The 288,358-nt window shown below is 34.7% G+C and overlaps 1 protein-coding gene and 1 long non-coding RNA gene across 2 annotated transcripts; one reads left to right on the top strand and one right to left on the bottom strand.

Moving 5' to 3' along the window:
* Positions 1-70,590: 70,590 nt before the first annotated feature.
* On the bottom strand, positions 70,591-277,882 carry LOC120627421 (dachshund homolog 2). The gene is made up of 13 exons (XM_039895423.1): positions 277,865-277,882; positions 277,606-277,775; positions 276,828-277,403; positions 190,638-190,777; positions 171,732-171,921; positions 166,688-166,747; positions 143,318-143,388; positions 142,226-142,492; positions 137,189-137,407; positions 118,564-118,647; positions 80,030-80,176; positions 78,711-78,911; positions 70,591-70,969 (listed from the first exon to the last, which is right to left on the bottom strand). The coding sequence occupies exons 1-13, from the start codon at positions 277,880-277,882 to the stop codon at positions 70,839-70,841; spliced, it is 2,274 nt and encodes a 757-aa protein (XP_039751357.1). The 3' UTR covers positions 70,591-70,838.
* LOC120627340 lies at positions 144,431-147,076 on the top strand. The gene is made up of 3 exons (XR_005658904.1): positions 144,431-144,674; positions 145,666-145,852; positions 146,852-147,076. It is a non-coding gene; the product is annotated as an uncharacterized LOC120627340 (long non-coding RNA).
* Positions 277,883-288,358: the final 10,476 nt, after the last annotated feature.

The raw sequence follows: 288,358 nt of genomic DNA, 5'->3' as shown, positions 1-288,358 counted from the left end.
TCTGTTTCTTTTTTCACTAAACGAAAGATTATAAGAAGATTACAATGGTACTTATTTTAATGCTTTATCCTAAACGGCAATACTAAAAAGCTTAAGTTTAAACTTTTCTGTGGAATTTAATACACAATTTCACTGCTTTTTTAATTTAATAAACAATAATTTGTTAACAGGTGACGATTAAATATCATAGGTATTAATTAATTTAAATAACTTAACTTTTATTATTATTATTAATTAACTTACTACCTACACCTGTTTATTACACAGGTGATATTGCCTCTTTGTATTGCATGACTTATCTTTTGGCAAAATAAGCGCGAGATTCTTGTATTATAATGAATACTTAAAAATAAATAAGTAAAATGTGGTTACATACCCTTTTAGAACTAATATACTCTACACATTAGGATTCACACACACTATCGTCCACACACAATATTTAATAATTCACAGTAAGGAATAAATAGTTCACAGTAGACTGAAGATATTCACAGAGAATGCTGAGTAGGTAAATGAATGACTTGGATGAATAACGTTTATAGTGGTAGCGTAGGCAAATACGCAACAAATCTGATTACGCTATTCAATGCCAGCTTACCAATTAGCGACGGTCGAGTTGGAGAATTACTACGTTTGTAGATCTGCGTAATTTTTTTAGGGGTGCCATTTTTAGATCACGGTGTACGGAACACCGTGATCTAAAAATGGCACCCTCATAAGGTTAAAATCTGTTGCAGAACTGATGACGGGACCCACATACAAAGTTTTCTTTAACAATATGCATTTACAACTATAAAATGCCTATTTTTTATGAGGATATCATACAGTTATAATCTAAAGCACCATGGAACAGCAAAAGCTTTCGGAGCAAAGAGGCCTTCTAGTTAACAATGATGATGCACTATGAGACCACAGTCCATCATCATCACGTGGAAACTTATATTCACTTAATGAATCCTTACTAATTTTATAAATGCGTAAGTGTGTTTGTTTGTTTGTCCTACCTTTAGGCCCTAACTAAGCAATAAATCAACTTGATTTTTTGTATGGAGTTAGAGCTAGAGTAACATAGGCTAGTTATTAGACCCACGAAAACAAAGGGTTCCAACGGTATTTGTAAAAACAGTAATAAACGAAACCACAGACTAGCACTTAATAAAATTAAATTAAATATTTCATTCAAATAATTTAACTTTAAATATATTAATTGATCTGATCTTTTTAAAGTCTATTTCGATACTAATTTTTATATGGACTTAATGGACATATGAAATCCGAAAGTTATTAACTTTAAATCTCGTGTAAATTATTTTATCGCGGGACATATTTCACACAAAGCATGCAATACATTGGAGCCCTCTAAACAAAAAAATAATATCTTTGAAATTAAAATCAGTTAGGAATTCTAACTGAGATATCTTCTTACGTATGCTTCTACTATAGTCATATTACGGAACCTTTTCGGGTATGAGTTTTATTCACGCTCGACCGTCTTACTGTGTGCCAATTGATAAAGGTTTTGCACAATTTTCCGATAGGGAAACCCTTTTATTACGTAAATATACACTGTATTTTTGTACACGTTGCTTTTTATGCACTAAACTACTATTTTTCTTTTGTTTATTTTTTTTTAATTTTTGAACACTGTACTTATTCTCGTAATGTTGTAGGACGAAAAAAGTTAACGTGTATTTAAAAATAAGTCGCTGTCCGTTATAAAAGTCAGGCTATAAAACTTACATTTGACCGATTTTTTTTATTAGTTGTGTTGTTGGTTGGAGTGGTCAAAAAAGGTCAAAGTAATTAACCGCCAAAAAATCTCTACGAAGTTAACCGGGACATGCAACTAAAAATTTTTTTTTTGGATAATTATCATTCGCGTGATCTTTAAATTTTGACAATTATGAGCTAAATTTTCTATTGTTCATTAGAAGTTTCAAAGTGATCCAATGCAGCTCCGAAGCTAAGGAAAATCGATTTGGTAGCTATCTGTTTACATTCGTTATGTAGTTGCAAGTGAACCAAACACTAGCCCATTATAAGTTTACTAGTGCACCTTATTAGAAAATACCTCATTAAATAAGTACGGTATATTCATAAAGCTGTTATTTAGAGATAACAAAAATTAAATCTATGTAGTAGTACAGCTCTTTGTAACGGAGCTCTGGAGAAGAAACTATCGCCATGCTTATTTGTACTTATTTGTATCTGAAGGGCCTGTTTAGCGGTGTGGTCTGGCACACGAGGCTTAACACCTATGGATGCCTCAGGTTGATGGGCACAGACGGCTTTACATTCGTTATGTAGTTGCAAGTGAACCCAACACTGGCCCATTATAAGTTTACTAGTGCACCTAATTAGAAAATACCTCATTAAATAAGTACCGTATATTCATAAAGCTGTTTATTATATATATTTATTTAAATTATATATGTATTTGTATCTTTACATTTTGGTGTTTATGTATCAACACTCTTGGCACTATCCCGTTCTCTTGCTATAAGACCTATCTACAAAGGAAGGCTGTAAGAGATTGCTTGCTTGCATCGTGTCCTGTATACTCCTTACTGTTTCTTTTCCAGTGTGTTATACGTGCAATAAAGTGTTTCTTCTTCTTCTTCTTTTTCTTCTTATTACAGAGCATGAGTCTTATAATGAAAGTAGAGTGAAAAGAGAAATGCTGATGTAGAGTTTATTATAATGTATTGCTATGAAGCGGTGATAGTCTATTGGTTAGAAATTTGGCATCCCTTTCAAAGGGACTGAGTTAGATAGATAGATAGATAAATTCTTTATTGCACACAATTTGTTAGATCCTGGGGACACACCTCTTAGCTATGTGCGGTTTGATTTTAGTTTATTAAAATATATGACTTGATTAAACGGCGAAGGAAAACATCGTGAGGAAACCTACATTCCTGAGAGTTTTCTATAATTGTATAAATTTAAAATTTGACAGGATTTGAACCTGCGACCCTCTGGCAATCGCGGCCTGAGCGCTTTCCTACCGTCGATGCCGAAATTAGTATATGCCTTTAAGTCTTCAGTCTTATAGCGACTGTAGCGTCATCTAGTAGGAAACGTTGCAGTTTCGATCTACTTTTTCAAAGGTGCATATTACAATGAGACACGTTTGAAACAAGAGATGACACATTGCTTTTATATAATTTTTTTATTAGTGTTTTTACCTACACTTGGAGGAAATATCAATTTTATAAATTTAAAATGCATATAATTTTTTTTTTCTATAATGTTCTCACATGTAAGTGTACCAATCTGATGACTATGGACTATGCCTTCTATCTGAGAGTAGACTTGTACCCTGCAGTGGGCCGCTAATGGGTTATAATGTCGATGATGCCATAACATGATAGCTGCGTAGCGTAGCTACATATAATTACAGTAGCACGACACACGCAGGTAACGTGCATACGTATTAATGTATAGATAATTCCTCTTAATGAATATTTTTGCTGAGTCGTGTTTAATACGCAACTAGTAAACTATCGATAAATTATGCAGGAGCTCCGTTATGAGATCATTAAGTGTACCTATGACTATGAGGCCAATGCGCAACCGCTCTCAAACCTATATTAGCCGTTCGTCACTAGAGCCCTTCATAAACTGTTCACCGTGCTTTTATTTTATATTGAAGTGAAAACTCGAGGATATTGGGAGGCTACTTTATAGCTAATTTTAATATTCGAGTCTTCATCGGTATTTAATTTATAACATAATGTAAAGTAAAAGTAAATTATATGGGCGGGCTCTTATCTTTTAGTGGAAAAAATTTAGATACCTGTTTCTTACAAATGCTTAATTAAGTATTTCTTTAAGTCTTTTGATATTAATATCTTATAGGTCGCCTTCACCAATATTGTTTTTTTTTAAAAACTTGTTTAGGTGGTTAACTATTATCACTTAAGGTAGTATTATTTTAAAATATTAATATTTTAAAATTATATTTTATTTGACAAACAGTAAAGTTCTAAAAATAAGAATTATAATTATTCTGAAATAAAATATCAACAATTATAATATTATTATTAAAGTACCAAAAGATTACCAGTTAAAAATATTACGTTACTAGCCGCGACTTCGTCTGCGTTTGATTTTGTTTTTTGATGTGGCTTTCAATTTAATTGTAGTTCTAAAAAAGTATTCAGTGTCGCTAAGCCTTAAATGAGGGATTTGCTGCTGTCCGCTGAGGAGTTCTGTCCTCTATCTCCAACCACATTCATCAGATCTATACAAAGTTTGGACGAAATTAAACACATATTATAACATCTATAGCACAAAAATAATTATTTAAATCGGTTATAATTTGTCGGAGTTATGGTGTAAAATCGTCAAACACTTTCATCCCCTCTCCCAAAGGAACCGAGCTTAATGTCGGGATAAAAAGTATCCTATATCACTTCTAACACTTCCAAGAATATGTGTAGAAACTTTCATGAGGATCGGTTTAGTAGTTTTTGCGTGAAAGCGTAACAAACAAACTTACATTGACATTTATAATATTACTAGATAGATATACTAGAAAGATAGATAGATAGATAGATAGATAGATAGATATGCCCTGCGGCTTCACCCGCGTAATTTTGGGAGGCAGCATACTGCTGCATAGTCTACACGTATAGTCATATATGAGATTTTGAGATTTTTTTATCTTACGTAATTTTTTTTTCAATGAAAAGTATTCTATATTATTTCTAATACCTCCAAGAATATGTATAAAAAGTTTCATGAAGATCGATTTAGTAGTTTTGCGTGAAAGCGTTTATAATATTAGATATTAGAATGGATGTGTATAACTAAAAGTTTAATGCCTATGTCTTTTCCAACAGTGGTAATTAATATTCGATCTCTCATGTCAATACAAATTTTGCAGTGATCATAACATATGCCACTATCAAAGTATGCGTTCGATTATTTAGTTGGTTATTAGTCGAGTTTAGCTAACAACTACTTCACAGCACTATTATGTTTAGCAAAAGGCAATTATCAGGTCTCTTTAAAAACTGTTCTACATCTTCAAACTCAGTTACTTGTACGTGACGAGGTTTGGTCAGGCTTACTTCTATTTATCTTTCCTATAGCAATGATTAATAGAAAAAACTATTAAAGTACTACTGAATTACAATAAAGTATTATCGTACAAAAATTGTGTATTAAATGTTTTTTTTCAGGTTTCTTAATTTTTCCTAAACGTTACAGTTTAAAACATTACAAGATTCATAACTGGCTTCGCGAAACAATTCAATTGTTATGTTTAAAGAGAAATGGATGTAACAATTCAATTGTTTGATTTATTTTTCTTCTTATTAATATTAAAAGAAAAAGAAGTGAAACAATTGAATCATAGCTTACGTAATTAATTTTATTTAAGTTACTGTAAAAGGTTTCGAAATAAATAACTGTAAAGTGCCTAATATTTTACCGTGAAAACCCCACTAAAATCATAATTACGAAATTGAGTTTTGGTTTGTTGGTTTGTCATTTTTCCGATGTAACTATTGCATTGAAAACAATAGTAATTGTAAACGCGGGTGAAGCCGCATGCAGTTTTAGTAGCGTAGGCTGTATTTTAAAAAGGTTCTCCTCCTTCTCTTATCCTTTTATTTCGTTAGGATGTTTAATATTAAGGCTGAAGGTTTTGTTTTTGTTTTTTGTTTTGTCCGTGATACTGGAGATTTTTGTTTAGTTACCTACAGTGAAAGTTAAGAGAAGTTATTTACTAAAATCTTTTACGACATTTCACTCTCAAAATCTCACTTTGAGTGATCAGGCCGCCTTTGCAACCTATCACTAAGTAGTATATCTGGATTCCTTGTATTTTTTTCCTTGTGTGTGTGTTTTATTGCCATAAACTTTTTCCATTCTATGGTATTCTGCAATTTCTCGTAGAGTAATGCTTATTTAAGCGCTACAACTTTTTTTAACTCACGATAAATATTAAGTTAATGTTACCACTAGCTAGATCTGTAAGTAGACTGTGCGGTTTTCAGTCTAGAATGCCTGATAGGTAAAGCATATTTTTATACGTCTGTCACTACATTGTTCAATAGAAAAATATTCAATATTCGGTCTGCAATACGATTATTGTTGGAGCATCTGCAAAATTTAGTCATGTGCGTTCCTTGACATGTAGAGCGTAGATAGACAAAGCTTGAAGAATGATCTCAACGTGATGCAGCATTTAAAAAGAAAATAGCGTCCATTGCCTCTCTTAACGTAGTTTGAGACAATTTAGGGTTAAATTGGTTTTCCAGAATAGGCTTTCCAGAAATTGCATTTCATTGGTTACTTTCATTCGGTTGTTTGGCAAAAAATGCTTGAAGTGTCTTCTTAACTTTGAATGAATGTATGAATGAATATACTTTTTTTTGTCAACAATACATAAATCAAAAATAAAAATAAAATGCAAATAAAAAGGAAGGTACAATTTGCCGGCCTTATCGCTACATAGCGATCTCTTTCAGGCAACCAAAGGTGTAATAAGAAAAAGCTGTAGATGCAGGTAGTACCATAAATCAATATACTACGACAATACACACATCGCCATCTAGTCCCAAAGTAAGCGTAGCTTGTGTTATGGGTACTAAGATAACTGATGAAATTTTTTTATGAATAATACACATAAATACTTATAATATATAGATAAACACCCAGACACTGAAAAAAATTCATGTTCATCACACAAATATTGTCCAGTTGTGGGAATCGAACTCACGGCCTTGGACTCAGGAAGCAGGGTCGCTGCCCACTGCGCCAATCGGCCGTCGCCAAATAAATATACTAAAACATATAAATACACTACTTACAATACAAAAATAAATATAAACAAAGATCAACAAACATAAAAGGTATACAATAAAATACATAACAATGTTAAATCCTATCAATGCTCGACCGAAATAGACAAATATCTAGCGGCTGAGTACAAGATTTATAGAAAAATGAAGATTTACACAAGTTTGAGCCTAGAATGGCAGATGATTGCCTTTAGTTGTTTGGCTGTTTCTTGCATCGTCTTCGTTAAAGCTTTAACTTCATTGTACTTACAATTTACTTAAATTTACAAATTATTAATACTCCTGTATATACATATTCAAGAATAAGATTGGTTTGAATAAATGTTTTGTATGAAATTAATTACAAAGTAAACCTTGACTCTCTCTCTTTCTCGCTTTAAATACAGTCGTGACATTTAGAAAGTCTACCATCAAAGGGGCGAGCGAGGAAATTCGCAAAAAATCAGCAGCGATGACTTGTGGAATCTTCACTCCAATTCTATTCCGTGGCCAGCTACGTCCCTTAAAAAAATGTTTTATTGTCCTCCTCTTACATACTCCTATAGAAAGAGACGATGTTATTGGTAGATGTTGGTACGAAAAAATATATTTGGTTGGGTAACCCTTACGTTCCAAATCTCAAACCCTTTAGCAATATGATTTGCGTCAGTGGAGATGCGTTTAGAACTGATCACCGGACGGTAACCGAGTGGAAAAAGCGCTTCTCATCCGCTACGAAACACGGTTTGAATGAGTTTTTATTTTTAGTATAGCACGGTCAAGAGGGAAGAAATGGAAAAAATATGTTTAAAGCTAAATAATAATGAAAGTTTAAAGCATATACACAGGACATGATATTTTTTAGGATGTTCCAAGTTCGATTGTATAAATGAATGAATAAACTGTTATTGTAAATCACATAAACATACAGAAATTGTGAATAAAAATTTAACACAGAGTATACAATTTCGCTGCATAGAGATCTCTTTCAGGCAACCAATTACGTTTATTTGTAAATAAATCTGGATGTTTGAAAATTCTTTTATGGTTTGATAGCTCTCGAGGTGGAACTATTGTCATTTGTCATCAAGTTAAGATCTGATGAGGGGTTTCCTTGGAAACTAAGGGAAATGCTAAAATCCCATAGCCATGTAGATTGTGCTTGTTGAACTCTCTCAAATTAAATTTAATCTATTAATAGTCGCTAACTATGGGCCTCATAAGAAGGCTCAGAGTCACTCAGCGGGCGATGGAGAGAGCTATGTTAGGAGTATCTCTACGTGATCAAATCAGAAATGAGGAGATCCGTAGAAGAACTAGAGTTACCGACACAGCTCAGCGAGTTGCAAAGCTGAAGTGGCGATGGGCGGGGCACATAGCTCGGAGAACCGATGGCCGTTGGGGTCTTAAGGTGCTGGAATGGCGACCCCGCACCGGTAAACGCAGCGTAGGTCGGCCCCAAACGAGGTGGACAGATGACATCAGGCGAGTAGCTGGGAGCCGTTGGAGGCAAGCGGCCCAGGACCGTGCATTGTGGAACTCCCTACAAAAGACCTATGTCCAGCAGTGGACGTCAATTGGTTGAGATGATGATGATGATGATTAATAATTAAGGTGTGCCTGGGTACGATTGATCAGATGGGATTAAGTTATTTTAAAGATTGTTTTTACGTTAATAATTTGACCCTGTGTCATACCCGTTAATTACTAGTAAATGCGAAAGGGTCATTTCACAAAAGGATAATTTAATGCAACTTCGGATTTACGTTATTTTAAGAGAAATTTGAGAAATTTTGAAGTGCTTGTGTATATTAGCTGTTAAAATTGGTATGCTGACCTGAAATCAAAATATGATTAAATTTGGTATATTTTGATACTTTAATACAAGGGTACATTTTATCCCCAAAACCTACTTATATTAATAAAAATTTGATTTGTTTTGTTGACCTTCTTTTACGCTGCAGCATTTGCAATAATAGCATTAGTAGGTAAAGTATATTTTTTCTTGGAAGTATATAATCTTTTCGTTACGTCTTACGTTTTTTATTAAATTATTTTTATAGTTTATAAGGAAATAATATAAGCTAACATACCTAAAGAAAATACCTTTTTATTTTATTTGTTTTTATTTATTTTATCGCACTTGTTTTTTTTATATTTTTTAAACATTCTACTCTAAACAGTAATTAAAAGACTGTTTAGATTATAAGAAAAGTGAGAAAAAATGGAATGTATAGTAGGTACAAATGAATGGTTTGAAGCGGTGATTGCTGAGTGGGTAGGACTTCGAATTAACTTTCGGGGGGCCCAGTTCGAATTCCAGCAAGTGCCTTTAACTTTTTCAAGATATATGTTGCTTTAACGGTAAAGGTAAACATCGTGAGGAATCCTGCCTGAGAGTTCTCGATAATGATCTCAAAGGTGTGTGAAGTCCACCAATCCGCACTGGGACAGCGTGGTGGACTACGGCCTTAATCCCTCCTCATTATGGGAGGAGACCCGTGCCCTGTAGTAAACCGGGAATGGGTTGACATGATGAAGATGATGATGATGATGGTAGGTTCGTGGGGCAAAGTTTTTCTTATCTTCAACAGATTGGCATTAAAGGCATATATATCTTCTCTCTGAATAGGTATAAGAGTAACGTATTTTTGGATAATCCGCACTACCTTACAGGCTATTGTGTTTTCAAAGGCGTCAACCGCGAGGTGGGTAATGTTATCATTCCATTAATTACAACAACCGACCCCCTGCTTTTTAAAAGAAAATTAATCCGATTAAGGGGGAATCGAAGAACCCGCTCCGTCCGAGTTTATTCAGGCAACTTTCTTACGAATAATTATTTTTTGTAATTAAATCCATCAACACGATTTTTTTCCTAATGATTCCCCCATGGGAGTGGGGTGGTGGGAGCGCTGAGTGGGAGGGCTTTATTATTTCTTTTTTCCTAGTTCATAAAAATGCTACGTACGACGTTGGCGTAAATACGGATAAAGAAATTATTACGAGTATCTAACAGAAATTGTTGCACGTCGAGAACTTTGCGTTATTTGTTTTATTAATAGATGATTTATCATTGTTTATGCTATTTTTAGGTAAGTTCCTACTTTTTTATATTCTACGTAACCTTTTAGCATAGAAAGTACATATAGTTTACACCATGGTAATGAACCAGCAGAGCTAACAAGGGCAGGAGTCAAAAATTATATCCCCCGATTATATTCCCTGACGAGTGATATTATTAACGTGTCCACCTGCTAAAGCACGGGAACAGGGAATATGAGAAGTTCAATCCCGTTTTATATTACACATATATTTTTTGTATATTATTTCCAATTGTGCTCCAGTGCTCTGAGTAATTTATAAAGCTGTGAAAGAATATACATTTTAAATCCTTTCCCTGGGGTTATATATTGTCTCCTGCCCGTTCTAGCCGTGCTTAAGGTAAATTGAACCCACATATAATAATATTTCGAGTTTTTTCGGATTGAGAAAATGATATAAATTGGATAACCCTGGGATGTAGATACAGACTAGTAGATCCTGGTACTGATAATTACTACTATACGGGCTACTACTGTGTATTCAAAAATGCTGTTAAAGCCCATTATCTTGAGCAATAAAGACGACAGTGATTAACTCTTACTCATATTTAAGTATGTTTTAGTATATATTAGTTTATTATTTTTTATATTTATTATTATTAGTATTTCATGTGTGTAATCTTGATAAGTATTAGTGTGTTATTGTTCGTAAGTATGTATATAATAATAATAATACGGCCGCCTTTTGTATCCTACTTTTTAAGTTTATTTTTGTTGTGTCCATTGTTTTTTTTTTCCTATTTGTGGTGTACAAATAAAGTGTATAAATAAAATAAAAAAAAAATTGTCTTATTGCGTCAATCTCATTGGATCGGCAGAATTATAAGATGAAATATTTATTAAAGAAATTGGAGCTTCCCTCTTTTATACAACCGCTCTCCCCAGCCGTCGTGTTAATGATATCTCGCTTAGAAAAGGCACATCATTTACTTACTTTTAAGAAAATTAATTGAAATGAGTTCTGACGATGAAAAGATGGCTATACAAAGAACGGTGGCCGCTAGGTGTCGCTCAGAGATAACTTGTTCGAGTTTAATTAATTATTTTGCCGCAAAGAATTCTGGCCCACTTTGGTAATTTTGGCCCCATTCACTCATTTACGCAATTTATGATTTCGATTAAGAAGCAATATAAATAAGACTATATTCTTTTAATACAATTTTGGGCATTCGAAATTAAATTTCCAAGAAATTCTTTATTAGAATGTAGATGTTTTAGTACATAATTCTACCTAGAAAATTAATCATGTTTTTAAATTCTGATCTTATATATATAGCTTGTGTATTGGGCACTAAGATATCTGATGAATATTTTTTTTTTTATGAATATAATACACATAAATACTTATAATATATAGATAAACACACAGACACTGGAAAACATTCATTTTCATCACAGATCAAAAAATTAAAAGCAAAAGGCGACGTAGAAAAAAATTTCTATCTATATCGATATCGATTTATTATTTCCGCAGGTTCTCCAAACAGGCGTACCTCTCGGAGGTGATGAACCCCTACCCCTTGCCGGACAAGAGCCCCTCGTTCAAGGACTACGTGGGCAACAAGAAAAAAAGGTCGAAGATATGAAAACGTAGTGCGTACTGACATTATAATTGTAGAAATATCTGTTCGTTTATCTATCTTTCAAGCAGTAAATAGTTTTGTATTGAGGTAATTTCGGCAAATTAATACATACACAGTATGACCGGTACTTTTCCCCTACATATTGCCCGAACTTCAAGTAAATGAGATGACATAATGTGTTTAACCCTCGGCAATATGAGATTGCTATCTGATAGATTCAAATAAATTAAGAAAATTAAAATATTAGTTTAATGTAAGAAGCATCCTATGTAGAAGGACAGCGGTGCGGTGCGGCGGCGGTATAAATTAAATATATTGCGGTCGTTTTCTGCAGCAGAAAAATAAATCGCATAGGTACTTAATTTGATCGTCTGCATCATCCTCATAATCATTTTAACCCATTACTGGCCCACTAAATGGGACGAGCCTCCTCTTAGAATGTGTATTGGTAGACACGTCTTTGAGAAGATTATGGAGAACTCTTAAAGTTCACCGTTAAAGCAAGTAGTATTTGATTGTATTCATTAAAAACGAACATAACTTTAGAAAGTTAGTTGGGTGTACCGGAGATTCAACTCGGGCCCCCCGAAAGGCAAGCCGAAGCCCTAACCACTTGCTATAAACGCTTAAATTGATTAGCTGCTTTCAAATTTCTAAATGCAGAAATATTTTTTTAGATTAAAGGAGCTATCGAAGATAGACGATAAATATAATATACGGGGCGGGGCAGTCATTGGGGACACAGTAATTTGTATATTGTGGTGCGGTTTGATTATATGGTAGAAGTGTTTATGATCCAGGATTACATTACATATACTTTACAAAACAAAAATAATTAAAAAAAATAATAATAATCTAATGACATGGAAACCATTCCTTAGTTTTCTATGCCCTTTTTTATATATAATATATACTAATGACGCACGGAAGTATATCTATGTACCTAAGTAATATATACTACAGTATACATATAGCTGGTGGGTAATTTGTACACCCAAAAAGTGCTCAACGCACCTTAAACTCCAAAAACCATTGTGTATATACGATTTTGATTCTAGTTCTTCCTAGTTGGATCTCTTTAGATATACAATATCTGACGTCTCTATACGTTGCGGGGTCACATCTGCGTGCAGAACAGTATGTGGGCCACTTAATGTATCGACGGGGACCGCAGATTGATGACCCCCCTCCTCTCTCACCCGTGGGACTATACTGCAATACATCGAGGAGGTTTTGTTTCCAACGCGCCTCATTCGCCGGGAAATCTGATTTGATGATATTTCCGACGTTATCAGGGTTTTGATTGACCTAATTCGCCTTTTATTCCTTGTTAAGGGCCATTGAATAGGCGTAATTACGACTTTTAAATAAAGGACTAACGTAGGCATTGTTAAAAAACAATAAATTTGAATATACTATAATTCGAGCTAAAAAAAACATATAAACATAGAACGACGTATTTTTCTGTAACTATTCTGTTTTTTAGAATAACCTTAAATACAAAAACCGAATTTTTGAGAAATAAAATAAAACTAAGAGGTTGTCCGATAAACTGGCTACTTAACAAATTTAAATAATTAAAATAATTACTTCATAAATTCCTCCTTTACATATATTGACTATTTAAGATATGTAAAGGAGGAATTAGTCTTATTTGATGAAATTATCATTTTATTACTTTTATGCTATGCTTTGTTATTCCACTATGATGTAAAAGAATTTGAAAAGGTCGTTTATCTGAGTGTTTTTCGGAGTTAAAGTATTTTTTCAAACGACATATAGCAATTAATTAAGATCTGTGAAATTATTTTATAGCGAAATATGATATGCTATTCTTGACCATATTTCTGATTAAATTGTTATCCGCTATACGATAACGTAAAATTTTGCTCGCCAGAAAAAAGTGAAAAGTTATTATTATCGTTGTTTTACGACAACGTTTTTTTTAGATAATTATAAGAATTTGGGGTGAACTACAAATATGTGTAAGGATAACCTAACTAGCATCTTAGGAACTGTGCCTCGCTGCGGTGGTTTCGAGGACGTTTTAGATTTTATTTAGTTTTTAAATAGTTTATTTTAGGTTATAGTTATGTATTAATAAAAATTATATTTCCTAACTAACTAAGAATAGCGAAATAAGTGGGTATGGAAAACTTGATGGAGCATTTTAGTACTAAAATCTCCTTCAGTCTTTTTATTCTTCTTTGGATTATTAACTGCGCGCGAGCGATTGCACCAGTTACAAATGCTTCTTGAAGCAATATTGTTGGGTGATCGTGGGTCATTAATAACTTTTTTTTGTAAACGAGAAAAAAAAAATCTAAATTTTCTATTTTTTCATAAAAGGATACAAAATTTTGAATAACGTCCGTCATGTCACACTCTGAAAACGTTTGCAGTGGCACTGCGTACAGAAGAAGGTTCCGGCCGACCACGTACGGAGGCAAGTCAGGAAGGGAAGAAGAAGACGAGGAAGAAGCCATTATACAATGAGAAGGAGTTTAGGCCGTAGCCACGCTGGCCCTGTGCGGACTGGTGGCTTCTTACACATTTGATGTTTTCCGTTGAAGTCAGTAATTTTTAATTGCTTGGAACGCAAATAACTTAACGCGAGATTGTATACCAATTTTATTTAAAAAAAATCTGTATTTTTTCCTGGTGTTCAATAAAAGTTTCCTCATAAATACAAATTCCTTAAAAGCCGGCAACGCATCGGTGGCTCCTCTGGTGCTGCAGATGTTAATGGGCGGCGGTGATCATTTAACATTAGGTAACCCACTAGCTTGTTTTCCCGCTATAAATATATATAAAAAAAAAAAGTTTATATATTCATTCATTCATTCATAACTTAGCAAAGGGTAGCAAAGTTCTCAAATAGTATTGTTTATGGTGCTGTACATCAAACGATATGATCGTATGCAATTTATTATAAATAGACACATTACAGCTCGCATTCGTTTCATTGTTCTCCCGGAGGGCATACGCGGAAAAGTAATGTAGCGGCTTCCTATTTTTAAGATTATTTCCTCTAAGGGAAGTGTGAAATAATGTTTTGCTTTCTCTTTTATCGTTCCACAGGGTAATGTCTCTACGCCTACCATCATATGAATTCGTAAAAAAATATTCCATAGATATACTGTTATTGTTGTGTATATATTATGTTTATTTCCGGGATATTTCTTTATATCTTAATGATGCATGTTTATAATTAAAAAGTTTTGCGTCAAGTAGCTGACTAGAATAGAAAATAGGAAGGCGTTTTAAAAAAACATCATAATTAATTTACTTTGAATATAATAAATGTGAAAGTATGTTTGTTTATTATGTTCGGCCCAACTATAGCACCAATTGCGATGCGAACGAGTGCTAGATTGCAATACCTGATGGTAAGATGGAACGCGCCTAGAATATGCGTATCGATTTGAACCTACTTACCACCAACAATATGCGTTTCTTCAAATCCAGATGTCTCTTGATTGTCTCTTGATTGACCAGATGACTCATACACTCTCTTGAGGACTCTCGAGGAACTCATATTGTAGGAACTACTTGCACTGGGGAAAATGGAAGCAATTAGGTGTACTGATTGTATTATAAAGATTCATCATCAGAATTGCAGTTTTATATTATTTTTCCGGTAGAGCAACATGGTAACGTAGTCGGGGATTTAAAAATAGCCTTTGTTACCCATGCACGCCTTCACAGATCTTGACAAAGATTTACAGTGAGAAGTATACTTTTTACTCCGGGAAATCCACCTATTAGTTCCCGCGGGAATGAAAAAAGAAACCCTGAAACAGGACACCACGAATGACGAGGTTGTGGATTACAGCTAGTAGTCCAACAAAATGGTTAAAACGATTCTTCTGCGGTGCGACTTTATTAGTCTTCACACCACTTTGAGTTATAGAGGTCATTTCATGGTATCCAAAATGCTTATTCCACTTGATTGAAAATGAGAAAAAACTTAACTTCATTACTAATAACGGGGAAATAACGGCAAAAAGGATTTAATTTCGACGTTCCAAAACAGTAGTTTATTTATTTATTTGAACATCTTTATTGCGTAGTATAGGATAAATTAAGAAAATGAAAAAAAAAATTAAAAGCAAAAAGGCCACCTTATCACTAATAGTGATCTCTGAGACGGGAAATCGAAATTAAAACCAAACAATACATACATTTGCACACTAAAGTACATACTATTAATAACGAATATGATAAATATTAAGAGAGAAATAAATTTATATATGGTTATACAATTATAAATATTTATATACATGCATACATAAAAAAGAAACATAATTCTAATTACAAATAGTGATGCTTAATACGGCGACGAATGTCATCAGGGAGTGCATTCCACTGCGTTGCAGCTATTGTAAAGTAGTAATAAGTAAAATTCCGAGTAATTTTGAGAGTTACATTTCATAATTCTGAGAATATTCTCCCTAGCAGATCGCTGAGATTTAAATTAAAGCGTTGTTGAAGGTAGAGTGGTTTAATGATTTTTTTACCGTAAAGTTTTTTAAAGATCGCAAGAGATGATATTGAAATGAGATAACTTTGCTGAAAACGTATATTGAAATGCGAATAGAAAGACTTTATGTATAAAAATACAACAGTATTAGAACAAAAACATATAATTCAGTGTCAGAAAAAAGCGGTTCGGGTGTTATGGCAGAGATAGGATCGTTTGAGAAAGCGGCACGCGGTCGGGGGTCACAGCGGCGCCGATACATTTGCTCTAACGCCCTATACTTCACAATACTTATGATATAAATTATCTTTAGCGTTTTATATATTACAATTTTCATGATATAGCTTACGAATATTGCCGGTAGGTACGTATTACTGTAACTTTGCAAGACGGTCTAGACTACTTTTTGTCGAAAGATTTACAGTACATTACGAGTACCTTGTAGTTGTTACCCTTGAATTCTATAGTTATATCCATTTGCATACCCATGGTTAAGGGGTCATAGAATAACATATTCTTCTCTGAACCGTGAACTACCACTGTGTTAAAAAAGTCACTCTCTTGCTTCATAAAAAACAGAAACAAATATATCCTACGGGAACTTTAAATTATTCCGGGATCAGAAGGAGCCTATGTGCTATTCCAGACTATATTCTATCCCTGTTGTAGATTTTATCCAGATCCGTTTAGCAGGATTCAGCGTGACTGCATGAGAAAAAAACATTCCTCGAAACTCTTGCATTTATAATATTAATAAAGATCAAACTGTCAAATGCACCAAAAATGTCGGTTCTTGACTGGTTTAAATCCATTCACCTCGTGACTGTTGTTAGACATTTGAGACAAGTTGTTTCCATGTTTAAATAATACGAGTCTACTTAGGTTCCATGGTTGCACACATTGAAGGAAAAAATAATCTTATAAACATATGTATATTTCACTATTTGTGGTAAAGGTTTAGCCCAAAATAACAAGTCTTAATGACAAGGTAGCCTGGAAGCTAGCCGCTCCGCTTTCATATCACATAAGATAGAACAATGATTGTTAAATTGTAAAATGATGTTCGAAAAGAGCAACTGCTGAGTTTCTTGCCGGCTTCTTCTCTGTAGAATCTGCCTTCCGAACCGGAGTTAAAGTCACTACAAACAGACATAATTAACGTTTCAAAAGTGCTTATATTAAACCTACTTGAAAAAAAATTTAATTTGAATTATTTTAACTAAGTCAAATTATTTTGGGCTTTGAATTAATTACAAGTCAAACGAATACTTTATTTCAGAGTGGCCTGATTGAATCAATTGGGGCTTAGATAGAGTAAATATCTCACAGGATAGAAAAATTAATGTTAAATTATTGATGTCGAAAAAGAAAAACTGCTGAGTTTCTCACCGGCTTCATGTCGGTAGAGTCTGTCTTCTAAACCATTGCTAGAGTCACTACAAACAAACAAAAGTGTTTATAGAGTAAGCCTACTTGAAATTTGAATTCAAGATGAATAATTAAAGTTTCTTTTTGTAGTTTTTATACAATACTTGAAATACATCAGCGATTGAAACAGAGAAAATAAATTCACGTAAAATAGTTACGTAAATAATTATGATATGTACTAAATGAACCAATCATCATTAAAGTTTCATGGCTTCCATAATGATAGTTAACATAAGGACTATTGATTGATCTTCCCAACTCCGTGAAACCTATTTTAATCTGACATGGTGATCTATTCCATTATGTGTGTCTATACAAAGGTTCAGGTTTATATGTGTGTACGCTCGTTAATCATAATTTCAGACGTTTGTGCGTGTGTATGTTGGTTCATAATATTATGTTTTGGGGATAAGAAATTAGTTAGTGGACATTAAACTTCGGTATAGGCTAAAAATAAGTTTTGATACTTTCTAACTAAACACTTTCTACGTTAAGATAAAGCTCCGATCAAAGCAAACTGCTACTTATTTTTTTTGAAGTATAACCATGGAAAAACTATTTAATCTTTCCCGCATTTATCATATATTTTCAGAATCTAAGTGATGAAATTATTCGTTATGTACTAAACTAAGTTAAAAATATACTTTGGTTCATTTATTAATAGCTGTATTCGTTCGCGTTTATGATGGTTTTAGAGATCCCCTGGGAACCGTTTTTTTCCTAGGATAATCTTCCTACGTTTCTGTCCGTCTTTTCAACTTATTCTAAGCCAGAAATTCAGTTGACTGGTTGCTTAGTTAGCTTAGTTTGCAAAGAAAGAAACACACTTTTGCATTTATATCATCGGCAAAGATTTGTTATATACGTCATATTAGATTTTTATAGTACGCTTTAAAAATAAATAATAAGTTATAATAAAGCTAAAAACCCAATGGCAATACATTTCCCGTTTACAACTTACATCGAAGTAAGCTGTGAATGGGTGTACATACATAGTTTTTAGGAATTCAACGGTTGCTTATCTAGCAAAGCCAACTCTAGGCTGGTCTCGTAAGCTTGTGGGTTCTGTATGAAGCGTTTTCTTATTAGATCAAAAGCGTTTGCTCGCGCTACATGAAACTTGGTAAGAAACATTAAGGGCTCGCACATCGCAGGGACTGACCCGTCCTGAAATTTAAATCTAGATCAATACCCGCGCTTCTATCATTGTCTTCATTAGAGATAATTGGGTGCTCCCCATCGGCCAACTTTGTTTGCCGACTATATAACTTGAGACGAATTACTTGGACGTTATGCCTACGTCATACCTTGGGTTGATTCATTATCCCTGCCCGTCTTTATCGTGGACGTCCATTCGTTAGTTTAACTTGCGAAATAGGTGATATAAACCCAGCTAACGATAATACCTTATATGGGATATATACTCTAGATAAATAATTTAGTTTGCAAGTGGTTTGAGAAGTTCGATATCCAAATAATGTATCGCGAGTTTTTCAAACCTAAAATAAACTACGTTACTTTTCTTTTCTATTGGTGGATGGCAATTGCACCTAGCAATGTTTTGTACTCGCCTTTTTATCAAATAAAACAATCACATTAAAATGGTTAGTATAACAGCACCGACAAAACCGCAGAGGTTTGTACTCGTTGCTTATCTGCACCGATTACCTTAGGTGTTAATTAGAAGAATAAAAAACTAGCTGTTGGAAAAGCATACTGCTACATTGTAGAACGATTGGAACTAAGTAAGCCTGCAAATTTTTATCTTCAATAGTAGTAAGTACCAAAATAAATGAATATAAAGTATACTATATACAAAAGAGACAGCCAACTATCTTTGCTAAAAAGTATTCTTTCAATGTACGCCTTCCTGAACGGACCTGTCACGAAAAGCTCTACTAATTCTAAAATGTTGAATGTTTCTAAATTTCTATGAGTTCATATGATTGCCTGATGAATTGATGATCATCCTTACTAATCCTTACTTATATTTTAAATGCGAAAGTGTATTTTTTTATCGTTCCTTTACGCCCTAACTGAGCAGCCGGTCAACTTGATTTTGAGATAGAGTTTGTTGAAAGGACAACAAACGGATCCCACGGGAATTGAGAAAAACGTAATAACGTAACACTTAATTGTAATAAGTATTTGTGTGTTAATTTTTAAATTTTTGGAGTTGAGGATATGTTTGGGTGCTTATATATTTGTATAGACTGGTGGAATTTATAATCGTGCAAAAATTTTAAGTGCGTGCCAAAAATAAAACAATCAAGCTGTATGTATATTCAAAAGTAGTATAGCTATATTATAGGGTCACGATTTTTTGCCTCGTTATCAGAAAATGTGCATGGATTCGTTAATTATACTTTTTTTAACATAGTCTGAGTTTTTTTTAATGTTTAATCAATTGAGACAAGAACTTAGTTACCATTTGCGTTGGCTTATCAGAATTATTAGAATCAGCGGAAGGTAATTTTTCCCAAATTTGACAAAACGTTAGTGATTATTAGAGAAAGAGGTGGCTTACCGTACTCTCCAAAACATACACAATGCCAATTTCCAAACATCGGAAATTTTTCATTGGAATTGTGAGATTTTTGGTCACAATTGAGAATGAATCTTGAAGATTTTTCGTATTTTGACGTCCAATTGGCGCAGTGGGCTTTTGAGTCTAAGGCCGTGAGTTCGATTCCCACAACTGGAAAATGTTTGTGTGATGAACTAATGAAATGTTTTTCAGTGGCTGGGTGTTTTTCTGCATATTATAAGTAGAATAGAATAGAATAGAATATGTATTAAATTCATAAATTATTTATAAGTTATCTTAGTACCCATGACACACGGTTACCTTTACTTTGTGGCTAAATGGCGATATATATATATATATATATATATATTTTTTCATTAATTTATTGCAAGTAAATCCTTTATCTATAAGTTGATATAGTTGGCTTCTTGTATACATCGACAGGCAAGTAGAATTTTTGTGCAGAAAAGAAGTGGTACGTTTAGGAGCACCCATTTTAATTTGTTCAAAGAACTTAAAAAATAAAAATGTCAAGAATTAAATATGTACAAAAATGGAATATTTTTGTACATATACTTTCATTCTTTTGAACAGATGTTATTTTTAATATTTTTGCAACAGTTAATATGTAGGAAGGAATAATTTAGGAGGTTTTTAGGAATATTAAAACAATATCTACAGTTGTTTTTTATTCCTAGTTACTCCGTTTATATGTTTCGGTACGTGTATATTACATGGAGTCCGGTGGATTTTTTGTAAGTGTGCTCTTAAACTAAACAGGCAGTTAATCTAGAAATTTTTGAAAAAGTTTTTTGAGCGGAATTAGTGCTTATAACAAGTAAGTATTCCCTAGTACCATACTTCCCCCGTTTTTGTTGATTCCTTTTTTTCGAAACAAAGCTTTTTCAACAATCTCGTATATGAACACGAATAAAAATATTCGAGGCTTTCGAATAAATTTTAATTTTAATACCTACGCTCGTAAAGGCCTCGTACTCTATATTTATTTTTCATTTCCAGTAACTCCAATATGTATGAGTTGATATGATTGGCTGCGTGTATATTGCACGGAGTCTGGTAGAATTTATCGTCATGTAAAAATTTAAAGTGTGTGCCCAAAATTGAACAGGTAGGTCGTAAAGTCCCGCACATATGTTTTGAAGTACGTTCAGAAGCAACACTCATTTACAGCGTAATATGTTTGCACGGCGCGAGTACACACGATTACGGTGTAAGGGTAGTGTTTTGCTTTATGTTATGTTATTTACATTATGCGTAGCGGTGGCATAATAATTAGATGGATTTCTTTAAACTCTGTTACTGATCATTATACCTAATGCCCGACTTCGGGGTATAAGTCTACAGGAAATAAAGAGTACCTATTAGGGCCTTAAAAATAAATGTCGAATAACGTTGGAATAGTTTCGCAGTGTTTTGCATTTCAACTGAGATCTTAGCATACTCTGCCTTTCGAACCGGTGGTAGAGTCACTATAAACCGACTGTCTTGACATTTCAAAAGTGCTAATAACTCGGACTTAAAATACATTTATTTCTTTTTTTTTAAATGTCACACAGACAAACAAAGTATTCCGACGTTACAACGCCCGTAGTTCTGTGTTGCCTAATTCTTACAACATGATATATAGGCTTATTCTAAGCAAGCGACTTCTATCTTAGGCCACATCTACATTTTTCATCAGGTGAGATTGCGGTCAAGCGCTAGTCTATCACCAATTAAAAAAGGTAACCTTTGACTTACCTGGTGGTAACTGATGATACAGCCAAAAATGGTAGAAGGCACACAATCACAGGTACGGCAGTTATGTTAATCCCATACCGTTTTCGGTTACCTTAAACTTACACCACTGTCCACTGCCTAGGGAGGGAGACAAGAATGATTTCCTGACGAAATTACGTGTAAAGCAGCTGAGAACTTCTTGACAGAAAAACGCTATATCTAAAGATTTTGGCACGATTCGAGGATAGAAGCCTGACCAAATCACCAACTATGCTATCCACTAGAACAACACAACGAGGCATTTGCTACAAGTCTGGTCTTTTGTATTTTTATACTTTTTCAAGTGCTTAGTTTTATTTTTTTTACTTGACGGCCGATTTTAATTTTATTTGACGGCCGATTGGCGCAGCGGGCAGTGTCCCTGCTTTCTGAGTCCAAGTCCAAGGCCGTTGGATCGATTCCCAAAACTGGACAATGTTTGTGTGATGAACATGAATGTTTTTCAGTGGCTGGGTGTGTATCTTTATATTATAAGTAGGTATCTATGTATATTATTCATAAAAAAATATTCATCAGTTATCTTAGTACCCATAACACAAGCTACGCTTATTGTCGCTGTATATTTATTTATTTATTTTATTTTCACGATTTAAAAAAATATATTTAATGAAAATAAAGCATTAGTTCTCCTATGATGCGCCGCCAAAAAGTTTTTACAAACCTAACTTAAATAAAAATGTGGTAATTAAAGTAACTTTTGCAATCTTAAATGTATCCTGATTGTAACCTAAATGTTTGGACATAAATTCAGTATAATTTATTTCCAAACATTTAGGTTACAAATTACAAATCAGTACATATTTTAAAATTCAATTTATGTCCATAAAAATTTAACAAAATTTTATAAGAAAATATAGTGTAACAATATAAATATTAGAAGCAAAAATAAACTCGTGCAGTTATAGGCTAGGCTACATAAAATTGCTAATTCATTCAAGGGCAATTGTATATATTATTTTATAGCAAATTAAAGCTTGGGTGTGAATTGCTCTAAATTCATAGCTTAATATTAGTTTGCTGTAAGATGGTGATAACAAAAAGAAAATTTAACCAGCTAAGTATGTTGTGGGCTCTCCTTAGACCAGGGCGCGTTTGGAACCCTCGTAGCTTTAGGTTTAAGTCGGCGAACGAAGTTATCACTATCCCCTTACAATTGCGTAAACAAAACACATATATGTATGAATGCTTCATAAGTGCCTGTGATAGGCCTACATAAATAAAGTTTACAATTTAGATTATTGCCCACCATCAAGCATTGGATCAGCATGGTGGGTCCATTTCCTAAAACAATCTCCTATATTAAAGGTGGCAAATGCCCAGCGGTGGGCATTTATATGCTGATGACGAGAGTGAACATTAGATGAAAATTAAATGAACAATGAACAAGTATTTAGTTAGTATTAAGTTTATTGTTCATTTAATAATAGGTCGCAAAGTCCTTTACATACACGCATGTTCAGAAATACGTTTTTAAGTAACGCTCATTTTCCGCGTTAATATGTTTGCGTCCGGCGAGTACACATGATTACCTGGAACAAGGGTAGGTTGTTATTTACAAGTGCATTTACTGTCTACACGTAATTAGGTGAATTTACCTACCTACCTATTACCTACCTATTACAATTATCCTAACTAAAATTATAAATGCGAATGTGATTTCTAGTACCATTTCTATTTGCTGTGGCCATAGTAATTTACATAAGGAATGATATGATTCGTAGAAGACGGAGATTTACCAAAAAAACCTGAGAAGCTGAAGCGGCCGGCCGGTTTGACAGCCGATTAGCGCAATTGGCACCGATCCTACTTTCTATACGTAAGACTGTGGGTTCGATTCCTTCCCACAACTGGAATATGTTTGTGTGATGAATTTTTTTCAGTGTCTGGGTAAATCCTACAGATAAATCTGTATATTATAAGTATTTATGTATTTTATTCATAAATATCATCAGCCATCTTAGAACCCATACCACAAGCTACGCTTACTTTGGGGCTAGATGGCGATGTGTGTATATATGAACATGTAAAAAAAAGTGGCAATGGGTGGGGCACATAGCTCGGAGAACCCATTGACGTTGAGGTCCCAAGGTGTTAGAATGTCGACCTCGCACCGCTAAACGCAGTGGTAAAACGTGGACGGATGTCATCAAGCGAGTCGCAAGGAGCCAGTGGATCGGACCAGTGGAGGCGGCACAAAACCGTGGTATTTGTATCTGCCAACAAAAGACCTATGTCCACCAGTGGATGCCCATCGATTGCAATGCGTGACTCACTTAGATACCTATAGTGTTATGGTTGTCACAGCGTATTTTTGATGAAAACTTTGTTCACTTATTTCTCTAAAAGTATTGATGTTAAAATAAAATTGAAGTTTTTCATGTCTTTAAACATTGCCGGCTTACAGTAGGGAATGGGTTTTCTTCCGCAATGGCGGGTTTTGGCTCTAGTCCACCACGCTAGCCAAATGCGGATTGGTGGACTACACATGTTCTTCAGAACATTATGTACAACGCTCTTCAACATTATGAAAAATGGAAATGGTTGGGGGAGGCCATTAACCGAGAAGGGGCTCGTATTTCATAACAATGATAATCATAACAAAGAAACCGACTAACCAAACGTTACGTTGTTACTACTAACAATACGTTGTTTATGTAGATTTTAATGATATAATAAGTTCTAACTGACTAACAATAAATGTGATGAATGTGCCAAAAAAGTTCTTTATTTATTCATTTATGTTCAATTCCCACGTTGTTTTCGTTGACCGTGCCAAGGTTTGAACTAGGCCCCTCCGAAAGGAAAGCTGAAATCCTAACCACTAGATTACCGAATAATAACTAATACAGATTATCATGCCGTATAAATAATAAGAAATACTGTGTTACGTATAAAAGTTTATTAAAATATATATTAAATCCACTTCTGTTTTCCTTTATAACTGGGATGGATTTCTACAAGTTAAGCGCAAGTTTATTAATTTATCACGCGTTCTATGAAGGAAAACTTCGTGGGGAAAGCAATTCCGTCAGAAGAAGACATACGTAGGTTCTGACCTAGTATCCTATCCGTATTAACTAGAAAGTTTCTTTGCAATAAAAAAAATATCGATTCTGGTGCAGTTTGGGAAGTATATTTTCTAAATTTTCCTTGATTGGTCGGGTTGGAAGCTTCGGTCGTGGCTAGTTACCGTTTATGGCTACAGACACGAGCTGCTTAGCGATTTGGAGTTCCAGTATTAACGTAGAAACAACAACAATAGTTTTAAAATAACTCCCGTGCACTAATAAGAAAATGGTACCGACCATTAAATCACATCATCACTTACCAATGTGTGAGTTTACAGCAAGGATAAAACTTGTAGTAAAATGCATTTTAACCTCTAACCTAACTCTAACCTAAATATACTGAACTCGTTGGGCGTTTAGCGATGCCTGTGTATAGTCCACAGGGATCCCGTGTATTTTGTTCACGCAAAAAGTGTTTAACGCGTGATAAAGTTTTCACTTCAAATATCAGAGCTCTTTTGGCGATACGCGACCTACACTCGTCACATCGACCCATTACCGGCCTACTACGGATTCGAACTCTAAAGTGAAGCCGAAGTTCTAACCACTAGGCTATAAACTCACTGCGAAACGTAAAAATAATTTCATGATGTTTGGCAGCAAATCGCGGCAGCTGTTTATCTTTACCTTTCGAACCACTTAGCCGAGCATCTCCGCATAACCCCGGATTGATTTCCACTCGATCGTTTTCTAATCCCCATTTTCGCGATGCCATTACGATTTGAGCTCACCTTCTTCATATTTCGACGCGTATCTCGACGATTCGCAGAACCATTATTTTTTATAGCTCCAATACACGATGCTTACTGATGTCGCCACCCCACGTTTCAAGGTACAGTAAGTTAAGGGAACATTCTACATATATCCGCGACATAATAATGAAATATGGTAATGAACTTACCCTTTGAGCCTTTTTGGTTAAGTGGTTACCAAGGTCAGTTTTGTAGATATCAAGATTCACCGTTCATTTATCATCATCAGATTTAAAATTTTTAAATATTCGTAATATCTGTTAATAAATTTTCCGAGTTCCAGTTTCAGCTTGAGCCCCGGAGAGAAAGATAAACCGTCGGTTTTGTAGGGCTAGAATGCGCGCCACGAGAGAGTTATATCTTCCCATTATCTCGTCAATCTCTATAGAAAAAATCGAGTAACTGGTAGAGATAATTATCTCGTGGCGCGCATGGTAGCGCTACTGGTGATAATAGCCAGTAGAGCCCGTCAACCTGTATTAGAGCAGCGCGGTAGGTCGAAGCTTGCTGTTATTGTTCGACGAAATTACGATGAAAGGTAGTAGAATGTTATCTTAGGTTCGCCGTCTTCGTATAATAAACAGGATAGTATCATTTCAAAAATCTATGCAACTTATATCCTTACTATTCTGAAATACTAAAGTCGTAGTGCCTTTGATAATTTACTTTTGTTAAACGCTGGAAAAGACTGTTTAGTGTGATCTTTGTGCTTATGTAGTTTACGTGCCGAACAGTGATATATGCACAGTTATCTGTTCGTCCTGCTTTCCAGGGGAACGAGTTCGGTCCCCGGCAAATTTTAGCATAACATAGCTATAACATATCACCACATTTCCTTCTATTTTAAATCCTTTTCTGTTGAAGCTGTACGGAACTGGAACTCCTTGACTCTCCATATTAGGCATACTCAATCCCTAACTGCATTTAAGCAACGACTGAAAGTGCACTTTTTTTCCTCTCAAGCTTTAGTTTGCCTTACCTCTATTCCACTTCTTCGCTATTTAAACTTTTTCTTATATATTTACCTTGGAGAACTTTGCCTTTTACCTGTATTTTCACTTATTTAACCACTTTGTATTGTGTGCTTATATATTTGTAAGAATTTATGCACATATATATATGTATGTAGGTCTCTATATGTCTCTATAAATTTATTAGTTAAAGATTGTTACATCCATAACCCACCTGTCACTCATTATGTGCTCTACAAGTCGGTTGCCTGGCAGTGATCGCTTTTTAGCGATAAGGCAGCCAACTGTACAAGTTATGATCAATGTGTTGTTTTATGCCGTTATTGTATGTGTCTCTATGTGTACAATAAAGTATACTTTATTTCTTTCATATAACTTAATTTTGCACTAAGCTATTCATCTCCGTAATTTTACAAATACGTTTACGTATACGCCTGCTTAGCGTGCTAGACCATTATCTCGTGGTGCGCATGCTAGCCTGGCCAGCGTGGTTGGCTTTTTAAGAGGGAAGAACCATGCTTTGTTAGTGATGGGCCAGTAATGGGTTCAATCATATTAATGTCGAATGATGAAAATCCTCTCATTAATAAAAATATAACGTCAAAAGTGTAACGTTCGTTGGTAATTTTTTTCAGCATATTGCATTGCTTATATATTAAAATAAGTGAAGGAGCAGAGAAGTGAATATTACCTAGGTACATGCGGGTGAAGCGAAAATTATAATTCCATGAACTTATCTTCGCGGTCGTGCTCTTCTAATTCACCCCAAGCACCCGAGTCAGCTCCACTCAATACATTTATCGACAAATGTCACTGCCGCTGCGTGACACTTATGTAAATATTTAAATACGATCCAGTACAAGCTATGAATATTTTAAACTCTAAGTAAACCACTCGGCTTTGTACGCCGCCAAGATTGCCGCACATCAATAAACAAGAACAACGCATTACCGCCAACGCAATAAGGTTTAATATCGATTAGGGTGACTGCATCATTTAATGTGGTTCTTCTTATATCTATGCATAAAATGATTTGGTAAGTGTTGGCAAATTGGGGATCGATATTAAAGTGACGAGTTATGCTGATTGGATTTTTTCAAGTGGCTACGGGGGGGATGGTGAATAATTGAGTGCGATTTACTTTTATGAGTTTCTAACAATTTCCTTTTTTGAAATTTTATTGGCGAGATGATTTTTAATCTAAGTTCTTTAATTTTGATTCGTATCACTCAGGTAGCTATTTCATGGAAATAAGAAAATGTTCATCGGCATAATTTAGGTAACGCAAAGCTGGCCAAATGTTATGGAGGGATATCTATAGCTCTTAGCTCTTAGACCACCACGCTGCTCAAAACGCTAACAGTCTCAAAAGGTCGCCAACGCGTCCTTTTGATTTAAAGATTTCAGGCTGAGATCTCTAGAGTTCAGTCTAGTTCAGTTTAGTTGCTCTGACCTAAGAAAGAGGATAAAGTTATGTGACGCTATGGGCTGGTTATAGGCTTTTATTAGGCAGATTCTTTGAATAATTTTAAATTTTATTTATTGCACCACCTACCTCTTTTCTATGTTTTTTCCTTTTACGCCATTGGTTGCCTGGAAGAAATCGCTATGTAGCGATAAGGCCACCAAATTGTATTCTCTTGATATGTATTTATATCTCTGTAACTACTTTTCTTCTTTGGTGTACAATAAAAGTGTATTCATTCATTCATTATCAACAAACAAACACCTTTCGCATTCATAATCGATAGGGCCGACTAGTGCAGTGGGCAGCAAGTGTGCTTTTTGAGTCAAAGGCCGTACGTTCGATTTCCACAACTGGAAAATGTTTGTGTGATGAACATGAATGTTTTTCAGTGTCTGGGTGTTTATCTGTATATTATAAGTATTTATGTGTATTATATTCATTAAAAAAAATCATCATCATCTATCTTAGTGCCCATAACACAAAATTCAAAATTCATTTATTTCAAGTAGGCCTAATATAAGCACTTTTAAAACGTCAAGTCTGTCTGTTTGTAGTGATTCTACCACCGGTTCGGAAGGAAATTCTACCGAGAAGAAGCCTACAAGCTACGCTTACTTTGGGGCTAGATGGCAATGTGTGTATTGTCGTAGTATATTTATTTATTTAGTATATTTATTTAATATTAGTAGGTTACGTAAGTATTGGATTTGATGCTTAATTACCTACATTGCAATATGAAATTCTCAGGGCGTGAATCACCAATGCATTGTAGGTATGTGGTTGTACGATAATGAGTTATGATCTACCCGTTTGAATTACAAACGATTGGAAATTAATGTAAGACCCCCTTTGAGTAACAAAAGATTTGAAAAGATTTCGTTCGCAATCTCTCTGCAAAATATTTTACATGTGGATATCATGCATATTAAATACGATGATCAGTCACATTGCAATATAAAATACACAAGGAGTTAAGAACTTAGCACTGTTGCCTGTTTTCACTAACAACGAACAAGGCACCGTAATAAATAAGTAACGGAATCTCCTTAGATTAGGTCTAGGAGATTCCTAGGCATATATCAACCGTTCACCAATAGTTAAAAGCTATGAGTTGGTGAAACGTTTTTTTTCTTTAGACATCACCTAAATCATTAGGCATTTGTTTTGGGCATAAGGAGATAATAGTTCTTATCATCATCATCATATTAACCCATTACTGGCCCACTAAGGTGCACGGGTCTTCTCCCACAGTGAGTAGGGGTTAAGGCAGTAATCCACTATCCCGGCCCAGTGCGGATTGGTGAACTTCACACAATTTTGAGAACATTATATTAAGTATTGCATTATAAGTGATGAATTTTTAATTATTTTTGTAATAACTTAATATTTCTTTTTAAATTTTTGTGTAGCCCTATTTTTTTTAATATATGTTTAGTAATTCGTGGATGATGTGGGTCTTGTACTAATGCTATTTTATTTTTGGCTGTCTTTCTTGTTATATCTGTGCATGACTGTCTGTTGTCTAATAAATAAAATGAAATAAAAATTATGAAGAACTTTCAGGTATGCAGGTTTCCTCACGATGTTTTTCTTCACCAAGTGATATTTTAATTACTTAAACGCACATAACTCAGAAAAGTTAGAGGTGCGTGCTGGGATTCGAACTCGCCCCCTGAAAGTAAAGTTGAAGTCTTATCCACTGGGCTACCGGTTCTTATGAGTAGTAAGTAATCTATGATTAAAATTTTCATTCGTTTAACTGGATAATCTTCTTTGTGCCCTTTCCAGCTACGCGAGGTTGGCGAACTGCCTTGTTCCAGTTTGGCACAGATAAAAGCCAATAGTAAAAATTAAATTTAATTGAAGGTTTCCAATAAGGGCGTCTTAAACACTATGCAAAATACGTTACTTACGCGTTTTGAAGAAAATCCTGCGAATTCTAAAGAAAAAAATTAAAATTAATTGTAAATGCAGTATTGGGATAAGTCGTAAGAGTCGTCATCCTAACAAAGTACTTATATCAAACAGATGACGTATTTTTGAATAAACATACTTCTTCTTCATCTTCTTCTTCTTAGTCACTTGTGTCTGGTCAGAGGGATGAGGATTGCTTGACAATCTGTCTCAATTTCACCCTAATGGTAGCCGCCTTCCACTCATGGGTGCATTCATGTAGAGGTACTTCAATCGAAGCCTTTATTTGGTCCATTCATCGCTGGGATCTGGAATGCCCTTCAAGCTTTCATTTTCCCCAGTGCCTACAATATGAGTACCTTCAAATCAAGAGTGAATAGGCATCTTCTAGACAAGCGCGCTCCACCTTAGGCTGCATCATCGCTTACCATCAGGTGTGATTGCATTAAAGCGCTTGACTATAAATAAAAAAAAAAAAAAAAAATATATATATATATATATCTTCCCCGTGCTCTAGTACCTTCTACTTTGAATCATGTCTGGACTGGTCATGAATGGAGACGTTACTTACGTCTGGACAATTGATCGAAAAAACTGAGAAATCGCCCCTTAAATGTTGAAGAGAGACTCTGTTTGATGCTGACTTCTGGGAGAAATAGTTATAATCACACTATACTTTGATTTGCTGTATGGTGACGGCAGATTAGAATATAGTTGTCACCACTATAGTTCTTAAGTTGTATAGTTGTCTTCCCGCGGCGCGGGTATATTTCGAGTGACTAAAGGAATATAACAAAGAACGATCATCAGCGTCGTCTGTGTTACTACTACAATCTACAGCAATCTCCAGCCCGCTGCCAAGCGAGGTTATTATGGGCAAACCATCCCGTTTTGAAAGGTCACAGTCCACTGCTGGACTAAACTCTAGCAATGGACAGTTATAGGCTACTTATGTGATGGTAATGATACTTTGATAAATTTCTACTAACTTCTCGGCAAACCGCGCTGTATTTGCTATTCAAAAAGTTACAGGCACTTAAGCAGAAATGATTACAGATGAAAATTAAAACATGCTCCAAACAAGGGTTCGTTCGTGCCGATATCAATTGATCACGCAGACGGCACTCAGTGATTCGGTTCACAATCCACTCACTTGAAGCAGCTCTCTTCTTTCCGGTTTCAATCTTTTGTCAGGCGAACATTGAGTTGTGGCTCTTGAGACTTTGAGACTTTGGCTCATTCAGTTTGATACTGCATTGTTGGAGATAAAAAAAAAGTTATCTGTTAATTTTGAAGCAAATATTTAAAACAACAGTAGTATGATAACAATCAAAATTCAAAATCTAAAATTCAAAATTCATTTATTTCAAGTAGGCCTACTACTTGACGTTAAGTCAGTCTGTTTGTAGTGACTCCGGTGGTACCGGTTCGGAAGGCAGATTCCACTGAGAAGAACCGGTAAGAAACTCAGCAGATCACCTCCTTTAATGTCCCACAAGGACAGGCCTCGCCTACCTATCTATAAATACATTATTAAATCTAATTTAATTTAATTTCTTGTCTTGCCTTTTATTATTCTTTGGTTGACAAGTACAAAAAAAAACAAAAAATCATAATAAATAGGAAAAAGTAATTAAGTTTACCAAATTTGTTACGATAAATAACATTTTTCGACCAAAAATCTCTTGTGAATAAATGTCTGCTCCAGCCATTCCGCTCTGCTCTCTCAAGCCCGTTTTCACCAGCCACACTTACAATTGTATATGCCCACTGATCATTTGGGCGCCCCCTTTTTCTTATGCCCTTTGGACTACATAATATAATTTATATTTGCTGGTATGTGTTACTACGGTCACGGTACGGTCTTACAAGGTTTTGCATCTGACTTACAATGCTTAGAGCATTCAACTACTTAATTAAAAAGCATATAAAAACTTTACAAGCAAAATTCAAATTAATAAACTTCAACTTAGTAATATATATATCAATCGGCCCCCTATAGGGCACGGGTCTCCTCCCACAGTGAAAAGGGTTTAGGTCGTAGTCTATCTCGCTGGCTCAGTGTGGAATGGTTTGACATTGACATTTGACACACACACGCGTTTGAGAACGCTATGTTTTCCTTCACCGTGAAAGCAAGTGATATTCTAATTGCTTAACGCATAACTTAAAAAAGTTAGATTTGCATGCTGGGATTCGAACTCGGTCCCCCGAAAGTGATGCTGAAGTCCTAACCACTAGGCTACCGCCACATCAATAAATACAGCAGTATCAGAGAAATCACAAATTAATAAGGAAATAAATACATTAATTAAATGCAACTAAAAAAAGAAATGATAAAGTATAGATTGTTCTCAAAATGTATCGAATACGGACGGACGGTATGATCGTGTCGATATCAATTGATCACGCAGATCCCTGAGATGGCACTCAATGAGTCCGTTCACAATCCACTCGCTTGGAGCGGCACTCACCTATCTTTCCGGTACCAATCTTTTGTCAGACGCTCTCTCAGTTGCGACACTTGATGGGGCGTCTTTGTTACACTGTTGGTGAGTGGTGATACGGCTATATTGGCGATAAATGATATACCTACCAAGGTACGTTTAGAGGAATGAGAAAAACGTAATTAAGTGATGTGTAAGTTTATTATAAATAGTGGTCCCGCAGTGGTCAAAATTCGGCCTATATTTAATTTAAATTATAATTTTGAACTTTATTAAGGTTCTATAGTCAAAGGCGATACTTCTATTATCACAGATTTTGCAAATCAATGACACAGTGTTAACTGTTAATTTGCCTATTTTTTCAAAAAAATTATAATCCAAAAAATTACTGGAAACTAAAAGAGTTTAATATATAAGTAAAGTTTTTTTAAAATTAATTTAATGTATTTATTATGCATTATTAAAAAAAAATGATTCGGCACGTCTTCTCTATGTAAACTATAAATATGGGTAATTTCATACTCTTTCCGCACAATTTTCGTTAAAAGGGGTGTACGGTTTTTGCTTCACGTTTTAATATATAAATTAAATATTTGTGTATTTAAATTAAGTATTTATTTTATGTCATTACTGTGTGCACTATCCGTTAATAGCTTCTTACACTTAGGTTAATATTTATTTGTTATCTTTCTATCCAAAAGTGGCAAGTTTTAATCTGTGTAACATTTTGGTTTGATAATTTTTCTTAACTGCTTTTTTCTGCTGCAAGTTCGATGGATCACTAGGTGTTTGGGTACAAAAAGTTTTTAGGCTTTGGTGTTTAGAAATAGTCTCGTACTTTAGAGAGTACATTAGGTTATCGTTCCCAGTTATTATCGCTAACTGATATCTTGATTATCATGAAAGACCGCACAGCCGTATTGGCGTTTAAGCTCGAAATCCCGGTATATACCCGGTATTGGGATAATAATATATAGAAGGTTAGGCTAAGGATTCTGATGATTCATTTCTTCACGGTAAGTCTGAGATGGAAGCGCGTTTACTTTTGAGGGCAAGACCAGATTCCTAAATTTGCTTCCACCAGGAGTCGAACAAAGAACAGAACAAAATGATCCTTAATATTTAAGAAACAGCAAACACTGCAACACTTCACGCAACGATAAAAAATAAATTATTTCGACAACATTGCGCTCATGCCGCGATTGCCAGAGAGTCGCAGGTTTAAATCCTGTGGGTTCCGAATGTTTTTATATGCATTTTAAATTTAAATTTATAATTCCTCCAAGTGTAGGTAAAATCACTAAGAAAAAATATAAAACATTGAAATTTTTAAGATATTGATGTGTAAGATAAATTTGTACCGATAATAATATATACCTTTACTTTCCATGGTTAGAACATTGTATCTTAAGGATACACCAACACCAAAGGAGCACCATTAGCTGTCCGGGCCAGTAGCAGGCGAAAACATGTCATCAAGAAAAATACTTGGATATAAATTGAAATGCACTCTAGCACAGTACCTATATTTTTGGCACTAAACTATTCAACGATCGCCGCCATAAAATTTCGCAATTCCGGCCAAAGTGAAACCTAGATAATGATTCTTTAAAAAGCCACTATCCCAGGTGGCGACTATGGACAATATAAAGTATGCAATGTGGGTGAACGCTATCACCCCTATTAAATATACATTCACTATTCTGCATCGAAATGAAATAATAACAATCCTAACCTCAAAACTTTGACATTTTTACGTGTGTACAACACGTTGTTATCCTTTGGTATCCTTAATTTTTACACTAACCAGAACAATTCCTTAATTGTTCTGGTTAGTGTAAAAATAGATACGATGCTCAAAATGTCTTATATCTATGGAATTACACAATACACATCCCCCAAAGAGTGTTTGTTGCATAAATAAGCTACGGACCAGCTCAATAAACATTTGTTGGTAAAATTTAATTTATGACGAACAATACTACTCAGCACTTATGTTTAATTTGTAGGGTGTATTGAGATTTTTTCAAGTTGCTGACTTTTAATATCAGAAGTGGGATTTTTCGCGTGATAACTATAAGTATTGCACCTTGTTTTAAAGACAGTAATGCCATTAAAAAATACATGGCATTACTACCTTTAAAAATTATGACACATGAATCCACCGAAGCAAACTGTACCTATGACACGTAATAGAAGCTCGGTCGAGCTCGGGCGAATGGCATTGATCATAATATCGGCGGAGGCTTACGGGAGTGATAAATGGACGGCCACGGCATCACCGGCGCGGGATGATGCGGCCGCCATATTTAAATCGCCTGTCACATTCGAGTTGCGCACGGAGGTTTTACTGGAGGATCTATTTTAGGGTGTAAATACTTGTTACAATTATTTACATTTAAATACAGAATACTGGAGAAATCTATTGCTACTGATAATATAAATACGAAAGTGTTTTCTTTCTCTGTCATATTCACACAGTACCTAACAAGAGGAATGAGGTGTTTTCTTGCAAACATAAATACTTTGTTTATAGGCTGGGCCTACTTATCCTGAAAGAAAGCACTGTTCCTGTAGGATTGATCTTTTAGCACTGATATCATAAAATTTTTATGTTATACCTCTTGACATGGCAGTAGCTAAAAGGGTTTTGATTAAGTTTGGTATTAATTTAGTTTTCCTTTTCTGAGTCTAGAAAATACATAGGATACTTTTTCTGCAAATAATTACTCGTTAAAGTAAGTGAAATAGTACTAAAAAATTAGCTACAGTATTGATTTATTATTGGTAATTTTTATATCTACCTATCTAATAAGACTGAATTACATATGAAAAACCACATTATTGAGACTAATCTTTCAACATAACTACGACCAAAAATGGTGATGCTCGATAAAAGTAAATAAGCCAAACATTCATATTATGAAATCAGTTTACCAATAAAATTATTATGATGTAACAGCAAATAATCAATAACATTGTATATGTTTATGTCACCAGTGTCTCCGAAATCAATGAAGCAGATAGGAAATTAAAATCATCAATCAAACTAAAAAATACAAAAGCCCCGTTTCCCATTGTCGCCGATATGTTTGCGCAAAAACGACTTTGTCGCATCACAGTCAAAGTAATAAAAAATCTGCACATGAACATAAAGTTTGACTGGAAAGGACATTTTGTGATACATTATATCATATATTTTAAATTTGAACAAGTTTGAGGTCGTCTGTTCTAGTAGGTTTTCCATGTGTGTTAATCTAGTGCTAACACGGTTTTACATTAACATTTTTGGTTTAATAAAGTAGAGATACATACTTTACACGGACACTCAAGTTAAGATTGCGGTTAGTTTTTTTTTATGTAAACATAAAGTGTGACTTTAGATATTGTATTCCACTAAACAATGATGTTCCATTTTCTATCGACTACCAAAGTTTCTTAATAACCCTAAATTTTGAAGCAAATGTATTGCCAGCTTCTTTTTGTTAGAATCTTCCTTTCAAGCCGGTGGTACAGTCACTACGGACAGACAGACTTGACATTTTAAAATTGCCTTCAAAAGAAACTTTATGCCTTATTATATAAATTCCCAAGAGAATTGCATGTTCTATTACTTCATCTGGGTTGACAACTGAAATTACTAGAATTATGTTTTCATTTTATATTTGATGGGCACATTTTATATTTAATAACGTTATTTCCTATCTACTGAAATACTGAATAGGCCTGTTGGATGGTTGGAATGGGATTTCGATCTCATCCAGTAGTTATATGCGGCGGTCCCGAGAGCCCGGCTTTGTGATAGGACGCGTAATACGCTCACAATTGGTTATTGCGTCGCAATGACTTTGCGGTTTACGCCATGACTTTTCCAACCTAAGTGGAAAATGCCACCTTTATACGATGTCAACTAAAAATTTAAATATTCTTATCCATCTCGTTATATAAACATTCTACCCATATGACTTTTCCCGGCCCTTTCCCCTTAGGGAAAGTACTTTGTAAAGGATCCTGCTACTAACTTTGTGTGTTCCTTGATGGGCGGAAGAACGGGATGCAATGGCGTATTTACGACGCTAAGATATACGAGTATATAGATCTTCTTGAATATGTATTCTGCCAGCCACTGAAAACGGAATCAAGTCAAGGAGGACAAAGTCAAGGAGGCAAAACTAAAATTTGGTAAATACATATATAAAAGAGTCTAAGGGCAAGGTGGAGAATGCGTACCAAGGTGCCATGTGACAGACTACAAAATATTGTCATTACCTATTAAGAAAAAGAACAAATTTTCAAGAATTTCCATCTTTTGTTTTATTTTATTGCTCTAGCGGCAATAGAAGTACACACTTTCAAACTCTGTACCTATTGTAGTTAATGAGATACAGCCTGCCGAATGACAGACGGACGGACGTACGCATAGTTGGCGTAGTAAATAATTAGTGTTCCACTGATACGGAACCCTAAAAATAAGTTAAATACGTGTAGTAGAAATCAGATAGGTAGGTAAACAGTATTTATCAAGCGCGCGTCATCAAGCGAGTTTCAGCGGGAAGGGTTCGCGATCCGCAATGATTCAACACTTTCCATTGAAAACTTTATTCCAAGATTACTCTGTATAAATGTAATAAGCTTTGCTGAGAGATTAGACCCCAAATTTCACTCAGGCATTAATGACATTTTCAGTTGGCACGCGGGGGACTTTGTTGCTTGTTGGCTGAGACAATGATTTTGAAAGTCATTTCGTTAAGTTAAACTGCGCTAGATTTTGATGTTGGCTTTTGAATAAATCAAAATTATTTCATCACGAACAATTTTGATAGCATAAATTACAAAGATTGGAGAAAAAAAAATTGCCGCATAATTTGGTGGTTGGTAGATATTAAATACAATCTAAATAATAATAGAGTAATGTAATAACCGATTTTAATGCCTGAGAGTTCTCCATAATACTTTTAAAGGCTTTTGAAGGCTACCTATCCGCATTTCTGTCAAGTTGTTATTGTGGGAGGGCCGGTAATAGGATGATATGAAAGGACAAAGATGCAGAGGAAGACAAAAAAAGAGACCGATGGAAATGGATTGTTTGACAGAGGATGGGCATGTAAAAAGTGTTCAGTGAGAGGATGTCGATAAACATAAATAAAATTAAATATGGAAATTGATTTCAATATAAATATCATCACTAAAAAAAGTATTATTTTATTATTGTTGACGTTTTGTTTTAGAATTATAATCATAATTTTCAGGATGTCAAGGTATATCATACAAACTGTTATTTAAAAATTATACTGCTTTAAGCGATAGTAGTAAACCCGCAAACCCACATAGTTTAATACTCTAGCAATGGGCTGTTTATTGTAATTTCGAAAAGCTGGGGAAGAGCAAAAAATCATTTCTTCAAACCATCGGAACTTATTCGCGTTGTTCATCGGTCGTGCATGAAATGTACATGGAATTTTGTACTTGTAATAAAGAATGATGAATTGGGCCCGCATTGGTAATTATGGACAGTGAGCGAGCGCGCCGATATTAAATTGCGAAATTCAATAATTTTGTTATTTTACTTGTTTTTACGACAGATATTGCGGATGGAATACGACTGTGAATTGGTGATACTTTATTTTGCGTTAAGCGCGAATTTTGATACTCATACCAACGAGAGGGACACGTCATGTGACTTATTTCGTAAATAGGTAAAGAATAATACTAATTAATTAAACGAGGGATGAATGAGGGTCATTTTAACACGAATACTATTTTGTGATAGGAGGCTTGCTTATAGGACAGTAGGTAAGAGAGTTAAAGAGGAACAAATAAAAAAAAAGTTAAATCAATTTACAAAGAAAAAATTCAATTATGTATGGGTTTTGGTGGAATAACTCTGGTGTATTAACTTTGATTTATTGTATCGTAGTGAAATTAAAAAATTATATCGTAACACAATTTTGTCAGAGGAAAAGTGGAATGATGTGATTCTGTTTTAAATTTTGAATGCGTTTAAAATACTTTATGTTAAATATTATAAACTGTTGAATTTAATGATTTTAAAGATTACTTTATGCACTTGGTATAAACAAAGAGAATATTATTCAAAATCTAGGCGCTCAGAGAAAATTGCAGAATTAAGCCAAAGGCAACGTAGTGTTTGTATCATCCTTACTTATTGTCTTGGAAAGATGCTCATATTATTATTCCTTTTGCGAACCTTCGCACCCTAACACTCAAAAAGCAAAAGAAGTCTTGAAGCTAATATTTTAGTCTGATGACGTAGTGTTTATATTTTCTTTGGTCGGTTTCTATGAAAAATATTGGATTTCTTTCACCATGACGCTTGCCGCTATGGATACATAGTTACAGGAGGTATTCGTATATGGCTAATGGTTTTGTGGACGTAATTGGATTTCATACGCGTTGATTTACCGCGGCCACTTGAGGCATGGATTTTTGTCACGATACCATTTCGTCGACACGATTGCTCCTTGTATCAGGCTTTTCTTTCTTTCCTTTCACAACATTTTCTCATGTATTTTACATTTTTGTTAATAGAAGGGATATTTTATGAACGTATTGTGATTAGTTGGTATGATATCACGAGCCTTTCTCTTATGTTTAAATAAGAGTTATTTTTTTTTCTTTTCAGTGTAGGACGATAACGTCTAGTGTAAATACAAATCCTTTTTTTTTTATAGTGAAGGGGGCATAGATCCATTATTGGTTAGCACCAATGCGTATGATTCCGACTCTAAGTCGAGGACAATTTTTATCGACTAACAGAAAAGGAGGCTCTCAATTTATTTTATATTTTTGTTTGCTCAGAATTCTGTCATTTATAATCAGATTTTTTAATTTTTTTTGTTTGAGATGGTGGACTTCTCATGCGATCCCATTTGCATCAGATCAAGATCTGTTTAAGGGAAGTTTAACGGGATCTTGAGAAATTGGGGGAACTCTTCAAATATTATGGGAAAACCTATAAAGAGTTGAATATTTTTTAAAGTAACTTGAGCATTTTTTATCGAAAAGCACCATTTAGTCCAAGTGAAACTGATGATGAAGAAGTAAATGTTATTTTAAAGTTTTTGTATTAATATGCTTTCAGAAACATGTCGGGAAAAGGATATCTTACAAAGTCGGTCACCCATTCAGTTAACGATAAAAGTCAAGGTTGCTTAGCGAGTGCAATCGACTAATTTACCACAAGGCTCCATCTTTACATATCATACAAATTTTATGAAACCTGTTATGTAGAAATATAAAAGAAGTATAAAAAAGACCGTAGTACATAATCAAACATTTTAATATTTTTTCGATCAACCCGTAATTAAAGATTCCACGCGCACATTGTCTACCTAGTCATATAAGCGATGTTATCTATTGCGATGACATTTAAAATGATCTTTCAACGAAATTAACTGCGCAAATGTGACAATATTAATATTAATTGTATTTTTTAACCCCTTTAAAGAGTTGCATAAAATTGTAACAGATGTCTGGATGTCTGGATCAACATTTATTACAGCCACATAGTTTAACGGTTTATTTATTATCTACCTTTATGTATATCGTCATCGTCATTATCAATCCATTACCAGCTCACTACAGGGCACGGTTTTCTCTCAGAATGACGAGGGTTTTCGCGGTAGTACGCCACGGCAGTGGCCAAGTGCGAATTACTGGACTTGAGACCTTTGAGAACGTTATGAAGAACTCTCAGACATGCTGGTTTCCTCACGATGTTTTTCTTCACCGTTAAAGCAAGTGATATTTTAATTTTTTTTTTATAAGCATTTAACTGTCGAAGGCCGAATCTCTAAATAATGTATATATTTAAAAAAACTGTACAGAGGTATTTATTTGTGTATGTTTCTTGATAGCTGAGCATTAAAGGAAATGTGTTCGACGAAGTTATCTATGTTATATATATATAGCTACATAGGTGAAAACATCTTATCCTCTCTGCTACATTATGCATTAAGCATTAGTGTGAATGGTCAAATAGTTTCACGGCCTAACTATTATTTCGCTCACTGCTCAGCTGCGTAACAAATCTCTAGTGAAAAAGCAGCCTTACTAGTATACTTAGGTGATACCGTATGTAGGATATGGAAAATTTGAAGTCACCGGCAACCTCGTTAGAAAGGGTATGACACGTTTTAAAATAATCACTTCCCTGTTAATTCTTAATTTACTGCTTCGATGGTACCGTAATGTGATTGAGCGGCGATGCTGCCTCCGGCGAAACCTTACTGGACCATACACGCTGGCTACGGGTATGATCTTATTTTGCTGCTAAGATACGAGTTTATTTTCAGACTTAAGTCCCAGTTTCATCATTTTCTACTTATTGCTCGTGATTTTGCTTGCACGGACGCATCACAATGCTCAACAGCTACATAAACATATTCTGTAGGTATATAAAGTTAATGAAATTAGTTCGTCAATAAGATAAATATTATAATTTATATATTTATTATGTATGTATTTGTAAAATTTTATATCTTATTGATAGCGATAAGCGATAAGACCACCAAATTGTACTCTCTTGCTCTATGTTTATATCTCTGTAACTACTTTTTTTCTTTAGTGTACAATAAAAGTGTATTCATTCATTCATTCATAAACAAAGAAGGAAAATGGCTATTTGATCATAATCGTAGTTATGATGCTATAGTACTCCAAATAAACTAGGATAAAATACACTTGCGTCCTGTACACGAGACGTACTGAACTATCATAAAAGACACTAACAAATTGTATACAAAACGTACTTAACTATCATAAAAGACATTTGCGACCTGTATACAATACGTGCTAATCTTGCATAAAAGACACTTGCGACATGTATACAAGACGTACTAAACGTATATAAGACACTTGCGACCTGTATACAAGACGTAGCTACCTGTTACGACGTAAACCTGTTTTCGCTTCTCTAAGATGTGAAATACAGAACCGCGTAACTCGGCCAAGTACTCGGTTACTCGGCAAAACATATACTCGGTACATCTCTAGTAGTAAACAAACAGATCAGTTCCTTTAGATTTAAATATAAACTGATATTGGTTAAAGTAAATCAAACGATTATACTATTATAACAAGTTGAAAAAGGTTCCTGAAAATATTGCTCGTTCCGATGAAAATAGTGATTAGTTGAAGATTGGTAAGTAAACTCGAAAGGTTCAAAACTTCAAGTTTTCGTATTGGACTTTCCGAAATGCTTTTAAAACCTTTTCAATTTAATCCATTTTCAATGTCGTAACTAATTTAATAATTTCGGTCAATATTAATGAAAACGAAGCGAAAATTTAGTGCACCTTCCTGAATGATAGCGATCTTTAATATCGTATGAGTGGTTGAACCGTTTACCAGAGGTGAACGGAAGCCTCGCCCAAAGGGTTAACTGGCAACTGAATTCAATAACATCTTTTATACCGTCATCTATATATTAAAGATTAGATAGCGGTTTTACACGTCATACTTTTTTATGCCTTTAAATTATTTAAGTAACGGAAATTAGTGTGGAATTTATTTTAAAAAACAATACCTTCAAATATATTATTTCGACAAAAAATATTATTTATGTGAATACCGCATGTGCCTAATTTCTTTCAAATCATTTCGACTCATTAAGTATCATCAAGTAAGTACCAAATTGTACTCTCTTGATTTGTATTTATATCTTTGTAACTACTTTTTGTTTCTTTGGTGTACAGTAAAAGTGTATTCATTCATTTATTCATTCATCTAAAATTAATTGACCTGACGGACGTTTCACTGTCCAGATTTCGATCATTAGATGGATTGAGATATGATCGTTATTCGTGAGTTATATAGTCTTGGGTTCATGTAAATTTTCCATGCAGAGCACACTTACAGTTTTACCCTGTAGTTTTCCGATTCCTCTTCCAATTTTTCTTCTCCTGATAACCTAAATTGTTTTTGTCACATGTTCGTAATAGTCTGGCTATTACGAACATGTGACAAAAAAGCTAAGGCTGGCTAGCCACTCTCTAGTTATGTGCTTATTAGCAACGAGAAATACTATTTTTTTTTTTCACGAGCGACTGGCGAGAAAACATTTAATGATTTCCCTGTGTAATGTTTTCAAGGTCCATGTATGTATCGATACATATATGTACGTAAGTTGCTTGCACGTTTGTTTCACAAAAACTTCCAAATGGTTAACAAATAACATACCCACGAGTTAGCTCGCATGTTTCCAGTTTGCGAAAAACTGCCTTAGTTTCCTATTTATCTGCTCTTTCAATCACACTAACAGCATCAATGAATCGATTACGTTACCGGATCGATTGATGATTACGTAATAGCTTGGTTGATTTACTTTGACGTCCTCTCCGTCTATCATCATCAGCCACCGTTTACCATGAGGTTTGATTGCAGTCAAGCTTAATTTAAAGTCTTTTGTTTAATAAGCTGTAAAAATGTCAATATTTTTCTTCTATATATATTTAACTAAAATTAGCCGACTGTGCTATCAGTCAATAGGTATAGCGTAACAGTATATATTATATTTTATTATGCTTTTCCTTTAATAAATGTAAGATAAATCTTGTCTGCTAACAAAGTCTGCCAGTGCATCCTGAATTTCCGTATTGATTCGATAGCAAAAAGTAAGCAGCCTTCTTGCCATAAGGAAGCAAAGCAATCAAGCGATGTAGTTTTTGTACAGAACACCATGGTTCATCAATACCAATACAACCGGTACTAAGATGTAGCTTGTATCTTAAGAGGAAACAGTATTGACACATTATGGGCCTTTTGAATCGTTATATCTCAAAAACGGTGGCTCTTAGGAATAAAAAGTATTTAGACATTTTTTATAGATAATTATCTGATCTACAATTTTTGTCTGAGCTAATTTTATGATAAAACTTACCGTTTTGCCGAAAATCGAAAAACCCGTTTTTGCATGTACCGGATCGATGAGGACTTTTCACATTTCCTGTATAATGTAATTTAATAGTCTATTGAACAATCCTACCAATATTCAGCCAAGCCGGAATTTTTGTAACCTCATCCCTATTATTTAGTCTAATTTGACCGGACTAAATGTTGTAGAAAATATTTACTTCTTGCGTTTTAGTTGTTTTGAAGTCGGGTTTTTAGTGTTTTTTACGGCTGTAATAGGGTGTTCTGTAAACTATAGTAGGATTTGTCTAGTAATTTATGTATTAGTATTACATCAGTAATTTATGGACATTAATTACTTAATTAATACATTAATACTACGACAATACACACATCGCCACCTAGCCCCAAAGTAAGCGTAGCTTGTGTTATGGGTACTAAGATGACTGATGAATATTTTTATGAATTATACATAAATATATACATAAATACTTAGAAAATACATATAAACACCCAGACACTGAAAAACACTTAATGCTCATCACACAAACATTTTCCAGTTGTGGGAATCGAACCCACGGCCTTGAACTCAGAAAGCAGGGTCGCTGCCCACTGCGCCAGTCGGCCGTCAACCAAAAGCCGTAAACCATCTAAAATTACATCGTCCACATGAAAAAATGATCATAAAATAAACACTACGGCGCCAACGTAAGTATGTTAAATTTTTGGAATGTAATGGCAACTACTCTGCATCAAACTAAAGAAGAATTACGTCAATCGGATCATAAATCATGCACATGCATAAATAAATAGTAGTGAACATGCATATAAAAATACCAACAGCATGAGAACCTCCACCTTTTTGAAGTCGGTTAAAAATCTACACCAATTGCAATTTATTACTACTGGTTTATATTAATAGAACTACTGTGACAATAATTGTTAAAGTGTACTTACGTATACTAAATAATAGAGATGATTTAAAAAAAAAAACAGCGAATTATCAATTTGACCCTATTTGAAAGCCGCTTAAAACCAAGCATAACGGATACACTACTACGAGTAAGGAGTAGGTAGGTACCATGGTAAAAAAACGCGTTTAATTTAAGTGGGAAATTAGAACTAAAACCCTTAAACTATGTAAAATTATCATAACAGATACGTTGTTTCATCAATAACCATCCCCTAAGGTACGGACCGGAACTGGCGTCCCTAATCCCTCAGTTGAAACTTTGAATTTATTACTAACGTCAAATCTTAGTTAATAATTCTAGAAACATCATTAAACAGGATGTGGTCATGTCTTCCGCAAGGGATGCGAATAGGAAAATCTTATAGGAACCCACCTAACAACTACTGTTAAATGCCGGAAGGAAATTTCGATATAATATATCCATTTCAATGTACATTTGGGTCCATAGTAGTGCTCGATGTATCTTTGTACTGTACCTATACTGTATTTGCAGCGTATCATATGTATATGTATATTTATATGAGATTTGAATCAAATTTTGGTCTCTCTTAAATCCCATTAAATCATTGATTCAATATGTTAAAAATACGAAGTTCTTCACAGTGTAAAAGTTATATGTTGTTCTTTACCATAAATTTTCCACTGTACATGATTAAGTAAAGTTTTATAGTAAGGTTATTTATTTATTGAAACATTATAAAATATCATAATATCATCCCTACATATATATAAATATATGTCATTTAGTAATTATTTCGTTTAAGTAAATTTTATGAAAGCAAAATAAAGTTGCAAAAAATGTGTAAATGTGCAAACGATCAGGTATTAGCATTTAATGTCGCGCTTTACTTTGCAATGATTTGATATTCAGTCATGTCATATTCTTTTAATAATTAGTAATATTATTTTAACCTTAACTTATAGCTACCTAAGTACCTACAATAATTTATACTATGGGAGACACTTAATTCTTGTGATCTTAAGATTGAACTAGCACCATACTTTAACTATAGTAAGTCTCTCTGAGTGACTGAGCTTCCATTAAAAGCCTTACTTAGTATATTTAATACACTTTTATAAATTTTCATTTAAATTAAAGCCTTAAAAATGTAAGAGGTAAGCAAAGCGCTTGTAATACATTTAAGTAAGACAAACTTTAATTATAAATGCACGTTCGCTCGCTGCACAAGTTGTGATTGCATCCTCCATAACTTTGCAGCGCGCACTCGATACCTTTTGTGTTTGCGGGGCTGCACTGCCTTTGTAAGCCGGCAACTGGTACGTTTACCCTGCACTCACTATCTAACTAAATGCTCGTGAATAGAACACCTTTATTAGGTTGATGTATTATATTCTTATACTGGTTTCCCCACGCGTTTCTCCCTGCATGAAATTTTATCATTTCCCGCAGGTAGTAGGTACCAAAGAATAGGAAGAGCTATAGTTTTAGTAAAATAATTTTTCGGGATAAAATTATCGTATGGGTTTATCAAGCGGGAAATTTGTAGGCAGAAAATAATATCTTATCACTTAGGAGAGAGCGTTATTGGTCATAGATTCACGACGCTGTTGTAAAACGGTTTGATCACATATTAGTGATAATGTTGAGGAACAATGACTTAATAACACCCATGTTGTTTTTGTTCAACCCGGTAATCAAAACTATTACGGGACCACTACGGGGCACGGGTCTCCTCCCAAGATGAGTAGGGTTTACGTCCACCACGCTAGCCCAGTGCGAATTGGCGCCTCCACACACCTTTGAGAACATTATAGCAGGCATGCAGTTTTCCTCACGAATCTTTCCTTCACCGTTGAAGCAAGATATTAATGATGCTTAAAAAAACTCACATAACTAAGAAAAGTTAGAAATGCGGATTCGAACTCGGCTTCCCGTTAGTGAAGCTGAACTCCGGACCACTAGGCTGTCACTGCTTTCGTATATCCGGACATGTTCGCCACTAATTGACTAGACCAACGAGACAGTAACAAAAGCATGTGTATTTTTCTATGACATGGTTTATTTGCCTGCCATATTGCATTCAAATCGTATCAATCGTGCGCCCTGAGGGGACAAATCGAAAAATAACTTATCAAACGTTTCGATTCGATTGAGTAGCAAACGACATCTTTTGGCGCAAGTGAAGCATAGTTTGCTTCACATACGTTTTGTAAAAATCTGTTGACGCCCTTTGGGCACGGTGCAAAAACACTGTCTCTTCCCTCCTAATACAGCCAGAGGTTTTATTTATATTTAATTTTTGTACCGGCAATCATAAGTGTCTAGACTCGTAGAGATTCCCAACGGGGGCGATGGCCCGCACGCGTTTATCTCTTAAAATTAATATAATCTTTATATATACAAAAACAGATAATGAGCAAACTTATTTTATTATTTAAGTATAAGTAACGATTAGAGAACACGGATGGAGGTATCAGTTAAAACAAATCTTCGGAATACTCTCCATTTTATAAACTGACGTCATGACAGTCTGGGTTTGGCAATAAGTCAAATTGTCCAGTTTTGATCAAATAGTAGGAGTTGATATTGCGGTGCTCTGGAACTGAGGTTTGAGCTCCATGTGAAGCCGAAGTTGCGATTTAAGAAGCCTTTATGGATCGTGATGTACCGCTTCTTCTTCTTCACAGCTTTTCACTTTACCCTAAACGTTAACATATAAAATTCCAAAACTTTTAAATGGTGTAATGAGAGTGTTATGAGTAATATATTATTTATGATAAACTTATCTGTATCTATTGTCTTTTTATTTATTCCCATTCCTAATAATACCTTTTCTATTGTCTTATATATAATATATCTTATATATTTATCTATTCACATAAATTTAACTCAGCTTTGGGAAAACCTACAAACCTTCACCCACGTACTAACTGGGATATTGCTGCTATTGTACAATTTAACAATCAATGAGCTATGCAATAAAATTCATTTTATAAAAACGTAATTTATACCTATGTAAGGTAAGGTGTCTGTGGGTGTACGCCCAAAGTTAAGTTTTATCACTTAAATCAATTTTATTTCAATATTCCTTACTTATGTGACGTCAATATCATATGTCAGTTATACAGACATTTTCAAATAATACTGCTCGAAGCGATGGTAGTAAGCGCTATGTTATAAAATCTCAGAATGGTATACATGACTGAAACAACACAGTCACATAAGAAAATTGGTGACACGCATACATAATAACATCAGACACGCAAGAGCGACGACCAAACGCGTTAAAGGCAAAAGCGATAATCTCGCTGGACTCAGACACCTTCGTGAGACTAACTAAGTTCTTGAAATTCCAAGTGCCCCTCCTGTGCCTTCAACGCCGCTTGCCCTATCTGTAATCAAGTTTGGGTCTCATATCTTACTTATCTCGATCTGAAAACAAGCAAGGCTATGAAACTATTGCAATGTTGATAACATAAATTTAAGAACTAATAATCATTATTAACAACTTTAATTTATTTTTTAAATTAAATCCGAAGATAAGAAATAAAAGTTTACGTTCCTCACTTAAATTTTGCTTCCTCATATTGTGTTTTTTTTAAATCCTGTGTAGATTTTCACTAACAAGATACAAACCCCAAGGGTGAGTCCGTGCAGGCTAGTGTGGTAGTGGATACCAGCAAAAATTATTTAAAATTTCTTGAAAAAAATGAATTTTTAATTTAGATTTTTTTTTGAAAGGCTGGATTAATAACTTATTTAGGTATAAAACTTTGAAAATGTTCGAGTTTTGCGTTCTAATAAAAGCAGAAATATTTCAAACATTTCCATTGTAATGCCTAGGAAAGGAATGATAAAAAATATGTGCGCTTAAAATAAACTATTAGTTTTAATCTCTTGAAAGTTTTAACACAATAAACAGCATAAAGATTGACGAATAAAAAAAAACGTAATCTGCAGCTGCATTATTTTAATTTTAAAGAACTCTTTTTGTAAATAAAGCACCAACTTTTTGTTAAAATAAAGGAAAATTTTAATTTAAGCCTTTCTTTATTTTCTTTACGTGTACACTTTTATAACGATTCGGCCACCTGTCCAACACGTTATTTATTGATTAAGGACACATGAAGATACCTTTTTTCGACCAATTAATAAACCGTCCGTAGATCCTAAAGAGCCTTATTATTAAGGAAGATCCGTTATGATACACTAGAATTATAACGGCAAAGACAAAATGCGCTAAAAGCAAACGCGATAATCCTGCATCGTGCTCGTCACATACCGGAGTTCGACACCTTCGTAAGACTAACGAAGTTCTTATAACCTCCCTCTGGCGTCTTCAACCCTGGTTGTCCCCCCTTGTAATCGAGTTATTGTTCTGCATCTCATGTTTTAAGCGTTCTTAGTACTTGCTTGAATAAATTCATGTCCCAGGGAACATAGACTTGTAAAGAGCTGCGGTTCTTATGTTGAAAATTTCACTCGTCTTTCATTTTTGGTTTTATTAATCCTCACTGATTTTATTAATGTGGAAGTTTGTTTATTTGTTTGTTCTACCTTCACGGCCTAAATTTATTTTTTGGCATAGAATTTGATGAAAGGACGGAGAGTAAAGCAAACGGTTGCCACAAGATTTGTATAAAACCTTAATAAACGCGGGCAACGGATGGTGATAAATAATTAACAAACTTTGATTTATTTTAGTTGACGACGCATGTAAGAATCTGTCCGCTCCACTGTTTGAAGGATCTATGTGTATTTTTGAAATAGCTGCTTCGAGTCATACCCCATACAGAATTTTAAGATTTCATCTTATTGACCCATTAGCGGCCCACTACAGGGCACGGGTTTCCTCCCACAATAAGACGATAGTAGTAGTAGTCCACCACCCTGGCCCCGGTGGACTCAACATACCTTTAAGAACATTATGTGAAACTCTCAGGCATGCAGGTTTCCTCACGATGTTTTCCTTCATGATGTGATATTTTTTATTACTTAAAACGCACATAACTTAAAAAGTTAGAGGTACGTGCTGGGATTTTAACTCGGTCTTACAAAAGTGAAGTCGAAGTCCTACCCACTGCGCTATCATAGCTTTCTTCTTTTCAGATTTACGTATTGTACATCCGGGCTAATCTTAGGCATGGCTGAATCGATTTTGAGCTTTTTTCTTTTTTATTCCACTACAAGGTAGCCCTTGACTGCAATGTCACCAGGTAGTAAGTGATGATGCAGATAACGACCCCCCCCCCCCATAGGTTTCTACGCGACATCGCACGGGAACACTAAATTGCATAGCGGCACGTCTTTGTCGGTAGGGTGGTAACTAGTCAAGGCCTCGGCCTCAGACCAAACCAGAGAAAATTTAGAAAGTATAAAGTACCAAATTGCCTCTGCCAGGTATCGATCCCGGGAACTCCTACTTAAATTCACAGTGCTCACTGTTGCACCAGGGAGGTCCTAATTTCATTTCGAATATTAACTTCTAAGCGGGTTGAGATGGGGTTCGGATGATTGTTCAAAATTCCAATGTTTTGAAGTTAGACGATACATTAAATGTTGTAATAAGTTCTATTATTTTGTTTAAAATAATCTCAACCAGTGATTCTTAAAGCAATGGAAGAAAGGACAAATTTAAACGTCATTATTATCAACACACCATGTGGCAGGGCATGGGTCTCCGAATGAGAAGGATTTAGGCGCAGACCTCTTCGCTGGCCAAGTGCGGATTGGTGGACTTACCAAAGCGTAACCTGCACGCTGTTGTCCTTCGCCATTACATGCCGATTAGTGCCTGGGGACCCCCCTAAAGCGAGCGCCAAGTCCTAACGACTAGGGTACCATCGCTTAATGCAAATGTTTTTTTTTTCGAAGTCTGCGGCTACAGCTAACATCGAGTAAATGAAGAAAATATTCATTGATGTTTTAATGAATGTCAATGGAAATAGTAATTAATCGTTCTGTTCTTATATAGCCTCCATAGTGGTTCAAAGGGCGGGCTAATGGAGTCCAGCACGCGACTACTTCAAAATGCAATTGGTTGATAGGCGTCGCATATAACTATGTTCATTAAGTTGTTAAATTATAATTGTGTTTTTATATTCATCGTCATATGCAGCCTATCAAAGTCCTACTTGATTATAGCAGAAACTGCGACGACTATAGCAGATTAGTGATACTAACTGGGTCAGGCGGCTTAACGTGCTCTCCGAGTCACAAGTAAGCAAAATTCTCTATCAGAAAAGTCACAATACACAGCAATCATCGGACCGGGATTCAAGCCTAAGCGCTAGGATGAGATAATTATGTGTATTATTTTCTCGTCACAAGTCTATGAGATAAGAGGTGTAAATGGTTAAACAAAATAATTGTATGATGGCACGGATCTTAGCCCTACTGGTCTAAGTTCAAGCCCATAATGAATCGAGCTAAACGCTTTTCTGGTTTTAGCATCTCACTATGATATAACGGTACCCATATCTACAATAAGAAATAATAGGTATACTACAAGACTAACTGTAGACTACAAGATTAACTGTAGTCTTGAAGTTATTGTTTATCAAATGATTGAAGTACTATACCAAGTACCATTTATTTATTTTTTAATTCACGGTGGAAATAAGATAACATATTTGATAAGAAATATATATAAAAAATATATGTCGTCCAAATCTTTACTTATGGTCATGTCACCAAAAACGGCTAGGTGTAGAAATTAGCTTATAATAAATAAGTGCCACCAGCTCTTGGGTCATTCATTTCGGTTTAATTCATATAATTATGAAAGTTAATTTAATTCATATTTAGTTAAATTTAATTTACGCAATAACATGTTACATACTTAACATATTACATAAAACATTGGTATGTGTTATTTACATAAATTGAAAAATAGAACTATTATAATTGGAAAGAATTTAAAATAAAAGTTAACAGCCGGAATTATCTCAAATTAATTACGTTATAATAATATTGCGGTCGCATGAGAATTGCACTACCGCGGTGTAATTTGTTATGGTAATAAAATTAGCCATGACAATTATAACGGTCACGAATAATTGTAATTGAACACCTTACAAATTGATAATTTGTAAAAAACATATTTAATAAATCTATTTAAAATATATTTTTTACTAGTATTACGACTACTACGACTTTGTCAGCGTTATACTTCTGATAGATTAAATTTTCCGTGTAAACTTCCATCCCCTTTCTAAAACTTCAATCTTTTTAAAATGAAATGATGTGTATTTACTCAGTTTCCACACTCTAAACATTACTTCAGTTTTTCTGTAGACTAAAGATAAATTTTATGATTTTAAATGCACATAATACCAAATTAATATAAAAAAACATTTTACTTACTATGCAGACACACACATGCATACATAGTAATTTTCGACAGTAGCTTTCGGCTTTTCAAATTTGGAATCCGGGATAGTTCGATTTCCAAATTAAATTCGATTTGAAATTCTGCCTTGTTCGTGCCTTGATGTTAGTGATAACGCATGGGCTTGGTTGGTTGGTAACATGTCAAACTAAAGGTTATATCCCTACTGTCCGCATTGGAGCAGCATGAGGGTGTACCCTGTATTGATACCGTCTGTATTTTTTAGAAGATTTTAAACAAAAAATATCGATTACCGAAATAAATGTTATACCGAATAGTAAGTAAATTGTTTTTTTTTATGTAAATCAAGCTTGAATACTGTATTATACAACAGCTTCCAGTCGCTAAAAACTATGTAACTAGAGCTAACTTTGATAGCACTATTTACACATAAATATGAAAACATCTTCGTAACCCTTTCGAGTGTACATGCGTGATGTAAGTTTGTGTGATTGCGTAAGTACAATGCTCATGTATGCAATATCAGCAATCGCGGTGGAGTTGCTCTAATTTTTTGAAAAGGTCCGTTGTCTCTCTCCAGAACTCTTACCTATACTAGTAAACTCCTTTCGAATAAAAAAAGGATTTTGCAATTTCATCAGAGTATATAATATCCGCGCTGGGCCAGCATGATGGACTACGGCATTAACCCCTTCTCCCACAATGTGGGAGGAGACCTGTGCTCAGTAGTGGGCCGGGAATGGGTTCATATGATGATGCTATAATATTTATTTATTAAATTTTTTTACTTGACCATGGTACAAAAAACTTAGATGGTAAGCATAATTCATGATCTACATATGCAAGATTGGCGTGCAAAAATCTTTAACATTATTTTAAACTAATAATAACTACAATATAACGATGTTATGATAATGCAAATGAATTTCAAACACAATTTGGTTCCCAAAGTAAAAACTAGATTTAATACCGTAATAACTAGATTTAATACCATAATTTTAAAGTAATATGAAGAAGTTAGCCCGAAAATACATGACAAAAAATTGCTAACCTTCGTCTTCTTGAATTCAGTTAAAAACAGGCTTTATTACTAGCGCTAATTAACCTAATGTCTTATTTCTTTCGGAGGAAAACATAATTCAGGGAGTGATATTTGAAGCATTATCGACCGTCATTCGTACAGTCCTCTATAGCGATGCTTTGAATGCGGCTTCAAAATTTAGTTATAATTTCTGAATCGAGCGCAGTGGCTGCCGTTGGTGCACGACAAACAGCAGCGACAAACAAACCGGCATTGTGTGCCGCTCGAAGAGTGCTCTCGTTGCGTTGCTTTGCCAAGCGTAAGTCATAGCAGGTTACGTTTTAATTACTTCAATTTTGGTAATTGAAAGAGAAAATTACGAGGTCATTTAAAACCTCAAGTCTGTTTGGTTGTGGGGAATGAACCACTAGTTCGGAATGAAGATACAATCAAGAAGAAGCCGGCAAAAAACTGAGATATTGCTTTTTCAACAATTTATATATTTGGTCTTGTGAAAGATGAAAGCAAAGCGCACTACTTGCAAGCAAGGGATATCAATTGCATCATGTAATCTTTATTTAATAAATGAGTTGTAGCACATTGTTTAAACGTATTCAACTGTAGGTTTAAAATTACTATGAAACATTCTTGCGTATATGTATTTAAACCCCAATATGAGTTGTGCTTTTGACAGGCTATATGCAGATAAATAAATATAAATAAAACAACCTACAAACTTAATGCGATACAAAAAACATACGAAGTATAAAAAAAAAATTGTGTAATACTGTTTATGAATATAGTCCAATGTTCGCCCCCCCGTTTCTAGTTTCATTTCCATTTCACTAGAAATTACGTTTAGATAATTTTCTTTTAGTTAAACAATAAAGTAAAATGCACGTACTCCGCGATGCGCGTGGATAAAATAGTTGTAATTTTGAACAGTCCAAGAAAATAATGGTTTGCATTGTTTGGGCTTATTTTTTCTGTATTTTGATGTGATGTTTAAAAGTTTATTTATTCATTAATTCATTCCTTCAACAGTAACCGTACTTAGTTAAATTGTCCGTCTTTAAGGATATGGTTTTGATATAAAGCCCGCTGCCATCTTAATGCATCTTGCCACCAGGTGAGTTTGCATTTAACTTGTAGTGAAATAAAAAAGTTAATCGCTCAATGCTAAACTAGTGTACCACAATCAACGAATACAGCATTGTTGTGTTTAGTTCTGCCACGGTCTTTTGACGATGTGCTCCAAGTGATGAACGAGTAAGCACGGTTTTGGTTATCAAAATTTAAATATTAATAGGTACCTACCGGTAGTGGTGCCGGCGCAAAATTTTAGGGGCGTTGGCCAATTTCCATCCATCATTTGGATCAGGATCAAAAATATTTCGATGAAGGAGTTATATTTTTTACGTTTAATTTACGATTTTGGGAATGTTATTCGCCCATCTTGTTATTATTACGAACGTGGCTGTTTTTCATCCAAATTATTATTAGATGATGGTATGCGACGATGCGTGGCTGTTTGTTTACCCTCGCCCCGAAAATAATGGGTTTTATAAGTTTTGCAGTTTTGTCGGTAATATCTTAGCGCTAGTCCGATTTGAATGCGGTTTATTAACTTAAACTGAACCGAAACCGAAACTTAAACCATTGAAACGATTTCAAAAGTAGTTTAATCATTAGAAAGTTATTTTATCCTTAAGTAATATGTGCTATATTTAACTTCAGAAATAATTTTAGCCTGAAATAATGGTATTTGTAAACCAAGCCTTAAACTTATATATTTTTGTAGAAAACTGCCATTACAACTTAAGCTTAAAAAATGCTATTATATTTAATACAACAGTATTATATATTTAAATTATTGACTAAAAACTATTTTATTCTGAAAGATCTCATGAATGTACACATGATACCTGCTATTACTTAGGTTACTAACCAACTTATTTTACAATTGCTTTACATAAATTCTCTATAAACGAAGAGGTTGTAATAATATAGTTTAATATCTTTGTCTATAGCACATAATACTTAAAATATACGATTAAAAAATAGGTGAAAAGTGTTCGGATTAGTGATTAGATTATCCATTGAAAATGAACCGTTCAGGCCAAATCGTTTAGGGGCATAATAATCATTAAATGTATTCCCATTTTATTCGAGCTCCGACTCCGACCTCTTCGATTATGATCTGTATCCTTTTATCAGGGTACCGTAGGAGAATTAGTTTAAAGTTATTTAAAATGCAGTTTCCTATATCAAAGTAACTGGATAAAATGGATGATACCAGTTGTCAGACCACACCGTCTATCAGTGGCGTGCATAGAGGGTATGCACAGGGTATACAGATGATATGAAATGAGTTATATTAAACCAGTACGAGGTTTTTAAATTAAGGGTAGGCTTTTTATAAATCTCCTATAAAAATCCTTAAGTTTTTCAGAACTCATACTAGAGATTTATTATCATTTTATATAATCTGCATACTCTGTTCATACTCTGTATGCAAGCCACTGCCGTCTATAGAGCTGAGATTGCTAGTCCATTTTTTAACGCTGGGAAATGCGTATATGCATCCCCCAGCGCATCCGAAGCTGCACTGTTCCCCGAGGGGTATGTGGGAGTCACCGGCATAAGGCAGCCAGAATACCCACTAAAACCCAGCGATGTTCCTACTCGTCGCCTGGTGACTGGGACACGGGAACACTTGCGCAATCGTCCGCATCCCAGCCAGCGGCGTCTGCCGAGACCCTCCACAGGGGGACCTTATCAAGGTCTCCAAACTCCGTCAGAGGCGTACCAGTAGTCCTAGCGCAGGACTTAATAAGCAATGTTGAACGCAGTGATGGTCAGGATGAGTGACCAACTCTTAAGGCAACTTTACCTTTTTTTAATCTTTTCTACGCATCACACAGAGCGCACCTTAGCCAGCTATCTTATTTTAGCAATTTTAATAGTTTATTTTTGACGAAATAGTCCAGGCAGAAAAAGATTAAATATTGAATATAAAAACAAACGGGGTTTAGAGTTAGGGTTTGTTTGCTAGCCAGCGATCCACCCTTCGAGTAGCCTGTTGCATGTAAGCTCTCTATCCTCTTTTCTTCGAGTCTGTGCCCAGCATGAGGACATTCATTTTTAACAACAGTTAATGGATGATGCTACTTATTCTTTTTCGTATTTAATCTGGTAAATAAAGTCACTGCAATGATGTTATTATTTAGTTTTATCCTTTTAATTTTTTTAATTAAATTGTTGAACATCTTTGTAGTGTTCTTAATATTGTATCTTACAACTTGCATGCATTTAAATAAAATTAATCCGGAACCCTTTATTTTAATCTACACGATAGTCACTCAATTCAAAAGCTTTTATAATAAAAATCATATTCCAGTATGGGGGAACGAAAAAATAAAAGAAGTAGTATCATAACATGTAATTTTGGTAAATAGCTCTTCGATACGAATCAAATCGTTTTGGGAACAAAAAGCTGCGTATCGACAAACGAAAAGCCTCTTATGTGTTTCAATATGCACATAATATTAGGTTTTCGATTCCGTATTAATCAGACCAATTTTATTTTTAAATTATTATACTTATGTTGATTCCCAAGGCTATGTTTTAAGGTTTTAAGGAACTCACCTATCGTAAATATATAGATACCGTGTTATGTGTAACATATATTTACTTGATAACTTAATTTTGATCCTAATTTAAATGTTTTTATGCTTAACAATTAATATTTTATAGTCGAAACTACATAAATATTCTGAAAGAATCTGGTATTGTTTGATTTAATAGTTTAGGTTTTTTGTCCGTCAGGTACCTAATCTACGAGTAAAATATAGAGGTACCTTTACCGAATCATAATGCATTAGCCAAAAGTGGATTTTCCGAATATAGAATAGAATAGCAACCAAGGGTCTGCACCTATACTCACTCTATATATATTTCTAACATACGTACCGCTTCGCATCCTAGTTTCTAATTCTTTTCGCGAAATCTGCAATACCCTGGCTCCGTGACTTCAGCTTCTTGTCATAATGGTTCCCTCAAGTCAAGAGTTAAGCTCACTTACCATCAGAGGTGTATGCATTCTAATTTGTCGGTGATTTGACAGTTGAAGACGCTAGATGAAGATTAAATCGCATGATAGTAGATACACCCATAGAGTAATAATATACAACGTACTAGAGCAGTCATGAACAATAAAATTTATCCTCATTGTTACGCGACTCAAAATATCGTAAATTTTATCATATTTTCTTGTGTTTTTTGTACAGTTATTAACTAAGGCAGTAAGATTTGTTTTCAGTGATGAGTTGACACTTGCAGCCCAGTGGACCGCAAAGTATAGCGTAATAACTAGCAACGTCGTGACTCTAGCACCTCCGTATTTCAAAAATGTTATTTTTATTTATTTATTTATACTCTTTATTTTACCACGTAAAGAGAAAGACATGGAGACATGAAAAGAAGAAACTTAAAATAAAATAAATTATCAATGGGCTATCCTTATCCAACTCTTCCCTATAGACAAGAATAGCACAACTAAAATTAATCTGAGTACCATCTGAAGATTTTGGTTTAGATTCATTTTATTAACTTCGGGCGTAAAGTAATATCGCTTAAGAAGAAATTGTTTATGATGTCGCGATTTATTTATGATGTCAATTTGAATTCAAACATTTTGACGTCAGAAACTTTACAAACAAATGTGCCATGCTACGAACGTCATATAAAGATGAGTCTGTGGCTGATATGCCAACATAATTTGAATTTTATTTATAGAGTGGTCATTATGATTCGATTTGTTACTGTCTCATTGGCATCTTTGAATTCTAAAGTTGCACACACAGGTAAATTAATTACTTGCATGCATGTAAGTGCACGTGTGTGGAGGTGGCGTGCGGGCTGAGGCCACACCCTCGTCGACGCCTGCTCATTTTAAATTGTAATTACAATTTATTATTGTGTCTCTGTGCCGCCTTCGTCGCAGCCGACGCCATTTTATCGACTCTGGATAATTCCAGTCGTTTTACTTCTACCTTTATAGAGTAATGTAGACTGCAAAGTAACATGTTTTTAGCCATTAGTTTCCTAATTCTGTAAATGAACGCCACGGCTTTCTGCAATCTAAAGAAAAACCGAATAAAATCTAGAGAGATTCATTTTGGTACAGAAAAAGTAAACTTGGTAGAAGAACAATAACATCTTAGGCTGAATCCTCATTTACCACTAAATGAGATTGCAGTCAAGGGCTAAATTGCAGTGGAATAAAAAAATCAAATATGCTCTCATAAGAAAACTAAGAATCAGTCAACGGGTGATGGAGAGAACAAAGGAATGGGTATATCTATGTGAATATATCAGGTATAAGTTGCGATGCTAAAGTGGCTTTCGGAGATATGGCGTAGAGGACCTGGTGGATGCATAAAATGTGATAAAAGCGTTGCTTGACCCAGCTAGGTGCAGTTAGCCCTTGAACACAAGCATCAGACATAAATCTAGTGGTTCAAGGCCAAGAAAGAAAATCGCATTCGTCCTTCTTTACGCAGCAACGGGTAGTCTTTAGCTTAGTTTATTTCCAAATAATTTTTATTTTTTTGGAACTGAAATCAATTGCATTCAATCTTAGTAAAAAGATAAAATGTAGTTTCCTTTTTATTCAGTAATCACTCAAGAAACAAAAGGCTGAATGCGGCATTTTTTTTGTAATCTTTATTCATTTACATTTAACGAAGTTGAAAGGCGATTGGTTAACAATGAATTGTAACAACACTTCGCTACGAAAACATCTTAACCCTCCGAGGAAAGGGCTGTTATTCCAATTTGCATACCATCTGAATATCAATTCTTTTGCAGAAAAAAATCTAATAACTTCAATAAGTTCAATATAATTACCGAGACATTTTGTTTCTCATAATTTTTAATAGAAAATGTTTTAAATACAAAATACCATTACAAACTACTTATTACTACTTGGAAAAACATTAAAACAAGGTTTTTATTGCTAGCATGAGGCGTTTTCTTGATATCTTCGTCTAAATTTAAGTTTGTAGAACAAAAAAAAATAATTTCACATTGTTAAAGATATGATTTAGCTTTAAATTTCGGATAAATATTCAGTAAGATGACGCGGTGGAAACAGTTATGTTTATTATCATTTACCATAGCTCTACATCTCTTTCATAGAGTTTAGAGCATAGACCCACGAGGGTTTATGCTCTAAAATAAGCCTTACCGATTATTATCACTTATTAATAAACCGGAATCTACGGCTTAACGTGCTCCGCGAGGCACGGGTGGGACATATCCACCTCCAATATCAAAACTTCGGGCTGGTATGGATTTTTATAAAAAAACCCCAATGTCTATTAAATCTTGGCCCAACTCGTTATTCACACCTAGTTGAATATACTAGACCAACCAGGTAGTAACCTAGATATATGTTACGGTAATACGTAAAAAAAATAAAGTGTATTGTACTGGTTAACTAATTGAAAGAATCATCTTACCAGAGAGCCAAAATTCAGCATCACATAAATTTATTCTTGAAAATCTTTTCCAAATATTAATTGGCATTGTCGCTAAGAGAGTCGTAGCTTAGGGGAAAAGCGCTCAAGTCGCAATTTCCAGAGAGTCGTAGGTTCAAATCGTGTCAGTTCCGAATTTTTTATATGCAATTTTAAATTTTTTTTTTTTTTTTTAGTTCTTTATTTATTCGGGACTTTTCTTAACAATAAGAATGTCAGCCCCATCGTTCCCTTTACAAAAATTGATACTTCCTTTCTCTTATCTTAACTTAAAATCTAATAGAATTCTGGCTACCTCTGAATAAGGTGCCGCCAGGATACTTTGCCAAATCCCCACATCATGAAGATTTATTTTAAATTTACATATTAATTGGTCCCTCATTGGCCTATTCCGAACACACTCCCCCAACAAATGCAATTTAAATTTATAAAATTGATAAAATTGAGTTTTTCTTATTCAAAATAATATGTAAATACTGTGTTATCAATTTCATAGATTCCTCAAGGCAACGTTAGTAGGCACCGACTATTTAGCTAGAAATGAATTCCAACCGGCCGGAGAAGTTAAGTTAAAGTGACGGCAGAGGACCGTCTCCTCAAAGATTTGCATTAGCTAAGACGTTTCAAACTAACAGCCCTAAGACCGCCCGCTTTTAGTACAATTGGATTTAAAGGGAGCGTGATTTCAATAATACTCTTCACAAACACCTTTAGAGATGTCTTTAGGCATTAAATTGTATAAGTTAATAGGGATTTCATTTATTTCCTGATAAGTAATTAAAAGATTTAATTAATCTAAAAACATAATAAAATACGAGATGTACTTTGAAAATCTTCTAATCTTTTAACACGGATCCAAGGTTCTGTTTTTAAAAACTTTAAAACCTTAAATTAATGTATGCGATCCTGCTTCAAACACTTTTAATATTTGTAACCATCATTATATAATGCATATGTTGTGGCTTGTAACAGGCGTCCTATCAAATCGATAAACAGAAAACCCTTCTATTATATAACCCTATTTTTAATAATTTTCACCCCAACTCAAAAATCATAAGAAAGCCCTTAAGATCGTGACATGACCGGATTCAATATTAGTATGAAACGTTGCAATTTGCAAGTTTTTTAATTAAATAGCATATTTTTCAAGGCACTTTCTAGGACTCGACGAGTTCATAAGCGCTTTTATCTACGCTTGGAAGAAACATCAGCGTATATTTGTAACTAGCTTTTGCTCGCGACTTCGTCTCCATTTGCTTAGGATTTCAGAGAATCGCGATTTGGATTGAAAAAAACAAACAAAGTTCTCAGAAATGCTTACATATTATATAGTATTTTTAATTGTATCCCTTACTGTGTTACTGTATACTGTACATACATACATTTTAAATAGAAATATGATCACGAATAATTTAATTTTTTTTCGATGCGAAGAATAACACAGAATTTTGGATATTAATATTCTTTCTTCCTAATTTCGCAGCACTCAGCATCTTAATAATTACCCCTGAAAAATCATTATCATTGTATACGAGCAATATTTAACAAAATATTGAATTATATTCATATAAGAGTAGCGCAAAGCCTCCACCCTAAACAATGAACAGCGTAACAAGACAATAAACAAGGCCGTACATCACGCAGAACATAGCTCAAAGTTATTTAATTATAAGGAAAAACTAATCCGAAGGTAGAAGGAAAATTACGCGCGCCGTCGACAGGTGCCCTTATATGTGTGCATGCGTGTGCGTGTACAGGATGTTCAGAATAATTGTGCAAATAACTTCTTAGAGTTTATTTTAATATAATATAATTACTTTATATAAAACCATACATTTCTGCCATATCTTTAGTTCAAGTCAAAATAAAATTGACGGCCAACTGGCGCAGTGGGCAGCGACCCTGCTTTCTGAGTCCTAGGCCGTGGGTTCGATTCCCACAATTGGAAAATGTTTGTGTGATGAGCATGATTGTTTTTCAGTGTCTGGGTGTTTATATGTATATTATAAGTATATATGTGTATTATATTCATAAAAATATTCATTAGCTATCTTAGTACCCATAACACAAGCTACGCTTACTTTGGGGCTAGATGGCGATGTGTGTATTGTCGTAATATATTTATTTATTTATTATTTTATTAAAATCATATCTTCAATTTACGTTGGCACCGAAAGTCATAAACAAATTTAATTTTCTAAAAATCATAAACGGCTTTATCGCTACATATCGAACTCTTCCAGGCAATCAACGGCGTAAAAATTGAACTACACAAAATTGATAGGTGGTGTATAAATATATTTCATAACTGAAATAAAGTTACAACTTACAACAATATTGATAAATATATGCAAATTAATAAATATAAAACGTTAAAACTTAGTTAAGTTTCTGAAACTTTATAGAACTAAAATCAAAGCTGCCTTTATAGGAAATATTATATTATATTAATTCTTTATTTACACATATTAATTCTTTGCAAATTAAGGCAATATTTAGATACTATGCCTTTGAAACCAACTGAAATACAAAATATTAAAACCATGTGACATGAGAATGAAGAATGAAGATTTAGCATCTCAGAATTAACTTTAAGATGAGGCTGAAATTTCTTTTAAACATTTTTAAAACATTTTTTTTTTGTTTGTTAATGTTTAGAACATATATTACATAGTTTCGCAGCATCAGCCTGTATATTAAGACCATACTTCAATGGAGACTAAAGGCGGCAAGTAGCTGTCTCGCGCGACAATATTTATGCCCGCAATATTAACTGCGATGCGACTATTAACACGAGAACGTTTCGAAAAGTCCAACGTTAAATGTATCATATATGTATAATGTGTGTACATTATTAATTCATTATATTTTGGGGCATTATCTGCTTTAAATTGTAATTTTACGAGACAAGCCGTAAACATCGCATTTTTCAATAGACATTATGAATGGCGATAACAACGTCATCTAGAAGCTACGGCCACGGGCCTTTCTCTACTTGGTTATATCCCACGAATGATTTAATGTCGCATACTTGCAGTACCTACCTGAGCCAGGTAGGTGGAGTGAGAACTTTAAATAATAATAAATAAATAAATGGGTACTAAGATGACTGATGACTAATAATATAATATACAGACACTAAAAAACATTCATGTTCATCACACAAATATTTTGCAGTTGTGATAATTGAACACACAGCCTTTTGGTCGCTGCCCACTGCCCAAATCGGTTGTCAAACACTATCAGTCATACATTGGGATTAAATTAAATATCGATTTTCAACATAATTTTCTTATTAATTAGTGAAAACCATACTTATATAAAAAATTGCGGTAAGTAAAAATGCCCAAATGTACATCCCCCTTGTCACTCGGACTTAGATTAAAGTAGTTTTAGTGTCAACGTAGATCAATATTTAAAGAATTTATTTGAACGATATATTTTTTAGACGCTCCTAAAGTGTACAGCACAGTTCTAGAATGTCCTTTCAGATTCCGTATTTCCAACCTAATCTAACATTAGTGCTATCAAGTCAAGAGCAAAAATGAGCATGTTTGAGGCATCGCTGAGGCTTTACCTACCACCGTTCTGTACTCTATCGTATTTGACAAATTCAAGGCTCGCAAGTTGTTAATAGCTTAAAATAAAAAACTCTCGTGAAATGCATTTTGTATGGCTTAAGTAATGCAGTGATAGCCTAGTGGTAATGACTTCAGCTTTGTCTAGAGTTCGCTCGATTCCCGTCCTATAACCTACACATAGTAACTTTTCGAAGTTGTGTGTTGTGACTATATGCGTTTTATGCTTAAAAATTCAAAATTCAAAATTTATTTATTTCAAGTAGGCCTAATATAAGCACTTTTGAAACGCCAAGTCTGTCTGTATGTAGTGACTCTACCACCGGTTTGAAAGGCAGATTCTACCGAGAAAAAGCCGGCAAGAAACTCAGCAGTTGCTCTATTCCAACATAAACAATTTACATTTTATATTTTAACATTCATTTTTCTATCTTGTGAGAGATGAAAGCGGAGCTGGATGCTTCCAAGCAACCTTGACATTAAGAAATTCATCAATTGTGTACCTCGCAGTAATAAATGTGTTTTAACATATTATTCTTTAAACTTATGCATTGGTAGGTCCAAAATTACCTTAGGAATCATATTATAAAAGCGTATACTCAACCCCACAAATGCCTTCTGTACCTTTCGCAGTCGATATGCAGATGTCACTAATTTATGACCATTTTTTTATTTATTTATTATTTAACTCTTTATTTGTACACCACAATGAAGTTAGGAAAAAAAAAATTGGTTGCCTGTAAAGTCGGTATACGGGCGAAAGTTTTACGTGACAACGACTTTGAGTGGTAAAATAATTTTAATGTGAATATTCATTCGTATAGTAGGAAGAAGGATGAAATAATAGTAACAATTTAAAACATTTATTTATACAAAGAATTATATTTAAAACATTAATTTATACCAAGAATCTCGCACTGAAGTTCATATTAACAAAATTTTATTTTTACCTTTACACATACATACGTATTTATATACAAATATACATACAATAACTTGCAATACATTTGCGTACAATGAAACAGCGTTTACTACAAAGGGACGCGTGCCTTTCACTTTTTATGTCTGTCTCTCTCGCTCTTAGGCGGGCTAACCATGCCCGAGTGGAAGGGACGCGTGCCTCTCACTCGCTCTCATTGTGAGCGCATAACGTGAGCGGAGCGTAACGCAGTTTCTTGAAGTGTCGACCGGCAAACCAATTTATAAGACGTTGTCACGTCAAAAAAAAAAAACAATAGAAATACAAAGACAAAAGTAGAATACAAAAGGCGGCCTTATCGCTTAGTAGCGATCTCTGCCAGGCAACCTTTGGATTAGGACAAGATGAGAGAGAGCGGATAGGTGGTGTAAAATTATTATAAACGTACATTCAAATAGCTAAATACAAATACATAAACAAAATTGCACAAATAAGAAAAATATAATAAATAAATATAAAATAATAAACTAATATATACTCAATCATAAATAAATACTTATGAACATATAGATAATAAAAATAAACATAATCAAGGTATAATAAATGTCGTCATTATTGTGCAAGATAATTTCTTGATAGTCGACTGTTTATATTTAAATAAATCAAATAACACTTGTTTTTACGGAAAGGAAAACATCTTGGGTATCAGGTATGCTGCCTGAGAGTACCTCATAATGTTCTTTAAGACGTATGGAGTCTACCAATCCACACCTGGCCAGTGTGGTGGACGGCGGCCAAAATCCCGCTCATTCTGAGAGGAGAATTGTGCCCTGTAGTGTGTCGGTGATAGGTTGATAATGATGATGTCAAAGTCAAAGTCAAAGTCAAATATTTCTTTATTCAAATAGGCACATAGATGGCACTTTTGATGCGTTGATTATATACAAAATGTGTACATAGCAGTGAGTAGTGATGGCGATAACTACAATCGTAAACTTAAAACTAAAGCTACGTAGGTTCCAACGCGCCCTGGTCTAAGAAGAAGCTCACAACAAACTTAGCCGGTTGTTCTTTTTGTTATCACCATCTCACATTGTCATTAGAAAATATTTAAGAAGCAACCTGATGATGATGATGGGTATAACACCTAAGGGTGCATCATCACAGACCATTCGGTGTGATTACAGCCACTACAGTTCTAGTTCTAGTTCTAGTCTTAGGTAATATAGATGTTGCCCGCGACTTCGTCCGCGTTCGTTTTTGTTTTTAAAGCATAAGATAACTGGGTTTAGGAAATAGATAGGACCCACTTTGTAGGTTTAAAAGAGAATTTAATGTACTTCGGTTTTATCACTTACAACGAATGGTAACCGTTATATTAAGAGACAGCATGATAAACTGAGCTGACTCAAATAGGTAAAGATGGAATAAAAATAGAGTGGAGAAAATCATTTACGGTATACGGCGATCTATCAGTACAATAAGGGCAATATATTAAGTTAAGAAAACATTATAAATAGAAAACAAAAAATTAGGATTAAGAAAAATTGTATTTAACTCTATTATATTTAGCCAGTAACGTACTTAATTGTAAGGAATGTAAATAAAGCTTTATTATTAATACGGCGATCTAAAAAAATTAGAACCCAGAAGCTGTTATTGTGACTTTTTGTAGCTTATAATTAGTTCTTTAATCAAGATACTTTAAATTAAAGTGGGTAGGTACTACATTTTTTTTAAAGTAATAGTTTTTTCATAATGTTTCGTTAATTCTCAATCTCTCTCGAGGGGTTCGCTGCTGTCCACTGAGGTGTTGTTTTCTGTACTAACAACAATATTGACCAGATCTTCACGATGTCTTGGCAAAAGTTAACTAATAATACAGCCTTTCCGGTGAAAGAAGAGTTGTGAAAATTTGTTATGGAATGGCGGAGTTATGAAGTAATATATAAACGTTCATAGTATATCTTGAACGAACCACATGGTTTTTCGGGATAAAAAGTATTTTTATTTTAATCCCAAGTATCAGCTGTAAATGTTCCAAAACGCATTCAAATTCATTAGTTTTTGTATGAGCATCACGCAACTACAAACAAAAAGACAGATATATATATTTTGTTGACAAAAAATCCAAAAATTTCTCTTTTGCTTATTTCTAACCTCTCCCAGTTATCTATTTGCAAAAATCATTAATGTACAGACACTTATTATATGTAAATATAGATTAACAGTTATTGGCTTTAACCTGGGAATCGATTCGTAGTCGAAGCAAACAATTATCATAGGTCAGAAAATAAAAAATATTTATCAATAAGCGAAAACCTACGAAACGGTGTCCGAAATGGAAAAGGGATGCGTCGCATCACCGGGTCAGACGCCCCAGGCAGATATAAAAATCATTCATATGGACAAAATAAAATTGCATCCCAAATAACCCGGTGCTCATCGGCCGAAAATCTATTAGCAATAAATATGAAGTTTTCCGATTTAACAGGATTTAAAATGGCGGGCGTCTCTAATAAAATCGGGAAGTTCCTATGACTTTTCTGGTTTATGTGACTGTAGTTTGGTCATGTCATTTCATAAAACACGTTCGCCATTTTATATTTATTGTTTGCTGGGCGATAATACTCAATTAATATGCCTATCAGATATTGTTTCCAACCTAATTTTATAGAGACAGATGTATTATAATTTTTTTTTGCGAATTACTGACTTAAAACGCCACCCATTTAGCGATCACTCGATTATGTAGTACGTGTAAAAACAAAATTTGCTTTTTTCTATACAGAACTCAATTTTTGAAGGTTTAGTGCGCCTAGTAAGTTCTTGTTGTCCTTTTTTTCATAATGGCAATACACACGTTCTTAAAACTTTAATTCTGTACCTGTTACGGTTAATGAGATTAGTCTGGCTTCGACCGCGGTCAGGTTAGCAACCGCCCACACAAACCAAGACGGTCCGCCAAGCAATTAGCGTTCCAGTACGATGCAGCGTATAAACCGATCACCCTACTCTGCATCTACGCGGTTTGTGTTTAATATACTGGATCAAAACTTACCAGCAAGGGCTACTTGTAGAGGAATAAAAAAATATACAGACGGATGGGCAGGCGGATAACAGAGCCTTTGTCTCGTTGACACACTTAAGTTTTACTTACACCCTGTACTGAACTTTTACCGGTTCGTAAAAGACGGTTCACGGACGGACGCACGGGACCTTCCCTAGGTACGCCGTAGCTTGGAAGGATACTGCGGCAACTTGGAATATTCTACATAATCCAACCGCATCGGTAGGTTAGTCAGGGTCAGTGCCTATTTCTGACTCTGAAGTATCAGATTTTCGAGATAAAAGCTAACAACGTTTTACTCTTCTTAAATGAACAAACTTAAATCCAAGAACAAATGTACGAATTGGATTTGAAATTCAAGTCAGTTGCTCAACTAGCGTTCGACGGTGAAGTCAATCTATAAGGTGGAATTTCAGGACGAGTAGATATATGTGATTTTTCTAGCTACGTTATTTCCTATCGTATGTAGGCTTATTACGAAAGTCAAAGCAATACTTTAGAGCCAATATGAACGTTTTACTTTACTTTAATAATAATAATTATTTACTGATGGCATCTGTAGTAGGTGTACCTTTTTGATAGTTAATATTGCGGGAGGCAGACACTCCTTTACTAGCTTCAGCTCCGGAATCAGATTCCTATATTATATGGTGGGCCGTATATGTTTTACAAAAACATTCTAACGCATATTGCCTTAATTGATCATGTTACATCCGATGTTCATTTTATTGTTCTTAGAGAATCATAACAGGTAGCTATCTTGAAACAGTACTTTTTGTTCAATGGACGCAGTCAAAGTATGCTTTTGCCGTCTTAGTTGCTAGCTCTGGGTCCGCCCTGTTAATACTTAGCTTAACAAAATTGTATTTGAGTAAGAATAAATTGGTGTTTATTTTAACTATCTTCGAACAATCAAACATATTGGCCGTGGCTGGTAATCACCCTACATACAAAGATGTGCCGCTATGCGATTTAGAGTTCCGGTGCGATATCGTGCTTACCACCAGGTGAGATTGCAGTCAAGGGCTATCTTGTAGTGGTATAATATAATAACGGTACTAGCTTTCATACATTCTCTTGACAGTTTTATCGATACACTTAATTTTATTATTCCATTCCTAAACAAATATTAGAATGTGTTATTATAACGGATTGGTAGATGGCAATAGTGGCGCGTTAAAACATACAACTAAATTGTTATGATCCTTACACTAATATGTTTTCTCTTTGTACACATAAATAAGTAAGTAATACGTTTTTAGATGGTATCACGGGTTCTACTTAACCGATTTTGATCATTATTTACCACAAATGTACGGTAGACGATCTTTTTCAAACTTATAAAATCCCAATTTAGTACTATACTGCACCTACAAAGTTTTTTTTTGCTCAAATATCGACAACCCTTTTAACCTATTCGATCAACATTTTCAGCAATACTCATAACAATTGAAATTTACAACTGCGATAAAAAAAAATATGTAACATGAATTTCTGTATTTAGAAAGCAAGCAGCTTATCAAATTAAGTATCTATTCAAATAGTTTTTGCATTAAACGACCACATTTGATTAAATATATATAGCCACCGCACCGCACCGCTGACTTTCGATATAGGATGCTTCCTACTCACCAAACTATAAATTTAATTTACTTAAATTTTTTTTTGTTTGATGAATAGTATACATTTGTGACTTATTTACTAGTTGCACGACAAAAGAAAACAGTCACCATGTATATTAAAATAAAAAGTGTTTTAAAACTTAAATGTTAAAACTAGTTTTGGAGTTAGGGTATACGTGATGTATCAAAATTCAAACACAAAAATGATAATTTTCTTTTTTAATCTTGATATTTTCCTCTACGATACAAGGCACACACACAATTTTAAGTAAATTAAAAATAATAATAATAATAATTATAATAGCAATAATAAATAATAACTCGCTTTACGAACTGCAATAAACAAGACATTACAGTGTACACAGATAAGCCTCGACATAATAATTGACAAAGGAAAACCTACGCTAATATCGTTACTGTCTGAAATTTGAACAGTGAAACTTTCTCACATTTATAATCAAAACGAAAGAACCGATATGAAAATTCCACATTCACGCACTGTATATACAACCACACATCATTCATCTAAACATTTATAGTAACAGCTAAGGTTTATTTTAACGTCGTATTACCCATTACAGATAATATGTAAGAAATTATCGTCTCCAGCTCCATACTGAGATCGGCGCTTGACTTGACTTTTTCATACAGACTATTACATGCTTACTATATTTTGGATTTATCGGATGTCGACCGCAAGTTTGACTTATCCGCTGTGGCAGTAAAATAGTAAAAATCTCGCAATGCGACGTAGGCATTTCTGTTGGGATATACCAAAATTTGACGCCACTAAATGCATCCTTGGTGTGTTATGTTATTAAGATTTTAATGTCATAGCGACTCGAGACAATTTTGTTTTTTGTCACAGCCAAGCGCCAATTTAACGCTAGATACAATGTCTAAATCTTATTTAAACTATTTTAGATATTTAAAGTCATTTCGTAAACTAAGCATCGATATAAATAACACTATTTTATACTTTATCTATATTGTTTAAGACTACCGCACTTAATAAAATAACTACCCACGTACATCGACTGGATCATGAATATGATACAATAGTGCTAGTTTTGGCGTACAAAAATCCTTAAATAAATAAAAATCTACCAAAGTAGAGCTGTTGCTGTCACGAAAATGTTGGTAATACTTTAATCAGTCTAGTTTATTTTAGGACTTTTGCACATAAAAATTAGCACAAATATGATACAATGTCTTAAATACAAAGAAACCACTTACATTATATTGAACGCCAGAATGTCTCTTTGTGGGTATTCAGTCATTAACATTTTTTTGTAAAATTAACCATCAAAACAGCTAACTCAATATAGCTATCGTACATTTCTATTATTTTAACGATTACTCTAGTTATCAGTTATATCTAATCATTGCACTAAAATTGAATAAGTTTTATGATATTGAAGATCACATTATATTGAACTGAAAATTTAAGACTTGATGCTCTATTTTGCATTTTGAAGATATTAAGTATTAACAATGAATAATTGTTTCCAAAATGTTAAAATTTTGGAGAAAGGGTGTGTAACTTACTTTTTTATTACATTATTTATAATATAGGCTAAAAATTATGAGGAGCAGCGAACACGAAATAAAAAATTGACAGTAATGTTTTAAGTTTTAAGCTTTTTGATAGCCATAAAAACTGAATCAATGAGTCTATAACGCCAAAAAAACTCTAAGCAAATTTCATTTCGCCAGCAAGGTACAAAACTCTATCCAAAAAAATTAAGCTTTATAACCTTTTTAATTTAAACCTTTTAACATTTTATTAAATTAAGAATTAAACATCAACATTTTGTGTCATCCCAATTTCAAAATTCGCATTATTGCTGATCTTAATTTGTTAATCGATGGACTAGTGTGTAGAAAAGAAAATCAAGTTTACAAACGCTTAAAAAGCAATTCAAAAGCAGTCTTAGGTCAATTCCAACCGTTTTGCGATCAATTACTTGTAGCAATTTCAAGGAAATATTGATTGTTGTTAAAAATAAAAGTGTAGGCTAAGGATGATTGCTTATTTAAATATACAACTTGTAAATCATACTTAATGTTTAAATATGGCATTTAACAATAAGTTTAAAGGTACATTTCGTAAAAGATTAAAATATGTTGACGAATAAATTATGTGTATCGTCGATAAAACCGCTGAGACTTAACTCTAGAAATATTAAGAAATATTTACAAATTTCACTATGGAAGAAGAGTTTCTGAGACTTCGCCTTGCGCCACGAAATCTACGTGCTTATTTCGAGTTTAATAACAGTATTTACAATTAATCTCCAAGTAAAAATATTTTATCGAGATCCCGATACACTGAAAATTTTAATGCTAAATAATATTAGATGAATAACTTTTAATTTACAAACGAGCATATCGTTTCGGAGTAAGACGTTTGAGTGACCGACCCGTCACGAAGGTCCGGTCGATAGGATTATTTCTAAAGACAAATCTTTGAGTGTCCTATTTTTCCCTGAACTCAGGTTTAACGCTTATGATGGGTTTTCTCGTGTCGTCACTATCTTTTTCGTATTGTTGGTTGTCGGGGAGATCCGTGGCCCCGGTGCTTGTCAGCTAAGTGGCCGAGCTAAACAACACCGAATTCTTATAGTAGCTGGCGCGGTCTGACAGAGGGCTCTTGACGTCACGCTCCATGGCTTGCTGGCGAGATTTCCGTTCCATCTCCAACTCTTGCGCCAAGGACTCTGTGGACAAAGACAATAAATTATATTTAAAATTTGGATCCCTTTCAAAAGATCTTCAGAAAATGTTGACGAATATTTGACAATAGACGACGATAGATTTAGTAAGGAATACTCAGTAAAATAAAACATTGGGTCAGTGTTTGTAAACTCTTTATATGAATATTTATTGCTGTCTGGGAAAAGTTATCAATCAAAAATGTGTCTGCTTATTTAAAAAATGCATCTATATTCTTTAAAAAAAAATTACTCAACAATTCCCCATTATAAATCACACATACCTATCATATACATTAAATGGGTGTGTTGCCCGGAAAATGTCATTAGGGCGGTGGAAGGCTGACATCAAACGGACTCGAAATCCGTATGGCTGTTCCTAATTTAATATTCAATATTGCCTTTGATAAAAACGTGGTATATTGTGGGCTGCAGTTAAATAGCCAATATAGTTTTTATTTTAACATCTTGAATTGCAAGTTAATGTAACAGATCACTAAATCTTGAATTACTAAATAACAAGAACACATTATAACACACATATAACATACGAGTAAATATTGTTCTCTAGGAAGTGATATGTTGAATGATGTGGTAATTTTGTGTTAATTCAAGTTTTTCTGATAAAGTTATTGTTTATATTGATTCCTAAATACACTTAATTTCTAAAGCAGCGTATTTTTTTATCAAAGCAGCCAAAACGCACCCTACGTCTAACTTCTATATTAAAACGCTACTATATACCTAACCACTTATAGGAACGAAATGAATATTAGTAAACGCTAGTTTAAATTCTGGATATAGGTAATGTGCAGTATGTGGCATACTGTATATTTATATTTTTATTTCCAAGTTTAATTAGACACTTTTTCTGAGACATGACATAATCCCGAATTACCTTTTACGCCTCAATAATGTTATTTACAAGAAGCCCTAAAGGACAATATTGTAAACGCATTTACATTTTAAGACGAGATGAAAATAAGAATCTCGGCGCACAAACGACTTGAGAATAACTTAAACGAAATAAATCTTAAGCATTGAATATTTTCTAATAAGATTTTTGGGAAAATTGACAAAGTTCGTGAGGAGTAGGTGAGGTAAGGCAATTGTCTCCGAAAACGTCTACGTTTTACGAAATATGCTTATTCAATTTCATGCAACGCTTGCCGCCTCCTGCAATTTACGAGATATAAAAGATATAAACGGAATCACGTTTTTTGCTTACTCCCAGGGAACATTTTCTCAACGGGGAATTGAATTTTTGTACGAGATATTCGTTTAAGATTTGTGAATTATGAATATAACTCATATTGTCTTCTTTCAGGCTGTCAAAGTGTCATCTTAATTAGGTTTCAGAACCTATTTGTCTAATCAAAGTTAAATCACTCAAGAATAATGATAAGTTCCCAAGATGCTATGATAAAATCGAATGATACAGGCACCAAAAGCAATTTCTATGAACACATCTTGGAAACGGAAGATCAAATGACACTATTTTTGTTTCATTTGTCATTTGAAAAAACTCAATTATAATCCGATTTGTCTCAGCAAAGTCAGCTCCAGGGCATCACACTCACAAGTGTCGCTCATCGAGGGTTGTCCCGAAACAGAAACCTATTATCCCGGGCGAGATTATACGCCTAGGGCGTCACAATTAAATATTATACACTTAAAAGCTTCGGCCTTTGCCGTTTCACTTCGCTGCCACCCCTAAATGTCCCATTAGGTCTGTTTGAATACGTAATATTTTTGCATTTGCCGCTCCTAAAACAGAATTGCCGGTTCCTTTGAGAGCTGTAATCTATTTGTTCTTTGAAATAACTGTTACGCTTGAGCGCCTAACTTAAATAAAAAGTTAGCTTTTAATGTAAAAGTGCGTTTCTTCAGACAATTCTTCGATTTAAGACGCGATTAAATTATAAAACATAGTACCTTTCATTTTTATATTCTTGGTTCTAATATATTTGTATCGAGTAATGTCATACTTTTTGTTCTCATTATTGTTTGTGATGCTCACCGACTTAATTTTTTTTACATAATATAGCTTTCTTAGTTTTCGTGGTAAGACAAAAAACTAAACTATCTACCGGTTTAACAATTAAATAGAAAAATGAAGCAAAAAATACGCTTTCGACATTCACTGGCTCTAAAGACAAATTGTTTCTCTGAGTAAAAAAAAAACAATCGTATACTGTACAGATTGATCTGCCTTTTATTTTCCACTTTCAACAATGTCATTGATCCGAGGTTTACGTTTTTGATTAAAAAGTGATAACTTTTTTAGGAATCTAATACTTTAGAGAGAAAAAACGTCATCAAAGGCGATATTTTATCCTGTACAAATTCGAAGTAATCGACGCTTCTTTTTGATGAGACCGTAAAATTAAAATAATTAAACCCTTCCGAAAAAAATACATCTACACGAGTCTTTGCAGAATTTGAGATGGTTATGGACAAAGGGACTACGGATACCTAAACGGATACAGATATATTTTATGGCGCACCTTTGTAACCGCTGAGTGTTGGATGCCACTCAACAGTGGTCAGTTGGGCGCTACTGGTTCGTATAGCGTGTCCAATCACACTGATTGAATTGATTCTCTATTAAAAGTAAGTACTTTCTATTTTTTACAAAGATCCAATTTCTTCGTGACATAATTAAGTACGTTTCCAATGCCCTAAAAGGAAAAATAAACGCTTGTGTGATACCAGCTATAAACTAGTGAAGACAATAGGTTGAAAAATTATAAAAATTATATTTCATCCGTAGACAGTGTGGGATGAAGACTATGTTAAAAAAAAACCTGGTTATTATTCATAGAATTACTATCAATTGTAGCGATGGGCGTTATAAATGAGTTTTCATCAGATTTTAATTTATTTGTTTATCATCTCTGGTAGGTGCTATGTGTTATAGTCATTTCGTAAAGTGGGTAATTAAATAATCTTTTGAAAACTATTACCTACTTGATATTATATTAAATTGATAAGCATTTTAACGAATGCGCTAATAATTCCTTTTAATCTAGTAAATAGTTATACCAAATATTTAAAACAATATTTGATTCACAGACAATGTTGACATGACATTATGCCAGTGGGTATTTTGATATAAATACGGGTTAATTTTCGATACTCTCAGTCTTTTATAAAACTCATAAGATGCAAAGATACCTCCAGGTGTCCTATTAAAATTTGTAAGGCGATGGGTTACCATTTGTAAGGTGATGGTAGGAGAGTTACAGACACTTGGATGGCGAGGATAAAATTTGTTTCTATGAATGTGTTGTTTTCATATTATTTTCTTAATAGGTAAAATATACAGGCTTCTTTTTGAAATTCCAAAAAAGAACTATCAAGTAATAATAGTTCTGTTTAAAGTCTAAATGTCTAATATTCTTAAGTACAGTGAAATTGTGAAAAAAAAACGAAGAGGATTTCAAACCTTTATGATTTCATTAATTTAGGTATGAAGATAATTATACAGTATTAGATATCTATTTATACGCTTGCATTATTACGTCGAAAGCGAACAAAAAGTTAATATCGTCAAAGGTTTCGAGCGCACCTGTGTTGTACACTTTTATTTCCATTCATTTTACAAGCGTACCAAAAAAGTAGCCGGAGAAGTTTCCTCTTTATTAATTTTTCAACTTTATATTACTTAGCATCAGTTGTTTCATCTTGTTATCCACATTTATAAAAAAACAGTTTATTGTCAACTTACTATTTTTCAGATAATACATAACTTAGCTGATGATAAACTTATGATAGAGAATTAATAGAGCTCTTGCTGTGTTCATAGACCTACACTTGAAAGAAGTTTGATGACGCGATGGTATAAAAAAAAACCTTTCTTGCTGCAAGAGAAATTCCAGCTGTTCTTGCTCCTCTTCCTGACCTTTCCTGACTATTCATGTGTGATACTAGATTTGACAGGATTTGTATTATGATGACTACAAAATGAAGATGAGTTAGTGTCCCGGCACACGGGCCACTACCCCCAACCACGTAACTCCGCGCCGCCCGCCATGCCACCGCGCGGCATCTTTTCTGTAGTTTTCATATATTTTATATGGACTCACCGCCACACGGTTTATGCCGGTGGCGCCATGCGCTACAAATTGTCGCTGCTGCTCACTACGGAAAATATGCCCGTGGTGGTATATTTATGGTTGTGGTCAGTGGCCCGTGTGCTTTTTTACTTACACCTTAGGTTTTTGTTATAATGTTTCATGTGTACGTGCGTACGATTATAATGTCAAAGGTTTCATAGGATATTAGGGCCTGATATTATATTCTTTGAACACTACTAAGTACAATACTGAATAAAAAGTTATTAATTTACGAATACTGTGTGTGTTTTGGGCGTCAAGCAACAATCTATCATGAGTTAATTCAGATAGAAACAGCAAACGAACACATATTGTAAATAATATGTAACATTTAGTTCGTAAACGATAAATAATTACGACACATGAAAAGATATGTCAAATTATACTAATCCAAAAACGGGTCTGTACAAAGTTAATGGGGTGAAAAAAGTGTTAACTTTTACACTTCTATTAAAATACTACTTTCATATTTCAAGATCGCTGAGGCCTATGGCCTTTTCCGGATAGTTAAGGTATGTTTACTGATACTGTAATCATCAACACTTCATGAAAGCTAGTGTGTTTACATCAGTAAAACACTCGTCAGTCACACAACATTCGCTCAACCATTTCCTGCATTACCGACAAGTGTCCGACTTTGCTTTCGAGTAGAAATTGCAACCAATTTAAGTGTTGCCTTTTACCCTTTCGAAGTGTCTAACGCACGCGAACACGCGAATGCGGAGTTAATGAAATATTACGCTTAAATCTTTATTGTGTTACTGTCGATGGCTGCGACTTCGATAGAAGATTTATTTTTCAGTACGTTTATACATATATATTGATTGTATATTCATACAGCAGGAAAGATAGTTGACGAAGAAAAAAGAAGAGATGGATGTATGTGTGAAAGAGAATATGCGCCCAAAAGGAATGGACGTAGCTGAAGGCTTATTGAAGTTGATAGAAAAGGAAGACAAGTTTTGCTTACCCCACATATTGTGGAATAAGCATAAGCAAGGGGTATAGGTTAAACACTTTATCGTGTTTTGGATTCTTCCCCAGAACGAAAATCGCCAGTGGAAGCAGGACTGATGCAAAGAATCGTCATCAGTTTTTCAATGCCCCATCGCTGGGCTCAAATTTTCTCTCTTTTACGAGAGAGAGTTCAGACAAATCATGCTGCTCCAATGTAGATAGGCGGGCTTTAGCGATAATAAATTATCACTTGTTAGTATAACTGGTATGGATGGAATCGAAGTGTTCTCAGAAAGGCAGGAGTGGGCGAAACCTATTCATTGAATCCAGGCTGGTAGATAATAAAAATATTAACTTAACTAGATTCTAGAATCGAATCTTGGGACCTTGACATCTGTCGTAAAACGTGCTAACAACTAAACTAACAAATGCGGGTCACTATTTTTTAAAACATTTAATGGGGATTAAACATGTAAATATAAACATGAAAAAAATAAAATGAACAGCATTTCAAGATATTTTACAGTCGATTCTATTAGGTACTCACTTAAAGGAGATATGAGTCAAACCCAATAGAAATAGAAATAGAAATAGAAAATATTTATTAGAAAAACTCAGTACAATAAATCTTTGGAATCCTAAACTAGGAAATCCCGTATCTTAGGGACCAGTGCCTTCCAATCCATCAATAAAAAAGCTCTTGTTTTTATATCCATAAAAAGTTACGTGGATGGATGTGTCCATATCACACACAATAGTATGAAACTCCACTGCAGCCGGTGCATTTTTAATGAAATTTCTGGGCTTTCCACAAAGAGGATATGAATGCAAAAAACTACCGCTCGATTCGCCATCATGGAAGCAATATTTTTTGTTCTTTTGCTGTTTCAAGTTATGTTGACTATCGGTCACATATTAAATTAATTTATTATTGGTTACCGCGCAAGTTTTATCTCATGTGATGTTCTCTATTGTAATACATTTTGACAACTCCCTGAAGCAGCGGTGAGCGCTGTGATTTTAAACAGGATATTCCGGCAGGGGCAATATGGGTGATTATAATTTCTGGATTTTCTCTGGTCAGACCAGACCGTGGTGGAAGGCTTCGTCTGTGACTAGTGGCAGCACCAAACAATTAAGCTTTTCGGTGCGATATCGCATAGCAACCGATTAGATATCACTACCAGATTTACTCATTTATAACACTTCCAGATTTTACCGTTACCATATTAGACTGAATTCACTACATCACTTACTAGCAGTTAAAATTGCAGTCAAGGGCTAAATTATGGTAAAATTAAAAAAAAAATAACTGAGTTCGATTCCCATCACCCACCGCTAACATTCGAAGTAACGTACAATTAAGTGTCATCTGCTCTAGCATGTCTCAATATTTTATAATCGAACATTATGTTTCGTCAGAAATATTTTCATCATGTTTACTTCAGAAATATTGTCATCTTGGCCCACTAGCTAATACCATCCTACTGCTAAGAGGAGGCCTTCCTTTTTCATAGGAAAGAGTTTGGAGATGTCAGCAAGCTTTAACGATTATATTGTCACAATATGTTTGTGATAATGTACCGACAGCTGGCAATATTTTAATGAATATTTATATTAAAAGTATTAACCCCCATTATTGGCATTTACGAAAAGGAAAATTTACGAGTAATCGATTTGTGTAAAGCTCACCCCAATACAATTTCGACAAAAAACAGGAATGCGTGTATCGTTCATTTTGTGCTTTTAAATAATTGAAATTCTTGATTCACAATGGTATGTAATATGATGAGTATAAATTTCGCATGCCGAATTTTTTTACTTATTTCTTTTAGACCCTTTGCGTTCTATTACGTTCAATGTAAATATTTGCGTTTATAATAAATCGATTTGTCAGGAGTGTATTGGTATTGATGTCTCAGGGACTATCAGATTTATGAATACATTAGGTAATATGCATAGGTATAGGCTGACCTAATACAATTTGGTTTCGCTTGAGGATTGCTTCATCACCAACATGCTCCAGCCTATTAACGTTCCACTGCTTGGCACAGGCCATAGTCTCTCACAGGAGAGATAGGTTTAGGACCATATACCCACCACGCTGCTCCAATGTTAGTGTGGAGGATAACGTAGGACACTGATTTCTTGAAAAGTAACGACCCAATCGTTACTAAAGTGGATCTTTGATTCTTTTGCGCTTACTCTGGCCCTGTTTAATTTCTGGTTGATCTGGTAATTTCTGGTTAATTCATAATTAACAGCCACAAATGGCTTAAAAAGTTAATCAAGCATATTCGGACGGTAATCCACGTGAGAAACACTACATTATGCCCACAACTCGTCTGTGATCTTATTTCTAATTAAAATAGGATAAACTTTCATTCAGTAAGGATGGTAATCTGTTGGTCTTTGCACGCTCTCAGAATTCATTTATGTCAAGTTGGCACACCGCATAAGAACTCTCGAAATGTCAGGTCTATTTATTTGTGATTTTCTCACCAATTTGGAAGGCAGCTTGTAATGGAAAGAATCTGGCAAGAATAGCAGCAGATCATCTTGTCTTATATCAACAAATGACTTGGAAAATAAATAGTATCTGGACAGTGGTATCTATTAAATTATATAATTATAACACATGTATCAGGTTAACTAACATTATGTTAACTCACCAGAGTAGTTCTGCCAAAAAGCAGCTCCCCCACTCATGATGTCGACAGGCGGTGGCGGATAGTTCCACTGGGGCTTATCAGGCGTGCGTGGCGGGTCCCGCTGGAAGGGCGGCGACGAGGTGGGAGGTTCTGTGCTAGGTGGTTTGCTTTCCGTTCCATTTTCACGTTCGCGGTTTTCTTGAGACGGTGGCGATAAATTCTCTGTTGAAAAAAGAAAATCTTTAAAGTTTCTCTAGAGATGCTGATAAATGCTAGTGATAGCTAATAAATTAATGTTGATTATCGTTGATTAAGTATCAATTAAAATACTTTTTAAATCACATAAATTTCTTCAAATTTGTTTCCCAATTTTACGTAAGACAGTAAAAGCCTTAAGGTATTTTCATGAAGATACTAATAGTCCAATTTCGTCTGTCTATTCCATAATTTCTCACACATATACATGCAGGCTTTCCACGAACTGACAAAGTTATCACGTACGTGGCGAATTTTTTTTTAATTAATCATTATGCCTGAGTGTTACAAGTAAGGAGACATACTTCATATTTTGTTTATTATGACCAAGTTTAAATATGCCAATTAGAGTAAGTAGCAAACAGCGATTATACATGAAATTGAGTTCGAATGCGTGTTACTACATCGACCCTCATTTCAAATGGCCTGCGAAACGATTTCCTGACACGGAGATTAGCACAAGGCTTCACTAGTTTACCACCCCCCTTACGTCACGCACTCCATATATACTCCAAATAATTTGTAGCACAAGTGCTGTACAACGAACCATTAAAAATAGAATCTTATTACACATACAATATAGTTGAGATTTCGATGATATGAAGGGTACAGTGTAAGATGTTACGGTGCTTTGTTTTAACTGATACAAAGATTGTTTGACAGACGGCAAGTTAACATGTCAGAGGCAATCCAATGTGTTACCATGAAGTCAGTATACCTTATGTTAATAGAATAATAATAAAAAAATATTTTACTATTACTACGTATTCGATTATTAGTTTGGTTTATAACTAGAAGATATAAACATTTGTTCCTTTCTTTTTTTAAACGTTTGTTTTTCTGTCGTAATCGATCTGTGACCTTCTGTAATATTACTTTTTTATTGATAGCTATAGCCCGATTTGCATAAAGTCTGAGGGCATAAAAAAAAATTGGCATAACGTCGACATCCGTGTTTTATAGTAACACATAAATATTCCGGCGTTATGCCACGTTTAATTGAGTAAGGGCAAGGGCCTATTAAATCGGTATATAATGATAATGTAGCATTTGTTTAGTGATAAATGTAAAATGGAGATATTTACCAGTTACTATTCTGAGGATTTCTCCCGGTGCTCCTGATTGCTTCAACGCTTCTTCTATCTTCTGTCGTCTTTTTAGTTCCAATTCTAATTGATCTTGAATTTGTTGCCGCTGCTTTCTTTCTTTCTTTAACCTCTTCTGATACATTACTGGAAAAAAGAGATTTTTTAAGCGTTTTTATAATGATGCAGCAAAAGGGGAGTTCAAAACAATAAACTAATAGGAATCTATGGTCATTTTCTCAATTGGAGTGTCACTTGAAAAAGTGACTTTCCATTAGTCCAAACCAAATGAAATCCAAGTTGTAATTAAGTTAAAGTGTAAATTATTATCATCATCATCAACCTATCACCGGCCAACTACAGGACCGAGATCTCCTCCCAGGTCCCAAAGGGTGTAGACTGTAGACCTGGGAATTACACAGGTCAAAACCCTTTTTGGGTTTATGCCTTAGTCCATCAAGCTGGCCAAATGCGTGAATGAAATGGTGATAGTCCAGTTAACTTAACTAACTTAACTTTCGAAACCACTGAAGTCGTTACCCCTAGGCTATCAACGCTTCTAATTTTTTTACTAATATTAAAAAAAAAACTTAAGATAATATTTAAAGTCTGCTGGTCAATATCTTTATTGAATATGGAATCCATTTTGCTTACTTGTACCGTATCGAAACAACAATTGCTGTGCACGCGGCGCGGAACAAAACAAAACCTAAACTAAATAATCGCTTTAGCTTTTGTGCCGTACGCCGTACTCGGGATTCGTCAATACGCAGGAATTCAACGTCCATACGTATTATCCATATACGTAAAAATGTAAACTCAGAAATCACATTGTTTGTCCCTTTCTTACATATCAAACTTTACATCTAAAAGGCCATAAACGTGATGGAGAGAACAGCTTTTTGATTCGCCGCAGAAACCGATTTATGCTATCGACAGTAATCAAGAACATCTCTGTTTTAATGTAAAGTTTTATTAGCTGTCTCTTTCAATCTCTTAATATCTATCTCTGTTTTGCAGTTAAGTTTAGTTAGCTTCTTCAGTCAATCTTAGCGATTGCCTTAGTTTTAATGACGTATAAATGACACTGCGAAGAGTTAAAATGCTCTCATTTATGTACCTTCATGTCGAAGGAGAAATAAGTTTAACATTAATAAGAAGAATTAAAACCAAAAACAATAAACAAAATAAAAAGAATTAAAACAAAGGAATCTGGTTTGAAGTCAGCGGTAATGATGCGTCCAATCTATAACTCCAATAAATCTTTGTATCGTATTACCAGGTGTCTGAACAAATAACTGACAAATGATTCAGTTTAATGAATCGTAACACATTAGACTATTCGCATAGTATTTTATATTAGATCCTTGAGATTCCGAAGTATTAAGACGATTCTTATGCTGAATTCGGTAAAATGGAAAAGAAACGCGCGGATCGAACGCGGGACTTATAAAACCGCAGCGCTCACCACTGTACTTACGGAGGTCATCAGGTCAATTACACAAAACAGCCTAGAACAAATTAAAGCGCATTAGAAATAAACAACTACATGAATTTCTCATTAAAGATTCGCTAGTAATAATTAATGTTGTTGCTAATGAAGCGGTCGGGGTTCAACTTCTACGCATCATTTGTCATACAACCTCCGACATCAGTCTTATTAAACCCTCGTTTTTGTTCCTCTCTATTCTTAATATGATTTGCAAATGGAAATAAATAAAAAAAACTTTTTACAACTTACTCGTATAGTTAGACTATACGAGTAAGTTAAGCAGTGTAAGGTGAGATGACAATAATCTATTGCTTATAAGGTGTTCTAAAAATTGGTTCGAGGTTTTCTTGAAATCTACTAAACATATTTTTTAACCAGCTAGATCTGAAACGTGGTCGCTTACTATGGACCTTATGAGGAGATCTGTAGAATAAATAGAGCTACCGACATATCTCAGCGACTCGCTAAGCTGAAGTGCTAAAAGCTCGGGGAACCGATGGACATTGGGTTTCTAAGGTGCTGGAAAGGCGACCCCGCACAGAAGAGGCAGCGCTGATCGGCCTCGAACGAGGTGGATAGACGACATCAAACTGGTGGCTGGGAGCCACTGGAAACAAGCGGCCCAGGACCGTGCTTTTTGGAACTCCCTAAAAAAGACCTATGTCCAGCAGTGGACTTCAATCGGTTGAAATGATAATGATGAATTTACTAGCTATGTCCCGTGGTGAATAATTAGATTTTATTTGCAAGTGAGTGGAGCAGAAAATGAGTGGTTATACTAAAAGTAGCCTATGTTACTCTCCGTCCTTTCACCTATCTCTATGACATAAATCTACTTGATTGGTTGTTTTGTTAGGAAATAAATGAAAAACGATTTGCTGTGTAAAAAAGGAATGTTCTCTAAAACCTCCTCGGTAATTTCATTTATCCAGGACTAAAAGTAGCTGATGTTACTTTCCGTCTTTTTAACTGATTCTATGCCAAAAATCTAGTTGTTTGTTTACTTAATAGTCTAATGTGATAAACAAACACTTTCGCATTTATAATATTAGTAAGGGTTCTTTGTCGGGTTACACAATAATAAAATCTATTACATGTTTTTGGTGAAATTTATCATACTCACTTAAATCGTTAAAACTTAAAACGTTGAGCTTAAAGGTACAGTTTACTTTATCAACAGCAATGCCACAAAGTCGAACGAGTTTCACATAGCATAAAACGTATATTTAGGATGAAAGGTGAGGCGAGTGAGCCCCAAACGTCCAGTGAGTGGAAAATTCAACGGCCCGGCGAGTCCGAACCGGCACAGACCAACACCTCTGAAAAACACTTTCTCACTCGAATGACGCTTATTTTTGGACCTTTTCATCTCACCTCATTTGTAAATAACGCAGACATTATCAATTAGTGAGGTCAATGTGATGACCATGGTCCAATGCTATTGTAAATTTTGGAATTTCCGATTGGACGGACTCTTCCGACTATATTAATAAATAGGTAACTAAATAAATACTTTCAGGTGTTTGAGGCTTTAGCAGCAATGTATAGATACGTTATGCTATCAGCATGTTAATAATAATTACAAAAAATCGTATCTGCGTTATCTCTAAAGAGTTACTAATAGCTAACGAGTACCAATTACCGTTTGTTGAGATCATAATCAAACGTAAACCTGTCATCGTAATCATCAAATATTAAATAAAATCCCGGGCTATCCAACATATCGTCGGTACAACTAACGCTCTAGGTTGCGAAGCATTTAAAAGATTCAGATAGCAATCAAATGTCTTATCGAATTCAATACAGCGGGAGCGACGTCGGCGCATTGTTTTTATAAGTCAATATTTGTCCATAGTTCGTCGGCGCTCTTTGAAAATAATCCAGCTCCTAATACTTCGATAAGTTCATGAGTAAAGATGAATCGTAATAATTTATGAATAGATTATTCCCTTCGACTCAATGGAGCTTTCGAATAAAGAGTTCTAATCTTTTGTTGCTCTCGCTTTTGTGTCTTATAGTTATCATTTTAAGCAATCTTTATAAATGTTTTATATTCTTCTGGGTTTGATAATCAAAATCATTATTTCCTACCTGATTTATGTTGATCCACTAAATCCTACATTTAAAGTCTAAACAATAAAATTAATAACAATAAGAAACTTATACATTTTTTAAACAAAAATGAAGCTGGTACCTACTGATGTAGGTTGCACGGATTAACATTGATATGAACAACACAACAGTCAAACGGATTGATATTAAGCAAAACAATTCAACGACCGAGCGTATGAATAACGAACCACCGAAATATTGTAGGAATTCGTTCAAAGGGGAAAAATGCAATAAAAAGTCCGGCCCGATACAGAATGAGAGTGTGGTTAAAAAGCAACGAACGAATATGGTTGCGAGCATCCGCTGCAGACAAAAGTTCGGCTACTTGGCTATGCAAATTATATTTGCGGACCGCCGCGGTTGAGACCCGATCTCCAACGTTTCGTTTCACTTTTACGTATATACCGTGTATTCTTTTCATATTTTCATCCGATTTCCCTCCCCTCATTCGTTTTGTTCCGCTTTTAAAAGTCGCAGAACAATGCCGCTTTCTGCGGGGTTTATTCGCCGCGAGCAGTTTTCTTGCGCTTCTTTTCTTATTATTATTATATCTCTCTTTATGTGTATGTATCCGGTTCTCTTTTCTTTAATACTTTCGACTCATAAATGGCTGTTACGGGCCCCTTGGGTTCGTTGCTCAAATAACATGTAAATGAGTAAGGTTTGTGTGCACAAAATTTTATTTCGTTCCCTTGATATTTAAAAAAGTAATACAAAATACATGTCATAATAAAGGAACACTTGCATCGTTCATTTGATTTTTAAAGAAAGTTGATTGTGGTGTGGTAATAATTTCAAAATTATTTTTCTTTTAAATGTAGACGTATTAGTTTAGGTAAAATGGTTGTTTGTAAAAGCTTGAACAATGGCTCATCGATGGTGCTCCAATGGGTTGAGCGAGACACCCTTGTGGATACGGATGCACTTATGTTACGTTTTTCATTGTTATGGACATTATAGCCCATGGCAGATAATAAAAGGTTGTGACACTTTTCGCTATTGATAAGTTTTCTTTACTATTGAATAGCAGTCTCTCTAGCATTAGCGTTGGAGTACCTATTGTCGTTCACAATATTAATACATGTTCCCGTATGTAGTCAATACGTAAGGATATTCAATCCGCCATTCTTGGAGTAGAAAGTATTTGCTTAGTTTGTAATAGAAAGCAAAGTAATTATTCATTCAAGGTTAATGATAATTTTTTGTATTAATTTGTAATTTAGGCATTAAAATAAGAAGCACCTTTAACTAACTAGGTAATCAATAGTTTTTTGAGCGGCTTGATGCATTTTTCTAAGCGCAGTAGCATATTCTAGGTTCTTAAGGTATAGTCGAGATAATTTATTTTTAATTTAATCTTTTATTTTACAGAAAACATAATATATAAGTAAGGTGTCGCGCAAAGTGCTGCATAAAAGTAAAACCTGAACGTTTAACATTTCCCAAACAAACGTAAAACTTAATTGCGTTTCCTCTAAATCAAACTCGTGATAGTTTTCCCACTTGCGCCGGGTAACGTAAATAAAAATCGACGTTTATGACAGCCACTCCCCTCAGTCGCGCCCGAACCATTTAGATAAGTCTTTTTATAGTTCTTTATTGAAAATAAATTGCCTAGAATAAAATCAGACACAGTCGGAATGGCTTTCCGATAGATGTGTATGAAATAATGTTTGGCAGATAAGATGTGTCAGTTATCAGCCGTATGTTCGCTTGAAGGGGCATAATCGACGAAGATGACGAAGTGCTTTTCTTAATGCTTGATATGTATAGGACGATGTTACTTGAAGCCTTGCTGCGTTTGAGCATCATATATTTTTTCTAAAACATTACAAGTTTTAACATAAAAAATCTCTACCGAGGCCTATATTAGAAACTTTTGATGCGTTGGTGCACACATTTGTTTATTTCAATGTAGTGCGTGCATATTTGTTAATTACCTTAAAATTAAAGCTACGAAGGTTCCAAATATTCGAGGGTTTTTTTTTTTATTATCACCAGCTTATTAACACGTAAAACTAGGAGAGTCAAGCTTATTATGCTACAAACTTTCGGTTAATAAAAAACGTATATATTATTTAAACTTATTTAAAACGCCTACTCCGCATATTGTTAAACTATTGTTATGGTGTGTGACACAACGACAAGGTTTTTGTTTCTGGACATTTTAGTTGTAAGTAAAACTTTATAACGAAGTAGGTATTTTTTGTAAATTTAATATTTGTACCTAATAAGAGTCAATATTATGACAAAATGTCTTCCTTCAGATACGCTTAAGATTCATTTTTTAAAGGCTTTCAATTTGTTTCTTTAGTAGATCTTCGGATAATAAAAAAAATTACCATTATTGGCATCCGGTTGAGCTGTATTTTGGCATAGGTACGTTTGATATGGTAGTTGCCATAGGCTTAGCCTAATGTTGGATTCGGAAGCTGTTCGTAAGCGTATGGTTTGGTTTCAATGTTTTTTATCTTGTTTAGCTATCAACAGATCAATATTAAATAGGAGTTCTTTAAAAGTTTATTTAAAATATTTTCTCACTATTTCATAAATGGAGTACTAAAACTGTCATCGCCAAGTCTAGTACAGTCCTCTTGTCAAGGGATACCTTTTTATCTATTTCGTGTTTTATTCGGGCAAAATTTATGGGGCGAGTGGCTCCCGCGATAAACATTTTCCTCAAAATTGTACGGATTATTGTTCTTGTCGGCCGAGTGGGGACTCTGAGTTACGAGCTACGGCTGACCTTCACCCATAACGCGATATATCTACTCAAGATTGTGTACAGTCATGAGCGAAAATGTATTAGTGTTTGTGCTGATGTTTGAAATGTTCTTCCTACTTTCGAATTCAAAGTTCAATCTCAAACTTTGTAGTGACGTTTTACGTGTAAAAGAACATCTATTTTTTGCCACAAATCCAGAAAAAATATTATATAATATTTTTAAAAACTTGAAATATCTATTTTCTCTCATTATCACCAGTGAAAAAAAATAACCAGAATTTATAAAACAAATCAAAGACATCCGGAAAATAACTGCAAATTTATCAGTACTTAAAAAAAAACCGAATTGGGAACGAACGCCCATTTTAAACTAAGTAAGTAAATTTTACAGCTAATAAAATATTTTTAAACGTCATAATATTTATTATCTTAGATCAGTGAATGTTTGGAACCCTCACAGCTTTAGTTTTAGGTTTCCGAATGAAGTAGTTACCACCGTCATCTCATTACAATGTTAAACATTGTGATGTATCAAAAGTACATCTTTTAAGCTTATTTGAATAAAGTTTTGATTTGATTATGTTTCAACTAAATTTTTTTTATAATTATTTGTGTTTTCATCTTGTCTCTTATAAATAAAATAAGTCGTTATTTACGTGTCAGTAATTTTGGGCTTTCTAAATACTTAGTGCGCTACCTAATTTTATGTAGGTACTTATTTATTATACCAAAGTTTTTCAGACCGGCTTCGATTTTTTGCCGAATAAATTTCTCTAATCTTCGTGTTAACTGATGCGGAAATATACTAGCAAAGAACGTGTAGCATATCATGAAACACAACATTCCATTCTTTATTTTTCATACAATAAAGGGAAAGAAAAATTTTATGAAAAAAGAAAGAAAATTGCAGGCAGTTTTATCAAACCGATCAAAGGGCCGGTCGGACATTCCGACTTCTTACGACGTTAGTAAAAAATACAATCTCTCTTTATAGTTACCATTCCACTGGTTATTATATCCGTATCGATACGGTTAAGCTTACGGAGCGTGAAATGCTGGATTCGATATTGCAGCCCCGGGCACGATGCGACCAAATTCGGACATTTTAAACTTTAAAAACAGATTATTACGGATTAGAAGACTACCTTTTGAATGTATTTTTTTATATATAACAATAACAATGACAATAGGTTTTTCCCCTCACTGTCTTGTTTTTACGTAAATATCTTCAAACAAAAAATATGATACCTACGTCGATTGCGATATTTCCAGGAATAATTTTCATTTTACTCGTATTGCTGCATTCTTGTACTTTACGCCGTTAATATTTTAAGATGAACTGAAGCGCGTTATTACCATTTCTTTATAGTTAAAAAAAAACAAAGATTTGATTTATAAAGGCAAACACTATTGAACGGTTAGGCAAAAATTATACATGGATAACGTGAAAAATGACGAACTTAGTGGTCGAAAATGTAAAATTTTAAAAGCCTTTTTCAGACGGGAATCGATAAATCTTTTTTCAGATTAAAAGATTAAAAACATCTATAGTAGAGTCGTTTTTGATTATCGGTAAACTGATAGATTAAACAGATTAGAATAGAATTTATCTAGTTTGTTTTAAAGCTCATATTTGTCTACAGTTCTGCGGCCAGCGCTTGAGAAGTAACATCTTGTGACATTAGGTCTATTTTACAACTAGGTTTGCGAGAAAATCTTATCCATAGGGTACAGATTGGTATCAGGAGATAGAAATCCACAGCTGGACATAAGCATTGCCACACTCCATTATCTTGAAATCTAATCTTGTTTTTCACAGAATTAAGAAAATTCAGAACCCTCATCCTGCCAACTCCATGCAGTGCACTATAAATAGTGAAAACGCCCAGCGCTCCTTTTACTTCATAGCCGCGGAATGTTGCTAGCTCAGAAACTTTTTCCCATTTTCCCCTTTTTATAGAACACGTTTAGAACATTAGAGGTAAAATAATTACTGCCAACTGCTAAATGGAATGAAGTGACTCGCCGCCTGTTCGAGAAACACTACTAAAGTGGAGTGCTTCCATATTAGTCGTGTACAAGTTTTCCAAGGTGCTGGAATGGCGACCCCGCACAGGTAAACGAAGCGTTGATCGGCCCCCACCGAGGTGGGCAGACGACATCAAACGAGAGTCGCTTTTAGCCGCTGGAAGCAAGCAGCCCAGGACCGTGGATTTTTGCACTCCCTACAAAAGACCTATGTCCAGCAGTGGACTTCAATCGGTTGAAGTAATGATGATGATGATTTTCTGTATGTTCTTAATTCTGAGTTGATTATACGAAAATTGTATGAAAAAATTGCTGCGCGTGAGTCAACAAACTCTCCCGTGTGTAAGTACTCAGGTATTGGGGAGATATCAATAACCGTGTAATTTTAACGGTGATTGTCGTCACAAAATCGCTGATAGGTACGCACTGCCACGCACATCTCAATCGGGAGCCAATCTCATTTTTATCGCTTGTAAAAATAACGATAGGTAGCACTGAAATTAATGTTTTTAGCTATCAGTTTATTGAGCACTGTTAAGTTTTGTACTACCAATGTACATGCATCTTACAGAATGACACCAGATACATGAAATGATGTCTTAAAACACATTCAGGAGGCTAAAATAGCTCTGGACAGTACGTATATTATCCTAAAGGATATAAATTAAAAATGGATAAGAGATGTCACCGAATTGTATTGGAAAGGAAAAGGTATTAGAGTAAAGGTTATTGTTTCTATTATGACTTAAAATTAAGCATAGTGGGACAATTTCCCTCATTCCTATGAGAGTTAACCAGTAGTAAGATGGTAATAAATGATGTAAATCTCGATACAAAATGAAAAAAAATGTCATAGGTTTTATAAACCTCCCTGGCGCAACGGCGAGAGCTGTGATTTTAAGTGGGAGGTCCGGATTTCCAGGCAGGGTCATTTTGGGAATTTATAAGTTCTGAATTTTCTCTGGTCTGAACTGTAGGGAGGCTCCAGCCTTGGCTTGTTACCACCCTACCGACAAAGACGTGCCGCTAAGCGATTTAGCATTCCGGTACGATGTCGGGCAAACAATTATTAGGGTTATTGGTTTAATATAACTAACATACCCCTAAAACGATAGCTTGTTACCATCTTAGACTGCATCATCTCTTGCCAGCAGGTGAGATTGCAGTCTAGGCTAAGGTGTCTAGGATAATAATATAAAAAAAAAACTTTACATTAATATGTATGAAGCATACGCCGTGCTGATAACTTTAAGCTGATAAAGTTTTTAAAAGCTAACAAAACTACCGGGGCAAAAGCATGAATCAACAAAGTATCTTTTAGCCGATATCGCTTTTATATCTAAGATTTATTGAATTACCGCCTTAATTAAAAATCTACGTTACGTATGACACGAAATTATTATTTGTATTTAAAAAATGCATTGCAATAATATACCGGTCGTTGCTGATTCGATATTTATTTATCCACATCACAGGCTCAGCTTTTGACGTACTGGTATGTTCGGGACTTACAGGCTAAACTTAATAGTGGACGAAAATAAAAAGAAACGAGCAAGCGAGCCAATAAAGATTTCTTTGTTTTTTTCAGAAAGATTTAATTCAGTCGAAAACTTAATTTTTTCAAATTTTAACTGTAATGTTACTGGGATCCCGGACAGAGTTCGATCCCCGGAACGTGCCTCTTACTTTTCTGAGTTATGTGCGTTTTAAAATAAAAGCAATTCTCTATTAAGTGCTTTAACGGTGAAGGAAACCATTGTGAGAAAACCTGCATGCTTGAGAGTTCTCCATAATGTTCTCAAGTGGTGGAGTTGTACACCCTTCTCACTCTGAGTGGAGACCCGTGCCCTACAGTGGGCCGGTAACGGGTTGTTGATGATTGTGTTACTGCGACGAGCAAAAAAAATGGAATCGGATTCCTAGTAAAAATAACGAATTCGGGATCGAATGTAATATTTTCGACGGAATGGCTCACCGGGCCATGCTTCCTGCGACACGAGTGTGGTCGTAACGTGACACCTTTATTAATATGCCTGAATTAATAACGTAGATGTTTGCTGGAAGGGGCCATGTCGCGTGCAAATGATGATATCGTGAGGCTTCAGTGCAACGATTTGAGAAAAATATCGATTTACATTCGATTCCTGTGATAGAAATCGAACGCGGCTGTTATTATTTAAGGTGAATCGTCGCATGTTTGTTAGTTTAGAGAAAATAAAAAAGTACAATATTAAAATTCGAGATAAAGGTGTTGAACAACCAAATTCAATGGAATAAGGCGTTTTTGTTAATCCTACACTTGTCTCAATATTCAAAAAATCTCTTTTTATTCAAACAAACGAATTAAATCTATGAACTTCACTGTAAACTGTGAAAAAAATACATGCTCCTATTGACCACATATTTTTTGACTGACATTATCCGCTGTACACGATTAATTCAAAATGTCTTAACATAAAAATCACGAAGTTACCTGTATCTCAAATGTGTAGTAAAGCTTTTGTTAGCTATTCATACATAAATTTGGATGAAATAAAAAACTTTATTTGTAGAAATTATTGATTATTTTATTTTGGTTATGTTAAATTTTTTTTGGACCTAAAAATGCTACAAAAAAGTGTGTAAGGACTATTTCACAAAGCATTTTAGGTCGCGATTTAGTTTGATGGCTGATTGGCGCAGAGGGCAGCGACCCTGCTTTCTTAGTCCTAGGTATAGCCGGTTCGAATCCCACAACTGGAAAATGTTTGTGTGATGAACATTAATGTTTTTCTATTTATTAATTCATAAAAATATTCATTTAACGCTTACTTTAGGGTTAGGTGGCAATGTGTTTACTGTCGTAGAATATTTTTTTATTTTTATTCATAGTACGCAACGTTTTGAATTCGTATTTGGTCATGCCACGCTCATAAGAGAGTGGATATAAACCTTTTTTGACACCATGCTGCTCTTGTGTAGGTTGGTGGGCTTATTTAATGAGCTGTGCCACTTAGGCATTCAATATTTTCTTAAATGATAATTATCAAAACGAAAGTTTTTATCCTCTCTGAGTCATGGAGCAATGGTAAAGGTGAATAAAATTCGGAACTCTAGATAAATCCCCATTCACAGACGATACGTAAAGACTTCTTAATGCAGGTGTAGATAACTTAGGTATCAATATTGAAAGATAGTATCGAAAGTTAAAATTAAAATGATAGTACCACTAGCTTTTTGAATTTATCATATTTCTTGATACTTAATTATTTATAAGCCAGCTATCAAGTGTTGTATTATTATCGAATATTTATGTTTCGTTTTTATTATGGTGTCAACGCGATATTACTGAAATTGGATGTCTAGTCGTTAATCGTTATGGCCGACAAAAAACATTTAATCATTATTTATGACATATTGGACATTTCATTTAGGGATGTCACTTTACGCAAGCCTATCGGTGGGACTACATGTGGGGTTTATTATGTGATAATTTTAGGATAATTAAATTTTGCTAAATGTCAATTGATTGTTTTCTCCTAACATATAACGGCCTGAGGTACCTACTGCTTTTGATTTTAAGGCTGACTGCATATTATGTCAATAAATTCTCAGCACGGAGTTTGGAGTATTATTTCCTCCTTTGCCTTGGAGAGCACGTTAAATCAGTGGCCTTGTTAATTATCACTAACTTGATAATAATGTAATATAACATGATGAAATAATTGCTAACATCCGCCTATATGCATTAGAATGGCGTGGTGTGTCTATGCTCTATGTTCTGTTATTCTTTAAATAAATAATAATAAATATATATATATATTATACTACGACTATATACACATCGCCATCTAGCCCCGTAGTATAGGTACTAAGATGGCTGTTGATATTTGATGATATTTATGAATAAAATACATAAATACTTTTAATATACAGATTTATCTGTAGGATTTACCCAGACACTGAAAAAAATTCATCACACAAACATATTCCAGTTGTGAGAATCGAACCCACGGCTTTAGACCCAGAAAGCAGGGTTGCTGCCCACTGCGCCAATCGGCCGTCGTTCTATGAAGGAGAACGCCCGGGTCAAGTCGGTCATTCATAGAGGGCAATGATGAAACGTTGAAACGATTCCTAATTAAACGTTTTCCATTTAATTAAACAACTGTATACATAAGTCATAAATGTCATGTATATTATATAATAAAACAAGTGCTTAATTTTCCGCTTATGTTTTTTGACGACCTCCTTAGCACTGATGGTACGGTGGTGAGCGCTGTGGTCTTACATATGGGAGATCCGGAGTTCGATCCCCGATGGAGAAATTTGGGAATTTCTGAATTTTCTCTGGTCTAGTCTGATTGTAGGCTTTAGTCGGTGCTAGTTACCACCTTACCGACACAGAGGTGCTGTTGAGTAATTTAGAGTTACGGTACAATGACGCGTAGAAACTGATTAGAGGTATTATAAGTTTAATATAATCGCTATGCCCGAAACAGGTTACCCGCTACTATATTAGCCTGGATCATCACTTTCCAGCAGGTGAGATCTCAATCAAGCACTAACTTTTAGGGAAAAATTAAAAATCGATATGGAGTAAATATTAAACCACTCTAAACAAGTAAAAACCAGCTGTTCGTTATCATAAACGATTCATTACAACTAAGAGATAAGTCAAATAGAACCGTGAAAAATTTCCAGCTTTACGTTCAATATAATAAAACATAGGCGCAGGTAACATTCAGCAAATATTGACACTGGGTGATTGCAACTGGCCAGGGATCCCCTTGGCAAACTGCAAATTAAAACGGGGACGAGAAAAATTAATCCTAATGCGATTTTAATGAACCCGAAATGAATGAATGTAATAATGAATTGTTAAGCCGCTGGATATTCTTTTTGTGCTTATTAGAATCAGAATGGAATGGAAACAAGAAAAAGAATTTAATAACATCAATCTTTACGCTGGATACCTAATACTATGAGTCTGCTAACATAATTGCGTTATTATTATTCGCATCAACGTAAACAGTTTCCATTACGTATTACTATTTCCTACTCGTATATACTTAAAAGCCAGTGACGTATAAAGTATCGTCATTATCAACCCATTACCAGTCTACTACAGGGCACGGGTCTACTCGCAGAATTAGAAGGTTTTAGACCATAGTTCACCATGCTGGCTAAGTGCGGATTGGTAGATTTTACAAGCTCTTAAGAACATTATGGGGAACTCTCATGCATGCAGGCTTCTTTACCGTTGAAGCAGGTGATATATAATTGCTTAAACAGAACTTCGAAAAGTTAGAGGTGCGTGCCGGGCATCGAACTCGGTCCCGCAAGCGAATCCGAAGCCTTACTAGACTAGGCTTTCACCGCTTTTATAATGTAAAGCTTATAAACGTAGCGTATATAAGCGTATAAAGCATAGACGAGATAAAATGTAATAATAATTAAGGCTTAACATTTCACAAAGACGCGCGCCTTAGCATCGGGTATAAAGCACACAAGCGCTGAAAATGTACACCTGAAGTCTGTGCCCGCTTTTGCATTAACGAATGCGGAAGCGGCGCTGTGCATACAGGACGCGTTGCATCCCCCCTTCCACTAGCACCCCCTCACCCCCGCCCGCTGGGCCGCCATGCCTCTCGCTCCGACAGACGCCTCCAGCAGCACAGCATGTCCCACCCGTGCGTTCATTACCTCCACGCGACCAACAATTCAAGTTTGCTTTCCGCCACACAATCTACGCTACCAGACTGACTAGACTACGCCGTATAACGGCCACTCGAATAATAAAGATGCAGAAATTAACCCGTCCGCACTAAAAAAAGAGGAAACTAAGTGAAGCTATCTCGACTTGAATAGAGGTAATGCAACGCGAGCGCTCATACAGCGAATGAAAGAAACTCGTCGGGAACAGGATGAGTTTGTTGAAACAGAGGGTAAATGTCAACCGCGAAATAAAAACAGTCAACAGATAAATGCCCACGATAAACACATGCGACAACTGAAAAGGCGAGATACAAAAGTCAATGTTGACTCACCTCAATGAGCACTTGAAATGTATTCAAATAATTCCAGCCGCAAAACGAAGCTTTACTTGTGGAAACGCAATGCAAACTAGAAATCAATAAAGTTTCCGCACTAAATTTACTCCAGCCCATAAAATATTCAATTACGCATAAGCACACATTTGCTAAGGCCAACAACGACCACGCGGCACCCCCATTAAAGATGCCTAAGGGCCATTTAATCGGTCAGTGGATGTAAATTCGGCGGCCCCAAAACAAATATCCCGAAACTAATAAGGAAACGAAATATGTAAATCGGTTGCCATATTGTTCCACAAGTGAAATCTTCCTTTAATCTTATAACAAATCGGTGTCCAAATGGCCGGTCTGAGTAAATTTGAATACAGGAGGGATACCGCTCGAGGGTCACGTCTAGTTACGTCATGGTGAGGCAGGAGGTAAACGTATGCAAGACACGCACTGAGGAGATAGCGCTCATAATGTTGTCCTATGCACATATTGCAACAAATTAGTTGTCGACTTGTAAACATGAAGGTGGAAAGTAAGCTCGCTAAGACGTAGTCGGCGGGTAGTTTGCATGGATATGAGAGCCGCAATATGGGGCTTCGCAGCTGCTGGTTGTACTCATTAAGATGTTTTATGGACGGCCCGCCGGACCGTGTTCCCAATTTAAGATATTTCTATGCGGACGGCGCCACGTTAGTTTGGCTTCCGATTAGGGGATTAAGGTAGTCCTTTTAAGGCATTAGCGTAATAATTGTGGGGTCCATTATGCGGTTAGTATTCTATGTTATTCCCTTGGTAACTATTGTTAGAATAACCAGAGCGACAGATGTTACATTAAATATAATAAAGATTTAAATCCTAACATACGAATATTGAGCTATAGTTAATGAGAGTGGAAAAGGAAGTGTAAAATTTGGTCCGATTTGAAGCATAGGTACCTATTTCCCGAACGGCAAGTAAATCAAAGGGTGTTGAAACTTTACACCCACTTAAAGCCGGACACAGTAATAAAGCGTTCGAACTTCACCGACCCTGGACATCAAATAGGTGTAACCCCTTGTCGCGTTTTGTTCGAGAGAAAAAGTTTTTACATACCCCCATCTAAAATTTTCTCTCCTTATTTTTAGACAATTGATTGGAAGGAAATGCGACATTTTCTCTTGTGATTCCATTTCTGCTTTATAAATTTTCCTCTTCCATTTCTGCTTTACGAATTATCATTGAAAATATTTGGCTATAACCGAGAAAAGCAACTAACTGATTATGATGATTTTAGATAGAAACCATAGATAATTATTGAAAGTAGGTATAATAATAGTAGACTTGTAAAAGGATCTGATTGTTGTTGGGGTCGTAGTGTTGCGGTCAGCGGTGGTCATTTGGGATGAATAATTAAACGTCTTTTGCCTTTGAAACTTGAAACTTTGAGGATTTACTCTTAGAATAAGTAAACTAATCACAACAAATGTTATTCCTAGTTAAATGAATTAAACGAATACATAGAATAAAATATACTATATTGCTTATTGGAGTAGGTTTTAGAGCATAGACCCAACCCGCTGCTTTGATGCGGGTCAGTGGGCTACAGCGATTTTTTAAACATGTAAATGATAAAAATCAGTACCGACGGATTACTGTGATTTCCGATGCACTGAAAAATTTTCTAACGTCAGTTTGGTGCCAAGAATTTTTAACAGGACAATCTAATACCCCTGCTCCCAGTTGCGTGGCAGACATTGTAACAGTTAAAAAAAAGCCTATTTTTTAGTTTTTTATAACTCGTACTGGAGATTTTCTTCATTTTATATCATCTGCATACCCTGTGCATACCCTCTATGCACGCCACTGCCTGCCCCCCTGGCAATGCCCACGTTCTTTCGTTTTCTTAAATCTGGCAGCTTAGAACTTGTATGCGGACGAAAAAAAGACAAAAAATCGAGCGAGCCAATAATTGTCCTAGTCTGGCAGAACTCTAATAATAATCAATACGTAATAACTTTATTTCTCATCAACGTCCGCATATATATAGCTGCTTTAAATTTATACGTCTCTCCTTCGAACCGACATCTATTAGGCACCACAAAGACATCTTGTAAGTGCAGTGTCCCTAATCAAGACAGAATTAATTGTTTCTAAAGAGGTGATTCTGTCGAATATATTCCCTGATTAAGTGAACAGGTTGGGTAAGGGCCGAGGGTTATTAAATAATTTATTGTCTAACAACTATTCGTAAGGGGCAAAGCTCGAATGTTTCGCTAAGATTCAAAGTTTTGTTATGGTATTGCTAACTAAACTTCGCCTATGAAACTTAAATGAGTTAGTATTGTTGGGTTGAGATGTAAATTATTTGTGTACTAGCTGTTGCCCGCATTCTTTGGTTTTTACTACGGTTTTAGTGTTCATTTTACAAATCCCGTGGGAAAAATTTGTCTTCCTAGGATAATAAGTTGCTCTTCGTCCATTCATTAACTAGCTATATTCCAAAAATCAGGTCGTTTGATTGTTTAGTTTGAGCGTAAAGTAAGGACAAACAAATAAACAAACGAATAAACACACTATAGCATTTATAATAAATATCACTATGGATAATTTTACGTTTAAATTATATTTTTCTACATTTTCAAATGGAATATATTATTAAAGTACCGTTATGTAATATAACAAAATCTATTTCAACAAGATTCTAAGGTAGTTTCTGAGATAAGCGCATTCCAACATGCACATTCTTTATAGCTTGCAACTTACGGCACAGTTTTAATATTTTAAACAGCAGAGCTCTAGTCCGTGACGCTGTCTGCATTTGTCGTTTTTTTTCAAAAAACACACGGGAATCTTTTGTTTTCACGTAATAAAGAGTATTCGATATCCGTCTCCAGTTTACAATCTACCTTTATGTCAAATTTCAACAAGTATAAGGTTGGGGTGAACATAGCTGAGAAACAAACAGACTCCCTTTCGCATTACTATATTTTCATGAATAGGCAAAATAAACTTATCCGTTTACACGTTATGTTATAAATCACCCACTGCGTCTTTAAGGGGTCAGCGGTGTTTTTAAGGGACGTAATACCTACCTAAAAAAGCATTGCTTTTGTAGTTGATTTTAATGAGTAAATCCTAAACACAGCAACACAGCAAATTTAAAAAAAATACAAAAACCAAAACCAAGTAGGTAGCTACTTGGTCATGAAGGTGAGAAGTGAACGGATAAAAAACGAATTTCCAAACTCCGCCAATGTTCGCTGTAAACTTTTCCGATTTACTTGGGCCCAAACAAAAAACAACCGTGATTGAGTTTGGTCCAGTCCTTTATAGCTTTCAATGCGCATTTCGACCTGTCAGTGGCAAATTACACTGGCTGCCCATTCACGCTCAAAAATCACTCTCAATCGAGTGAAGTGGGACAAAATAAAAGGTGAATTCATCATGGGGGCGCGAATCACCCCTGTCGGGAAACCAGGGCGGGTAACGTATGTCCGGACCATTTGTACACACTAACAGGTGCCGACAGTTTATTAATTTAAATAGCGCACATTGTTTGGACTTATTCAAAATACTACCGACTTGGTCTAGTGGTCAGTAGCATATTATTTAGATAACTAGGTCGTTTATTCTATTCTTAAGCTGGGCCCGAAACTTCTGTTGAGAAATTATTAGTATTTACTTGCTTGGAGTGAGGGGAGGACTTTAAGACTTCCAACCCGGTTATAACGATTAACATAATGTGTTAAAAAGTTCTCCAACCTGCATTGTTGGCCAGTTATGGGTTCAAGCTCCATTTAAATTTTTCTTCCTGATAAAGTAGAAGAGCCTTCCGTTAGAAAAAAAATACGCACCTCGGTTGTTTACGGTTGTTTATATAATCATCTGAGACTTATCTCAGATGATCATATAAACAACCGGCCTTATCTCCAGAAAGGCTGAACCGACTTTGCCAGGAGGTAGAGATCTTTTGAAATCTATACACTTGTATGTATGAAATATAATAAATATATAAGCTGTTTCAGACAGACAGTGATACATACATGCGAGTGATCTCAAAAGGGTTTCGTCGTTTTATGAATAGGTACGGAACCCGAATAAACAGGAGTGGCTCCACATTGTAATAAACGACCACCGACAATGCCAGTGTTAGGTTGCAAAATTTTATTGAACAAAATTTCCGTGAGTAATTAAATAAAAAGCATTCTGTTCTGCGTAAGTATCCAATTTTTTATCAGTCAATTCATAAAACCGTTCACGTGGAGTGGTCTTTTATATCGGTGCAATATTAAGAGATTCAATTAATTTGATATTTTTAATTTGTTTTTGAAAACAATCTGGCCACCCTCTGTATATCAGTGTATCAATTTTCGGTACCCACTCAGTTTCTCATATTGGAAACCTTTTAAAACAACTTTGTATGAAAGTTTTACGATAGGTGTACATAGTGGATAGCTGTTGCCGAAAATGTCATAATGAAGTTTTTTTTTTACTGTTCAAATTAAATTGTAGCAAACATTTTCCAATAACATTAGCCATCCTCTTAGAAACTTTGTGTTAATAGTGAGGATGGCGAGTTCTCAAGTATATTAAGTAATATAACGGTCATGATCATTTATCCCACAACCGAATACTCTAATAGTGAGTGGACAGGTATTTAGGGCTTTACGCCTCCATGCTGCTCTAATGCAAGTTGGCGGGCTATAACGATTACTACCTACTTCTTCGACCTGTGCCGTCGTCGAGTTGCCGTTGTTTCGGTTTTTTTTAATCCCGTGGGAACCTTTTATTAATAGAAATATAATACTAGGATATTTATATAGAAAATATTGTCAAGATTAGTCTTGCTGTGATGCTGACATAATATGTAACAAAGTTAATTCCTTCAACTTCTTTTGTCTTTAGTAGTTAAACCGTGGATAGGTAACAAACATAAATTCACACTTTTGAGTACATAATATTAATTACGGATTACAAGTTAGCCATTAAAGCCGATCGACTGCTAAAAGTGCTCTCTGAGGCACGGGGATTGACAAAAGACAGTGGCCTTTCACTTTTATGTTGTATGCAACAAAGAAGAGATACAAGCGATCCATCAACACGCGGTGGAAGCCGCGGACACAGCTAGGGCAACTTATATATATAGTATCGTCATCATAAGATCCCACTGCTGGGCAATGGGCTCCAGCAAAACATCTTATAATGTTTAGCTGAACAAGGGTAATCGAAGCCAGGGCCTCGTGAACTTTAGCAGAACACACTATCACCAGACCAATTATAAATCCAATATGGTTTCATCATATGATATTATTATCGACCCTCTACAGGGTACAGGTCTCTTTCCACAATGGCTTAAAACGCACCTAACTTAGAAAAGTTATATTGATATATATATATATATATAATATATATATATATATATGGAGAGATACATATGGTTTAATAATGCTTTGTTTCACTATTTGTATAATACCAAAGTGCACTCACTGCTGTTGTTGAATGGGAGCATTCTGGCGTTATTAAATTATTCTTATGTGTATATACAGTGAATTGGTTTTGATGTATTTCAACTAAAATCCTATAGAAACATATTTAGTTAGTTCTGGTGCAACATTTATGGACGAGGGAAAAGGGTCACAATAAATCGAGTCTGCTAACATGATTTGATTATGACGGGGTTGAGAGCCCTGTTTTGGGAACATATATTTTTGTAAAGCCACTGTCTGGCCAGTGGTCAGAAGTATTACCATATTATCTACTAGCTATGTTTAATCGAATTGAAAAAAAAACGGAGGTTACCCACTAGGCGTGTTATTAATTTTTATGTTAATTGTTAGATTTGCGTGTTATTTTCATTCGGTGTAGTTACAATATTTGTAGAAAAAAAAAATGTTATAACTATAGCAAAATAGGGTATTAAATAGGTGCTAGGTCAAAAAAACACACATTTTCATAAAACCTACATCCAAAGCTTGTTTGTAGTGGAAACACGTGTGCATAGTCGGCACTAAGAATACATAACAAACTGCGCATAAGAAACTCGGAAATATTAATAACTTTCAATATTTTTTTTTAGAGATTGATTACTTTGTCTCTCAGAAGTCGGTTTTCTAGACTTTATAAATTTAGATGATTTTTATATTCTCAATCTCTGTAATATAATATAAGTGGATTTAAAATGTAAAACAACAAATACAAAGTAGTAGTAAGTATTCAATTATTCGCACCCTGAGCTGTAATAAAATTGAAGATAAATAAATACGGTAACAAAAAATCTAATCCAATCTCACGTCTGATAAACAGTTGAAGTAATAAGAACTTCGTAATAGCGCAACGGACAGCATAAACAAACGAATTCTCGATAAAAACCAATAACTCGATGTACTGAGAGCTTAAAGCAGAAAACGACTATTGCTACCGAATGAGAGTGTAAACGGAATCATCTTTCACGCCCCACCGGACGGTTTACACGAAAACAAGATTGATTTTATTGACTACGTACATCGTATGTTAGAGAGACGCGAAAGAGAATTCCTTTACTTCCCTACGTATAATATTTTTTCCGTCGCAATTTTCCAAATTGATCGTCCCGAAAATGCGCGCCACGATTATTGGTAAGTACCTATATACTTACTTTTTCTCCTTTACAACCTTATGTTATTTTTCCGATTTTCATGACTGATAGTTACAGAATTACCGTTCATTAAACACTATAGCAATTCGTCGAAAAAACACCTTTTATTTTAAAGCTTTTGCTTGGGGCTTCGGGTTGCCATCCTACCGACAATGACGCGTCGCTAAGTGATTTAACTTTCCCGTACGATATCGCGTAGAAAACCCATTAGGAGTTTGGGTTTAACGTAACTGCCATATTCCCCAATAGATATCCCGCTACCATCTTAGACTGCATCATCACGAATACGAATTCTGTTAATCATTTCTTAAAAAAGCCCAAAATCGCAGTTTTGAGCGGTAGTACATGGGATCACAATTTGTAAGAGTGTAAGATACATTATCTGATATAACTTATCATAGAAGAAGTACTAGGCTATCTAAAGGATGGTGATGACACGTGTCTTACCTAATGACAAGGTTGCTTGGAAGCATCCGGCTCCGCTTTCAGCTCTCACAAGATAGAAAAATGAATGTTAAAATGTAAATAGTTGATGTTGGAAAAGAGCAACTGCTGAGTTTCTTGCCGGCTTCTTCTCGGTAGAATCTGTCTTCCGAACCGGTGGTAGAATCACTACAAACAGACAGACTTGACGTTTCAAAAGTGCTTATATTAGGCCTACTTGAAATAAATGAATTTTGAATTTAGAATTTCGACGAAAGTATTATCAGAGAAAAGAATAATGATATTTATTTAAAACAACTGTTCGGAATAATCCACGTGTCCAAGTCTATGAAAGACAAAGTAACTAAGCGAACTTCAACAATAAAGTCCAGAGTATTAATAAATTCCAATGCGATACATCGCGAAACAGACATATTATCTGTTTATACTTGAATTTCAATTGGGAATCATGAAGATGCTATAACAGATTCAAAATTAGCTGTCTAAATATGATATTGGCAGCATAAATACGATATCCTGCAATCAAATCATATGGTTTCAATGGCTTCGACGTCTGCGCGTGTGTGGTCCGTAAACAAAGATCTTAATGGCCGTAGACTAACGTCAACAGTTTATCACCACAATCGACATGAACAGTTACAGTCGATTCAATGTATCGACTTGCGTTCGCTGAAGTAATGACGGATTTGTTACGGGTGGATCGATTTTAATTCGATGTGCCGATTTGTAACTCGATTTTTTCACATTAATGAATTCTGGTTTGCTTTTTTTATTTTTAGCTTATGTGTTTGAAGGTGGACTGAAATTCGAATGATCGTAGTTCAAAGTTCCATCCGTTAAGTATACGTCAATGGTAAACATTAGTAGCAAAAAGTGTACGCTACTCCTTAGCGTTAAATTTTCGTATTAGGTATAGAAAATATTTTTAATGTAAAACACGGCTTGAGTTTTGTTAAAAAAAAAACAGTGTTTATTTAGAATAGAGTTAATAGTCAAATACGCTAATTCTTGTCAAATGTTATTTATAACTCCAAATCCATAGTAATATCGCTAAATTTAGATTGTAATGACATCAAATTCGCAATTACAAGCGGTGCCAGAGCAGTCTGAGATCAATAAGCAATTTCCCCAAGATACCGGATGCGGTCTACCGGGCACAAGTTCAATTATTATTGAATTTCCTATGTCCGTGGCCGGGGAGGCAAAAACGTAGGGCTGTTATGATTCGTTAGAAATCGCGATCGTATATGCAAGTCTAGATCAGAATTTTTAAAGAACGCTTCAGCTTTCACAGCTTTAGAGTGTAGTTAAAACTATCAACACATATTAATTAAAAAAAAAGAACAGCGCAAATCCTAAATCTGTTTTTTTTAAAAAAGGTCGCGAGTTTTAATAACTATTAAAACTGCCACATGTTAATTCATTCTTATTAAAGTCGGTGTTTTAAATTTCAGACTAAATTTTTAAGGGGTCAATAAAACTGCTCATTATTTAATAGGGCTTGTGTCCTGTTTTTTATATTATTAAGAAATATATAGAATCTGACGAAGAATATAAAAGTATTTTACCATAGTTTAAAGTAAATTTTAGTTATATTTATTAGCAAGATAAAATTTTAAATTTATACTTTTAAAAGTACTAAAAATTATGTTTATGTCAAACATACTCACGTTTAAATATCACCAAAATTACAGAATAACTATTAAAATCCATGTATGTCGAAGAATAATTACTTAGCAAGTTATGACTGTCTTTTACGCGAAGTACGTTAGGTAGGTAGGTTACAATAGGTAGGTTTGTAAATGTTTATTTGTATAATTAATTCTAAAAACTTTCCCTATAATGAAGATGCCACTCGGTGTTGTTGTTTCATGGAATCCGGTTTACAAGGGGTTGCTTTCCCGCCTATTTTATTCGCTTTGTATTACTTGGGATTATTTCGATGTTTATTTACCCATAACTTAATCGCCTTTTAAGATATTTACAGCGGATCTTCAAAAGGAAGTAGTAATTTTAACACATTAAAAGTACTTACTTCGAGTACTTATTGGGTTGCATGTTACCTACTATTAGATATTTTTTTCTTAAACCTGTACACATTTATGAAAAAGAAAAAGGTGGAAGCGCTGTTAAGTTAAGTTTAAATATATAAAGGATCGCCCTTAAATTATAATAACTCGATCTATTAACGTTCCACTACTGGGAATAGGATTCTTCTCTCGTAGGAGAGAGAGATTTATTTATTTCCCATGTTACATTTTTGTCATTACAGGACAAAGATGCAATATCTAGCAATTTTTGGGCTGACCTGAGAGTCGAACAATGTACCTCGTGATGCATAGTTGAAAATAAAAACCAATGAATCAACGATGGATACGGCTATAAAATACATTATTGAAAATGGATAAAAATATTATGAGTTATGAAGTATTTGAAATATATCTCCATAATTATCGGGAAATGTAATGGGTAATTTACGAAAAATTAAACAACAATGAATTAAGATAAGTCCCTTCAATACGTATGTATATGTATAGTACAACGTTCAAAAGTAGTTCTAACTCCCAAATTTGAGTGGTAAAACTGAATAGAATGCGCGTATGCAAATTTGCTTCATTTCCCAAATTGCCCACTGGAGCGAATGAACTAGTGAGCCGGCGCTGTGCCGGTTCGCTTTGGGAGTTGGCACTCGAAACTGCACTACAATGACTCATTGCCACCGGTTACAGGCCACCCGTACGGGCGGGCTCTGACGAAACTTCGCCAAAAAACCTCATCTTAAATTCATCGAGCACAACACTCTTTAATTAAGGAAATAAATAGAAACACATAGACAGAAGAAGATTACAAAATGTAGAAGTGTGCTTAGTAGAGATCATCGTCACGCAACCTTTGGATTAGGAAAACATGAGCGGAAACAAACAAGTGGTGTAATATTATAAAAATTATAAATATTCGAATATATAAACGAAAAAGAAAAAAAAAATTATGATCTAAACCTGTACACATTCTACCCTGCAACTTCCCGCTAATTCCATACTTATTTTGTTCAACGAGCTCAAAAGTCTGATAGAAGTTTCATAAAGCAATATTTTTCGGATTTTTAAATTAAATTTTTCTAAATTTAGATTCTTAGCGTGAAGTTAAAAAAAAATAACATGATGCAATTATAGAAAATTAGTAGGGTGGTTGACTCTTCAGGTCCTTTCTTTATTGTTCCGTTAATTTCATACCTAAGTGCTTAAAACTGAATTTATTACATCGTTTTTGAGCTTTTCGTGCTCGAAAGTCGGATAGAAGAATTGCTATAACTTTTGAACGAATCATCCCATTTTTAAGTGCCATGAAAAATTTTCTTAGCGGAAAGTTAAAAATTGAAATATAATGTATAACTAGTCGTTTATGAAGCAGTATTTGTTTTACTCATACTAATATTGTTAACGCTAAAGTGTGTTCTTTATTTTGTTCTTCCTAACTAAGTAACCAATCAAGTTGATTTTTGTTTAGACGGAGAGTAACATAGGCTAGCTTTTTATTCTAAGAAAACTAACTGTTCCACGGGATTTGTAAATAAATGAAATAAACGCTGTCGAAGAAGGTGTGCAACAGCTAGTGTTAAATTAGTTAACATGTTGAAACCAACATCACAACTTGAATACCAGAAATTTCCTTAATAGTATAAATTGGTACCAAATATCTCTAGAATAACCATTAAAAGACCAGTAAAAGATCGAATTTCAACGCCTTGTTTATTCGTCAGATATCAGGTGTTGCGTAATTTGGATTATGCTCTCCTTTAAATAAACATTTTAACTTAAGAAGATGCAGTTCTTTCCATCACAGGTAGGGATTTAAGTGGGGCAGTTTAAAATGATTAATGATATAATTCCGTAATCCATTAATTTTAGCCAACGTTTTCCATCTAAGCATACCTACAAAAATATGTTTGTTATTACATGACATTACAAATAGTTGAAATGCTTTGTTTTTCTCTTCTATAATTTGCATGTTTGCCTTCCTTTTGAATCTCTTGCTGAAAACTACAGTCATCTTTTGCGTAGTTTAAAAGATCTAAGCGTACAAACTGCGGGAGTGACTTTATTTTATACAATGTAAAGATAAATAAATATACTACGACAATATATGACGACAATTTAGTACCAAAGTAAGCGTAGCTTGTGTTATGGGTACTAAGATGACTAGTGAATATTTTTATGAATCATGCACATAAACACTTATAATATACAAATAAACAGCCAGATAAAGATGTTGTGCCGAATGAATGTAGAGCTGAGTCGAGGCAGAGAATTTATTGAAAAAATATTGACAGCAGGAGAATTCACTGAAGTATTATTTTTTTTGTTTTATGTTTTAAATCGAGACATAATCGAATGATTGTCATATAGGCAACAAGTTTGTATCAGATTACAAATGCGATACGGTCGGCACATGGCGCGTGCAGTGAGTTGTAGATAAATTGACAATTCGATCGTAGCGAAATCAACACGATCCCGATGCAGTACATAGTAATAGAATCCATTGAGTTAAGAACAGAACTATTCTATTTCATTGAAATAAAATAGACCAAAAATGTATGGTACCTATAGTCATCAGTTACGATAGAGGTACGAAAAAACGAAAATCAAAACTATTGCTGCATTTATTATAAACATCTTAAATTTTAATTTAAGATGTTTATAATGCAGCAATGTAGTACTTCAAAGGTTTTAGATTACATTAATAATATACCCTGTAGCTAACCTATTTTCATCTAACTAGAGACCGAGTTTAATTGTATTTTAATCTAAATATGCATAAAAATCGACAGAATCACAAAAGATATAAACTAATTAATACGCAACAGTTTTGAGATTTTTAATGTATTTTTTAATAAAAAAGACCTCTCAAGACATTCGCGCGCGTGAATCACAATAGCAAAACAGCGTTAAATGTATAAAAATAAACATGAACAGTTGAATTTGCAATAACATCATCACAAGTTCACGTCAAGACCATATGTTTACTTTACGATAATAATAAAGCATTTAGTCAATGATTTAATGTTACGTATTTTTCAGCTCCGTATTCTTTTCGTATGATTGTAAATGTTATTCATTAATTTTTGATTCGACAGTTTTTTTGTTCAAAGGACAAACTAAAATGACGTCCGAACTGAGGAGCTTTCGTAAATTTCATTTCGTTAATAACCGGTGAGATATTGATAAAATGAGCTATTTCTCAGAGAGCAAGAATTAAACAAGGAAGTTAACAATCTCGTTAATATTTTATATACAAAGTTGTCTATATCGCGTATATTGAAACCGTGTTCTAACAATTTCACATACAATCATAAATTCTAATTTAGCGCGTTGCCGGATCGCGTTACCACCTTCAGTTTCGTTTCATTGTATGTTACTCCCAAGGCGGCGCCCTTAACGTATACAAAATTAATTAGACAAAATCTTGGGCTTGCAATATTTTATTATTATTTCCGTTACTGAGATTTTATTAGCGCTTCATATTTATTACTTTTACGTTGGATCTGAATGGGGCGTTGATTAGCATCGTTCCTGTATGTTCTCCTTGCTACAAGTTCGTAATTACAGAAGTTGTATGTAATTACACGGCCACGTACATTGTGAAACCTTCTCGGGACTTCGTTTTGCTTCGTTATCGCGCAGCGAATGATGCTTTGCTAAATTAAACGTCGCCCATACAGATATTTTCTTTATTAAAACTGCCTATCCACTTCTACGCAACTGTTTAATTTACTACTCTAACAAAGTGTAGCTTTATTATTATCATGATTACTTTTCGACTACCCACAACTAGAAAGCTTATTTTAATCGAAATAATATAACTGTCAGTAGCAAATATTGCTTTCATGTATGTGCTTCTGCCATTGAAATCCCCCGTAACTTCAACCTTGATATCAAACTTGACAATTCTTATATAAAGATTTTTGGCATCAAGGATCTCGCACACGACCCTTAGCACAATGAATATACTATTTAAATAAGATATACGTATTAAATATTTAGATACGAAATATATTATTTTTAGAAAAGCTAAATCATGAAGCAAAAGTTTGAAGTCCCGACAATCAGCAAGTCGATTGCAAATACTCACGTTTCGTAAAGGCATCCAAACAATAGAATAAGCGACTCAAAAACAATTAGACTACAATACCAAAGTCGGCTAAGGTTTTATAACGAATACAGAAAACACCTTACTTATAAGGCAGGCGATTCGTGTTCCTAGGACTCAGGATACAGCGTCTTCTACTTAGCGGTGAAATGTGTAATGCCTTTTATACTGATCTCTCAGAGCCGCCATTTACTGTTCCCTAACACGTATTGACTTTTACTAGGACAAGGTGGGAAGGCTAAATGATGCTACTGCATTGTGATGATAGTGATTCCGGCGATTCTTATTCAATTAATGTTCATAACAGCAGAAATTTTTATTTTGGTCTATGAAGTTTCTTTTATCGATATTTTTTACCCATAACTAACATAATTTCTGGGTTATTTTTATAAAAACCCTGCTAAAAAGTAATATATAATAGATTTAAAAAACCCACAACGAACATCAACATCAGGTAAGAATATTAAAAAATCGCATCAGGCCAGACGATTTTCAGTAAAAGGAAACAATGTTATTAAAAACATATATTTGAATTACTCAAGAAGCGAGAATAATATCTATTCGAACAAAAACCCCACATCCACACAGACAAAAGTCAAGAAAAGTTATTTAGTTTTAATTTAGTAATTAGTTTTTATAACTTATAGCGCCCGTCTTTTAGTTAGGGAGATAAAACATAAGTAAGAAAACAAATTGATAACGGATGTTACTGCTAAAACATCCATTGTATATCAGCATCAGCATATCAAAACGAGGCATAAATAATAAAATATCCTAATTGTCAATAACATAAACGATGGCATTTAACCGATGACAGAAACTGCAGCATTAAGTAGGTAGGGACGTACTCTCGTGCATTAGGGAGGGATGAGTTGACCAGTCGGAGTCGGCCAAATCTAATCATTTGCATTAGTCATGCGCGGCCGAAGCCCATACTGCGCTTCATTTCACCAGAACATCCACCCTTGATCCGATTTGTACGTTTGTGGCCTCGCAAATTGAAATTTTCCCTCAAAATAAAAGAGGTAGACTCATTAGGTTGGCCAAGAAAAAGAAAAATCTTTGGCTATAGGTTCTTATCGGCAAGAGCTTTTCTACCATCTCCAATGCAATTTAAATCGAAAGGAAATAACTAGAGAGAGATTTGTAGACATTTTTCAGGATTTCATTAATTCAAACCCTTCTTTGAGACACTGAATGGCAAATGGACGGAGTAGAATATCTTAGCCAAATAAAAGTTTATTTGATCGTCGGTCTTATTAGCAGATACAGAAAAATAAGACAACCTCTATTTAACTAGCTTTTCCTGAATATTTTTCCAGTAAAAAATATTAATTCATTAGCTGGTATTTGATTGCGCTGAAATCGGTTGAAATAACATGGTATCATGGATTTGGTTATAATCGAGGTATGTGAACGTAGAATAGTTTAGGCTAAATCTAAGGTTTCAGATTGGGTTAATGAAGTAAAATAATGAGCTAAGCTTTAAAAAAAAGATGAGTTAAATAAAATTTCTGTCTATGCTTATCACGTGATAAGTGCGATAAATTTTTAATTATTATGCACGAACGAGAACTTAAAGAAATTCTTTAGTTGCATGGATTTCGGAATTTTCATACAACTATTAATGTATGAAACTATCAAACTTTGAGGAAATAACCGTAAACTATACGTGGAGTATCGTTGATATTACACATATGGGACTTTTCCCCTAGTGACGTGCAGAGCATGTTTGACATCTACAAACAGGTCACGTTTTGCTGCAAAGCCAAATAAGTACTCAAAGGTATACATACTCGTAAATCTAGCAATAATCCCTGCTTTTAATTCAGATCTGAATTTCATAGAAAGCAAAATAAAACCTTATTGCAATATAAAAATGCAAAAGGCTTAAAACAATGTTTCCTAAGCCGCAACGGAACCGAAAAAAAAACGAGTAAAACATGTCTGCATCGTTCAAGTGCAAATATTTACTCGCCGTTCGCGAAAACGAAAATTTTCGCCGATAACTTCGCCCGATGATACCACAATTGCGAAAAAGTTGTAGCAATTTCAACCCATTAAGGTTCACTAAATGAAGGAGGTTCCGTAGTTACTCGTATACCCATGTCAACACATGTCAGTTAACATAGAATCTTGGTATAACTTTTTGATTAGTTTGTAAGCCAGATATGATTTAAATAACTTGATTCTCATTTATCAATATTGAGATAACTTCACGACATTGGAAAGTGGTTTTAAACCGTATCTAATCGGAACCTAGTCGGAATTATCTCTCGGATGGACACAGGTGTCTTAAGAGTCCTTATATTATCTGTTTATTCTGTCTCTTCGAGAAATTCGTAAAACTTCAGCAGAACACAAAAGTTTCAGAAGATACGTGCAAAAATGGGTAACTTTTCTGAAATTGAATTCCGTACACGACGCGTATCAAACTGGTATGCGTCGCACGGGCTTACACGTTTTTGCGGTCAGGATTTACCGAGTGTAGGAAATATTTTTGATTTCTTCTCACCAAATTGTTCCGGAAGCATTGGTGGTATTCCTGAAGATCGTATATAATCGTTCGTGCATTCCAATGCCAAATAATGCATTGCTTTTTGCGTGAAGAGAATTTATTATAAGTTATGTAGGTACTTATTTACTAGCTACTTCTAAAAATTTTTGATTTTCCTTCATAAGTTTGTCTGACTATGTTTACTTAATATTTTTAATGCGAAATTCTATTTAATGGTTTGTGTGCCGCACATTCTATTCCGGAAGAATGACCGATGGTTATATATTATCTCTTACCTATGGGATAGGTCTTGGAATAATATACAAATGAATAAAATTACTCATTACTCATCATTTTGCATTTCAGAAGCCGCTGAATACTTGTAGCTGAAATACTTAACAAGATAAATGATAGTGGAAAACATTAACTCAATAATTATTGTATGACTTCCTCCATTACTTGTTTGTCAAATATTCACACGTCAATAGCTCAGTACACAGCAGTTCCAATCGTAGAACGTGTCTATTGTACGTATTATTGGAAGTGTTTGCATTGCGGGGACGTGCCCTATGGTCGTCAGTAATGGGTGGTTTCCGTCTAATGCCGGCGCACAATAGCACCGGTGAGATGCTCATTCGACAGTGCAGATTGCGTCTATTAGAAGCTTTGCAGATCGACCGAATTGTTAGGGCTTCTGTGCACTGACTGAAATCAAACTGTTTCAAATTTCGATTATGCCTCGAGTTTGATTGATCTTTTCAGTGCAAGAATGTACATGGGTAGGTACAACGCATTTATGAGTATACTCATAAAGTTCTTAATTGTATACAGTTGGCCTTTTATACCGAGGGTTGGATTACTAGTAAGTATAATCGTTTATTAGATTAAATTAATCTTTTCGTTTGGGATGCCTTTCCGTAAGTAAAGGATTTAATTGCAGATTAAAAAAACGTTAATGATATTTTTCATCGATAATAAATTTAAAACGTGAATGAAAATATAACTTATTTTAGAATATTCAACTAAATTTCTTACAAAGGTTTTCCCCAACTTGGTCACTAGAGCAAAGAGCACTTAGAAAGGTAGGTATAACCTTTCTTTATATTAAGTTTGATAATTCATTTCTGCTAAGAAATGGTAAAACAGACAGACATACAGACTACTTACTAAGTGATCCTATAAGAGATTCTATAGACGTTAAATTAAATTATTGTTTTTCTGATTTCATGAACTTATTGTGTTCCTCCCTATCGCAAAAAGCATCGCTTTAGGCATTTCAAATGTAAATTATATTGCATTGTTATGACGTATCCCTAACACAGTCATTGGGGTGCATTAGGTAGCCTAACAATAGCCTAGAGTGACTACTGATGTATGTTGATACGATTGTTCCGAAATTCATTTGAATCTGACCACTCGCCTGTCCGATTCGTGATAGTGTTTGAAATAGATTGAGTTTCATCATAGGGAACACAAATGTAGCTACCTACATTTTCTAGCCTTAGTATGTTAAAGTAGTAGAGACTGAAACCACTAATAATTAAAATTTAGCATATTCTTTCTGATTTTCTGTCTTTTTTCTATTATATTTGATTAGACAGTTCAAAGCTTGATTATGAAATTGTAATGTACGGGTATAACTTTCATATCAATTACATCAAATATTAGTTTTAATTGTACAAGATATCGCACAAAGGGTGTGTAGCATTTTCGATACAAGGTACGTCGATAACCCTTCATTCCGTAGATAATGTTCACATAATTGGCGAAACATTTCCATTCCAACCCTTCCAAGACGTAATGGTACGCCCTGCATGTTATTTAATTACGCAATCGCGAACAATGCGAATTGACTCGAGAAGCGATTCCTTATGATGACGCAAATATTAAATGAAAGCATGTGATATATTATTATATACTGTTATTGCGAAAGATCAGTCCAATTGTTCTACTTTATAACTAGCAATATTTTCACTTTCTATGCTTTTAAAGGAGTGCCATCTGGTTACAATACTGGGAAACCGAATTGGCCCTAGATGTCGCTCTTTCGATACCATATAAATCTTTGTTAAATTTCTCACGATAGAAGGAGTAAACGTAGTGTAGTGTAGGAAATCTTGCACTTGGCACTCAGGAGGGTCTGGCAGAGTTACCAAAAGTTTAAAAGCAAAATTAGTTTCGAAGCTGTTGCGAGTATCTGACTAATGCCCATTTTAACGATCGAGGAACAAGGCAATGCCTAAATAAGTAACAACTAATCTAAGGGGATTCCTAGGTAGAATCAACCGTTCACCAATAGATATCACCTAAGAGCTGGTTTGTTTTTTTGTGTTCGGTGAAATCGGGCATAAGAATAAAGTCATGTTCTGAAATTTTTGTCTATTTTAATAGTTAAATAAATAGGTAGTAAGTCATCTGCGAGAGTCATTCCCATACCCAAAAATATAATAGAGCCAGACACAAGTTTAAATCTGAATTTATAACTAATCAGAGTTACTTTGGACTTGAAGACGAAACAACATCTACGGATTCATACGCAACCCTTCTACGAATATCTCCAGACAAAGTGGGAACCCTTCTAAGATAACCCTTGCAGAACTACATGTCCAAACCAATTATAAGTGTATAAATCTAAATGATGGAGTTAGGTGAAACAGATACGTGAGTTTAATTGAATTAAAACAGAAATCAATGTATTATAATATCTTAAAGATTTTCAAGATGACGGTATGGTTACCCAACTTCAATTACTTTAAATTCGTTTTACTATACGTAGCGTTACTTTTGCAATAGTTTTTGAAAATAAAATAATATTCATTTCACATCATATCTATATGTTTATTGTGAATAGCATATTGGTTAGAGCATAGGCTTTCCTAAAAGGGGGGACCGGGTTCCGATCCCCGGATGCTCATCTAATTTTCGGAGCTATGCGCGTCATAAGCCACCAAATATCATTTGCTTTAACGGTGAAGGAAATTAACTTGAGGAAACCGGCATGCTTGAGAGTTCTCCATCCTATTTTCAAATGAGTATGAAGTCTACCAAACGACACCAGGCCTGCGTGGTGGAGTAAGGCCTTGACCCTTATCAGTCTGACGTGAGACCCGTGCCCAGTAGTGGGCCGGTAATGTGCTGAAAGTTATGATGTCGAAGAACCTACAGTCAAATATTTAACAACTTTACGATACAGGTAGTCCTAGTGTGGAAATCACTGATCACGATTATTTCGTAACATTTTGTATTAAGCTACTTAATAATTGTTGTTGTGATCAAATAAATTATAATATAAGAAAGTATTATTGTAGGCCGTTGTCATTGTAAGGTGATGATTTTTTTTTATATTTGAATCAGCAATGGACTGCAATCGCACATGATGATGTGAAAGCTAAAGCGGAGTTCTTGCTTAGAAGATGCTTTGCTCTTGATCTAATAATTTTTATTTGGTAACTTTGACCCATCTATACTATTGCATAACAGAATTATTAAAAACTAAATCAAAAAAACTTACATTAAATATTAATATTCAATATACAAAAAGTAGCAAATTTGAATTGCTGCAGCCAGGCAACCCTACGTGGAGTTTAATATAAAGCTTGTAAATCGGAGAGTCGAATCGATTTATTTATGCTTTCAGAAAGCCGTTACTGCTTATCCACGTTCTTTTCATCAAGGATGCTATTTGTTTTCTTCTGATTGCAAAAAAGTCATCAGTATGAGCCTTCGCGAACATTCCAGATGCACTAGAATAACGTGGTAAGCCCAACAGCATTCTGAAACCATCATTATACTGAACTCGTAGACATTGATCTAAGAACTAACACATATTATAGATCAATGAGACGAGAAATTTTCGCCAAGTTGAAAATATCGAGTTGGAAAATGATCGGAGTTTATTTCGACAGATATTGAGTTTAACATAGCACACATCCCGCTGTTAAAATGGAAGGCGTATTTCACTACGTCGACACACAATACGCTATCTGATGATTGGTTTTTGGCAATTACCAGTATTGTGGGCAATGCGTGCACTCACCGTGTGAAATATGTATGGGATCCGCTCTTTGTTGCATCTATGCATTGCGATGGAATAACAGCTTGTTATTTAAATTAACTCTTGATTAATGGCTGTTATATTGATGAAGATTTGTTTAATCTGCATATTATATGGTACCTACAAGTTTACGCTCATCTTCACGTGGGATATCTGTTTTCTGGACTTAAAACACTTAAAAAACGTATCCAGGAAATTATCTGTCAAAAATAGTAATTACTAAACAAATTTTGTGGTTTTGAAATCGGAGGTTCCGAGGAAAATTATTATTTCTGAATTTTCTCTGGTCTGGCCTAGTGTGAGGCTTGGCCGTGGCTAGTTACCACTCTAATGACAAAGACGTGCCGCATAACGATTTAGTGTTCCGAACGCGTATAAACCATAGGGGCATGGGTTTTACTATAGTATTTAGTAGGAACTAAGAGAAAAGCTTTAGTTATTTATCATACTTTAAAGAACTAAAGCTTTCCTCTAAATAGGTAGCTATTTACACTCAATTTTTTTAGATATATCAGAAAAAACATCATATAAAAATCTTTTCATAACTTTTTAGGAAAAGGGATTTTCTTTAAGCAAGTGTTTTTTTTATTTTCTAAACAATTTGAAAATAAACTTAAAAAGTAACAATATTGTTTACATTATAAAACCGGTTAGAAAAAATAGACTATAGATAATTTGTGACTCGCAATGAAATAGTCGAAGAATGTAATATATAGTAGACGAACGAGAAGTATTCTTCTAATTCATTTTTAAAAAGAATAGAATTACGTAGTAAAATTAGGTTCCTGTAGTTAGCAATAAAGCTTTTCCACCAAGCCCAAAAAAAAAAAAAAGGGTCCTGTAGTTACTCGTATGATTCTCGTTATAAAACTGGACAGCGATGATATTAGGCAGACAAACAATGCACGGGGACTATCGACAAATAATTTTAATTGAGCGGAGAGTAATTGTCAAAAAGCTTTTAGTGCAACGGACACAAGATTGTCAAATATCGGGGGAAATCCATTAACTGTTAACTCCATAGAGCAATTAAATGAAATGAACCTGCGCTGCTCTTTAAAGCCAATGATTAGTATGATCTCATAATAATTTAATTACTTGGTACGTAACTATGTTACTTATAGCCAAGTAAAACCAAAAGCCGATAGATAGCAGGTAGATATCTGTAAGTAAATATTTTTTTATGATCTGGCAGTAGTTATATTCTTTTGTACTGCTTATTTGATTCACAGCATCAGCCTGGTTGTGCAACGCGTTAATGCAGCAAGCATTCTTGGCATCATTCCACACTATTAAATATTCTACTGATTAATATGTATTCATATTAATTAGATAAATATTTTAATTCTTCAATTTTCTTTCAAATACAAAAAAAAACATTAAATAATTATCTTGACGTTAACTTTAAACGCTAATGAAATGAATTCAATTTTGCAGCACATTGCACCTTCTCATTGCAGTCATCATTAAGTAAAAAAAGTATTTTAAATGCAGTTATTGCAGTCCACCGTTGCTGTTACCTGTCGCCTCTATAAGTTTATGTGGGAACTCGTTAAATAGAGTACCATTGAATAGCTTTTCTTTTGCATAGTATTACGATATTTGTAACGTTTTTAATAGATATATATATTTTTTTTTATAGAAGCCACCGGGTTTGAATTGCCACAACTTTGTTAGGGTGATAAAAATTTGCATAGAAGCAAGCGTAACGTTGCAGGGGGTTAGATACTCGTATAATCCATAGGTACTAATATTATAAGGTGTGTGATCGAACTTGGTTCCCCCTAAAGAGAAGCCGAAGCCCTAACCAATTAGCTATGAACGCTTCTGAAGCTGTGACTTTCAGTTAATTTTAATATACGGAAATAACAAATACATATTTAACAGTATCACTAAGGAAATGGGAAAAAAGTACCAGAGAGTCGGAAGAGCCCTTGAGTAAACCTATTTATTGAAAATATCATCCATAAAAGATATAGGTCTAATAATAACGTAACCCTTTGTTTCAAGTGGCACTGTCGTCTATACCGTATCGCTTGACATTTGTACAAAGGTTACCGCCTTTCAGTACGTTTTCTTAGCTGACACTGTTTTATTAGCAAAGAAAGGGTGTTATTGTATTGCGTGCAATTTAACCTTTGAATTGAATGGGGTGGAAGCGCCTTAATATGCTTTACAATGCTGAGTAAGCTATTATGAAAACTTAGCCTATAAATACTGAGCAAGCGACACACCCCGGATTCGCTCAAACGGAAATAAGTTTTATAATTAAGAAATTGAATAGGTATCCAATTTTATTTATATTTTGAATATAATTTTGAGCGCAATAACGGAATCTAACTAAATATCGAAACTATATTTATATTGCAGCAAAGAGCTGGACGATCAATATATATACTTAAATAACGCGAATATTATATTTAAGAAATAGGGAGCTTCACAATATATTTTTAATAATATAGTATTTGTAAGACAACATATTAGTCTTTATAAACAAAAAGTGGACATAAACAGTCGACTTCCATGAAATGGTCATAAATTAGTGAGATCTGCATATCGTCTGCGAAAGGTGCAGAGGTCATTTGTGGGATTGAGTATACGCTTTTATAATATGATTCCTAAGGTAATTTTGGACTTACCAATGCATAAGTTTATGTAATTGATGAATTTCTTAATGACAAGGTTGCTTGGAAGCATTCAGCTCCGCTTTCATCTCTCACAAGATGGAAAAATGAATGTTAAAATGTAAATTGTTCATGTTGAAAAGAGCAACTGCTGAGTTTCTTGTCGGCTTCTTCTCGGTAGAATCTGCCTTCCAAACCGGTGGTAGAGTCACTACAAACAGATAGACTTGACGTTTCAAAAGTGCTATATTACTAAGGGTTACTTGAAATTAATGAATTTTAATACTTAATACTTTAAAGCCAAGTGTTTAAAATGAATGCCCAGTAATAAAACTATTACTTTTTTAATCAAAAAGTTTCCAAGATATCAGCGTCTGCTATCAATAAACCCGTAAGTTGAAGAAATATCAAAACGTGCAATCAAGCCTTGGGAAAGCGAAGAAACAAACGCGAACTTGCCATTAATAAGATATAATTGTGAGTTATAACGTGTGAATAGGAAAATAAAAATGCATTTTAATTGAACATCCGTAACCTATTGTGGCTTACACAATTATTGAGGAAAGAAGACCAATGATTCGTTAGCACGTAAGGAAAATTAGCTGTATTTGGTTCCAGCGTTAGTGTAAGGCCAAACTAGACGTTTTTTATTACTTAACTTTTTGTCCCGTCACCTGTCTGCATACCGTGTCGCAACGGGAGATAGTTTTATTCGACTTCACAAAGGATAAAGTTTTCGCTATGATTTATTTATTTATTGGAAACTAATCAAAACCAATTTATTTTTTAATTAAAAAATTTTATCCGGGCTTATTTTAGATAATGGTTCAGTTCTGCAGTAGCTGCAGTTGAGTACTCAGTAGACTTTTAACAATTATTTTATATCACACGTGCAAATCATAAGTTGATGAGTAAACAAGTTGCTAAAATGTTAGTAAACTAAAACACCATTTTTTATTAATAATATTCATACAGAATATAACAAGAAGAAAAACGGTCGGTGTTTTCTTGCACATAATTCTGGAGGAGATCGCTTTAGCGATAAGACTGCCTTTGCACGGCTCCACGGATCCCGGAATAGTAAATATTCTGTGTCTTCTGTATGTGTTTACTTTGTATGAAATGTGTGTGTGCAATAAAGTTTTCAAATAACCTTCATTTTATGTTTTTTGCTTACTTTATTATGGCTGATTGATTGAAAAATATGAAAATAATTGGAATATTTTCATTTTTCGAAATAAATGCGACACATTGAATTTAGCATGAAGTCTTATACTCAACGACAAAATACGAAGATATCAAAGACACCATTATTACTCTTTTCTAATGAATAAAGTACAGCTCAACCTTTACACAAATTATAAACAAAGACAAATAGACAGCTTGAACTTTGTCTTCCTCGAAGTTGGGTCTATAGGATTTTTTTTCATTTGTAAGTATTTACTGGAGCGCGCAACGTTTTATCGAGCGACAAGTCGCTAGTGTGATCGTACAGTTGCTATTAGATAATGGTTTTATGTAGGAGATAAATAACAAGTCTAGGAGGTAGACAATGGTCGGGGTAATAAGATCAGCTGTTAATTTTGGTGAATGTGGAGCGTGGTCGTGACCGGAGATTTATGGAGCTATAGAAGTTACACCGCTCTTGTTTCTTTTCTTACCTGTTTGGAGATTCTTAAAGATAGAAGGGAAAACAGTTTCTATAGTTTCATAATATCATCTATCTACGTAAATGAAGCTTTCTAATAAAGCAATAAGAATTGTAATCTTACCTCTCATTTTTTGTTCGTCCAACAGTTGTCTTTCCAGGTTGTCTTTTACTTCTCTTTCTCTTAACACGTCCATTTTTAGTTCCGCTGCGAAACAAAGAAAAACAAAACTTAAAAAGAGCTTCTAAGTTTACTCACGAAATAGAAGAAATTTAAATCATCCTGCAAATTTCTTTGGGTGAGTGCATGTTAACCATAAAGGATAGTGCTTGTGGTTGTTTGTAATTTTCAAGCTAAATATATCTGCTTATCTTATATTTCAAACTCTCGTTTCTAATATCTAAGATTGATGAACACAATTCATTTAGATTAAACTTATCCAAACCCATATTACAATCAAGACATTCTGTATAAGTACGAAAGATTTTTGGTGTGCTTTTGCATTTGTTTGATATCGTTTCCATAAAAAATTTAGACTGATTTTTATGCGGTTTTTCTCATTATGTTATTGTTCCACCTAGATAGTATGCCAAGTAAGACCTAGTCTTTAGTTTTCGGCAATAGAAAACGCTACAATTATCGTGTTGTTATTAATATTTAACTAAATTATTTTTTTATTTAAAATATTGATTGATTTTGATGCTGGTTTTTGCAGTGGCTTAGAACAGTTACTTTTATATGTCTAGGCATTATGCGTCGACAAGGGAGTGCTACAAACGTTTGTTTCCAACGTTCGGTTTTTAACTGATTACTTATCTTAAAAGTATGAATTGTATAGAACAAACCTCATAAACAACAGATTAGCCTAAGTAAATGGGTAATCGGATACACAAAAGGCATTGTATATTCAATGTACAAGGCCGAGAAAGGGGCCGATTAGAACATAAACACGGATTAACTCATTCGGAATCCAGCATTGTGAAGGAGTTGATTTGGGAGATTTGCATAACTTCCAATTAAAGCTAACCTGACGGAAATGATTGGGGAGCAGCTTCCAAATACAGAGAAATGGATTTCGAGTGCTATTTGTATAATTAGATACAAGTTATTAAATAATGATTAAAACAAATTAATCTGTTTGAGTTTGAGAATTTTAGGAATTTCATGTTAATTATATGACAAAAACTGTAGGTACTTTTAATTTTATTGAACACCGATTATTTAGTTAATTCCTTCATTATTATCATCATCACCAGCCTTTAAAGGTCCCACTGCTTTGCACTACCTCCACACGAGTAGAAGAGATGGTTTAAAAGCATACACCCACCCCGTTGCTCCAATGCGGGTTGGCGGTCTTTTACACTTATAAGTGATAATACACTCATGGGTAACCTAACATGCTCTTGGAAGCACGGAAGTAGTAACAACCAATTTGAAACTCCGGAGTGGCATATCCGAGTAAGTTCTTAACCTCGTACTCAACGAGTCGAACATGCTTACCACAGTTCTAATAATTCCTTGCTGACAAATAACTATTAAATTCACTGGGCAACACATTGCATTGCATTTAATAAAATATCATGATAATGGAGTTATGACTTTATTTTCGTTGTTTATTTTCAATTAATATCCTGCATAAGAAGTTGCTTTGAGATTTTAAAATACTGCTATATTATTATAAGATCCAAAACCATGCCCCTACATCCTTTCCTTCGCAAGTATCCCTTAGAATGAGAATGGGCACGTAAGCGCATTACAGACGAATTTGAATAGAAAGTGGCGATGCCAGTTCCGTTTAATTTAGTCCCTTATTCAATTAGGTGAGTTGTCGTAATGGAGGTCGGGATAAGGCTGATTAACTTGCGATCTTAGCAGCTACTTTTCTAATACTTAGTAAACCAATTCGCTTTGCTATCATTCTTCTTAAGGGACCAACCTATTTGTGGGACGAAAATCGAAACTACATTTAAAATGTTTAAAAAGATATCGGAACTTTCAGTAGATGAAAAATGCAATGTTTTCTACAAGATAACGTTGCCGCCGCTATAAGAATGATAGGAGGATATATTATAATTTCAGGTCACATGTTTCTCCTCCCACAATGAGTAGGGTTATATAAACAAGTAAAAATATAAATAAATCTAAACGTTTGTGAATTTCAAATTCAAAACAAGTATTCAAATTTATATGATTAACAAATGTAAGCAGCATCCTCTTATTGTTTTATAACCTTGAAATATAATTGTGAACTGCTCGGAGTCCTGAATTAAGCTGATATATTTTTATATAAAAACTTCATGACCTCTCTTTTTTACCCACGGTGGAAGAATGAATAGAGATGAGACCTGTGTTTGGGGGTGTATAAATGAAATATCCCATAATTAACGGGAAAACGGACATTAAATAAAAAATAAACAACAGAAATACAGCTACATCTGGTGTCCATAGTGGTTAAACATATCAAAGATAGCAGTAAATACATATTTAATAAAAATTAAATGTAAATCCCAAGCAATTTACTGACACACAGATGGACTGACAAAACTAAGTGGTTATAGTTAACTACAAGGAGATGTATTATATCACTAGCATACTTTCTGATTAAGGTCCTTTACTCCGAACACAAAATAAAACAGTTTATCTTATAAAAAAAGCCAACGAAATGCACAGATAAGTACAATTCATAGCAGTTAAGTATTGTATCCAGAAAAATCTCCCGCCGATATCAATCTGTACTCCATTAAACCGAGATATTTTTCAGGCAGTACAGGACTGGTTCATATCGACAAACAATAATCTCGAAGATAACACAAAGACAAGTTAACTTGCTCGTATGCTTGTAATAAGGACCAAGATTATAGTGCGGGTACTCGCACTATCTTGGACGCTGATCTTGTAAAGTGAAACGTTGTCTTGTTCATTGTTTAGTAAATTTTCTGTTACTGTTTGCGTTTAATGCGCATTATCTACGGGATATTATAATAAATATGGTATCCCGAAAGATAATGGTGCCAATTCTGTTGTACACAAATCTCTAAGCCTGACTAACATGACAGATCTAAAATAAGTTCTTAAAATGTTGGAGAGCAGTACAATATTTTAAGCACTTATAACTTTATGTCCAATCGCACTACCTCCAAGTACAACTTGAACTATACACAACAAAATCATCCCCTCTCCCACAGAAACTGAGCTGAATTTGAGGATAAAATGTATCCTATGTCCTACCTCGTAGTAGGAACTTAAATCGTACAAAGTTTTATTTGAATTTATTAAGTAGTTTCAGCGTGATGGCCCAGATACAGACAGATAGACACGAATAAAAAAAAAGTTTTGAATTCAGTATCGGTTATAAAGTGCCCTGCTCAAAACATTTTTTTTAAAATATCTTCAATGTATAGGATAAATCGTACTACTAGAAGTTCCATTATTATCACTACCTAGCGATAAAGTTTTATGCTGAAGATGTCGTTTTATCACCTGGCGAATTCTAAACGTTTTAAAAAACCTTGTTGAGATACTTTACTTTACTTCACCTTTATTAGAGAGAGAAATAGAGATACACCACGTTACGGCATCAAAATTTTATTAAAAAATATAATTTTATTGCGAAATTCTCAAATACCGTTTTTGAGATTAATTTCAAATCAATCCAGTTGTGTGGTGTAATTTAGAGGGCTTTTAGTTAAAAGTGGTTTCGCACATGAGACGTAAATTACCTTCGGCGAGGCGGCCATTAAGACCCGCGTCGGTATGCGCCGTATCTTCGCATCTAGCGATTTGTGAGCTTAGGCGTCTTAACAAAAGATGCTCCCGGTGGTCTTTGAGTCCACGGCAATCTATCTCTGTATTGTTTGAGGTATTGATTCGAGTAAGGAGTTCAACGATAAAAACTGTACCGTCTATCAGTTTATCGCCAATATTATTGTTTGTGATAGTAAATAATGCTATCCATTTCCTGCTCTTCTCTTTGGATAAGGATCATCATCATGAGTTGGTGAACGGAGAGCACTTAAGCAATCGTTCTCGATACGCGATAAAACGTATTTCACTATTACAAAATATCAGTATAGGAACACTTCATTATAAAAAAAACTAACTTTACACTGAATCAATCAAATTTCAAAACCCGATAGAGTGGATACGAGTAAAAAATATTACCACTTTATAAATAAAATAACAATAAAAGTGATGCTTCGTTCAAGGGAATATGTAATTATGGACAATTATTATTATACCGAAGCTCAATGGCTGATAGATGATTGAAAGGATCGAAACCCATAAACAAAAGGATCGATTCCGGTTACGCAATTTAATAATGGCCTGAAGTAATTAACTGATATCGTAATCGATTCTTGAAGGATCGATATTTAAGGTTCCGTCTTAAAATGGTTAAATGGTTACAAAAGATGCTTAAATTTGCAACAAACCGAACAATACACGATCAGGATAATTCAACAAATTATTATAAAGATTAGATTAGAGATTCAATTTAATCTATAATAATGTAATGTTTAGAATACGTTAATGTATTATTGTTGTATCTGTGAATGAAACTTTTTGATTTGTTTAATTACTACTGCTAAGTTAATAATCAGCATGAAAGATTTGCAATTAAATAGTAATGTTTGTGATACAAAACCTCCTCATGAAACATCACTCACCCTTGACCGGTTGTTTCAAAGATAAGTGATCCCGTGAATTGAAAAGTCGTTTGGGAGTTATCGTCCGTATTTTTTTAGTCGATTGTCGGTGAGATGTCGATGTCCCGGAGGGTCGTGGAGGGAAATTTTATTTCTCTTCAATTTCGTGCACTCAGCAAAAGCAACAATGATATTTAAATTACGAATGTGATACCCTTACTTACCTGCCAACAGCTTAGCAAGAAACGGTAGGTACCTTTACAGATATACGATTTAATTTTGTAATTAATCGTAATATTTATTATACTAATACAAAAAAATGGCAATAATAGTCCACGATAGTCCACATAGGTTTTTATTCGTGGTTCGCTTGGAATTAGAAACATACTTGTATTTTGACTCCCTTACATTATGACTACTAGAATTCCAAAACTAGTTAACACGTTTGTATAGGAATATAACTAGAAAACAATCACGAACTTCTGTAAAGTACCATTTATAAATATAGTATCATCAAAGATAGCTTAATTTAAGCCCAAGTCGATGCCCATTTTCATTATTTCCATATCTAACTTATTGCTAAAACCTCGCAAAAATACGTTACGTTAAACACAAAACGCAAACTCTCAATGAGCCGTAACACATAAGTCATAGGGTGAGCGAATTAAGACATATTTTCACAGCCCCCACTGCAAGACTAAGTTGCGATTGCAGTTAAAATAACAATTAAAGTCCGCTCAAAATTTACGACACAAAACTGGCAAAATAATTTAAACGGGCGCTAAGGTGAATGCGACTGAAATGGGTCTTTGAGATGGGAAACAAAAGAACGCATTCACTCCTCCCTTTTGATTCCTCTTTGGTCCTTTTTAGCGCGATGAATGAAAGTCTTCAGCGGTTGAAGGTGAAATTTTAATAGTAATAGCATAAGGAAATATTACTGAGGAATATTGCTGATTAAAATGCTTAAGAAAACGGAGAGGTGCAAATGAAGAGGGATTCGGATTACAATAATATTATTAATAAACTTATCTTGGCTAGAAAAATGGAATTAACCGCTCTTTTGTTTATTTGTTGTAATAACTTTGAATCGGTACCAATTTAAGACTTATTTCACCTTGTGTTTTTTTAAATCTCTGGAAGCGATAAATATAAATTCGTCATCATCATCATCATTATATCAACCGATAGACGTCGATTGTAAGACATGGGTCTATTGTAGTACCGATTCGTGTAACCAATTTCTACACATGGTTCTGTGCCGCTAGCTACTCTTGTATCTAGCTACTCCCTGCGGCTCATCAAGACAGAAAGGCGACCTGCCTTTCGATTTTGTGGCTGTTGTGGTGTACCAATACAGTAGGGTAAGGTCAACAACTTATCCTACCGTCCAGTGATCTTTTAAGCTATGTTTCGGACGAACAACAATTATCATACAGTGGTTTTTTTTGCTCTCCTTAGTAACTGTATAACTTGGATTAAATCATCAATTGCAATTTTTCTGAACCAAAATATATATTAATGTGTAAACGGTTTTTTTAATTAGCTACAGATTAATCAATCTGAAGATATTTTACTAAACAAACGAGTTCAACAAATAAAATTGATTACTGACCTTCTAATGTATTTAGGCAATTTGCGATGTTCCTAAAAGCCAAATTCAGAGTAACGATAATGGCTGTCACGGCGCGAAAAACGAATTTTCTTCCCTATGCTTTTTAAATTTACAAACCGTCGGCAATTTTATTTTAGTGTTATTAGATTTTTCCGGCTTATGTCACACGGCGATGTTACAGAGGCGGATTATTCCCGCAGTCTCCACGCTAATAATCATAGGAATTGCCCTTCTTTATTATGTGTGAAATTTCGATCATAAAATCTTTGCGTCCATTACATTTTCATCTTTTTTGACGACGCGGAACAACTTTTGCTGTGACAATAACTTGAATCTGTTTTGCAAACGTTTTCTTACGAGTAATTCACTTTATTGGTATATTTGTTTCGAGGAAGTAGTAGGTAGGTACTTCGTTAAAGTACTACGAAACAAATGTACCAATAGTGTGTCACATATTTGCTATTCTGGTAAAGTTTAGTGTGTAGGTAGGCATCAGTATCTACGCTAGTGCATTAGGAAATTCCTGTAAACTAGTCGTAAGTTGGAAATAAATAAATAAATAAATAAATATATTCACAAGTTGTCTTGAATATTAAATTAACATATAAATATTGCCGTGATGCTTAGCTTAAATTCAAATAAGTTCAAAAATAATTTTAAAATACTGTTAATTAATAAAGCTTTAAAAATTGTATAAATAATATTCATTCCATATTTATAAATTCTATTTTAGCCAGTAGATTGATGTACAAGCTTTATTAAGATCTAGGCGTCTAAAACATTGTACTATGTAATAAATTGAGAATACGAATAATGAAGATGTCCTCGCAAAATGAGTTAAAAATAGTGGTGCTTCGAGCGGGCACCGCCAGAATAACTCGCGGTGTTATCGGCGCACGCGCACCCAATCTGCGATCGAAACACACCGGATAAGATTATCCGGTAGCCCTGTATTATTTTAATGAGACTACACGACTCCACGAGATTCGAAACGATACGAAAAAAGCTTAGGTAACGAAGCAAATAAAAAGTACACGGGTCAAGAAAGATATCACGGGCGGTGCGGGATGAGGCCGCTCGAAATGCGAACAATCCCCGCGGCCCCTCCACCATTTTTAAATTAGCCACCGAACACGATAAACTCCCGTACATCTACATACCAGCTGACGGCAGATCGGCCGATACCATTATGTCCCCGGTAAGGTACCGATTAAAAAATATCCACATTTATAAGCGGACAACATCTGGTATTTAAATAAGATATAAATGCGCGACTCCGCGAATGTTTTGTTTTTCAGCTTCATTTTTTCTCTCCCCGGCGGAAGCTTCCCCTCCTTGGATATATTGGTATTAAAAATGTAAGGGAGATTTATGCGAATGGCTCTAAGCTTTCATTAGTTGTTCCTTATGAGATGTTTTTGCGGTCGCTCCCTGACCGGTAATTTTTCATTTTTCTGCAAAACTTTCTGATGTAATGGGCGCGTTGTTAAAAATTTAACTGCATATAAAGAATATTTGTACCCCCGCGGAGTTCCAGCTGCTCGTCATGATTTATATTACTACGATTTCCTGTTCATATTGAGGGAATTGAAATTATGATAAATAGGTTTTAATGAAAAGTAACGGAGCACACGAAGTTTTAATGGACGCTTTTGGGTAGAGTTACCTATCTTGGGGAATAAGTAATGCTTTATTGTTTTGTCTTATTTTTCTCTTATTCAAAGTATTTTTTTGTTTACCTTCATATCTCTGTCAAATCTAAACCGATTTCAATAATTCTTTTTCCCTTTATTAATGTTCCTTTCTTGTTACTTGCAAATAAATGTTTCAATAATAGTAAGTAATGAGATGTAGAGTTCAAGCAGTGGTCACGTTTTCATTTGTCCTTACAATATTTCCGTTTTTAGTTGTGCAATTTAATTTTTCTTAGATTATAAACAGGCTCAAGATTTTTTTTATACAAAAATGATTGTCTCTTCCGTATTACGACATATAAAATTCTCACAAAAACATCACACTTCATAAACACGCTTCCGAATCGTAAACATATGGAACGACGTTATTCCGGCTTGTAATTCCGTATGTAAATTACAACTAGAACAAGGGTTCTGTTTCACCCTAAAGAGACAACGCATAACCAGTGTGTTATGAGCTTCATTTACCATGAAGACAATAGGCCTGTGAGGCTCTTGTTGCATTTGACCGGAATAACTGCTCCTAAACCTCGGTTTACGTCAGTTTTAAATATTAAGAACAGAGATCTACATACACGTAATTATATGTTTACATGAGGAAATTTGGTGTTTTAATAAATTAAGTGACTTGACTTGTACAATACATGATCATCACCAGTCTATTAACATCCCATTGCTGGGAACAGATTACATCTCACATAGGAGAAAGGGCTTTCGAATATAGAACCACCACGCTGCTTTAATGCGGGCTGGTGGGCTATGGCGATGAGAAGTGATTATAACAGGGACCAACAGCTTAACAAAATCTACGCACGAGTATGCACCGCCAATTATAAGCTCAAAAAATCTTATACCTAATAGTTCTTAGTCCGACGGTCCGTAAATAACTACTAATTTGCAATGTTGCAACTATCTTTAAACGCTTATAGTTATAGAGTAAGACACTGTTATCAAAACACACGTTAACATCCAAAATTGGAAAACGGACACGTCTAACGACTAAGCTGCCAGAAAACTGTTCAAAAATTATTATGCCTCAGCGGTACCTATTTACAAAGCTCGGATAGATAATGTAAATGAAATTTTATAAGCTTGCAGTATTACAATCTTTTTAATAAAGACATCTCGCACATCAGGAATAGGTAATTGGGCGTACGTCACATTAAATTATTTCGGCTAAGTAATTCCGGGCGGTTAATTATTGCGCACAAGCAGGGAGGAGAGTTGAGAATGTAATTATTATTAAACTTTACGATTGTCTCACTTTACCCCTTTATTTAAAGCAGGGACACGAAACGACACAACTACATTATATTTAACGAATAAATTTGAACCAACTTTTCAGTGACACAAGATCGAAATTGGTGTGTAAGTTTTAGTTTATGAGACATTTCAATTTGATATGTCGGTCCTAAGATCCTAAGGGAGTATCTTAGCTTGTTGCGGTACAGGATTCATATTTGAGCTACTGCCTGTAAATTTATAGATGTAGATATTACGACCGTAATGTTTGCATATTAAAATCTAAACGTGCTTTATTTGAAATGGATATCCAATTTAATATTTCATGAACTATAAATTAAAAAAAAATATATTATATAGGAACATGCAGCTTTTTCCTCAGATGTTTTTTTAATTTTTTATGTCACCACCATAAAATTCGGAGACGTCTGTCATTGACTTTTACGACCAAAAGTGTAACCTGCATTTCGAATCGCTATGATGTAATATGCAGTATGTTGGGAGAATAAAAGGAGTAATGCATAATTAAAAAAACGAGACTGCCAAACACACTAAAATGGGCTGCCATATAAAAAAAATCAACAAACTTGTAGCCAGTGTGACTTAACATGTAATAATTCTAACGATACTCCATACATCCAAATCTGTTCAGGCCTTTATAGTGATATTAGTTAAAGTGAAACAAAGAAGTTGAACAAATACAGGAACCCTGAAAACATAACACATTCTTTTTTTGGTATAATCGAGTAAATTACACGAAAATGAGACAAAGATATGGTCGGCAAGTAAAACAAAGCTCGACAAAGTGCGTAAGAGAAAAACGTATAAAATTTCTCCTCGACCAAAGATGCTACAGGCACGGAATGCGATGCGGTAAGGATCATGCAGTGTGGAGAGCCTCGGCATTTTAAGCAAATAAAAGCATCTTGCTGGAGAGGCATTGGCTACGTCGGATATTATATACAGAGATGTTTAATGCGTACATTCGTCTGATGACACAACGTACGGCAAGCAGCACATTGGGCGTGTCAAAATCCGTTCATTTCTTTTACATGCATAAAAGAACCAAAGCCTTGGCTAAGTGGTACGGACAAAGACGTTAAGCCTTTGATCAAAAGTGCCAAAGAGTAAGTGGTCAAAAAATGTTGAGAAGTTATAATTCACTAACGAATTATTAGGAGTATATATTCTCCGAAAATTTGCTCGTAAAATGTGTTCGTGTCCCCAAGTTTGACTGTATTGTTTGAGAATACATAATATTTTACAAATTTTAAACAATCTTTAGATAACCACCAGTAAAGAAATAAAGACCGGACACCATTTCGATTTTCTATGAGACTGAGAACGGTATGTTCTGAAGTTATGTTTGATATGTAATATTAAAACCCTCGTCGGTTTTATGTTTCTGTCGCCGGTATGCGAGTGTGTTGTCAAGGTTAGTGTTGGAGTTCGCGTCATCATCATCATCACAATGTAATTCATTTACATAATCCATCGATGTTTCATGTGTGTATTAATCAAAAGACAGCGCGCGTGTGGTCGAGTCGCGTGCGCAACGAAACCGGAGCGACACGCGCAAGTAATCCAATATGGCCGACCGATGTCACATATCGGTACATTGCAGGAATGTCATTTTAATACCCCCGTTAATGTCAGTTATTGTTTACTCCACGGCCAAGTGGCATGGAAACCGCGTAGTAGTGACTATTACACCTTATGCAAATGCATATTCTATTACATAATTGTCGGTGCAAGTCGGGCTTCTTCTTTCCTTTGTCATTTAACTTACGAGTATGACTGCACTTTTTGCTCATAAAAAGGGCTTGCATAAATTTCATGAGTATCAAAAGCCTATAGCATAACAAAAGCATATGGCCTGCTGGAAAAAAGGCCTCTCCCAACGGGATGGTTCGCCTATAATTATCACGCTTGGCAAACGGTCATCGCAGTAGATGGTAGAAGTTACCCAGTGGTAGTTATTGACTGTTCTTATTTATATCCCCTTGCCTCGCACAACACCATTATTCTAAATGAAACTATTCCAAAATCATCTCCAGGTTGTTAGCTATATAAGCGCCAAATTTCATCACAACAGGTGCAGTAGTTGAGCCGTGCATAGATAACTAGCAACCAAACAGACATACAAATATACACCCTTACGCATTTACTATATTATGGCAAGAGGTTTTTTGGAAAGAGCTGTGAGAGTCATATTAACTGTTAAAGTATAAAATAATGAGAATTAAGTAACTCCATAACTCAAGTCAGCACGCTGAAGTAAACAAACAAAGATTGGGCCCAGAGATGTTCGGCTGCACAATGGTGCGAAAGCTGGCACGATGCACAACAATGCATCGTTGGTATATCTCGTGAATCTTCGGTGGCTCGTTACCTGGGGGCGGTTGTTTGAGCTAGCGAGTTATGGCTGATCGACAACCTTACCAGTGCAGAAAATGTAAACAAGATCAGCTGCATATTCATTATTCTATGCTGCATTGGTACCATATGGTAATTGCGAAAATGAGTCTGTTTGTTTGTTGGTTGCCTATGTTCGACTCAACCGTTGAATTGATCCTGATGAAATTTGGCAGAGATGAAGCTTGCATCCTAGAAATTGGCATAGGTTTTTGTCCTATATAAACTGCTACTAGAAGGAGATTAAAAAGAAAATGACATTTGTTACCTATGCTTGGCTTGACCGCTTAACTTATCGTAAATTTATTTCGTATAGAAATAGTTCGCATCCTAGAAACAAAGAGTTCTCAGTTATTAAAAACCCTAAAAAACGCAGCTGATGTGGCGGGCAACAATAAGTTAAATTAGGTGCATTTAGGTTCTTAAAAATAAACTAAGAAAAATGAATATACAAATAAACGTGGTGTAATGTCAGAACAGACATGCAGATTTTTGTCACACTTAACCTGAAGGCACCTTGCAAATGGCAGAGCATGCACTCTCTTTTCCATCATTCTCATAGTCTGAATAGAAAGACTTTCGACTAGACTAGTAGTCGAGTAGACTAGTAGACTGGAAAGAGATCGGTCGCTAGACCGACAGCTTAACGTGCTCTCCGAGGCACAGGGGTCAATTACAGCCAATTCCCAAACTCTGAGCTGGTACTAAGAATTTTTTGATTGAAACACTTAATACGATTAATTTGCATGCGGTTCATGCGAATTAATACTTAAGTTTTTCAACTCAGGTTCTCGTGATCTCCGGTCGAACGTACGTGTCATTACCGAGGCAATGAATATTGAAGAACTCTTGTACGATAGTCAATCCAATAAAAGTTCAATAAAGAACAATGCATTTGAGCCCAATATGAAACAACGCAATTCCGCTAATTTGGTTACACCGTCGCATAATGGCAATGTCCCTGACAGTATTGTAAAAGCTTTCATATCAATTGAATCCATTAGCTGAGTACACAAGTCCTGTCTGTCTATTTGCTCATCAGTTTTTATCATTGGCCAGCTCTTGTTTGTTCCATCGGTCACTTCCACATTATTGATGGCCTTTTTCCCTCCAAAGCGATTCGATATCACTGCAAATTATATCATAAACACATCGAAATAAGAAAGGTTTTATTTTAATTGTATGCTATTTGCCTGTTGACTCTGTCAGACGTTTAAGCTTTCAAAGCTGTTTGTACAATTTAGTTAATGTATCGAGTTGATTTCATAGCAATTTTGCAAACAACTGTTGTCAAGATAGCTCGACATTCTTTTATAGCTGATGTGAACAGTCGCAATATAAATCTCGTTTTAATCCCAAAAAAATTACCCTAGCCCCGCCCATTAATATTCATAAAGTTATATTTAAGACAAGGCAATATTCAATATCAGGACCATGATTACAATGGTCCTCGACACCAGCTATCTCTAGATATGGAAGTGGAATTCCCTTTCTAACAGAGCCCCATAAAATACGTCCTATCTACTTGCGCATGTGCCATTTGTCCGTTGAACAGCACTTAGCTTAACAAAAACTGATAGTTGTAAAACAAAAGAGGTGAACAAAACCAGGTACAAGACCGGACCATTTGCTTCAGAAATAAACTAAGCGGTAAGAATTAACAGGATAAAGGATTAAAGAGTAGCCGAAGCGGATTTATGTCGCGGTGATTGCGATCGGAACGATTCTGCGTGTTACGAATGTTTTATAAACAAAGGAATGAACAATTAAATACGCTCTCGAATCGAAGAAATGGAGAATCGTTTTTAGAGATCCTTAGTAAAACTCGGAACCCTCAGAGTAACGCGTTATAAAGTCCCGTTTGACCAAATGTTCAAATGGCTATTCAATTTAATCAAAATTTTGATATTTATTGAATAATACCGAATAAATTATTCACTTTTATTCAATAACTTACAAAGATACTATAGATGCGTTTGCAAATTGAGAAGCTAATTTTACGTATCTAACTTTAATTTGTATTAGAAATAAGTTCAAAAATTATTTAAACTTTTTATTAATACCGATAATAATATTGTTTTTTAGTAAAAAAAAATCATACACTTGAATTTACAAACTCCTCTATTTTTAAGTCGGTTGAAAAAAAGAATGCTTACCTAATAGAATTTTATGCTCGCGAAGTCATCACTTTCATTAAAAAATAACATGTACTCGTATTGCAGTTATTACAATTATGAAACAACGGAAAACCAAAATACTGAGAATTAGTCATTTGAATCATGGTACGGCGGATTCAAGCATAACAACGCGCGACGCCCTCTTGTACACTACGGGTCTACACTATACACGCGCCGGATCTTTGAAGTAGCTGTCACCCGCCTTTTAAAATGAGCTGACATTCGCTTTCAAAATTCGCCATCTATTTGATGGAACGAACTGTACACAACCCTATCTATACCTGCCACCTGTTTACCAAAACCACCCATACCAAACCCAATCGTCAGACACCAGCACCTGGCGAACTTACAAACGACACCTATTTCCCATTCATAGCAAGCCTATTTACAGAAACGAATCGAAAGAGTTTTATCACAGAGCAGTCCTTTCACAGGACCCTCCAGCGTTATCTGATAACGCGGTGAATGCAGTACATTTGTCTGTGCGACACCTACTCACCACGTCTAGTGTAAAAATTGTCGACGAATACGTCTGATAGCGATCTGTCATTCCATATAGAGGGGCGACGGATAGATGACTTATGTTTACCACGTAGACTGAGGAACTGTTTACAGTCGAAAGATCCTTTTACACTTGGCGATAAAAAAAAGAATTTCAAACATAAACTTTATTATATAACGTCATCCAACATCAAAAATGGAAACGACATCATGTTGTAACACTTCAAGAACAATCAGGCGTTCGTGACAACCTTGTATTGCTGATTCCACAGTAAATTTAACAGAATACAACTTGGTCTGGCTACCACCGTGACTAGTTACCACCATACTGACGAAGACGTTGCGTTAAGCGATTTAGCGTGCCGGTACGATGTCGCGTAGAAACCGATTAGGCTGATGGGTTTAATATAACTGGTGTACTCTCTAACTGGTTTGCTCGCTACAATCTTAGACTTCATCATTACAGGTGATATTGCAGTCCAGGACTTTAACTTGTAGCGGAATAAAGAAAAAACGCGATATCTTACCTACCATATCGTAAGTATTTTCGTACAGCCGCTTATATCCTTTAACTTGATGATTAAAATGTAATAATGCGAACATAGTTTATTCATGAAACATGGTAGTTCATGAGTATTCTAAGAGATGGCATTGATTTATTTGTTGATAATTATTCAAAAATGTTAGTTTCGTAGGACCAATGTAGTAATTTATATCGATCATTTAAAACTCCTTAAAAATAATAAGAGACGATACTAAAATATAAATGAAATGAATCATGCATTCGTCATCGCAGAATGAGGTGGAATTTCAAGCAATTGGTTTAAAGTTCTAATGAAGTTTATCCGACTACAAAATAAAGAAATGAGCGTTGAAATATAGAGCGTGCAAGAGTGTTCAATTAAAACCAGAATAATTTTTTGATAAATTGTTATTATTATTAAATATTTTAATAATGATTATCGTAGATCATGAAATTATGAAATCATTAATTCGAATCAATTATAGATTGCGTAGCAGCAGTAAAGTTATTAAAATATTATGGATTGTAAATAGTAATTAATTAGTTTATTTTTCGTAAATATAAATTACTAGCTGTCCCGGCGAACTTCGTACCGCGGATCATTTTTTTTTTATGAATGTTATATTTTAATACTTATTATCCTATTCCGGTCTACGAGAAATCCAAAAAATCAAATATCATCAAAATTGGTCCAGCCGTTCTTGAGTTATAAATGGTGTAACTTTCTTTTATATATATATATAGATTTACAAAGGCATCGATAAAATAAAAGAAAATTCATTAATTCGAAGTTATTAACGATTTTAATAGTTGTAACAATGTCTTTTTATTTAATTTTTAAGTAGATCACCAATTGTCCCTAGTGAGTTCAAATATATAACCGCTATATTAGGTTGGAAGTATTACACAAATGCCTTTTTTGTTTTGTTTATTAAAACTTTATAATACGATATGAGTTCGAAAATACGAAAGCTTTCAACCAATATGCACCTATCATTTCGACCGAGGCGGACCGCGATCGGGTTATTGCTGTAATTTCTATAAAAAATCAACGGTAAGGTTCGCCAGATAACGATTCGAAAAAATGTTTCATCAACAATAATTTTATTATCGTAATAACAAAATTACGGGTTTAGTAAATAGATACACAATTTGGTATCTTAATGCCGTGGGCTTAGGCAGATATTTCTTTTGCGTTTACAGTTTACATGTCAGGGGGAGAAATGGAACCTTTTGTTGGCCTATAGCATTATTATTTCTCATTTTGTTTTGTTTATTAATACAATTGGCTCGAGGCGCAATATTGATATTCAAGTTTGATGATGAGTCGCGGCGCGAGTTTTCTCAACCTCTGTATTTTTATGGCTTTTTTAACAATTGCTTTCGTTTTGTTTAGGCATCGGCAAAATGTTGATATTGAATATATTACAATAATTTCAACTGACTTAAGGCCATTTCTTTTTCAACGGACTTCCAAAATGGCGGAGGTGCGCCATTTGTTGCTACGGCCGATTTGTATACCGGATTGGTAAATGGATTTAATGATATTATTTTGTCCACTATGGACTATTGACGAATAGGTCTGATTAAAATTTCCTTAATTATGGTAGTAGTAGTAGTTTTCTATTTATCTCCAATTATTAAAAATAGTTGTAAAACTAATATCTATAATAATCAATACAGCCCGTATTAACACTCTTCATTGGTGGGTATAAGTCGTCTAGTACGACTAGTAGTACGACTAGTAGTACTAGTATAGACTAGTATTAAGAACCTGTCCGGGGTCACTAGGAGAGTATGGGATAGCCCATACTTTGAAACTCTGCCATAGTTAATGAAACGTCTGTTTCTGGATTTTAATAAGCCATTGAGAACCGTTTGTACGTGGTTAGGCGCAAACGATCTCTATGCCAACTTTAATCAAAGGTCGGGTCGTAAAAAAGCGATTTTTTAATCACGCGAAAATGTTCTCTTTTGGAATAAAAAGTGCAGTTTTCATCATTTAAAGATGTATGTGGGCGGAACATAAGATAAGAAACAAATAACCCAACAAACAAGAAAAATGACTAACTATCCCATTTATAATATTAGTATGGATAGAGTAAAACGCGAATCTGATACCGATGAAAACTAAAACAAAAATCTAGAAAAATAAATCAACAGAGTTCTGACTTCTAACACGCTATCATACCTAAGGAATTATGTGTATATTTAAATTTTATACTATACCCATATGAATGTGTATAGTACAAACCAAGCGAGCCCATAGCGCACGAAGATATTTCTCATGGTGAAAACGGAATGACGTGAATAAATAACTTGCAGAAATATCAATTAAACAATTATGCTGTCCGAATGGAATCGCGGGTAATGATAGTGGGCTGTGCTATAACTCAGACGCATCTGTTCTACGGCTATTTGCCAAGGCACGACATGCGCCTGCGCTGATACTCGTATTGTAAACGAAATCTACGCTATCCTTAACATCTTATATTTTTATAACCGCGAAGACAATTTTGTTTAATAAACACTATAGAGGTGCTAAACACTATCAATTTCAGAGATATTGAAGACCTTTGTTCTTCAATATCTCTGAAATATATATCTCTCTATTTCAGTTCAGTATAAAACTCATATGTACATTGCATGCAATGTTTCTACAGAATTTTTTGTTGATAGTGACAACGCGAAAGCGGGAAATAAAAATTATATGAAATCACTCCAATAAGACATTGTGTACTTTATTCTTCGCCTTGAATTTATTTGCTAAGTAATCTGACTCAATCCGATCCAGTGCTAACCAATCTGACACAATTTTAGCTAAAATAAACCAATCCATGGCGACCCGTACGAGTCGATCCAACGATATCTAATGTCAAACCCAATTGGACCTAGATTGCCCTCATTTGAACCAATTTGATAAACTTCTTTGGAGTCGTCTGAAGTAGAACGATTTGGGGTAGATACTGTAAAATGTTTTTTTTATTGTGGTAAACAATCATCATGTTGATTTATGTGTAGTGTAGAGAGGGCAGTGTTGTTCTATGAGATTATTAAATTGGTATTTACGCCGACGAAGTTAATAAAAACAATTTTCTTTGAGAAACACTATCTTGACTACAATTATGATCCGCAGTTTATGTAGCGTTTTATAATTTTTATGTTTCAGATTATGCTGCAATAAATATAGAACATAAAGTGCGATATAAATAAACGTTACTTATAAAGCAGTAACTGGATGCAAGTATGTAAGAACTTGTAAGCTAAACGTACACGGTCACAGAACTAAGATATAATCGATCTTGCTATGCGTCCGATTACGGTGAATCGATTCACGCGCTATGTTGACTAATATCGATTATAGCATTTACATCACTAGGCCTTCCTGCTGGATAATGTCTTTGAGTCCTCACAAATCACAATGTTATAAGCCTTAATTTCATATGTAAATTACTAAATGCATACGCTTCAAAGATCCTTAATTGACATTGACTTCAATGTCTTCGTTGAGAATTATTAGTAAAATACCTAAATATTTCCCTACATTATCATCTATAGATAGTTTACATAATAGATTTAAGATAATGGTTAGCAAAACACTCTGCTTTTGTGTTGACAAATTTCATTTTAATGTTACTATCTACTTTAATAAAATAATAAATAATAATAATAACTTATTAAGCATCTGAAATCATGAAGTTCAAAGTATTTGATGAGGATAGGAAAGAATCTTTGATTTCGTGCAATCATTAAAAAAATCAAAAATTGCATCACATACCCGTATGCAGTTGCAGTTTTGTTAAACAATATTAAAATTGGTTGAAGAACTGAGTTGCAGATAAGAATTCTAGGATTGATTGCCGCTGACAGACAGACTAGATACATGACAGAATCAAATAAAGTACTGTGAGTACAAATAGATTAATCACCAAACATACCTTTTTCGTAACTGATTTGTCGTTCTTGTTGGCGGGCATTATCTGCCGCTACTTTGAGGAGACCTTGGATGTTTCTGAGGAGGGTCTCAGTGGAGGAGACCAAGGTGTCAGCAGTGGGGTCCACGGGCACGTTTGACGGCGAGCCTTGTGGGGGGTAGCTGACTGGTGCTGGTGATGAATTCGTAGCGAGGTCTCGTTCCCCATCGCTGAGATCTGCTCCTTTTGCGAAAAAAAAAAAGCTTTTGAGTAAACAAAAAATAAAAAAATTATAATTTAATAAGTGTCTGTTATTATCACAATAATACATGAATGAAATGTCTTTCAAAATGCTTAGATGAAACGTAATCGCAATTATGATGATAAACTACAATACAAGACTTGTGAAGTTAACATCATCAACAGATGCAAATGAAACTGATGTATAAAACGTAAATTTATTTTATACTGCATATATTATAGACTTCTAAGTCGAGATTTTGTAGTTTTGTAGCAATTTGGTTTCTAGTATTAATTATAACTCATACTTTTTGCACTTATGTTCTTAAGTCTTATTAAATTACTAATTATCCTTTTGTAAGAAATTTACTTTCAAGTCAGATCCCAGAAATTATCACTAATTACTAATATTTTCTTACTATAACTTAATTTAGGCAGCGTTATAAAACTAAGATCCAAAAACCCTTTCCTCCATGAGAGAGTAGACCTGTGCCCATCAATGACATATTCATAAGGATTATAAATAATTATTATGAAGACCAAATGTAACAAATTGTCAACTCTAATAAAGATTGGATATATTTTGTACACAATGTATTTATACCTTGTTAACTCTGTTTACAATAAATAGTGATGTAAGACGTAAGGTATATTTTAAAATCATTGTATTTATTTTAGACCTGTTAGCACTAGTAAGTATCTGAACTTTATACTGCTATAACTATATTATTAACTTTACACTAGCCATGAGACCATGCAATGTGCAATTATTTTTTTATTATTCCCATTACATCTGCATGATATGACAAAACAGTATTATTTTTACGGACTGCAATTAATTTATTGCACCGTAAGGAGCCTTAAGGATTCAATATAAAACAATCAAAAATACTCGACAGAGCTTTGCGTGCGTGTATCATTCGCATAACAATTATTGTAGCGAGGTACATGGAAATCGCGTGGTAATCCGTACGGTGCTTGGATGCAACAGCAAGGCCTATTCCTTTGGAATGCGACCTAACTTTATTTTGTATTTATTGTTCTCGATTATCCACGTTAAGTCTCATAAATATTAAAGTAAGATTCAACTTATATAGAACTACAAGAGCTAAAAATTGGCTTGAAAATTTGCGGATGGATTTTATTTTATTTGATAAAGAGTAAAAGTTTCATAGCGAAGTGCACTTGCAAATCCTTACTAAAATTATTTTTTTGAGCAAGCTAAGCATCCGATCAACTTTGATTTTTAGCATAGAGTTAGTTGAAAGCACGCAGAGCTCCAAAAGCTGCAGATTATTCTAGGAAAACCAACGGTTCCCGCGGCATATGTAAAAAATCTAAGTAAGCGCGGAAGAAGAAAGCTGGCAACAGCTAGTAAGTAATAAATTGAAATTGTAATAATTCCTTCGATACAAAGGATCGATTGGTTTTTAAACGCATATAGATCCTTGCGAAAACTTGTTGTCATTTCTAATGCGTTATATCCAAATTTTTACCTCAGTAATAACTCATTTATAACCGGGCAAAACGAAATATGATTGGCATTGTAAACAAAACATTAAAAGCAATATTGAAAGGAACAACAAGAAGGTACATCAGGGTAGCTCGATTTACAAGTTGTTTTGCCGATACTAGTCGGAATAAGGACATGTTAAGCCATTCGACACCGAATGGGCTGTCTCTAAACCGATTTATATATTCTTCGATGCACTGTACCGCTAGTTGTTCCTTTTGCGATTCAAGATCAAGCTCCAATACTACTAATTATAACGGTGAAAGTATCTTCGACCCATTGCTGTTTAACATTAACGCTATTTACAATAAACACGAATGTAATTAACTTATTTGGATTCGAGATAAAATTAACTTAATTGAATTGAACGGACTCAAATAAGTAACAGACGTAACTTGAAAAAAAAGAAAGCGTTCGGATTGGCGTCTCTCACGGCCCAAAGTAATCTATCGATACATTTAATTTAACTGACAAGATAGTGAACGCTCATCATATAATGAAGACAACATCGTTTCGTCATTGTCGATGCGCACGATAGCACTTTCGAGTTGTCACAACACCATCTTCCTAATAAGACCAATTAACAAAATTCTAAACAAGGCGTGCGAACGAAAATGAACTTTCCGACCTTGAAATTAAAAATTCAGTTCGATTTGTAATTGCTCGTGACTAACATTAAATAAAGATCGGGTCGCAAACGTGTGTGATGATTGAAAGAAGGAGGTAATGTCGAATCTTAAAAGATCAAAGTTGAATGACACGGACGTAAACGAAAGGGTTTTTGTGATGACCACGTCGATTGCGATGATCTCGAAGGTGTCAAAAAAAGTAATTATAAACAAAATATTATAAATTATGAATAAAAGTCTACCCAATAACAGATTTCAAACTAATTACCGATGCTCATTACGATAATTTTATGCAAATATTATGATCTAAAAATCACAGTTTTCCTGCGCTGCTTTGGTTAAGATATTTGAATGCATTCCTCTGAGTTCCCACGCTAAACTACCTAGCCTTTGACAATCACAATACCTTCATACGTACTCCATATTGTAGTCCTTTGATATTGTAGACATTAGTCCATTGTAAGCTTTGAGTATTTAATTTTTGGATAGATGTTATGATTTGCCGTGTTTTCATAGACGGTTGTCACCATGTTTTCCCAAAACATTGTTTCATCATCAGTGACGACAGTGGCATACAGGGTATGCACAAGATGTGCACCAAGCGGGCAGATGATATAAAAATTTAAAAATTCTACAGTAGAAGTTATACAAAACTTTAGGATAAGCATTGTAAGATTTTCTTAATTTTATATCATCTGCATACATTGTGCATACCCTCTATGCACGCTATTGCTTATTGATTATGTATAATATGTGTATTACAATAAGTAAAACTTTTGTTACTTGCAATAATAACCATCTCATTCATTTTATAAATTTCATTATGATTGATGATCTTTATTAATAAAGGGTATGAAAATATTTAGAGGTGTAATAAAAAAACAAAAACCTTTGACTAAAAAAGAAGAAATTGTAATGACATCCATCATTGATCTCTAATAGTTATGGTGGTTCCAAACAAAATCTTTGAAGAAGTCTCATTAGAATTATTAATCTTCTCCAGTAGCCATGTAATTTTTTCTAAAAAAAGTTAAGTTTTTGTATCGAATAAACTAATGATAGAAAACTACGGAGCTGTATTTTACTTAACATTTTAGCTGTTCCCGATATTTATTATAACTAACATCTTCTTTTGAATTATTGATCATAGGAATCGTACTGATATTTATTATACTTGTGTTAATAGTATCCACAGAATATATGCTATTCGCGGTGACAATTGGTGATATATATTTTAATTAATAATAATATTGTTATCAATTTGCATCAGTTTCATTAAACCTTACATTACTGCTATGACATGACTTAGAACTTTTAAGTTTGTACGTCCACACACAAACGCACTTTTTACTTATTTGATCTAAAATGTTTCAGGCAAGGTGTAAAATTGAGTGCATCCATTTAAGTGGTATTCATACACCATTAAATCCGACCTCGGCTTATACTCGTAATAAGATTTTATTATATCAGACCATTAAAAGTAAACGTGCGTTGCTTGTGGATGGAGACGAGAAATCATTTAGGAACCAGCAATCAAGGTACATTTGCAACGAATAACACCAATTCTTACTTCCTCTAATTCTGTAATAGAAGGAACAATTTACTAAGCTTGTTGCACTACCTTTCCAACTCGCTAACATTTATAGACCAGCTGTTATTACAGGCAAATAAACGTAGCTTAGGTTAGTCATCGGATTACAAAGTAAGAAGAAGCAGTTTTTAAGTTTAAGTGCTTTAATATGGTCTTTAAAATAAAAGGTGCTTTTATTGCCGATAATTCTGAACTATGAATGTCGAAGGCTTTGCGACTATTACAGGGTAATTTCGTTCAGCTTAATATGACGTTTATATCAGACGAGAGGTACAAGCTAGTGCTAATGCAACACGGGTACTTTCTTGTCCTATCTGTGATTACGTATAATGAAACTTATTAATAAGATCAATTTTCAATAAACGTGTTTCACCAAAGTACGTAGGTATAAGGTACATAGAAAGGCATGAGCCATACTAACAGAAACACATATAAAGAAGCACCGCACTGCTTTCTAACATAATATCAGAAAAAGCAAAAAAGTGACGAAATAGTTTTAAGATGATAGACATTTATTATTATGATTTTTTTTTAGTTTTTGATTTTTTTATGTTACTATATATAAGTTTTAACAAGTTTACCTACTATTAACGCATAAAGCCGTATTTTTACACTATTGTTGGCGCCCTTGTTTTAGCAGTTTGGGATTTATTAATATAACTGTCATATCCTTAACAGTTACCATCTTAGATTGCATTATCAATTACCACCAGCAGCCTTAGTACAAGATTTTCTCACTCGTAATCGAGAAGTCGTTTTTGAGAATTGAAATAATTGAATATTGAAATAAAATGTCATATATATATATATATATATATGTGTATATATATATATATATAGTGTGATAAAGCTAAAATTTGCCTACAATTATTTAACTCGTTTTTTTACAGAACGTTTGTAGAACAATAAACAGGAGGATTAGCGACTTTGGGCCGCGTGAAGGTCCATTTTACTTTGACTATAGAGAGTTTAATACTCGAAAACGACTCCTCGATTGCGAGCGAGGAAATCTTGTACTACGGCTACAAGGTCAGATAGCAGTCTAGGGCTAACTTGTAGTGGAATGAAAAACAAAACAAATAACTCACCATCATCCTCATCTTTGACGTTGTGATCGTCCTGATCAGACAGAGCAGCGTCGCTTTCATCGGTATGAGAGCGTGGGGAAACCGCCGCGGCAGTGGAAGGTATACGCGGCGGTTGCGGCGTGCGACGGGAGGCAGCAGAACTACGTCCGCTGGCCGACCCTTCGCCCCTCTCCACTCGCTCCCGATCCCGGTCCCGGTCTGACCGTTCCCGCTCTCCAGAACCAGATTTTGACAGGTTTAGCACAGGACTGTGGCCCGGAGAGGAACCTGGGTAGAAAGAGAATCCTTTTAAGTCGTTAATTACCGCCGAGGACTAAAGTGATACGTGCTGATAGTAATATCCTAATGATAGGTACAGGTTTTCTCATTATTCGGAGAGAGTCGCTCTAAGATTCTGTCATTCATCTTTGAGCTATGATCCAAGAGAGTATTGGAGCAGCGTGATGGTTTATGTCGGTTATAAGGAGCACATGCCAGTGATAAAAACTAATGTTTTAACATGCTCTACATGTCTCCAAGGGATGGATAACACCAATTTCCTAACTTTAGGCTAGTACCTGCAGATAAATTTGTAAGCAAAATAATATTTTCTTACCCGACGTTGTAATCGGACCTAGGATTTCGTTATTCGTGGTCAAAAAAGGTAGTGGCTTATCCCAAATAAACTTAAACTCTTCCCATATAGTTTGTTAGAGTAGATATAGAGCCTTGATCCACCACGCTGCTTCAATGCGTTGGTGGGATTCAAGTGAATGCTATCTGTTAATTTGATTTTAATTCTTATTGTAAAGTAAGTTAAAGATATGTTTCTTTTTTTAACTAATTTAGCTTAGTAAGTATGTGTAATAAAATAAATAAATAAATAATGTCTAGGTTATAAATACTATATACATGTAGTACCATAATAAGTAAATCATAGTATATACAATAAATCTATAAAATGATCAGGCTTTTTGTCAGGTTATGACAAAGTTTGTGGAGTTGTACAGTTTTCTTACAGATCTTCGTAACTTTCCTTGCATGTCATGGACATCAACAAAACAATGTCTGCCTTTATTAAGTGAAATTAATTCAACTATTAAGTATTCTCACCATTATGTGAACCCTCGCGCGCCTTGTCCATTGCTATAACACGTTCTATATCACCCCGTTCATCACGCAACCTGTAACAATGTAAATTTGTTTTAAATTTGTATAAAGTAATAAATATTGAACAAAAACATATTTTTTTGAATTTTTATGAAATAAATGTAATAAATGTTTTTTCAAGGGTAAATTCCTACAACCAAGATTATTTAGCTTTGCAGAGCTTGATTTTCAGATCAGTAAGACGGAAGGGTTTGAAATACCTACTCGTGACTTGAAGACGAGCCCGGAGGCGCAACGCTTCCGCGTGTTATTATTTTGTCGCGGTTCGGATATGTTACTCCTAGAATCTTCACTCCCACGTATTTGTAAGATTACTATCTAAACATATCATATACATTTGCAAGATGATTTTGTCGACCTCCTTGACGCAGTGGTAACTGGTAAGCGTACAATAAAGCATTAGGCCTATTACTTATTGACAAATTAAAAAAAAATCAAAACTCATTTATTTCAAGTAGGCCTAATATAAGCAGTGAAATGTCAAGTCTCTCTTTTCTGTCGTCAGACACAAACACAAACACAAATATATTCAAAATTAAAAGAAACAACAACAAAACATCTGGAATAAGGCCTTGCTGCATACACCTGGTGCAATGTTGTCTATAGAGTAAAAGTTTAATTTCCAAAATTCTCTGAAACGTTTCGAAGCAAATCAAGTCCCATCAAAGATAGATATATATTTATATTTATATTATATAAATATTTATTATATTATTTTTATGTATTTTGTATATATAGTATATTCGAATGTTATTGTATTAGTATGTAGAATTTTGTTATTATTTAGATATATTAAATATACTTAGTAGTTATGAAATATATTGTACCTTTATTTGACCTATACCACAATTAAATCATCTTACTCACATCCTGGGGTAGCTGGAAGAGATCTCTTATAGAGATAAGCTTTCCTTTGTACACTTCATGTATCTTATGTTCACAATCACAATTTATGGTACATAAATAATAAATAAAATAAAATAATAAATAAATAAAATAAAGATCAAAGTGAAATTCGAATTACAACACTTGTTTGTTCATAGAGTTGTGAAAGCGCTATCGATATCAACGAACAAAGCGAATGATATGTCAGCACCTCGTTATAGATACAATCGAAAATCATAAATACCGCCAATCGGACACGACACAACGCAAAACGAATCCAAACAAAGCCACTGACAAACAGTTTTATCATTTGAAACCATAAAGCATGCTACCCACTGAGTTGCGGAGCTACCACAAAGGGAAAAGTATAATATTATAAGACCCCGCTGAGTTCTTTAGTGAACGGATGAAGACGGTATGTGTAATTATTTTGTACGGATCCGAACCGCTACCCTAATTCCGTAGGTTCCTTTTGATTGTGAGTTATTGGTCTTTTGATGCTTCCGTTTCATTTCATTTTGTGCAAATGTTTGCAATTGTCCTCAACATAATGAGTTGTTTGTTTTAGATCTAGAATTATTAAATCTGGAAATAAGAGGACTACTAGATAGTGCGTAGGAACTTTACTCACGCGAATAAGTAAATATAACTATTGAAACAACTATAACCACTCGGATATCTACAAGTTATAAATTTCTAATATCAAGTTGCTTTTTCGCATGTAGCTGAATCAAGAATGGTTATCTTCAATCATCGATGAGGTGATATCAATAGCGTCGAGCTTAGTTGGCAGAGAAAGGGCTGTTTAAATCATTCTTCATCTCACCTGCTTGCGACGTACAACTATTAGACAATCCAGAAAACCATGTGGAATAACTACTAATAAATAACCATTTACAGACAAAAACAAATATAAATGGTTAAATAGTCTTTCGATTTACAACATTCCATTTCATTTGCTGTTTTCTTTGAAACTTCTTTAATTACCGATACTTAAATCGATTCATCGTTTGATACAATTAGTTCATTAAAATCTTTATTAATGTAACAGACGTGATCCATTACCAGTATGAGTCAGTATATTCATAAAAAAAAACAGATCTTGAAAAATGATTTCCCTTGTCGGAACCAATTTCGCTCATTTCAAAGGGGTTAATGCTACAATTTTTGCCCAGTAATGCCTTTTGAGCATTTGAATATAAATGACGTCTGAAAGTGAAATGTAACATACATAATAAGTGGCTGTTTTAAGCCTTCGCGGAACCCTTTTGTGGATTACAGAGTAATTTTGGGGGAGAGAACTCATAAAATGATTTTCTTGGAGTGCATTTTTCACATACTCTTCATTTTAATAAGGAGACCAACTTTAGTTTTACTTTGTTAATAATAAATTTGGTAAAATTAAGGTTCAAGGTTAAGGAGTGGCAACCTTGCACCGGAAAGCAAGAAAAATGTGTTTTTAAGAATAATTAGCCAGAAGGTGAATACGCATCAAGTGAGTCGGAGTAAGTTACTAGACTCAAGCAGCACGAGATCGTACGATCATATGCCGGAAAAGATTAATCTTGCATGCTGGAGGATGTATTTACTAAGGTTTATTTTTCAAAATCATTTTGTTGTACCAGTTATTTTTTTTCTGTAGTCATAGTAGTTGTATTATATTTTATACAGTATACTGGTTTCAAACAAGCAGCTGATATAATTACCGCGTATTTAATAACAAGCAACGCTCTATGCAACAGTACTCTATGCGTGAACCCTTAAAATGGAGTCGTTTGGTACTTTACTGACGAGTCACGGAACTTAGTTTGAATTTAATACATTTTTCATTTCCGCCGCTATCAAAATGTAAATTCGCGCATCTTTAAAATATCTGAAAGATAAATTTTGACAACTTTCGATTAAAGAAATGAAAAAATGGACTCACCGGTGCCATTTCTGTTGTAATATTTAGACTCACCTAAAATTACACGTCTAGTAATAGTGCTATTCTATTCCAGTAGATACAGTCTCAAATAGATAGCACTTAGTACTTTTAAATATGTCAATTTAGTTTAGTTTAGTCATTTTATATCACCCTAGTTAGCACTATTAAAACTGTATTAATTATCATTTTTATTTTGGAAATTTTCGTAGTTTTCGTTGTCTTCTTTGCCCTCTCCTTTGACGAAATCTAGAACGGAACTCACAAAAAAACACTTTATTTTTGTTTACTCTCTCTCTTTAGTCGGTCCCTCATCACTGTGGATCGTGATCACTGGTATGGCGAGTAATCTTGTCATATAAGATCTCTCTCCATCGGGTCCTGTCTTTGGCCATTTGTATTGCGTTATAGAAGATTTTTGTTTACATCTACCTAAAAATCTACCGCCTTTAGCTTATAATTATTGACGATGCGCGACAATAGTTCTGCTATTTAAATATATTCTCAATTATTATACGTTGTACAATAAAGTGACATAGTTCTCTAAGAGACTACCAGAACTGGCAATATGCAGGAAACATAGCTTTGAGGACAACTTGACGTTGACATCTTAAGATGCAGTAGTAGCCAAACTCCATTGAAAAATTAAAGCATGGTGAAATTTGCAGATCTCTTCTACAAATGTACGATGAATAAAGATGCTGACTTGCCGTTCAATATTTGTACAAAATAAGCAAATTAATAAAGTTTTTATCAATTACTTTCCAAAACAGGATATTATTTGACAATCCAATTTAAACGAATTGAAAATAAATGAGGCCTCGCATCCTGAACGAATCCAAAAGAAATGACCAAATCATCACAGTACGATCGGACAAAAGATAACGCCTGTATCAATAAAGTAATAAATTATTTCCACTTCCTTCGTTTTTTTTTTCGTCATCACAAAACTGTTAATGTGATCGATGATGTTTGAAATTTTGTACGGTTCATTTGAAGCGTTAAAATTTAAACCGACTTTAAAAGCGACAAATGTTATTTTAATTGTGCAGGTCAAACATTGATGTAAGCCATATTCATACATTTATCCAAACAAGTTAAGTCGAAGTGTCTGCTTGTAATGTGAATAACAAAAAGGTATATAAAACAGCATTATCAAAACGAAAAGATTTTTTTTTGTGTTTTTTGACTGTTAAATTGTGGTAGCATAATTTAGACGTTATTAAAATACACTTTTTTTGGAAGAGAGTTATATTTTGTTGATTGAACAAAAAATTGTTTAGCTCTTTATTCTTGATACGACCTAAAGATTGTTTAACGCTTTCTTTAGCTGTATAACACTCATTAGCATCATATTGCTGGGAACAGGTCGCTTTTCCCAATGGAGGGAACTAAGGGTCTAGAGCTTTAACGGTTTTCCAACACCGACTTTTTCATGTGCTCTGTGAGACGCTGGGATGGGTAAAAATTTGACTGACTCATCTGATCATTTCTCACGTCAGGAACTTAAACTGTTTCGGTGCTAACAAACTCTAGGGGGTTACAAATACCTAATATTTTTAACATCGTCTAACATGCTTACTAATTGATCATTGAAACAGTTTATTACTAGTTGTATTAGTGATTCGTACTAACATAGAAAAACAAAGGCCCTCGTTAAACGAAATCCACTTAGCCGTATGCACTTAAATCCGCCAAATGCAAACAGGTTAGGCAGGTAAATAGATGAGCCGCACTACCAAATCTATTGAATTTTATGGGTATGCATATGATTCTATCGCAAACACCAAATGGATATGCAAATGCTCCGCTAGCGAAATTATGAAGGTTAACTAAGTTAGTTAACGTTAACCATTGCCATTACAGGGCGGGCAGTGGCCTAAACAGATATTCCGGAGCCACGAGCGCGGACAATGCGATGCAATCACCACACGAGCCAATGTACGCTGATTAGTTAATTCTGAACCGTTCGTACTGCCTAATATTGCAGCGCTCCACGATCATAACCGTTCTTGTATGCATAATCTGATTATCGTAAGTATTATGAAGCTTTTGAGCGTGTCGCCGATTTACACGAGAACATTAAAATCGACGAAATACGTTCGAATAGCTATTAAGGCCATCAATTAACTGCTATCAACGCTCTTCACGATTTTGTTTTCTGATTTTAATATTTACCAGCTGTTGCCCGCTTTCTTTGTCCGCGTTTATTACGGTTTTTTACAAGTCTTGTGGGCACCGTTTGTTTTCCTGGTATGATAAAGTATATTACCAACATCTTAGACTAAGCAAACTGTATGCAAAATTGGCTTATAATAAACAGCTAATTATGGAAAGAAACTCTTCATTGCACATTCAGAAAAAAAGTTTAATAAATATATATGCGTAAAGGCGACCTTATCGCTTGAAGCGATCTCCTCCAGACGACCTTTGGTTGATGAAGCATATTAGGGAAACGGGATAGTTCTACATTCAAATAAAAAATACATAATTAAAATATAAATTAATTATAATTATATGTAATTTACATATACTAATGATGTGCTTATGATTTATTTTTATTTATTTAATGGAAAAATACGTCGTCTAATAAGAATGAAAAAATAGGAGTGATTAAAATAAATAGTTCAACCCTAGTAAGTTTAGAATCTGAAAACATCGAAATAGACGAATACAGTAATTAAAATCTATGCACCAGCAGTTCTTCCAATTTGCATTGCGCGGAATCGATTAAGAAAATCAAATCCTCTCGGAGCGTCACTGCGTAAAACATTTGCTTGACACCCAAATCAAAAATCGTTTTAGCTCACCCTCCCGAGGGGAGATTGGGGAAGCGTCGACGCCTCAACATTTATTATTTCAGACATATCACTCACATGCAAAACAAACTCCGTCCGATCCATCAAAAAGTTTCCTTTTCCCCCGTCTCCTCTTCGACACAAATCGAGTGTGTAAGTACTGCGGTTAGGAACTAGGGTCATACATTCCGGGAGTCTACGACTTGGCAAAGAATCTACCCAATTGTTCTGTTTCCCCTTGAGCGACGTATGATTAATTTGCGGTAACAACCTCATTATTAACTGTGGTAACAGGGAACAGGAATTCAACAAATTAGTTGGGTTGCTCTCAACTAAGTACTTTTATTGTAACTATACAAATAAAACAATTGCGGAGTAACTAACTTATATTGATTCAGTAGGATATGTAAGAAATAAATAATTTTATTATTACATTTTTAATTTTATTTTTTTGCCAGTTGAGATGAAAATAAGTGTTTTATTATAAGCCAACGTGTTGTCTTTTTGTAATACGCTAGGTTTATTAATAGAAGACGATTTCGCACTTTCTAATAAGCTTGATAATCGTTTTGTATGCTAATATATATTAACAAGTTTTAAGGGGGCTTACTCTACAAGCACTTTAGTACTTCAAGTCTGTTTCTAGTGACTCTACCGTGAAGAAAAAGCCGCTACATTGTTAGTTATACCTCTATCATGTGTCTTGTGGATTGCATGTTCAACTACGATCACAAAGTCCTGGGTCAATTGGGAAGTCGGGCCCAGCTTTGGTAGGTATTGGTTTTTACAATTTAAAATTCTGAGTAACGCAGTTAGGTCATTGGTCCACCTCTGTGCCGCAGAGAGCACGTCGAGCCCAGCAGTCGTATGTATGAAAATGGCTTAAGATATGCTTATATTTACTAAAATGTGTCACATACACTAGACATTTTATTGTTTACGTAAGTATATGTAAAGTGTTTGACGAATTTGACGCATTAAGGTCAGTCAGGTTCAGTAATTTTTTAAAAATATGAACATTTTAAAAACCTAAAAAAAATCACCTCCTAATTCACAACGAGAAATCTAATCTGTTCATAATGCTGCAAATTACAAATAAAAAATATGACGCCAACTAGAGTGGAAAGATGCTGTAATTGGAATATAATATATTCCAATTACTGGCGCATTACTGAAGGCGTATTTCGAAGTTCGTCGCTATAGATAGATAATCCCAATTGTTCAGACTTCAGTCTATAGACAGCTGATATAGCAGGAAAATAAATAAGCTTGCTCATCCACAAGAAATGAGCATTGTAACCCCCCCGTAACAGTCAACAAAGCTTCGAAGAAAATCGAGCGAAAAAAGGCTAAAAACACCTTAGGGGTTTACTAATCGAATAAAAAATATCAGCGGCCGATGCCAATGTATGGGGGAGAAATGGAATAAATTATGAAGAAAATACAAGTAGCAAGGGGCTGTAGTTAAGCAAAAAGTTATATGTTTATGCAGATAAAATACCTTATGTTTTGTCTAATTCGAAATCCGTATTATTTGTTAAAAATTGTAGTGTTTATTTTTGATATCGTGTCAGAGCATAACCTTAATAATTAAAAAATGAAAACGCAATACTTTTCTTTTCCTTACGAATGTAAGGACAGACATACAGACAACAAAGTAAACCTGTGAGGGTTGTTCGTCGAAACGTTCGAAACCCTAAAATGAACCTAACGAGAACTGCAAATTTTCCTTCCTCATTTCTTATTTTTAGAGGATGGTCAAAAATATGAATCATATACGTAACAGATGCGGATCGCAAAGACAAAAGCAATGGTGAGTCCGACTCTTAAAAAATTAGGAAAAATTCGTTGCTGCTCAAGAGTCAAGACCCCTTGCTGCTCTTGCGATTAAGGTGCTGAGTACGTACTGCTAAATTACGTTGAAAGAACTATTCAGTACAACCATTTTATTACTGTAGTTCAATACAGCCATAAAATTCTGGGATGAAATAACTAATATTATAATTTGTGAACATTAATTACTGAGTGTTTCGGTTGTTTATAATTTATTTTGAAGCCAATTTATGCTGATTTTTTCTCCAAATGTAGGTATTTTTTATTAATAAACTTTTAAAATTTTATTTATTGACGATTCCAAGAATGCGTGATAATTTGGCAAAAAAATAAATTGCAAAGTTGCACACTTAAATCAAATTATGTCATGCCATGAACTTTGAAAATAATATACTGTGCGTTCTCAAAACTTCTAATCGCACAAACGATAACACAAACAAGGTTTTCTATGTGAACGGGACAAAAGATAAACACTTAGGGCGGAAAAAGAACGACGAAATGCAAAAATAATAGGAAAGAAGTAACCTGATGACTTGTCGGCCGTACCACCCTCCCGCATAAACGTCACGATGTCATTTGTAAAAATTGTGGCCTCCTAACTTCTCCGATTTAAGAACAGAAACGAAGAAGAGTGGAAGAATTTTTTTTTTGTATAAATAATGTTATGCTTCATAACGTAAAATGTATAATATAATAATGAATAACTAATAAAAAATGTCACTAATCGCATGAACAAAAAATCCGATTTGAGAAATGTGATAGGCCATTTATTAAGAAACCGCGGATCCAGGTAACATACAAAAAGACTTTAGTTATTATTAATCTCATTAACCTGAAAACTGAAATTAAAAGTATTAAAATTAATTCTATTACAGTCGAACACGGTGAATAGATTATATATAATACGTAGAATTAGATACCAGTTTGCTTTAAAGTCATAAAAATATACCTTAAATTTCAAGTGAAGACATTTATAAGTAATTGTAAGAAGATGTATTGTAAAATAATTTCAAAAACATGTACTAAATGTTTTTGAAATTATTTTACGGAAAGATATTCGGACATAAGTGCAGATATTACCAAACCAGTACTTTAATCAAGAAAAAACCAAAAACAAATAAATCAATCGAATTAGTTTTGAACGCGCACTTTTATTTTTTTATATACAGGGGTAAAGAGCAAGAGGCCCATGTGATTTGCCTGGAAACGAGACGGAACCTGCCTTTTACCACATTAAGAGCTTTGCCATTCATCCAGTTCTTGCTTATCTAGGTTCGAACGAATTACGCGCTACTCCACACCATTATTTTTCCAACCAAGCCGGTCGTAGGAAAAAACAAGATGCCGAGGGTGACAACAAGAAACGGTAGTCTACGGGACCTTTGCGGGGGAAATCGGAGACAGTTATTTAAATTTGAATAATATAATATGGAAAAAATTACGTCACTTAATACCGTAATAAAACTGCACTAAGCGACCGGGGCATTATGCTTGCCAAATGTAAGAGGGACAAGCAAAATTCGCTTATGAAACGTGAAATGAAAAATAAAACGCGTCGGGAAGAAAATAAAATATGTCTTGGAGGCTTTAGAGCTCATTATGATATTAGGAAAACGTGAGGAGATTGAAGTTGTCATTGGAATGTAATAGATGAACGAATACAGAAGATGCCTGAGGAAGTTACGTGAATTTTAATGAGAATACAAATGGCACTTTATAAGAACTTATTCAACATGGTTTATGTTTAGCTGCTCTCTTGTTGCCGGACTGAAAAGTTTTATGATAGTTTTCCGACATATGTTAAATAAATACTCAATGTTTGTCATTACCATAAAGTTTTAGTATTGGGTTCTGTAACTTGAAAAAAAATTCATAGGAGACCACTGTTAGTGTAACTTCCCTTCAATATATTTTTTGAAATAATAACAAAATAATTAATCATTAAGAATTCTGAGATGGTTTGTTAGCGCGTCAGTGTAGTCTTTTTTCTTTCAACAAATCGGCACGTAGATTTAAAAAGGTTCGCCATTCCTGATTTAAGAAGTATGGAGAACAGAATAACAACCTATTTGTTTGCAACAGATTACAGTAGCGTAACGAGATTCCGATCGGATCCGTGCGAGGTTATTAGGATTTAAGCGGCAGAGCGTCGCCTGTCTCCGGGCACAATGTTGGATAATTATGCAAAATTGCTTCTACAATTCGTACTCCCCGACTTTTTAGGGGCATTGCCATTATCTGTAATGGGAATGCTTTTTAATAATGTTGTATTTCATTGTAATATCTTTAGGGACTGAGACTGCTTCGCTGTTTTAGCATATGGAATATGTTAAACCAAAGAGACAGTCTCAGGATTTCAAAGTCCTGAGTTCTTTTGACAAGTATCTAATTCCCACTACTAGGCACACCCCTCAGTGAGCATGTTAATCCGTTTCACCTAAGTTTATATCGCTAACACGTGATTATGAAACATGTAGAGGTCCCTAAACATTTTTAAACTCTCACACGCAAGAGAAAATCTTTGCTTTGAATTTTATATAAGATTGTGTAGTTTTTAATTTTATTTACAATAAATTGTTTGACTGTCGAATGGCGCACTGGGCAACGACCCTGCTTTCTGAGTCCGAGGCCGTGGGGTTCGATTCCCAGATGAATGTTTGTGTTTATGAACAGGAATGATTTGCAGTGTCTGGGTGTTTATATGTATATTATAAGTATTAATGTATATTATTCATCAGTCATCTTAGTACCCATAACAAAAGCAAACTTTTGGGGTTACTTTGGGGCTAGATGGCGATGTGTGTACTGCCGTAGTATATTTATTTATTTATTAGATGCTTTTGTAGTTGTTAATTTTTGTGGTTGTTAATCTAAGTAGGTATATCGATATAGTAACTTCCTTTAATTTTTAAATAAATTAAATAAATAGTCGTTCATCTTGTATGCGGTCGTAAGCCAAAAGAAAAATTAACGTGTACTTGTATGAAACGTAAACAAAATTTTAACCTAGTGGAGGAAACAATGATTTGATATGTTACCACACCTACGTTTACGTCTTACTATAAATTTGTATTAACGTGGCGATCTGTCCTTGTACACTTCGGAAATACGCTTTAAACCAATAAGATTTTATCCGTAATGTTTTTTTTTCCGAATTGGTAACTTTAGACATACGATTGGCTGACCGCAGATTGCATAAATACGGCTTCGCGGCACGCAGCATATGGGATAACCGCAGAAAATGCGCATACATCGACACACTTCCAATTCAATTCCTTGGATAATGTGACGAGACAAATCCTTCCTTATCTTCAGTGGCTTGGACGTCGCTCGTCGAATAGCATAAATTTCTCATAGTTGGACGGTTAAAGTCGTTCATCGGCTGTGACCACTGGATGCGCTCAGTCGCTGGGTAATGATTGCAGAAGTGGACATTTGCGTTCACCGCAACATGGTCCTAACTAGACATTAATGGCAAGCGGCCAATATCTTTGACTTTTGAACCGACTACCAAACAAGGAATTCCGTGCAATTTTTTATACATGTAAACCTTCATCTGCGGTGTTTCTTGCGTTGCCGAATACGATGTTGCTAACAGAAAAAAAACGCACTCAGATGCGTTATTTTTCTGATAGCAAATTCGTATGGAGAGTCGATAAAAAATTTAACTTTAACTATGTCATGATTTACAAATTTAGTTAGAAAGAATGTCAAAAAAAACGTGTTTACGTACTCAATTTTCATTTTTATATTGTATATCTATAAACAAATATATATAGAACTAGCTGTTGCCCACGTTCTTCGCTTATTACGGTTTTCACAAATCTCGTGGAAAATGTTTATTTTCCTGGGTAGTAAGAAGGACAAACAACCAAACACACTTTCGCATTTATAGTTAGTCAGAATATACCATATTTGTAATACAAAGTTAATCTTAAAGTAAACTACACAAATCTTAAGTGGGCTGTTGAAATAAATTCGATATTAATGTCTTAGATATAATCTTATAAGCGGACACTCTGAGGTTTTTTATCTTGCATAGTCGGCGCAGGTCACATCCATCATAGTATTGTTCAGACCATTGATAAACTTTACATTATCCTATAGATAAGGTATTAATTTTAATGAACTTATAAAATTATTTCCTGTTAGAATAATGTTTGAATTTATTATAATTATTGATTGCTGGGGCTAATGGCGGCTATGGAATTTAACAATGACCTATGGCACATAGTTACAAAAAAAAACTAATTACACATATTTTTATGTAGAGTTCAGATTTTTTGCGGGACTTATGTCATGAATATATTAATTAGCAGTAACCTAACCTCAGTTTAATATAGACATCCGATTTATGGCATAGTAAAAAAAACACTTATTATCACTTACACACACAACACTTATCGGCATTTAGTTAAAGAATTAAGATTTTTTTTATTGGGAATCAACATTAAGGCAGCAGCATCAACAATACGGTGTCAGTATTTTGGTCAAATACATAAGTTATGTATTTTTTTTTTCAACCGCTCATTTGAAGGGCTTCATTGAATGGACTATTTAACACAACGCTAATTTGCCTAAAACGATCTATGACTAATTGTATAAATTAACGATCCATGAAAAATCTTATCAACCGAATCGGCCAGCATCAGTAATATAGAAATTATATTTTTTACCGGGATTGTAAGTACCTACTCTATGAGCGAAACCTTTAATTCTTAGCCAATACACTAATTTGGAAGCAAGCAGCCCAGGACAGTGGATTTTGGAACTCTCTACAAAAGCTCTCTCTCTTTGTCCAGCAGTGAACGTATCAGTTGAAGTAATGCGTTAGGGCTTTAAAACTGTTATAGTTTGTGAAGCGCATTGTCTTGGATATTTCCGCGCGGTGGCTAGTGCAAAAACGTTCTTAGCATATGATTTGCATGCTTTAAATCGAAGGGTTGTTTTTGACTCTAGAAACATTGCTGCGTCAAAAGCCTTAGTGTGCTTTGTTGTATGATAATTATTTAATCTGTTTTAATTTTACTTTCGTCACTAGGAGCGTTACTCGAGCGCAAACTTTAGAGTAAAAGATACAGGTGAAAACGTTGACACTGCTATTTAATGGTTCTAGGCAGGTGGATTGCAAAGAATGATTGATATCAGATGGAAAGTCATGAAATAATTTGGTAACTGTTTGCTATTCAATAAACGCAATAGAAACAAAGCCATCTGTTCCAAACGTCCATACAACGGGGAGTTTTGAAAGTAAACAGAAAATATAATTTCGAAGCAATTTAGCGCGATATGTCCGCAATCAAATTGTCTCGTTAATATCCCTATCAAAACATTTGATTTGTGGCTGGGGTTGAGGTTATTTAGCCATTCGATGCTACGGCCCTTACTTATGTAGTCAATTATTAATCCCCGCTGTCATCAGTCGCGTCCAGACCAGTCTAACAGCCTCCCAACGTTTCTGCAAACTTGGTACCTACGTTACGATTGGTTAACGTTTTTTAACCCAAAGCATAAAGAGGGGTGTTTTAAGTTTCACCATCCTGTTTGTTTGTCTGTCAATCAGTCTGTCTGAGTATCAGTGTCTTTGTTTTATTGCAGCACAAAAACAGAACTACCGATTTGAATGTGGTTTTTCATTTGAATTAGTGGTTTGAGCCGTTTTATTATTATCAGGTCTTTTCTCAGTTTGTTTATCATTCATACTCGTGCTACTTAGTTATTTTTAATTAGTTGCACTGGTCTACTCGCCTTTAAGATTGATAAAGTATTAAATTCTAATCACGCTGCGATATTAAAGTACGCAATCTGATGCTGCGACCAAGACAATATGCAAACGAGATACCCAACTTGCTATAGCTTTAAAAAATATAGCTTGTCTAGCTAAGTACGTAAGGCTTTAAAAAAATTTTTATCTGTCCCTTGAGTAACCCTAGATTGTAGTTGAGACGAACTACAATTTAGGTTTGAATGACGAACACGTCAGATGGGAGATTGTTCCACAGATGTTAGACTAATTGATTTGGTATTGTTAACTTCAACATAGCAGGCAACAAACAGGAAGTTGGCTACAGATTAATCGCCTATTAGTTATAAGTATTAGTAGGTTTTTTTCCGCCAATCCTAATTGTCTTAGAGACATAAAAAGAGAGACATAAAAAGTTTGAAAATAAGTTGTAAATTACTAAACTACTACGATGTTAAGTTAGATTAGGAAAATTCTTTTTTTTGCTTTCTTATTAGCAGGTTTGATAAAGACTCCGAGCGATCTTCTGAACTGATAATTTAGTATTAGTGTGACACAGAGCTATGAATGACTCTGATTAAACTAATAGAGCGTTATTTGAGGAGGCCGCATTAGTAAATGGGGTAAAATTATTTTTGGATAGATAGAGTAGGTATCTGTATATTCTCTATTTTTATAATATTCTAAATCGATATAAAAAAGAATAAGCATAAATCAGCAACGCAGTGGAAAAACATTTTTTAGTTAAACAATTAAATTTAAGGTACCATGCCATGAATAGTAAGACGGCTTATATTTTTTGTCAATATTAATGTTAGTTTGTAATTATTATTATGTGTTTTCTAATTGAAATTATATTTATGTATTAATAAAATAGAACAAAAGTATATTGAACGAAATTTTTAAGCACCTCTCGTAATATTTACCTAGCCATGCAATAAATTTTCATATTATTAACAGATTGCCAGCAAACTGCTTAGTAGAAAAACTATGAATACGTAATCACACGTCCTGTTAATACATCGGGGTAAATCAAATATGATCCACAGATCAAAAGAATTCATTACAATGTGTAAATCACGATTTGCATGTGGCGCAAAGTATCATGAATATGCATCCCAAACGCCTGAGTCTGAGCAATCCGTGCTACGTTTGGACAGCTCTCTCGTGATAGCTTCGTACAAATCGTCAATGAATTTCAAATGCGATTATTTGCAAAATCAGTATTTCACGCAAAAAAATATGAATTCAACTTATAACTTACCTATTACATTAGTTGTGATTTTTTTTATTTGATATTTGACTTATGTATCCAAAGTGTGTTTAAGTACAGAATATGTTTAATATACAAAATTACAGCTTTTTGCATAACACTGTAATAGACAGCTACGAAATAGATAACATCCTATGATACAAATCCTAGGATGTTATCTATGTCCGAGTTTAAGTCAAAGTTTTTACTGTGATTGAATAGTTTTATGCCAGAATACTAGTTAGTAAGTACTAGTTTTTACTATAACTTTATAGTGTTGCAACGGACCAACGAGCAAAGCCGATTGACCGATGTGAGATTATCTTTATTATTAGGAAGTAATCACCAGTCCTGTTACACCTTGTTAAATATAATATAAAAATTTTAATGTAAATATAGAAAATAATTATAAAAATGCCTGTTAACCGTTTAAATACTCTATAAAATAAATTTATTTCGTTTGTGGTTTATTTCCTTATGTAAAAAATAACACTTCCAAATGTTGGCCCTTCTTTTTGTTTACTTAAACAACTTTAATGTTTTAAGTACGACCTCTTGTTCTTATTATTCTAGCAAGTACAATTGAACGTTAGAATGAGCGCTCCGTCAGCCAGAAATGCTGACTGCGCATCAAACCGGACACTTGCCATTCTGTTCGCTTCCTGACCTTTTCCCGTTTCCCGGTTTGTTATGCAAATCCACCGGGGAAATTACAACGGGAATAAAAAGTATTCTCCTGTTTACTTGCTGACTTGGCGCCGACTACGAGCCGAGTGTGAGCACGCATATATCAAAGGAAACCGCTTGAAAAGTATTCTTTTATAAATTCAATGTTTACTTTGAAATATAATTATGATTTTCAACAGAAATCAATTTCCGTATCATCCGTTTTTAGATCGCACACAAAATTTAATAATGTAAGCTTAGTGACAAATTCGCGTCCGTGGTGGTCCTAAATTAGGACCAAACAATATCTACGTAAGTAGGATACGAATTTGTTAAAAAAGATTTTTCATACTATATAACTTCATTATAAATCATAACAATAGGTATGAAACAAAAGATATATTATTGCTTTTCATTTTGAGCAGCCAAATTTATTTTTCCACAACTATTGTTCGTTATTTTATAAATTTACGGAACACTCAGCAAGTGAGTGTGACTTCTACTTGGCCATATTGTTTTATTGATTATAATTCTAACTATAAACGTTTGAATAAACATAAAAAGCCGCAGAAGCATAACATCGGCTTAGCCACATTCATCCTCGAGTCGAACGGAAAAAGGGCTACTAAAAATTACATAATTACTTTACCGATACAACTGTTCCAAAGAAATGCAGAAATGACAAGACGATGACAAATGAGCAGTGCCGTCCAACACAGTCGGGTGGCGGACCTCATCAAATTATTCCCCACTTAAAAAATCTCCGTAAACAAAAACTCACCAAGGGAAAAAACATTTGAGTCGCGGGGTAAAAAATAGGTATTGGCAACATTGATTGATGCGTACTAATAGGGCGCGAAGGAATGAGGCCGCTGCGTAATTAAAGGAAAAGTGACATCTTCTGTCAATGACAGTGTGGCCAACTTTTAGAAATAGAACAGTCACGCCTTTTCGGGAGGAAGTGATTAGTGTTGCAAACTTATTAAAAATTATTGAGTGAAGGCAGCTAATTGATTGCCTGGTAGCCGGTCTCGACACACTTCGTTAGGTATGTGATTTATTTTATAATTCATTCAGTGCAACTCACTAACTTTATCTAGAATCATGATTATAGGAGACAAGCTCGAAACAACGAAAGCGTTAAACCGGCAGTTAATTAAATTGAATAAACCAGCCTATTTGCAAACAAAAACATTTTTAGAGTGACACCCGAATAATGAAGGGAACAATAAATCTTTTTCACTCCGAACGCGCTACCGCATAAAATTTAATCCTAATTTCGTATTAGCATTCCGATGACGTATATAACTATAGTCATAAGAAGCATGATCATGATGATATTTTTAAATTACGGAAAATAAAAAGGACATAAAGTAACTTAACATTAGTGAGCTAACATAAAATCGATGAAGAAAGTTGATACCTCAGAGGTTTTTATAAACCATCCCTTAACGCTGTGTACATATCATTAGTAATGCAAAATAATGGGATACGGACACCTCGTGCTGTTTGCGAGCTAATGATTAATGCCGTTCGCCATTAATTCTTATTTTTGATGAGAAATTTGACTTGTGCTGTCAGGCGCCGGATCCAGATTAATATAGGCTGACGTTGCAACTTGCTATACAATGTTAGCGCTCCCCGGTGTAAAATGCTCCAGCTATCTTTGTGTTTGTGATCTGTTTACGATATCCTATTATTTCTATTTATTCTAATATTGATGCTGATTCGATAGTTCCTTTTTCGTTATAACGGTTTTATAAACGTCATTTCTGAGCTTAAGATCACTGTAATTAGTTTTAATTAAAGAAACATTCCATGAGTGTGGCGGTTTGTAGCGTTCTTGGAGAAGGTGTAGTAGTAGAACTTGTAAAATAGGTAAAATCTTCTACTTTACCAAAGTTATTTAATATAAATATTCATAGTTATTTAAACTGAAAAGAGCTCGTGTCTTTTCATAGCATTAAAGTTCTGAATTCTGTGCATTATAGTTTATAGCGTAAAAATCTAGTACGTTTAACGATTATGCGTTGTTCATTAAGCTCTAAATTAATATAAATTAACCAGTCTTACTTTAAAAATTCTATTAGGTTGGAAAGATTTGTGTAAAACCAAGCAAACTGCATTCATTAACTTACATGGCGAAAGACAAGTAAGATCTAAAGACTTAGGCGATTATTTGAAATACTTAGCAAATTTTGTGTACACAATTCAAAAATAGTGAATTCCACGCAGATGAATATCAAACAGGTACAGGGTATCAAAGCAAACGCAATAAATAGTTTGGTTCACCGGCGGAACTATCCGAATAGTTTCAGCCATAAAAGGGCAAAGTACAAAGAGCTACATAAAATGCCAGTACGACCGCATCGGTGACAAACTCGGGAGGTATTCCGAGGGACTGCCGTGACTCGGCACCCTTTGCGCAACGCCCTACGCATATTAGCCAACTGAAAATCAAAAGTCGCTATTATTAATGGTTTCGCGTCATGACAATCTAAATATCTGTGCTGAAACTTGAGCCAAGCACGCAAAAATACTCTCAAATGGCAACATAAATGTACAGTCACCAGATGCGATCTCCAGTATCATCCTTCAAATAGTAAGCGAGGAAAAATTATTGAAGATCAGAAGCATTCAGCATCTTTATCTCACGGATACAAGAGTTCATTTTATGACCATTAATTTTGTCTTTTCCTCGGGTGTTTTATCACAGCGACGGAGCTCTGTCGCGCGTCTCATTAATCAAAAGCATTTGTTTACAACGAAGGGAATTTGATTTGATTAAAATAATTCGCAATATCCTTGATAAATATCACCCTCGGTCTTCGTTTGATCTTCGTTGAAATTAATGGTGGAGGATTCAATCACGCAAATGTTACCGCCGCGATTCTTGACGTTTTCTACTACACGCTGATAAAGTATAATTTTACATTAGCATGCCCTGTTTTGTTATAATTTAATACGGCATGCCTTTCAAATTGAATGCGAATCCAGAAAGACAGAATTTTAAATGTTATAAATTGACTTACAAGAGTTCATTTTTTATTTCTGATAATGTAAATTCAAGAGTACTTGGAGAAATCATAAACGGATATAAAAGGCCATAGCACACATAATACTTTTAGGAGCAGCTTACTGAGATTTTGTGCCGATGCTGGATTGCTGTTTATCAATTGTATTAAATGGCGTATTTTTTCTACTTGGTGTATTAAAACGTCGTGTTAAATTACTGCGCCGGCTGGCACAGTAATATTTACAGTTGCCAAAGCCTGAAGCCCGATGAAACTAAACGTGAGCTATAAGTCAAATTCCAAAGGGATACATTAGTATTTTTACACCAAATATCGTCGTTCCTTCACATTTCACAAAGCAACCAAACGATTTATTGACCTCGGGTAACAACACCACGGGGCGTTGAGCACGTAATATTATAAATTTTATTAGAACCACGATGTTCAGTTACTATTTATTTATTTAGTACTAAATAATAAAATTAACATGAAAAAGAGCAGGCCTTGCACAAGGACAACATATCTCATAAGAGATTTCTTCCTAAAGCCCTCGAATGTAAGAAAAATTGAACGGGTAAATGCTGCGTAGGTACTTGAAGAAACAACCCATACTTAGAACACGGATAAACATAACATAGACATGCACATTGCACAGATATATAAACTAAATATTAATTGTAACTTTAAAATTTAATTTCCAATGAGAATGCTCTAATTCAGCTTTCCAATTAAACGTCACTAAAACCCAGAGCTGAGGGTGACCAACGAAGCTATCTCCCCGGAGCACGGGGCTCGATGAATAACGAGCGCCGTCACAGCGATGTGCGCGTATGGCCTCCCGGCTTAACCCGACGCACGCCGATTAATCGCGGCTAATTCGAGCCGAATCGGAGTTGAACCGGACGAATGCAGATCCAAACGATTTGTCGACTGTTAATTGACTTGGATTGTGATTAACTGCGCTTTAGATTTTCGATTTGCACTTTTCGATCCAATTCCATTTATATTGGCTAGAAGTCTACTACTGTTCATTGAATTTTATTGATATTGTTATTAAATAGAACCAGGAGTTACGATTGTGGATGCCTTTATTCCTGCCTCGTATGCCTATAATTATACAGATACCGCGTCCTTCACATAGGACCAATGTTGCTTGGCGTCTGAATAAAGCCTAGCAATGGGTACCTACTTCACCAGGCGAGCTCTGTCACAAAATGCTTTACTACCGCTCATAAAAACATTCTTTATTACTAGTCCAGTGTTAAGCGATTCAGCAGTGCGACTATACTTCTACAGTACTAAAAGTATGAAATTAGGTAGCTGGTGGAATTTAAATATTTCTTAGTTAAATGTCTGAATTTATACCTCTGTTCTCAGTTATAGACTAACTTCAGAACTGTTTATGTAAAGCGAAGGCCAAACTATCGCGTCGGACCTTCGTCCTTATTAGCGTGACCAAACACGCCTTACGCTTTAATGCGACTTACTTCGTTATGGTCACACGCTGGGCGCAAACTTGGATGCCGCTAAAGACTCAGATTTGACGCCGCAGTCTGGTCTTGCCTCAAGCTTATAGAGAGTTCATTTAAATTATCCGAATACTATAAATTCATTAACTTAACTCAGTTTATAAGTATCTTATTATGAGTTTCTACCACTGATTAGTTTCATGTTAATAATATTAAAACGCTTCCTTCACCAAATAAATATACTAAACAAAAAAATTTACAAAACTTTGTTTTATTTAATGGAGTATAACTTTTAAATTAACAATAACTATAACCTAATTTATCACCAAAGCTAAATTTTTTTTCACCAGTCCCTGCTATTGATTTGTTTCTAGTCTATATTAAAAGTGTAATAATGTTAGTTTATGGCCAAAGCTCAGTGAATAGATCCTTAGGAGTGCCTTCTTCTGACCTGTTTCATGTTAATTTTAGAACGAGATTTGGAAAAACGTATTATTACGTATTACGTACGTATATTTGGAAAACTATATTATTTATAACTAAACTGTACAAAAAAATCATGTTACTTTATAGAGAACAACACTTTAACAATAGAATTACTATTGACCTATGATGATATTTTCAAATGCTATTAATTATTCCTGTTTTTTTATTTTATGATGAGTGCCTACAAGTTACATCTGAGTTATTTCACGCTGTTATTAAAGCGAACCCTTTACAAAGATTGAGCACAATTTAAAATGATCATTATTAAAGCAACAAATAATCACGGACGAGTGCACTTGAAAGATGCAAAACAAACAGTACCTACAAATTATATTAAATCAGAGATAATCCTGTCAATTAATTGGACTTAGAGCAGAACCGGTCGGCGCATGCGCGAATCAAACGAGCCGGGCAAAGAAACGAAGACACTGAATACAATGTTGCTTGTTATAAATGTCAATATCGAAATAATATGATGTTAACACTGTCCTAATAATTTATTTGCTTTTTGCATTATCTATAAATATTATCTTTATAACTTCAATATTTTATACACACCACCTTGGACGTCTAGCTGGTTAGCATATCGAACTATGGATCACGAGTTTTTGGGTTAAATTCTGGGTCAGACCAACTAGATGTTGGATTCATATTCTCATAACCATACAAGAGTTGTCCAAAAATTGTTCCTGTTTTGGTATAGTTCATATCAGTATGGATTATTTTTTATTTATGTCTTTTAAACCTATAAAATTAGTAAATTTCCTAGACGATATGCCCGAATTAATTTTTCGATAGGCGGGATGAGAATAAATACTGTAGGTGGAAAGAACCAAAGGTCCCAAGGTGCTAGCAAATCGCACGGGAAAGCGCGGAGCAGTAAATTTGTCGGATAACACAAAAATTAGTCATAGGGAGTCCCTGGACAAGCGAGACAAAACCGGGAGTTATTAGTAGCAAATCCTTACAAAAGACCTATATATAGCAGTGGACGTCCTACGGTTGAGAAAATTATCATGATGTGTGAGGATGCTGTTATAGGTTTCACAACGATTAAACAATGAGGTATTAAAAAATAATGCAAAATTCGCATTAAAAAAAGAGAAATGAGTCTTTCTAAATTTTAGTGCGGAAGCGAAAGTTGCAAATGACCTTAGCATGTCACTACCATGTCACCATCATGCCGTGCTACTTACGTCACTCGCATTTTCTTTTGAAAGTGAAAAATTTGTTATATGCAGACTATGTGTATTTTGTGCCGCTTGAAATTTTGCAGATCTTACAAAACCAATATTTACTGACTACTTACTAATTCGTGTTCAAATATCTAGAGCGTGAAATAAAACTATTAGTTGCTCGGACTCATTTTTGTGATTTTTCTGATATGCAAGTACCTAAGTATATTCAGCAACATGATCCATGTTTTTTTTCATTTGTTAAACAAAAATATCACTCCGTTTCGGTAACATTTTAATTTATTTGAATACTAGTAATTTACCGCGTTTTTCGGTTATACCTAACGGTTTTTTTAAACGTTTGTTTTTTGTGAGCTAAAAAATAGCCTATTCATTTCTCCGTCTTTTACTAACTAACTCTATGCTAAAAACCAAGTTGAACACACTTTCGTATTTATATTATTACTAGCAATTATAATTTAATAATATTTTAATCGACCTTATTTCCATATTATCGACATGCACATTTCTAAACAAAAAACCAATAACTAAATGTTTGCAGTGCCCTGAGAAGGCACTTAAATTAAATAACTGCCTTCAATTTAGGCATTGCGGCAAAGAAGTTTTAGGGCTTCTCATACGCGGTTATCCCTACTATTTTTATAAGCTTCATATGTCGTATTATAATTTACAAAATCTGGCTATCAAATTACAGACTTAAATAGGTACCTTTTTATTCAATATTTGATTTCACAGATTTGTTTACAAACTAAATTCTAGAAGAACAGGATAACTTTTGATGACATGACAGGACAGCCAGATAATAGAGATGTATTAATAAATATTTCCATCATCATAATCAGCTGATTACTGAACTGCTGAGCACTAATTTATTATATTGGTGCATACATTATACATAAAGATGGTTTAACAAAAATAGTTACCGAAGTTATGATAGTTTGATTGGTATTCCGTAACCAAACAGCTTGCAACAAATCGCAAAATACGTTTTATCCCAAAAATTCCGGAGTAATTTCTTTAAAAACAGCCTTAATCCTACCCGTGGCGGGCGATCGGCTGACAGTGACACATCGGTACAAGGCTTGCTGTCCAACTGTAATTCTACCCATCCGACACTCCGGATCAGGGATATGTTTTATTTCCAAATCTATAGGATTAATTTGCAACACCTAATAAAAACCCAGCCAAATTTGCTTAAAAAAGTTGTCAAGTAAAACTATTTTTGCATTTCCGTTATCGTTTAACTTGTTAGCAAAAACTAGAATCGTAAAAACACTTATAACAATTTTAGTTTCACACAGTTCGTTTAAAATGTTTTATTAAGTCAGATTGCTAAACAAACAGTGTAGATACCTATGGTATTTGAATAAAGTGACTGAGACTAATTGGTAAAGTGAAACCGTTAATAAAATAGAGTCATTACTAACCGACAGACCTACATGACGTTACAAAGAGTAGACCTACATGAATCAATGAATTTCAAATTTTAAATTATTTCTCGTACCCTCTAGGGAGGGCCTAATATCAAAATCGGATACAAACACTCAATCGCGGCACTTGAAAATGAAGTTAAAACCGCGAGCATCGTTCAAGCCCGCCGATCAATCACCATCCATTAAACAAGAAAAGAAAAGCGTTTCCCCTAACCATTGGCCCTCGAATCGGGCCAATTTACATGAGAGCCGCATTTTCCTCGCATCGAGATTAGCCCAGAATGAGTTTGATGAATTGTTCACCCTGCACAGTCCCTCGCCCGTGCCGTCAGCCGAGCGGTCATTTGTTAAAAATACACCCGATCCAACGATCTAATTGTCTCCTCTAATTTCACACTCCCCCGTGATATCTGCGAGCCGCTCAAATTAAAAAAGATTTTATTTTCTCATTTAAGTGAAACAATCTGTTTTGAATGTATTTAAAACAGGTAAAATAACTAAAAAAATAAAATAACTACAAAATAAATAAAAACAACTCAAACAGATGAGTGGATATGTCATATTAGTGTCCAATCCAATCGATCATTTCGGGTATGGTAAGCATTATATCTTACCTTTCGAGATGTTTAACGATGTCCTCGTATGCTGCTCTACAATTCTCCCAAATACCAGATCTGTCGACAAAGAAAAAAAAATAAGAGGAATGAGAAAATAATACAGAAAGTATAAAACATAGAATATCAAAATCAGAAAATAAGGTTTTAAAAGATGAAAAACTATGATTGAAACCACCCGAAAATTTGAATTAAACATTTTTTCTCACAAAGAATCTCTTTCTAGAATCTCAATTTAATAAGTCCTTAAGAAAGACAAAACTTGCAACAAAGTGTTCTTAAGTATTTAAAAAATAAAAGTTTGTGAATGAAAAAGGGTTTTGAATGTAAAAGGAATAATTATGAGCACTCAATATTAAATGTTCCGTTAGACTGAGCGAGGGTCGAAGAAATTAATTATGTTTTTAAAACAATCGCTTATATTTGTGTCGTAACAACTCATGCGTGATCGTCGAAATTGTTTCTCAATTGCTTTAGCACTTTGTTTTCATTAAACTTTTCTTCGAGGGAATACTTCTTACAATAGTTGAAGGGCTCTGCTAAGGGTTAACTCATTCCCATCCGATGCATACCTTTGTGTCCCTTTGAAAATAGGCTCTCTCTGAGTACTCTTATATTAAAACAGGTACTCACTGTTGTTTCAGATACAACATATTTATTTCATTATGGATAGTAAATATTTACGCAAAAAACGTACACCTCTATAAAAAGGATCTCTTTGAAAAAAATACAGGTTAAACATAACTCTTATGTAACACGATATGTAAGCGAACGTAATACATGTAGGTTATTGTACTGACCGTTGAATCATGGGTGGCAGTAAGACAGTGGGGTAAGTCAAGTGAAGTCGCTGCGGGTCTTCGGGCGGAAGTGAGGGCAAGTGTTTGTACTTTTCTTATTGGATTAGCTCAGTCATTTAACCTGTATCACTTGTGACCCGTTTTACAGGCTTCCTTTCTATTCCCTTATGTATATATAAGCTCATTACGGTTTAATTAGTTGTAATTGCTTTGGCACGTTTAGCTGTAAATTCTATATTTTATTTGTGGTACTCTGAAGGTCATTCTAATACAGTGGAATTAAGAACCTGTTCTATACTAACTTAAGCCGAGACTATTCTCAGTTTCCCTTTAAGGCTTATGTGTTTTATAATGGTCTTTGTAAAGATTACGTATATCGTAAGAAAATTTGATACTTAGTGACCTACAGTTCTACAGACTGAAGAGAGATGGATAGTTTGCTTGAAAGATGTATGCGCAGAAAAAATTAAAGTAAAGGAAGTGGAAAGTAAGAGGACTGTTGATAGAGAATGTCACAAAGAAGACGTTTGTATAAGACCTCAAATAGAGAGGACAAGAAGAAGATTATAAAGTAGAGGAAATTCAATTACATATTAGCCCTAATTCCGTTTTTCCAATGGGAGTTCTTGGATGGATGATGCCAAGGTTATATCTTATTGAACTATATTTTGACACTGTCGTAGATGAAATCCAATCTGATTTGCGACCTGTATTTAAAATAAACGCTATTCACGACTGCTAGCGGCAAAATTATCACATCCCACTAAATAGTAGCTTACAGTCTCTCTCTGTTTGGAATGACTTTTGGCTATTTAAAAGGGGCTGAATGGATTTCATTAAAATACAACTATATAAAGTACTGTTACCTAGTAGCCTAAATGGATAAAACTTCTGTCCACATTCTGGAGGATCGAGTTTGATTCCAGGCACAGCAATTAAATATTATTTGCTTTCGTGGTGAAGGAAAACATCGTGATGAAACCTGAGAATTCTCACAATGTTCTCAAATGTGTGTGAAGTCTACCAATTTGCACTCAGTCACTACCGCCTTAGCCTTTTTCATTCTGAGAGGAAACCTTTGCCTTGTAGTCTGATATTGGGATGATAATGTTAAATTTAATTACAGCTAGACCGAATGTTTTGGATATGGTTGTATGTGTAGCAATGTATAAGAATGTTAAGTTTATGTTAATTTGGATTTGAAATCCTTATTTAAGGGAGGTCAGAGGTACATTTACCATATATTGCACACCGCAGACGCGCAATATTTTTGACAATAGGTACCCTAAAAATTACCAACAATATTTTTTTCCTGTGTGCGAGGCGTGCAGAATTGAAGTAGGTATTAAAAATTAGTGTTGATACTAGTATTGGCACAGGAAAATCATGAAATTAGTTTTTTACACTTGTCTTAATATCATATGAGGTCTTGATGACTTATATTAGTACGCATCGCAACTGTCGCTGATCTAATATTATATTTAAATATTAAACATGTTGGTTGCGAAGATTAAGTTCAAATAGGTCAGTATTCAATACCTAAAATTTTAATACGTGGACTAATTTATTTTCAAAAATTAACGTTTGTCTGCAAGCTATTACCTTGTTTTTACTGTTCGTCTCGAGATAATAAATATAATTTTTATTCACTCTTTCCGTTACGTTGTCATATATTTAGCCGTCCGGATAATTATCACGAAGAACGCTCCGTGTAAACAATTTAGTTCATAAAACGATAAATATAGATCGTCTGTCTGTCGTTTACACTTCAATCAATAAAACTAAAATAGACACGCTATGCCATTATTATTAACCCCGTGAAACTGCGTCGAGTGGTTGTCACATCTAGTTATTGTTCAGAGTATTTTGGTCATACCTAATTTTTAGCCTTAGCTTGGTAGTTCGCAGTTTTGTCACGGAAAACGAGTAAGAATTGCGCTTATGACGGTAATACAGCAATTAGTCACTAATTTTTTCAAACAAAACAAACGATATCTTTCCTACCTTTATCCGTTATAATAGTTAAATGGTCAATATATATGTTTTTTGTCTTTTTAATTTTATATTTATGACATGCCATTTTAATAAATTTATACTGCAATTTTAATTTTAATTCGATATTGTATAAAGTTAATTATTTATTTTCTTGCAGTTATAGATATAGAATAGCTGTACTTACTATGAATTTATTTCCGTATTCACTCTTTTGTACAATATGCGGAATGTACTGGATAAAACTAGTAAAACGTAACAAAAAGACACAGAAATACACACGTAAAACTTAACCCATCGTCGTTGCCCAGTATACGTTGATACTAAATTAATTCCAGCTCGGGCGATATTGTGAAGCCACAGTTTTACGTAACCAATATCCGCTGTAAGCTTACTTTATAACAATTTATTTGTTTATATACGTTTTATTTAAACGGACCGTGAAATACATCAATTTAAACAAATTGGGCTTTAAATTTATTTTCAGTTATTCATAGGTAGATATTTATAATAATACGAAGTATTCATGATTCATGGAAATAAAATAACATATAAGCAATCGGTTTGCTTTGATGCCCAGTAAAGATGTCTTGTGTAAGTATCTATCAAGTCTAGATCTTTACTGGAACCATAAACAAACTTCTTGAACTCCTAATTAAGGCTAAATAGCAACTTTGGGCGATTTGAAATAACCATTTACCTACTCTTGTCATTTATTTAAAGCTACAGATACTTACTCGTATGTAAGCATTTCTCTAGACTCATCCTTTTTTTTCCTGCTACAAACTAGCTCTTGTCTGCAATCTCACCTAATGGTAAGTCTTTTGGTACACCAATATTTCCAAATTTAGGAATAAAACACTCATCACAAACGCTCAACCTTGTCCAGAACTTGCAAAAGTGTCACCCTCAATAGTAGTAACCATTTTTGGTTTTATACCATTGGATACCATTTGATTATATAATAACCTATACCTAATAAAGGTGCACATTCTTATAAACCTTCACTTGAAGGAATGTTTTTAAATACTACTTAGCAAATTTTTAGTGTTTAGGTAAATGTGTCACTAGATGGCGTTAAGAACAATATAAAAAAACTACTGAGATTAAATCTTCAAATTACAACGATTTGGTTTCGCGCTATTTTAACAAATAAAATTTAAGTCTAGATTTTCTTAATACTTACTTTGGTCTAGTTCGTTTCCATCATCTTTATTAAAATTTAGCGCATTTGAAATGACAATTCCTAAATCTCGAATGAATTCAGTATCTACCCAATTTTTATTGTTTATACTATGACTGATTTGAATCCAACAAAATATAAATAGAGATAATCTGGATTCTAATTTTAAACTGAGTCTGCTTCGCAACCGGAAAACTAAGTACAATAATTCTTATAGTACCTAATTACTCGAATTAGGATCGTATGTAGTGCACAAGCGTTCATGCAAACAAAATCAAATAATAAAACTTCAGTTGGAATGTTATGCTTCAAATTTAAATGTTTGAACTTTGGAAAGCGAAACTCAGATTGAGTGCACTATTATTCAACTACAACTTAGTCCTTGACTGCAATCTCACCTGATTTTATGTAATGATGCAGTCTAAGATGGTAACGGGCTGTTAAGAGTATGTACGTATATATGCCTTGTGGACGTCTCCGTCAACAGCGGACCAGACTAATGCCGGGTGAGCGAATATGACTGGCAAATCCAAATTTGGTTTTGAAAAATTCGGTTGCATAGCGCAAAGTGAATTGGCCAGCTGTATTGATGTGTTGTTGTAGGAAAACTTCGGCTGGGTATTTTAGTCAAGGCGTTTCGCGTCGAGGTCTTTAAGTCGACATTCCTCAAAGGTCTTAACGGCCTTATTAACAGATTTGCGGCACTCGAGTCTCTGTCGAGCAAGTACCCAGATTACCCACCGGTCGCTTCGTATCTTCGTAGCGATATGACAGTTATATTAAGCACATAGAGGTTATAATCGCACCGGAATGCTAAATTGCTTAGCGGCATTAGTTGTCTTTGTTGGTAGAGTGGTAACTAGCCACGGCCATAGCCTTCTACCAGACGAGACCAGAGAAAATCCAGAAATTATAAATGGCCATCCCCATGCCGGGAATCGAACCTCGAACTACTTAAATTCACAGCGCTCACCGTTGTGCTAGGGAGTTCGTCGGGATTGGTTATAGCACTCACTGCTGCACCAGAAAAATGGTGGCAAGCTTACATAATATATTAAAAGTAGCTAACCTTGCTAGTGCTTCCATGTTGTGCATTGGTTGTCCTTTTATGATGGATCCGTCAGGCCTGGGCACGCCCGGGTGAGGCATGCCCGGGGACATGAGCGCATGCTGGTGCATGAAGCCCATGGGCCCGAGGTGGGTGGGGGGTGCGTTGTACCCGTTCGCGAGGAGCGGGGATTTGTCCATACGGGCCATTTCTGAAACAAACAAAAGTAATCATTAATTCATGAATAGACTTTAATAGTCTTCAACAGTCCGTGGCTGGACCAAACGCCTCGCATCGGGAGGGTTGTTCGATTATCGCCACATTGGGCAGACGGGTTGGTGATCGCAAGATATGGTAGCAGTAATACAGGTGGTGCCTGCTCTTTGTTATATTCCCTTAGTCGCCTCGTACGACACCCGCGGAAAAGAAGGTCCAACCCCAGGGGTCAATTAGTTATGAAATACAGTATATTATACTACGATTATAACTGCATCTATTAATGGTATAAATGGTAAGCATGTTTAGCTACGGATCAAACCCCGGGTCCGGTCACAACATGTGTCACAACGCTGCAATTATTTCTTCTGCGGACTGAATAATATGCACTACCTATCCTACTATCAATTACATTATTCTCAGCCTATTTTATCACCTGTCATATCATCATCGCACAGGCATCCTTTTGTAGTAAAAAGAGTTGGAGACCCACCAAGCTGCTATAATGCGGACTCACGTGACTTGAACAAAAAGTATTGCCTTCGTGATCTGTAGTAGAGCAAGCTAATCCTCCACAAATGTGGCTAGTAAGGGCTTAATAGTCTTATATCAAAGTTACAAATCGAAATTATTTGAGCCATTTTAATTTAACATAAATGACAATTCATAGCAGCGAAGGTAGGCTTGAAGGCCAAAAGGGGCTTATTAAAATTCGGGTCGTTATTAATAATAATTTCAATTTTCAATTCCTTCTAATAAATAGCATACCACTTAAACGTAATCACGTACCTACTCAGGTAAAATCCAATTAATACCCAGTATTATCATTTAATTACCCGTTCCAATAATCGAATCGCCCATAAAACGGTGTATCAACAATAATAAAATGAGCAATGAATTTCGAGACTATTGTTTTCTGGGTACCACAAACAACCCGTGTAAACATTCAGGGGGTGTACAAATATTCTTAAAATGACCCCCTATGGGGATCGGTGGTCTTTCCATACCGCCCTGGAGGTCACCAAACTGGGGTGTCAGAAACAATTAACAAGGTGTCGAATTATACACGAATTAACGTTTGGACCGTTAAGGAAAACCCTTTTCCATTGTGCGGTACAAAGGATTTGAGGATCGCTGAGTATTTAATATGTGTTTCGCTTTGTTATACGATTAGGGAACAGGTATTTAGAAAGTAAACATCAGAAACAATTTGTGAAATGGAAATATCGACATTTCAAATTTATTTTCAAAGAGACAATAAGTTGACACAGACCCTCACTTTTAAAGCAACACAAGAATCTAAACTCAATAAAAGATTCGTAAAAATCAGATGGAAAAAATTATATGCTGTATTTAATATTGTTATAACACGATATAATAATAAAGTGAACAAAAATACAGACAGAAATAGGTAGATGGTCGAAAGTTTTACACTCAAGGCTTATACAAAGTTACAGACAAACAAACATTATGACCAATGGACCCTGAATTAATTTGGGTTTATTTACTTAGTTAACAGCCTCGGTTATCTTCTAAACCATACGGAGCATTTAATGTATTTGTTGTTGGCTTTTACGTGTTTGTTTTCTTAGTTGTTTTTGTTAGAGCCGAAAAAACAAAGTAAACCTGTACTAAAGGCAACTAAAATGTAAATATAAATTTGTTTACCAACAAACCTATTTATAAACTACCTATTACACAAATGTTGGTGTTCAATCTTTATGTGAGAAAAAATTAATATTATTATTTGTGCGCTATGCTACGCTTTAGATAAGGGTCAAGCTTTTGATAAGTTTAACTACGTGCCTTTATAATAGACACTATTTTGGTTTGGGATGGTGTTCCAAGATGTTTATTGTATGCATCAACAATTCGAAATGTCTCTGTAATTTTATGAGGATACCTTGAATATTCTAAAACCGCGAACCGGAGTATACCAAGACAATGTATTGGGCCCTTTCTAGTAAAGTTCTTATATGAAAACTCGTGTTGCATACAAGAAAACGGAGATATCATCATCATCATCATCATCATATCAACCCATTACCGGCACGGATCGACTCCAACAATGAGAAGGGAACAGGCGTCCACCATGCTGGCCAAGTGCGCTCCACACGCTTTTGAGAACATTATGGAGAACACTTAGCCATGCAGGTTTCTTCACGATGCTTTCCTTCACCGTAGAAGTAAGTGATATGTAAACTGCTGAAATCGTACATAACTTAGAAAAGCTAGAGGTGCGTGTTGGGATTCCAAATCTGCCCCCGAAAGTGAAGTCGAAGTGCTAGCCACTAGGCTACGGCTATCACCGCTTTAACCAAATGCATGAAAATTTTAAAGATACCTATATCAAAGTACACATTCGGCAACAAAACCACAATCAGGTTAGTGTACCAGAAATAATATTTACAAATCCCTAAACGTAAAGAACCCGACCGCACTGGTCAACCGCACTTACTAATTAACTAAATACGTGTTAAATCTCGTAATAACCTGCGGTTACCACAACCCTTCCTCACTGTCTCATTCTAGCTTGAGCGCTTCAAATCTCTCTGTCTCTTTTCGATTGCTATCCCGGTCAGTTACCTACTGTGCTGCTTAGGTAAATCCAGTAAACTGGATGTTTTATACTGATCCCTCATTTTATTTAAAAGTCAAAATTAATAACTTAATTTGTAAGCTTAATGTTTGTTCAAAATAAAAATTAAGCTCAATTTGCTATACTCCGCAAAAGCAGAAGAATCTGTGTGGTGCAATTTATAATTTCTTCCACCCTTATACTCCACACCAAAAGATCTTCAGCAATGTACCCTCTACGCACGTTTCGCTCCCAAACCGGAATATCCTTAGGAGATGTTTTCTATGCAATGAATAATTGTTAAGTCATACAGATTCTCCTGCTTTCCTCAAAGTTTATTAATTTAGTTTATTTATTTGTTTATTTATTTAAAATAACGCCTGCTTCTATCCAATATTTGATCAAAAGTTTCTAAGAACTTTGTTATAATACCAATAGATTAATGTTACTGTCGTAACGAATTAATACTCTAATCTAATTAAATAGTTTTCGTTCGATAAATCGATAGCATAATGCCGTTACATTTCGTAAATATTTTGATAAAAAAAATTTAAAGCATTCTGTAGGCATCAAAGACATTATCGAATATTGTTATGACTATTATTATATGAAACGGCTGATCAACCATTTAAAGAAATGAAACGCCGATTCTCGACCGCTATTATATCGGTTTTCATCGATTTATTGATCGAACACCGACTGTCCTCGACAAATGATCGCACTAAATTACCGGCCATTATTTAGAATTAGAATCGATAGAATCGGGACCCCAATTATATCACTTATGTGTTTAAAGGAGGTTGGGATAAAGGCAGTCATAACTGCAAACTTTAAGGACTACGTTCTTTAAATTACTTTGGAAAAAACTTAACTGCCGTCATCTGCGTTGAATTGTTTATTTTGAAAATGTATAAAACATTTAGGCACTTTGATGATACAGAAAAAAGCTTTTGTGTTATCAATAATTCCACATTACACAAAAAGTCGTAGCGTCTTGCTCTTGTTTCTGAGTTAGAAAATGAAACAACGAAATAAACGATATAATAATTTTTCCGCTGTGATGCGATCTGTCTAAATGTGAGCTTTAGATACATAATGATCTTGTTTATAATCCCTTTTAAACGGCCGAGGCAGAAGCATGATATCTCTGATCTATAACTGACGATCAAAACTACAAAATCGGTTGAGAAATAAATAATTAATTTAACTTGTAACAAGCTGAACTGCTTTTACATTCGCAGGTCGAGATAATATAATGAAACAGACATAATAACCATTGAGTTTTATTACGGAGATTACAAAATGACCATATGAGCAAGGCATAAATGATTGGCCATAAAGAGCAAAGAGCGGGCGCGGTGACTGACATTGTATGAGCAAAACTACTTTTTTAACGCGCTCGTTTAATTTCATCAAGCTTTTCTTATGAGTTTTTAATCCAATGCAACTAATGATATTAACTTCTCCATTACTAAGTGACACTCAAACTATTGTATATTTAATTATTAAAGCAAAAAATATTGCGAGTCGAAAAATAGACAATGTATTTCATAAGCCTTTAAGATTTTATAACGGAAATATTTTAATGATTATCCTTACTATAAAGGTATACAATATTGCAGGTTAAAATTCAAATAGCACCAGGTATGGAAACTTAAATTGTTGTATAATAAGATCTATTTATTATTGACAATGTTGTAAAATAAGTACCAATAACGGTAAGCGAGCTTCGATGAAGGACCCCAATCAATACGCGATAGAGGTTTGAACCATGTAGTGTCATCGCGCAATTGATGAAATTGGTACTAAAGAATCAAATCGGCTCGCAATAATATCTAATAATGGTTATGTAAATATATGATTACTCATGGTAATAGAAGTAGAATAGAAAGTATACTATCTCATCTATCGTATACTGTATTTTGTTTTCCGTAATTTTGGTTTACTTTAAGAAGTTTATAACTTAGCTTAAAACATATCCAACGATCACAGAATGTGATGTCAGACACGCATTTCACCCTTTAATATCATATATTTCTTGCAGTCTTATGAGTTTAGCTGTTACGGTTGCACATCATCATTATTTGCACAAATAAATAGCTTTTTAGCAAAAACTAAACGACCGCTCTGAAGATCATGGAATCCGACAAATCTCGACGAACGGCAAAATAAAGAAACCCGAAATGATACAAAACAAGGCGAATTAAAAGAAAATTACAGTCGGCTGGCAATCGTAGCGTTTACAATAAACACATAATTGTACGGTCAGTGTACCAATGGCATATACGATTGGGCAAAATGATTGTCTGCAATTTGGGAGATAAATCGCAGCTTGACGCTTGTACTGTCATGTTGGAATTGTATAATTTGTAGAATAACCAAAATTATTCTTCGTTGGAATCTAATATTGAGTGAAGGTTGGGGCAGATAAGGATTTGTAGATCGTAGATGTGGCAAACATCTGCAAACGTGTTTATATTTAAAGAAGTAAAAGAATGCAGAAAATATATGATTTTTAGCCTAGATTTATAGAGGTCGATCGATTCCTGGTTCGGTCAAAATCTGGGCTATCTTTTAGAAAATTGGCATTGTCCATCACCGTGCCTTGGAGAGCAAGTTAAGCCAGCGGGTCACTGTTATACTATCCTATAGTGATAAGTCTTTTGAAAACTCTTTGTTCTTTTTTATTTTGTTATAGTAATATTCGATGGACCAAGTAGATAGCCCTGATCGAGTCGAAAACCATCGTTTATAGCAGAGCAACACGTCGCACAGGGCATGCAAGGAACACGTCCTGAAACGAGTTGCTCAGTGTCCATCAAGGACACTGATCTGAAGGTGTTAAGTAATAAATGTTATTGACTTAACATACTTATATTATGTTAAGCCATACTATATAGTAACATATTTTAAATTGGCATGTTAAATTCTGGGACAAAAGTACTAGATAGTAAAATTAGCAAACAGTATATGATATGTTCTATTATTTAGACTCTAGGTTCTTCTAGAATAAGTTTGACGACCTCGACGACGCAGCGGTGAGCGGTATGATTTGAAATTTTAAGGCATGGGAAATTTGGGAATTTCTGATTTTTTGCTGGTATGGCCTGGTGGGAGGCTTCGGCCGTTGCTAGTTACCACCCTACCGACAAAGAGGTGCCGCTACGCGATTAAGCGTTCAGGCACGATGTCGCGTTGAAACCAATTAGGGGTTATGGCATTAATGTAACTGCCATCCTCACAGGTTAGCCCGCTAACATTTTAGACTACATAATTTACCACTTTTGGCATAAAAGAAAGTAGTGAATGAATTGTGTTAATACTGACAGGGGGAATAATATGTACCTATTTGACTTCTCCGATTTCCGTTATTAACGCGTCGTAACAAACGCTTGTACAAAACTGTATCCACAACAGAGACAAGCTATAATCGTCAACACAAGTCACGTGCGTGTACAATCAATAACAGTAATACACAATGCTGGCAAAATGTACAAACGGTCAATATCTTGAGTCAACAACTCGGATGAGTCAGTGTTGCCAGACGATGAGCTATCACTTCCCTATATGTGAAGTTAAAAATTGGTATCTACATATTTATGGAGTATTAAGATAATAATTAAACTATAATATACAATACAAATACTTCGAATTTTAATAACACATAAATATAAATGCCTGTTCGTAAAACTTCTACAAACCTAAGCTCAATATAATAATAGTTCCAGAAAGGCTTAGTAGTAAAAAATAATTTATAAAAAAGAAACCGCCCATGCTTTTAATAAAACTGTAATTTATTCTGCACGTTTTGATCAATATAATTGTTCATGAATAGGTTACACATTTAGTGTGTAATAAAGCGTAGCATGAAGCTTATATACCTATATTATATTATATTTTATAGTAGGTAATTAATGTAACCACAAAAACATAACCGCACTTACAAAAACGGGGAAAAGTCCCTCTAAGTTGCAACACCGACAGACTTATGTGATCGCCATAAACTCTTTCATTTGGCTCGGACGAGCCTTATGAACAATAAAACGTTGAGAGCGGGAGATTTGGACTGTAATAAAATATTTGCCCTAACTCGCGCTAATCCGAGTCCCTCACTTACTAACGCAATTTGAGAAGTTATTGGCGGGAGTAAAGCGACATCTTTATTTATATACTCGTAACTACAACTACATAATGCACGCTATCTTGTACGTGTGAAACGAGATAGGGAACTTTTCTTACTAAAGTCTCTAGCTTAAAATAACAACAATATCTTGCAAGAATGTACCGTAAATAGTAAAATTTTCTAAAATTTGCAACTCTTTCTATAACAGGAATGATGGCTAATTTTGAAAAACTGCTCTGGAAATAGGTATCAAACTACATCCAAAAAATTTCTTATTTTTGCAGAAAATAAATGTTTTGTAAATATAAATTGCCATTTATATTTAAAAATAAAATCCCCGCGAAAACTTGCCGGGTGTCATGGCCGCACTCGTGACATCATAGGCAAATTAGAGCTTTGGTAAGTCCTTGTTCCACAGCTAAAGATTAATGATAACAAAAAACTAAGCTAGATGGTTGGATTGTAAATTATATTGACGTGACATCCTAATTTTAAATTCGGTGTTTCACCTTTCATGGCGGAGTTTTACAATTTTATCTATTAAAAATAAATAAATCTCACTCCGAATATAAATTTTACATCAAGGTACATGAATACATCATTAAAAACAATATTATAGCGATTCTTTGTTGCTGGCATCATGCCCATTAATATATTTTGCGCTTAATTTCTCAACCTCTTTTACGATTTTATTCGTGACAGTTACACTAGACAAAGCAATTATAACAGAAATACCATTATGATGTCAGTATATAATAAAACAAAGGAATATGCATCGGACAATTTTCTTTTTATTGTGTAAACATAATAAAACAAACAAACTGTTATAAAATATTAAAAATACTTCTTCGCGAAATTTCCGAGTGATTAAAGCATACTACAGACGGTGAGACGGTGCATCTTTTTATAGTAATGAATATATTATAACAATCACCAGATAAAGTTGAACTATTGCGGACAAAAAGTTTAATTCTTTATGCACGTGTTTCAAATGCAAATGTAATCATAGGTACGAGTCTAATAACCCTTCGCAGAAGTTAAATGAAAGATTAAGTTTAAATATTTAGTAATTTTTTGATTCCACTACAAGTTAGCCCAATCTCACCTGGTGGTAAGTGCTAATGCAGTCTAAGATGGCAGTGGGCTAAAATGTTAGGGAGGATGACAGTTAAATTAAACCCGTATATAATAACCGTAATAGGTTTTTTCGCGAAATCGTACTGGAACGTTTAATTGCTCAGATTTTGTCTGTAGGGTGGTAACTAGCCACGGCAGAAGCGTCCCTCCAGAACAGACCAGAATATTCGGAAATTAATAACCCAAATTGCTCCTGCCGGGAATAGAACCCAGGACCTCCAATTTAAAACAGCGATCACCGCTGCACCAGTGAGGTCCTCAAAAATTCATTCATTTATAAAATAAATTCTTATTTATACCAAGTAATGGTTCCACGATACAAAATTACAGACTAATAGTAAAGAAGTTTAACGCAATACGAGACTATCAGCTCTATGAGGCAAATAAAACCCTCCCTCGGTGTGCGAAAGAGGGTCAGAGTTAATTACTCGTAAATTGACCGGGATACAGTTTTATCCCGGATAAATAAATGTGCCGGGATTAGAATGTGTCATATCCGTTATTATGTGCGTTTTAGTGACGGAAGATTTCTGCGAGTGTTCACTAAAATGTTTGCTTACATTATTTACGTGTATTTTAAAAATCTTGCAAGTTTCTCATGGCTTCGAGCTTGAGAGTCAATAGTAGTATGTACGCCTATTTAGGTACAGTTGAAAGCTCGATCTTTAATTGAACAGAAATACTACAATTGCTAGAAATAGGTATATCCATTTATTATAGGGAGGGACATATTTTATTCTCACACTCCATGTTCTTGCTCCGTTTGCGTCCAGTGACTATCTGAGACACGAGCATCAGCTGCTAGGTATTAAATAAACAAAATTACAAACGTTACCGAATATCTATTGCAAGAAGTGATACAACTTCGTAACTCACGATTCACGACTCGACCGACCTAGAACTTGTTGAGACCAACTCATCCGTAAACTTTCACAAAAGAACCGATTCCATTGTTACATAATAAGTATCAAAGATACAAATATCCAGCCATATTTTTATTAATATCAACGCACAATGGAGGGATTACGTGTGGTTAATACCAGCTGCAGCTACCGAATCAGAATTGATACAAGTTCTTATTGAATATCGATGTTTTATCTGTCAATAAGATATTGAGATTGTTTGGCAGATGCCCATGTATTTGTATGGAACAAAACATAGAACCATTCTCGATTTCTTCACAAGCCTATACTAGGAATTTGCAAATAACATCTTCATCTTAACTGCTGTTTGAACTGCTGGGTCTAGTTTGTAGAGATTTCCACAACGACTGGTCTGATGACATTTGCCCACTTTGTGGGATGGTCTACTAAGGTATAGTATGGTATGGTATGGTACAAGGTGCCAACTGAAAATCAGCGCTGTATGCTCCCACTGGCGCATGCAGCTCAATTCTGAGCTGGCACCTTTTATCTAGGTTGTGCCACACATACGAGTAACATACGTAGTGTCGTTAATATTGTAATGTGTGGCGAAATGTAAAAAATATTTTTTTCTTTCTTTCTTTACTATGACTGTGTTTGCCGATGTCAAGTAGCCATTCTAGCATTTCCTAGACACAAGTTACTAAGCGCTAGTTCTTAAAGAGAGATCTTCACTTCTGATTTGATCATGATATACTCCGAGCATATTATATATGCTTAGTGGCTGACTTTTCCTGTGCGCCATGAGCTCACTGGTAGTACACACGACACACCATGTCGAGAATCTTAGATAGTTTCTGAGTGAATTTTACTAGTTTTCCTAATGGAATATGGTCTGTTAAGTTTAACCTAGGGTAGAACTAATTATTTGATTTGAAGTGACGAGCATTTTTTAGAGATATTATGACAAGTTTGATAATCAAAAGCTTGTTTAAAAAAGGTCTGATATGAAAGTTATTCATGAAGTAAGTTTCGATGGCCATATTTATTGACGCACTTCATGACGGGCAGTTACTTGGATGAATTAATACAGTGTTATTACTGTCGCCGAGCGGATACCCAACGTATTGAGTTACGATGCAGCCTATAATTTCGTTTTAACTCGATCAATATTTTGGTTCTCCACGGGTGGTTCTCAGCCTAGCGAAACATGTTATATCAGTATTTTAACCTGAGTTTCTATATCTTCAGCTAACTTCTTTGTTTACTTATAACTTAACGTCTCTATTACGTGTATATACTAGCAGTGTGGTCTGATGATTTGTAGTACAGCAGTAACATAATATGAGCTTACCTAGTAGTAAGTAGTATAGCAGTGAATTCAATAACCATATCATTTCTTAGTGACAAGGTGGATTGGAAGCACACCGCTTCATCATTCGCAAAACAGAATAATGATTTTTAAATGCTATGTTGGAAAACAGCTACTGCTGAGTTTATTGCCGGCTTGTTCTCGTCAGAATCTGCAAAAATTATTTTATGCGATTGTAAATTGTGTGTCGACTAGCTCCGGTGTTCAACGTAGTCGCAAACTATGTCGTAGTCGGTAGTCGTCTGTAGTCGCCTACATATACCAAGGCAAAGTGATCTCTATGACAAACCTACAAACCCTTTGGTAATGAAGTTTAATATAATTTTTTTTTTATAGTTACAATCGTTTGGCACCCGATTGTAATTGTAAAACCATCGTCTATAAACAGAGGAACATTTCGCACGCCATGCAGAGAACACGTCCTATGAAGTTCCGCGTTGTGTCCATCAACCTGAGGCGTAGGTGTTTAGCCTTAAATTCTGAAATTATAAATTCTCAAATTGTTCCTGCCGGGGATCGAACCTGGACCTCTTATTTAAAAGACCACAGTGATCACCAAAGCGCCGCGGAGGCAAGTTAAATTAAAGAAAAATTTAAATGTCTACAATGCGAAAATTTCAAGAAAAACTTTTTACATTACAATTACGTATCAAAAATGTTACCAGTGCCGACATTCAAAATACGCCGGTATTGCTAATTAAAAGAAATTCCGTCGTTATGCTTTTACTTGCGCAAAAACAAAATGAATGCACGATGACTGCGAGGTGTGAGTAATGTTGTAAGTGGCAAAACAACATTTTAATTGTAAAGCTTGGCGTTCACTGCATCAAAAAACCGCTGAGTAAGTCACAAACACCGTTTTGTGAGAAAGATTTATAACTATATAGGGGTTTATAACTACCTGATAGATAATAATCGTTGTGCATCGAACATTAAGATTTACTTTTACATAAGTTTGAAGAATGTATCATAATACTTTGAATACATGGAGCTATTTCGTAATGACAAGGTTGCTTGAAAGCAAGCCGCTCCGTTTTCATCTCACACAAGATGATTATTAAATTGTAAGACAATGTTGGAAAAGAGTAACTGTTGAATTACTTGTGTTCTTCTTGGTAGAATCTTTCTTTACTGTTCGTTTCGTCATATGGTTCGTAGAGTTACTGCAAACAGATATAATTACGTGACGTCTAAAAAGTGCTCATATTAGGCAAAATAATGAATGAATGGAATGCTTAGATATAACTTTCAATAAACAGTGCATATCAGTACTTGACGTTGTTACATCTAAAGCCACTTAAAATCGCTGCTGAGAAAAAACCTAGTGAGCCCTACGCCTTACTCGTTCCACTCGACAAACAAAACGATGGGAATTAAACAGTTTATAATAGTTTATTGCTAATGTTGGTATGGAAATGACGTACAAGAAATGTTTATTGCCTCTAACAACGGCATAAAAAACCAATTCTACTTCTCAAGAACGGTTATAGACAAAAGAAGTTATTACAACTTCATCTGATTTATAGGTACGGCTAACAATAAAATCCTTATAAGGAATTGTGACACATGGAGATAGTCGCATTAAAAACACTAATAAAAAACACCTATATATTAGGTGCTCTTAAAAATAAATAAATAATATACAGTAATAAAATATAATATATTTTTTGAAAACCTCCCAAAATTAACTATTCTGGGCAGAAACAAGTAGAAAAAACAATTCGGTCATTGTATCTATTTTTGCCAGGAAAATAACCTGAATAGGTACGTCTGAAAAGCTCTCAATGAAGATTATTTTTCTTAAGATTCCCTATTACCAATTTTTACCTAGAAAATACTTCTCTTGACGCGGATACAGGTAGCTTTAATTTTAGGAAGGCTTACTCTACCACTGCACCGGTTCTGAAAGTAGATTCTAGTAACAAGAAGAGGCCGGCACGGCTCTTAAACACTGACATTTTACAATTCAACAATCTGTGTTCTGCGTGATGACCGACTATAATATTATAAATAAAAAATCACACCGTGTAAACCCTCCGGATGTACAAGTAGGTACTATATTCTGGATTCTCGAAAATTTAATCCAATACACGATTCGAATGTTCGGAACGCAAAACATGGAATGACATATATAGTAGTGGAATGTACAAACGACTAACCCCATTGTTCATTTTCAGTACCGAATTTTAGGTCACATACCTAAACCACCGTGACGTCATAAATTATAACTTGGTATTTCGCTTTTGATAAGAGTATCTCTGATGTAGTAACGTAATACAATTCTTAAGCTTTGACGCTTTCGGAATGTCTTGAAACGTACTGAGAAAAATTCTAATTGGAATCTCTTAGATATTCTAACCGAACAACGTGGTTATTCGAATAGGCATGGAAAAAGTAACAAAAATCACTAAAATATTGTGTCTAATGATATATGATTCATGTATTATGGAACACATATTTTTATTTATATTCGAAGTGAGATGAACAAGAGAGAGAGTGAGGTACACAAACATAATATTATGCAACACAAAATGTTTTAAATTCAGAAACTCGTTCTGTTTAAAAAACTTACGTTGAACGAAAATTATACTTTGCATCCAAACGAGCAGGTTTTTTATTTTTTGTTATCGATTGCAAACGTAAAAATATCGACAGCTGGAGTAACAGTACTCACTCATAGCAGTCACAGTAATAGCATATTATTATTATTTATTACCGTTGAGTGTATTTATCTGTGGTGCGGTGCAATAAACGTGGAAATCACACTTGACGTCCCACTGACGATGATCGTAACACTTCGCCGTTACGCTTCGGTTCGGCGTCTAATAGACATTGCTAACAAGGCCTAGAGATAGTTGTTATATTTCATGCAGAAGAATCTGTACGGTGTCATTTAGAATTTCTCAAATCCGGCCGGCACACTGCAGGACACGCGATTCCTACTACAAAGAGAAGGGGTTAAGGCCGTAGTGCACCATGCTTGCCCAGTGCGGATTGGTGGACTCCACTCGTCTTTGAGAACATTATTGGGAAATCTCTTAGAAAAATCAAGTGATATTTTCGTAATTAAAACGCAAATAACTCAGAAAAGATAGAAGTGCGTGCTGGGATTCGAACGCGGTACACCGAAAGTGAAGTCAAAGTCCTACCTAGCTAGCACCGCTTCGATCGTATAATCCTTATATGTAATACACACCAAACAGATCTTCCGCAATGTACTATATACGCATGTTTCGCTCCAACACCGGTGCACCTTTAAAGTCAACATATCCAGGATGAATGATGAATTTAGGAATAACATGAGATTTGACAGTGATAATTTATCGCAATCAGACAAAGTTGCAGAAAGCAAGAAAGCAGAGAGCAGAGATAAACGAAGTTAAACCAAAAATGGGCAGGGAACATATCTTGGACTGTAGATGAACGGTTGCAGTCCTGAGGTTCTGGAATATTGTAACCTTAAAACACTGCGTCAACTAGGTGAACAGACGACATCAAACGTTTACGACATCTTAATCTTGCTGCTTATAGTTTTATGTATTCTATAGTACTTCAGATTAACGTCAGTCTCTTAGACTACACGTATTCTTGCCATTTCCTTATACATCTGTAATTTGTTTCACCAACGATTGCTTTTAATGTTTTAATCGCCATTGCAATTCCTGCGACTGCACTGATCATTACGTATGCACTATATGCAGGTAAAAACAACTTATAGGAAATTTTTAATTTGCCAATTGTGGAACAAATTGGGTTTTTATGTACCGATAAATGTTGGATTGCGTGCGCTTGCTTTTAAAAAAAGACAATTTGAATAATAGCAATTGTATGTCAACGTTTTTTTTTTATTATTCGCTTAATAAGCTGTTAACGTTAGATATATAGACGATAAAATTGGAATGTTGAGATCGTTCTGTAGACAGTAGATACAATAATTATGAATTTTAATTTCTAATGACTACAGATATTACTTGTAATTACAGTTAATCCACCTGTAACCATTGCTGCATTTTTGCGCTTAGTTTTAAATAAGATTGCAATAATGGCAATTGTACGTGTTTTTTTTTGATTATTTTCTCAATTGGCTAATAATAATGTTGGTAATAAAGACGATAAAGTTGTAATTCTAAGAGCGGTTATTTTTAAAGACTATCTTCAGATGTGTCTTTAAATTACAGTTAATCCATTTTGAACTATTTCTGCGTGTGCTTTTAAAAACAGATTAGTTAAATAATAACAATTGTATGAAGTTTTAAGTCATTAGTTCTTAAAGTTATATAAATGTTGGATTGCTAAGATTGGTCTTTAGACAAAACAAATTTATTGACCACAGATATTTCAAGCAATTACAGTATAACAGTTTGAATATATTCCGTGTGTCTTGGAAAAGGCAGTAAATATTTGCTTTGAGGTCTACATCTAGACAACGTTTTCTTTTTTCTTACATCTCTGAGGTATAATTCTTGTATTGTTTCTATTTCATGTTTTGTTAGACGGCTTAAAAAATTCAAATACGAATACGTTGTGCTAGTAACGGCCTTTAAAATTTTTCGAAATAAGTTTAATCTTAAAAAAAACCATGATTGCACATAAAGAAAGATTGCCAAGGTTCCCTTAATACTAACTGTTATTTTACAATTGATTGATTGATCGATCGACAATACAATTAATAGGAATTTAATTTCTAATCACTGCATAGTTCTTGCAATTACAGTGAATCCATCTGTAACTATTCCTGCAACATTGTATGTTTTGTAATACGCATTTTCTTTTACTGTTGCTTCCTTTTTATAAACTACATAAGTTGTTTATGTATTTCATTATTGGACTTGAGACAAACAACTCGTTGGTCATGTTAATGCCTTCCGATTTCAACATTTAATCAGAGTTTTTAAAAAGATTTAAACCTAGTCATTGGTACGTAAACGTAATAACAGGGTACAAACAAATTTAACGTCAACAATTTTCCACAGCAAAGTTTTTAACTTTTTTGTTACAAGTTGTCTGAGTACAGTAGCGAGCTTTTCATAACTGTCTAACCTAAAGACGCTTTGATAGAATGCTTTGCGATATATTTTTTCAATTTTGCACCAACTGCAAGCTTGAGCAGAAAAAAGCTTGGTATGCATTACTCTAGGTAGCAGTTGGTTACCTAAGCTCAGTGCTAACCCCTTATTTTGTCATCTGTAACCTCAGCTGCTAATCAGGATGACGTCCCAGGAACTCTGAGTCTCGAAATCTTTGAACTTTTATATTCACCGAGGTATTCGTGGCCCAAGAGTTGGATTAGGTAAACGCTTGTAGATGAATATATTAATCTGTGTTTTGGGCTTCTTATTAATACAGATGCCCAGTAGAAAACCATTGCCTATAAACAGATCAAACGTTCGCAGGGTATGAGAGGAACACGTGCATTAATGTGCTGTGTCCGTCACCCTGAAGCAGAGGTGTTAAGCCTCAAGTGCCTGCACAAGCACAGCTCTGCTACTCTGGCAAGCACACCCTTCAGTTACTCAGGCGACAGAAACAAGCTTGGCAGTACTTTCCCGGACGAGCTCAGTCCCAAAATCTCTACTACTACTCTCTCTGTCGGGGTTAACCCCTACCACTGTTCTAATATTAGAACTTGTTGCTACCCAGCCGCACCACCCTCAAATAACACAATAGCTTTATATTCAACATTAAAACAATTATGATACGAAATCCGGAACAAAGGCGTGAACAGACAACCGAGTCCCAAATTGACTGATCCGCCATATCCCTCTCCCTTAACATAAACAGGCAAATCCTTACTTAATTTCAGTCGCAGAATTCAATCAGAATGTAAAGCTGTATACCCCTGCGTAATGTTATAATGCCTCACATTATCCCCCCGTTTATATAGCATCCGAATCGCGACATCGCACGAAACCTTTAATTATTATCAACACATCATTTTCATGCCAGCCTCCGAAATTATAGGTAGGGCTGTCAATTTAATACGGATATTGTAAAAAAACATTAAGTATCGAAAAAGTTATTTATGTTTCTATTCGGGACTTTATGGCTGAGTTGGAAGGTAATGATGATTGTCGTAAAACCTTCTAAGCTTAACTCATAACTATAGTAGTTAGTACTAGCTTTCCTCATCATAGGTAGCATTTTAATGTCCCACTACTGGGCTCAGGCCGCCTATCTCATAGAACCGAGAGGTATTCTCTTCGCTATGCTATAGCTATGCTATAACTTTTACGACTATTATGACTTGTTAGCGATAAATAACCTGAACCGGCTTAACATGCTCTTCGAGGAATGGGGGTGTATTAAACATATTTTTTAACTCTAGGTTTGTCTTATATATAGGTATATCTTACTCTAAGTATTGCTTATGAGTAGATGACAAGATTTTACATACATTACTTTACCGACCAATCTCCTTCGAGCCTTCCCCAAGCTACTCCAGACCCTTGGCGCTGTCCTTATTTGGCGTGCTTATAAGATAATAACGACATGTCAGTGACACATATCCGGGACCCACGGCTAAAACTCTACGAGACACGGGGATATACAAAACCACAAAAAAATATCAGAACTCCAAGTAACTAAAGTGTCATGTTCTTGACTGTTATGCTTATAAGAGCAAGGATAGACATACAAAGGTCCAGCAATGCTTATTAGACAGAGCAATCGTGTGGTAAGTCCTACTCCTTAGAAATAAGGGACCTGTCTATATGGTACCGGTATTTACCACGAGATCAATGGAAACCCATATATCTCTTCTGTAAACTCTGACTCAGGGGCTATAACAAAAAACAACACACTTGTCATATAATAATAAAAAAAACACAAAACTAACACAAGGCGTAAACAAAACCTTCGAATATATTGTTAAATGATAATTTTGTAATAATTAAATAGAGACATTCTCCAAAGACGACATAAAATTTAAAACAAATAAAATTAAATGAACATCAGTTTTGATTTATCGTCAAAAGATAAACATCAACCCTTTCACAATACACGTGAACCGACATGTCCCTTCCACGCATTTCATATTCCTGTTCCCGTTCCGTTCAACCTCCTAGGAGGATTATATTCTGCGATGTTTTCGTATCCTATTATTATACGGGGTGAAAATGGGCCAGATCGCACCACCCGCCACCTTACCCACTCATCCAAAGATCCATTCATGTATGAGGTAAACACACGGCGTCTTACATCTGTGTGCTACCGAAGACTCAAGAAAATGCGTGTGTGTTTCATCAACTCATCAACTTCAAACCACTGTCAACGACTCGTCAAAATAATATTAGTTTAACATCGGATTGTACCTATCTCAGTGAAATATGGTAACGTAATCTACACAAAACTTAATTACAGTTCTATTTAGATTCAATATTACCAATTGTACATGTTATTAATGGTTTTTACTTTTAGATTTGAAAAATGATTGTTAGGTAGGTAGATATAATATAACGTATTGAACACGGGGTACATCGTGAGGTCTAGCTACTGAAGAGTGTAAATGCGCTTGTGTGCATTTCTGGTTATTAGTCTTACAGTGCTTAACATGTTTGAATTTATTTTCCTATGCCTTGCACTTATAGGCCCAGTTATATTTAGAACTACTTTATTATTTGTTATCATATATATTAATGGAAAGGAATCTTTGGGCTAGAGCAAGACAGCATTAAATAATTTATTATATGATTTTCCTAGTAATTATGTTTGAGAACAGTTAAACATTCTGCGATGCTCTCCGGTAAACAATTTAATTACTCCGAGTGAAAACTAAAAACTTTTTAAGAGGAATATATAACTAACTCGGGTATCGTTGTATTGATCCCTATCACTATACATATTAAACAATGTTATAATGTATGAAATAACAACAACGAAATGCCATGTGTAACGAGAGGGCACGGGGTAAAGAATAACAAAACAATACTTACCTTCACGAGAGTGTTTCGAATTGCAAATTTGGGGAAAAAATGCGAACAAACTGCACTCAAAGCCAAACGCGGCAGTGCGCGATAAGCAAGCGTCGCTTATGCAAGATCACGAATGTAATTGCTCCCTTGTCTGCTACGACACTTCACGCCAGAAGGAGATAGATCGATTAGAAATCATTGGCGGGAATGGGATAGAAGACAAAATAAGCAACAATGGCGTAAGCGACAAAAATGATTGATTGCCAGCAGTCTTGCGCTGAGCTCTATTTAATCACTTTATTCCCTTTTCTCCGTTTGTGTTGGGATAATTTTGTATTTGTGTAATTTGTATACGAAATGAGAAAGCATACCACCCGAGGAGGGTTTCATATCCGGCGCCTAACCGGAGTATAGGCACCCAGTATTAACGCATCGCGTTATCTTTGATCATTATGCTCCATGTTATTAAGAAGGTTAATTTGGAATGTAAGTTAAATAAATGATCAATAATAAACGTTGGAAAAATACGGTTCTATAAACAAAATTAGTTTGTTGTACCTACCTACCAAAATCTGCACAGGTATCAATTTATACATCATTACTCTCCATACTGCAGGATCGCTTATTATCGTGGAAAATTAAAGAGATTTTTTTAAACTCTACCGTTGTTTATTTTTCGCTGGACTTAAATTTAATGCCGACGACGGATAATAAAACAAAACACTCACCACTCATATGTCCATTTTCATAAGGTGAGTAGTCCCCATTTTCTAGTCGGTGCTTCTTGAACGGGTGGCCCGGGAACTGGGTGGCGGCAAGCGAAAGACCCACTCCGGAGGCACGCTTCGGAGGTCGACCCGGTCTGGAGCTGCGGACATAGTAGCACGTTACTGCCGTTTATGACGGTACACTTACATTGGTAGAGTTGGGACTTAATTCTACCTAACATGAACCCGGAACTGTAGTAGACAAACTAGTAATGCATTTAAGTACTTGTTTCTGTTTATATGATTATTTGTCAGATCGATGACGGTATAATATTATATTTACGTTATTATTATTGTAGTATTTTTCTGCCGAGTTAAGACCAAATTCCATTCTCATTTAGTGCCAACATATATCTTGTAGCGATACAATGGAGGCAGCGTAATAATAATTAATTAATATCAATTAAAAAAGAACCAGGGGCAGTATCTAAATCGCCTTGTACAAGTCTTTTGCGGGACTTATCTAATAAATCATGTTCGCGCGTGAGGGTAGACACAGATTTATTTTTATTTATTTCACTCCCCCAAGATTTAATACAAGACATCGTCCGCAGTTTCCACAATTTCACGCTTATTGTTTTCCCATCCGTGATTTATGGGCAAGTAATAGTCGACGGTATATTCTTGGCTGCAATAAAGTTTGTCACCTAAATCTTGGCTCTAAGCCTATTGCGCGCCCTTAACCACGTTACACAAAATACACTGCTACGAATTAAAGGTTTACCATCTCATAAAACAGAATGAAATACCAATAAACTTCGCAAACCTGTCTCGTTACTCTCAATTGTACAATCTTTACGTATCACCACGTAAATAAGTCCTAGAAACGAACCTACATTGACTTTCTAAGTAGGTATAACGTGCGAATACCTACTTAAGTATTTCATTTTTATGATACATTCATCACAATTTCTCACTCTCAATCGCTAAGTAGTTTAGTGTTAAGTAAATTTTTCAGCGAGTCGCTTAAAAAATTTTTATTAATCGCGTTAGGATTACTAAAATTGTCTTAAATATTGGCTGAAGTTAAGACAGAAATAAAACACGTCAATTTCTTGTTAATTATCTATCATTTTCTAGACTGCATATTTTTTACAAGTGTCTCCGAACAAAGGAACTCCTGTTATATAATAATCAATATAAGTCATAAATTTAATTAAATAATGTTTAAGTTACGCTAATATTAAGTACAAAGTTCACTCAACAGTTGCCTAATTTAGCAAACGTAAATTTAAGGTGATTTCAATCTTCGACAGTGTCTAAATTTGTAATAACGCACTTCTAAGTTAGTTAGCTGTAAGGAATAATGATATTAGATAAAAAAAAAAACAAGCAAAACCATAGAATTGTCAATATTAACTGCTTCTGCAACTAATTGGTATTTTAACTTAGTGCAAGGTTATGAAATCCCATGCCAAAGAGAAAAAGTAAAGAAATACGAAGTTTTTTTTTGTGACAAATTATTACAGAAGTCTATCATAGAATCCATAGTTTCCTAGATGGGAAATTATAAGCCATATGCTTAGGACCTATGTACAAACTTAACAAATAATTTGAAGTCTAAAAAAAAGTTGTCTGTAAAGCGGAAGAATAGCCATTAACCCCAAAAAAAAACCCAATCATAGAGTCCAATTCCAGCAGCAACTAATTCAACATTACTATCATGGTGTATCCTCGGACAAGTTCGGCAATTATCGGGGGAGCGATGCCGTTATCATAGTATCAGCTTACGCAGAAACCGACTCTCGCCTATTTATTTTTATGTCAGCAACCGTCATTATGAGACACTCCATTAGCTTGGATTGTGGTATCTCGTTTTCGGTAGGTGGGGCGCGATTCGGTAATATGACGATTTTGTTTTTGTGCGGCCTTTTGATAAAGGATTTAATGAGAATGATGAATTGTTTGCGGTCAGGGATATGTTATTATGCGATATGCTTAAAATTAGTTGTATAACCATAGAATGCCAATAAAACACTGACTGTTTAAGTGGTGTGTTCTAAAATACTTTTACCCTTATTCCTCTCTGTCATAGGTTGCCTTTAAGAGATTGCTTGCAGATCTAAGGCCGCCTTTGCATTTTAATTTTTATTTTTTTTATGTTTACTACTGTATTTTATGTACATATATTTTGAAGTTTCTTTAATTTTTGTTTTTTTTATGTTTACTACTGTATTTTATGTACATATATTTTGAAGTTTGTGTGCAATGAAGTATGTCTGCTTTTTCTTCTGAAAGAACTAGCGCAGAAAACCAATTGACTATCCCCAGCAATGGGACATTAAATTACCAAGCCGTTAAGCCGTCAGTTCCGGTAATTATCATTAACGCCGCATTGAAGAAACATGATAGGTAGAAGCTCCATGTCCCTATCTCTAATAAGAAAGGAGACATGTTCCCAAGTGGGTGGTTATGATGATGATCACTACCTATACTTATTCAATCGAATAGTCAAAACAAGAAATTAAATTCCGATATAGCGAAAAGAGATATTTAATTTAAGTAACTTTAAATAATAGGATTAAGAAACCGTTTCACTTCTTCATAAATAATAGTACCTATCACTGTATTACATTATGGAAACATTGACAAAATCAATATTACGCTGCAACAATGGATTATGTTTAAGGTGTAATAAAAAACGTCTTTCCGGTGGTCGCACATGATGTCGCAGATGTATCTACACCGAAATAGCGACAATAAATAAGAAAATGACGCTCACAAAAATTTTATCTAATTTATTTTTAACACCTTACTCTAGTAATGTTGGGAGCGTAAAATCAAACAAAGCGATGACAGCGGCGTAATCGAATATTGGGTTTCAAGGTGCTACGCTTTAGTTACTCATAGTAGATTTTTTTGTATTCAAAATTATTATAAAAGCAACAATTTTATTGAAAACGTGGTAAAAACTAAAATCAAACAATTACGAAAAAGTTCAAATAAAAAATCAGCACATTCTTTTCGTAACACATTAATAAGATACGTTATACTATTTTACTTATAATATCCTAGTATATAGGAAACTATAGGAAAACAAGCCGTAACCTGTACAATGTGCCTAACTACTAAATAAAATTTATGAAGCGTCTCAGGTTTTGGACCACCATTGTAAAATTTCCAATTATATTTAAAGAGTAATATATCAAATGAATTTTAAATTTAGAACAAACAATCAGAAGCGAAACATCAAATAAAAGACATGGCGCGAAGAAACCGAATATTGAAAGTGTCGAGGGACACAGATAAGGAACGCGTGCTCCCTTGCCGCCACTTAGACCGTAATCTGAACACCAAAGCTCACTCCGATAAACTGCCATTAAAAAGCGTTCGATTTATTACAAGACGATTTCCGAACGATTTATATGGACGTGCAAAGTGCAAAACACTATCGAATACTGAGAGTATAGCAACTGTCGATATAAAGTGTCGTTTACTTAAGGATTCACTGTTGCCCGTGTACTCGTTTATAGCTCGCATTACGTATCAGTTTAAATAAAATGTATTTTAAATCTTGAGACTTCGTTTAGTTAAAACGGGGGAGCTTGCAAAGAAGAGTGAGGAAAGATTAACCATTGAGACATTATTGTTATGATTATTATATATATTTATTTTTATACTAATAATTCACGGACTAAGCGTCCTGTGTAAGCAATATGTCTATCTACCTGAGGTATAGGTTTTAAGTCTCATCGAGTGCCTGCCATTACACTGGCAACCACGCCATTTCGACCGGAACACAGCAATGCTACTTGGTGGGAGTAGTAAAGAGTTATTCCAGTCTTTATAAAAGCTTTACTAGAAATAAAAAAATCAGGTCAGAACTAAGAAAATACTGCACCCATAGAAAATAATCTGAATAACTGACATAATCCATAATGGAGACCATTCAGCAACTTCAAGATAAACTCACTAGATGGCCAGACGGACATCAAATGAGTCGCAAGAAGTTGCTGGTCACAAGAAATCGTGCTAGTGAAAATAAAGAGATATGTCCAGCAGCGTGACAGCAAATTCGATTAAAATTATTATTTTATAATATGGCAGATTTCTAAGTAGGAACTTCGATGCGAGAACCCGGAAATTACCAGAGGAAAAATACTTGTTAGTAGGTATGAGACATTGTTTTGAATATATGCGCTACCAACCGAATTCGCTAACAAAATACTTGCTCTCCAACACCAATATTTGCGAATGTTATCTACATTTGCAAATAGCAAACATCGGGCCATTTATATGCCGCATTTCCCAACCCTACCCTAGTGAAACTAAAACCGGATAGTTTTGCTTTTTATATTTGCCTGGCAATATTCATCACTCACCACCCATGTCACTGATCAAATAGCATTCACAAAGGAGTCCCCAGATATTTCTAACTGATCTACCCTTGATAGATAGTATGACAAACATACCGCATAAATCGACGCGATAAATACAATTTAAGTATTTATGCTTGTCTTTAAAACTTAAGTATGGAAATGGTTTTGCTTATTTTTACTTAGATAGTGAACCTACCTACCGTAATTCTTAGCATTAGTGTAAGGCAATTATTTTATACCAAATCTTTGTTTAGCTTGCTTGAAGAGTATTCGTAGGTACCGTTTCGCCAGTGAGGGGGTTGCATTATAGGTATAATAGACACACCTATAATCTAGATATTGAAAAACTAGTCCCAGCACGTAACCTTGATCGGTGCAGTTCAATAAACTTCACTCACTTCACAACAGCTTTATGAATTATAGCTTATATCGATATCGGGAACAGCTACCTGCCTATTAATAAAAAAAACAACGACCTTCAGTCATGTGGATACCGGATGGTACCTTCCTTTTGATAAACTAAACTTTTCTATCCAAAAAGTTATTTACTTTTGTTTTTGAATCTATGATTAATGAGTGAATAAATTGATGAACCTCCGTACGGATATAAGGTGGAATCTAAAGCTTGTCGCCGCATTAACAAATTTGATTTTTGTGTTTCTTCCTTGCTTCCTTACGACATGTTGATCGTACTTTTGTAAAGGTCGGAACTGTTTTCCTCTCCTTTGTTTACTCTACAGTAACTACTTAAGTTGAGGTATGCAATGCCTCAGGAATATAAAACAGATCCATACATAATCACATCTACAGTAAGTACCAAATTACATCAAATATATATATATTTTTCCTTTTTTTACACTTTAAATGTCTTACTATTTAGATTTAAGTATTTTTATTATATATTACGCTAAAAGTAAGTTTAGAGGCTTTACAACAGTGGATCCATGAACTCATATTGTGGACCTTTACTTTTAAATAAGATATGGTACCTTATCAAGTTTTTATTTCAAAAGTTGATTGCAATGAACAGTCTAATTATTTTATTTAAAATTACTGTTACCGTTGTATTAAAACAAAGTTTTCTAACATCCGGAATTGTTTGGTATATAATTTTCAACACTAAATTGCGGTGTTATCAAAAAAGAGTAGAAAGGCATTTATAAAGCAATATTATGGAAGACTCGTTATTCAGTCATCCGAAGAACATCAATATTTTCTATAACACAATCATTGCTTTCAGATATTAACTGCCATCCGAGTTTTACTTCAAAGTATAAGCGGTTGCTCGCGACTGCGTTGGCGTACAATTTGTGTAAGTAATAAGTATTTTTTTTCCGTTACAAACTTTGATCCCCTTATAAACCTTTGAGTACTTTATTTAAAAAAATGCATTGGCCTTCATACTACTCGTATCTGCAGCTCTCATTTTAATCCCCTGGAGGTGAATTTTATGGACAGAGGTTCAAGAAGGTGGCTGTTGGCACAGAGCAGGTGCTGAGTTTCTTGCCGGCTTCATCTCAATCTGCCTTCCGAACCGGTAGTAATAGAGTCACTACAAACGGATATACTTGTCGTTTCAAAAGTGCTTGTAACGTAAGCAAACTTGAAATAAATGTATCTGGAATTTTGAATTGTACTTATTTTTATAGCTTATTTATAAATTAGTGAATGCAAATCCCAATGTCTTCCTACAGTGACATCAAGTTCATAACAATAAATGCATCAAAGTGAGTTTTAAGTTAAACAACTCAAATGCTCAGCTATAATACAAAAAGACCAGTCTAGCTTTCTAAACCTAACTAGATTCATGCGTGAAGCTGACTCGCGATGGTGATCTATATCGCGCCATTTTGAGAGTGGAAATACTTACTTTTTATTTTCTATCATTTATTGATTTTCATTTTTTTTTTAATTCTTAACAATGATTACAAAAATTAAAAAAACTATCAAAAATTTATAAGAAAAAAAAAACACCCTCCGCTTGCAGGGCTTTTGAATGCCCAAGCAACCGGCGGTCAGGGCTCCAGAGTGAGGAACCTTCTTACAATACGCGCCGTTTCAAGGACTACTGCCTTCTGTATCCGACCCTTGATCCAACAACCAAGCGAAAGCTTCTTAAGATGTTGGTCAAAGCTTTTCGCGAGAAGACCATTGACTGAAATGACAATCGGAACAATAACGGTCGACTCAACATTCCACATGGCGGTAATATTAACTTTTATTGTTACAAACTGCATTGTTGGGAACTGACATCGCGCAATTTCCCGCCATTTTCATCAATACATTATGCCAAATTTCAAAGAATCACAAAACATACCGATGTAGGTAACGAGCGTAAAAAAGATAATAGGAAACTTAACACGTCTCAACAGCTATTAGAAGAACAAACAAACGCTTCATACACTACGAATAGCCTGCAGTCTCTGTTATTATATTTGTGTAACTATTCTCGACTTCTTAGTGAACGTGTTCACACTCGCTACCAATTACTGACACTAAATCATAACATACAACATAAACATCCTTTCCTAGCAGTTAAAAAACTAAACACCAAATAAAACACGCTGACAGCCCGTACCAAGCTAATAGTCGATATTTATCTATAGTACATATATCAGCGTTGTTCTCAAAGGCGTGTGTAGCGCACCAATCCGCATTTTAACGTCCTAAACTTTTTGATTCTGAAAGACGACCCATACCATGTAGCGGGGCCGTTATTGGATTTATATAATGAAGACGATGATCAGAGTTATTTGCTTAGTTATAAATTGCAGGATGGCCATAGAGCACTGATAGCCTCGTATGGCTGCGGCTTCTCTTCGGGAAGACAGAGTTCGATCCCCGGCACGCACCTCAAACTATTCGGAGTTATGTGCGTTTTAAGCAATTTAACATCACTAGCTTCAATGGTAAAGAAAAACATATTGAAGGAACGTGCATGCATAAGAGTTGATTAAAGACACCGCATTACAGAGTAAATTAGCGAGTCTAATGACAAAAGTCAATACTGAAGATTCTACCTACTTCTGGCTTATGTGGTGTTTCTTAAAATATATTCTGCAGTCCGACGGCAAACGGAGACAATGTTCAGTTCCATGTCCCCTCACACCTTTCACGAGAGTTTCTAATGGCCTATCACAGCATATTCAAAGACGTGGAAAAAACTGAATATGTAGACATTTTATTTCAACTTAAATAGCCCGTAAATATACAAACACAATAGACAAACGCAGCCCGTTAAAACTTTAAAGTACGGACTTGCTGACAACGTATGGGAGGCTAATAGTAATATTGTGTATAGTTTTTTTAACGGTTCACATATTTATTTACTCGGCACTACCTACCGTATTGAGAATGTTTATCCATAAATTTACATCGGTTCTTTGTTCAGTATCCTTAAGACACTAGTACTTTTACAAATTTAAGTGAGATGAAGGTGCTAATGGTATGAAGTAAATGTTAAATTAATTTTAGAATTGAATTACAGTATATATAGATAGCTATACGCTTTCAAAAGTAGAAGATCCCAGAGACTTTGTCTTTGAATCCTTATTAGGCTATAAGATAAGAATGATGCCTTTAAAGATTTGAGAAGGCTGAAGCTTTATTTGTTGTATTTCTGTATCTGTATACACAAAATTGTTGCCCTAATCCTATTAGGAACATATAACAGTTAAGTGTTCAATGATTAACGAGAAAAAGACTATTCCAAAGGTTAGACTCAAAGATTATTAAAACAAATATCTAGAATACGTAGATTTAGAGTAAACGACAATGTTTCCTTTTCATAATATTCTGATCTCGGAAACACCGTGTCTGTGTTATACCAAACAACGAAGCTCTGTCTTAAAAATGGCTCGGAAATCGGTAGACAAGGTAAAACAAACGTACCTAATCTTATCTATTGTAAACTCAAACGCAGTAGCAGTTTGTCTTGGGTTCAGTACAAACATGATAAATGATTTCGGTTATAAAAAAAACGTTGTTCTATTTTGTAACCGAGTTCCGGTGAGAGGGAGACGGATTCATTCCTTGATTAAGTTATAATACCTATTCACCTTGAGAAGTACCTGGAGAAGAAGAGAAACCAACATTATTGACTGTCCAGAAAATCTACTTATCTATTTCTTAGTTTATCTAATATTAAAATTAGAAGCAATAATAAAACTGAACCAAAGAATATGAAAGACAGGCTTCATATAATTAAAAACAATGTTTAATAAAACAGCAAAGAATATTTAACTGCAACCAAAAATTAGAGGGCACATCGACAGTAACAATAAAAAGTGAAAGCAAAGCCACGTTTAAGCGTGTCGTAAAAATAAAAATTAAACAAAAAATGCTAGGGGTGGAAAAGTTTCGGAGCGTAATTTTGCCGTACAATTATTTCTTGTTCTGGGCATATTCTCTTAATGTTACCTGTCCCTAGGCTATTAACCTAAACTAAAGAGCAATGAAATATTATGTCTGTGCTCGTAAAAGTATTTCAAATTAAATTTTTCATTATTATTTCCTTGTGTTCAAAATTTCTTTAATGTTTCATTAACCTCGAGCTGCGATAGCGGAATATTTGATTAATTAATAAGAGTATTTTTCCTCTAATTTAGTGGCAAAGGAACACTACATGATTATTGAAGTGTCCAGTATAACTAAAAGAATTTAATCTTATCACAGGTACATCAAAAATAATGTCTTGCACTAAACTTCATAGTAAGGTTAGGTTAGATCTAATTAATTGTTTTCATCGAGTACGCAAAAGCAACTTAAATTATTTTCTTACAATCACATGTTAACCACTAAGGAGGACGTTAGTTTCCACATAGTATCGTAATAAAACTCTAACTCACTTGGCATCTATTATTTTTTGTTAGCATAAGAACTTACCCATAGCTGAATTCTCCTGCTAGATTTTAAATTCTCAAGTTCGAAAATTAAAGATCTAAAAGTGATGGTACAGCTTCAGTCTTACTCGTAGGAGCTCGGAACGTACAAGATTTCACTAGATATTATTATCACCATAATATATAAGTGACCGGGACAGACTGCGTTTCCGAGGCATGGGAGTGTGAACAGAACATCCAATATATCCTAATTTCGGGCTGGACTAAGACTTATCTTAGCAGAAAAAAAATGCCTGAACAGGTAATCATACCCTGGGTAATGATAACGCTTAGACCAACGACGCAGTTATATATATCAGAGACGAACCCTATTTAACTACAGACTTGTACTTAATGACCATTTTTTTTAACTAGCCTTATTAAAAAAATATATAAAAAAAACTAAATCAAATATTTTTTCCCTCAAACTTGCGTTTTGAGCTAAACAGTAACGAAAATATTCTGTGTAAGACAGAGCAGAAAATTGGACTGCGCATAACTACATTATTGTATTGTTAAGAATAAATGCAATAGACCTCTCACAGTTGTAACAGCATTTCGTTTATTGGAAGCACAAAGAAATCATAAGCCAATAAAGCAAGTCACCGCAGACAGGTAGCGCGTACGTTTCAATTTCCCCGGGCATTTTATTTACAAAACTAATTATGTTTGTCTGATAGGGTATTAAACAGCACCGGGTACCTCTTGATTCGATGACAGTTAATAAAGACATTCCAAACGAATATAAGATCAGACTATTTCATCTCTGACTCCGTTTGATAATGAAGAAATGTTATTATAGTCTATTTATTTCGTATTAGAGATTGTGATTTAAAGCTAGTCTATTTAGACAAGTTATTAACCGCTACTTTGTTTTGCTCTTTATGTTTTAGGAATGCATTTTTAATCTGGATCTTCATTTTATCGCCAATTAGATGGATGGAAAAAAAACTAAATGCTGCCCACGACTTCGTCCATGGTTATTCCTTTAAAATGAACACCTTCAAACTCTATCATGATTCATGAGACTATATCCGTGGTACCATTTAATTGGTTTATCATCGAAATTTGATGTCAGCAAATGCATAGTGATTTACAGAACCGGAAAAACCCACTGTAGACGGAGCAACTCTATAGAAAGATTTTAATAAATTATTATTATGCATTATTAAGCTTGTTGGGAAGGGGTCCCATCTAAGCTGATACAGTAGATACAGTAATAAAGATAAATGTCTGTCCCACAACTGTTTCCTGAGACATAACTGTTCAAAGTTTTATAAAATACGCAGTGGCAACCATAACTTCAGCTACATGTACAATGTTTACATTTGAGGTCAAAATGGGGTCACGGATTACTAGCATGGAAAAAGGTTACGGTCCTAGATAAAACTATCCTAGATATAACTATACTAGCTATCAAAATAATCTAAATAAGATTATAGATAGCTAGCTATCAAAATAATCTAAATAAGATTATAGATAGCTAGTTGAGTAAGTTCGTTGAGCAAGATCGCTAGATTAATTAGTTAAGTAAACGTCACTTAAAGACATTCTGATTCTTACTACTAATAAAATCTTGATATATTTAACGACTTAGCGTTGAAGTAATCTAAACAGTAGCGATAAATAAAATTACCCACCTAATTCCCAAGTTTAAGAAGGAATGACGTTTTTTATTGTTCTTTTTTTTGAATTTTTATTGCTGCTGGCACGAACTTGGTCGGCACGCCACGTGGTTCAGATAATTGAAATGTCCAAACATTGGATTTATGTAGCTTCTATGATGTATCTATGTAGTTGGTATGTTAACTACTTTTAATTATTGGAGTGATCTTTATATTATGAGTAGACATTGTGTCAGCCCAAATGAAGACTTCGCGTTATAAGTTGTTTTTTAAGCGTAATACCATTAATAAACTCTCTTGTTATTTCTATTTGATTACTCATCGATTTATATTAGAATTTAAAATATTTTTTTGTTACAATAGTTATGCTGCCATAATCTTCCTCAATTAAATTTTTTTAACTTTTAATTTTAATTTCATCTTCGTGCCGTAGATTTACTTAATATTTGTAAATTTCAAGGTACACATTAATACATTACATCCGAATTAGAGAATGAAGTAGGTAGATAACCTACTACGAGTACATTCTCTAATTCGGATGTTAATAGTGTAATTGCTCTGATAAACGATCAAAAGGAAAAGTGTATTTTTACAAAGTAAGTACATTCTAAAACTTTACTTATTTTATCTTATTATGATATACATAATATATGATACTCTATAAGAATTTGTTGAAATCGAATAAAAGAAAATTGAATAAACTTTTCGCTCCCAGTTCCAGCAGCAAAGAAAATGCTATTATTTCCTAAACAAACCCTTACTACAAATATAATACTGTAAAAGCGGTCCCGGCATCCCTCCTACCACTAGGGCAACACAATCAGCCCCCAAGGGACAAGCTCTCGTAATTAGCGGCTGTTCATTTCTTAATTTCAATATTTAATTACAAAGGAAACTCGATGACTGCTTAGAAGAAAGAGACGTCATCTTCAGAAAGTCTCGAATCGGTTTTGTTTTATTCATTTAGTATTATCAAATGCTTTGGCTTCTGTATTAATTCTTAGAATCTTTGTCTGTAGAACCATCAAAGGGTAATTTAATTGTGATTTTATATTGTACCTACTTTGCATAAATACTGAATAAGTTCTTTTTTATATATATGTATGTTTATATATTTCTACATTTATAACTTAAAAATGTTTATAGTTTACCCCCAAATTACGGATAAAGTTACGTCTACAATCTAATCACAAATCTCGTCATGCATTATTGAATTATACACTAACCTATGCAAAATACATGAAAGTGTTCCTTTTGAGGTATGATATTATCTTCAATGTAACTTTATCTCTTTCACTGAAGAGCCTTCTTACGATTCCCTTTGTCGTAACTCTATTGTCAGTTTGGTAATAGCTCCCGACATATTGTCGTTTTATTTCATGTCTCGGGATCAGAAGCTTTTATGAAATTTCTTTTTAACTATTACCCGGTTTTGTACTACACGTAATAGATATTTTCCTGCTTTGCGGCTCTTATTTAAAAATTAGATATTTATTTTACTGCAACTTAGGCCCTTGTTTTTCAATCGGTATTTATAACAAAACTAAGGAATAGATTTCATAAACAACTGTCGTAGCTTCAAATTAACTTCTCAATTTATTGATTATGCTTGGATGCTCGTCCGTCGTCGTCGACCTCTAAAGGGCAATCTTTAATAAATTTGGCTGACCCATAACATATTTCCCGCACTTTTAAAACGTCAATGACATACAGATTCCAGGCCCAGTTAGTTCCTTTACAAATTGAATCAGTACGTACGTCAAAGCGAGAAATAATTTCTCTTTGTAACTGTTTTTCATTTCCCACTTTTCATTTGGTCGCGCCGGTTGTGCGTTTGGCATGTTTTGTTTTGGCTCTTTGACGGCTGCTGGTTCGGACGCAACCATTCACGCCGATTGTATTGGTGGATGTTGTGTAAAATTATATATTTCTGGACAAGTGACCAAGCCACACGCCTGTTTTGCGTTGTAACGCCCTACGTTATTTGGCCTAATCTAAATGAAATTACTGACTTTCTATAAAATATAAGAATAATTTATGTGTTTGATACCATTACTCAGCACAATTGTAGAACAATAATACCATTTTAGTATAAAGGCCAAACCGCAATCCAAAAATCAAAGTAAAACAAATTAACAATGCATCAGTCATTCTGCAAATTAATATTAGAACCGGGCGCGGTTCCTGGCGCCAAGTTTTTTTGCTCCCAACCAACAAATGATTAAAAGAAATTAAAATTTTTCGACCCGTAGCGGCTACACCCAACAACACCGAATCGTCTACTTTAGAACATTTCGGTTTTGTGTCGCTTTTTAAACTTAAATAGTTTTCATTAACAGTGATATGGTTCATCAATAACAATCGGGAACTTCTGCTACCGTTCCCGTCCGTTTGTTGTATTTTTTATCCGTAAACGGCCTGCTGTACATTGAAAAAAAACTAATTGCTACCTGGCCAGCAACACATTTCGTTGGTTCCTAAATTAAATTCATCTAATTTGGGCATTGGAAATTGTCGAGTCATATCAGTCATATGCCAACACAAGCTTTTAACTATTTTTGGATAGAAAAGAAACGATTCCATGTTTTTCACCAAGCAACATTGAAAATAAACTGTCTCATTTGTTTAAATGAAAAAGGTCCAGGTTTGTTTACGAATTTTACATATTATTTATTTATTTTATACATAGAAGTTTACAAAAAAAAGAAAAATACTTATTGCTCGCACCAGAAAACCACCCGGGTTTGTAATACATATATGCTAACAAGAATCTGGTTACGTTATACAGAACATTATAGTTGAATACTTTATTGTGTATAAAATATGGAGACTTAAGGTTTTTCTAAATATCATCCCGTACATCAGTGGGTAATTCATTAATAAGCCAGGGAACTAGATGCGCGTTTGTGCGCTTGCCATACCTATTGAGCGTGATCGATAAAAAAATGGATAAAAAAATATTTATTTGAAAGTTGCAGCTAACGCCAAAAGATTAAACAAAACATTTATCCCACTCAAAAGCTAGCCCTATTCAGTCCAAGATGAAAGTGGGTTAAACTATTAAGAATATTGCAAATTAAACCGAAATTTCAAATCGGTTTCAACTCAATGTCTTTGTAGTGGTAACTAGCCACGTCAGAATCCCACTTACCCACAAGAAAAAACTGTAAAACTACGTTAAACACGTGCAATATGATAAGTCATTTGAATTTCTGTGTGTAGTATTTTTACAATTTTGTGTTCTAGCACTCCATAGTTTACCAAGCATCTGTTTGAAATCGATTCTTTAACTACTCGGTTTTTGTAAACTAACAACAATATTATTGACAATAGAGTTTATATTAGTGGTTATCAACAAGTTTTCCAGTTCTTTTTTTGCTAATTATGCAATATTTTTGCAATGCTTTGTGCTTTCAAGTAATAAAAACATAAAAACCGAACGGGGTCCATGCACTTTTCACAGTAAAAAAATACTGACCGATTGACTCACACTTTTTACCTTTTTATCTCTAGCTTTGAAAGTAAAATTAATGTAGAGCGATGTAATTTACAAGAGTGAATGAGTTCGTTATATATTTTATCTTTTACTACTAGGTAGCTCTTTTTTTAGCTATTTGTTTTTTTTATTATATGCGTATTTGAGTTTTGTACTAGGTCAAAAACAATCTTAATATCGCGGAATTAAATTTGACTATTCACTTTTTTTTTGAAGTTCTAATACAATTATTGTTATAGTTTCTAATTTAATAATCCTTAGTTAAGTGTACCTGGACTATCATTAGTATAATATAATTTAGACTCGTAAATTGTACAAAGCATTCTTTTACAGATTTGCATCTGCATCAAAACCAAGCTTTATAAAAATAAACAAACCAAAGATTTGTAACATCAACTCTCGTTCAGCATTATACGCAAAACAAACTTAATATTTGTTAAACATGTCATTAGAAAAACTAAGTTTTCGATACGAAAGGTAGGAAATCATCGATTCAGCCAGTTATAACTTTTGAACTATATAATCAATTAACAAGTTACTTTTTTATCTTTTCTAGAAAACGATTTCCATTTCACGCAGTTAAACCACTGATTGCTACTGACTGATGCTGTACATAAGCTGCAATTTAAATATAAATTTGTGCAGCGAGTAGGTCTTAAACCTAATTTTTGTCGATACTAGCTGATATCCGCGGATACACTCGAGTTAAATGTTAACATTGGTTTGTAGCAAAACGTTATATTAGAGCACTACACATACACATACATACACATAAACCATCCTCAGGAAACAAGGGTTGTCTGCATCATCTTCATATCAACCCATTACCGGCCCACTAAAGGGCACGGGACTCCTTCCACAATGAGAAGGGGTTAAGGCCGCTGGCCCAGTACGGTTTGTTGGACTTCACACACCTCTGAGAACATTGTAGAGAACTCTGAGGCAAGCAGGTTTCCTCACGATGTTATCCTTCACCGTTGAAGCAAGTGATATTTTAATTACTAAAACGCACATAACTTAGAGTTGCGTGCTAGGATTGGAACTCGCCCCCCCCCCAAAAGTGAAGTCGAAGTCCTACCCACTGGGCTATCACCGGTTCATAAACTTGTCTTCATAAACTCGTCTTAACAAAAAAATTGGTTCTTAAAGAATTAATATTTACTATAAATCTCTTGAATCGTGTTTGAGTTTATCTTTACATAATAGATATATACGAAAAAACTTTTTTTTGTTTGCGTAGTATTAGTTTAGTATATAAGTTTCAAAATGGAAAGGATGCTATCTAACTTTTCGCTGCGCACTAGAAATAAGGAATCTTCAGATCAAAAATCAATTTATTGTGAGTGACCCTGTTACGATGTTCCAAACTATAGAGTCTCGCATTGCCTTGTCTCCCCGAAAAATCTCCTAGTAAGACAAGCCCCCAATTCGAATGCATCAAACTAATACTTGGCAGAGTCATCCCATAAAATTGCATGGCAGTAATATTTATTCAATTAAATTAAATTTTAATGTTTTTTGAAAACATAAAAAAATATTTTTTTCTTACTCCTTTTGTCAAACATGAGCAAGAGATGCTACTCCAAATCGGGTTGGCGGGCTTTCATCAGGTTAGTTGAGTAAAGTAGGTACTCAGGCTACTAAATACAGTCATAGTTGATCAAACTTGATTCATCTGCTAATAATGTACAGAAATTGTACCAAAGAAACTAAATGGTATCTAAAATATACAAATCGGTATGGATTTCAATACTTGTGGGAATTTTAAAATAAACAGAAGTTATTCATAAATCAAGAACGTAATAGTTACACTCCGACGCTGTGTAAGACTGTAAGTACGTCTGAAAAATCTTTTGTTTGATCAGACTCAAACATCTGGATGTATAACAGAAGTTCATAATAAAATATGAAGAAAAAACACGTTAAGTCCTTTTGTATCGACCGCTTCTGTTTGTAGTGAGCTATGAATGAATGATCTTGATACTTCTAAGATTACGTTTGCTTATAATAATTAATTTCGTAGTAAAATGTTTAAAATAAATTAGCCGGTATAAGCTGTTGATGTATTGTTTTTATCGCTGAATCTTCGTCAATTAATGGACAATGTTATACCAACCACAAAAAAATATAAATAGTACGCTTGAAGGGCTGCAGTGTAATACGTTAATTGCATTTATTATATAGTGTTTAAAGGAAAAAACTGTTAGTAGCCATGAATAATGTCCATATATTTTATTAAATGCCAGCTCTACCGGTTTTATTGTTGTGCCAAGAGGTTTTGATGTAACTTTTCAGATCAATAAGCTTTAACTATAAGCTAATTAATTTCAACACCAACCACCATTTCATACATGCTCTTATGTTTTATTTATCCGTGTAAATAAGATTCATCCTTGATAAAAATTCCGTTAGTTCCATTACCAAATGTTTTTTATATAACAGATGATAAGATATCTTGATGTAGCGAACATTTATCTACTCTGTAGCAAAATAAATTAAGAAGACAGTTTTTTTTTCTATTATTGCTAGATAGATTCCAAAGCTATATATGTATTCTCCTATCTACTAACATTATGTTCGTTTTAAATATTAACAGTATAAAAAAGGTGTACCGATAAGTATATAAGCATGTTTTATATTCATTTAGATTCAATTTAGATTGATTATGCCTTAATGATGAAAGCAGTGTTCTAAAGTGCGAGCAACTTGAAAGTCATTTACGTTTTTTAAGATCTTTAAAGGCTTGCCGGGTACAGAAGGAAGGCTCAGGACCGGATGAAGCGTTTCTTAGTAATGACCTATGTTCAACAGTGGACGTTCGCAGGCGGATGCTGATGATGAAGATGATGCCAAAAGTTGGCATTGTTTATTTTATGATCATAACTTCACTATATTAAAACTATGATACTCCTAAAGTATTAAAATAAATTATGTCTTGTTAATAAATTAATCAAGTATCAAGGTGTCTGAATCGCACCAATTGCAGACGAAACGTACTCACTTCATAGTAACTCCCTGAGATTTGTTTTGATAATACATCATAAAACTATTAAATATTGGATCGCTGAGTGAGAATACCCGAACTGTTTTTACATTTCAGCGCAAGTGATAACCGACAGGCGAGCGTGGATATTATTAATACAAACAAAAGAAATCTGTTCCTTTCCTGTTACCGTGACTTCATAAGCCTATGCCCGTATTGAATCGATTAGTTCTCACCCACGTTATGAAGTTTCAGATCCTCAATAAGTTTATTACTTGAACCCAAATATAGCATCGATCGTGGCGTAATCGGTTTGTTATTTCAGCGTTTAGACGATGTTTGAACCTTGTTTTGTTTTCTCGGAGGCATGTGGGAATCATTCTATTGTGTTCTACATCCGGGTTATGATTTGCTCTTTTAAATTTAATTTTGGATTGATAGACTTCAATTTTTCTACAGAAAACTTAAAATAGATATGAGTTATATTGAAATGTTCACCTAAGAGGTGGTCGTGGTGCACTGGGTTTCTTACCAGGGTATGCGTACGGCAGTATAATTGCATAAACTGCGAGTAATATATTAATTTTAGGGTAGGCTATGCTTTTGCGCATGTATGAAGTGCACGCCACAGTACCTAAGTGGTTTACAATATGCAATATGTAATTAATATAATCAATCTAATCCAATATCTACAGATAGCAGATTGAAATTACTAGTGCCATAGTTTTCCTTTCGTTCCCTGCGGATAGCACTACAAAATTTTGGTTTAAGTCGTCTCATGTTAAAATACTCGTAAAAATTAAGGGAACGTATTTGAAATTGGGATCTTCAACTCTGTTGTAAACGACATAACAATAAAAATATTCTAGTTTTTATTTCAAAAGAGTCAAATACGGAGCGTCCATATATAAAATATTTAAATCTCATAAAATAAGTGTATCTTGTTTATTTGCAACTTTTTAGAGTATTTTGTTGCAAAAGTTTTTAGAATCAAACAACTATATGACGTTGACGGCCGATTGGCGCAGCGGGAAGCGACCCTGCTTTCTGAGTCCAAGGTCGTGGATTCGATTCCCGCAACAGGAAAATGCTTGTGTGATGAACGTGAATGCTTTTCAGTGTCTGGGTTTTTATATGTATATTATAAGTATTTATGTAAGGTAGGTTATTCATAAAAATATTCATCAGTCATCTTAGTAGCCATAACACAAGCCACGCTTACTTTAGGGCTAGATGGCGATGTGTGAACTGTCGTAAAAAAAAAAAAACCAAACAAACAGTTCTTTATTGCTGGCCAAATATTTACAATGCGATTAATATCACTGAATTTTCTAAAATACGCTGTTCGTGGAAAATACCGCGATTTTTTAAAAAACAGCGTTATAACGAATTTGCGCCCTGCGGGGTAGCGTAATCCTATCCGGTTATTATAATTATTCTTATTGTTTAACTAGCTGTAGCCCGTGTTCTCGTTAGTTCATTCGTTCCCGTTCTTTACGATACTTTTTAAATACCGCGGGAACCGTTTGTTTTCTTGGGATTAAAAGCCTATTTAATTATTTGCCTTTTAACTAACTTTATATATGCCAAAAATCAAGTAGATAGTTTGCATAGTTAGGGCGTGAAGTAAACACAAACAAACACACTTTCGCATTTATAGCAAGTAAGTATGTAAAGAATTGAAGGTGTAAAGAATTTGTACGCATCAAAAGTTCCTTCTGTGGGTCAATTTCAATTAGCAATGTTTGATCAAAGAATAAAGTAGACTACGGAATGTTTTTTTAAGGGCCTAAGTTGATCTATATACATAGATATGCCTCTGTGGCATGATCACTTTTCACTTTCTATAAGTGAATGAATGAATGTACTTTTATTGTACTTACAACACGAAAAGTAAAAAAAAAACAGAACCATACCAAGGCATCGAAACTCAAATATATATCTATAACTCCAAAGCATTAAACATTAACAGAATTATAAAATACTAATTTTAAGGTAAGACGATATCATTTAACCGTGAATGGACCTACATCTCTCATTCCCCAGGCACACTATCTGCGGCACTTGACATGCGTCAGCAGCCAACTTCCGTTCCCAGCCTCCACTTATCTCGAGCAAATATAAAATTAAACTAATGTAACATGAAAAATATGTCTTTCTTTTCATCTTATGCAATCGTGTAAATACACCTGACGTGTTTGTACTAGCCGGCAATGAAAAAAAACAATTTGTTGTTTGATTATACACACGTCTAGATAGGCCCTCTAAAAATCTGATAAAACACATCAAGAACCAATAATTTGTAGCACACTGAGATATTATATCTATACCTACATATGATTTATTTTATCGTCAAACATCAGCAAAATATGTAACCTTCTGTTGCATGAAACGACCGCTAATGGATGAATTGATAAATACGCCGCATCGCACTGCTTACACTCTACATAGGATGCATCTAACAGCATTAGGGTACCTGTGCATTCGCAACTAAACATATCTAAGCGAATTTATCCATTGAACTAGCTTGCGTCCTTGAAAAGGAATCGGGATACTTCTTATCCCGGATTCATCCCGAAGGATATATTATATGGAAACACGCGAACAATAGTTTGACAAATATGTAATACATTAATAGATATAGAGGCAAATAAATTTGGTAATATTAGAAGAACAACTAATTCCTATTTGTATTTAGTGAAAAGAATCCAAGTCATTTACTACTGAAGTAAAATAGACTCAGCCTTCTTCAATTATAAGGACAAAACTCATCACTCCTGCAAATGGTACGCTATTATAGGCTGATGATAGGATGATGATGATATCTATTTTAAGTTAAGGGTGTATTTACCAAATTAAAACAACTTTCCAACTTGGCCATGTCTAACCGCAGGTCAACGACCGAGTACAATACGAAGCTATAAATTTTCATTCAAAAGTATTTCCAAACAAATTGTGAACGTGAATAGGTTTCGTATAATTGTAACTTCATAGATCCAATTTTCTTATCTATTGTACATAATAAAGGCGTGAATTGTATCAAAGCATTCAAATTACATAAGTACTTACTTCTATACCTATAATTGGTAATTTTGTCAAAAAATAAGATATTTTACAAGCCCTATTTTCGTACCTTGCAAGATACGTTGCTTTATTGTTTGTTTGTATTGGTTTGTTGACCTCTCGAGCGCAGTGGTCAGCGTTAGCTTCATTCATTTGGGAAGTGCCGCTTTCGGTCCCCGGCAGATTTTGGTAATCTGTACCGGTTTGTTCCCGTAGGAGGCTAGTGGCAAAGACGTGCCACCAAGTGTTCCAGTAACATGCCTCGTAAATCCGTTTATAGGTTGAAATTTGATGTGAAGTTAAAATGTATATCGAAATTCCATACAAGTGTAGGTTAAGCAGTTGTAAAAGAAAAAAAGACAGTTGTCATTGTTAGACAAACAGAAGAGGCGCCGTATTATAATAGCCAGGGCTGTCACTTAGTAGAAACAAGTTAATGGACATAATCAATTTGCTCGAAATTGTGTATGGGATAAAAAACGTATTAAGCTGACTAGTCACGCGATGAGAGCTGTCAAAACCCAGCTCTCACTTGTAGGGTTCGCTAACGGTTTTTAAGTGCACTCATAATAGGCAATATCAATAATTGACTATCGCCGCTTTGTTCTCGAACCTTGTAATTATAATGACACTAATGTGATCTGTAACCTCTCCTTTTGATGTCTTAATTTAGAGCTTTGCCAGTTTGTAACCCAAGTTTAGAAAAGTTTAAAGTAAACTTTTTTTTCTTTACTCAGGAAGGTTAAAATTTTTTATTTTTTAATCTTATTAAAGTATTAACAACCTTATTAGTTTATTTTTTTAAACGTTTAACTAATAATAACTAATTGATTATTCATGATTTGAAATTGTGTATTTTTGTATGAATTGCTTCAATAGTTTGGTAATACTATGGAAGTCGTGTAATAATTGTAGAAATGTTACTCCCACAAGTTCGATATTCGGTATGTCAATACTACGAAATTAAGCTAAAATACTTTATATGCTTGAATTTGCGATGACCGTTTTGGTTTAGTACCAAATTTTAAGACGTAAGGACTACCTGCTTACGAGGGTATATTTTGTAGAAACCTAGTTATTTGGTTCCACTCCAAAAACTTTTTGTGACTTAGGTAATGAAAAGCACATTAAAGTGAAATTTATGAATTGAAACATTCTTTTTGCATTTCATTTGAATAGCGATCGTAGGTATTATGTTTCCAACTTTGTCACTTAAACTAAATAATAAAACCAGCATTTGAATGAGTTTGACCGTGTTGCTAAATTCTTTGGAAACGGTTTATTTCTTTTTCTTTACCTATTTAAAACTGGCATCAATGAGAAGAAAAGTAAATGCGGATTCTTTGAAACCGTACTAAATTTAGATAAAAAGTATGTATACCTACAAAAGTAATAAGGAAAGTTTAACACTAACTAAGAACGGCATTTAAATCATTTACAATTACATTTTTTCATAATTTTTACTTGTTATAAAAACATCAATCTTACTTTACTTATTTTGATATACGTGATTACAACGAGTTTTGTTCTTAGAATTTTTTATATATAGCCCGCTACGATCTAAGACTGCATCATCACCAACAGATTAGATTGCTGACAAGTGGAAATTAGAAGAAATAAAAAAAGTCGGAGGACTATAAAATTTCCCATACTTATAGTTTAAAAAGAGAAGGAGTGCAAAATGTTAATACTTTTATTAATTTTCCATAAAACATACTTTAAATCAATAAAAAAAAACATCACACACGCAAATATACCTACCATTTTTAATCATTTTTTGTATTATAATTTGAACAAAATACCACAATGTTCAAACTTATGATTTAAATTAATTATGTTCGAATTTCGACCATTGGTCGGCCACTACTTAATTATAATAACTTCTCTAAATCAAGTATTAGTGACATTTCTCCTAGATAGTGCCATGCAGTGGCGTGCATAGAGGGTATGCACAGGGTATGCAGATGATATAAAATGAAGAAAATTTCCAGTACGATTTTTAAATACATAAGGATAGAGTTTTTTTGGCTCTTACAATGCCTATCCTTAAGTTTTTATAACTCGTACTGGAGATTTTCTTCATATTATAGCATCGGTATACCCTGTGCATACCCTCTATGCACGCCACTGGTGCCATGTAACACCTTTTCAAATAGCCTTAGAGGATAGGCCTGCCCATTAGTTGGTGCTGCCACCTATCGAATAATCACAATATATTCCAATGTCGATTATGTCGATAACACGATGCACTTGGAACAGTCGCGTGCCGCGGTCTGCGGTTAACCCTTATTGCGCGCGTTCAAATCGTTCTATTCGGAGTATTAACTTACAGCAACTTTTAGGCTAGCGTTTCGAATGACTTAAAGAGTAGATGTGTATTGTGATACGACTTAGTAATGCCTGCTTTTATTTTTATGTACATTAATTTTACATCAAATTTGACGACATGCCTGGCACAGTAGGGAGTGCTGTGGTCTTATATTTATAAATAAATAAATATACTACAACAATACACACATCGCCACCTAGCCCCAAAGTAAGCGTAGCTTGTGTTATGGGTACTGAGATGACCGATGAATGTTTGTAGGAATAATATATATAAATACTTAGAATATACATATAAACACCCAGACACTGAAAAACATTCATGCTCATCACACAAACATCTTCCAGTTGTGGGAATCGAACCCACGGCCTTGGACTCAGAAAGCAGGGTCGCTGCAAACTGCACCAAGAGGCCGTTTGGAATTTGGAAGATAAAGGGTTCGATTCGCAGCTCGGGCAATTTGGGAATCTATATTGTCTGATTTTTTGCTGGACTGGACTGGACTGGCGGGACTGGGTTTAGCCTTGGTTAATTGCCACCCTACGGGCTAAATGATGCCGCCTAGTGATTTAGCGTTCCGGCACGATGCTGTGTATAAACCGATCAGGGGTAGGTACCTTTCTATCTGTTTAAATAGTACTGCCATACACCGAACAGGTTAGTCCCCAACCATCTTAGACTGACTGACGGTCGTTGGGGCCACTGGGCAACGACCCTGCATTCTGAGTCCAAGGCTATCTTTGATTCTTAAGTATGGGTTTGATTCCAAACTGCAAAATGTTTTTCAGTATCTGGCTGTGGATTTGTACATTAGGAGAATTTATATATATTATTCATAACAATATTCATCAGTAATCTTAGTACCTACTCTGTACCTATAACACAAGCTACGCTTACTTTGGGGATAGATCTCGATGTGTTTATTATCTTAGTGTATTTTTTTTTTTATCAACATCATCATCACATAAACCCCTTACCGGCCCACTACAGAGCATGGATATCCTCCCGCAATGTTAAGGGGTTAAGAAAAATCCTATTATAATATTAAGGATTACTTAAACGATAAAAAAAGCTTGGGTGTGAATTGCTCTAGTTTCATAGCTTAATATAAATTTACAGGAAGATGGTGATAACAAAAAAAATTTACCCGGCTAAGTTTGTTGTGGGCTCTTCTTAGACCAGGGCGCGTTTGGAACCCTCGTAGCTTTAGATTTAAGTTGGTGAACGAAGTTATCACCATCCCTTACAATTATGTAAACAAATATGTATGAACTCTTCATAAGTGCCTGTGATAGGCCTACATGAAAAAAGAAATTTTGAATTTGAATTTGAATATTAAAAAAAAACTATACCTACAAAGTTTAACGTAAACACGAAAGTTTTTATTGCAAAGCGTTAAAATACCATTTGGAATCACATTATCACACACACTCTTTCATATTGGCGACTACAAATCAACACGCACCCCTTTAATTAAACTGGCGGCACTATGTCAACTGCGACTATAGGTGAAACTAACAATTAAGGCATGTTGCACATGTGACGCTTTGCTGCGGGCATACGTTGCACGTTCACAAAGCTACAGTGCGACATAATGCAAATCTAGTGTTGGATACGTTACGTTTACTTATTCGAAAGTTATCTACGATTTATACGGAATTGAAGGAGCGCCACCTAGTGGATACTGTAGTGTAGTAACAGTATTGTAGCGCCAAGAGTATTGTTACTACAAAACTGTTTCTTAGTAAGTACCAGGTTCCATGGTAGTTAGATAATTTCACACTTGGCATCCTGTAAAGGAAGTTCCTTTCTGATTTTTAATGAAATTAATGCCCGTTTTCACTAACCTACGAATCGCCTTAATCAGATGCCTAGTGATTGAGGTGATTCCTAGAGATAAAACACGTTTCACGAACTCTTATGTGATGCCTAACGACGTTAGGAGCCGATATACGTTATGACGCCGGTTCTGTGGATTGTTAAGATTCAATACCACACCTTTGACCTTGTGGCAAGAACAATAGACAAATTAGGTTATATGAATTGTATTCTAGGTTGTCTCTGTTCTCAGTTTTGTCAACATCGATAACTATGTTAAAGAGATAAGACATTCCAAGTGAAAATTAATTATTAAATCGCATTATTATAGCAGTTGAATCGCTTTAAAGAGTTGCTGTGTTCATAGCCGTCGTACATCAAATAAAGTCGAACACAATTCACAACTATTATTCTCCCACTTTGTTTGCTTTGAGGTTAAACTAGCGCTAGTAATAGCAAACATTGGGGTTCAAAATGGTACCTGCCTATGCCACTGCTATTTCTTCATTTGACAATAATAATTTTGACGTAATTTTGATAAAATATAATTTTGATCTTAAATACATATGTTGGTATTTCGCAGAATGTCTTATAACGCTTTTTTTCCTCATGCACCAAGAGTGCACTTCATACATGCACGAAAGCACTGCCCACCCATATTTTGTATGTCTCATAAAAGAGCGTGAACTTATACTTGCATGTAATTTTTGAAAGGCTTTAGGTATTATTTGTTTCCTGCGAGTATCCTTTTTTATATAGTAGCAATTGACGTACCAAGCAGATGGCCTACCTGATGGTAAGTGGAAAACCATTGCCTATGAACACAGCAACAGTTCGCAGCAACACATCCTACCTCTCCGCCCTTTGTCCATCAACCTAAGGCGAAGGTGTTATGAGTCTTGCTCCTGTCATTACACCGGCAGAAATAAACATAGCACTATAACTTCCGTGGATGGCCTATGTAACACAATGCTCTACTACCAAAATAATTTTTAAGCAAATCACTTTGCTTATGCTAGCGTGGTTAAAGACGATTATTTTCACAAAAGAAATTACAAATTCACTCAATGAGAATACTTACAACTTATTTTTATGTAGGTAGTATTAAAATACAAGCAACGGCACGTATAAAACAATCAGAAATTATACAAAATAAAAAAGCTTACGTTTTTAAGAGAAACTCAACCTAAGTAAGGTAATTCTATATATAATCCTCATCTATTGTTTTATTTATGTAAGGAAAAGTAATCCATAAATAAGCAAAAACACAATTTCGTAACAAAACAGGTGGACAATGAAATTTCCTAAACTCCCGATTCTAAATTCCTGATTGAACCTCAACATGAACAGACTGCCGACTGCCTAGCTATCGAATGAAATAATCGAAGCAGCAACGTCCATTCAATTATCCCTGAAAATTGAGTCTCATTAAAATAATAAAGCAGCCGGCGGCGAAATCAAATTGAACGATAACAAAAGCTTGTATTAATTCGAGGCGCTGCGTTTTGCTCATATGCGATAAGAGCATTCAGTTGTACAAGTCCGAGATTTACACTATCGAGACTAGTTTAACATTTTCAATTCCAGGCACTTTCTTGTAACATATCAGCCAAAATAGTAACATTTTGCGTGAGTATAGAGAATACCAAGCAAGTGCAGGTAGAGACGCAAATAATTTGCAGCCGTGGGAAAAACACTACTTTTCTACTCCCTATATAGAGAGGATTTTTAAAGAAAAACTATTTAAATTTAATTATTCCATTTAATTAATCAATGTTTTATGAATATCGTGAGTACAAGCCGTGCTTCTGAACGATACGTAATGTTTTTTTTATTATTTTTTTATATTTTTGGTGCAGGCATCATTGTTCGTCACGTTCAAATTTCAAACTATCGTGCAGAAAACAAAAACAGCTAAAATTTTAAAAGTTAAACGCATTTTTTTTTCGTACGCTTGTAAAATAAATATTCGCTGCTAAACGAAAATAAATTCTGTGTGGCTCGGACATTTAGTTGAAATTTTATACGAATTACTTTTCCACGTTAGCTAATAAAATGGACGTTAGCGCAAAAGAAAATCCTACATTCTTTAACTCTAGAAATACGGCTACAGGAAGCGTTTTAAGTGAGTCGCAAACGAATACTGAGCTATAAGAAATAATATGGCAATCAAATACACATATACTACGCTACGCGATTTTACCCGCATTTAAAAGGAACAATGTTGAAATTACTATGCAACAAAATTATACGAGTAATTTTGATATTCCCACTAATTAAACATCTAATCAACAACGTAAACATATTCGCAATAACATATTTCATATAGTGCATAATGGTATCTGCAATTCAAGCACTAAATTTAGTTAATGCATAGTGGTGAACGTTGCATAGATCATAGGAACGACCCTGTTTGCACAATAATAGTACCTCCTCAGTCCTCAATGCAACCCTAAATGCAATTGCTTACATTCGCGCAGTATTGAGTTACAGTAATGCGATGGAAACATTTGCATCCACTGCCGATAGTTAACTTGAGGTGTGGGTGCCTAATTGCCTTTCTGTATTACTCTGTTTATACTCGCATATTAATGTTGTTTTTATGAAATATGTATTTTTAAATCTTTAGAAACTTATGGTCATCATCGTTATCATCATATGAACCCATTACCGGGCCACTTCAAGGCACGGGTCTCTTGCCACAATGAGAAGGGTTCTGTTCAGTTCTGTTCTGTTCCTGGGCCATTTCCGCACATGGCTGGTCTTAAACCGTCCGTTGTACGTATGGCCAGTGATGTGGCTCCCCGCTGGATCACTCCAGCCAGCCGAACTCACTCCAGAAGCTTAGCAGGCCGCCCAGGTCGCCGAGTGCTTCATGGAGTGTTGCTGAGGAGCCAAGGTGTGCTGCGCGTTATTCTGCTACTCTATTTTATGAGAAGGGTTTATGCCGTAGCCCACCACGCTGGCCCAGTGCGGATTGGTGGACAAGATACTTATATTGGAACAAAAAATAAATTTCGTCGAATCCTTTTACCCAGGATGAAGCCTGTATCCTATAGCCGTCTCCAGGATTCAAACTAATCCTATACAAAATTTCACCAATGTAATTTAAGCAGCCAATTCACACAACACATAGCTGATAAAATTATATATTTTAAATCCCGCTGATGACTTTTACCGGCAGGTTTTCCGGCATAAATATTATACTTTATTCTTCTCGAGATCCAGCTACATGTCTGCTACATTTCATCAAGATCGGTTATACTTTTGAGTAGAATATAGGTAACATACAGATTACAGACACACTTTTGAGTTTATAATATTAGTAGCTATTGGATACATGGATACATGTTTATTGCTGACTTTATTTTACAAAATGGTCTTTTACATTTACTTTCGAAGTCGATAAAATCAAGGTAATCCAAAATCTGCAGATTTAGTAATGAAGTAGGCAGAGTCTGCCTTATTGACACGAAAGAGTAAGAAAATTAAAGCACTGCAGAATTCAATCTGCGATCTAATGATTTCAGATTAGACTAATTATTTTTAGCGTTAGAAGTAAGGCTGAGCCAGTAAAATCATTGTATGAATCACAGTATTGCAGTACTACAATGTTTTTTATTATAATGTATTCAGTTAAATCTTAAAATCCAATCTTATAATGCAAAAGACATATTCTGTTTAACCAAATTGTCGAGCAAATGATTTAATGAACCTACTACGTCATTCAAAACGATAAAAGGTCCACATTTTAAAATAATATCTACGCTAAAAGCTTGGTCAATTCACAATTGTTCACAGATTCGCAACTCCCATAAAACCATCCACCCCTATTTGGTGACCACTTGGTGACGCTAGCCGGCTATCCCGCAAATTGCTCTTCCCAAACAAAATTGTCAATAAAACTCATCTGATTCGCAGTTAAACAAGCGGACGACATTATTAATTTATGCGATGTAATATGGCGCAAGCGTTGTCGGATACAGTGTAAATTATTAATAGTGCTGGGGTAAAAATTAAGCTTAAATCGAATGGGTAGTTTGGACAGTAACGTCTGTTTTATGTTTCTATGGGCAGATTAATTTGTAGGGCGATAACAGTCCCCGAAATCTCTGTAATAATAATCGCGCGAATATTGCATCAATATACCTATGAGGACTTCATAATGGCGCTGATAAAATGCACATTACGAGAGTTTCAAAATGGAATAATGATTCAATTTATCAAGTAATCTAAATTCAATTATAGCAACGTTCTTATAATTAGAAGGCAGCTCGAAGTTTACGAAGGTGAACATGAAACAATCACATTTTCCGACTGTAGGCAGGTACTGAAAGCAAATAGCTCCCTCGCGTCTTGATGTTATCTTAAGAGAAAGCGATTACACAAATCTGAAGAAGCTATTAATCCGGCTCGCTGCCCTCGAATGGCATCATGGTTTGTTTAATAAAATCGCGAATTTACATATCAAAACCTACAAAGGGGCATAATTGGACCCGATGACTTAGAAAACGTAGTGGGTGAGATGGGAGGACCACCCCGACAACAAACAAAGGAATTATACCCGCCTCAAGAAACTTTTAGCAATGGAAAACGCCTTAACAAACAGACGCGTGTGTATCTAATGAAATTCCTATGGTTGCATAACATACCCGTGAGCGCGGAGCGTTATTAGCGGAATTATTTCTTAGGGTAAAATCTTTGAAGGCGGCTGCTCTTTCGGAAAAGTTGTTAAGAAAATGGGTTGAGTACTTTTCAAGATTTCATTAGTTTCTAACTATGTGATGTGCTACGCCAGGCATCTAATTTATTGGGTAGGCGTAGCCAAGGGAACGAATGGGCAGCGAGCATTTGAAAATGGAATAGAATTGCCGAATCACGCCGCTTTGACCCGATGCCGCCGCGACACGATTCGTTAAGAGACAAATGTTTGGATTCAATTCCAATATTTTTTCGGTGCTAGGTAATCAGTAACGGTATATTTAACCCGCATAATTCGATCCGCGACTTCGGTAGCTTCAGTCCTCTCCGATATAATTATTTCCTGTGATGTTTTGGTACCTTTAGGGCGAGCACTTTCCGTGAAGAGTGCGTTTGCTTCTTTGCAAGCAGTGATTTCACGGCTTCATAGTTGGCATAACTAAAGTAGCGTATAAAATCGTTGGTATCTCGAGTTTTAGCAAAAAAATTTATCCCCATCAGACAATAAAAAACTCTACACCCACCGCCACTAAAGTGGCATCATACTAAATAAGCATTTCTCACAATATTTTTAAAATAGGTAGGTACTTAAAGAATACAGCAGCGAATCAAATCGTCTTGTGAATCGTTTACAGTAAACTGATACCTGATAGCTTTGCTATGGGAAAAGGAAAGGGCTATTACGAATTTAAACGCCGTTTCGGGAGGTTAAGGGAACTGTTGCATATACTATTTTTTTCCAACTGTTTGTTTGTTTGTTTGTTGCCCGTGTTTGGCTCAATAACTGCACTGTCCTTGAAAATTGGGACATAAATAGTATCTATAGCATCCTGGAGGTAAATTTTATCCGGAAAAAATAACCGGTTAACGTCCCCGCGCGAATAAACAAACGTACGCACTTTTGCAATAACGTTAGTTTGAATAGCATTGATAAATACTGAATTCCAAATTAGATTTGGGCTTTCGCCCCGACGCATTTTAAGGACTTAAAAACGCGTTGTTTGCAGCTCGCCTCTTATTTCTTGAAAATCATCATCATTCTCAACGAATCACCGATTCGCGAGTCCGGGCATGAGTCTCATCGCAGAATGAGCTGGGTTTTGGGCATCCCCCACCCTGGGCAAGGCGGGTTGGCAAACTTCACACAACTTTGAGAAAATTATGGAAAACTCTCAGACACTAAAGTTTCCCAACTATGTTTTCCTTAAACCTCAAATCAATTGATAAATTGATTAAATTAAAATTGCAGTTAACTCTGAGAAATTAGAAGCGCGTGCCGGAGATTGAATTCAGTCCCCTCGTAAGCGAGGTCGAAGCACTAACCACTACGCTATCACCGCTCGCTCGTCTCTTATGTGCGGCGAGCTTAACTGTTGTGATACTTTCTCGGTCGTTAGGAGAAATTAGGTTTATCAGCGTCGACATGATGCCATCCATCGTCGGATCGAGTGCAAGGCGTGACGATGAATTATCGGATCTATTAACTCGCACGACTACGGGATTTGATCACGAGAAGATCTAAGTACTTTTAGACATTGCTGTCGAAAACGAGTCGACCTTCGTTGGTATAGTGGTTAGCAAGTTTTAGTGGTAGAGCTTTTTGAGATACAGCTCGTCCGGGTACTAGTGCCATGCTTATTTCTGCTGCTAAGCAGCATTGCTGTTCTTATAACAAGGTCGTGATTACCGGTGTAATATCAGGCATATTTGGCTTAACACCTACGTCACAGGTTGATGGACACATTGCGACACTATGCAGGACGTGTTCCTTGCATGCCCTGCAAAGTATTGATTTGATTATCGCGGTGGTTTTACACTTGCCATCAAGTGGATCATCTGCTTTATTACTATAAACGAAGTGGGTATGGATCACGGGGCCCTTGTGGGATTGCTAAATTGTATTTTTTTTTCTACTACAAGTTAACCCATGTTGGCATTTCATTTGATCTCATCTGATGATGCAGTCTAAGATGGTGGATGGCTCTCTAAGTAGTATGGGGAAAATAGTTATAATAAACCCACACACCTAACCGGTTTCTATGTGGCATCCAGAACACTAAATCGCTTGGCTGTATGTCTTCGTTAATTGTGTATTTAGCAAACCAGAAAAAAATTATAAATTCCTGATACCCAAACTGTCCCTGCCGGGAAATGGACCCGAGATCTCTCACTTATAAGACCACAACACTCATCACTGGTCCAAGAAGGTCAACATAACGTTTATTCTACCCATGACTGGGCCAGTATGGGTAGAATAACTAGCGGGGGGTAGGTAGATATAAATGTCAGTTGACTTAAGTTAACTTATTAGTGTCCTACAGAATGGGTACCATGTTCTTTTTATTCGCGACTGTCCATAAATTCAAAGCTCTATGGTGTCAAACAGACGATTTGTACTAATTATAACGCGCGAACGGAGCGCGATGCGATTATCTTTCACTCAGGATTGCCAAGGAGTTTATCCGCGGCAGGGGAACACGGGAAACTTCATAATAAATGCATTATTTCTGTGGTAATTGAAGACCGTCTGGTCCAGTAATTAGAGTTTAGCTAAGTTAGGTGTTTTAGATTCAGTTCCTGCAATAGTTTAACACAAATATCTACCGCCCCTTTAATTTATCCGATTTGCTCTGCCCACGTGTGCTCTCTCTTTTTTTTATTTCACCACAAGTTAGCCCTTGTCTGAAATCTCATCTGTATAAGGCTAAACACAACATGCTCGCTACGAGATAATACCATTTTGCTGATATTATTTCTTCGTGATAAGACGTGGTAATGGGACAAAGACATAATTCTATCGTGACGCGCATCTTAGCTCTATTGGTGGTAAGTGATAATGCAGTCTAAGATGGTAGGCTAACATGTATAAAATCCACAAATCTAATTGGATACTTCAGACATCGTACCAGAACTCCAAATCGCTCGGTGGCAAGTCTTTGTCGGTTGGGTAGTTACTAGCAGACCAGAGAAAGTTCTGAAATTGCAAATTTCCAAAATGGACTTGCCAGAATCTTTGACATAACGTCTCCACTACCCCAGCTTCCCTTTTTCTCTTATAAATGCACAAGTTTCTTCGCGAAAGATGGTATAAACACCAAATTCATTTTGCACACTAGTAACGCGATAAAAGTATCCTTTGTATAAGGAAAAGAATCATTATCGCGGTGTACTGTATATTTTATTAGTTGCAATGTTGATAAGGAAGGTAATGTATCAAGAATAGCGGCAATATGCGCTAATTAAAACTACCTAAGATACCTTAACGCAAGTATCATCCAAATCAACTCAGCCATTCTATTACGAGCAGGATGCCGAATTGCGCTTTCGATCTATTCCATGGAAGCCCAGCATGATCCGGCCCATAACCTATCTCTGTGAAAAATATCACGTCAATCCAATGTTTCGTTAAAGAAGGGCAATTAAACAAACTTTCACATTTATAATATTAAGTTAATATTATCGACATAAGCTCGAAATCAAGAGTACGACCTGTGTTAACTATAGCGACTTACAATAAAACAAAGCCATCCGGAGATGTAAGGAAGAAAGGATGATAGGCACACGTGTACCGTTGTGGGTAGTGTAACCTAACACGTGCTAGAACAAAAGGCACAGACAGAAGTGTCAATATCCCCGATGGAGAGCCACAAGATGCCCCTATGACAGCGGCTTGCACTTCATTCATATCGCATAATGGCACTTTACTTACCCGGTGGGAATGTTAGAAAACACACAGTTATTGTAACAATATCTGGTTAACATTATTGGTCAGCGTTAGGAGTTTTGCGGAAAATAAATAAAAATTTAAAAGTAGATTAAAAAAGGTCATCTTACATAGAAATATACCAGCCAAAAACGGTACGATTCTACTTTACAACTGATATTAAATTAAAAATGTATAAGTTACTTAGTGTTATTACAAAAAGTTATCATAAATGATTATTGTGTTATAATATGTATATATATGTGTAATGTAATAATATTCATTTACAAAAGTTGCATTCTTAAAAGTTTCTCAGGCACTCACGGTCCTTTTAAGTATTTTTTCTCTTAATCACATTTGCTAACTTAAAACGACTTACCAGGCTTCAAACAAATGGTAACTAGATGAATTAGTCAAGCACAAAAATAAAACTTATTTGCTGAAGTTCCAAAAAAAAATCAAATTTCTACCTACTTGCGACTAACAATGAAATGCATTAAGAAATTTAAACAAACAAACAATTCTCCAAACCCAAGCGAGTCATTGGAAATTTACGTCGTAAGAAAGCTTTTAGATTCTATTAATGTCGATATTCAACCCCCTAAAGAGTTAGAAACACGGAATTATGATTTCCCCTAAACCAACCATTATAGGAATTAGAGGCACAATAATTTATTCTTCTTCAGGGTCTAATATTTTCACCTTCTCTGTACTTAATTTATAGTAATCTCTTTTGTATTACCTTTTTACATTTATTACATTGTACCAATCATATTCAGTATTAATGAAATATTTATTTTATTATCATCCTCAATCTGTTAAAGTTCATCTGCTGGGTACAGGAATCCACTGTCATAGAAGAGAGGGTATGCTACCAAGTAACTCAAATTGGTGGGCTTTGATCACATAATATATATGATAAAGAGGACCCACAAAGTACGGGTGTTGAAACGCCTATTTCTAAACATCTAACTGATACTGAGAATTTCTTAAGAGATGAACTCAACAACTTAACTTTTAAGCCCGTATTTGCCTCCCAAAAATGGAAGAACAACTATTTCACGTAATTAATCGAATCAGTGAATGTTAAAAGGACAAAATAAAATTATTCATCAATACCGAAACCAATTAATTGCTTGAAACGTAACATAAATACTTACCGAGGCAGTAAGTTATAAAATCTTAAGCGGGAACATCCAAACACATTAATTAATAGAACCAAGCAAACTTTAGAAGTCTATGACCGTCTTGCCCCGACAACTTTTACATTAACACCAAAAGGGGAGCGGTTACGATTGCACCTATTACTGATGTTAAGTTTCGTACCGTCATCGACAAATGTCGTTTAGCTCATAATGATATTCATTTTAAAATGAAGACATTGTATGAAATCAAATAAAAGGCTCTTTAATGTAGTTACAATGTTGCTTTAGCCAGAGATATTTTTATCGTATCTTCTTTGTTTTTCTTTTGCTTTATTTCTACTTGATGACGATAAATTCACATTTATAGCATACATATATGGCAGTAGTTGGTATTTCATAGGGAACTCATCAAGTTTCAAGCTATTTGCCTTAGTCTTTAGTTGATTTATGAATAGTTAGTGCAAAAAAGTTATATTACTGCATGTTTCCTCGCAAAAACGAATAGGTAAATATAATTTTAAAAAAACATTTTTAAAACTGTCAAAATCACTGTCTTTATTGAAACGCGCGTTTGATTTAAACTCATTTAACAATATATAAAACGTCTGGAAAGCTTGCAAATAAGCTCTTATTATGAGTGCCCACAGATTAATGAAAAATTGCATTTGAGTCATTAAATGCAAAACAATAAAAACTAATTTATACTGATAAAATACAACATTTTTTACTACTTAATTTGCGCAACAATGTTACCAAGAAAACCAATAAACATATCAGCACAACAAGCCCATCAAATAAATCCAACAAATATTTTAATGGGCACATGCATCGAGCCTCTTTATTGGCAGTATAAAAGCGTCTGTAAAAGAACCAACCCTTCCAGGACAAAGTCTAGCTGAACTATAAAATAAATCTAGCGAAGTTATCGTCCACAATAAAGAGTCACCACAGAAGGCTATCGCCAATTCCCACGCAAAGTTGCTGTTAATAAAAGCAACAAAATTATATATTCAAGAGTTTGGAGGTGGTGGTTTAGCAGTTAGGACCTTCTACGTGGTCCGAGTTACAATGCAAATTGCCGCGGAGGGGTGCGTCGATGCCCTCTAACTGTGCGACTTGCAAAGATGGCCGCTCTAATGGTGAAATGAAATTATTAAGCATTGTCTTGTGAAATCGGCCGCAGTCGACACCTGAGACTCAGCCACGGCCTGTGATGGATTAGCGTGGATATGCCGCACGCTGATCCCCTGTACTATCCGTTGCAACCACCCGAATTGCGTTAAGATGTTTCATATAATATCTTAAGATAAATTAATATCTAAGATATCTTAGAAATTAATTTATTTTTATACTTTCTCAACACATCTCAGCCGCATCCTAAATGGTCAGCTAAGAGGCAAATTACAAAAAAAAACATAAATTTTGATTTTATTTTTTATTTACGAAGTCACTCAGTTAAAGTGCTTCCCTAAACTTCTTTAAAACTTTCACATAACAAGGCAGTCAAAATTTTTTTTTCGTATTAGCACTTCCACCCATTTCCAACGCCGAGACATTACTTACGACCCTCGACTGAAAGCTTCGTATTAAAATTTAAATCTACTTTGCAAAGTGTATTTTATACACGTGCTCGTGCAATTTTGATCGTTCATAAGGCCCCGAACAGCTACTATTATTACATCTTACCTTTGCGGTATTGGGTGTTACATCTCCCTAACCATTCCGCTAACATTTCGACTAAGTCTCCCACGAATTTTGAATTCACAATGTTAATGTATTATAGAAGCTTTAATTACTCGTTTGTGGTGCTCTTTACGGTTTCAGAGTATTGTTCATTTCCCTTCATTTAGGATTTTAACTGTTTGTTGGAGAGTAACGTCTTTTTATCTACTTGTTCATGTATAGTAATGTTGTTCAAAATTAAATTCCAGTGAAAACTACGTGGGCTATCAGTTATCAATACAAGATTGAGTTCACAAACTAATCCATTCATTCTTAATGTCTCATCAAAACAGCTATCTGGAGGTAGAGAAGAATCGATAGTTACCAATTAAGATCTGTGGAATATACATATCGAAGTACTTAAAAGTGCTTAATCCAAACTAGATAAGAAAATGTTTATAAGATCAACGTTGAATGATCCATTAAAGGCGCTTCTATTATTCCGTAATGCGAAATCGATGTAGAGTCCGAATTTGCGTCCTATAAAAATAAATTAATTTAAAAAAAAATTCTCGAACAACAAAGGCTCGGGTCTCTACTTATTGGAAATTCGTCTGAAATTCATTCTTAATCCAACGCATGCCCACTCCGCGTTTTTAATTTCACACAAAAACAGTTCGGTGTTGGTGATCAATCAAAAGTCGCGTTAGCTTTTTTAATACCCTATGCAGTACGTACACTTTCGCCTTTTTGTAACCGCTATAAATGTTAAGTTATTATATTGTTTGCAAAAAGGCAATGGATATACTTTGAATTAAATTAGTTTGATGGATTTAGGTTGCAATAATAATAATTTATCCCCTCATTCTGATCATTATTACTTCACTTATGATTTTATTATTCAACCAATTAGAATATTGTTTGGCGTAGACTTATTTCGAAAATCATGCCTAATGAAAGTGCTGGAGTTTGTTGGGCATTATACTTTCCTAAATTTACTTTTTATAGTACGTGAGAAACATGGCGTCACAAATTATCCAATCACAGTATCTTTATCAACCCATCATCCATCAGTACAGGCTGCGCAAAAAGTGCTCGCTATAAATTGAGTTCGCCTCGGAGCAAACATCTTATTCATAGCAGAACTATCGTTGTTTGATCTTTTTAGGAGTCAAGTCACTGTCAGTGTTTATTTGTATTGAGTTTTTGTCGATAGCAGCTTTGCGCTTGACCGCGATCTAACCAACTTTGCCTGTAAGATTATATCACTAAGATTACTATTTACCTGAATTTGCTGGTAGGCAATAGTCAATACAATTATTTGTACTACGTGTATTAAGTCAATGCAAATACAAAACACTACTTATATTTAGGGTAGGTACTTACTGTAATTCATCTCAAGATTTTTTTACAATCTGTTATTGAAAATCTCAGCTGCGAACAGATTTCCGATCTTTAAAGCAGCATAACATGTGTCTCTTTAATAGCATTTGAAAGAAATCCACAAACAGACCTTTTTTGAGATAAGGCGTAATCTTCACATGCAGTTACCGGCAATCTGCACAAGATCCAATTTGAAGAACACGCAACAGCGGTTTTTAAAAGAAGGCTCTTAAAAACTTAGAGTACTCCCACACTTATAAAAAAGTTTTTACTAATGATATTTCGTACTTTACTTTTTGCCACTTCTTTATGCAATGGCGCCCTTGCGTGTAACACCAAAAGCCATTGTCACGTAATCCGGATTAAATATTGTAAAGGTTACCGTGACACTATCATTGATATAATACATGAAAATTACTGATACGATGGTAGTATTACAAAGTACAAAAGCGCTTGGTAAAATTAAAGACGGTATTACAGTAGTTTAAATTATTAAAACAAGAGAACCATCAAGATAACAAGTTTGTTGTGTCCACATAATAATTAATTAATTTACCTAACAATATGCATTGAACCTACATTATATTTTTAAATAGATAGAATAATAATAACTGTTAAAACTAATTGTAAAGTTGAAATTAACTTTTTGGAACTTTAGGAAGTACTGCTACACGTATTGGACAAACAAAGAAACACATTACAAAGCCATAAACCAAGCACCAAAGAGACCGCCATATACGTGTTGAAACTGATCCATCATGTCTCCTTTTAAAATAACAAAAAACTCATATGATGTACGCAACAGATGTCTTCGTAAAAAACCGACCCATCGACCCTTATATAAAAAACTTAAATAATAAAAATAAAACAATCGTAATTTCTATTACGATATCTGCTATTTCGAAAATAGCTTTCTGACAGAAACGTTTAAATGCAAATTTAGCACTCCTGGAGTATTAATATGGTCCTAATTTTGACAAATTGGGTCGGGTCATTTATCATTTGTAATTAATTTTGTATCAAAAGTGTTCAATTTCGATAATATTAAGATGTTGATTCTTTAAGCAGGTGGTGTTGATGGTGGTTTAATATTATACATAAATGGTATCTACTTTATCACTGTCTAGTGTCTATGTATTTTAGATGATAATATGTACTTCAATAATAAAACAACATGAAACTCTGCCAATGACAGTTTAATTTATCACTACTTGACTCGCTGCTAGATACCTCCATTTGAATTACAAACATCAATATCAAAAAGCAAACATAATATCGACCAATAAAGAGTCCACATATCAACATGCAAAATTCCAATTAGATTCCAAACGTATGGACGTGATAAAAACCGTTATTGAAGTTGCTTATCTGTGTAATTAGAAAGGAACTAAGCTGTAACCATTTGCTTTTATAATGGGAACCTTTGAGTGTTATACAGTTGTTTGATAACAGATATATTTGATATTGATTTATTTGAGGTGTAGCTGGGACTGCACAAATTACGTAATTATCATTTATATCAGTAAGTATTAGTAAGAATACAGAACTTCACAATATAGCACCCCCGTTAAAAGCGCCATTCAAAAAATTATCGCTCACCAGAATTGGCCCTTTCCTCACACCGCGGATTCGTCATAAGGGAATGCGCCATCAAATATTCAACTTTAAAACAGCCGCTAAAAGCCAAACGTCATCGTCTATACAGACGCAGCTGGGACTTAACGATTTAGAAATTTTGATACAGATGGGACACGCACTTCACAAGAGAGATAAAATAAGAAATTGCATTAGCAAAAGTGATATTTTAAATGAAGATGGCAAAAACATGGCTTGGCTGTATTAAAATAATAACTGTTTAGAGGGTGTGTTGATGACACATCAAGGTGGTTAGGGCGGACGGGCTTCCTGAAAATTACTCTGTCAAGTACAAGAAAATGGCATAGAGTAAGAAAAATTTCATTAGCGCCAATCAAAATGACGAGATCCAAAATGAAGCGCGCAAAGAGAGTCGTAATCATGGACTTCAGCAGCACCCCTCAACGTGAGGTCTTATTAAAGGAATAATATTTACAAAACGATACGCCTCAGAAATCCCCAAATTAAGATTTTGCCGAAACCCGCCCAACTTCCACAAAGTGGAATCATTAAATTAAAAATGTAAACTTTTCTCTTAGCAAGGTAATGGGCATCCCGATGTAGATAAATAGATGGAATAGCTGCAAAAAGGAGCATTTTCCTGTTCATTAAATTTTTCCTTCGCTTTTTTATTTCGACCCCTGGTGCTAATTTTGTTGGAATTCACGCCCCTCAACTCCTCCCGCTGGGGCTCAATCACAGAAATTTTATATCCGGAATTAAATAAGTACCCGGCCGAATTACGAACCAAATTTAATATGAGCTTATTTTTAGCAAAGCATTTTATTTAATTAATCAGATACAGCATCTTACTTATTAGGTTCGTAGTTAATTCTGTTAGGCCAACTTAAAACAGATTAAAATTATTACTTTTCGTTTTCCGTCTACCGTTGCTTTACGACTGACTTTTGAAGTTGTTCAAGATGTCAATCAAGAAATATTCTCATCAGTGGCAAGTTATTCCGAGGGTGGTTTATGTCAGTAACTCAATTGGCTATAAGACCGAGCTGTAGATACTTGGCAGGAACGTAAGCGAGGTTGGTAGCAAATGCAATTATATCAACTAACATGCCGTCTGCGACGGACGGCGACGCCACCGGTTCACAGCTTCAAGCGATTCTACCCTTTAATTGTTTTGAAGGGATCATTTGAAACTTTGTTATTATTATGGTTCAACTGAGCATCCGTTTGTTGCAACAGTTTGAAACACATCACGATTAAAAACCTTTTCTGATTTTATTTTCGACTTCTAAGAGCAGACTACTTCATGTTAAAATGTTAAACATTACAGATTATGGGTTATTTTTTGTTGTTACATTAAATAATAAATAATACCCGTAGTTATTGAGAAAACATTGAACTCCTATCATGGCCTTAATATAAAATGTCAAAAGCCAAATGTCTTTGGCCATGATATCGAATTCCCTAATAACATATTGATTGGTGCAAATAAGGAAATCAAATTATTCAATGTCCGCCTCTCATTTGTTTCCTCTCCCCTAAAGCAGAGATGAAGAAATTCTTTCGGAGTTTTCGATTACTTGTCCAATCAATTTTATAGATTCATTTGTCTTACACGTTTTGAAAAATTCATTCGCTCAACATTAAATGGAGATTTTATTTATATATTTATTATATACCTAATAATATTTCGGAAATAACTTTTCATCTCTTTTAATTTCTTTAATAAGTTTTGATAAGCATTTGTGACAATTGAGAGAAATCAATCATTTTTAAAGATTAATTTGTTTAACAGGTTTGAAAATGCATATGCTGAATATATCGAATGGAGATTTGGATTAATTTTTAAATCGTTATTTATATTACAATGTTGTAATTTTGTCATTGTATTGCAATGTACTTTAAATTCCTAATAAATGAGAGAAATCAATCGTTATATACTAATTAATACATCTAGACAATTTTCAATCATCGAAGACGTACCTACCTATTTAAAAAAAATACAAATTTCACACATTTTTAACAGTAAATCACGAGGTTTTTTTCAAAAATAAATTTATATTCCATTATCAGATAAAAAACCTAAAACAACATGTCTAAACATTTCCGAAGCCAATAATAGACTCCCTCATGTCACTCAGAACATGTTCACAATACATTTCATCGTGTTACTACTTGAGTGACCCGCACCCTCTGACTTGGGTCAGGGATGGCTTGCTTGCATACCTCGAGGCACAGATGAGAGGGAAAGTCCTCACGCCTCCGCGCACAACTGGGTGAATGCGGCTACCGGCACCCAATGCACCGACCACTCATGACATAATTTGTAGAAGGCCTCATTAAACACTAGAATTTACTGTTGGATTATGATTGATTGTTGAAACAATTTATATGATTCGATATTAAGTGCGATCTTAAGCTGTAGTCTGGGCTTCGCACAGCGTCTATTAAGAAAAGTAATCTCTTCTACAGAGGTTTTAATAAAGACAAGGAAAAGTTTCTTCGTATTGCTGTAACATCAAAAATTACAATGTATATTTATGTTTTTAATAAATTCAAATAAAATTGTAAATAAATTAAAATTTAAATGATGACACGAAGCTGTTACGTATTTAATCGGACATTCAACAATATTCCAAAGTAATATATACAATATTCCAGTATTAAGTCACTCTGAAATTGATTGATTCGATGCAATGATTAATTTTATTCATTTGATATAATAGACTTAAATGAATATTTAAAGGAACGAATAATGAATGATTATAAAAAAGCTAAATGTAGAGATTGTCATAATTTATATGCAATGCACCAATCGCCATTCTTAATTCGATGAATGCGGAAGAACTTAGTGAAAAATACACTATTTATTATTTAATTCATTTTGAATGTCCACTTACAAAAAAAATATTATGTGTAGACGGAAGTCTAGTAATTGAACTCAAAAGTTAAGTAAACTTTATTTAGATTCCAAATAATATGAATAAAACTGCTTTGAAAATAACACCTACATTCGACACCGCGAATACTGAGGTGTTTACCCCTTTTAGAATCCATTTCCATTCCGTTTTCCGAAGTGAAAATTACCCGCCGACGACGGTCAAAGGGTTAACGATTTAGTGTTTATTTGAATTCGTCCTTTGTTAGTATAAAAGGCGTCAGAATGTAAGCGGATCCTTTGTTGTGATTTCTGTTTGTTTTGTTGGAAACGTTCCGTAAACCTTTTAGAGGTGTGCCAATTTCAATGTATTCATTTTGAGAGTATTTGACTCTAACGCATACCTACTAACCTCTGTTTTTAACACTTTAATTACCTATAAATATTGAATAATATTCCGTATTATGTACCTATAGTAACTAAATGTCTCGTTTACAGAAATGTAATATGGCGAAAAATATATTATTCTTTATTCCACTTCAATACACAAATTAGCGCTCTACTGCAATATCACATGGTGGTATGCAATTATTCAGTCTAAGAAGAAGAAGAAGGGCAGTTATAATAAACCAATACCCGTAACCAGTTTCTACGTGGCATCTTATCCAAAAGCTGAATCAATTGACGACACGCCTTTGCCGGTGGAGTAGTAACGAGCTACGGCCAAAGCCTCACACCGAAGACCAGAGAAATAATAATTTCTCAAATTGGTTCGGCCGAGGATTGAATCCGAGAACTTCGACTTATAAGACCGCAGAGCTCTCCACTGCGTTAGGGAGGTTATTAAGAGAGAAGTTTGCACTTTACTTTTTGGTTAGATCTAACTCATCTTCTAACTAAATGCAATAAAATGTTTGTGTACTTATCATTTATTCGACCCAACTATGAGACACATCGCCAATGTCTTGTAGATGGAGAAGTTAAGTCTCTATTTAAATGTTGCATCGATACCAAACAATACAAAAATGTTTTAAAGAAATGCTACCGAACGCATCTCTACTTAATACAGTCCTATCCAGTTAGTTTGAAAGTGGACGGACAATCTTATTCACTCAAACTTTATCTTAATACTTACTTTGATATTCGGATCAGGATTCAAAAGCGAAATTGACATAGATCCGTTTTAATTTTGGAGTCCATTAGTAAAAATAATCTGTATAATAACTATTCTGTATATCTGTCATCCTCTTTGTATGGGCGGCAAGGGATTATAACATCTGTCAGAATTCTATAACATGTGATGAAGGTAGCTGTACACTTTGTTCTAAAATAAATTAATAATCTGGTGTTTTTATTTAAATCCGAATTAAAGAAACAGTGATACATGTTTTAAAATATCAACAATTACTATATTCCTGTACTTACTCACCTTAGTGCCTAGATATCAATGTTGTTCAAACTTTTCCCAATCAACGTTGCAAAAATTTTTTTTTATAATCTATTCGTATGCTCGTATTTGCCAGATGCAAGCTTTAGTTACACAATACAATAATCAATGCAAACTCTATGACACGTACGGAATGCATCAAGGCTACTGCAACCAAAACATGAGAGAACGGCTACATCTTTGTGTTCCTTTATAAGTACCACAGCATGGCATCATTCCTCAATGAGATCTCACAGTGGGGAGCCCACAGTAGCTCCGCGGTCTCTTTTTGTGCGGCCAACGTTTTATCAAACATGTTAATGGCCGGCTTTATGATGCCAACAAAAGAAGCGTGCCAACGGAGGCGTTAAATCCTTTACGATTTGATGATGATGATCACGAATTTGTCATGGGTTCACTTTGGACTCTTGTTACTCATGCGTGTACCGATGTCGTATTGACTATTGTTATTATATTCCTCGCTTTAAAATATTTTGCTATATTAAAAACACTTACCTATTTACGTGTGAAAGTTTTAAAAAAAAATTATAACCACACATTCATGCTTACGAAACTAAATATAAACAAATGCATTCAACAAATAAACTAAACTACTTGTACATGTCTGTAAATTTATCTGTGGTTTATTAAGGATAAAATTATCATTTTGAAAGAAAGGGTATAAACCTGGAAGCAAAACAACGACAACTAACAATCACCCACATTTTTTCCACGTAAATAAAAAAAGTAAAATAAAACACACCACCGAAACATGTGCAATCGATCGTAAAAAGAGAAAATGGCCAATCAAGCAGTTAAAAAGTAATCGAACAAATTCAAATGCCAATGACATGAAACGGACAAACATTAACTATGTATGGAATTGGCAAAATAAAAACATTTAAAAAAACACACATTAATAAGCAATTTTGATGGAAAAATAATACTGTGCTTAAAAGTCCTGCGACGCGGGTGTGTAGTTTCATCGTGTGGTCTTCCAGGTTTAAACCCTTTGCCTTCGAGCCGACCGGTTTAGTGGCCGAGCCCACCCGAACGTTTCCGAACGTAAGCGAATCCGGCCGAACAAACAGAAAGCGCGAGCGACTTAGCGACATACCTGTCTGGCGCTTTCATTGACAGGCACCTGAAATGAAGAAAAAAATCCATCCAATTCGTTGAATATTTCAAATTTAAGTAAAATTTTGTTGCAATTCTTTCTGACACAGATAAATTTACATGCATTTCGGAGACCTAACAAGACTTTTAGCAGCTGTCTAATCATATTACATTTAACGCAGATGGAACAAAGGTAGCGTAACCTTATCCCATAAAAGTGTGATCAATGAACAGTAAAAAAACAGTCTACATAGAAACAAACGGAGAATAAAATGAAACAGAAAAATTAAAAGTAAACATTTCGAAAAAAAAAACGTACAAACAATAATGTGGCAAAAACAGTTAAAAACAACATTGCAAGATGTATTAGGACAGTTGTTAAAATATGGGGTAGCGTGGAAAGGCTTGACTCCGATGATATTGGTAGCTCGCACGCGATCCGCCCGTGTTTGCGTTCGCGCTGCGATACGCTGCACTCCGTAAGCTTCAACCGATTTATTGTTTTATTGATTATATCTCGTAATTGGAGTTGGATATGCACAAAGTAATACCGACATCATGTCTATTATTATATTAATCTGTGTACATGATCTTAAGAAAATCGAGTTGTATCTATTTTATCTATTTAGGTACAAATTAATAAATTTGTAATGTATTTTTTTGATTTTGAATTAGCTTTTATTTTAAGTTATGCTTATCATATGATAAATTGAACAACATCATATTAAAAAAAACAGGTTTTAAATTTTATATGTGTAGGTTTGTCTCAGAAAATCTTTGGAACGGATGTAGGTACCAATTATGAAGAAGATTTTACTGACAAGGTACTTTTTATTTCTTATGTAAGAAATCGATACAGTAGGTGTTAAGAAGATTGTATTAAACTCCGATGTAACTCCGAAAGATTTAAATCGGTTGTTATATTAAATTATAATAATAATAAATTACGTACAATATATGTCGTTAGTTTAGGAATAAGTAGAATATGTGATGAATGTTTGTATGGCAATAATCTTACTTATTAAATATCGTACGCGGACGAAGTAGCGCGCAACTCTTAGACAAATTATAGCCTACATTATAACATGCTTATCCGAGGCTTATTAAAAAAAAACATTTATATCTTACATAAAAGCGTTGTTACATGTTAGTGTTCGTAATAAGGTTTATGTAAATAATCACAAGACAATTATTTAACAATAAACATATGATAAAGTTTAATCCAATATTATTGTTTTATGACATTCCTATGAGAAGATAACTGGTTGTAATCTACTTAATTCCAGCCAAGTGGTTTGATACCTTCAGTGAAAAAAAGAAGAAAACCTTAACGGCAAAATCCTTAATAATTATAGACAATTTTTTTTTTATTCCATTGGAAGTTAGCCCTTAACTGCAATCACACCTGGTGGTAAGTGATGATGCAATCTAAGATGGTAGCGGGCGGAACCTGTTAGGGAGTATGATAGACATACCTCTAAAAGGTTTCTACGCGGCATCGCACCGGAACACTAAATCGCTTAGCGGCACGTCTTTGTCAAAGCCCAGACCAGAGCACACAATAGAAAATTCAGAAATGACAAATTCCCAAATTCCCTCTGCCGGGAATCCAACCCGCAACCTCTTACTTAAATTCACAGCGCTCACCGTTGCGCCCCGGAGGTCGACTAAATTATCTGTTTAATGGTGTCCTCACTTTTTGGGTTTTGCATGGTATAAGTATTAAAGACAAAAAGATTGACAAAACCTTTTATCCAGAGAACTCAAAGGATCCGTAATAAAAAAAAACTCCATACGGATGAAGTAATGGCAAAAAATATACCTACATAAAAGTTAACTGACTAAGGTGAGCTTAAGAAAATAAAATGGAATCTTTTAAATAAATAATGTAAACAATTGAACGATCGTCTACTTAGTTTCTTCACGATTACCTGCACCGATAAGAAGCTCCGCATACGGAAACGGTGGTAGCGCCACATCAATTGCAGACTTAACTTTTATAAAAGCGTGATATTTGTGGAAATACCTACTAATGTAAAACAGCACGAAACTAATACATGTTTTTTTACGTATATGTAATTGTAAAGGGAAAGGTAGAAGGCACTAGAGCGCACGGTAGGTCACCCATGCGATGGACCGATCAAATCAAATCTTCATTGGGAGCATTGATGAGGGATAGGAAGCTTGCTTGAGTGTACCAGACTATCTGCAAATAGGGAGAAGTGGCGAATGATCGTGAGGCGAGTAACAACTGCCACAAACAATGTCCCACCGTGATGACCACGACCACTCTGGCAAGAGTGTTACGACAAAGCAGATGAATTGTAAACGTAATCTCTGCATACGAAAATGGTGGTTATGTATTATAAAAAGTAAACTAATATACATGTATGTTAATATGCTAAGTATAGCTTGATTCTCAATAAAACGGAAACAAAAGTATAATATGAACAAATTGGTCGATTAATATTGAGTCATTAGGGTATTGTGCTGCCCTTTCCCAATGGACGAATTTATTAGATTATTACCGGACGAGATCACGCAAACGAAATCGTAAAATTAAAGGAAGTCAATTTGATTAAATTGAATCCAATTTCATATACTTCATTTCCTAATGAATCAATCTATAAGTGCTTTTTAACTGAGTTGAAAAAAAAGGTACTAGCATTTTTTATGTGCACAATGCACATGCACCGATTGTTCTGAGATTCAGCTATATGAATGCAATTCATTGTAAATTTATGTAGGATTGACGATAGATGGCGCTATGCATTAAAAATGTAATTAATAGTATTTTACTCACATCCATTTTTGTGCAACTAGTGGTTCAACTTCCGAAATTATTAATCAATGTTATCTAAAATCTACCGATGGCAGATTATACGATACGATAGAAATAAGTTCTATCCCTTTTCTAATCTTTCGTATAGCAATAAGCAATTGAAAATAAAAAATTAAAAGTTAATTCATTCGCATATCAACATAGCATTAGGCGGAAACTTCTGCTATAAAATCTGTGATTTGTAAAATAAATCAGCCATTTCGATTTTCGATCTAATCAATAACCTAAGGCGTAAATTCATTTTTAAAAATGAGGATATCTATCTACAGACATGAGGTATATCAGGAAATTTTATAGTTTATTGTGTTAAAGAGCTGTTGTTTAGTACATGTACGTGAATGTATCTTAAATCTGGAAAACTCTTCCGGCATCTAGATGTCCCATTTCAGTATACTTAAGTACTTTAAAATCAAGGGTAAATATGTTTCTTCAAGGCAAGCTTCACGCTTCACCTTTGGCTGCATTATCGGAATCACTTACCTACTTGTAGTCAAGTCGAAGTCTATGAATTTAGTTATTTATTATTTAAATTGCTATTATCATTACTACTTTCAACACATACGACGGAAGAAATTTGTAAAATAAAAACTATTTATGGTCATTTCTATTTAAAAAAAACTAGTTATTTAAATGACTGAAACTGATGTACGTACTAGGTACAATAAAGCCTTCGCATAAATAATATGTTTCGAGTCTGAAATCAATTGACCCATAAAAAAGTAATGAATATATCTGTACCAGTTTAAATATTGCAATACAGACAGTAAAATTCGCGTGTTTCCAATTCGCTCCTGATGACTATCAGTTTTTTCATCGATATTATAATCGAAGTAACTTACAGCGCAGATATCAGAGCACACACGTAATAAATTCAAAAGAAACGAACTCGAAAAAACCAATCTATCAATATTAGAACACAAAAAATAATGCAAGTCAGTTAATAATCCTCAATCGGCAATCGACAATGGAAATAAAGTCACAGTCACTTTTTTAATAATGGCAACTCAGTTTCCTTTTTTATCGCCACCCTAGGTTCGTTTGACATTTGAACCGGCTGATGACTTGGGCGCCATGATTGATCGCCACGACCCACTAAATAAGTGCAATTTAGCTTTTATTTTCCCTCCTGTTGTATTGAACAACTTATTATTAGTAATAACTGAACTACCTCTGGCACCCGTAATAACGAACATTTCTATATTATATAACAGAACATCTAAACGCACAGCATATGAGAGATAGAACTAACCAATGACATTATTGTAAGATGACAATATCTCTTTACCTATGAGTAAAATAATAATTTGGTTGGGATAAAAAAATTCTAATAATAACTAAATCACATATAAATTAATAAGATAATTCGGTAATCATCATATTAACCCATTACCGGCCACCTACAGGGCACGGGTCTCCTCCCACAATGAGACGGGGTTAAGGCCGTAGTCCACCACGCTGGCCCAGTTCTGATTGGTGGACTACAAACCTTTGAGAACGTTATCGAGAGTCCTCACGCATGCCGGTTTCCTTACGATGTTTTCCTTCACCGTTGAATCAAGTTATATTTTAATTACTTAAAAACGCACATAACTTAGAAAAGTTAGAGGTTTATGGGATTCGAACTAGGCCCCCAGAAAGTTCACCGCTTCTATAGCTTGCATTTTCCAAAATACTTTGATACGTTTTAAAAAACTTTTAAAACTGATGTGTTTTTAATATTAAAATACAAATAAGTTGTTGCAATGTGAATGGTATTCACTTTCATTTGTCAGTCTGCAATGTCATTCAAATCTCAAAGTTTAAAGACGATCTGCAACAAAATGATTTCTGACGCAATTTCATAAAGTTCAATTTAACATTCCTGTTTTGTATCCAACCTGAAGATGCTATTCTTGTGGATATGAATGATATTGAATCGTAATATATACTGAATATAGTTTACATTCATGAGGAATTTGGTTTGGAACCGACGTATAATGAGAGAATTCACACAATTTATCATCGAAGCAAGTATCCGCCCAAACCGCAACGAATCTCTAGTAAATAAATTGACCATAAGTGTTTCGGGCGTATACTTCAATACAGTTTTTACTACATATAAAATGTTTACTCACTTTAATTGACAAATATAGTTACAGTATTCACACTTGCGTTTAAAGTAGCTGGTAAATAAAATATGTTATAGAGGGTCCCAATGTATCAAATAAATTAGATATGACAGCTCATAAAATCAGATTGATATGTTCTAGGCTACACGGGCAATTGAAAGTGATGCCGGGATGTGGGGGTCTAGGATCATATTAAAGGCTGTTTAAATGTCTAATATAAATTATGCAGGTTTAAACGCGTCTTCTTAAGCAGTAGGGTAAAACGTGAATTTCCGGAGCGCGAATACCCTAAGCGTCTTAGATTACTATCTACTATTCCACCCTCTTGCCAAGTTCTAGGTACGCACCTACAATTTTTTGTCTCTATACGTTCTGTATTATTTTATTTATTTCGGATCCCTCAATGTGCATTTTCAGGTATATTTTGACAAAAAGTCTTCTACTATCATTAATATCACAAGAATGTCTTCTTAAAAATGTTCACGTAAAGTTGTTGTTACATCAATAGCCTATAAAAGTGTTGGATAGAAGCAGTCGTTACTTTTCGGAAATCAATAGAATATAACCGAACAGATCTTCTTAAAGTCAACATCTCCTGAGGATGCTCCGATTTCGGAGTGAAATCTACCCTACATTGCCGAAGATCTGTTTGGTGTGGAGTATTAATTTTCATAATATAAGCCTATAACAGTCCACAAAAGGACCAAAGGGAGAGTCCATCGCAGCACTGAGACGGGTTGGTGATCGCAATAGATGTTGTAGTAGCACAGAGGACGCTTCTGTTTATTCTCTTTTATATTACCTTACTCGCCTCGTACAACATCCGCGGGAAGAATGGAGGTGAGAAAAGAATTGATAATAGAAATATTAAAATACTGCTAAAAGACCATCTAAGAAGGTAAGAATAAATGTCATACGTGAATTCCAGGTTTTCAATAATCATTAAAAAGATGGTCTTTTTCAGACACGGATTTTATGTTTTTGGCCCTACAGTTCAGACGCCGAAAATGGAATTGGATCGGACTTGCACTGGTCCTATCTAAAAAATTTGTCCGGATAGGTGTTGTATTGGAACCGGCAAGACAGAAGAACGTACGAACAGCCCAAACAGACACAGTCAACGATATTGGATGATGTAGGAAATGGTAGACCTCACCTAAAGAAATAAATCAAGCAATAGGTCTCTCTTAGATTAGCTTAGGTGAATGTAGTCAGACTCGTGCCGCGAAGGGTTATTACAGTATGTAACAAGAAATATGACAACAGATATTTTTAAATCATTAATACCTGAGAATTCTTAAAAGCGAACTCTTTTGAAGGATCAACGAAAACGATGTTACTTATTTGATATAATAGCAACTGGCAATGATTTCGAGGGTCCTGAAATTACAGAGCTCTCAATTAAAACGAAAAATAATTACTTTCCACCCCTTTGTTAATCTGATTTGTAAATTTATTAATAAACATTACGAGTGTTCGTATATCTAAATGGAAATTTAAGTATTGTTCTGCGAAATATTTACTTACCTAGTGAAACGTTTACGTACCTGTTTGAAAATTTAAAAAAATTAAGGAGGTGTATTAATTTTAGTTAAACATATAAGCCAACAATTTTAAATTGCACGTTGTTAGTTAATATAAACATTTGCTATTTAGTAAATCAACATTAATTAAAACATGCTAACTCATATCTCATAACACGTAGGTAGATACCAACTGACGACTAAGACTTTGTAAGACTAAGCGTCATGAAAACAAAAAAGTACCGTAAACAAAACAGAGCATAGCAACTCTTTTACCACACCTGCCCCTAAAACAAACTTTTGACACCATTTTTCGAGAAAAATAATTGCGCATTTATCCTCTCGAGGGCATTAATTTTCCGACACTCGCGATTCAGCCCTGGAAACAACCCAATTAGTACATTAGATGTCAGGTTTCAAATAAGGGCGCTATCACTATCAGTATCTATAATATATCAGTATGTGTATTTATTATTTTGGCTCAACCTCACTGAAGAATTGTTCCTTCTATTATGAGGTCATATAAATGCCAGTAGTAGAGTATTATGTAGAAAACATGCTACAATTAGCAAACAGATATATCTAATAATTAATATTGGCTTTCTCAATAAAAAAATACGCCTTGTTACTCCATATATAAATTTCTTATGTACCGTGGGATTTAAAGTTTATCTCGTAACAGAAAGAAACAAATACTCATAACATGGGTATATCCATAACATAGTCTGTCATGAGCTGTTATAATCTGATCAATAAAGGATATGGCCGCCTATTGCACCTTTTTTTCCAGTTGATAGTGGTGTGTGTGTATGTGAGTGTGTGTGTATTAAGTACAATAAGGTACAGAATATTTTCATATCATTTCAATATTTCTTGTTTATAGTGTTGGTGTGATATGATAGCTTGCACTGGAGCAACAGCCTAATCAAAATTTTCCCCTTTGTTATTGGTGGGAGCGCGAAATCCTTTCTTTTCTTATTTATTATAGTCTAAAAGAAATATTATATCTGAATCGTTTAAGTCCTTGCTCGCTCGGTACTTGTAATCCTTAAGATTAAAATGTTTGTCTACCTCTAATTAAAAGGGTTACTTTTTTACAAAACGATTAAATACTTGTTTTGTTTTAACTTTATCTGTGTTTCATATATTTATTTCATTTTTTCGAGCTTAATTAAATTAAGAGGTTATTTTGTATAAAGGCAGAGGGCCTACTATTTAATGAATACAACTATATAAATATTATTTATTTCAAATAGTCCTACCTTAATGCTCTTTCCTAATGTCAAGTATATGTTTGTTGCAACTCTACCAACTGTTCGGAGTTCTGTTTCTACTGAGGAGAAGCTGGCAAAAAACTAATATTAACCCTTCGTTTTTCAAATGTCAGTAAAGAAAGTGTATCTGTCTGTTTGCTTGTTCGTCTCAATCGTTGTACCTATCTTAATGAATTTTCCACAGAGATAGCTTGCATCGCGGAGACGGGCATAAAATAATTATTATCCCGGCAAAAGAAATGATTACTACGGTATTTATAATGACATTTGTGTTGTATTATCTCTATGTTAGAATCAACTGCTAAACAAATCTTAACGTAATTGAATATATAGATAGGTAAAGATTGAAATCTAAAGATGGTCAAAGAACACTTTAAAATCAGAGAAATCAAAAAAATAAAATATATATATATGTACATTACAATAAACATATATATATAAAATTAATAGTACGGTTTCATAAAACAATAAACGCTGTGCGGTAGTTATATAATAAAGTCAACAAGCTTTAAAATAAGAACGTTAGAAAAGGCCTCCGAACCCCATGTCAGTTAAAATCAGCTACTTTTCCAAATATATTTACCTTTACATTTTGATAGCAAACATGAAAGGAATGCGAAATCTGTCTTAGTAACCAATGATCCGAATGAGCTATTCGCAAAGACTGGATTTGTACAATTGTCCTGGGACATATTCCTTACATTATAGAACCTAAAGTCAAGAAATGAGAGAGGTATAAAACACAACGGAAGCGATTAGCTGCAGGCATCGACCGAGTGCGTGCTCACGATTTATTTCACATAGGCAATATTAAACATAACATCCAACATGAACAATTAAAGCGAAATACTCCCTATTTACATATTGACAAGGAATTATATCGCACAACTGCATTTCGTATACCGCATCGGCTTACCGGGATAGTAGTCTGAACAGTTTAAGGAAGATCTTGTCTTAGCTTAGAACCAGTTCGTATTGAATATGATTGGAAAATATAGCCTAGTTCTGAAGTAGGCATTCGTTATAGCGAGTAGCAATTTTAACGATGATAAACCTACAAAATCGTTGAGCTTCGGGCTTAGTCAAACAAAGCTGAATTAAGATATACTAGTTTAACCTTTTCAAGGTCTACGAAATTTTAGTGATATTCAGCCATGTTTGCCTCACTGAAATAAGTCACAAGTCATTGTTTTTACATGAAAGGATTGCGGCTAGAAGCCAATTTTAGGCTGGCCAAGCAAGCTCGTGCTCTCTTTATTTATTTTTTCTAGTCTTAATTAGGATCTATACAGGGTTAAATAAAAAATACCTGAAAGCTCTTGGCCTTATATAGGTAGTTATATCATCAAAACTAACAACTTTAATTTTATTCTACGACTTTTCAAAATTTAGTGTTAGTTTATTTCATACAAAAGAATTAATAAATCATGTTTATCCTGTATTGTTACATTACACTATGAAACCCAATCCGTGTGATTCGACAATGTCGCGTAGTCGGGTCAGTTAACACACGATAGAGTCGTGGTTCGCGCGCTGTTGCCACTGTACTTTACAGAGTAGTAATAAGTAGAGTGTCTATGTAAAATATTGAATATTTAATTTCTCACAAACTATCGAGTTAAAAATGATGAATTTAAACAACGACAAGCAAACGTCGGAAAGAAACGTCAAAAGCATCAGTAATATCGAAATAAAGGCCTCATAGAACGAAAAATTATGCTAAAATAAATCGTAACAATTTTAACCAAACTGTTCAGTTCACGCAATCCCGTAATAAATCTTCTATGTCGGATTTCAAAATTTTTATTACGACTTGAAAACTTTAGATACGATTGTTAGCAAATTAATCTTTAGACCTCATAATAAAACCAACTTTATCAAATTAACTGTCTAAACAATCCATATATTAATAGGGAGATGTTATTACCTCTAAAGTCCACACTCAAATAGTTCAAACTAACTTTTACAGACGAATACCAGTCTGGTTGAAATGGTAAGGTTTGTTTCTGTAACCTGACATGGGGTGGAATATTAATTAAAAACTCAACTAGCCCCTACGGTATTGTATACTTAAACGATTGTAAGGTATTAGAAAATAAGAAAATGAATATGTATACAAAAGTATTTTGATTCTTTCACCTTAAAATAAACATCTTCAATACCACGCCAGTAACTTGCACAATAATTAATCTAGTAATACCTAGTGCTAAATTGTGTATTTTGATTACAAAACCTTATTACTCAGTGTGCTTTATTGGCGCCTTTTATAAAGTGCTTATGTCTTCAAGGGTAATAACATCTCACAATATATCATATTTCCGGCGACTCATAGTTCCGGTTGGCGTACATCATTCGAACGGTATTAAGGCATCAAAACACATGGGGCAAGGAACAATTTGTATAATTCAGGAAATAGTGCATTATGTTGAACCACAACAGTTTGCTATAAAGAAAGCTACTGTTTGTTGGCTTTGTAATGTTTCCTTAACATGTCTATAATGTTTATGTCTATTCACATGGTAACAGAAACATTAACTAAGAAGACATAGATTGGACATTTTTTTTTCAGGAATTCGTATTGGCATCTAAAATTCCCTGATATTTACACTACAATACCCTCAGTACTTAGTAAAAAAAATAAGAAGTAATATTAGGTACAACAAAATTTGGTTACAGGAAAAACTATAGAAAATCGTTCAAAATTGAAATTCAAAATTCTTTCATTTCAAGTAGGGCTAGTTTATAAGCATTTTTGAAACGTCAAGTCAGTCTGTTTGTAGAGACTCTGTCACCGCGTTCGGAAGGCAGATTCTACCGAGAAGAGCCGGCAAAAATTCAGCAGATTGCACCTTTTCAACATCTATCTTGTGAGAGCCTGAGCGAAGCGGCCTGCTTTTAAGTATAGTAACCACGATTTATTAAACATGTTGCATTGGTAAGGCAAAATAACCTTAGGAATCATATTATTAAAGCATATACTCAATCCCACAAATGACTTCTATACCATTCGCAGACGATATGCAGATGACTAGTCAGATTTTACATTAAGAATCACCCTATAGCAAAGCGTATCGCAGCGGAGGTATCTTTAAATGTTCCGGTCATTCACTCTAGCGAAAATATATCCGAAAAGGTTATAAGGCATTTAACCCGGTGTTTCAGAATATAGATTTATTATTATTTTAATAAATATTAAAATAATAATAAATCTACCACGACAATACACACATCGTCGTCTAGCCCTAAAGTAAGCGTAGCTTGTGATATGGGTACTAAGATAACTGAAGACTATGTTTATGAATAAATACATAAAAACTCATAATATACAGATAGGCACCAAGACACTGAAAAACATTCATGTTTATGACACAAACATTACTATTGAATTAAACCACTATCAACTCTAAATGATTGAAAGCAGTGATATGCACTACGTAGTTACTACAACGGGAATTCCGATGTAAGACAATAAACATGCCAGCTTGTGTAACAATTTCTTTTCGATAATGTAGTCTAATTTTCTCGAATCAAAACAGTGTTGTAAGCGCACAACTCAATCAGTGAAAATTACTAATTAGAGAGCACGAGCGAAACGTCCAAGCAATCCGTCTGAAACGGAGCAAGCGAACTGCTATCTAACCGATAAAAAACCTAACGTAACAATGCACACACTGACGTCAAGACATACGAATATACGAGACCACTAGCCCCAGAGACACCGGTAAGAAATACCTTTTTGTACCGTAAAAATATATTTTTTTTTTTATTTTATTACATAAGGATAGGTCGATAGATCTAAGTTTCAAATCCCGGGTCAGGCTGAAAATGTAATCGTTGGTTTAGATTTAAAATATCCATAAGGTTTAAAGGTAAGCAGAATAAGAAGAGGAAAAATTATAAAGACAATGATACTATATTACTGTAGATACATACATAAATCTTTGCCACAGTCTCTTAATTCATACCAATTTCAACGTGTTCAACGTGTCGTTAGCAAAGCACATAATTCAGTGCACTATTATGCCACTTGATGCTAAACAGCTTTTATGTCCCACGGTAAACAAACATGTCGCATTGTGCTGCCATTACAACTAACACGTATAACAGACTAAAGCGCTCGTAATACTAATTCGGCAAACATCTTGACTGTGTGTACAGCTTGTTTGATGTTCGATTGACACGAAACAGCTTACGAAACACAATAATTACTGTTGAGGAATGGAAAAAATAGCTGAGAATTCTGATTGCCAGATAAACCAGCCCGATTGTGTGGGATTGCATATTGAAAAAGCATGCAACAGAGATAAGCGTTACATGGTTGAGCGACGTAAAGGCATCGTCGAGCAGTGGCTAATTGCATTTCCTACTGTGTTACTACATGGGTGCATAACGTGCTTAGCCACTATTTAGATGTACAGTTTTGCTAGACATTTTTCTATCTCCGATTAGTCGTCTATTAAAACATATTAATATAGTTTATCTTCATCCATTAGTAATCTGATTGTGTTTATAATTAGAGTTCGCAATTATCTTTTAACAGTTGCGTTAGTACAAGATTTGACTGCTCGCAATCGAGAAGTCGTTTTCGAGTGTGGAATGTTTGAAAAATGCGCAGTAATATTGATCTTATTTGCGTTGCATTTAACTCAAATTGGCCTACAATTCTTTAGACGGATCGTTTGTAACACAAAAACAGAAGTACAGGATTTGCGACTCTAGAGCTAGTGTCATTAGATCTATTTTACTTTGACGATACAGAGTTTAATACTCGAAAACTTTTTAATACTTCGTTTGCGAGTGAGCAAATCTTTAACTAAAGCTACTGGCTAAATTTTACTGCTATAAGATGTAAAACTCTAGCTTATATAAAAAATAGTAAGTATTGAGAGAAAAGCATATTAAATACTACCGGAAAAGCTATTAAAAAACAAACACACATTGATAACATTAGTAAGGAAAGTAAGGAAAAATGAATATTATCAATATTAATTTCATCTTTTAAGCTTAATTATTGCATTATAATCTAATTCGAGTCATTAAATTGATTTCCTTCTACTGCACATTCATTATAATATCCATGCCTACGAGCTTGAAACATTGCAAGGAAAACAATAAAATAAATAAAAAATAAATAAATTAATATACAACACCAATACACACATCGCCATCTAGCCCCAAAGTAAGCTTAGCTTGTGTTATGAGTACCTACTAAGATGACTGATGAATATTTTTATGAATAATAAACATAAATACTAAGAATATACACAATGGAGAATGATCGTATGTAATATTGGAAATCCAGCGTTTTTCCGTGTTAATACTGACTTTTTACTAATCCGTGCTGTTTGTAACCATAGTAAGCAACGCTTCATTTTTAGAGCTACGGAATCTAAGTCAACACATCGTTTGACAATTTAGTTTTGCTTTCTTAATATAAAATCAGCATAGTTATAATCTGTTAGTCTTCGCTAGTCCGTTTCGATAACTATTGTGCACCAGTAAGGTGGAGCATACTCAAGAAGATGGGTCTTATTTCTCTATTATGTAAGAATTAATAGTTTTCTTTGAAAATGCAAATCAAATTCACTAGTTATCTCAAACACAAGCACCAGAGCAAAGCTGTTTACGGTCTGAAGGGCATGATTGCTAGTGGCGTTACTAGCACATAAGGCTTACCACCTATGCCTCAGATTTTGAAGGGCGGCGGTTTTTTTTTATGCCCTCGGCCTTTAGACGGCCGAGTGGCGCAGTGGGCAGGGACCCTGCTTTCTGAGTCCAAGGCCGTGGGTTCGATTCCCACAACTGGAGAGTGTTTGTGTGATGAACATGAATGTTTTTCAGTGTCTGGGTGTTTATCTGTATATTATAAGTATTTATGTGTTTTATTTATTTATTATATAATTTTTTTTTATTTATAAAAAAAAATATTCATCAGCTATTTCAGTACCCATAACACAAGCTACGCTTACTTTAGGGCTAGATGGCGATGTGTGTATTGTCGTAGTATATTTATTTATTTATTTATTTACTGGACGACTCTTTTTAGGACGGGTTCCTCTCATGCCCTGCGAAGTGTTACAAGGTTCTCCGCATATGATCAGGTGGGATGTGTACTTGGTCCGTCAACTAATACGATAAAAACAACCATAATGCTTCAGTACCACATATCATATACATATTATGAATTGCAAAAAATCCGTAAATACTTATGATAGTATAGTTTTAGATTGAAATTATCCATTTGAGACCAAATGGACACCACAACCGCTGTCGGTTGTATAAAGTTAATGCACATTATCGCTGCGTCAATCGTGATGACCATTAACCGCAACCTGTAACCCAAGTTGCGAATGGGCCTTGATTTATTGCATGATATGTTTTACCATTATTGTGATAAATATTAATACCGCCATTAATAGTTTTTAAGTGCAGGGTTCCAGTTTTACAAAATTTACAAACATCTTTACAATCTAGTCAAAAACCTTTTAATAGCTCTCTGTGAGATATATACAAATAACGGTTTCATTACCTGGATGATATCGCTATGTGGCGTTATGGCCAATAAATTGTACCATGTATCTTGCTTTTAGTAACTGAAACAAATTTGTTTTCTTTGTTTCATTTCATTCATTCATTCATTCATTCATAATTAAATACATTATTTATACCTTAATTATTAATAAGTATTGATAAAATCGTATGTGATATGAGAGAATATCTAAATAAATTCAAAGTCAAGTCAAAGTCAAATATTACTTTATTCAATTAGACACAAAGATAGCACTTTTGATGCGTTCATTACATACAATATATGTATATAGTAGTGAGTAGTGGTGGCAATAAATACATTCGTAAACTTAAACTACGAAACTTGGTCTAAGAAGAAGTCCACCACAAACTTAGCCGGGTGTAAACATAGCTCAAGGAGATCCAAAGGTTAAGGAGAAATGGCAAAAGCCCTGACGGCCGATGGATTTGCGATCGGAAAACCAGAAAACGCAGTGATTCACTGACCTCTATTATTTATACTGGAAAATATTGAACTACAGCTTCACAACGTAAAAAATTACATTTATCAATTGTAGACAAACTAAACAGGCCAAAGCCTATCTAGTGGTCAGTGCAATGAAAGTGGAACCCCAACCAGGTGGACAGAAGACAAAGTGAGTCACAGGGATACAAACATCACACAAACATTGTGTAGAAATCCCTAAAACAGCTACATTCAGTTGAGCATATGAAGATGATAATTGTCTCTACATATAAACCACCATTGAGGTTTTTTTAAAGAAAATATGAATTCAAAATATTCGTTCGCGCAACTCTTTGGGTGATGCATTACGTCGTTCATCTCACTACGGCCGAATATCATTGACGGCAGTATGAAAGATACATAGAACAAATATTTGTGTGTGCATCCCAATTCGTTATTTAGGGTGTAAGTCATCGATCTTATATAAGGCATAACATATCAAATAAGAGACTAAATTTACAAACTCTCAAGATTATCTTTTGGCTAATTGGCTCGGACTTTATCAAAAGTTTCGATGACATTTACACGGGACCACCTTCACGGGTCTTTTTAACAAAAAAGATTGTCAGGTATTGGACACGATGAGTGTCGATGTGTCATCTTATTAGCCATTTTTTTAATATAATTATATGGAGTTTTGCATCTTAACCAAAACAAAAAAATAGCTGGCAAACTATTATTTATTTTTTCCCCCGAAATAACAACAATGCTTTAGCATTCCAACACTCTCTCTACATTTACAACCTGTTTTAGTATTTCCATTGAGAGGTCTATATCATGCCTATTTATTCCTCGGACACACACGTCGTGGGTATATCAAACATATGAAACTTTCATCATTTTTAAATTATTATAGTAAATTTCAAGTGCGGCAACCTTTGTCCTCGACAAACAATACATAAAGACTAAAGAGGCCTATTCATAAATTTTTCCCGTAAACGATAAGGGCAGATTAGGCCACCGGTATAGCAGGATGCGTAGCTAATCTTGTTTGTTCAACATTGAGCAAGTGTGTACTTGTTTTAAAATTCTATAACCGCGAGATAAAGTTAAGTTTGTGTAACATGTCACAAACCACAAGTATAACGAACGCTAATTTTATTTACAGTAAGCTTAGCCTAAGGGTGATTTTTAATTCATTGAACAATATTGCCATCATCACCGTTTAAAATGACAACCTTACGTACAATACCAAACGTAATTTATAGTTGTATGAACCTTGGAGCTCTTCGGCAAGATGGCTGAAATTTTTCACAAATTATAGAGAACTCAGTAATTGTAAAAATATCTGTGACAATAATAAACATTAAATCAATGTACGAAACACTTCTAATACCTATAGGAAAATTTCTACTGACTATGTATGTTCATCTCCGATCTCAGGTTCACTTTTTCTTTGTAGCTAAGAAAAAGTGCAATCAAAATGCAATTGGAATTCACATGAAATGAACTTAAATAAAACAAACGATAACAAAACAAAGAGCATTACGAACTGGTGCACCGGTATAAATCAAGTTTTTCAATGAGCTTTATGCATTGAATATCAGATATCTAGCCTATTAGCATGTTTACACGCAAACTAATGATCACTAGAAACGTATACAGTATGTTGAGGCACAATTCAAAACTATAACGTGGACAATAGAGACATCTGATTCGTAACAATGCATATGTATAGGAATTTTAATTGGAAATATGAGCGAATGTTGTGCATTTATGATTTAATACCCTTTCTATCCTGTCTTGGCTAGATTCTTGCAGTTACGAACGTTTTATTACCATCGATTTCTATTCACAGCTCAATCTTAACGGTAATTATTGGATTTTACTAACAGCTAGTTCGTAATTTGTAACTCCCTATCTCGAGATCTGATACAATTATGTTATTAAAGATCATGTTGAAGTTTTTATGAATTTCATTTAAAATTCAAAACAGGGAATATATTTTCTTGGCAGCAGAAAATTAAAAGAAAATTAACGACGAGTCAATTACACCCCAAAACAAAATGGCGCGGAATGTCCGTTACAAAAAAACTGAGCCAAGGGTTGGCGAATTTCTTTCCGGGTCTGTACATTTATTTAATTAATCACATTCTTACGATTGGGGCCATTGGGGGCTTCCGTCCGAATGTCCGAATAATTTGAGTTCTTTCTGATCACGCAATAACTCGGTACTGTTGGCAGCGAAATTATAGCGTGGATTCGTGCATATAGTATTTTTTCCCCCTATTACGAAGCGGAGACGCGAAATGTGTTTGGGGTAAAAGAATTTTGTTTATGTATGTGTGAGTGTGTGTGTATTTGTTCGCTTGGGTGTTCGTCTGTTTCTCTTAAAAATACTGGATCGCAATGTTAATATCACTAAGTAGACATTGATATCACCTCAGACCACTGACATATTTTTATCATTTTAGCTTGAAGTGAAAAACGCAACGTAAACCCCAATTTCTTCTCTACATGGTAGATCCAGAGCATTATCCAGAACATCAAGTAAGCCACTAAACATAAGCGGACACAAACCTTGGAGTATAAAAATCTCTGCAAAAGAGATCTTTTGCCGGTAGATGTTCACGTGTAGACATATCTATGTCTACACGTGGGCATCTACCGGTTCAGATGATTATTATAAAGAACCTACCCTAAATCGGCTTTTGGTAAAGATATTTTTTTTTGTTGGCTTAATACTTGGCTTGGCTTTTAGGTATGTATAAAATACCTAATTATAAAAATTCAAAAGCATATTCAATATTTTGGTATTGAAATGATGTTTTGGAAGGGTTCGTATTACGAGTCACTTTGCAACAATCTCGCTTGTAATTATGTTAGTCTGACAAAAATGGGGGCGCTTTGTAGACCTACGTGCGGATAGACATGGATAAATACACGTTAACTTAAGTTACCAAAACTTAAGTTTAACTGCTTTTTATGTTACTGTGCGAAAAAAATTGTATGCCCGTAAACCCACCTACTAATTACTTAATCTGTTAATTATTAAACCATCAAAACATCTTTTATTCTGCTACCCGCTAAATTTGCTTCAAGTTATATACACAAAACAACTAGCTGTTACAACTAAAATCTTTATACCTTATTTTTACTACACGTAGCATATTTAATATCATTTAAATATAACAAATATGTTAAAAAATTTACTTTTAAATTTTAATAATGATTTAAGTTGTTTTTTTTGTTTTTAGTGCAAATCTTAGAGCTATTATTTAAAGCTACGTTACTGATATCACAATATTACTATTTTTTTAAAGAAGGCACAATAAAAGGTATATAACTTCTTGACCAAAGTTAACGCAATTTTAAATGAACCTATAAATAACGCACATCATTCTGAAAACCTAAATGAATTAAGGGTTAAATAAATAAATAAAAATACATAGTGACATTTCGAATTGATCATTCGTCTGCAGACAATTAAAATAAAGCATGACACAGCTAATAAACCGGCGCTTTACATTCTGTACAATTCATAGGTCTATCACACTTAGAGCTAAAACACACACAAAAAAGAAAAAAGAAAATAAAAAACTGCCAAATCATATCGCTGTTACATCTCGAATGGTCCTTTTTTATTTCAATTTCGAGGGTGTGCTAAACGTTTGAGCGAACTCTATTATTCGGTATACTGTACCACCGTGACGTAAGCACATTCAGCACTCAACAGCCGTTTGTTATTAAATGTAATAATATATATCATAACGTATTCATATCTGCAATCTCAATGGATATGCCAATTTCATTATTTTGGCTCCCCGAGAGTTGCATTTGCCGCTTTTTACCACATGGCGAGTGCGTTTTTGTCGTTTTTTTATTAGAAATAAGTTGTTGTTTAAACTGACTATATACGTTTTATCCTACGAGAATGACACAATTTCTCAGAGTAAAAGAATCCTAGTTGGCATGGTCTGTCTGTGTCCCAAATTAGATTAAACTACTGTAGATAAATTATTTACGAGTATGATTGATTCAGTAACAAGCAGCGGTATTATATTCACAATTCAATTGATCTACAAAACTCACAACGTGAACAAATTCGCTGTAACCAACTTACGAGTACCGAAATCTACAATAAAGTGATAAGATATGTGCGAGTATTTTAAAATGAGATGGAGCATAAGAATCTATGGAACGGACTATTTTACCGTGCCCTTAACTGCATGTTATGGTAGTGGAGGACTACCTGGGCAGGGTTCAAATCAGTATATAAATAAATATCATTTTTACGACAATACACACATCGTCATCTAGCTCCAAAGTAAGCTTAGCTTGTGTTATGGGTACTAAGGTGACTGGTGAATATTTTTATGAATAATACTTTCATAAATACTTATAATATACAGATAAACAGAACAGACACTGAAAAACATTAATGTTCATCACACAAACATTTTCCAGTTGTGGATATCGAACCCGCGGCCTTGGACTCAGAAGGCAGGGTCGCTGCCCACGGCGCCAGTAGGCCGTCAAATATAAGTAAATGATTATGATTCCGCGACCTTTTTAGGTCTACTTAAGAGCTTTTTCTTCAGGCAATTACCTAAATAAAATATAGCCTGTATCACTTCTACATAAAATAACTTCCTTATAGTAAAACAATATTATAATTGGTTGTGTAGTTTCAGAGTTCATCATACAAACTAATTCAAACAAAAAATATTTCATCTTCATTATATTGAAGTAGGTATAGAATAAGTACTGCGATGTTACCTACTTATTCTAAGTAGTGGAACCGGAATCATGAGTTATTATCAAAGAGAAATGGTTCATTACTCCTTCCTTACGCATTACGTCATTTTCTATTTACCACAAAATGTTTCATTTGCATAATGGCTTTTTTTCCTGCCATTACTATTTACGTTAATATTCTGATTTGAGCGGGGGTCGCACGCACAACAAACATAAAGACAATCTGTATGTGGCGGCCATTTATGTAAATAGAAATCTACGATACTGTGCTATTATGAAAATTGTAGATACAGAACGGGAGTGCCACGTATTTACGTAATTCTTGGGTGTGGTTTATTGGGAGGAAATATTTAGTTTCTTTACTAACATTTTCGATACCAAGAGCTACCAAGATCTAGAAATGTCACAATGGCACGTGTAAGGTCACTTCGTAAGGAATTAAAGATTTATTGCCGGTATAGGTTCAGCTAAACACTACTTTGTATGTGTTTAGGAAGTTCACCCTATATAATAGTATGTATTTTTACGTGTATACCATTGTAACATAATATGTTTTTGGTTATTTTAACTTTAGCTCGTAAGTAGTACCTACAAGTGATTCTTGCTTATTATTAAAAAAATCTAAACTTTTAAATAATTAATTTTGCGTTTCTTAAATATAGTTCAACTGGTACAAACCACGAAAATATCTTTGGATTAGTCGATCTTTTAACCCAGATGCCGATATTTCGTCGATATTTCAACCCGTGGTCACGACGGGACCACGATCCATGCAACTGGGTCGAAATATCGACAAATCCTAAAATTATGGTGGTATGTACCTACCCGTTGAAATGTATTTAAGAAATGTTGATTAACCACGAAATTCTTAGTTTAAAATCTTAAATTAACTTTGCGACCCAAACACATAATCAGAATGTATTCTAATGATAAGAGCTTACTTCCTCATGAGAACGTATAGAAAAAAAAAGTTCGTTAAAACAAAATAAACGACTATCAATTCTGTGTGACAGATGAGCTGGTTAAAACACGAATAACAACAAAGATCACAAGAGCGGATTCACATAATTTTTAAGCATCTAGAAAAAAATTAAAAATAAACGAAAGCGAAACGCGAAAATAAATCAGCAGAACGTGTTATTAATAAAGTTTACGTTTAATCAACAAAACATCAGAAAGCAATGAGTTCTTATGGGTCCGATAGAATTTCTCATTTGATTCGTCTTAAGTCGTCAGAAACAAAGTGCGCCGTCAACGGTGGTGTTATTATCGCGTCTTTATAATTACAGGGCACATCAATCAAGGGGCATATGCAGATAAAGTAGAGCTACGTTTTGTGCGAGTCAGGGCGCACTCGGCTCACTGTGCAACCCTTTCTTTGATATCTATAATGATATTTCGAATGGAATTATTAAAACACGCTCCGAAAATTAACTGGAACACACGGGAAAGGCTAATGCATGCCTTTTTGGGAATTAAGGCTTACTTGATTAGATGCTTCGATATTAAATAAAGGAAGGTTACTTACATATACGCAGCTAGCAGTAGAGTATTATTTAAACAGCTAATCGAGACACATTATAAGGCTACCTTTCTAATCCCTTTTTTTAGATTTATAGTTTCTTGTTGTTTTGCGTCTACTCAACCACTAATATAATATTTTTGTCAGATTCGTTCACAATAATTTTTTTTTTAAATATTAATAGCGGGCAAACGAGCAAGTGGGTCACCTGATGGTAAGTAATCACCGCCGCCCATAAACATCTGCAGCACCAGAGGAGCCACCGATGCGTTGCCGGCTTTTAAGGAATTTGTTTATTTTTGTTTATTTGTTAATTTAATCCTTTTACCGATGGTATCTAGTTTAAAAAGTTCCTGACGAAATGTTTAATTATATTTCGATAGAACCTACTCGAAGATGAACAAAAGAAATGTGCATAAGTACATTAAATAACTCCCACTGAAAAATTAATAAGTGTTTGTTTTCATTTACTACTACGACTACTCTCTGTATTTCGAAAGACAATTTGTAAGGAAGTCAAGTGTTAGATACGATGATATGCACAATTCATCCAGAACGTCACAAATGACCGTAATTAAGAGAACAATAAGAAGCTTCTTTTCCCCAAATCTAATTTCCTCGATGGCAGACCTTAATATAAACGGTAATATAACGCTAACAATAATTTACATTGGGAACACAAGGTGCATCTACCTACGATTTTTACACATAAATTATTGTGGCTAATTTTCAATACTTATCTAACCGCGGATAGGTTCAACTGTATAATCTTAGATTTCTGATTGAAATCATAATACCTTCTCATACAGTTCTTTTGCTTTTGAACTTCCTTCTGTTAGTAACATATTTGTTTGTAAGCTGACAAAATGAAACATACAGGTATGACTTTTTCCAAAAACTGGATCCAAGTAGAACCTGGTAAGGATTATATAATAAAGTTTTTAGCTCACTGCAGTAAGATTACAGCTGTTTCGGTTGCATGTAAATCTTCAATAAAATTTAAATTAACAGATTTGATAATATACTTAGTAGGAAGACACTCCTTTCAAACTTTTTAGCCACACAAACACCACTATCTCGAAACGCAATGCAGAAGAAAAACTGCCTACCTAAGTTAAGGTAAATACACGTAGAATTTTTTATAATTACCTAGAGATTATAGGTATACGAACATATCACCTTTACCTTCATTTCAGGTTTTCATATGAGGTAGTTACTTAACAAAGTTATTTGACAAAGTCATGCGACAAGACAGATCTTATTTAAAAACTTTTACATAATAAAGCAAGCTTTAGACAATGTCTTTATTCATGTGCTCATTCATTAACTTCCAATAAAACATGTGCGAAAGTGTAAAAATAGTTTAAGAGGGAAGTCTGCTCATATTTTTAAAATACACCGATCAGCTGTTTCGTAACCATGAAAATAATAATTAGTCTTACGGCCCTGACGGAGTGTTATGATCTCAGTGGGCCATCGCGCACGCGTCAAATTTTGATGGAGACGGACGCCTTCACGTGGATCTCACCAATCATCACTACATTATATTGTCACGACTTAAATCGTTTAAATATCGACAGCGACAACACTAAAAGCGCCGACATATTGAACTCTAAGAACTTATGAAACAAGGTTTCGTTTCCGCAAGCTTTTTCTCTAAAGTTCAGCCTAAACTGGTCATCATCGCTGTCTTTGAAAGCAGCCTAATTAAGTTTTTAAGACTATTGAAATTCATTGTTGATTGGCAGATGGCGCTAGCGGCATATTTTAAATGAATAAAATGTTATTTCCAATGCCAGGAACAATTATTGCGTTTCAATTGTTTTGTGATTATTTTTAAATAGAAATAGAATAGACTGTCAAAAGTTCTTTTTCATTGTTAGAGTTGTGAGAGGCAACGTCTCAACTAATGAAATGAATACGGAGGTACGGCGCATGGGAAAGGACTTGTGCGTTGTCACGAACCAGTTTTGTATGCATGGCCACGTTTGTCGAGAACTGATTTCAGTCGACGCCCTTTTCGCATTTTTAACTTTGCATTTTCCATCATATACATTGGTTTAATCTATTTACACGGTCGTAATAATCACATGATCCGAGTCGCAGACACGGAGCGGTGCCAAGCGACAGCCAAAAGCAGGAATTATAAAGAATCCATCAACATCAGCCCAACACCGATCGCGGAATCCGCCATCAATCATAAAACATCAGAAAGGATTAAAATCTACGTTGCACCTTCCGGAGCTCGAGTACCCTTGTTTTTCTCTAACCCGTAAATACTGAGGGGCGTAAGTATGGCCCGGGGGCGGTAAATATTATAAAGGGGGGGACAGGGAGTACCCCCCGCCCCTGAGGGGGGCACTATCCCTTATCGCGAGCGTTACCCTCGCTGGCGCGACCGCTAGACCGCCAAAATGTGGGGCAAATCGATGACTGTGCCCCATTTTTGTGCATCTGGACCATTATCGATTTTACACTGGCTGTTGAATATCGATTATTTTATCTGTCTGGCGTATAGTTATTGATACCACGTTGAGCACTATAAAGCACTATTTACATGTAATTTTTATGCTTGTAGTACGTAAACAAATTAACAGTCTTCAACGCCATCTAGGCCTACATTCTATGTAACACTGAAATGTCGCTTGTTATAAACTTGTTGTTGTTTTTTAAAAGAGCAATTGCAAGTATGATATAACTAATTTTCAATGTCATAGAGAATCTACTTTAAGGACATATTAGAAATACTTTAAGCGTTACATTTTTTTCAAATTGCATAAAACATCAGCTCGAATGTGTGCACACCACGCATGCATACATAAAATGCAAAAATTAAATCAAAATTTTATATTTACTATTTATATTTTAACTATCTGCGTTATTTATTGACTTTGTTACGCAATAAATGCCATAGATGCACTAAACTAGGACCTATAACACCATAAATTGCAGACAATGTAATTTTAAGTGTGGCTTCAACAATTATTGAAAATATCTACGCCGTCGAAATGAAATAATTTTATATTAGCTATAAATTTATTTAATCGGAGACATAACACCGGTACCTGTGACCCGTGGACTGCCATTTTATATGAGTTTAAACAACTTTGTAATACACGAGTTATTCAAGGTTACCTTTATATTTATATTATTTTCATTTTACGTTTTACATTTTTGTTACACGTATCGAATATGTATTAAATTTACAGTATTTTATACACAAATACCAAATTCTGTATCCCAAGCGATGGGGCACCTTGCAGACTCTTTTGAATTGTTCTCTGTTTGTAGATCGAAATGCAAATTCTACTTTGAACTGGCAATAAACACTGTACCTACTGGCTATTTTAAAGGATCAACAAATACAAATTAACTTTAATAATAATAGTAAACTACAATAATAGTTAACCGGCCCAGAACAGAAATTTTTCATGGAACTACTAAATGGATAAGACAATAAACTTTATAAGTATGCTTCAATTAACAAACCCTTCAACATTGGTTTTATTCCTGTATTAATTGTGATATATGATTAAAACAAGAGGACCAAGACGAGAGCTATAAAATGCAATTTACTATCCTCACCGCCCGCGTCTTGATATTCTATAACTTTTTATCGATTTCTCTTTAAATTGTTGCGAATGTTTTATTAGTTTTTATTACGAACTGTACAAGTATATGGATTTAACGAGCGGCTTAAGTAGCCCTTATCAAGTTGTTGCTTTGTTGTGCACCTTTTGAGCTGTTTCTAGTATAGCTAGTATATTTTATAGTTAAAGTGCGCAAATGACCGGATGGGTAGCATAATTATTGTGATTCAAATCTTTTCATAGTGAGTATGATAACATTTTATCTACATTTACACTTATTTTCCAAAATTATTACTAAGTCTGTTGTCACTGGTAGTAGTAGTGAATTTAAACTTCTAGATAGTTGAATAAGTGAACGTCAATTATTGTTGATGCATATGCAGTAAATCCATATTTTCGTCATATTCATTTTAAAAATTACGTTTTAAAATATTACCTTGTTATAAGTCAATTTTGTCTTACCTTTTCATTTGTTTTAGAGATATAATAAATTTGTTTTATTTTGTTTATTTAAAGACCTTTGTTTTTTCCGTATCCAAAATATAAAGTATATTTTCAAAATAGAAGAAACAAGGATCTAAAAAGTAAAACTAAAAAGTAAAAAGAGTGATAAAACTGTTAAAATAGAGTGGGTATATTATGTAACACCATACATAAAAACTATTGCCACCATTCGTAGTCTAACAGTTAAATAAAGAAAGTAAACATTTAAAATAGACCTGTGTGAATAACGGTCACAAGAACAGAAATTGTACCTAAGTATAGATTCTCCTATATGTGAAGTATAATTAAATAATGACTTCTTCATGGATCCGCTTTGTAAAATGATATTAACCATGAGATAGTGTTGCTTCGACTCGCATGCATCTTTAATTGCAATTAATTGTGTGAATCTTTGTTACCGCAGCGACACTGATATGTTCATATTAACCTTCTTTGCCTTTTCCCAGTAATTTGACAATGATTTCAAGAAATAACCATTCTTACAATACTACCTTATTACCTTGTTCTTCATGTATATTCAACTAAAATTAAACCGACGTTTTAAGGGTACCTAAATAAATTTTTGGAAAGTGGAAGCTAAAATATATTTTGCAATAACTTTGCCACCAACCATTTTGTCTGCGGTTTGGTGTTGTGTATAGTTTGTTTCTTCATTAACTAAAACGCAATCTATTTTAATTACAATTTTTATAATTACAACCTTTTAGCTACAGCCCTAACAGGTCACGAAAATACTTAATAATGATATTCCTAGTGATTTCAGAATAATATATCTTATACATCTAGGTAAAGTTGATGTTGATGTTGTTGAAGTTAGAAAATAAGTTTCTAAAAAGCTGATCAAATCATTGATCAGTTAAAATATCTTGAATGTGAACAACTGTACAACTTAGCAGCAGAAACACCAATCGTTGTAATATCACTATAAGTTAATATAGTATAGTAAGTACACGATGTTAATAGTTCGTTAAACTAAATAATATAAATTTAATCGGTTAATTTGTTATTCTCGTTTTGACCTTTTTGGCAATCCGATTTGAAAACGATTAAAAATTAATAGGACGATTTGACAAATACTTTGATCAACAATCATCATTACCTATGGCAGTCTACCGCTGGACTAAAGCAATCTCTTAGCTTTGCTGTGCCAACAGAGGACACTTTGCTGCCCGTTCTCCGTTATGTTCCCTTAGTCGCCTCGTACGATATCCATGGGAAGAGAAGGGTGGTATCACTGACAACTGATTTCTGATTTGCCGTCACCACACCGCACATAGATCAATAAGCAGCAGTTTAGAAACTGGGAGATAATTTATTAGCAACGTTTATATTGTTGCTATGCAAGATGTAAGGTATAATTCAATGCGATTGTACAATTGGTCTCGTTCTCACCACGAGTGAAGCGAGGCGCGCAAAAACGCCAATACCCCGTGTTTCCACCACCTATTGTCTTCATCTCAATCGGCTTTGGATTAGTACTTCTAACTGTACTGTCACTTACGGACCAATCTTCCTGAACTTATTTTAATACTTACTCATTTAATTTTTTTATTGTTTGCTGTAAATGGAATACCCAATGTTGAAAAAAAGTTGTGCTGATCTTTCTTTTTAACAAAGTCATGATTAATATATTGAAAATATGTACCTACCCTAGGTTACATACTATATTGCGTATTATTTAAAAGGCAAATTATATACGATGGGAATCGATCCCGTAATAATTCAACACGGGAATTCTGCTAAAAGTGATTCAATAACTGCATCTTCATAAAGCTGTAATTTTTAATTAATTAAACTTGTATTTAGTGTAAGTTTCATCTTGGTCCCTTAAACCTTTACTGGTATAAATGGTGCTGATGCAGGGACGTATTGCATAAAATACATAAACGTGAAACCTTTTCTCCCTTTTTCTATTAGGAAACCTAACGCATGAAATTGGGCGAGTTGTTGTGCAGGTGCAAGCATTTCCATAGCTTTTGATAAATATGCATACAAGAAATTTCGAAAAACTAGTTGACTCACCCGTTGACCCAAGAGCAAAGCGATTTCCTGCCCCATTACCATACTAATACCGTGAAGTAGTGCCCGCAGCATTTAAGAAATGCTGAATAAGAGCTATCTATAAGAGATACGTTTAATTTCAATTTTGTTTTTTATTTCTTAATTTCTTTACAGTAACGTAGAAACTATAGTTAGTTAATGAATGAGATTTTCAGTATTGAATGAGTTAATCTATCAGACAACTAAAGGATTTCAAACACTTTACTTAAGGATGCCTATTTAAACAATTATTTGACTTTTCTTAAATGCTCTAAAATAGAAGTTTCTAAGATCTTGACTCTTATGCTGTAGCTAACTGACTGGAATAATAAAGAAACAGCAAAATTGGCATTTTTCTATCTCAGTTTGTACGTCTGTAACAGTTCATCTCATGATAAACGGCAATGACTTCTTCTAGCTATAATTAAACATGATTAGAGCTCAACACATGGTGCAATTATAAGACGTTACAACGGCTACCGCACTACGTTACACGCTATGCAATATATTCTACCAGCCATTCAATAGCTGGCACGGATGCGAGACCGAAACAATGTATTTGTGTCTTTTTTACTCGAACAAGCTTTTATTTAACTAGCTTCTTTCGAATCTCTTTCTGGTTCAAAATTTGTACTTTATCCGTAATTCAACATTCTCTTCTCCGATTAAACTGGAATATCATAACATCGGTGACAGTACACTCAAAACACTCAAGTTTTAAATATTTTTAATGACAGTTGTTAATAAATAGAGACCCTATCTGTTAAATCTATCTGTATCATAGGGTAGGCAACTGCATTTTCTATACACAATAAATTGTGCTTGGTGACTTTTTGGTAACTTTTTGATGAAGCCGGAAGGTGACCAGATAACCATCATGTTTCAGCTATTTGTCTAGAGTCGTTTACTGTACTATATCAGGCATAATAGTGTGCCTTCCATAAACCTTTGAAAATATATGAAGATGGAGATATCCAGTACCTAGTCTGGAAAAACATTTCTTACAAAAAAGGACCATCTATCTCTGAGGACTAGAGTGAGGAAACACAATCAGAAGAGGGCAATCATTTCAATTGTCAAAAATACGCCTAAAGTGACCAAGAATATGTCAGCTATGAAAATATATAGACTTTACTTTATTGTTCAAACGCAAATCGTGTTCCGAATCCTAATGCGTGGAAACATTACGCGTCCTCCGAAACACACTTGTGAAATTGCTCCAACCTCGTTTGGAATCCATTCAAATCCACAGTCATGAATGAAATGAAATGAGAAAGAGACGATAAGATACACCAAGCCGTTGTCGGAATGGGATGGAATTTAAATAGTACGCGAAACGGAAATAGAGCCCGAGATAATTCCGTCTAGCCGGAGGGATTCCCTCGTGTCACTTGTGTGCGTTTTTCGAATTGTACAAGAGGATTACGAATGTCGGCGTGCGTTTCGACTGTTCACTTGGAGTTCGGAGGGTCCTTTATCGGTGTTCGTTGCGATCCGGGTTGTCGGTGTTGGGGTTTCCATTCTTTCCGTCTGACTCGAGTGTTCCCCAGCTACTTGTTGATCAATCGTAATAAATTGCCTCCATGATATTCCCATTGTGGAACAGTTTGTCGCTTTACTGCCTTTGAGGAAATTGCGTTTACTTAAGCTACTTCAGTTTATTTGACGCTTCAGTGTTCTCTGAATGACAATCGGCGAGTTTATTTGATTACATTGCTCTGTTTTGTACTGACTGTTTATCTGATTAAGAATGAAATTTATTCTTTGTAAGTAACTGCCTCGTTATACTGTCGATCCATATTGACTACGTATCTTGTCTGAGTTAAAATTTAGTTTCACAACTAATTTCACAAAATTCAGATTTTTCTATAGTAGAATTCTCAATACTAGACTGCAATCAGCAAATTTGTTCTATATGCCATTTTCGGGGAGAAAACTTTACGGTTCAGGTTAATAACATGAGAAAGATGATAGATAATAAGGAATAGGTTGGACTCAAGTCTCCCTTTCAGGAGATCGAGTTTAATCTCCGGCAAGCACCTCTGACTTTTCAGAATCATATGCGTTTTAGGCAATTGAACATCACTTGCCTTAATATTGATCATAAACATCGTAAGTAAACCATGAATGCATGCCTGACTGTTCGTTCTTGGCTAGCGTTGCGGAATACGGAATGCGGAATACGGAAAACAAAGGATCTATGCCCTATATAATGGGTTAGTTAATAATGATTAAATTTTAATAATAGTTAAAGATGATAAAGAAACTATTTTTAGTTTATATGATTTGTATTTCTAAAGAATAGTGTAAAAATAAGTACAAATAAAACATTTTGTACCTAATCAACGTAATTTACGTTGAACTTTAATTGGACAATAGGTAAAAGTGGAACGAAAGTGTTACAATACCGCAACTAATGGCACGTTTAGTTGATTTTAGCAGGTTGGTGAAAAAGATTTGGAAGTTCTCGATTTTGTGTCGCTAAACAATAGTCGCAACTTTTTTGGCTGACTGACGCGGACGTCTAAAGATGGCGGGGAATACAAATTTTAGGTTTTTTTTTTTTATAAAGGTATATGCACTGATTTCTCCACCGTTTCTTAAGTGGTTTACTTGAAAATGAAATAAAATTGAAAGATCAGAACATAATAGATTATAATGGCTTCATATTTATATTCCGCATCACTTCATATGTAACAGTTTAACAGAGTTTGATGAGTTATGAATAAATGTAGATTAAATGATAAAGAAGCAAGGACATAGCATGCCTTACCTTTCTTAACTGAGTGTAGCAGCAAACTTGCTGATACTTTGGTAAAGAGCTTGCTTGCACCTTGAAAGCGGTTAGAGGCGACTGTTAACAATAAAATAAAAGAAATACTTTATACCTGCAGGAAAACAGATTTTCTACTGCTTATTGTGCAATATCAATTAATGTGTTTGGTGAAGAAGAAATTGCTTATCCAAAATAATGGACAAGAACATTCAAGATTGATATCTTAGATTACTTTCAGTTTGCGATTTAACAAGGATTGTTGTCTAAATATGGATATATTTACCTATACACTTTAGTCTTGCACTGAGACTCAGGCCATAACTTACCTTTGATTTGCTTTATCATCATCATCACAAGCCTCCTCACTCGCAGAAGAGATAGATATCAAGGATTGAACTTAATCCAAATAAAATAAATTGACCAGTACGTAAAATAAGTAGGTATTATAAAAAAAAATTGGTATTAAATAGTCTAAAAACAACCCCAAAACTATAAAGTTGTAAAATGTTCTGGGCTAGTAAGAAACTTGTTGCTGTTTGGTTATATTTGAAAATACTGTAAGTTGTTTTAATTTACAAAGTAGGTCAGTAGCTACATTAGAAGTTTCATAGAAAAATCGATAACAAAGAGCGAAGTTCGAAAATATTTTGGCAGAGTAAGCGGTCATAGCGATGATGGCACTCTCAGAGAGTTTTTTCTACCTTTTCAGTGATATTAACTATTTATGCTGTCGACTAAGACCATCGAAATTGTTTTATCTTAGACTAAGCAGTTTTCTTCAAGAAAAACTTTAACAAATTGTTGAATTTTGGCAAAATAGACATACATAAAAGGTAAAACCTTTTGAAGTTAAAAGTAAGCTGTTACATTCATCATCATAAGCCTATTGACGTCCTACCCCAGAAAACGGGGAGAGGAGTCAAGACTATAGACCCACTACGCTACTCCAATGAGGGTTGGTGGGTTAGTTGGTGACAGTAATCAATAAAAAATTAACACAAACACCTTCAAACACAAAATAGGTACGAGACCATCGGCTTGTGGAAATCATTAAAGACCAAAACAGATATAGGTAGTCAACAGTCCATCTGTTTGCGACGACTTCATGCAGTAGTTCTAGGCCTTGGCGCTTAAATCCAAGAGCCGTTAAGCATAATACGAGTAGTTTAGGTAACTAATTTCTCCAAATAATTTGGCGCACATGTCTGAGACACTACACTGCGTCTTGGTTTAATATTTCAATCAGTACCACAGCTTGGATCACAGCCAGTGCATAGCGGCCCACCTCGATCATTCATAACAATGTTGCTAGCATATGCCATGCACAGTACGTAGTTTCGATTTCAATCTGTGCATGTTGTTTTATAACCTAACTAGGGAATAGTTATTGTTTTAGCAATCTGGCACTTAATAACAAGCATGCTGATTGTAGCCAAACTGGGTTTCGTGTAGGTATTTTGTTGCGCTATTTTAATATTAAAAAACTTCTTTAGTATTTTTCCTTGTGACACCCCGAAACGTTCTACTGGAACACCAATCATTACTACAACTATTTAGGATTCAGTTTAGTTTAATGGCGAAGCTATAACATATTTTGTAGGTATATCGTGTGTTTCTTTTACGCCCAACACTTGGCGGTGTTTTTTTATGTTAAATTATATAAGTATTATCCTCTAGGAATTCAACCAAATTATATATATTACACTGAAATGAAACGATGTCATAATTCCAAAGTAGTCGCTGAAGTGCTATCGGTTATTAAATAACTTCTATATTACAACAACTTCTTCATTTTTATTAATTCCGAAGTTTGGTTCTCTGAATATGCCATAAATATCTTAACAGAATCTAAGACTACGTGTATGGCGTCAAAACCTGACAGAACTTAAAAATAAATCACACATAGTAAGAAAAGGATTAGTCTCATTCGATTATGAGTTGATCACTGATGACAGTTATAGATATGTACAATGATATGGTAACTGCGCATCCAATTCGCCAGTGCTGTTTTCCTAGGACTTGAGTCATGAGCTAATAGCTATCTGTAGGTGTTAAGGTGCTTCGCCATTATTGATTAACATAATTTATTTATATCCATAACGTTACATTGTGAAATAAAATAAAATCTATTTATATTGTTATTTGAATTCTAGACAGCTTAGTTTTCCTAATCCACAAATGTTTTTGATCCGTGTTGCAATCAAAAGATAGGTGTAATTGCGCATTGAATTCACTTGTATTGTATTGGTAGGACTTGAGTCATCGGTTAATAATTACCTTGGTACTTAACTGAAGGAGAGAATCATTATATCCTCTTTAACTAAAATGAATAATGCTGTAGCGTACTATGAACTTCACAAGAGTTTTATAGAAAAGTATTTGGGTAAAAAGAGGTTATAATAGGTGTTAAAGCAGCTGTAATGGAAATGTTACGCAGGAACTATAAACTAAGTATACGCGAGTGTTATAGCTATTACACGGTTCTAGTTACGTAACTCTTCAATTTAGTTTGCTACGAAATGCTAATATCTGTGCAGTGGATGACCCGAACGTAGTGACCAAACAAACAAAAAAAACTTACTTTGGTATTTATAATATTAGTATGGTAGTACGAATGCATATAAGTATATAAGGATGTTTTAAGGGTGCGTTCTCTGCATTCGGAACTGATGGTTGAGTCACGACAAACAGATACACCTACTTCACGTTTTTAGAGGGATCATAAAATAGGCCTACGTAAAATGAATGAATTTCGAATTTTGAATTTTTTGAATGTTGTCTTGAAATTTTGTGATTTTACTTTTTGCTGATCGAATATTCTATCTGAAGCTAAGTAGGTAAGTTATATGATACTTTTGCTTTAAATAATCGTCATCAGAAGAAAACCCAATATCTTCGATTCTAGGAACAATTACAATATAACAGTTTGTCTGATTGAAAGCTCAGCAGAACATGATATTTTTATTTCTTTAAAAAACGGGCAGATAAGCCTGTAAAAACGTGTCTACTGTGTACAAAACTGGAAAGTTTACTGAATAAAAAGCAATAAATTGGTATTTAATATAGGCTAAATGAAAACCTAAATGGTTTTATTAAGCTAGTCTACATAAACAATATGATCTCAGTTCTCAATGCCTGTCTGTGCATTCGAATAAAATACACACTTATGATATTTATATAGGTACATTTTAAATTGTTATCTGTCGGTTCTAATCAATCTTTAAAATGGCTGAACTGATTTTGATCGGACTTTCTCAAGGTACCTAGATCATTACGCATAGAGTGATAGAAAACATTTTTCGGAAAAAAAAAATTACTTTCTTCAAAGTTAGAGATATTAATTTAGATGCTCGTTTGTATTAAAGTGTATGTATTCGCTAAAAAAACTGTTCGGAAGTACATATCAGATATTGTACGAGACGGACAAGGCAACTTTTGCCTGCTGGTAGGCTTCGGCCGTGGCTAGTTACAACCCTACCGACAAAGACGTTCCGCTAGGCGATTTAGCGATCGGGTACGTTTTCGCGTAGTAACCCATATGGGTTTAATATAACTGCTTTACCCCGAACAGGTTAGCTCATTACATATAAAATCTATAAAAGTACAATTAAATGTCACTTGCTTTAATGGTGAAGGGAAACATCGTGAGGAAACCTGCATGCCTCAGAGTTCTCCATAATGCTCTCAAATGTGTGTGGATTCCACCAATCCGCATTAGGCCGGAGTGATGGACTACCGCTTTAACACCTTCTTATTGTGGGAGGAGACCCATGCCCTGGCCGGTGATGGGTTGATCAGTGGCGTGCATAGAGGGTATGCACAGGGTATGCAGATGATATAAAGTGAAGAAAATCTCCAGTACGAGTTATAAATAGTTAAAGTTATATAATAGTTAGTTAGTAAAGCTTTTTATAACTCTTACAATGGCTATCCTTAAGTTTTTTTATAATTCGTACTGGAGATTTTCTTCATTTTATATCATCTGCATACCCTGTACATACCCTCTATGCACGCCTCTGGGGTTGATGTGATGATTATGACGATACGTTCGTTTAGTTATTAAATATGGGTAACGCAAACCAATAATTATATATCGATATATCAAATCGATGTTAGTTATAATATTCAATATTCGATCAAACGCAATGACAAATTACTCACAATCAATATCGCATTTACGTTAGATGTGTTCACCTTAATAGTTGATTAAACTCTAAGGAAAACCTATTATTAAATAAGATATCTTTACTTACTGGTAATCTTAATAAAGCACTAAATGTGATTAATGCATGATTATTACAATATTATTTTTCTCGTTTGTTTAGCAGTTAGCATGTTCCACCACGAGTCACGAGGTCTTGGAATCGGTTACCACAACAGGTCAAACTTATTAAGGATTGGGTCATTCGAAAAATTCTCATTAGCAATCGGTTAGGGCAGTTGGGAAGTCGTCTCACAAAGCCAACCAGACGGACAAGCCCGACGGATTTTGAGGGGGGAGTCTCACATACCCTCCGTCCTACCAATGACTCGGATGGAGCCAAAAAGCTTTTCCACCGCTACCAAAAAAAAATTGGCATTGTCTTCCCCACATGCCTTGGTACGCTATGCCCTCGGGCCCGGAAGTGGCATTGATATATTTGTGATTGTCATTTGTGGTTTTTTAACTAAGTAGGTGCTTTTCGAGTCTTTAACTATCTAACCTTATGAAAAACTTCTTATTTAATGGTTTTAAAGAAAGTTATTAGTTGATATCTAAGTATTACAAAACAGAATAACAGAATTGGAAATAAATATGAACGATATACAATACCTACCTGAATAAAACCCTATAAAATATTGCGTATTTGAATCAACATAGTATTTCCTATTCTGATCATAATAATTCATGAATTCAATTAACTTCTAACATTAATGCCATAACTTCAAATGTATGTGAGTACCTATAGGTGTGAGATAAGTCTAGTTCATCGTCCTAAAAGTCTAAAAATCATGAAAACTCTCGGGCGCAGCGTGAGAACGGACTTCAAACGGTGCCGTCATTCCAAATCCTTTTTTATGCCGTAATCCTTCCGTCAAAATTCAAAGTTTAAAACTACAGCAAATGCTACCGAAACTCCGTCACAGCTCGCACCTACCGGCTACCGGCTCTACAAAGGTAATGAGCGTTATTTCAGTGCTTTGTTTATTTACAAAATATCACTCTGTTTGAAGGCGGACCATCAAAATGAGTCGTAAAGCTGAAATTCCATAAAAAGTCGTGTTGATGACCTCCATAATTGAACCTCGCTTTGTGAAGCAGAGACAATGGACGGAACCAACGCTTTCAATGTATTGATTAAGAAATAGCTAACTCAATAATCAAATTATATTTTACTGAGTTTACCACTTCGTTTTATACTAAGTAGTTAAATAAAAAAACACGCCCAAGTGCAAATCGGACTCGTGCACGAAGGGTTCCGTACCATTATAAAAACGGCAAAGAAATCATGTATATTGGAGCCCGCTTGAATATTTATTACTGATTTCTAGTATTTGTTGTTATAGTGGCAACAGAAATACATCATCTGTGAAAATTTCGACTGTCTAACTATCACGGTTCATTATACAGCCTGGTTACAGACGGAGAAACAGCGTAGTCTTAGTATTAGGGTCCCGTTTTGCCCTTTGTTTGTGGAACCCTATAAATATCCTATATAAGGCTGGAAAGGGGTAATTGGGGTGAAAACATTCATAACTTAAGAGAAATAACTGTAATAAGTTGTGATAGAAAATACGCAGTGACAACCATAACATCAGTTTGTTCATCAGTTACGTTTAAGGTCAAATGAGATCACGGATCACTACGAGGAAAGATTATAATCCTAGATAATATCAACACAATAATTCACTCACATTTTCATGCACACACACTAAATGTTATTTAAAATAATTGCACTTAATTAGGCTTGTCAAATTTTTTTTTTTTTTAGGGTAGGTACTTAAAAATAAAAACTGAGATCTTTGATATATAATGTCAGCCATTTGTAGGCCTAATTATTCTTCTTCAGCCAATCAATCAGTCAGCTAACCAGTCAGTCTGCTATCTATGCTTTTTATATTGAGTTTCCCTAAGATTTTTTCCTTCACCGTTGTTAAGCAAGTGATATTTTAACTGCTTGAGACGCACATAACTTCGAAAAATCAGAGGAGCGTGCTGCGAAGCTGCAACTACTATGTTATCACCGCATGAGTTTGGATATACAACGTGTAACGGAATTACGAAATACCGTTGAAGGGTGCATAAGTATATTTCATAAGGAATCACCCTGTAAAAAATTTAAATCAAAAGGAGCATATTTATTTTTCCATACAAACTAATTCAAAACATTCTCAATGTTTGGTTATGACAACCCTATTGAAGATAAAAGACCGACATGTGCATAGTAACTACGCTACGCAATGCGTACCTACTAAAGTGACAGGACTTGATTTTACTTTTGCATGTGGCGTTAGGGCTGATTTGATCGACTGATTTCTTTCAGGAAAAACTATGGAAATGGTGTAGCTAACCGAAACGCTAATAGTTTTTGAATACAAACACTTTTAGCGTTTCGGTTTCACACATAAGTCTCAGAGACAGCAAATAATGTAGACTCTGAAGTAGGTACACGTTGTATACAGATAAAAAAAAATATTTTAAATTTCTTTGCGAAGCAGTAAAGTAGAGTATAAGTAGTTGGTTTAGAAATAGCTACTTGCGTAGAAACTACGCATAATCTGAGGTATGGACTGTAGAGGTAATAACAGCTCAACGTAGGTAGTAGACGGTTTATCCAAACGGCCTTTGTAATTCAATTAGAACTTCAAAAGCATTACTGGTACTTAAAAGAGTTGTAAGTCACAATCACAAATCACACCCGTGGGGTTCCATTCCACGATCCGTAGTAACCTGATCCTCATTTATCTGCCGTCGAGCAATTATTGAAGCGTGAAAAGGAACGTCCACCTATTATTATATACGTTTTGTAATGCGGGCGATGCCTTAAAATATCGAGTTACCTAGCTTATAACCCGGATAAATATTGATATTATTATGTACATTTAATTACGTACTTTATTCGATTAATTTTTCATGGACAAAAATCTTATATTTCCATGAAAAATTGATCGACAACTAAAACTGCTTCCACGTTATTTGCATGGATTGTATTATCCTGGATAAGGCTGAAAATCTTAAGGTATTGTGGTATGTAAAAACCTTTAACTCTCATTGAATTGTTGTAGAAGCTCTAAAACCCTGACTCTCTTGAAATATATTTGCCCCAGCAGGGTGTGCAATAAGGTTATGATTGGCTGCGATTACAGCTGACTTATTATTTATTCCCTTTACTTAGAAGATTATTGGCTAATTCACTTTTAATTTGAAGGAACTTACTTATATTATAGGTGGTGGTGGAAACGGAAACTGGAAAGGTATTCCAGATCAAGCATTATGAATTAGAATGCGTAGCACTTCTTACCTTACCAGTGCAAGGGATATAAACTCCGTAACGGCAAGGTGCGATTTAAACCCACTGCATTATACCATTTTTAAAATTATTCCAATGCAAACAAAAGTTCACAGACTACATTTAAATCTTTAAATATTATTATCGATACGGTCAATGCCTGAATGCTGCAAAAATTAAAAAAAAACCTAAGCCGCGTCCACACCGAGGTAGGTGATACAAAAAACATGTTATTTGTGAGTCGGCTCTCGGATTGAACCAGTGAAATCGTAATGGCGGAAACATGTCAATACAGATTAGTTTGATTCGACCGCACCGACTGCAGACATTCATATTTTTTATTCTTATCTTTTATTAACTGAATACTTAAGAAGATACTTTTGTTGTGTTTATGTTGTTTATTCGTAATTATTGGTCATAAAAGTTTTTACTTTTTGGTAAAATAGGATCCTATCTAAAAAGTTACTAACTTAACTAACTATACTTAAACTAGATGAATAAATAGTAAACTCTGTTTTTTTATCGTGTTACTTCAGCACTGTTTATCTTTATCTACATTCTACACTGATGTAAAGAATCTCTGGGAATTTATAAATATAATTTTAATTTCCTATTCTGGTGATAAAACAAAATAATGCTGTTTTGAGACAGCAGTGTCTAATATTTTTTCACTCGAATGAAATACCAGAACAGATGATAGATAACACCGCGACCCTTGCAGTGTTTATAGGGTGTTACTGAATGCACCAAATTGTAAGTAATTTTCTTTAACTTTTATTGTTTTTTGATTTTGTTTAATGGACAATAAACATTGGATACATTAGCTGGGTCACCGTTATAAGACAAGCAAAACGTCATGAGTCATTGTGTATAACTATAACTTATGAAATCAAAGTTACAGTTCTATAACACGTAAGAACACGCGATAGATGAATTCCCTCGTTTTAAGTACAACTCCGTACGCAAACACCGATTTAGAAATTTAAACAGTCGCCGTCGGCAGTCTCCGGCGACTTGTTAGTCAACAATTCTCTAAATATTTGTTTTTTCTTAATTTTCTTCAATATAATTTAAGTAACACACAGAAAAGAAAAATAAGATATTCTTTGTCCTAATTCTTTAATTGTAATCTTCTAATTTGTTACTTAATTATCGTATATTTTCATTGCATTAGTAGACTAGACTAGGAACCAATATCTGGAAGCATGAATATCGGTCCCGTGAATATCACTGTCGTTGAACGGAAAGCTGTGGAAGCATGTTTAGGCGTTTTGTTATATGTATTTTACTAACTATGTTATTAAATGAAACATTTAACATAAGAACGCGTTCAAGAATAAAGCGTATAAATATGATAATCCAGTGATGAAGAAACTTATAAAACCACTGGCACTAATTATCTAATTAGAGAAGCCACGGACGGATGGATGCGAAGTGGAAAAGCGGTATCTTTGGAAAACATTTATTGTGGCAAATGTATGGTACCTACAAAGTAAGGATTCAAAAGCTGTTAACTATGAAGACTAAATACTGAATAAGAGGGTCATGTTTACCTTTATTTTTGTAATATTTTGATAGTGATATGTTTATTTTGTATAAATAACTATCTAAAAACATTATAAACAGGATTCTGCCCTAATTGCACCTACCTAAGGTTTGTAATATGTATGTATAAACAGTTATATAACACGCAATAACGTAGTTTACCTACACCATGCAACATAAATAGCCAAAACCTTAAATGTTCTAAAAGTTTTCTTCAGAGTTCGCCAGGTGTAGTGAGTAAAACACCCATTTATAATTGCCGGTATAAATTCCCATATCGTATAACCAACATGTTACGTGAAGCTAATAAAGTTTTCTAAAACGAATCATTCCAATTTTGAATGATAACCTATCTACGGCCCTTTTTTTCGCCTTTAGCATTGAAACTAATTTTATTAAACATTTACGCGGATTATTGATTAAAATATTCCTGTATCATTATCACTATTTTAGGCCTATCGACTTAGTTCTCTGCTGGCAATTAAAACAATTCTTATAATAATAAAGAACGTGAACCAAATTATTAAACATTACCACGACCGCACCTAAAAATAACTTCCGAATATTTATATTTAGTTCAATTATTTCTCATTCCGAATGAAGTAAAAACTTTTGCGGAAATCTTGAATAGAGACTCTTTAAATAACATATAATTCCTTACCTATGTAGTTAGGTACGTAAAATAAATAAAAAACAGCTTAACTTACAAACGTGGCTGTAACTTGACAAACTTTTTTTCTGTAAAAGAATTTATATATACTATTTGGGTATATTGATTTAGTAAGATAATTAAGTATTTTAGTCTGCACTACACAAAAGACCATTGTCTAATTTATATCTAATATTTTAATTAAGACGTGACCGAATCGAGATAAAAAATCTTCTAACAACTAAATAATATTTTGTACAATGTGTGCATACCCTAACAAATTGGTAACATTTATATGAGAAACCAAAGGTTCTACCTAGGCAGCCTTAAAAACATCATGTCGATAAATATATTGACAAAAGCTGCATGATTCATTTCCAAAGCGCTTAGAAAGTTTTTATTTTATATAAACTATGAAATCTTACAAAGTGAATATTCGGGAAGAATTAACTGTAACTACCTATAAGGTAACTAATACTAAAACTAAATATCCGCCGGCATTAATTACCTAAATATAAAACCACCACAAGACGGCACGGTGTAGGTCAATCAAGCGGCAGCCTTTGCCGAATTATAGCGAAACATCCAATTCAATAAAATCTTGCCTACCTACTACCATAGATAATATAGGTACTCGTACCTACCTACAATAAATATTGAGCTCGCCGCGAAAACCAGAGAAATCTGTAGGAAAACGTGCTAATTTTCCTGATTTTCGCGGATTATAGCAAAGTAAGCTTAATATTTATTGTAGAATGAAACTCCGCAAAGTAACCTCTATCCAATAATAGTAACTACCTATAAGCTAGGTACGTAGCTAATAAAAATCAGAAGTGACTAATTAGGTACCCACCTACTTCGTTTATAAATACCTAGTTATTAATTAACCTACCTAGACTTATGCCTAATGGTGATGACGGACGTATCTTTATTTACTTGTTAAAAATTTATGTCAAAAAATATTATCGCTGTGTTAGCACTAGTTATGCAGTAAAATACGTCCGCACAGTCTGCTTTAAAATATCTAGTATAGGTACAACAAGCTACCACACTAGTTAAAATAGACTAAGACAGACAGTGGATATCTATAGCAAAAATCGAATGTAGCATAATTTAAATAACTTGGCTAAGTATAACCCACTCCTACTAATGATAATTTTGACAGTTTTTTAGAAAATAAGCATGGCATAAAGAAAATATTTACTTTAGATATCAGAAAATGTTTTATAATGCTTTACAACACTCAGAAACTTTCTACTTATTATTCGAATTAAGAATTAATTCTTACGTAATTGAAACCTCTTTAATACCTTTACCACAGATTAAATAATACAAAAATAAGGTTTTATTATATTTGTAATAAAGTAAATACCTACTATATTAAGCTTTTTGTTTAAAAACTCCTAGTCACTTTTTTAAATTTATTGTAAACGAAATTAAAATGTAGGTAAGTCTAAAATGCTATATTTATAATAATGCGACCTGAATTACAGGCCTGCTAAACATATGGCATCATTAGTCAAACGAACGCAACGTGATTTCATAAAAATCAAACATAAAATGAGTCACAGGGTAAGCCCGGCCCGTGTGCCGTCCCAAACGTTTCCGACCAATAAACAAACATTAAATATTACAAACACAAAGCGTCAATAGCGAAAAAATTAAAATTTACGCCTCCCAAACGCACTGTTGGCAAAAACATTACATTTTTAAAACCACATTCGGGAAAGCCGATATAGGCCTACCGGGTAACGCGCGCAACGTAAAACAAGTTCTTTTAATCAAACTTTAGCGTTTGTAAAAATTACTATTTAAAAATTTAAACCTCGGCCGCTAATTAACAGGGAATTAACCCTTCCGTCGCCGAAGCTGGTTTAAATATTTAACCCAGTGGAAATATTTGGCGCGTATTAAAATATGAAAAATTAATGCGCCGCGCGACCCTCCGTCGAAATGTTTATGCACAAGTCGGTTTTCTCGCTATCTTTGTTATCCATTTCAACTCTACTCTAGTTAACAATTTTGATGTATGAAGAAGATTTAATATCTTTTTACTTAGTTAAATATAATTCTTTTTATATTCGTATTATTTTAAGTTTTTTTTTATTTTTGTAATACTCTACCATTCTGTAATCTAAACGTCTACCTGATATTTGTGCGACTCTACTATCAAGTATTTACGTACGGTACGAATAACTTACAGGACCTATGTTATATCCATCTACGGGTATAGTATAGTTAGGTAGGTGTGAAATGTAGGTACATCTAGCTAATATTGGAGACGAAAAATAAATTAAACGAAACGGTCCTTCGGAAAAAAAAACTACAGAAAAGAAATCAAAGAATCATTCCAACTAATCTGTAGCGTTAACTTAACCTATGGTTTCACAACACGAACTAAAACTTTGAATTCCTCGGTTTCACAAACGAAACGTACCTTGCCGTAGTGCAGTCCCGGTAGAGCACGTCGAAGTCCTTGCAGGAGAGCAGCTTGCAGCGGTTGACGCCCGGCTGGATGGCGCCCAGGCCACGCAGGATGCGCACTTGCTCCACGTTGCACACCAGCGGCACTATGTCCAAGCGCTTCAGCTTCGTGTACACCGTGTGCAGTCCGCCCACCAGGTGCTTGAGGAACAGCTCGAACGCCTGCGGCAGGCACAGCATCGTGTCGCCTTGGATTATGAACGCGGCAACCTTCTGGCCGCGGTAGTCGACCAGCTTGCACTCGTTGGCCGAGGGGTCGGAGGTGGAGATTGGTGGTGGGCTGCCGTAGCGGTGAGGGTTGTGGTGGTGCGCCGCGGCCATGAGCTCCAGCGGCGAGTGGTGCATCATCTGCAGCGAGCCCAGCAGGCCCAGGCCGGGCGGCGGCAAGGCCATGCGTGGCGCCAGCAGCTGCGGAGGGCTGAGCGCCCGCGCCGGCGACGCCGCCTTCACCCTCGGCGAGCCCCCGGACGAGCCGCTCACCTCGCTCGCGGTCGACGCTGAGTCCACGGCGGACTCCATCTTCATCGGGCTGTTCACGCGCGCATCACACACCCGTCGCGCGCGGTGTTTCGCGCAACAATAAATAAAAAGCCCGAGCGAAACGAGGGCGCGGCCGCGTGCGCGCGTCCTCCCCGGCGTTAGTGTGCGATTGGCCGGTCGCCGTCTGTAGTCGGATGCGATTGGGTGCCGACGCCGCCGTGATGTCTCCGCCCTTTTTTCCGTTGCGTTACGAACGCGCGAAGATACGTTTCTGTTTCTTTTGGGTGGCGAGTAGAGCGGCCGCGGATCGCGCCGGTCGCCGGAGCCGGGTGTAGCGCCGGCCCGGCAGCCGGGGAGTATTGATAACAATGTCACCAGCAATCAATATGAGCGCGGAAGCGTCGCGATTCGCGGTTGCTCGCTGCCGCAATCCCAATCTTTGTTTCTTTCTTGATATTTCCTAGCACATTTTTTACTTTTTCGCACTTAACACACATTAAAGCAGCTTACCGTATTAACGTAACGCATTCAGCTCAATAAATGGAGCAAAATATGAATGGTTGGTTTATGAATTGATAATAATGAATCAAGATTAGAAAAAATTTAAGAAAATGACGGCAGACTGTATCGTTATAGGAAGGTACTTATGTAGTGTACCTAGTAGCGAAATTTCGTAACAGGAGCGCGTAGTTGGCCCGTCTTGTAAATCAGTGTAGGTCGTTATTTGATATCGGGGTCACGGTCACCGAAGGTTGTTAACTTCCTCCGACTTGCTGCTAAGCCTGTAGGTATACCCTGAAATACAACGTACGTACCTACCTGTGTATATGTTATGAACTACTAGCTGTTATGGTAATGTTTATCACTAGCAATGCCCGCGACTATATCTACGCCTGCGTGTAATCTTGAATGTACAACCTTGTTTATTTATTTATTAACCTTTAACCTTAACTGCAGTTATAGGAAATAATATACTATGAAGAAGACATTTAATTACTTATTAGATACAAATGTATCTTACTGATTAAAAGTAGGTATGGATCCCCAAATCAAGGATGCAAGTTTATTTATTTAATTACAATTCCATTACAATATCATTGTATTTGTATCTTTACATTTTGGTATTTATGTATATCTATCAACACTCTTGGCACTATCCCGTTCTCTTGCTGTAAGTCCTATCTACAAAGGTTGCCTGTAAGAGATTGCTTGCAGCAATAAGGCCGCCTTTGCATGTCTACATTGTGTACTGTATACTCCTTACTGTTTCTTTTCCTGTATGTTATACGTGCAATAAAGTGTTTCTTCTTCTTCTTCTTCTTCATTTTCTCAGATATCCTAAATGTAATAAACCCTGCTTCCATATCCCATTATATATATAACCCATAATACATATAATATTATAAATGTCAATGTAAGTTTGTTTGTTACGGTTTCACGCAAAAACTACTTAACCGATCCTCATGAAACTTTGTACACATATTTTTCGAAGTGTTAGAAGTAATATAGGATACCTTTTATCCCGACATTAAGCTCGGTTCCTTTGGGAGAGGGGATGTTGACGATTTTACATCATAACTCCGACAAATTATAACCGATTTAAATAATTATTTTTGTACTATAGAGATTATAATATGTGTTTAATTATGCCCAAACTGTAGTTGGAGATAGAGGGCAGATCGCCTCAGCGGACAGCAGCAAACCCCTCATTTAAAGCTTAGCGATACTGAATACTAAATTTTTTTTGGAACTACATCTAAATTTAATGCCACATCAAAAAACAAACGCAGACGAAGTCGCGGGCAACAGCTAGTAATTATTATAATTTCCAAAGAGAATGCCAATCTAATCTTTACATTTGATATGTAACCAGATTGACTGAAGTTATTTCAGTGCCGATTATAATTTTACTTACCTTAGAAAGTATTCAGCGGTTGAGTGGTGCAGTGATATCTAACAAATAAATAAACAAACAATATAAATTCAATATTCATTTATTTCAAGTAGGCCTAAAATAAGCACTTTTGAAACGTCAAGTCTGTCTGTGTGTAGTGACTCTACCACCGGTTCGGAAGGCAGATTCTACCGAGAAGAAGCCGGCAGGAAACTCAGCAGTTGCTCTTTTCCAATATCAATAATTGTCATTTTTTACATTTTAAAATTCATTTTTCTATCTTGTGAGAGATGAAAGCGGAGCTGGATGCTTCCAAGCAACCTTGTCATTAAGAAATTCATCAAATGTATAATAACCTCGCTGTAATAAATGTGTTTTAACACATTCTTTAAACTTATGCATTGGTAGGTCCAAAGTTTAAAGAATGTATTAAAACACATTTATTACAGCGAGGTTATTATACAATTGATGAAACAGACATACTTTTGCATTTACTTATACCTACTTAAGTAATATAGTAAGAAGGTGGGTACCTTATTATTGACTGTGATGTTTATTTTTGACCTATCACTCTAAAAGTAGGTCATCGAAATTTCTTGCCCTAAATTAAATAGTTGGTTATAACGGCCTTCCTATACCTATCGTTTACCCGGCTAAGTTTGTTGTGGGCTCTTCTTAGACCAGGGCGCGTTTGGAACCCTCCTATAGCTTTAGATTTAAGTTGGCGAACGAAGTTATCTTCATCCCGTTACAATTACGTAAACAAATATGTATGAACGCTTCATAAGTGCCTGTGATAGGCCTAGGTATATGAATAAAGAAATTTCGAATTTTGAGTTTTGAATTTTTATCTGTTTTATTTAAAAACACGTAAAATATTTGACATTTATTTAATTGGTAACATAAAATTTATATTTAAATAAGGGGTGATTTTTCAATCCAGGAATTATATCTAAAGTAAATGAGAATTTTTAAGTAAGTTAGTATTTTTGGAAGCGGTTATAGTGCATTGGATAGAAGCTCGACTTCACTTTCGGGGGCAGAGTTCGAATCCCAGCACGCACCTCTAACTTTTCTAAGTTATGTGCGTTTTTAGTAATTAAAATATCACTTGCTTCAACGGTGAAGGAAAACATCGTAAGGAAACCTGCATGCCTGAGGGTTCTACATAATGTTCTCAAAGGTGTTTGGACTCCACCATTCCGTACTGTTCCAGCGTGGTGGACTACGGCCCTAGCCCCTTCTCATTGTGGGAGGAGACCCGTGCTCTGTACCTAGTGGGCCGTAAATGGGTTCAAGTGATGATGATGAAGTATTTATAGTTGTTGCATAATCTATATCTCCCGATTAAACGAATAAGGCTCAGGTTTTTTTGTGTTCCAAGTAGATACCTACCTAAGCTCTCGACTGAAATCTCACCTGGTGGTAAGTGATGATGCAGTCTAAAATTGTTGCGGTCTAACCTGTTAGAGAGGAGGTATGGCTGTTATATTTAACCCATACTCCCAATCGGTTTCTACGCGACGTCGTACCGGAACGCCAAATCGCTTAGCGGTTAACTTAAATAATATTATAATAAAATACCTAAATTAAATAGGTAAATACATAAAATTTACCTATTTAATTTAGGTATTTTATTATTTCGAAAAATATTTTCTTTGTATTTGGAGTGGCCAAATACAAAGAAAATATTTTTCGAAACAACACTCATAGATAGATCTACTTTCTATACCCTTGTGTGTGTGTTCATGCGCTTTAGAATATCGTGTGTTGATTATCAAACAAAATCGCACCATATTTTCTTCTTACCTATCTATTTACGCAATTAACTGTAAATTTTGTATGAGTGTTGCCATCTCTGTAAAAAGATAGAATTATGGGTATGCATGAAACAGGAAAGTGGCATAAAATGGCAAAATTGCCATCCTAGAATATAACTTGGGTAAGCAGTGCTTGTGTGCATGTATGAAGTGCACGCCAGTGATAATAGGTAACTGCAGGCAGAAAAAATGTTACACTTTAATTCAAGCTCTCCTCATTATCTTGTTAGGAGTAGAAAATACCTTCATTGAGGAGACCAATAAAGGGTATTTTATTCATTTCTATTTAGTTAATTTCTAGTTTATTTAAAGAATGTTCTATCAAAATTTAAATGTTTTTCGAATAGCTGTTTAAGCTGTCGGTTGTCTGTCAGTCAGTGAGTACAAAGCCTTTTATAATTGGGTAGATGTCCTAAGTAGCTGGATGCCAATCACATCTGCCTGCATCGTTTCCTTTTACTCATTTCGATACAAAGGGGTTGGAAGTGTGGACTGTACATACCTACTGTAGAATAGAAACAATAGCCGATCTCTATAGCCTTCAACTACTTGGGACTTGGCTACTTGAGTTCATTTTTAGGGATCCGTAGGTAGAGCTCGTTCGCGTTATTGTCGATTTGGGAATATATTTATATTTATTTTATTGTTCAATTTATATTATATTACTAGCGGACCCCAGCGCCATCTGTCGGGCTGATTTGTGAATCTAAACCATCCAGGGTGCCACCCAAACGCATACCGAAAAATTCATTCAAATCGGTCCGGCCGTTTAGGAGGAGTTCAGTGACATCCACACGCACACAAGAAATATATATATAAAGATGGCGATATAACTACAACTTTCTCTGGTCTGATCTGGTGGGAAGTTTGAATCGTGTCTAGTTAGGTACCCCTAACAAAGTCAGGTTTCCAAGCAATTTATCTTATCTTTACCCGTAAGATGTCACCTAGAAACCTATTACTTATAGGTTTAAAGTAACTGGAATATATACGAGCATATAACGTAATTTATACGTATTTAAGATACGTATTGAGTATTGAATTTTATTGTTACCACTTTATACTTAAGAAAAATATTGATTGTATTAGTTAGCAATACGGCCGGACATTGGTGTTGATTCGCTTACCTTACCTCACACATGTGCTAGATTGCCTTACCTCATGAATAAAATAAATTAGTCTAGTGTGTGGAACGTAAAGAGTCCTCAACTTAATTGACTGTAAATTTACACTTTTGTATCTTGAAAAAAAAGACGTTTCGAGTTTCGTATCTTTGATGGCCAAAGGCGCAGGAGTGACCCGACTCTCCTTTCTTGTTCCAAGACTGTGGGTTCGATTCCCACAACTTAAAAAATGTTTGTACGATCGACATTAATGTGTCTAGGCGGATATCTGTATATTGTAAGTTTTTATGTATGTTATTCATACAAAACATTTAACAGTTATCCTAGTAGGTGCCCATGCCAACCTAACACAAACTACGCTTACTTTGGGTCTAGATGGTGAATATGTTTTGTCGTAATATTCTTATTTATTTATTTATTAAAAAGTATAACTACTAATAAGGTCTAATTACCCGGCAGTGTCTAAAACACAGAACAAAGAGTGAGGCAAAACTTAGTAAACTTGAGTAGAAAAAAGAGTGAGGCAAAAGATTACTAATTTATAAGTGAATTTGAAAAAACCTGTGCTAGTTCGAAGCATTGTTTTCTTTTTCTGAAAACTTAGGTAATAGACTTGAGTAGGTATGACTATTTTTATGAAATCACACATTTGCCTTAATGAACTCTAAGTCGAAAGAGTCTAAAGAAACCCTCCTACACCGCGACTCCACTTTGTTCTTGACGATATTTTTTACTATAACAGAGCAATACTTGAGTTTATTTCTACCACATCAGACCAATATAGACTTCAGTGCAAAGAAGTTCGATGACCAACCTTTGTTTACTCTTTTCTTTGTCAATCAGTAGGAACTAAAGTGTAATTTTCACAAAGCTCTCAAGTATCTTTGACAAGAAGGGTCGCTCTAACGTATTTATGCAATTATTGTTTACCCTAAGTAAGTTGAGAACTATAAAAGACAGTTGTTTTGTATACAAACCAATCAATATTACTATATTATTTATTGGTTCGTATTTAAGTACTCATACTCTAGTCTTTATTTTTAATACGCTGTTATGTACTGCAGTAAAGAATATAATTTCAAACTCCTCGGAAAATTTTGCTTTTGATGGGAATCGATTAAGTCATTTCAACTTTAAAAAATAGCCCGTACACCGAAATAGCCTTGCGAGACTTAGGAACTGAACCCAATACATAGTCAAGCGTGTAACACCATTAAGCACATAAAGAATGCTTAAGATATACAATTAGATGAAACATATAATACATACGTAAGCAGTGTATATAATAAAAATATCTCGTTTAAAATTATCGTCAATGATAAATCTTCGCGATAATGGCCTGTCAGAACAAAAAATGGTGGAGAAACTGAAAAACAAAGGACACTTCTTATCTTTATTTACTGAAACACTAATTCATAATGGCTTCAAATCCCTGTTAGTGCCTTTAAAACTTAATATGATTTAGGCGTGGGCTTCTTAAGGCCAACAACTAAATTTTAGGCCGCACTTACATAAAGCTAAGATCAGTTCTTCTTATAAGTAACGCTCACTATATCTGAGAATCTATTCATATTATACGGAGCTCTATGATGAACATTCCGGTTAAAAAGCTCAGAGTCACTCAGTAGATGATCTGTATAGGAATCAGGGTGGCCGAAATCAAGCTCAGCTAGTGTCTAAGCTAAAATGCAATGGGCAAGACACATATTATGTCGGAAGACCAATAGAAATCTGGGTTCAAAGATGGTGACCCGAACTGATGGTGGCATCAGAAAGCATAGCGTTGGTAGGGCCCCTAGGTGGTCAGAAGACAAGGGTATTTTGTTACTATTTCAGAATTCCACAGTCTTGTACTGACATTGTTCATTATACTATTTGTCCATCTTCTTGTCTGACCTTATCTTGAAAATAGCTAAATGTAGTTGACTTTGTAAACTGTCTAGTAAGATTATTATTCCCGCGAGAAATAGGTATTGCAATGATTTTCAAGAAACTGGCAAGGATAAGGGAAACAAGGCTAAGGGAAACAAAGATAAGGTTATAGATAAAAAAACAATGCAATGCTAGAAAATAACAAAACTACAAGTAATAAAGATGTAACATTTAATCATCATCATCGTCATCAATGTTTCACTTCTAGTTAAGTCTTAAGAAAGAAAAACTGAAATGTTCCGTGGACGAAGTCGCAGATAACTGCTAGTTTGTAGTATATTTAAATACCTTCCCCTTAAATAATAATCTGTGTCGCATAACGCATTTAAAGCGCGGAATGTTTTACTTGTCAGATAATCTCGAGTTCTCATTATATTATCAACAAACAAACATTAGGTACCGACACTAATCTGTATCAGATTTGCGACTTTACCACAATTTTAGTTACATATTGGATGGTAGCAGGCGTTACTTTGCGGAATTTCATGATATATTATTAAAATTTGGCTTAATTTGCTATAGGTACCTACTCCGCAGAAAGTAGGAGAATCTGTATGGTGTAATTTACAGAATTTATTTGAATTTGAGAGAATTTAGAGGGTACCTACCTATATTGCCGATCTGATCTGTTTGGTGTGTAGTATAAGTTTGTCGGCCGAGTGGCGCAGTGGGCAGCGACCCTGCTTTCTGAGTCCAAGGGTTCGATTCCCACAACTGAAAAGTATTTGTGTGATGAACATGAATGTTTTTCAGTGTCTGGGTGTTTATCTGTATATTAAAAGTATTTATGTGTATTATATTCATAAAAAAATATTCATCAGCTATCTCAGTACCCATAACACAAGCTACGCTTACTTTGGGGCTAGATGGCGATGTGTGTATTGTCGTAGTATATTTATTTATTTATTTATAAGGATTGAAGAAATTATAAATTATCAGATCTTGATTTTTCTACAAGTCTCTTGGTTTGGTTTGTGCATGAACATGCTCATTGTTTTAGCGGGATGGCTGTATTTACTATTTAAAAGTCAAATGTAGAGCAACTTAGGTTTTCACATTCAAAAGCTCTTGTCGATACACTGATGACTAAACTACTTCTACCGATACTATACCAAGTTGTTTATGAGAGAGAAGGATAATATTCCATTAATCTCACTGAAGAACTTTGTATAGAACATTATTCCTTAGAATTTTTAATTTTATTTTATTGACATTATTTATTTCTTAAAACCACTCATGGAGGTATAAGTCTGGTTTACGCATTAATATACGTAAATTTAATCTCTTAACACTTGGCAGCCACAGTCAGATACCCAGCCTAATAACTCATTATTAAGGTGATACCTCACTATTAAGGTTGAAACATTAAATAAACAAGTTCAAAACAAATGTTATATTTTTCCCTAGGCTTTTCCACATAGTGTTGTAATGTAAAAGGGAAACTACATCATCAACTTAACTTAACTAATAACTATATTTTTTAACTATAATTTTTTATACGAACATATACTAAATATTATGTTCAATTGTAAAGAAAGGAGGAAAGATAAGGAAGAAAATTTTCGGTTTTTCGCTCTCCTGTAACATTCTAATCACATGACTAAGGCCTTTTGCCGTCTTGATTTTAACAGGCGCCTATGAAAGTTAAATAATATAGTTTTCATTTGTTTTAGATTGTTTTACGCGATTCTACCTGAAGATATTGTTTGTTTGTACATTTAGAACATAAAAATTTTAAACTTTTCGTACGTGATCCCATAGTTATCACTTTAGGCATGCTGTGCGGCTCGTAAAACCCTTAAATTAGCATTTTTAAGTAGGTACTACTAACACATACGATATCTATTTACTATATTTTTGTAGCATGACTTAGAATAGGTAGCAGAAGCCGGAGAATTACACCAGTCAGCATAGCCAGTAACTATACGAATACCTGCATATTCTTAACAAAGCAATGAATAAATCCCATAGGATATCTAGATTTGAATCCCAGGATGATATAAATATCCTCGTGATTGGTGTGGCTGCGCAGTGCTGAGCTCGTAACTCATCTCTCATTAAAGGTTTAGAGCTTTTAGAGCATAGTACCATCACGCTGCTTCAATTTGTGTTAGTGAGCTTTAACGACTTTTATCACAAATAAGTGATAACCAGGACTGACGGCTTGACGTGTCCTCGGAGGGTTCAACAACGTGAATTTGATAACTTCGGGCTGATAATGAGAATGATTTAACTGATAAACCCAACGTCTAACTAGTTGTAGCCCGGATTCGAACGCAGGACCTCGCGATATGTAGTTAAATATAGTTACCACTTGATCAACGAAGCAGTTAGCTTGGTAGTAGTTTAGCTATAATTTATTTTTGAAGCCAAATCGAATAAATTGATGTTAGTTAGTATGAAGCTTTTCTTTACATAGGTAGATCTTGTGATTTTTCCAGGGATGGTAGCACTAACGCGTTGTCGAAAATATCGAGATTTTATGTTACCACCTCTGCAGCAATTTCTGATATATGTTGGTAGCTTTGTTTTCAAAATAACACGATGGAGGTCACGCCATGCCAGGGAGTAATTAACAATAAATAAATATAAATATGATATGACAATACACACATCGCTACTACAAAAGCTACACTTTGGGGCTTGATGGCTAGCCCCAAAGTAAGCGTAGCTTGTATTATGGGTACTAAAATAAGTGATGAATATTTTTATGAATAAAATACATAAATACTTATAATATACAGATAGAACACCCAGACACTAAAATACATTCACGTTCATCACACAAACTTTTTCGGTTGTGGGAATCGGAACTCAGAAAGCAGAGTCGCTGCCGACTGCGCCAATTGGCTGTCAAAAATACTTGAAATTTAAATAAATAAACTTAGGAATAAACACTTGAGTTTTCGCGGGAATCTACTGGGGTTTAGAAAGTATGACATATATTTACCTACCTTGTTGGTCTTTAAATTGCCACGCCTTGGTTTAACTAGTGAAATTTAAAAAGTCTTCCATTCTTGGCAGGTCTATAGGCGTAAACATTATGATATTTGGCAACCCTATCTAGGAAAAAGTTAGTATTATAAAAGTTTTGCATTGAAACAGAGCGGCGGCGGTTCTACGAGTATAGACAGCAAAAAGTATTGGAAATAAATGGTCTTTAGCGAGCAATAAATCGGGCTCAGCATTGCAGCACAGACTGTGTCCTCGTTAAACTTTATTTTTGCATTAAAGCCGTAACTACGACGCGACGCGACGCCCGCCGAGGTAATCCGGGAAATGAAATTTCAGATGCGTACCTGTAAAATTACCAAAATCCATTCATTCATTAGCTAGTATACATCTATCTGTAGGACCGAAATGTGTAGTTGTTCATTGATCTATGAAGGAAGGATGGCAATTCGCTTTGCAATTCGTTACAAGCGCATTGCACGTGTAAGTATATCCGTAAACCTATACCCTTTTATTTTTTTTGTTTGCGGCATAAGCAAGCAAGATACTCGACTTCTTTGGGAAGAATTCAGGTTGTGCGGGATTCTAGCAAGCAGGAGACAATTATATCCCCGGGGAAAGGATATAAATTAATCTTCTCCCACAGCTTTATCAACTCTCAGAGCACTGGCACACAAGTGGAAATAATATCCAAATAATATGTGTGTAATAAACGGGGGTAAACTTCTCCTATTCCATGTTCCAGACTTCCAGTGATTTAACAGGTGCGCACGTTAATTATGTCAGGGGATATAATCGGGGGATAAAATTTTTATCTCCCACCCGTGCTAGCCCTGCTGAAGCGGTGATAGCGCATTCGGTAGGAGCTCGACTTCACTTTCGTATTAATATTGCTACATTTTAAGGTGAAGTTACTCACAAAAGCGTCGATAGCCCAGTGGGTACCTAGGGCTTCGACTTCACTTTTGAGTGGCCGAGTTCGAATCACAGCACGCCTTTAACTTTTCGAAGTTATGTGCGGTTTTAGTAATTAAAATATCACTAGCTTCAACGGTGAAGGAAAGCAGCGTGAGGAAACCTACATGCCTGAGAGTTCTCAGTTTATTTTAATTGCAATGGAAGAGCGTAGAATTCAGACACAGGGTAGTAATACTACTCTTAAAAGAAGACTTCAGCGATATATTGATACCACTTTGTTTCTTGCCAAAATAAACTATTTTTATTCTTTTTATTTTTTATTTGAAATTTTCTACATAATTACTTTTAGTGATAAGGCCACCTT

This window comes from Pararge aegeria, chromosome 11, assembly GCF_905163445.1.
Source record: "Pararge aegeria chromosome 11, ilParAegt1.1, whole genome shotgun sequence".
In the NCBI taxonomy this organism is placed as follows: Eukaryota; Metazoa; Arthropoda; class Insecta; order Lepidoptera; family Nymphalidae; genus Pararge; species Pararge aegeria.
Note: the sequence above shows the minus strand (reverse complement) of the source record. Positions and strands in the feature narration are given on the sequence as shown.

What these genes read in the sequence shown, in the direction of transcription:
- LOC120627421 (XM_039895423.1), bottom strand. An exon ending in CGTCAAAGATGAGGATGATG is followed by an intron (nt 137,408 to 142,225) that starts GTGAGTTATTTG and finishes TTTTCGCAAAAG; the next exon opens with GAGCAGATCTCAGCGATGGG. An exon ending in TTTTTGGCAGAACTACTCTG is followed by an intron (nt 70,970 to 78,710) that starts GTGAGTTAACAT and finishes CTTTGTCCACAG; the next exon opens with AGTCCTTGGCGCAAGAGTTG.